The 259,952-nt window shown below is 43.8% G+C and overlaps 1 protein-coding gene and 1 pseudogene across 2 annotated transcripts; one reads left to right on the top strand and one right to left on the bottom strand.

Annotated features, from left to right (window-relative positions):
- Window positions 1-45,528: 45,528 nt before the first annotated feature.
- LMX1A (LIM homeobox transcription factor 1 alpha) lies at window positions 45,529-183,148 on the top strand (the record flags this gene model as incomplete). The annotated part of the gene is made up of 8 exons (XM_080930238.1): window positions 45,529-45,608; window positions 47,798-47,980; window positions 140,760-140,992; window positions 174,384-174,556; window positions 176,533-176,610; window positions 177,924-177,993; window positions 180,887-181,057; window positions 182,988-183,148. 8 exons carry the CDS (start codon window positions 45,529-45,531, stop codon window positions 183,146-183,148), a joined length of 1,149 nt encoding a protein of 382 aa, XP_080786364.1.
- A 5,831-nt stretch (window positions 183,149-188,979) lies between these two features.
- On the bottom strand, window positions 188,980-189,508 carry LOC308430314 (geranylgeranyl pyrophosphate synthase-like; annotated as a pseudogene). The gene has a single exon. The product of its transcript is annotated as a geranylgeranyl pyrophosphate synthase-like (transcript).
- Window positions 189,509-259,952: the final 70,444 nt, after the last annotated feature.

The following is a 259,952-nucleotide window of genomic DNA, read 5'->3' as shown; positions in this document are numbered from 1 at the left end:
ATGTTTTACCATGTTTCAGTGTTTAAGGAAAATAAACTTCTTCGTCGGACTCTGGAAGTTTTTGACCAAGTCTGTGCTGAGGTGGCATCTGAACTTCCTTCATCACCATGTGCCTATCATATCCTTGCCAGCAGTAACATTTGCAGGTACCCCAACAGTCTTTGTGCTTTTGAATGCCTCACAATACAAGTTGTTCTAGTAAAAGACAAGGCCCCAGGCAGCTTCCCCTTGACTTAGCCTTCACACCCTCAACCTCAATAGTGTATCATTCCCGTTTTTTCACTTGAGGGAGCCTGTATGGCCTTTCTGAGGTCTTCTGTCCAAATCACCAGCTAAATGATAAGGACAAGGCAGTCATAGCTAGGTCCACAGCTAGGACCTAAGAAAAAGCCAAGCCTTAGTTGTCTCCCCGCTTCTTTCTTTTCCTCTCTTTCCCTCTGCCTTCCCCTCCCCTTTTCCTTCCTCTTCCTCTCCTCCTCCCCCTCGTCCTCTTTTCTCCATTTTTTATTTTTATTTTTCAAGACAGGGTTTCTCGGTGTAACCTTGTTAGTCTTGGACCTAGCTCTGTAGACCAGACTAGCCTTGAACTCAGAAGAGGCGGAGAACCAGACTGTGAGCAGTCAAATTACTTCTCGGGGGTATATGGGAAGTAAGCAAACAAATTCAGGCATGTTCATTGCCTTAAGGGAGTTTCATACATGAGACAGAAAACATTAAGATCAAAGTGAGTAAACATTACATATCTAGGACTGCAATGATAGGGCATGGTTTGGTGGGACACATACTTCTTGCACAAGCAGGAGGACCTGATTTAGGTTGCCTAGCACCCACAGAGAAGCCTGGCATAACAGCATCCTTTGGGTCCCAGCATGGTAAGAAGTATACATGTGGATTGTGGAGGACAGAGGAAATCCTGACTGAATATAAATTGTTGAACCAAGCTGAGTCAAGGACCCCACTCCCTCAGAGCCATAGGAACTGCCTAAGCTTCCTCCAAGTCAGGCTCAAGGGTCAAGCCTTCCTCCGGCCCCAGTGAGCCCACCCTCTTATTCAGCTGTATATATGAAACCCATCTCCTTGATTCAGATGCATAAAATAAACATGGTGAGTTTCTGGGTTGCAATTGTTGCTGTTTCTTCATCAGAGAGAGCACAGACCACCAGACCCCAGCGTTCTGGTCTGTGTGTCTGTCTTTTCTTCATTCTGCAATAGCCTCTGAAGCAGTGCAGAATGTGGCTGTGGATCCCAGAGGCTCACAGACCAGCCAGTGTAGCTCCAGCTTAAGTAAGAGACCCTTTGAGAGAGAGACAGAGACAGAGACACATACAAAGAGACACAAAACAGAGAGACAGAGACAAAGAGACAGAGGAGAGATTCAAAGAGAGAACCAAAAACAGATAAAGAGAGAGGAAAATATCTCTGGCTTTCACACATCACACATTGGCAAGTGCATGTATGCACGTGCATAGACACACACACACACACACACACACACACACACACACACCCTAACCTCCAAAAGAAAGAATGTATATAAAATATATAATCTATATCTACATTATATACAACATATATCCTTATGTATATATTATATATAATGTAGATGTGTGTGTGTGTGTGTGTGTGTGTGTGTGTGTGTGTGTGTGTGTGGCATCTATTCATTCTAAATATGAAGAAACAAAGATTACCAAAGTCAGTATTGGCCCCAGGGGACACAGGGACCTCAGGGTAAGGGGCATGGGAGACCTCTCCTCTCCTATGCTGTGACTGAGAAGGATCTGCATACTGAGGTGCCAGCAGATGCAAGGAGCATATAAAGCACAAAAGGGAAGGGCTCTTCCTAAAAGAATGTGGAACTTGGACAAACCAGCCGTTGGCTAACATATTCTGAATGTTCAGTTCATGGATATTTTCTTTGGCTAGTTTTCTTTTAGACTTTTGTCTTTAAAACCGGTTTAGAGGCCACCTAAGAAGGTAGTCTTACACTAAAAACTCATTAAATAACCACAAACTCCACGTGACCCGGATTCTCATAGCATCCCCATCTACCCAACCTGCACTAAACACTATGCTGGTTCTTTCGTACTTCCTAACGTTCTTTTCTACATTATTTAATACATGTGGGATGGAATGGGACTTGACTGTTTCCAAACATCAAATCTTTTCTCTGCGTGATCACTGCCCTCACCACTGTGCTTCTAAGAGCTGGCTTCTGGAGGGTCCTCCCTCAAACTGAACTAAGGCTTTAGGCTATAAGGTCTTCCCAGTTGGAAAAAGAATCAAGACTGTTACAGAATTAATTTGGAGCCTTGCTGGGATGAGGAAGGGCTAGGTGGGTTGTAGCAAGGAAACTTAAACTCTTCCCTTTTTCCTAAGGTGCCCATAGAAAGCGGATCAGGGAAAAGAGCTTCTGCCAGCTCGTGAAGAGACGTACCCTCAGCCCACCCCATCCCGAAAAGAAGGGAAAAAAAAAAAAAAAACTTTTCCAGCCAGAAGAGAGTCACTCTCATCCTCCTGGAACACTCCATGAAAATGTCTCCCGTGACAATTTTGGAGCACACAGCCATCTCTGACCACAGACCACAGAGGAACTGGCCCTGGGCCCAGAGTCCCTGCGGGGGAAACTCCTTGGGCTGTGCAGCTGTGGTTCATCCATCCTTAGCCTGATGCTGCGGCAGTGGGACAGTTAAGCACGGGTGCCCTCTGCTGCTAGCTCACGGTACTAATCGCGCCTGTCTGGGAAAGTATCTTCCAGGGCCTTGGGGGAGCCTCTAACTCTGGCCAGAAACTCCTGAAACCTGTGTCATTTAGTGGAATGTTTGTTTCAGACTCTGAGGAAACGGCCCCAGGGAGAAGTCAAGGCGAAAGCGGGAAAAAGAGAAAGTATAGAGATATCACTGCAAGATGGGAGACAGTGAGCCCTTCTTCTGCAGTGGCAAAAGACACAGACTAGAACTGCCCAGCCATGCGCAGAAAAATGTTTCCATTGTCACTGACAGACAGAAATGTTCCCACAAGTAGAACCTGAGACTTGGGTGTAGCCAAAGTAAATTTTCAATGGAAATCATGTTTTCTTTTGCCCCATACCCCTTTACCCAAATGCTGGCTGGAGACATCGCTTCCCACATCTGAGGATCCAGACGCAGACATTCCAAGGAAGACAGAATCGCTCATAGCACACCTAACAGTTAGCAAAGGTTAGGGAACTGGTGGGAAGAACAGAAGCCAGAAAGAAGGGCAGAGGGTCCTCAGATGGCAATGGGGCAAGCCCATTATGGCACTGTGAGCAGGTCCTGAACCTCAGAGGCTTCAGAGTTCTGTGCTGTATGATAGAAGAGTCTGGTTGAATCATCCTTAAAACCTCTTTCCTTGGGGTTGGAGAGATGGCTCAGTGGTTAAGAGCACTGACTGCTCTTCCAGAGGTCCTGAGTTCAATTCCCGACAACCACATGGTGGTTCACAAGCACATCGGATGCTCTCTTCTGGTGGTTCTGAAGACAGAGACAGTGTACTCATATAAATAAAATAAATAATTCTTGAAAACAAAACCTCTTTCCTTTAGTGAATCAATAATTTCTGTCAGAGATCAGCTGACTTTGTGCTCTGAAATCTCATGTGAAGCAAAGGACCACATCCAGGATTAGATACTGGTTCTAGAGGAAGCAGAAGGATTTCTTAGCTCAGAATCTGAAGGATAAAACACACAAATTAAATAATCTAAGACTGTTTAATATACGTTATGGGTTTGGTGCGGTTAAGTGGCACAATTATAAAGGTGACACCTAGAGCCAGGGAGATGGCCGAATCAGTAAAGCATGTTTGCTTTGCAAGCACCAGAACCTGAGTTTGATTCCCAGAATCACTGCAAAGATAAGGTCAGGGTGTGGTGGAGGTCTGAGCTTATAATTCCAGCACTGAGCAAGCTGAGGCAGACCCTGGTAACTCACTAGCCAGCCAGTCTCTTTGATGAGTTCTATGCCAGAGAAAGAGGGGAGGGGGAATCCTGTCTTTTTAAAAAAAAAAAAAAAAAAACCTAGATGCCTCTGTGGTTGTCTTCAGGCATGAGAGTGCTGGCTAACCCCAGAGAACAGATCCAAAACATCCTTCTAGTTTAGTGGTTCTCAACATGTGGGTCACGACCCCATTGGGGTTGGAATATCAGATATCCTGCCTATCAGACATTACGATTCAGAACAGTAGCAAAATTACAGTTATGAAATAGCAACAAATTAACTCTATGGTTGGGGGGGTCACCATAGTATGAAGAAGGTATTAAAGGAAGGCTGAGAACCCCTGCTCTAGTTGGTGACACTGAAAACTTGAGCCACCTCTTCGTCCCCACCTGCTGTCCCATATGTAAATCCCCCTAAGGTTCTCACTTCTCCATTTTTTTTTTTTTTTTTTTTTTTGCCAGTCCTTGAAAATGTTTTTTTGCACACGTTTATTTGTCCATGTGACATGCCTGGGAATCACCACTGTTTTCACGAGGTTTTGTTTTACTTGGTCCTGTGCCTTGAGTTTCATCAGGGGTGCTGTGTTAGAACTAGCTGGTGTATTCTTTGGGCGCATAGTGTTCATGTAGACACACAGGGACCTGCAGTGCCTTGCCTCCGTAGACAGTCTTGCTGGTATCTGTATATGCACATACACATACACATATACATACATTTGAGACAGGATTTCTTAAATATAGGCTGGACTGGCTGTCTAACAAGTGCCAGAAACCTAGCTGTCTCCCACTCTCTTCATCTGGGATTACAAGTCTGTGCCACCATGCCTGTCTTCTTTTTCATAGGTCCTTAGAAACTAAACAGGTCTTCCTACTTTCAAGGCAAAACTCCTCAATGATTGAGCTATTCAGCCACTATTTTCTTATCTGGGTAAGTACATGAATCAATGAATATTCTCACTGACCACCCTCAATGATCTCTGTGTTTTCCTGACCCCTATAGTGCCAGTTTCACATAAGGGGGTTTGGGGGTTGCCTTGGGCCCTTAGGAAGGCTCTGCTTTCATGAGTGGGATTTGTGTCTTATGAATGAGACTTCTCAGACTTCCCTGGCCTAAAGCCATGTGAGAACCCAGTCAGCTGGGACCTCAGGGCAGGAAGTAGCCTTAACCAGACATAAGCCCTGTCAAAGCTTTGCTCATGATCTTCCTAGTCTCCAAAACTGAATGTCTTAGTCACTGTTTTATTGCTGTGAAGAGATACCATGGCCAAGGCAAATCTTATAAAAGAAAGCATTTATTTGAGGGCGTGCTTACAGGTTTAGAAGGTTAGTTTATGATCTTTGTGGAGGGAAGTAGATAGGCATGGCTCTGAGAACTTTTCTGAGAGCTTAACATTCTGATCGATAGACAGCTGGCAGGCAGGCAGGCAGACAACAGACAGACAGACAAACAGACACACACACACAGAGATGCATGCTGGGGGCTTGGCATGGCTTTTTGAAGCCTACTTTCAGTGACACATCTCTTCTAACAAGGCCACATCTCCTCTCCAAAAAGGCCACACCTCCTCCAAGTCCTTCTAAAACAGTTCACCAGCTGGGGACTAAGGATGCAAGTATATGATCCTATGGGGTCATTCTCATTCAAACTACCATACCATGGGAATGAAACTGCAGTTGTTTTCTTGGTTCTCCACTCTGTGGCACTTTAGGACTTTGACAAGCTCAATTCTCAATGGGATACCTTTGTCAAATGTCAACCCCCTAACTTCCCATTCGAGGCTCAGGGAGTCATGCAGAAGAGGAAGCAAAAAGATTGTAGGAGCCAGAGTTGAGGAAACCTCCATCTTCTAAACACAACAGAAGTCACGGAGACCTGCACTGGAAGAGAGGAGAGAGAACTTGGTGCCCAAGTTCTGCCAGAAACCCATTGGCAGTGATCATGGCTCAAGTTGTTTGTAATTAGATCCCAGACACACCTGTGGGAATAGAACCTTTAATCTATGGCAGAGATGGGGAAAGACTGGTTTCCTGACTAGTCATGAGTATGAAATGGGAATGTTCTGGAAGACAAGGAGCCAAGGTGCTGACCCAGTTGATAAATGGTGCTATAGCCACATGGGCACATGCACTGCACCTCTGTGTGCAAGACCAACGTGCTGTATGCTTCTCCTCCTTTTATCACCAAAGTCCTTCTAGGAGGTGTGGACTGCTGCCATTCCCATTACAATGATGAGGACATCCACACTCAAAAAAGTTTATTTAACTCAATTAGCTATTTAATTTAATTTATGGTCCCATAGCTAGTTATGGGCAAACCCCACAGTCAAACTCATAATTGTCTCTTTTTAAATTTTATTGGATATTTTATGTATTTGCATTTCAAATGTTATCCCCTCTCACCCCCATCTCCCATTTCCTCTCTCCTTCCTCTTGCTTCCATGAAGATGTTCCCACTCTCGACCACCCACTCCCACCTCATCACCCCGGAATTCCCTTACACTGGGGAAACAAACCTTCACGGGACCAAAAGCTTCTCCTCCCGTTGCTGCCAGTCAGTGCCATGGTAATTGTCTCTTATTACTTCACATACTTTTAACCGAAGCACACATCACAGATAGGACATCTAGTCCAGGGAAGGAACTTTGTTCCATACGCAGTGAGTATGAACGCCTCCACCTGCCCTGACATCCTAAGACCATCCAATATTGTCACTGCCTCTGGTGTGACAGTCCTTAAAACTACTATTTCCCCCTCCACTCACAGCACAAATTTTTCTTCCCCTGGATAAAGCTGACCACCCACATGGGAACGGGGGTGGGGTGCTGTCATGATAAAAGGTGTCTATTTTGGGGTGTCTATAGGCAGCTACATGTTTTTTGCTTGTCAGCTGAAGAAGGCTATTCTCCCCCAGGCTGCCTGATTCCAAACTGGCTCAGCCTCTTTTGTTTAGACTTTCCAAGCAATTTCATCCCTGGGGTGGAAACAGAGCATGGAGTGATTTGGAGCAAAAGGACAATTTCTGGACAATTATAAGTGAGTGAAACCAGGAGGTTTATAATGGAAGTTGTCTCTCAACCCTTAACTTTGAGCATTTTGTAACCAAGAATTCTGTCTCTCAGGTTTTGGTGGTGGGAACACAACGCTAAGCAGCTGTCTGGAATGGCTTCTCGAGGTCCGATAATTAGAAACAGCTACCCTGACTCAGGAGCCCATCGGTTGGATTGTAGGGCATAGCTGTACATTCAGGGGAGGGAAGAGGAAAAGGCTGGGAATGTGTAAAAATAAAAATCCTACAAAATATGTCAGATGTGTGTGTGTGTGTGTGTGTGTGTGTCTTTTTTAAAAGTGACTTGTATTTCTCTTTTCAAAATTGCACAGTCTAATCTTAATAATTCTTGTGTGAGGAATGAGCTGGGAGAGAAGTCAAAAATATTTACAATAATGACGAGCCGGCCCCATCTATTTTTTGGGGGCACATGGTCAATAGAAGGAGACAGTGTGGTTTAGGAGTAAGTCAGGTGATACAGCTAGGAAGTTAATTTTGTCTGGAAAAAAAAAAAGTGCAAGGAGGCCTGTCACCTTCCAATTTCCTCAAACAGATTTAAAAGCTGGAAAACACCCAGCTATTGTTCAGGCTTGAGGCACGGGCTTCCTGGAGATAGATAGCAAGCATTTTGGGTGTCCCTGTCTACTTGGTGGTTTCTCGGTGCTTTTGTCTTTGGTCTTATAATAGCTGAGATAACTTGGACCATCTGGAGGGGTTGCATTTGCACATACGGGGAGGGTGGGATTCTGTAGGCAGAGGGACTGCCAGGATATGGCGGAAGCAAGGATAAAGGGCAAAGGTGAAAATAGCATTTCCCACAGCATGGAAAGAGGCTGGACTTGGGGAAGAGGAGAAGTCTCCACTCAGTCAAATTCATCTATCACAGGTGTCTTGGACTGATATCAAGGAGCCCGCCACCTCTGCCTGCCTTTCCAGTGTGAACAGGGCGAGTGATGGGTGGGAGCCAGACTCTTGTCTTCAAGCTTTAGAGGTAGGTCTGGAGCGGCACATGTCAGGGAGTCTGTTCTGTAGATGTCCCCAGAGAGGCTAAAACTACCTTTTAGATGAAAGTTAAGGACTGGAACCTGGGCTTGTCTCAAATCTTGAACAAAGCTTGAATAGATGCTCTCGGTGCTAGGGACCTTCGTGGCTCTCCAGGTAGAGTGAAGTGACAGAATGTGGGAGGTAAAGACCCTCATCTACACATTCAGACACCCAGTGGTCCAGGGAAGCTGACACTCATAATGGCAGAGAGCTGACAAACAGGATCTTTGTTGTACCTCTTCTCCATACTCAAAGTTCATGGAAGCATCTTAGAATTAACAGACAGAGCCCGAGAGTGTGGCCCAGAGCCTGGAGGCTCAGCGTGAGGTGGGCCTTGTGGGAAGACCTAGAAACTCAACTGTTGCCAAGCATTTACTGTGCACACAAAACAGATGCAACTCTGAGATTCTATGCTGAGACATTAGTTAAGAAAAGCATGGATTATGATTTTATTTCTGAAAACCAACCAAAACAAACACCTGCAAAGGCATTTACATATACCTATAAATGCATAGGAAAATATATGAAGGATATGTACTGTTAGTGATTGCTATTTCTGTGAGAACAGTGAAGTCTAAGCTGGTTCTCAAGGGAATTTTTGCTTGATTATCTTCTTTTAAAAATTTAAGGACTGGACAGATGGCTCAGCAGTTAAGAGCACTGACTGCTCTTCCAGAGGTCTTGAGTTCAAATCTGAGCAACCACATGATGGCTCATAACCATCTTTAATGGGATCCGATTCCCTCTTCTGGTGTGTCTGAAGACAGCTACAGTGTACTCATATAAATAGAATAAATAAATTCTTTAAAAATTTTAAAGAAGGTTTACCTACTTAATTTTATGTGTATGAGTGGCATATCAGCATGTTCGTACACTATGTGTGTACCTGGGGACACCATGTGTGCACCTGGTGCCCTCAGAGGTCAGAAAGTGAGCATTGAATTTATAGAACTGGAGTTATGGGTGGTTTTCAACAACCATTTGGGTGCTGGGAACTGAACCCAGGTTCTCTGAAAGAGTAAGTGCTCTTAATCCTTGAACCACTTCTCCAGTCTCTTCTTTCTGTCTTGTTAAAGTGAGTATGTGTCCTGATTTGATCTCTGTTGCTGTGATAAAGCACTTGACCAAAAGCAGCTTGGAGGGGAAAGAGTTTATTACCTTAACGTGCCCTAGCTCATGGTCCATCGCTGAGGGGCTCTAGGCAGGGACTCAATCAGGAGCTCAAAGCAGAAACCATAGAGGACTAATGTTGACTGGCTCACTATCTGGCTCACTCACAGGCTTCCCCTGAGTTTCTATTCTCTCCCAGTCCAAGATCACCTGCTAAGGGAAAGTGCCACCCACAGGACCACTTCAGTCCTGACAACTTACAGTCATGTCCACACAGCTGACAAAGATGATCACTCAAATAAGACTCTTCCACCCCACCCCCCCATAGCCTATGCCAGGTTGACAAAGATGAACAGGGCAGTATAAATTCATATATTATCTCTGAAATTCTGTTCAAACACTTATCACTTCTGATCACCACACACCATACGGTTAAAGGGAATACACTGAGAAATACACTCTTAGGCAACTGTGTTGTTCTGTGAACAATTACAGAGAACAGCCATGAACCTGGCTGTACAGCCCCTGCACATACAGACTATGCAGTGTGCTTCCTACTGCTGTAAGAACGGTGATTAGCCAATTGCTCCTAGGACCATGATGGCCAAAGTAACAGAGGGTTAAATCAGGCACAAGAGACAATGATGCCGTTAGACACACAGGGAACACAAGACACACATGGTTGTCAGTGTAACGTGTAAACTGCTAGGCAGGAACCTTTTAGTAAGTGCAAGGGTCCACTGCACAACACTAATAAATAACTGTGGTTGGGATAAACAGTGGATGGTATTGAGGGTGATATGCTGAGCCTTGTGCCGTTGGCCATGAAGTGGGCTTGTTCACACCAGCACCTTTGTAAATGTGTGAGAAATGCACTGTGGTTTGATATTGCCTGACTACGATGCAGGCAGTGGGAACTTTTCCATTCTATTATAGTCTATGCCCCACCCCACCCCTAATGCTGACCAAAAGGTCCACAGGCAGTTTGTTTCTGTAAATGCCTCCTTCCCCCTTTTTTATGGCTGCCCATGAGGATGGGAACTGTTTTTGAGATATCAAATTCTCAAGGCATCTGTTTTGTTAACCATTTTCTCCTTTCTGTCTGACACAAAGTGTCCCAAAGATATATGTTGATAAACTGAGTGAATTCAAAATCAAAGAAAAGTTGGAAAGTATATTTGCTCCAATCTGAGGTCTTTAAGTATCTGGGGCAGAGATGCATTCCTATTTTATGAATATAAGATGTAAATGAAATATGCCAATGAATAATGCTTGGAGTCTGCCCCTTGAGATTTTACAATCCAGATATTCACATTTTTAAGCACATTATAAAACAAACTATAAGACATAAGGAAACACGTAAAGAGTGAAAGGAAAAGAGAAAAGGCCACAGCTCTTGGGAGGTGTTTGCAGGAGGCCATGTGGGTGGGTGACCTCTTGAGACTGAACATCCTTGGTGGCTTAGTTATTTTTCCAGTGTTGTGGTAAAACACCCAGAGATAAGCAACTTAAGGGAGAAAGGGTTTTTCCTGGCTCACAGTTCCTAAGCGATTCACTTCATCATGACCATAGAGATGCATGGCTGGTCTCATTGCAACCACACTCAGGAAGCAGGGTGTGTACAGGAAGTATGACCCAGCAACGAAAGGCCCTATTCCCCACCCCAAGAAGTTGATTTATTTCCTCAGAAGGCACGGACTCCAAAATGTTGTGTGCTAGTCATTGCTACTTTGTAGGTTCTTTTACCTACTCTTTATCCTCCTCCCTGCTTCACCCACTGTCACTAGATAGGAGAGAAAGAAGGAGAGAGAGAGAGAGAGAGAGAGAGAGAGAGAGAGAGAGAGAGAGAGAGAGAGAGGGAGGGAGAGAGAGATTCCTCAATCTGTTTTCTCTCCTTTAATCTCTTTTTTGAGCATGATTACAAACAAACCACAGCCAGCCCCCTAAATGACCAACAACCACCCACCCTGCCTATCGGTGCCCTAGCATTTATACACTCTCTGAAAAGTTCCCAGAATTCCAAATGTTGCACAGTTGCAGAAACTATCTGAGGCTGGTAAAACCATGCCTATGCTAGAGCACGAGGCAAATCATAGTCAGCTGCTGTCACGCAGTCCCATATCCCCACACCTGGGATTAAAACAAAAATGTATTCTTATAGTATTTCTGTGGGGTTTTTGTTTTTTTGTTTTTTTTGTTTTTAAGAAACCAAAATTCCAGAATTCTCATGACACCTAGAGGTTCTATGACCTTCCTGAACAGTGCCACCAGCTGAGGGTCAAGTGTTCAAACACAAGAGCCTGTGGGAAACATCCCATTTTGGATCCTAACACCTGGCATTGTTCAGCCTGGACAGAGTGGAAGCATCAAGAAATGGCCACGCTGTGAGAAGGGCAGTGGCAGCCAGTGAACACACTACCCTCAGGCCTTGCGGAGTGTATCATCTGCTTACCACCTTCCTGGATGTCCCTGTGTGGCTCAGAATCAGGAAGCAGGTGAGGCTTTTTCATTCCCCTGTTAAGCCACTCTGTGTCCATAAACAAACTGGGCTTGACTTCTGATTGCCTTCATTGGGTGGCTAATTTGCTGCAAGTTTCCAATAGACTTCCAGGAATTTTAATGTGCACATGGACTGAAGCAGCCACACACACATCCTCTGGTATGGAGTCTGGCATGAGGTTTGAGCAAGGACCCAGCAGTGTGGCCACAACACACCAGCCCAGAGGATACTTTGGTTTATGCCAAGAGGCTGCTGTGAAAGATGGAGGTCTTCCTGTTGGGTCTTTGGCATGGCTGCAGTTTCTCTTCCCATCAGTGCTACTCACTGATGGCAGGTGACAGAGCCTGGGAGGTGGTGGAGCAAACCCTGTAGAGATACAGTCATAAGAAGCCTTGAAGGTGGGCTGGACAGGTGTGTGGGGGCCAGGAGAATATTGTCGGGTGCATATCATGGAGAGTAAGAACAGGGTCCAAGACAAAAGCATGAGGAGTCCCTGGGTGCTGGAACTGCAGCTCACCCCAGTCTGGAAGTGCTCTCTGCCATGATGCTTAGGGAGGCCTCTGGGAAGGAGCAGACCCACCATGACAGCATGTTTCAAACATGGAAGTAAGAGAAGGGAACCCTACAAGGACTCCACGACACCCAATCTGTCCCAGTATCAGTTCTTTTCAAAGGCCGAGTGCCCACCCTTGGCCACTGAATCAGAACCTCTGGGGGTGGGCAGGTCATGGTCTTTTTAAAGCTCCGAAGGTGAGGTTAATGAGAAGGCAGCATTCAATCCTCCAAAAACTGCCTCTGCTTCTGGAAGGTAGGCCTGAAGAGGTGACTCATCAAGGTTGGTCCAGCAGGATTGGAACCCAAGTTTTATAAGGTCTGGTCCAATATACACTTGATGACACTAGGTGTGGCCAGGTAAGGCTATTCTACGAATCCAAGCTCCCTGGGCACTCCCAACCTCACTGTTATACATGCTCAATTCTTCCACAGCCTCACAGTGTACCTCAGGCCTTTAGCCTTCTTCTCCAGGAAAAAATAAAATGTGTATCTCTATGCATCTTTTAAGAAATTATTTTGCCTACGGCACTGTAGACCATAGCAGATCAGATTCCAGAACAATTGCTGTCTGGGGGCTCTGCAGGATTTGGAAAAAAATAGAAGAGTTAACTTCCAGAGTGGAAGATAGAGCAGAGGAGGGTAGGTTCTGAGGATCATGCTGCTGTCCCTACCTCCATTTCAACATCAGCCTCAAAGTTAATATGGACAGGAGACAGTCACATACCAGCTCTAAAGTGTGCCTCTCACCAAGACAGCCATTATTCCGTGCACCTTTCCTTAGGGTGCGTGTAACTCCATGAGACCTGTGCCTAGGGGAAGAAGAGGCCCAGAAATCAATGCACGAGGAAACCAATTTTTGAAGTGGTAACCAGGGAGACTGACATAGTAAAGCCAGAGTCCAGCTTTCACTTCCCGAGTTATACAACTGTCAAGAGACATTTTTCTATTGTACAGTCTGTTCTCCCTTCGGAATCATTTGCCTTTCTAGGCAGATACTGAAAAAGAAACATTTTCTATGGGTTAAAAATATCTGAGCAAACACAGTGAGATTCCACATCAAGCCTTCCAGTCCGAGAATTGCTCCTCTGTCAGGGCTTACGATGCCTGTCATATTTCTAATGGCTTATCCTTGTCAGCAATAGTACTTCCTCTGTAAACAGTGGAATTTGAGGTATGACTTACAGAATATATATTACTCTTCAGTACATGCTTGTGACTTGGAGTGTACTTTTACCTCCTGGGTTTCCGTGGTGTCCTTTACAGAGGGTTTGTCTGTCAGCCAAGCTCCTTCTGAAGCCTCTTTATTATTCTCACTGGGGTATCCCTGGCTTTTGGGGAATGGCCCAATTCTGCAGAAGCTAACTAGACAGCAAGCCCACGGAAACTGTTATCCACTATGATAAAGTCAAGGAGCTCAGTGTGCTGAGCAGAAAGGCTTTGCCAGTGAACCTATTCAGCTTACACCACACGCTTCTTTATGCATCAAAATACATTCAGTCAGGGAGAGAGCTCAGCCCGTGAAGGCTCTTGCTTTTAAGCCTGATGACCCGAATTGATCCCTGGGACCCACAGGAGAGATGTGGACCCCATGAGTTGTCCTTTGACTTCCACTTGCATACTGCGGTGCGCTTGTGTGAGTGCACACACACATACATACACGAACACACACTTATTTTATGTAATTAAGAAAACATGCTCTGGAGCTCTGCTAGTGACTAATCACACACACACACAGACACACACACACACACACACACACACGAAAAAGAATTCTACTCTAGACAGAGTAAATGTTAGAAATAATGCAAGGTGGGGGAGGAGAGGATGCCGTGGGCTGCAGGTGTAGAGGCATGAATGACAGGAAGAGGTCAGTAGTGCTAAGGTATGTAGAATATGGCAGTGCCATTCAGTGTGTGTGTGTGTGTGTGTGTGTGTGTGTGTGTGTGTGTGTGTATACATGGGTGTGAAGCATCTCTGCAGGTGAAGCAGATCATAAGCCCACTGCACCTTCTACAGGTTGATCGACAGCCAGGTAGAGGGCTGAGCCCATTGGGACAAGGCACTTCAGGCCGTCTTCTGACCCCTATTCTACCTCTCCTTCCTTGCTGAGGCAGAAAAGATCTAAGCATGAGCAGCAGGGCGCATGTAAGAGGAATTACTTCCCGGTGTGCAAGAAAAAGAGAAAGAGGAGGACTGATATTCTTATGTAATACATCTCAGCCATTACCATTTCATTGTGACGTCCATCACAAACATACATGCACACACACACACACACACACACACACACACACACACTCTATTTCTGTTGTTCAAAGGTACAAGTTGTAAGAGGAGATGCTGGGGATACCTTAGTCCTCCCAGGATTTGTGGTATGGGCAAGAGGGAGTTGAGGCCTTCTCTGAGGCAAAGAGCATCACTGGCTGCCTGGCCTGGGAAGGCAGGTGTACTTCCAGAGTTTATTTACTTCTGCCCACTCCAACACCCAGCCTTTTATATAGTTTTGGATTCACGTACTTGGCATGACTCTGGGGCTCTTACTGAGCTCTCCCGAGAGCCTGATGGAAGGGATGGGAGGGAAAGATCTGCCTCTTAGGAAGGGGTCATAGGACCCTGATTAATTCAGTAAGTGGGAGCTCTGAACAGCTCCTAGAAGCAGGACCTTCTGGTCAACCTTGGGGAGAGACAGGAGTTCAGAAAGCAAACCTGGCTCACCCACATCGGCATCTGCTCTCTGTGCTCCATCACCCTGGTGATTGTTTTTCTTGGCATGATGGGGTAGTAGGTCAGGTTAGATTCTTTTCTTTCAAATATTCTACTGACATCAAAGTGGAAGGGATGGAAGGTAAAGAGAAATAAATTGGGGAGGATCTGCAGGTTTCACAATCGCTTTCATGTCCAGGATGCGGAGGAATGCTGGGGTGGGCACAGACTCCCCCAGTTCACGGAAGTGTAGGGTGGGAGTGTGGGGTCCAAACACAGAAATGATCTGGACTGATAGGAGGGCAGCAGACTGCACAAAAGCAAGAGTCAAGGGCAAGATTTTTCAAGCTGAGATAGTGTGGCAGATAACACAGGGCTTAGATAGGACAATAAAACATTCAGTGTTGGGAGGAGACCTGATAAGACAGGAGGAACATGGAGAGCCAGTGTGGGGGTGTGTGGTGGTGGTGGTGGTGGTGGGTGCATTCTTGATGAGGGACCTTCTGAAGGGACAGGTTTCTGAAGTCTAGGTGCTCTTCTGGTTAGTAGCATCTCTAAGAATGCTCAGTGTTTCATTTCAGATTCCCGTGGATTGTTGAAACCTGACTTAAGTCTATTCCTAACAGTTTAATGATAAATAATCCAAGGGGAGTGAGGGGAATGACTCAGTGGTGACGTGTTTGCTGCTGTAAGCATGCAGACCTGTGTCTGAGTCTCTCATGGGAGCTGAATGGGCACTTGTCTGGAACTCCAGCTCTGGCAGAAGCAGAAACAGGGGGATACTGAGGTTGGCCAACTAGGTCTGTTCAAAATGAACAGCTTCTAGGTTCAGGGGAAGACCCTGTTTCAAAAAGTAAGATGACGAGCAAAAGAGAAAGACAGCCTCATCTATCTCTATATATGTACTGTGGGTGAGTGTACCATATAATCCCCCCATGCATACACATGTCCTAAACAAACACACACACACACATATGAACACATGCACACATACATACATACCCACAAATATACATATTAGAACACACATGCGCATATACATAAACACACAAACATACACACACATGAACACATTCATGCATACACACACAAACAAATTTCACTTTTGTTACTCAGCCTTGACCTTTGGACATCAGAGGGTGTGAGTCTGGAAGAGAACCTCTCAGGTGATACAAAGTGAAGTTCTTCCTCGAGGGTTCAGAACCTCTTCCCAAGGGGTTCCCTAAAGGAGGTACGGAGCAACTACCTGGGAAGCCTCCACCCAGGAGAAAACCTTTAGGACAGGAAATCCTGAAGCTGGTATCAGAGGTGGAGGTGTGGGGTGGAAGTGGAGATGGGAGAGGGCAGTGGAGGGGCTGGGTATTACAGCCAAAAGGCAAAGGCAAATCAGGGCCATGCATTGCCTGCTGTGTACAGACATGCCACAAAGAAGATGGTGCTTTCTCACCATGTTTTCCTCAATGTTTGTTACAGCCTCGGCCACATTGGGCCCCAAAGAATTGTGACCTTTAAGCCTTCTACTCCATGCCGCCTTCTTTTGAATGGAACATACACATACACATATATATGTATATAATACATATATATGTATATAATACATATATGTGTGTATTATATATGTATATAATACACACATATATATGTATATAATACATACATGTGTATATTATGTATGTATATAACACACACATATGTATATAATACATACATGTGTATATTATGTATGTATATAATACACACATATATATATGTATATAATACATACATGTGTATATTATGTATGCATATAACACACATATGTATATAATACATACATGTGTATATTATGCATGTATATAACACACATATGTATATAATACATACATGTGTATATTATGTATGTATATAATACACACACACATATATAGCAGTATGGCTTGGCAGGGTGCTCAATAGCAGCAGCAACAACAACAGAAAGACAAACTTTTTTTAACCTTAAAGATATGTATGATCAGAAAATAATCAAGGTTTAATATTTACTGTGGTTTGAGGTCTGTGAGTCAGGCATGGCAAAAACAATTTGTGTTGTTTTATTTCAGTTTCATGACAACCCTATCAGGATTAGATCATTATTCTCTCTCCACTAGACCTAGAAAAAAATGTGGATTTGCCTGAAGTTGTGATGAACAATATTTAAAATCAGGTGGTCCCACGACAGTCTAGTTCTTTTTTATTTTTTATTTATGAGTACACTGTAGCTGTCTTCAGACACACCAAAAGAGAGCATCTTGTTCCATCACACATGGTTGTGAGCCACCATGTTGTTGCTGGGATCTGAACTCAGGACCTCTGGAAGAGCAGTCAGTGTTTCTAACCTCTGAGCATCTCTCCAGTCCCAGGGAAAGAGTTTTAAGGGTGATTCAACCAGACTCTTCTATCATACAACACAGGACTCTGAAGCCTCGGAGTCCCAGGACCTGCTCACAGTGCCATAATGGACTTGCTGGGATCTGAACTCAGGACCTCTGGAAGAGCAGTCAGTGCTCTTAACCACTGAGCCACCTCTCCAGCTCCCATGGTCCACTCTGAACTCTCATAGTTGTCTCCCCTTCAGGGCATGCACTAAACTGGTGGTGATTAATTCCTGTGAAATATTAGGGAGGTGTGAAAAATAATGTTGTAGGATACTTGAATGTCATGGGAAATTATTCACAATAATCTACAAAGAAAAATCTAAAATGTAAACCCAAAATATAGTAGTTGATGTTAATGTAATAAACTGTTGGCACTGTACTAAAATAGTGTTGGCCTTGTAGATATTTTTCATACTAATGCATTCTGAAATTTTTCTTGAAAGAAACAGCATTGCTTTTTGCTAACTAGTTAAAAAAAAGAAAGAAAAGTAGTATAAATATTTGCTTTTTTGTCATTGAAATTGATACGTGGTCAGAAATTTTGGGAACTACTTTAAAATATAAATGAGGAAGTAACCCTATCTCTATTACTCAGTGGCCCCGGGATTATTGTTATTATTATTATTATTATTATTATTATTATTATTATTATTTGGAACGTTCTGGGTTTGGTGTTTCATCTGGGTATATGTGTTAGTTGATGCTGCAAGGGCGTGTTTCTGTTTTTAATAAGAACTATGTTGTTTACCTGGCAAAGAAGAGCGAGAAAACTCCATTCCTATGTAGCCATCTTCCACATTGGAGTGTGAAGTCTGTAAAGGCAGGATGGTTTTGCTTGTGGTTGTATTTGCAGCCCATTGTTCAATGCCTGGTACATTATAGTCTCAATAAACACTTGTGGAATGACTAAGGGGGTGGGGGCGCTATAAAGTTTTTCTTTTTTTTAAATCACCTCTACTGATCTTTTGCATTGAGAGAAGACCACTGATCCCTCAGGCAAGATGGGGGGCCATGGGAGAAACCTTAATGCTTGTGGTTAGAAATTGAGATTTGACATATGAGACCATTGGGACTCACTTTGGTCTTCCAAGGAGGGGATGCTACATGATCAAAACCGTGGAACGGAAACGTTCTGGCAGCTGTGCCGGTAGATGGCTGGGTCAGGGGCGCGGCAGAGGGGAAGATGCTGAAGGCGGGAATGCAGGGAGACTGCCCTCGCTAGCTCCAGCCAAAAATCTCTTTGCAGTTAGTAATCCCTGCCTGGAGAGACTGCATTTGGCCCAGGGTTGCGAATGCGCACAGCAGGGAAGCAGCACCTCGAGGGAGCTCTGCTTCTAGGGACCAGAGCGGCCAAAAGAAGGGATGGAAATCAGAGCCAATGGGGTGGGGAAGGGCTGAGAGCAGCGGAGGTGCTGGTGCCAGCAGTCCAGTGCAACCCAAGTTAAAGCCCTACTCCCCCCTCGGACCCTCCCACCCCGCCCTCGTCTTTTTTGGCTTCCTGGTTGCCTGGGTGTACGGAGGAACAAATTTGTGGTGTGGACGGGTTCCAAGCCAGTCATCCATCATCCACAGCGAATCCTCACCAGGCACTCATCGCACACTCGGCAGCCTTACCCTTTCCAAGAGAGTGCCTTGGCGGCCGCCCAGGGGTCTGCCAAGGTGACTCGCCAGATTCTCCCCCGAACTTTGCTCTGGTTCCTGCTCTATTCCCCCGATGTCTTTGTAATTCAGAAAAAGCAACAACAAACTTTTCTGAGCGCCCTTGGTTCTGAGCCTCGTCCCTCCCTGTGGTTTGGCACGGAAGGCGTCTGGGCAGTCCTGGGAAGATTCTCAAACCTGCTCCGCTGCGGCAGGGCAGGGGCTGCAGAGCCAGGAGAGCCTAGGTCCAAGGCTGGGTCGCCCGAGGGCCCAGGGTGTGGCTGAAGAACCTGGCTCTGTCCCTGGACCTGGGCGGGGCCGACGGCCAACTACCCCACCACGTGAGGGTGGGCGGGGCTTGCCTGGCCAGCGACTAATGGGCCCACCTTGCTATGCCTCAGTTTTTTCATGAATAAAAAGTGGTTGATAGACTCCATCCCGACTTACCACCTGGGTGTCAGTCACAAATGCAGTCATTACCATATTTGATATTCATTAACTAAGTGCTTGCATATAATATAAATTATTAGTATTACGAGTGCTGAAGATTTCCGGACCTCATGGCCAGTAGTAGTGGCTGAGCTCACACCACATCTGGCTTTACCTGGCACCTCAGTCACAAAGCCTTAAAATCCTAGGTACTTAAGGGTGGAACTTATTTCAAGCAACCTTACAGCTCCATTGGGCAGCGCCTTTGAGAAGCACAGGTCGCTGGACGGTGTTTGAGTTACACAGCAGAGTGAGCATGATTAGAGCAATGGGGGAGGGGAATCATTTGCTGGACATGCAGGTCAACATGGTTTCTTCATTCAAAGAGCCTGGTGGCTGCGGAAGTCCCTTCTTCAGTTAAGGGCAAGCTAGCGAGCTCTTGGCTTGTGGATGGGGGCAGAGAAGTCCTTTTGGAAGGTGAGGGACAAAACTGTGAAGGGTGTTTCGATTCCTCTCCTGTGGGGACTGGTGGAAGTCACCCATGAGAGCCTTAATGGGCATTTGGGAAATTTACCGGATTAATTACAGCCCAAGGGATCAGTCTTAAAGGACAGATCATGAAACTGTCAGTTCTCATAGCTGGGGCTCATACCTGTAAAACTAGAGCTACTGTGTCTAGACTTTGTGTCCCTCTCAGGGTAAGAGAAGACAGGATACACACACACACACACACACACACACACATATACACATACACACACATCACACATACACACACACATACACACATACACACACACACAGGTGTGTGTGTGTGTGTGTGTGTGTATCCCCAAAGGCATTTGCTGAGAACAAGTCGGGTCTGGGTCCTGTGTGTTTCTGCCCTACCTTTGACTGACAGCCAGTCACAGCAAATGTTAGTCTCCCTCCCCTTTCTCTGATAATAATCTGTTATCTCTCTAACAGATAATAATTTGAGTACAGACACCTAGAAAAAGGCCTAGCTATTCAGAGGGAAATACCACCCATCAAAGTATAGATACTGCAGTTTAAAATAAAGTAAACTTGGAACAAGTTATTAAAGTATATTAATTTAAGACATATAAAGAATCTGTTGCTTTTGAGCCTGAAGCCTGTGCATCACTTTTATTAAATAGTTTTTCCTCCGACAAGCATGCATTTATGAGAAAATGTTGTATCCCCAGAAAAGCAAATGGAAGAGGGAGTTCACCCCAACATAGCAGGGAAATGCGATTATTAACCTGGTGTGACCTGCGTCCTATGCAAGTGTCGGCTGGAAGTAAAACGAACACACAAGGCTTCTTTCAGCTCTGTTGTTCGGAGATCAGAATGATTTGGGTTCACAGTGGCAGTCACCTCTGGAAGCTAGACAGATTCTCTTCCATCTCTGCTCGGCACCCTGTGAGGGAGAAACACATTTGCTGGCAAGCACCATTTGCATACAGAGGGGCAATGGCACTTGTTCCTTAAAGAAAGCAGAGATTTCAGAAGAGGGTAGGAAGCTCCGGAAAGCAGCAGTTCCTACATTTAGGTATCTACGGGTTTCTGGAAGCAACTGAGATTACACATCCAGGGCTGAATTTAGCTCCACTCTGGACACAGTTTGCAGGCCTAGAATCTGGAAGTCCTGAGAAAGGCAACTGTCTGTAGCATCCTGTAAAGCAGCCAAGCCTTGCTGGGTTCAGGCAGGATCTAAAGATAAGCTCTTACTAGGGAAATATGGCCTCCACAGTAAAATAGATGTAGGTTGAAGTGGGGGGTTGGTGTTGAAGTCCTGCTGAGAAATGTGGCATGTGTGAGTGACAGGCTCAGCTTCTGTGGGTGTTCTGAGGTCATACTGTCAATTAGAGGAACAATAGAGATGTTTGTGAATGGAAGAAATTATGGAGAGCTCCCTTACAAGTTACTCTATGAAACCTACCCGAAAAAAGTTGTAGTCAGTATCAGGCAAGAAAGTTCAGCACACCACAGACCAGACCCCAAGTATTGAGGACGTTTATTTTTTTGTTGTTTGTTTATTTATTTTGTTTTTTTTTGAGAGTGGTGTTGTTTAGAACACCCCCCCTCCCCCAGCAGTTATAGTCTGTGCAAGCTCACCGTTGAACAGCTCGGAAAGAATCCTGGTGACCTGGAAGGGCTCTCTTGTCCTTCTCAGTCCTGAGATGAGAGCTGCAGAGCTTCATGGCTAGTGGGAAAGGTCTTTGTGCAGTTAAGCCTCCAGATTGCCAACCTAAGCCTGCTCTCGATCTGCTCTGGGATAGTGTGAATTGTAGTTAGTGTGTGTTTCTTACTTTGCAGATAATGTTTCTTCTACAGCAAGGACTAAAGGCTGTTTGTTCTACTTTGAAGAACACACACACATACACACTACACACACCACACACACAATACATACACACAACACACATACAACACATATACACAATACACATACCACACACAATATATACACACAACACACACACAACACATATATACAATAAACATACCACACACACAATACATACACACAACACACACACAACACACATATACAATACACACAGCACATACAACACACACACAACACATAAACACAGTACACACACACACACACATGGTCAAAGTCTTCTGCAATCATAAGCAGTGATTATACAGAAATATCTTAAAATCCATTTCCCATTGAAAAAGGGGGGGGCATGCAGGACAATGGGGGTGGGGCACAGAGCTTTGGAAAACCATTTTAACTATGGAGGGTGAATAACATCCAAGACATTTAAAAGGCATCTCCTTCATAAAATAAATGTGCCAGTGATAACCTGCAATGTACAGCAGCTGCTGCAACAGCTGAAGTTGTCTGCACAGCTAGACCAGAAGTGCAAGGAAACTGCCATTCTGCATGATTGGTTAATGAAAATACAAACAAATGGAATATCCTCTAGTGTTGTTGTGGAGGTTTTATGGGGTAGAGCCGACTTAGATATGCCCCCAGTTACAGAACAGTGGCACCATTTAAATTACTGAGGGGTCCCCATGCCAAAGTCCCTACACTGAGCCTCTGTGGCTGGACAAACGACTTCTCTTTCCTGTTGGCCACCACTGTTCTCCACCGTCGTTTTCTTGGGTTGACACCGAATTTCTGTCTGAGTTGTCACTTAAGCTGCTGTGGTCACAGTCTCCTGCCCCATCTCTCTATCATTGTGTTCTCAGTCCTCCATGGCCTGTCACAAAACATGGAAGAAATGGGGGAAAGGCCCACCCCGTGGGGGAGCTCAGTAGATTCATGTTACTGTTACTATTGTTTATCTGAGATCAGTACATGTCCCCCCAGCTCTGATGATCAGTAAGAGGAGCATAGTGTTTTCTTTATGAAAATAACTAATTTCAGCAAATACTAGGCTTTCTGAGGGTATTTTTTCCCTCTTTCCATCCATTGCTTTGAGTGCTTCTCAGTTTGTGGCTTTTCTTGGCTGTTAAATAGAGTTGGATTGAACTGTCATGTTCGAGTCTTGGTGCTGAGTAGATAGTGTCCCTGAATTTGAAAGTAATAACGATAAGGCTCCACTAGAACATAGTTTGTCCAAAAACAAGTCAGTATGGTCTCTAATGCCTTGCACGCTCATTTTGAAAATTAGAAATCGAAGAATTACTAATATTTATAAATAAGTACACAGCCAGAGAAAGTAATGAAAATGTATATTCCACTTAAAAACTTTAAAGTGTGTGCTTTCTAGTCATTCATTTTAGCCTTATTTTCAATTAGTCTGAGTTGATATGTATCTTTGTTTTTGTTTTTCCGTTGCTATGATAAAAAACCAGAATAAACATTAAAACCCTAAGAAAGGCAACTTAAAAAAGAGTTTATTCAGCTCACAGTTCAAGGGTGTCATCTGTAACCGAGACAGTCACAGTAGCAGGAGTCCTGAGTCGTGAGGCAGAAATGAATGCATGCCTGCTAATGCTCAGCTTCTTTTCTTCACTCTTATGTGTGCTAGGATCCTCTGCCTAGGGAATTGTAACACCCACAGTGGGTGGATAGTTCCACTTCAATGAGTGTTATCAAGAAAATCCCCCCTGGTCAAGCTTAGAAGCCCATCTTTGAGGTGAATCTGGATTCAGTCAAGCTGATGATTAATACTGCCATAGTAAAAGATAATGTATTTGCTGTAGATATCACTCATCTTTGTTTATGCCAGGGTGGTGGTTTGAATAAGAATCACCCCCTCTCCCCAATAGGTCATATATTTAATACTTAGTCACCAGGCAGAAAGTAGCATTTGAGAAGGATTAGGAGGTGTGGCCTAGTTGAATTTGATGTGACCTTGTTGGAGGATGAGTCACTGGGGTGGGCTTTGAGGTTTCAAAAGTTCATGCCAGACCCAGTCAGTCAGTTTATCTGTCTGTCTGTCTTTCTCTCTATCTGTATGCCTGTTTCTGTCTCTGTCTCTCTATTTCTCTATGTCTCCAGGTCAGGATGTAGCTGTTACCTACTTCTCAGCACTGTACCTGCCTGCGTGCAGCCATGCTTTCTGTCATGATGGTAATAAACTAAATCTCTGAAACTATAAGCAGTCCCTCAATTAAACTTTAAAATAAGATGATTCTACCTTTAAAATAGCCCAGGACCAGAAAGAAGGTTTTATCTTTATTTAGGGTTGAATCTATTTAAAGATCTGTTTAAAGAGCAGGAATCAATTTGAAAATAGAATGTTGAGGTTGTAAGATAAGAAGGAGGAGGAAGAAGAGAAGGAGAAGGAGGAGGAAGAGAAGGAGGAGGAGAAAGAGGAGAAGGAGGAGAAGGTGGAGAAGGAAGAAAAGGTGGAGAAGGAGGAAGAGGAGGAGAAGGAGGAGGAAGAGGAGGAGGAAGAGAAGGAGGAGGAGAGAGAAGGCAGAGCCCTAGTATAGAGGCCACTAAGTACCAGCCTGGGACTACATGCTAAGCCATTTCTCTTATATCTAGATTTCAAAGCTCTCATTAGCAGTCACTGGACCAATAGTGAGTGTGTGGTGGGGAAGGCAAAAGTCTAGACTTTCTTTAGCTTTGGCTGTGCCTCAACATAGTGTCCTTACATACCTGTGCTGTGATTTTTGACAGCTAGAACACAGAGTGGCATGCCAAGACTATTTGTATCTTCTCAAGATTTCTTTCTAAAAATAAAAAAGCAAAATATTTTTAAAATTACATTTGTATTTATTATCTCTCTCTCTCTCTCTCTCTCTCTCTCTCTCTCTCTCTCTCTCTCTGTGTGTGTGTGTGTGTGTGTGTGTTCATGTCTTGGAGAGAATGGGAAGGTCATATGACAACTTTTGGGAACAGATTTTTGCTTTCTATCATGGTACTCCCAGGAATTGAACTTTCATCATCAAATTTGGCAGCAAGCACCTTTACAGGATGAGCCAACATGCTGGCCCCTACAAACAAAAAATTTGGATTCTTGGAACTGAATCTGAACCTTGAGGTATCTGTATTCATCTTCAGAGCCATGATCTAATATGCCCAAGGTCAGGGACTGAGAGTGGTTGACCAGTTGGCTATTCTGCTCCAGAGACCTCATGATGTTGGTTGGGATAGTAGTGAGTCTGGGAAGATTTGCCCAATACAGTTTTTGTGCTCTCTTCCTTTAATGCCCAAGAGTCCTAGAGTTTCTCCATCTTCAATCTCAAATAAATGCAGCCAGTTTCATTCATGGTCTGAGAGCTAACTGCCTATTTCAGGAAGCAAAGCTCAGCTGAGTCAGGTAGGTAGTTTTAAAACAGAAAAGAAACTGATAGACGGCAAAGGACAGGGAGCCTTCTGCAGGAAAGAAAACTGGGTAGAAAATCCATGTGGAGGTACAAAGAGGAGAAACAGAGAAGGAGAAGGAGGATGAAGAAGACAAAGAGCTGATGAGAGTACAGTCAGTTTCACCCTATAAGAATATGGACAGAAAACAAGCGCTCATGTAAAGCGGTGTCCAAGTGAAAGCTGGCTGTGAACAGATGAACACTGAGGCAGGAAAACAGTCCTCTGCAGTGCCTTTGTCAACAGGGTACACTCAGATTCCGCAGTGTTCCAGTGTAGAAGAAACCTTGGTTAGTGGAATTCTGGGAAAAGAGGGGAAAGACTTCATTGCAAGGAATGTAACTAGGGACCATGGTATTGGATGAGACAGCTGAGGGAAGGGGTTCAGAATCATGACCTGCCGGGTTTATAATCTCAGTGGCTACTTGAGAGAGGGCTTCAGCGTCCAGCATGGCTTGAGGGGACAGGGTGCCCTTTTTCATAGAACTGTCTCCCACAGAGTTCTTTTCCCCACTCTTCTAGAATCAGGAGCTGCTATGAAGTCAAGTTCTCCTTAGTGTCTACTTCTCCTCAGGTGGAAAGGTCTCTTTCTCTTCAGTTGTGGTGTTGCCTAGAAAGAGCCGGTGTCTGAGAGCTAGGGCCAATGGCCAGAACAGACACAGTCCCCAAAAGATCTGCGTGCCAGCTTCCTGCTTAGCAGGCTCTTGCAGGTCTGCTTACCTTTACTCTTCCATCTTTGTTCTTCTGGATACCAGGTTGGGTGAGAGAGAAACAGGGTGAATGCTAGCTACTGTGGGGTCTCCACTACCCACAGTGCAGTCTGGCCACCAGGCAGTGGGACTGGGGACAGATGGAACAGGTCTTTAGATGGTGCTTGCTCAGGTCAAAACCCAGTGCTTCCCTACAGCTGATAGTTCTCACAGATCGCCAGAGGCTCTATGAGCTAAAAGTCTCCTGAAGATTCAGTGATAAAGGGTTGTCCCTTTGCCCTCAGCTTGATGCTTTGCAGAGTAGTAGAAACTTCAGGAGGTACAGCCTGGTGAAAGTCCCTAGGCTGTTGGAAGCATGTCCTTGAAAGGGGGATCCTGGGACATCTCCACGGCAGCCTCTTATCACAGCGTGTCTCCACCAAACTCTTACAGGACCCAAAGTAGCAAGGTGAATTGGTCACGGTCTAAAAACCTTCAAAATTCTAGGTCAAAATAAATCTTTTCTTTCTGTGAGTAATTTACCACAGATGTTCGCAACAGCCAGAGGACTCTCGCCAGTACAACTAGGTAGCAATGGGAGCAATGTCCACAGGGACAGAGGCCAAGTTGGAATTGTGAAGATTAGACTCTGGGAGGGATGATCTGGGACTCACAACCAATATGTGTATCTGAGTCGGGCATGGAACTTGCTCAGCAAGCACCAGGGAAGGCAAAGTTTCGGCTGTAGGCAGAGAAAGGGAATCCATGCTTCTGAGATGAAGAACCGTAGCTGGGTATTGTGGGATGAAGAAGTGTTGCTGGGTACTGCTCAGAGCAATGGGTAGGAAAGAGGTCTAAATATGGACACTTTTAAAAAGAGGAAAATCCCTCCTTTCTCCATCCATGGAGCCACCTGACAAAAAACACAGATGAAGTTCTCAGAATCCCGGGCCCAGCCTCTCAAAGCAGATGATAGAATACCAGGTTTAGAGATAGAAGCTTAAAAATTGCTACTATGTGTTGGGGCAGACTTGTGGAGTGTAAGTCCGGGGTGAGCAAAGGAATTAGGGAGACTCAACCGATATTCTTGCATAGACTTATGTGGGCTTCTATAGAGTAAGATGGCCCCTTCTCCACCATCTAAGTAGAGAAAACTCCTCATAGGCTGCAAAGCACTTGGTGGCAGCTCTCCAAAGCTGAAAAGGCCATCAGAGAAGTGCGAGCAGGATAGTGCTGCCCTCTTGTGGACTCCAGTGGTTCTGCAGGAGGGTAGCTTCCTATTGAAGACAGAATGACACTGGTGGAGGGGAGAGCTAAGAATTGGCCCGTGACCCAAAGAATCTATGACCGTTAATTCAGAAGAATGGGAATCTCTTATCACTGAGATGCTCTGGAAAACTACAAACACCTGAAACATAAGAGATAAATCCATTTTCCGAATTTTGGAATCTTTAAAGCAAAGAGGTTTGTTGCTGTTGTTTGTTTGTTTGGTAAATACCAGAGAGTAAGTTGGCCAGTGTTGTGCAAAGATACAGGCCAGAGTTCAGATCCTTATGCAAAAGCCAGATGTGATGGTTTGTATCTGTGATTCCAGCATGGATGAGTTGGAGACAGGGAGGTACCAAGGGATTGTCAGCCAGTCTAGCTGTAACAGTGGGTTCAGGTTCAGAGAGTGACCATGCCTCAAAAAGTATAGTGGGGAGCAATAGAGGGAGAATTCAGTGTCAGCATATAGCTGCTATGTGCACAGAATGTGTGACTGTACCTACATGCACACTCTCTTCATACACACACACACACACACACACACACACACACACACACACATGACCAGAGAGTAGATATTTTAGGATAGATAATAATTAACTAAAGATTATGATCACACCCCACTAAAACTCCACGGTAGATGCTGGATTTCAAATACTAGGCAATTTTTACACACCAAGAAAAATACTATTATCTTCTTTTTGACTCTTGAAAGTCATTTTACTATATAATTCCATTCTTAGTTTGCAGAACATGAAGACAGGCAACAGGCTGCTCTGGGCACGGGGCTGTAGTCCCTGAACCGCTGGCGAAGGACCACGCTTTCATAGGCCATTGTGTTGTGCTATGGCAACCTGCAACCATCAGACAGCGATTATACTACCTCATCACACCCCAGGAGCTGCCTGTGTGTGCCCACAGGAACTAGCTCCATGGGTCCCCAAGGTGGGGTAGACTGGGACTTCTGTTCTCTGATGGCTATTTTGGGGTGCCAGTGGGAGGAGCTGTGCTCTGAGGTTTACTTTTTCTCTTGGTGCTCAGAGAACCTTGTTCTCATGTTCCCTTGTGTTACTTGGCTCTAAGAGGGAAGACATTTGCAGCTCAGTATGCTGCCTCTACCTCCTCACTAATAAGGACCACCAGTCCTACTGTGGCAAAGGCGCGTATCACCCTATGCACTGCACACAGGACTTGGGTAAGAAAAATATGAATTTTTACATGACTTACCAGGAACTCAATAACACACACACTGTTGTTATAATTTCCCTTAAATGCGTGGTGTTATCTGCTCCCTGCACAATTAAACCCATCAGTGGCAGATACGAGTAGAGAAACTATGCAGATGGGAAACCTGAAGGGTTTCATTGCCTTTTATGATATTTTCTTCTTTGATGTTTTAGGATGCTGTTATCTTTTGGATAACAGGAGTGAATGTTTCTAGGGCCAGAGTGATAAACGCTGTACAGAGCGGCAGCTGGCGGTAAGCTTCCCACGTTTGGAACATCATTTCCCTTTCTCCTTTTCCTGTCCACTCTGCAGGCTTCAAGGAAACAGAAGTCCCAAGACACAGATGTAAAATCAGCTGGTGATACTTGGAGCGAGATTTGCAGAACAGCCTAGAACGGAGCAGGTGCATCAGAGCTGTTGTGTGGATGGGTGACCCATTTGAGGGCCAAAGAGGCAGCTCTTCCATTGGGTATAGAAAAAGAAAATGGACAAAGCCTCCACCTGTATCCAAGCACTGGGTTATGCTGGTGGAGTGAGAGGGGACCCTAACTGCTGGAGACTAAACCCTGAGTGCCCAGCATTAGGTGGAAGTGAAGAAGGGATATGAGGGTAGAGATCCATGTATGAAATTCCAGACTTGCCTTGAGACATGCAGAACCACAGTCCCTACCTACTACAGCCTCACAGTCCTGCCCAGAAAACCCACAGAGCCCCTGGTCTGTGAAGGGAAAGGCTGGGCCAGCTATGTGCTAGGGCCTGTGACTAGAGCTTCCTGTTATGGGAGAGAATCCAAAGCATACTCGGAAAAGCAGGCCAGGGGACTCACAAACGCCCCGCGGTGTAAGGAGGTGAGAACGGGTGTCTGCCCTGTGGCTCAGAGAAGCAGACTCAGCCTAGGAATGAGTCAGTGGGAAGATGAAATGCTTAAGTCCTCTGATGGCCACGGTCCCACCACCCTGCCCAGATGTGGGAGATTTCAGTCAACTTCAGGCCACACCCATCTTCCATGCTGGCCAGCAGCACATCAGACCAAGTGTCCGCACAATCCTGCTCTTAGCTGTACTGGCCTAGAGGGAGGGTCAGGTGACCACAACCTAATGAGGGAGGCCTGGGGTAGGGGGGCAGCCTGTAGCAAACAGGCGGTGGGCAAGACACCTGTGGGCGGGCACTCACTGCAGGGATGCACCCGGGCAGTTTTCTGCTGACATCCTGGGTGGGTCTCCCTCCGCTCACATGTGAGATCAATGAGATAATAGATGTGCAAACACTTGGGAAGGCCACCAAGCTCCTTGCTGCAGTCTCCCCTGCTGCTCCTGAAGCTCCAATTTCTGCCTCGCCCCCAGCCCTCTGCCTCACATATTTGGTCTCTGAGAGCTCCTGCATTCAGCTCGTTTCTGCTGTCTGTGCTACGGTCCAGACGTTAGATTTCTTATTTATTCCACTTTTTGTCTACTTTTGAAGTCAGCCTCAAAAAACACCAGACATGGAGATTATAGACCCTCTTTCTGATTATGTAACCCTCCCGTTCCAAAGCTTCCAAAGGCGTCCTGCTGTGTTGCGGAGGAATGGACTCAGAGGCGGGCCACTGCGCTCTGTGCATTCCCGGAGGCCGTACAGCTCTCCTTGGCTTCCTGCCCTTGGCGTCTTTGCTCAGCTATGCCATCGGCCTGGAATGCCTTCGCCAGCGCCCGTCCTACTGACAGTTTCTTCCCCTTTGTAAGTCAGGGTTCGAAGTTTGTGCATAAATTATTGATGGGATTCAAAAAAAAAAAAAAAAAAAAAAAGAGGAGGAAATAGAATCGTATTTCAAATATTGCAAGGAATTAAAAAAAAATTAAAAGTAGGGTCTCACGTATTCTAGGCTGGTTTGGAACTCACTGTACACCCAAGGATGATCTTAAACTTCTGATCTACCTACTGCCACCTCGTGCCTTCTGTGAGCAGAGACATGTGTCACCACGCCCACTTCTATGTTTAGACAGGCAATCTGCTCCCCAAACATATACCCATTTGGATCTTTGTTTTCTTATTAATTTGTTTATGCACCAAATTTGCATTTCATACAAGGTCTGCCGAGGACCAGAGTAAAATTTCAATGAGATTCATTTCTACCCAGCTGGAACTGAAGAAACAACATAGAACCATGAATATGGAGGGTTGCTCTTTCTCTTTTTCATTCTTTCTTAAGCTAGTGCGGTCACAACTCCAATACTGGCACATGTACATCTACAAACTGCCTGTTGCCTTTTACTCCCTGATTACCAGGAAGCTCGGAGACACATATCTGACTCTCAGTTACAGTGTTAATGTGTTCACACTAATGTTCATAAGGAACAGTTGCCAGCTGTGTACTTAGGACTATGTTACAGTTACAACAGCTTGGTTCTTTACCCCCTGAAAAGCCAACCCATCCCTCAAACCTGCTTGGTTTTGAAGCTCCGGCTCACTGACCTGATGCCTGCACTGTTAAGGCGATATGCTACATCTTTTCAGAAGCGGTGAGACACCGCTGAGAAAGTAAGCCTAGTCAAAGCCTGCAGCCACTGTTCTGAGTCACGGATTTCCATTCTCTTATTATAGATGTCCTCTCAAAGCCATCTAGAGACAGAAACACGACACACACGCCGCTGGATGCAATTGTGACAGTTTTGTAGGGACGGTCTTTACATTTTCCCATTTCACCTTGTCGCACAGAGTGACATTTAGCGGTCTATCCTTTATTCAAATATCAGCTCCAGGTGAGGATCTCGGGGAGATGGTTCACTTTTCTGTTTCTAGAGTATAGTTTTAATTTTAAAAATCCATTTCAATATTGACAATGTTTATACACCACCTCAGATCCGGTTTGGAAACTAAGCGAGATGAATTAGATAAATCGATGGACAGTTTATTAGTGACACAGCCGTCTCCCCACTGCGGCTTAACATACTGGCGGTGCTAGCGCATGCGCAGGCCCCCTGGTTTCTGAAAGCAGCCAGATGCTGGAGTTTCCTGGCAGGGCTGTCTCCTGTCTCCACACAAAGCCAGTCTAGACCTGTTGCCTGTGTCCTGGGCATTGCCTGCCTAGGGGCCTGTTCACAGCTGCTGGGACAGCTGGCATCCTATCACTGTAACATGTGCCATCACATGTGTGTGAAGGAAAGTGCATGCTTGACTCGGCCTTTGTGTCCTGTTCATGATCCTGTTGCTTTCAGCCCTCCCGTAAGGCAGTGCATCATGGTAGCACGAGCAGAAGAAACTCCAAAATGCCTGGTGGCTAAGAAGAGAGAAAATAAAAAGGGGAAGAGGAAAGGGCTGAGTTTTCCTAATACTCTTCAGGGAGCCAACTACTCCTTATAACCTTAAGGCCTCCGACTAAGTGCAACCCCCTCACTTTCTCTCTCTTTTTGTAAGCTCTCACATGCGTTGTGTATGTGTATTTTCATGTGTATGTATATGATCTCACACGTGTGTGTATGTGTGTATTTGTATGTGTGTAGGTCTGTACCCGTGAAGGCCAGAGGTCAACCTCAGGTGCGAGCACACCCCCCCTTTTTTTGAGACAGGGTTTCTTATTGGCCTGGTGCTCATTAAGTAAGCTAGGTTACCTGGCATGGGGTCTGCCTGTCTCGGTGTCCTTGGTACTGGGATTACATTACAAATGTTTTTTTGTTTGTTTTGTTTTGTTTTTTGAGTCCTGAAGATTGGACTTAGTTCCCATGCTTATGAGGCAAGCATTTTACCACCTGACCTATCTCCTGGTCCCCCAGACCCCACCTCTTTAGGAATATACTATCTCCTAACAGGCTAGGGAACATGAACTTCATGGGTAACAGCCCAGACTCAAACTATACTAACTTCTGTACCCTATCCCAGGACATTCCAGATACACAAAATTCTTTACTAGTACTCAACCCTGGGAGATCTCTGCATGATTCCATTATACACGTGCTGCACAGCAGCCAAGGTGTCCTAGATGATAACAGATCCTCTTCGTGGATCCCCCATGCTGAGCCTGTACAGTCGCTCTTCGTGTTCTGTCTTCTTTGGGTTCTTCCTAGGTCTCTCTGTGTGACGTAAAGTCTCACACATGAGTGTCAAATGTAGGATATAATAGAGATTGACAGTGAAGGCCTCATGGAGGAGGAAACTGATTACAAGTTGTGCCTGTAGCTTAGGGTTTTACTGCTGTGAACAGACACCGTGACCAAGGCAAGTCTTATAAGGACAACATTTAATTGGGGCTGGCTTACAGGTTTAGAGGTTCAGTCCAGTATCATCAAGGCAGGAACATGACATCATCTAGGCAGTTAAGGTGCAGGAGGAGCTGAGAGTTCTCCATCTTCATTTGAAGGCTGCTAGCAGAATACTGACTTCCAGGCACCCACAGTGACACACCTACTCCAACAGGGCCACGCATCTCACTGTTCCACTCACTGGACAGAGCATGTATATATAAACCATAAGAGCCTGGAACAGACAGCCACAGTCCACGTGAACCTTAGTGCCAATGGCTGCTGTCATCCACTTCTATCCAAGGCACGCATGCACATGTGCTCAGCACCAGAGCTTCAGATTTCAACAAAACTGTCTTTCAGGCGCTTACCATCCAGAATACTGAGACAGCAGTATCAAGTGAAGAACTAAGAATGCTGACCATGCACCGTTTCATATATATGTGTGCATTCATACATGCATGTGCATGCACACAACACACACACTAAATCTTCATTCATCCAATGAGGAAACAGAGGTTCCCTAAAATAAAGGCACTTTCCCAAAGCTATTGTAAATGTCAAAGCCCAGCCTTCGGTCATTCCAACTCCGTAGCCTGTCCTCCTTACTGTTCTGTTGTGTCACCGTCTCACCACAGATAGAACACAGTCTGATCACGACACCAAAATGCCTCAATTACTCAGTGTGGTGTTTTCAGTGAGAAATGTCCCTTCAGTAAGTAGTACCTAGCTGGAGGGAGTACATCCCTGGGCACAAGCTTTGGCAGCTCACAACTGCCCCATGTCAAGTGGCTTTCCCGAATCCTTTGTGGGGTTGGGATGTGATCTGCCAACTTTTCACCCCGGCTGCCTGCTGCATGTCTTTTCCACCATGTGGCCTTTCCCTCTGAAACCACAAGTCAAGATAAATTCTTCCTTCCAGTTGCTCTGGTCACAATGCTCTATCACAGTGACAGAAAAGTAAACCCATAGGCTGCAAATTTCCAAACCTACTTTAATTATGGTTTTTTAATGCTTCCACCTCTCTTCTGGCCCATCACACACCAAAGGTAGGGGAAAAGAAAGGTTGAAAGAAAATGGTGGTTGTGGACCTGTTTAGACATAGACATTGGGGGGAATTCCAATCTTCGTTGTTGTCAGCGATCCAGTCCACTAGGCAAACACCAAACATGTATCTGCAGAAGTGTAGTCTACTCATCAAACACCACACACAAATCAGTAGCAGTGGCTCAGTTCAGAAGACACCATGAGGCATGAGCCAATGGGAGTGGCAAGAAGCAGCCAGAATACCACCAGAAGATCTTTGGTGAGCTTCTTTCTATGATATCACGACAAGCAAAGATCAGCAAAGAAAGCAAGACGAACCAATGCACAAGTGTCGTCTACTATCTGTTGCATTATTCTTTTTCCAAACATCACAAGGCTCTCATGTGTCCTCTCCAACAAAGCATCACATGACAACCGAGTCTCCAATGAAAGCAGACATTCCCACTTCATATGGTAAGTGACAACTGCTATCCCTAGACACACAGACTCAGAACACTGATTGACTTTCTTCTCATACATAAGAGCCAAGATGATTATCCTTCAAAAGTTACAGCCCCAAGTGTATGGGTAGGTTAGAGGGAGGCACTGAGGTTAGGGGTTGAACATGAGGTTGGCTAGACAGAGGATTAGCTGTTTCACCTGCACTACTCCACAAACTCCTTACTGCTCAAGGACTGTCTAATTCTCTTCATAAAGATGAGACGAGAACACAAGGAGTCTAAGCAATGTATGATTAAGCTGCTCAGAAATGTTGGGGCTGGTTTGGAGCTCAGGCTTCTGTGTTCCCAAAACTCGCTCACAATCATTCTGGAACATTCTATCAGAGTGGGCCACAGCTTCAGGGCTTTCCCTATGCATGGGATAAATATGTAGGTGGAATACACATGGTCCCTTAAATGTGTGACTCTCAGTAACAACACTGGTAGGCCTGACCAGGGTGCTTATCAAAGAAGCTCACAGTACAGTGGGGTAGAGAGGTGGCATGAAGATTATTCTGCTCCGAGCCTGGTGCAGCTTCTTGCTTGCTGGAGAGGGACTTCACTGGTGCTTCCAGAGCAAGTCCTATAGACATCACCTGACTTCTCTCCTGTGGCAGAGGCTAGGTTGGAATCTCTCACTTCAGAAAGAGCTGCTGCGCTTGGTTTTTCAGCTCAATTAAGAGACTCAGGGCCAGGAGATTCATGGGGAAGGAATACAGAGGTGAGGAGAGTGTGCAGTCTGAGTGTCCCCCACTACGCTGGAGTCACTGTGTGGCTGGATCTATGTGAGCAGCAGTGTTTTTGCTTATTTTACTGTGGTTTAAAACATACTTTGGCATTTCTTAACAAATACCACAACTTCCCCTTTGTGTTGTCCTTAATAAAATACAGAAATGAGAGCAAAAAAAAAAAAAAAAAAAAAAAAAAAAAAAAAAAAAAGGAAAAGTAAAAAAATATGTCCCTGCCATCCCTACTCTATGGCAGAATCATATCCTACGCTCTCCCTCTCATCTCTCACCTCCCAGGAAACACTGGGTCTCTGCCTCCTCTCTCCCCCTTCTTTTTCTACCGCAAGGCAGAAATGTGTGATTCACGAGTCTGATATTTTTTTGTGCATATGTGTTCATAGGTACACCTGTGTGTGTGCACATATGTGTGGAAGACACAGGTCAATTAAAGTATCATTTCTTAGGAGATGTCTTCTTTTGTTTTTTTTTTTTTTTTTTTTTTGGAGACAGGGTCTTTGATTGGCCGAGGGTCACTAATTAAGGAGGGCTGCTTGGCATTGTGTCCTGGGGATCCTCTTGGCCCTACCTCCCCAGTGCTGGGATTACAAGTGTCAGCTCATCTTTTAGAATGTAGGTTCTTGGACCTGAGTCTGATGAGTGCCTCGCCTGCTGACCTACCTCCCGGGCACTGCTGAGTCTGAGATTGTTGCTTCTGCCTTCTGTAGTAGAAGATGTGACTCCATAGTAGATCTGCATGCCTCACTTCATCTGCAAACTGCTGCTCAAATGAAGAGAGATGCTTGAAAGAACAGCATCTGGGGCCTCTCCCATGTGAAGATGTCCCCTTTGGTTTTGAGGCATTTGTTTCGTTCCGTGGATAGTCCCTATTGACTGGACTTTGCCTGCCCTCTTCCAGTGAGTGTGGCTTCCAGGCCAACCTGACAAGGACCTTTTGATATTTTGGATGTATGGTATGCCCAAAGCAGTGGTTCTCAATCTGTGGGTCTCCACCCCTTGCAGGGGTCTGTTGAACAACCTTCCCACAGGGTTGACTAACATAATCAGAAATCACAGATATTTACATTAAAATTCATAGCAATAAGAAAATTGCAGCTATGAGGTCGCAAGGAAAATCATTTTATGGTTGAGGGTCACTGCAGCGTGAAGAATTGTATCAAAGGGTTGCAGCACTGGGAAGGTTGAAAAGCACTGCCTCAGAGGCTCATGTGTTGAAAGCTTGGTCCTTGAGACAGCCATGTTTGTATCTGGGGCCCCTGAGATGTGAGTGGATCAGAAGAGCTCAAACCACAGCAATTAGTTACCAGTCTATTAAGTCTAGTGCATTTGTCAAGAGTGGGGCACAGTTAAAGGCAGTAGGTCACTGGGATGTGATGCTGAAGAGTGTGCTTTGTCTATGATCTTTCTCCTCTCTCTTTCTGCTTCCTGGCCATCATGAGGTGAGTGTCACTGAGCTGATGCTTTGCTGTCCTACAATGTCCTGAAACAACAGATCCAGTGACCACAGACTGACACCTCTACAACCCTGAGACAAAACAAGTCTGTCCTTCCTTCAGCTGTTTTTGGAAAACTCGATATTCGTTCTAACAATGAAAACTAACAAATTTCCTTCTAATAGCAAAGTGCTAAGCTAAGGTATACATGTAGTCCCTGCGGTTGATGATGATACATGCCTGAAATTGCAGGGTGTTTGATGTTTGAAACACTGGTTGTCTCCTTGCATGGATAACCACAGATTTTCACACTTTAGTCATAAACCAACTATATGGTAATGGCATTAGCAGCTGTGGACAATGCCATGGTAGCAACGTGCAATGGGCACATGCAGAAAAGGATGCTGTGAGTTAAATGTTGACATGAAATTAAGCTTTTAGTGGATGTTTTAATGCCCCTGGAAAGACAAGGAGGCGCTGGGTACATAGCTCCCAGTCTGTGTGCTCCAGTTTAGGAGAGGCATGGGAAAACTGAACCAAGTTCATAGGCAAATGGGCAATGGCTAGGGTGAGTCCATCAGCTGAAGATTCTGGAAGTCAGGTTTCACTTTCTGAATGAGTAGCTGAAATCAATCAATAGCCCAGAAGATGGCATCTCCATTGGAACAAATTATGACCAATTACAAACCAAGTATTTGGATTGAATGAGTTTGAACATCACTTCCAACTGAAAAAAGCATATACTGAGGGTCCTACTTAAAGCCTACTCACTTCATTTTCAGAAATTTTCTAAAGAAAATACTTTGGAGAGTTTCTCAGAAAGGAGAGACTATGGCTTGTTTTCTGTGAAGGGCTTCTGGGAAATAGCTCCATGGCATCTTCTCTTATTAAACAGGCAAAATGATAGTCTGTCAGTTCGGTAGTATAAAGGTTATGCATGTTCCCTAACTCAATGGGAGAGGCCAAATGAATCACAGAAGAGATAACAATAAGCAAAGAGCTCCACTACCCTCCCCCACACACCTTAAAGATAGGGTTCTATTATGAAGCCCTGGCTGGCCTGGAACATGCAAAACATCTCGTGCCTTAGTTTCCCAGGTGTAGTGAACATAGATGTGCAAATTCCACATGTGGATGAGGTTCTTTATCTTTCTTGATGGACACATCACTTATACATATCAACTAAGCCTATACCTCAGTAACCACTTCACAATACACTCTACACCTTGGGCCAACACTGGTCTAATTCTGTAGGCTGCTGTAGATAACTCATGGCCCAATTCCAGTGGCAAGGGCAGGATTAGAACTGAGCCCCCCTTATTGCCCTGTTTCATGAAGTCACTGCCCTGTAAGTGACACCACCCAAGGCTGCCAAGTGCCATGAGCCACGATTTCTCCATGGACTCTTCCAGTTCCCCCTTGGATCTTGTCTTGCCCAGCCCTCCTCTTGGTGGCCATTTCACATGATCACAACCCCTACCTTCTCAACTCCTTTCTCTCATTTTTATAGTTTCAAACTAAATATTTGGTTCAGAAGACAGGAGATTTTTTGGTTTTGTTGTTGCTGCTTGCTTGTTTGTTTCTGTTTTTCTTGTCTCTAAGAAACACACCTCATCATTAAAGACAGATACTGTCTTAGAGTGAAAGGAAGGAAGAAGGTCCTCCAAGCAAATGGAACTGGGAAACAAGCAGGTAAAGATATACTAATAGCAGACCAAATAGATTTAAAAACTAAAACTAGTCATAGGTGATAAAGAAGAAGAATTATCAAAGGGAACAGTCCAGGAAAATACCACAAATGCACAAAACACAGGTACTACTGGATATAAGGCCACGTATTAACTGTAACATCACAATAGTGGGAGATTTCCATACCCTACTGACTCCAATAGAGAAGTCATCCAGAGAAAAAGCAAATGGAAACGTTGGGTTAAATGTCCAACGGATGCAACAGCCAGCCATCTGCAGAACATTCCACCCTGACATTGAAGAGTTCAGGTTTTTCTCACCATCTCTCTCAATGTTCTCAGAGTAGATCATGTGCTGGCAAGACACAAAGCGAGCTCCAACAAGAACGGAAAATATAAAGTAACATTTTACATCCTAACTGACTACTATATGAAAATGTTATATATCAACAAGGGGAAACTACAGAGAGCACATAAAGTAACAGAGATTTAAAAAACATCCTATTTAACAATGAATGGCTCAATAAGAAAATAACAAAACTTAAGAACCCCTATGAGTGGAATGAAAAATGAGAACTCAAAAAAATGAGAACTACACAAAAATCTGAGGTATACAATGGGGGCGGCTCTTTAGAGAAAGGTTATAGCCCAAATACCAAATAAACAAATCAAACCACAGCAACAGCACATTGGAGAGTACGAATAAATAGCTTAATGATTTACCTTAAGGCTTTGGGAAAGCAAACCCCAAACAAGTAGATGGGGAGAAAGAATTAAGAACAGGGCAGAAATAAATGAATTAAAAATGAACAAAACAATACAAAGAATCAATGGAACAAAGAGTTGGCTCTTTGAGAAAATGAGCGAGATTGATCTGAGATTGATAAGTCCTGGGACTGGAGAGATGAGTCAGCAGTTAAGAGCACTGGCTGCTCTTCCAGAGGACCTGGGTTCAATTCCCAACATCCTGATAGCAGCTCACAATTGTCTAAGACTCCAGTTCCAGGGGTATCTCATGTCCACAGGCAATAGACATGTTCATGATGCACAAATATGAGGACAGGTGAAGTGTTCACATACATAAAATGAAATTTTTAAAAAATGGAAAGTAAAAAATTCTTAGCTAAATTAATTAAATAAATTAAATGACCCACAAATCCTTAGACAAATTAGCTAAAAGAAATGGAGAGAATATCAGATTAATTAGAGGCAAAAGAAGTAGACATTATAATAGTTAACAAGATCTTGAAAATTATAAGGACATAATTTAAATCTACATAAGTTAGAAAATCCAAAAGAAGTGGAAAATCTCTAGATGCATATGACCTACCAAAAGTAAAACAAACTAAATAAATAATTTATTTATTATTTAGACAATCTATAATCAGCAACTAGATTGAAGCAGTAATCATAAATCTCCCAGCTTAAAAAATATCAGCACCAGATGCGCTCACTTCCGAATTCTTCAAGACTTTCAAAGAAGAACCCAAATTAACACTACACACATTATTGCATAAACTAAAAAGGAACGCTTTAAAACTCTTTTTATGAAAGAGTTTTTATTCTGATACCTAAATCAGATTAGGACAAAACAACAGGAATTATCTACCAGCTTATCTTCTTAATAAGCATAGAAACAAAATCCTCAGTAAAATACTAGCAAGACAAATTCAAGATCTCATCAGAACGATAATTCATCATCACCCAGTTGGCTTCATTCCAGAGATGCAGGGATGGTTCAACAAACATAAATCAATAAATGTAATGGATTACATAAATGACCTCAGAAACAGAAATCACATGAATATCTCAATAGATGCAGAAAGGGCTTTCAACAAAATCTAGCATCTTTTTGTGATTAAAGTCAGGGAGAGGAGCAATACCTCAGGAGAATTAAAGGTCTATAAGACAAACCTATAGTAATGTCATAGCAAATGTAGAAAGACTCAAGGCATTCACATCAAGATCAGGAAAAAGACAAGGTGCTCACCCTCTGTCCTCTTCAATAGAGTGATTAAAGTCTTAGGCAGAGCTAAGGCAAAAGAACTCAGTGTTCTTATTTACAGATGACATGATTCTAAACATAAAAGACCCATAAGACTCCACTGGAAAACTCCTAGAGCTGATGAATACTTTCATCAACAAATGGCAGGGTACCAAACCAAAACACAACATTGGTAGCTTTTCTATTTATTGGTGACAAACATGCCAAAAAGGAAATCAGGCAATCAATCCAATTCATAATAGTCCCATGCAAAAAGATTAAAATATATAGGCCTATACCTACCAAAGTAAGAAAATAAAAAGACTTGCACAACAAAAATTTTAAGATTTTGAGAAAAGTCTATCTAATAATTGAACATTTAAGTCCATCTCTATAAATCTGCCCCAACAAAAGCAATCTACAGATTTAATGTTGCCTCAATAAAAATTCCAGGAACATTCCTCACAGATACAGAAAAGTTTAAAATTTATACGAAACCACAAAATACCAAGGATAGGCAAAGCAGCCCTGAATAAAAAGATTACTGTAGAATCTATTGTTATACCTGAGTTCAAGTTACACTACAGAGTCATAGTAATTCAAACAGTGTGGTACTGTCATATAGCCAGACATAGATTAGCAGAATCAGGAGAATAGAGGAACCAGATAAAAGTCCATACAACCAGAGCTACTTGATTTTTGACAAAGATGCCACAAATATATATTGGAAAAGGAACAGCATCTTCAGAAAAGGGTGCTGAGAAACCTGGATATCTAAATGCAGAAGAATGAAACTGGATCTCACCTTTATAAGTCAGCTCAAAACCTAATCATAAGACCTGGTAATCTGAGACTGCTGGATGAAGTCCACATCATCATAAAAACATAGGTAGAGACATTCTAAGTAGGGCTCAAATAGCACAGGGATTAAGTGAAACAACTGACCAGTAGGATTTCGTAAGGTTAAAGAGTACAGTATAAGACACTCAATCTAGTGACAGGGAAATCCACAGGATGAAAGAAAATATTTACCTATAAATCAATCAGAGGATTGGTATCTAAAATGAACAAAGAACTAAAAAACAAATAGAAAAAAAAAAAAAAAAACCCAAACCAAACCAAAATCCCAAACATCAAGAAAGCAGCCCATTAAAAAAAACTGGGCTACAGAAACTAGTGAGGCAGATTGGTGGTTAAGAGCATTTACTAGTCTTCTAGATCTGAGATTAGTTCCCAGCAACCACACCAGGAAGCTACAAACACTTGTAACTCCAGCTCCAAGGGATCTGACCCCTCTTCTACCCTCAAGGCACACACACACACACACACACACACACACACGTAAATTTAAAAGATCTTTAAGGAAAGATGTTTGTAGAATTATACAGAATATTTAAAAGAAGTACAGATGTCTAGAAAACACTTAAAAAGTGTGCAACAGAGCTAGCTATTGAAGAAATGTAGATCAAAACTCTTTTAAGTAGATTCCACTTCGCCCTAATCAGGTAGCCAGCATCAAGACCACCAATAACAATGAATGTTACTAACATGTTGTGAGGAATGGACGCTAATACATAAAATACTGATCTGCTAGCTCAGATGTGCCCACTGGGGCAGCATAGGTGTTACCCAGGTAACCAACCTCTTTCTGATTGGACTTGAAGCCTGCTCTACAAGAAGATATTATTGCCTGATACTGTAAACCTCTCTGGTCAAAAGTTTATGGCTGTGGAGGTCATAGGCCCTTGAAGGGGCATCTCCTCCTTCTTCTCTTCCTCCCCTTCCTCCCCTTCCTCTTTTTCCTGCTGCTGCTAAATAGCCATGTTGCCAAACTACCACTGGATATTTAGGTTTATAGTCATAGATCTATGCTGCTATCAGCCTTGGTTGGAGAAGGTTCACAGTGGGTAGCAATAAGTGCAGAGACGTATTACTAGCCCAAGTGCTAAGAATAAATGATTTCATTACTGCGTATGCTCAGCCCTGTGTGTCTACATCAGCCTCCAGTCATCAAGCCTCAGAGAATAGGGAGCTTGAAGGAATGGGTGGGAAGAATTTAAGAGCTGGCAGATGGGAGGAGTACTGGACATGACAGACTTGGCCCTTGCTCTCATGGCCTCCCAGAAGCTACGCACAAGATCTACATAAGATCGGTCCAGTCAAAATTCAAGTATGAGAAACTACTGGCAGACTCGGAAAGAGAGGATGGTTTTTCTCTGGGAGTGTGGCCACTGATGGGTTTCCCGTGCTCCTGTGGATGATCCTATCACCATGGGTACGCTGACAGCACCATGGACTCAGCAGTTTGCATGGAAAAACCCATAAAGAACAGGACACAAGGAGGTCTAGGAAGTGAGGATGGATATGATAAAAATACATTGCCTATGTGTAAAAGAAAAAAAAGAAGCCACCAAGAACTGAGACGTTTTACTTACTGATCTGTCCCTGCAGGCTTCAGACTACAGCAAGAGGTTCATTCATCCCTCAGTCAAGCAAGCAGTTTGCTAAGCATACCTATGTGCTTCTGTACTGAGAGTCAGAACTTCCAATGGGATTGTGAGACTCATACTTAGGTGAAGTGCCCACACCATTTGTGGGGAAAACATTCACACCACAAACTTGGGTGCTCTACACTAACCAGGCTTTCTCCCTGATGTCAGAGCCACTAGAAAGACTCAGATCAAATACCATCTATTTATCCATTGTCTGGATATTCACTACTGGGTACTCCTTACCCACCGGTTAAATATGTTTCATAAACTCAAAACTTTTAGTTAAACAAAAAATTCAGTTGGGCACTTAAAACATTATTTTTTGTGGGTGTATTTGCTGTACTTTTTTTTCTTAACAAATTTCTATCTTATATAGTATCTCAAGAATACATGTACTTTATCTCCGCATACCATATCCTGTTCTATCTGGATGACAGACAGAACAAAGGTCAGGTTTTAGGAGGCATACCAATAGCCACTTTTGCAACAGCAGAGAAATCTCCTGGCTGTATTAAGCCCCACAGATTTGTCTAGGACAATAGATACAGTTATTTGTTCTGCCTGCCTCACAGGTTTGTTGTAGAGATCAGGCAAAACTATGTATATAGAAGCACTCTGAAACATTTATAGAAGCACCCTGAAACATTTAAAGCAGTATCCTAATACAGAGTATTAAACTCTCTGCCCTTTCCCCTTGTTCCTCTGAACTCATATTATGTGTTTGGCTTCTGCTTGTGGCTGGAAAACACTTCGGATGGTGGTGGTGGTGGTGGTGGTGGTGGTGGTGGTGGTGGTGGTGGTGGTGGTGGTGGTGGTGGTGGTGGTGTGTGTGTGTGTGTGCCTAAGTACAGAAGAGCTTGTTTGATTTAAGTTCAGGAAGAGATCTTTTCCTTGATGAAGGTACTAGGGAACCCTTGCTTGAGCGGTATGTCTTCTGCTTGGGTCGAGCATGCTACAGTGCTGGATTACTGCCTCTAGGTTCCTCTCAGTGTAGAAGTGAGGGTGCCCTAGAGAATCGCACGGAATCGGACCTCACAACAGTGTTCAGGAGACCAGGTTAAAATTTTACGTGGACAGGTGTCCCATTTCATTGAGACTATAATTTTCCCCACTTTAAATTGTAAAGATTAGATGATTTGGCTACGAAACGAAGATTGGCACGAAATTAATGGTGGATAAATGGTAGCCAAAGCAATGATGTGTTTATTGAGTCACTTGGCCCCAGGCTTTTCTTGGAAAAGAGGAGCAAGACCCTGTTCCTGCCTCTAGAGAGGCTGGAGGGCTCTCGCTACAGTCGAACGTTATGAATCATAGGGAATTAAAAACTGCCCCCCGGAACTTCTTTTCTAAGAAAAGTCCCCCTTGGCTGACTTCTAGTCTAGCGTCCAGCCAGCCGGATGGGATAGAGGGAGCCTGATTCAAGGTTTGGCCATGGGTCCTGTTATTGCATTTCCCGGCAGTGAAGTGGTTTCGGTAAGAAACGGTGAGTTGAGTTTTAAGCCAAAACAAATTTGTAAGTTGCAGGAACCAGTGGGTGAATGAAAGTCCGAGGAGTTTGAAGCTTCTAGTACCTCAGTTCACAAAGCAGAGGGGAGGGTGCTCTAGTCGCTTCCCGCGGCCTCCAGGTGAGGACTGCCTGAGGTTAGTCGTCGCGGTGCGGATCTGAGAGCAATCGGATCCCCATCCCGCCCTCGCGCAGTCTAGGTGGCACTGATCTCTGCCGAGTCTGGGGCGCAGCTCCCCCAGGGTAACAGTTCCACGTGGAGAGGAGGAAAAGTTTGGCGCGTCCGGGAGGTCCGGGAAGCAGACGGGAGCATCAGGCTGCAGCATCGCGGTGGGTCGAGCAGCCAAGCCGGGAAACCGAGCACCGCGGGCCCCGCCACGGGACGCGCTCCCAGGCCCCCGCCCTGCGCACCCCACCCCCTTCCCGGGCCGCGCACGCAGCCAGCGGCCGCTGTCAGAAACCGCCGGAGCCGCCTTGGAGAAGAAAGCAGGGCGGACTTTGCACCCAGGACCCTGGGCCTCGGGTTTCCCCGCCGATCTTGGAGCAGCCGCCTGGCTTCCCCTTCCAGGTTGCAGAGCGGCGCGTGTTGGCGGGACGTCCCAAGAAGGATCTGCGTCTTGCGGCCACGGCCGGGCCGACTCCGGCGCGCCGACGAGCAGAACCGGGGACCAGCGCTCGCTCCTGCTTTCTCTCGGGCGCTCCGGAGTCCAGCCGGCTGCTCCGGTTGCAGCCGCCTCCCTCCGCCGAAGCTGCCCGGCGCCTCCGGGCCACTTCGCGTCGCTCGGACGCTGGGAGCGAGCTCGCCCATCAGGTAAGGAAGGCTGCAGGGTTCCTTACGCTCTGGCTCGGCTCGGGCAGGCGTGTTTCTGAAAGTTGATTTGAAATGCATCCAAGAGTGAGCCGGGCCAGTCGCGGCTCCTCCCCGAGGCGACTCCTTTGCTCCTGCAGACGTTCCCGGCACTGGCCGACCGGCGGGAGGACCTCCCCGCGCGCCCCGCGCGACTACTCCCGAGCGTCCCCCCACCCCCACCCCACAAGCAGAGCGCAGCGCCAGGAGTGCGGAAGCAGGCTGGACAGTCTCCCTGTCCTTTACTTTGCCTCTCTCCAACCCAAGACAGGTGAGGGTCGAAAGTGAGTGGCAGTGCCACGGGCTATAGGACCTGGTTGGTTCTGTATGCTTTGCCCTGGCTAGGAGAGCAAGCGCACCCCCACCCCATCACAAGCAATACCACAGCTCTAGTACAGGGATCCCTAGGGGCCACATTAGTATAGAATGGGCGGAGTCGGTCTTGGGATGAGAAACCTGGGGACAGGGGTGGGGGTGGGGGTTAGAAGAACGCAGTTAGGGGGCGGAGGCCTTAGTACATAACCGCGTTGACTTCAAGGGAAATCAGAGCCGTCGAGCGGTTCACGGTGGCTCTTCTTTCTCCTCCCACCTCACGTTTCCCTTGGCTGAACTCTACCCTCTAGGCTCATTCTTGTCGCCCTGGACACTCCTTCTGTCCTTCCCCAGGAGAGCGGCAACTGAGGGTGCGGAGTCCCAGCAGGCACAGAAGCTAGACTCAAGCATTTCTCCACTCTACAGATCTTCCTGCTTCAACCCGAACATGTTGGACGGCCTGAAGATGGAAGAGAACTTTCAAAGTGCGATTGAGACCTCGGCCTCCTTCTCCTCTTTGCTGGGTAAGTGTTCAAAGGCACACGCCCTAGCGCATCCTCCTGCTGTTGGGCCGGAGAGCTCAGGACGTCAGCTCTCTGGTACTGGGCTAGCAGACTAGCACCTTCTTCATGCACACAGAGGCGTCCAAATTCTCTGTCTTTCCGTGTTCACCAGCCCTTTTGAGTCCTCCCTACCCAAGTACAGCCAGCAAGCCTTCTCAGGCTTCACGAGCTCAACAACGAATTCCCCAAAGTCTTGAGGGACAGGCGAGCATATCCACAAGGCATTTGAATGGCAAGTGATTAATAATACCCAGGGTTGGATTTTTAATCATGGAGCTGATCGACGGCTCATAAATGCCACTGGTTTCTCGGAGCCCTGTGTCCTAGCAAGAGAGGTCCGAGGTCCAAAGCGCTTAAGTTCTTCTCTTCCCCCATCAACTGCGGCCCCACTTTTAGTACAGGGCATGTCCGAGAGGCTTTTCCGGGCTGGTGGGCAGCGCTGCGCTGGGATTAGCTTGCACGGCGGGGCCATTCCCTGGTCTTTAATTAACTGAAGCCGGGATCCCAGTTCCACAAGCTTGGTATCCCTCTACCCCCAGCCCAGCCTCCGAGAAGGAGCAGAGAATAGGGAGACCCAGAAGAGTCACATCGCCGGTCTCAGCTCACACCAGCAATTCTTGTTTGGGCAGTGGCCTTTCAACTCTGCCTTTGGAATTTTCAAGTTTGTAGAGAAAAAAAAAAAAACGCTTTATTCTTGTTTGTTTTCTTCCTCACTTCCTTTGCCCCCCTTCTTCCCTCTTCTTTCTGAAGGAGAGGTTTTTCTTTTATTTAAACCTCTCACCTCTTTCCTTACCTTTAGGAGGGTAGGGCTGAAAATTTTCGATTATAGAAACTATACCCAGAAAGAAACCATCCACTCCACCCCAACAGTCCAGGGAAAACAAAATTAGGAAACCCATGCCCCCTTCTTTCAACCTCCCGTTCGAAATTGAAATTGTCACGATCTTCTAAAGGGAGCGAGAAAAAAGACGCAGGCCAGAGCCTGTGTGCGGACTTAGGCTTACCGGGTTTATTTCCCTGCGCCACAAGACCCACGTTTGTCTCAACTCTAGGATGGCCGCCTGAGATGCTGAGACCAAGACAACAGGAATGTACAATTGAGAATGACCACTTCTTTCCCCAGCCCTTCTTGCTGGCTTCCCAACACACAAAACAACCTGTCCGGCTTACAAGCTGGCAGCGGCTCGCCGAAGCAGAAAGTGAGATTAGTGTCCTGGTATGGAGAAGGCTCATTCCTTTGGGACATCACGGTCTAGAGTGTTCTTGTGGAACAAGGGCTTCCTTAAATGGTTGTGAAAAGTGTCAACAAAGGCGGCCAAGTATTTCTCCCTTGCGTGTTGGGGTTGGGGGGGGGGAGGCCCTTACTCGAACAAGATCCGAAGGGAAAAAGTCAAAAAGGTCAAAGGGTAGGGCAGAGAAGATTCTTTGGCTGGGCTAAGAGGTTTGTTGCTCCACGCAGCTTCTGAGCACAGGGGAGCTAGAATGCGCTGGCCAGCACCCTTCTCTGGGTCTCTGCGCTCTGACTATTACCCCCCCCCCCATCTTGACGTTTCCCAATTATAAAAAGCCGCCTGAAAGTTGCACACCAAACAAGACATAGGAGATTCAGAAGTCTGAACACCACTGACCTTACTCCGGGAGAGATGGCACTTTTCTGCTCCCGCAGACCGACTTTTATGCAGAAAACAGAAAATGCAATATTTTTCCTTTAAAAAATAGAACGCAGTTGCATGCAAATTATTATCGATAATTCAAAAGTAGTCAAAGGACACAAATACGGCGATTTAATGATTGATTAATGACTTGAGAGTCCCGGGAGCACAAATTTATGTGTAATCTAATAGAAAAGATCAGAGAAAGCAGTGAGTGGTACCTGGTTCTATCTAATAATTAAGGCCATTTATTGACTTCAGACCCCTTCCTCGCTAAAATTTATACCTTGCTACTTAGTCTTTATTTATTAGTAACGTCACAGTCACTTTGTTTGATCTTTCGGAAATATCTGATTGTCAAGGGAGCTTTCTGAGGGTGCAAGGCCCGGGGGGGGGGGGGGGGTAAATCAGTGGGTCTAATCTGATGGAGAGAGCGGGTTTAGCGGGGTTTAACTTGCCGGTGAGGCTCACCGGGTGGACCTTCTGTTGCTGTTGTAGGCAGAGCAGTGAGCCCCAAGTCTGTTTGCGAGGGCTGTCAGCGGGTCATCTCGGACAGGTTTCTGTTGCGGCTCAACGACAGCTTCTGGCACGAGCAGTGCGTTCAGTGCGCCTCCTGCAAAGAGCCCCTGGAGACCACCTGCTTCTACCGGGACAAGAAGCTCTACTGCAAGTACCACTATGAGAAGTAAGTGCCTGCGTCGCAGGAGCGCGCCCACTCACCGGCACCCGCGTGCGTGGGGGACTGCGTCCTCCTGCTCCCTCTTCACCTTTTGCAAGGTGCAAAGAGGCACCCGCAGGAAAGGCCAGTAAATCTCCCGCGCACCCGCGTTCACGTTCGGTACACGCCTCGGAAACCATCCGTATGCACTTGGGGCCCAGAAGAACTGCAATGCGTTTTTGTTTGTTTGTTTGTTTGTTTGTTTGGTTGGTTTTTTGTTTTGTTTTGTTTTGTTTTATTTCGGGTCATATTTTCAAATTATTCCAAGTTCCTCCACCCGGGGCCCGGTCATTTCCAGAGATCACTTTGCCGGGAAGCTAGTGACTAGCGACCCTTTCCCGGTTCATCTTACTCAAATGTTCGCTCTGGGGTTTGTGCCCATCAGGCGGTATGAGTCTGTCCCCTGGGCCCATTTTTCTTTTGGGCTCGATCAAATTAGGTTTGGAAATGGCTTTCCTGCCCTGCACCTTGCTTTGCGTTTCTAGTAACTCCCTCCTCGGGTTTTCAGGAGTTACTAGGCTAAGGAGGGTGTGGGGGTAACAGATATAAAGCTCCCTGCGGCTCTTTACCCAGTTCTACACTTAGGGAAGTTGTCTGACAGGCAGCGTGTTCGTGTTCGATTCTCATATCAGCAGCACGCAGAATTGGGAGGCAGGTAATGAAGAGAGCGATTCCTTTCCCAATCTGGATTTCTGAAATACCTTGAGGACTGTAGTGTGGTAGGATGCTCTTATTGTCAAAGGACAGGCCAGCAAGAGCCCTGCGGAAGTAAGGAGAGGAAACTCCCTTCTTACCTGGAGAGGAAACTTCCTTCTTACCTTGCAACACTGATCAATTCAATTGGATTCGTAGGATTGTGGAGGAGGGTAAACAGGAAGAAAAGTGGCTCAGAGCTCATCTGTTTTGTGCACTAGGAGTGACATATATTGATTGTGTGTGCATGTGTGTGTGCACGGAGGAAATGCAGCCCCTTTCACTCCACTCTGCGGAGAGAGGCCAAGGAAGGTCAGTGTATGTGTGGCCTGTGTAATTTCATTCACAGTGAAAGGAAATGCAACGGAGGGTTGGCTATCAAAACATAAAACACAGGGGAAGGAAGAACAGAGGTTTCTTCTTCCAATCATCGGGGCTGTCAGGCTTACTAAAAAAAAACATGGACCAAGTTAGACACCCGGACCACTGCCGCTGCCACAGCCACCACCACCACCACAACCACCACCCCCACCAACACCAGTGTCACCAGAGCATCCCTCTCTGCTACTTAGTACTCTTGCTCAACATAAAATGCTTGACTTTTACCTCCATGTAGAGAGAACACCCGGCCTTTCTGTTTTCTCAGAAATGCTTTACATTTTTCCCAGAACCTTAAAAAAAAGATACATGCTTGCATTTGAGTTGAACAATAAAAGAATCAGCAAAGAAGCAACCCTCTCCCTCCATCCCTCCATCCCTCCATTCCCCGCCCCCCCATCTTTATGGTAAACAGTTTAAAAAAATGCCAGTGTCTCTGCTTGGCTTGTCTGCTGATAGCCCCCAAGTCTGAGTAAAAACTGTGATTTTTAGGTAATTAAGCGGATTTGGTCTATACAACTTCAAGTAGACAAAGCCTGGTGAGTGCTCGCTTCCCACCCCCCTTGCTTTTCATGGGCAGGTTTTAGCATTGTGTGAGCCCAATCTTTATCTTTCTGCTTATAGATTAGAGAAAGATCCACATCCTTCATGCACAACACTAGAAAATTCAGAAGTACTGGAGCTTAGGGGAGGATTTGGGTTGTGATTTTTTTTTTCTATTCTGTTTGTTAAAAAAGAAAATCAGGAATCAAAGAAGGCTCAAGGGTCAACACAGCTGTCTGGCCAGTCAAGTCTTCTTTACGGAAGTCAGGCTGTGTCAAGAAGAGAAGAAACAGTTGCTGGAAAGTACTTAAGAGAACAATATCCTTTCCATTTCAGCCCTCCAGGTTTGGCGAGGTTTGGGGTTATTAGCCGAGAGGGTCCGCTCTCCCTTCACAAAGCTATTTCTGCGAAGAAGAGAAAATTGCAGGGATCAACTCGCCAGCTGCTGGTCAGAATCAGATTTTATACAGGGTGTGAGCCACATTGTTCAAAGCGGTGTTGGGGTGACACTCGAAGGCTTTTTAAATTTTTAATTTAAATCTATTTACAGACACATGGATATCCAAAATGGGTTTGCCTTGACTGCTCAGCTCTGAGCACAGTGTCGGAGCAAGCCTGTGCTCAGTCTGTCGGTAGTGGCTGTTTCCATTCATTTTTTTTCTCCTTTAAATTCCATCTCTCCTCTGTTCCCCATCTCATTCCAACTTTCCTCTCAAACGAATCAGGATTTCAATGTACTTAATACTCTTAAGACACTTGCTGTAGGAGGAAGTGAACAGATGAGTTTTTTTTTCTTTCCTTTTTTTTTTTTTTTTTTTTTAAAGTTGGGCTCAGGAAAAATTCCTTTATTCAACAGGCTTTTATGGAGCTTCTACATGTAAAACCCTGCTTGTGATGAGGATTGAATAATTGGAAAACTCTTGGGGTCAAATGGCAGGGGGTTTCTAGTCTGGCAGATTTCCCATCTATTTTACCCAGACCAGCAAGAGTTTCCTGAAAAGGTTTCTCCATTTACACAGGACTAGGCATCTATTAGAAGTTATCTGGAATGGCCACACATTTATCCTGGAGGGCACAGTTAAACTTTGGGCAGTAGTGCAGAAAGCACTACTCTCTTATTGCAACAGTAATTCCCTCTCCCCGATGGGTTTCTTCAATACTCAGGTCCTAGACAAGGTAGACGGAGAGGAAAAATAAGACGTGTGTTAGGTGCTGAGAGAGCAATGGTGGTACATTATAGAGCATTTGATAGAAAGGGGATTAGACAGTACTTTGGTCCCTCGAATCTGTAAAGTTTAAGTGCTATTTTCACATGTTGGAATGAGTGAATACATCTGCTGACTTCCGGGAACACGGTTTTAGCAGCAGAGGTGTTATTACATTGGTTCCTGCCATTTGTTTGAATTTCTGGATAACTGGAAATTCTAGCTGTGTATTCGAATTATTACCTGTATATTCCTGGTGTTAGGTCAGGCTTTTACTTAAATGAAGTGGGACTTGTTGGGGATGGGGTGGGGTGGAAATAGGAGCAGGAGACTGGGGACAGTACTGGGTGTCAGTAACCAGAATCACTTGCTCTGTGTATGAAGTTGTGAGAGAACCAGCCTAGTCCAAGCTGCTTAAAAAGCCAAAATTCCGTTGTGTCCACGAGTTCTTTTCAGTTCCCCCCTGATGTGAAACATCAACTTTTTTCTCATGAAGGCAATGGATTGATGGTGTCATGTTGGACAAGATTGTTCATTTGAAACCTCAGGACGTTTTACTAAGTATTGGCCTCATCCACCAGGGCTCCCTGAGGAATACTTTATTTTTCAGCTATCCAAAACAAACAAGCATTCAAGGCCAGAGCGTAGAATGGCAATTTATGAACAGCCAGAAATCAAGACTGGGGGCCACTTGCCCATGGTGTCATTGAAGAAGAAAAAAACTGGTTCTAAGAAAAGGCAGCACTGGTGGAATTGTGCTAGGGGGTAGAGTCCTTGAGATAGTACAGGTGTGGATATTCCAGGAATGGGTTCTGTTTGCTTCAGCATTTAAGTTAGCAGACAACCAAAATATTTTCCAGCCTGGAAGACTTCTATTTATGTAACTGTTGCTCCCTATTTCAGTGAGCCTTCTGTGATCTGGCTAGTTCAGAGTTTTCTCTGAGTCAGTTCCAAGCGAGTACTGTGGCCATGTCTGAGTCGGAGACAGAGGACGGTGGGATCAGGGAAACGTGGCAATTTGATAGATAATTGAGCCTTCTGGATCGCGTCCCACTTTTAAATCAAATTGATATTGCTTCTTTCATGTGCCTGGTGGCCTGTGGGTCAGGCAGGGCCTTCTCTCCTCACATATGAAGTTTATCATTGTCACTGGGATTGTTTCGGACACCCTGGGAGCAGTGTGGGGTAAGATCGCTGTCATCAGAGCTGTTCCCACAGTGCGCTAACTCCCCACACATCAGTGGATCACAGCCTGGGGAAGCCTTTCCTGAGAAGGAAGGCCTGCTCATGTTTTCGTCTCTGCCCTTTGGAGTGGATCAGCTGTCTGTCCATAGAAAGGGACAGACATGGGGGAAAGTAGATTTCACCCCACTTAGAGTACTTTTCATCTCTTTCTTTTGGCCTGAGGCATGTCAGCCCCAGGTGAGGAAGACTTAGGGCATGCTCTGTATTAGGACTGGTAATAAAACCATTCTGCATTCTATCAAAATGGTGCAGGAGGTGTGGTGTGTGTGTGTGTGTGTGTGTGTGTGTGTGTGTGTAGGAGTTAGCTTGGGTTTTTTCTATGATGATGATGATGATGATGATGATGATGATGATGATTAGTGTTATTACTTGGAGATCAAAATTGAGCATACAGTTCTTCAAAAAAGGAACCCACAGATGAAATTACAGAGGCCATTGTTAGAGTGTTGCTCCCCTTTTCTTATGCTTGGCCTGGCCCCTGGCACAACATTTTAAGGAATATAAAAGTCAAACACATCTAGGTAATAATTTTTGTCTGCATCCAATTGTAGGGGTTTAAATCACAATGAGCATAGTCCACAACCATGGCTGTGTTTATGCACCCCCTTCTCTCTCTCTCTCTCTCTCTCTCTCTCTCTCTCTCTCTCTCTGTCTCTGTTTTAATTTTAGAGGGTGAAATTATTTCTTGTTTAGAGCTGTTTTTTTTTTTTATATGTGTCCAAGGAAAAAACTTGCTTGAGATCTTTTTAACTAAATCAAACTGAAATTAGATAGTTAGTTTAGGCATTTCTGGTGCTCTGGGAGTTAGGGTCCCAGTATGGCTGAGGCTCTTTTGATCTTTGCTTAAATGGGACGCCTTATGAAAAGTGATTTATCCAGACCGGTTTTACATTGCACAGAGTTCTGAGACCTTTGTCTTCCACACGGGAGTAACGTTCAGTACCCGGAGTTCAGTGACAAGAGCTTTTCCTGTAGCTAATTATTTGTCTTGCATTTTATTTATCATGTTTGCATCAACCAAGACAAATTCATATCAGGGAGGGCTACCCATGGTTCCTTTCTTAATCTTACGAAGGCTTTTGAACATGGGGCTCAAATATTTTCTTTACTCAGAACATTTATTTAATCACCCACCCACCAGAGTGAATAAATTACTTGGGCTATGGTATTTAAAAGTAAAAAAAATTAAAGACCTTAAAAATCATTTATTATATGAACAAAATTTTTAATAACTTCTTAGAGTAAATACATATTACAGAGTGTGATTATTGTATGTTACCAAAGTCAAAACAATCAGTATTGAACTGGATTATTAAGTACAGTTTTACAATCCTGAATGATAAGTTTTGGGAGATTTAAAAGCAGACACATCTGTTTAGTTCTAACAGGCTTTTTTGTAATATTGGTCCTATGAAATTTTAGCTGTTTTGCTTCTTTTTTATTATTAAGAAATAAGCCTTGTTGACTTATGTCTTTTGTTTTAAACTGGTCTTCAGGTCTTCAGTGTGGCACATTTTAATAAGTCATTCAGAGGGAGATAAAGAGGGCCTTGGGCCATTTTTGGGTGGGGAGCCCTGCTCTCATTTCAGCCTGGCTGAGAATGTACTCAGGAGCATACTGCTTGTTCTTCTGACAGTCCCTTGGGACCTCTGGGACAGTGCTAGTGCCTATGGTGGCTTTTCCACACTCAGGGAAAGGTGGTGGTTTTCAGGACATCACAGGGCCACCCCTCATGACCCTTTGAATGGCCTGTTGTCAAGGATGAAGTATCTCTTCTGGTTTCCTGAGGACTTACATTTTCTCCTTAGTCCCTTAGACTCCCAGGATGTGGAGCATTTAGTCCACAATTAGAAATAGTCATGTCCTCCCCAGCCCGTGTTGCCTGCAGCTTTGTGTCTCTTTGTCATATCTTAAATGAAACCTACCCTCTAGTCTTGCAGACACCTTCCAAATGTCAACTTGTTATTTTAGTAAACCACAACGATCTGCCTCTATATTTTTAAACCAAGATGAAACGAATAAGATGGCTATGGCTCTGGCATTAATTAGTACGGGGATTAGCGCTGTGTGGGCTAAGATGAAGGTGTAAACACTGTAACCTTGCTACATGTTTGCTTTCACACTACTGAAAATAAATAAAATGAGTCTTAGGGCAGGGATTAAGTTTCTCTTGGCTCTAGATAGCAGATGCAATTGGAATGCAGCAGAAACACTGAAGTATTGGGGGAGATATTATGTAAGGAAGGAAACAAAAGCCACATCAGTTTCCTACCCAGTGGGCTTACTTTTTCCTTTCACAATAATCCCATCTGTGTAGTTAAAAGGGGATTAAAAATACACCTCTGTGCTATTTTTCTTGGTGGTGAGCAGGACAGTGAAGTCTTCCGTAGAACACGTCACTCAGCTGTCATGCATGGATCAGACGGAACTTAACAAAACCTCGCAAGGTCTCCATCGCTGCGCCATAATGCTCTAACAACTAAAAATACAAAGTAGACCAGGCTTTTCCTAGTCTCATAACTGGAGTCACATGGAAGAGTCTGGTCTCTTCCAGCTTTTCAGAACTTCAGTTTGGAGATCCTATTTTTGGATAATAGCAACTCCGTCTGGCTTTGCTGACTCTTTGGGCCTCCAGCGTCTCTCCACACCATTGGACTTGTGGTTTCTCATTAGTCTCATATAACGGATGAGCTCTGAGAGATAGCTGCCCACTGTGGGTTGGACTGTGCTTTCTGACCCGTCCAATAAATTCTGTCCGTAGAAAAAAATGTTGTAATCTTCCGGTCTTGCTGGGAATGGGGCACACGCTGTATCAGGACTCACATGTGCCTCCCTCCGTTCTGCCTTCCTCTTCCCTGTGCCTGTAGAGCTTTAGTAACATGTCTTTTGTAAGCATTAAATATTATTTAAACCCCACCACCAATTGTCTCATCTCTCCTGGCCCCTGATAGCTCATGGATCCTCCATTTTTTCACTTGGGAGAACCCAATTAACCAAAGAAAGTTTCTCTCTTTCTCTGTCTCCCTCTGTGTGTACAGTGTATACGTATATTTGTGTGTGCGCCCGTGTTTGTGCAGAGGCTAGATACGCACAAGCGCCTAGAATGCTCTTTAGTTTTAATTTTTGAGACAGAGTCTCTCACTGAACTGGGAGCTTGCTGGTTTGCTAGACTAGATGGCCAGTGAGTTTTTCCTTTCCAACACTGGGGTGTTAGATCTGGGCAGCCCCCCCCCAAGGTTTTTACATGTTTTCTGGGGATTCTGAACTAAGGTTCTCATGATTGTTTGGCAAGTCCTCTACCTGCTGAACTATCTCCCCAACCTCCTAATTAGTCTTTAATTGTGCACAGTAGTCCTACCACGGAGCCATCGAGAAGTTGGGTAGTCCTCAGCTTGGTATCTTGGCCATGGACCTTCGCCTCAGGTCTGTGGAGTCCCAACCTCACGACTCCTTGGGTGAGCCCTGAATACGGATGAGTCAGAGATGTGCCTGGATCTGTACTGCCACCAGTAAAATGGGAGAAATTGTCAGTTGTCAGGAAGGTTGGCCACTGTTGTGGTAGGACACCTGTGTATCACTCATGTGCGAAGCTGTTGTTTCTCTGGGCACCTCTCTCTTCTTGAGATGTGAGGCCAGCATGGAGGGTGCTCTCCACAGCTTCACAGCTCAGGTTTGAAAGCAGCGTGACAAGCTCTTTGGGACAATTCTTTCTCCTCACTCCCTTCTGCCCTTTCAGTTTAGAGGCAGCCTTTCCAGAACTCACAATCCTGGCCATCAAGTCTCAGAAGCCTTTAAAAGGATTTTTCAAAACAAAACAAAACAAAACACCCCTCCTGAACTCGAGATTAGCCACTTAAGCTCATTAAAGTTCCTTTAAATACTAAAATGTTGGGCTCCTGGGGGCTATGCCCCCAAACCATATTTTCATTCTTAACATGGTTGACATTCACTGTGCAGCAGATTAAGGCCAGCTCCCCCCTGGGCCCAGGACCGTCCCCCCTCTCTCAGCAGGAGGGTCCCAATATGTCTTTGTTTGAGCTCCAGGACAGCCTGTGCCTGAGGAGTCACGGATGCTGGCACAGCCCACTGTTAGAGTAGAGGAGTTTATGTCTCTCCCCAGAAAGGGGCCCAGAGGCAAGAGAAATGATCAGGGAGGCAGGGAAGCTTGTGCAGTGTTTAGAAACTCCAAGTCCTGGGGATCTATACCATTTGCTGGGCATACCTACGTGCATGAGGGCCCTCTGGTACCCTGGATTTAAGAGCCATCCTCATTCTTAATTATTAGGATGGTAAAAGGTGCTTTACCTGGGACCAAACAGCAGCACTAGAGCGGCCGGGGCACATCCCAGGCATTTCTGACTCATCGAAGTCCCAGTGTGGGTTTTTTATAGCCTCACCTGTCTCCTCTGCTACACAGAGCATCTCTCCAGCAGCATCTGTCTCTACTAGGTCCTCCCAGCATTCCTGCTCTCAAGCTGGCTTTGGGGGAGCTAGTTTTCTGGTTGTGACAGTGGAACAAATCCTTTTTTTAACATAACCATCTAGAATTTCCCTCCTGCTGCCCTCTCCCCTTCTTCCTTTTCTTGACCCTCTTCTCAGTGTGGCAGGGATTCCCTTTGTGGTTGTGGCCTGTGACTGAGAGCCACCACCCTCACAGAATATGGGAACAGTTGTTAGTACCAGGGAATGAGCTTAAAAAACCCAGAAGGGAAGAACACCTCAGAAAACCCTATCCTGTCCTCCTGGCTTGGGTTTTGCTGGGTTCCCATACCTCATCTTCCCCCAGGACTCTGCTTATGCTCGGTGCCTGGATCCAGCAACACACAACACTGTCCTTTAAAGCAACATTTTGCTTGGCCTCTGCTCTAAACCCATTTGGAGACGTTTACATCTCCAGTTACCCTACATACAGGCTAGTGATGCCATAACTAACTGTCAAGTCAGAAAAGGTGTTATAATATCATTTGACACTGGGATGTAACTGGACTGTTCAACTGAAGGTGCTTTTTTACTATTTTAACTGAATTAATAGAAAGGGCATCCTATGCTGGAAGTGTGGAGTCTAGAATGGACCAGTAACAGAGGAGATAACTTTGCACAGAACATAGTGCTTCACAGGAGGGCCCCCCATTTGTCTGCACACCATGCTGGCTGTACTTATGCACACACTTGTCTTTCTGTGGGTTTTATTTTGTCTGTTTATTTGTTTGCCTGCCATTCCATTTCAATAGTCTGCACCCATATACGAGAGTAGTAGACAGGTGGGTGTGAGTGGTTTGGAACTCTCCAGGACTGGGAAAGTCATTTTAACTTCTTTTGGTAATGTCTTATTGTTAAGGGATGTTCTGGATACAGGTGACTCATTGGTCTAAAAGCATAATATGCCAGTAGCAGAAATCATGGATAAATACTGCTTAGTGACTGGTTCACCTGGCTTTCTAACTTTCTTTTTTCCTTCCTTCTCTCTCTCCCCCTTTCTTTTTTAAAAAACCATTTATTTTTAAGTGTACCATGTTTGTATACCACTTGTGTGCAGTACCCACAGAAACCAGAGGAGGGCGCTATACTCTTTGGAACTAGAGTTACAGACGGCTATTAGCAGCCATGTGGGTACTGGGAATGAAATCTAGGTCCTCTGGAAGAGCATCCAGTTCAGTTAACTGTTGAGTTATCTTTCCAACCCCTCAGCTAGCTTTCTTAGGCTGGTCAGGCCTATTTGTCTAGAGATAGCACCACTCATAGTGGGCTGAGATCTCTCTTATTAATGACCTATTAAGAAAATGTTCCACAGTCATGCCTAAAAACCAACCTGATGAAGGCAATTTCTCGGTTGAGATTTTCTCTTTACAGTTTGTGTTCAGTTAACAAAAGCTAAACAGCACAGGGTTATCATAAAAATTAGGACATCAACTCAAAAGGCCTTAGGTAATCCAGAGACTATTGTATACAATGATGTATCATGATTGCTGGTTTTTATATGAACAAAAGCCCAAATATATTCTTTGGAGCTGTATATATACCCAACATGGTGAGGGTGTTAGAAGCAGAATCTCGGGAGCCAGTGTATCTGGCATCACATCCTTACTCTTTTTCCTGGCAAGGGGTTCAAGTGCTCTTTGTCCATTTCTTTTTTCTAAAATGTGGTGATAACAAACACCCCCTTGTGTCATTTTGGTTTATATTCCCCAAGCTTGTAGATTGATGCTTGGCTCATAGAAAATGCCATAAAGATTTCTAGTGGCTAAAACTTTATTCCCTTTCAAATTTCAAATGGCATTCATGTGTTTGAGGGATTGGTCCTTCACAATAATCTTCAAAAATGGCCACGAAGAAAATTTTGATTTGCCCCTGCGTTTATACACAAGGAAACCAAAGCTCACAGACTTTGCCCACGTCATGCTATGGGTAGAAAGAAAAGCTGGGGTGCTGGTCCCAGCCCTTGACCCTGGCTCGATGGACTTTCCACCTAAATCAGGACATCTGCTGCTTGGGTTCTGGTGCTCACACCCTGGTGAGGTCACAATTCTTAGTTGGATTTTTTGAACAAGCTCTTGGAAAACAAGTCCCCACCTGCTGGATTCTTGTGCTTTCAGTCTTCCTAAGGCAGCTGTTGCTCCGAGCTTTTCAAGGACTTTTTTTTTTTTTTTTCCCAATCTGGCTATTGCCTAAATGTTTGTGTGTTCCTGGAAGCTTCTGGAATGTGCTTGTCATTCTTGCTTATCAAACTAGCACACAAACATACAAACCACCTCAGCCATCCTTTTCCTGAATCACGCTGTCTGTATGAATCTCTAATGTCATCCTGTATAGCTGCTCTTCCCCCTCCTCCCGCTTGGAAGAAGGAGGAAGAAGAACAGGAGGTGAACAGCATTCATCTCTCTTCCTCATATACTCAGGGTTTGCAATGGTGACTTTTGTTCTGAGAGCCTGTCTGAACATTTGGCAGCAGAACTGTTAAATATCAGATCCAAAGGCTTCCAGACATAACTTCCATTGGGACCAACCAACAGCTGTCCATCTGTCCTTAGGATAACCCCTTTCCAAGTTTTCCTCTGGATGGCGTTGCATTTCTCGAACAAAGCTCAGTCCCAGCTAGAAAAGATCCCACGATGTCCCACTGAGGCCCATTTCTAGAAGCAGTGTCATCTGTCTTGTTTGGGGGATGCCACTTGGCTGGGCTGATCTAAACGTGAGCATGGAATGCTGGTTGTCTCAGAAACCACACATTCCTGTGCTGCGTTATTTCTCTCTTCATGGCCAAGACATTTTGTTCCCTTAAAACTAGGATCCAGCCAGTTTTAGAGAAATTAATTGTGTACGTGAATTCAGTTTTTGTAAACTGGTGTTTAATAAAATGACATTGCAGGAGGTACATGAACAGTTGAAATTTATCTTACTTAGTTGTAAGCAGGTTTCTCAAACTTAAGATTAAATTGACTCAAACAGTTGGCTCATTAATAAAATTGTTCATTTAATCAATAGTAGGAACGTAAAAATAAATAAAACAAAACACAGATGCATTAATAGTCTACCACAGACTCTTGAGAAATCAAATTAAACAGCAATTTGGCCAAAGAAAAAACTGAGGTTTTCTAAGTCCCTGTGTTCTGTCATTATGGGAGAGTCATATTTTTCAGTGTTTGCCACAATTTCAAATATCTATAAATATCCACATATAGGTTTGTATTCCCTATCAGTATATCTCAAGACTTATGAGGGAAAGAAACTTTCTGTTGTTTTAATCCTTTGTCTCTAGCATCTTGTACAATACTAAAGACATGTTGGTTACAGAGAAAGGTACATTTATCAGTAAGAGATTTGCTTAGAGGTGTCTCGAAGGGTATATGGAGAGTTGAGATGGACTGGCTCTTAGAGAATGGATGGAGATGTAGGTCCCAGGAGAGTGTGGAGCGGTCCAGGCAGAGAAGGAATCATGTGCAGATGCAGGAGTCCGGAGAAGGAAGTGTATAGGTTTCATTGCTCACTAGTCAAGAGGATGCTGATAATCACACTGCCAAATACAGTGGAGGTTGGGCTGGTTGTGGACTGCAAAAAAATAGAAGCAAAGAGTGAGGAGAATTATGTAACATGTGAAGGATTTTAGACTTAGTCCTCTAGTTAGCAAGCAGCCAGCAGAGATTTCTTTCTCCAGTGAACAGCTGTAGCCCTCATTTTCCAGAAAAGCTATTCTGGTGGTAGCAGTAGGAGCTTTGGAAGAGACTAGTCGGAAGGATCAGTTAGGTAGTTGCTACAGGTTGTGAGACGTGGTAAGAATACAAACCAAGGAGGAGACAGAGAGCACAAACATGATTCAGAATATTTCCAATATAAGATTAGTGAAACTTAATGACTTTGAGCAAAGGAAGATTGAGTGACGACCTAGAAGGGGCAGGATAATGAGGTAATGGAGTAAGAGTTTGGGGCAGGCAGAGGTGGGTAAGTGAGCATATGCTGAGCTACTTACTGAAGGCTTCCAGGGGGACGAGTTCAGAAGGTAGATGTGAAAGGAGCTTTCTGGAAGGCAGCCTGGACACACGTCCTTAAGACAATTATCCTACCAGTGCTAAGAAGAAGGTGCTCAGGAGATGTTCATAGACTAAGGAGAGAGCAAAAGTTGTGCTTTGGGAAGGATTGTATTCAAACAGTCTTGGTCCAGGAAGAATAGGACGACATTCAGAGAAAAGAAAACCAAGAGAGAAGGGTTCCATAAATAGGGCACTGTGGAGAATTGGCAGTTAGCCATTGGTAACCTGAAAAAGAGTGGTTGTATCAGAGTATAGGGTGGGGGTGGGGAGGAGACAGGGCAGCATTTAGGAGGCTGCACAGTAAAAAGAAACTGAAGAAGTAGAATGGGGTGTGGCCAAGTCTTGAGAGATGGGTGAAAGATGACGGGGAGGGGCAGATAGAGTGAAGAAAAAAGTAAGTAGAGTCGGTTGAGTCCTCTTGATGTCAAAGGTGAGTGTAGATGGAAAATTCAAGACAAAGCAAGACACCCACCTGCTATTGCAAATGCATGAAGAAGGGTCATCCATTGACCATCCAAGTAGCTGGCTCTGCCTGCTTTGCTCCTTAGCAACCACTTATTTCTTCTGTTCTCTGTTGCATCTCCCTTCCGATTAGCTGAACTGCTCAGCACTGGACTGAGGTCAGCGGAGCAGACCAGCTTTTCTCCTCTCCTTATTGGAGCTTCCTACAGATCTCCCCACTGAGTCTACCATGGTTCATGGGCCTGCAGACGGCAGCCAAGTGAGGACCTACGCTATTTCGTTCTTCATATATCAGTTGAGCTTAATCTGTGTAAACCTTAAGCATCTGTAGTCCCTCTGTTTCTACTCCCAGTTTGTGAAGAATTCTTTGTGGTTATGATGTAGTTCCAGGCATGCCATACTGTGGCTCATTTCCCAAGATAAATCTCAGAGGCTCCTTACACCAGAAACTAGTCAACAGTGCTTATAAAAGACTTCACCCAAGGCTCTATCGGTTGGAGAGCTTTTGTTTCCTGTGGCATTTGGAGATTCTCAAAGGAAGGGAGTGGGGGATATTGGACACCACCCCTTTCAGTCTACAGCATGGTGGTTTGGCCTCTTTGTATGTCACTATTTTATAGCCTTGTCCATTGCTTCCCGTGATAGTCAATCTGCTGCTGCTCTACCAAAACACCCAGGACTAGGAGCTTTATAAAGAGAGGGGGCTTATCAAGTTTTGAAGGCTACAAACTAAGATCAGGGGTCTCAGATGGCATCACAGTGGCAGAAATGAATATGTGCAGAAGAGATCAAATAGTGAGGCAGGAAGTCAAAGAGAGTTGAGTTGGTTTCTCAGCACCAGACAACCTGGACAAAACGGACCAGGGTCTTTGAGAACCACATAGATCCCAAATGGGCATGCCCAGAGACTTGGCTACTTCCCATTAAGTTTCACTTCTTAAAGGTTCTTTCATATCTCATTATCATCATGTGGAGGATGCAGCCTCTAGTACAAGCATCTTTGAGGAGTCACTAAAACTCCATGTAAAGTCTAAGATTTGTCTGCATGCTTCACAGCCCCTAGACTGAAGGATAGGTGACCAAGTAGAACATAGTAGGTTTTCAGCTTTAGTGAGCTGTAAGTCTGTTTTTGTCTTTGCTTTGGTTGGGTGGGCAAATCATTTAACCTCATTAGATGATTCCATTAACCATTCATCTTATCTTGGACCTCTCAGAGGTGTGACGTACAGCTGCAAGTAGTGTGATCTGTGTAGTGCTCAATACTCACTGTCTAGACAGAGGTTAGAAAATCTATGTACAGTTGGATGGGGATGTCTCTTAAGATGAAGAGCTGCCCAAGCCTTATGACCTGGGAAAGAAAGAGACAAGGACGTAAGGGACCAGACCTTTTGCTGTAAGAGGGAATGAAACAGAACCCGGTGTTCTAAGGATGTGGAGTGCTTTTTAGTGGTTCTGCCTTTGTGACTAGTAAATTCAGTGGAAAATATATTAGTGATGGCTATTTGATATCACAGACATCTAGCTGATTCATGGAATGAAGTTTTCTTCTTGTCAACTGGTTCTTAGGGCTTAGTTTAAAGCCAGCTCAAGTGCTAGAAGAGAGATGTGGACAGAGATCTATCTCTAACATAAAATGCAATACTTAATGATGTATTATTTTTCAATTTCCCTGTTGACAGTTAAAGAGCAAAAGCCAAATGGAATATGTTCTTTTAAATGGCAACACGGTTGCAGTGGGACTGTTGGAAAGCCATTAGTAGCCAACTCTAGTTAATATTAGCTCAGGTAAATGCTGCCCATCACAGGCCCTTTTCCCCAGCTCAATCATGGAAGGATTAAAGGACTTCCCCTAACACACTCTTTTAAAAATTTAATGATGCTGAGTATTGCAGAGGTTATGCATTGTACCGTTAAGGTGAAGTGATTTCAGCTAATCAGAGAGGAAAGAAGGTTTCAGAGCTCATGTTACCTATAATATGGTAAGACTCACCATCAATAAGGTTGCACGCTGCAACATCCAGGGACCTCACATAGCTGACTTTGCCAGATTGTGTTAACTCCTGAGGAAAATATGTTGGGGGTGTATCTCCTGCAGCTGGCCTTCCAGTTGGTATAATATCAATACAGGTGCTGCCTGTTTTCTCAGAGATGACTTGTGATCTGAGAAGACACTGATGGGAACTGGTATGTCAAGGCCTCAGTTTGATGAGGTCATTGTATTAAAAAGTTACTGGCAAGCACTTGTGGTTTCTTTCACAGGGAAGCATAAACTTCAAGTTGCCCTTTCTTTCAGTGTTCATGGGCACATGACTAGGCACACTTTGATCCCTTCTATAGCCAAGAATTTTCAAATGTGGGACTGATGAATAGAAAGTCTGAGAGCACTGAACCAACAACTCTTGGGCACCAAGCTGTGTCCTTAGATTACCAACACCAAGGAATGAGTCAGTCATTAAGAAGCCTAACCTAAGATTCAAGGATGTTGATGTATAATGTGTGTATGTCAGAAATCCTAGTTCTAAGGATCATTTCTAGTCAATGCTCAATTTGCAATGGGATCTGCAGTTTACTTATTGGTTCCCTATTTGATTATTTTGAAATTGAAGTTCATATATATATATATCCTCTCTCTCTAAAACAAGAATCTATTTTCAGTCTTTGTTTTGTTCTTTCTCCTAAAATCAGCACTTAATTAAAGATACTTTGATATTTAAAGTAAGAGTTAGAATTATGGCCTAACCCTAGGTTTTGACCAACCTGGAAGTTAACACTATTAATTTTTTATTTACCTAAAATTCAATGATCACTTGGTATGTGCTAGTCATTTTTATATGTCCCTGGACCAGGGCAGTGAACAAAGAATCCCTTTGAGTATATACTCAAGAGGAAAAGAAAGACATAAACAAAGAAAAGCCCTCCCCCATCTACTCACTGGACTCCTATTCATACATTTACTCAAATGTCTACCTCTCCCTGCTCCCCCCACTATTTGTTGCTGCAACCTATCCCTATATTTCCATCCATGGAAGAATGGATAAAGAAAACGTGTGATATACACACAGGGGGCTTTGTTCACCTATACAGAAAAGTAGAACTAGTTGAGTGAGGTGTCTCATGCCTACAACCCCAGAATTGAAGAGGTTGAAACATGAAAGTTAATATGAAGTTAAGGCTAGCCTGGGCTATGCAGTGGGTTCCAGGTCAGTCTGGCTATATCTTAAAGGACAGGAGGAGATTACAACACATTTTTAGGAGAATGGGTGGAAGTGCTCAGAAGACATCCCATTAGATGAAACAAATATTACATTTTCTCTTCTATTTAAATCTAGATTGCATGTCTGTGAGTGTGTGTGTTTGTATGTGTGTGTATCTGTGTGCATGTGTGTTGTATGTGCACATGATATGAAAATATAGAGTGGAAGGGGAATTGCTGTGGGGAGAAAAAGGTTTTTAAAGGGAGGGGACTGACTCTATGTGAAGCAAGGGGACAAGTGGAGGGGGAGGGGTAAGAAGGGTAGTTTAATATATGCCAAGTGCAATGATATATTAAAAATGTTATAATGAAACCATGTATTGGTACAACAGCTAAACACTAATTTTAAAGAGAGTCAGCAATCTGGAAGAAATACCAAGTACTAGGTGTATTCTCCTGTGGGGACAGAGAATAGAGGAAGGACTGCAAGTAGTCCCACCTCTAATAACCTGCAAGGAATGTCTCCTATTACAAAGCCCAGAAATGTATTCCTTGTGTTGTAGAAATTAAAAATTATCTACGTCTACCAAGCATCAGTAAATAACCTAAACAAATGGTAGCCAATTATGCTGATAATTTAATTGCTGATGTCACCAGTGGTGACATTATGACAACAGTGTGGGCAAAGTTAGTTGTCTACCAGAGGCTTTGTGTCTGGCATTGCCTTTAAACCTTCACATCACCTTCCTAAGAGCTCTCAGTGGATGCAGAAGCCAGACGGATGGGTGAGATGTAGGCCAAGTGATGTTTGGCTTGAGAACTAGGAACTTTCAGCCAGGTGAAACTCCAGCAGTGTGGGTTGTTAGGAGTAGACTTGCAAACTTCAGTGTCTGTCTGTTACACTAATTCTAAACTGAGAGCTCACCAGCCCTTTGTAAACACATCTTTCTTGGCTTGCCTATAGCCAGTCAGTAGGAAATGATGCGCTTGGATTTTACAAATGTGAAAATTCTGGGTGTGGTCTCAATGGTAATCTATTCGAAGATGCATATGATGAGGAAACTAAGTTGTCAGACCACTATTTGCTAGTAATACTTTAGTAACCAGATACACATACATAAAAGTACAGTAAGTATTTAGATGCAATTGTGACATTTATCAATTAAAAAAACCTATTTGACTTATGGAAGGAAATGTCTCATGGCTTAGTTTGCTGGTTATTTGGCTCATAGTGTGTGAACTAGCCTTTGTCAATTTAAAACTAACCTAGACATAGTTGGGAAGAGGAAATCTCAATTTATAAAGGTAAAAAATTAAAATTTAGATGAAACTCTGGCCTGGGAAGATAGCTCAATGGGGAATGTACTTTCCTTAGACATCCTTCTATCTCCAGGGATAGGCTTAATCTGGCCTTATGGATGACAGGTATCCAAATTCATGTCTTTAGTAGCAATACGGCTCGCTGATCAGCTAGTCTAGAGATCTGAGCTCCAGGTTCAGTCTGAGATGCTGTCTCAAAAAATTAGATGTAGAGCAATTGAGGATACTAGATGTTGACCTGTGGCCTCTACGTGCACACGCACATAAGCTCATGCACATCTGCACACACAGACACATATGAGAACATGTACACACACAAATAAGTAAAATAAAAATAGGTTTGCCTGAAGGAATATCACCACGAGAAAGGCAGAATTCAGCAGAGGCTTGGGTGAAGATTACACTTGGAGCAGAGAGGGGCAATCCAGGCAGGATGGGTCTGCAGGAACAAACATGGAACAATAGAATCATCACCCACTTGAGATGGGAAGTTGAGTCTGGAAGGGTGAGGTGAGTGTGCCAATGTCCTTCAGATTTTAAGTGGTAAATACTAGGTAGGCTCTCACAGTAAGCCTGGCTCTCCGTGTGCTCTGTCCCTATTGCTTTGTCTACAAGCAAAGCCTAGGGACACCGTTTCATTCATTAGGCTGTGCAAAAAAAGCATGCCCACCTCTTCCAGGAAGATTTAACTTCAGGCAGTTCTGATGCTCATTGTATGAGTTTAAATCACCATTCAAGTGCAAGTGGAGCAAGGCTCCCTCTACTTGACAGAAAGAATGTTAACTGAGAAACAAAGTGAGAAGCAAAGGGAAGGCTTATTGGAAAGTCTACTGACTTATTTGGGTTTAGGCACATATAAGGTTGGTAATTATAAATGTATAAAAGTTGTTATAAATGTATCCTGATTATAAAACCTTTACATAGTATATGCATATTCATTTATACACATGTGGAATCACTCAACTATAGAAATAAAAAGTATTTAAGAGATTATATACAAGACTGCCTGATTTTTACCTCTACTTCTTAAAGTGAATCTTGTGTAAGTAGTTCATTGTTGAGTCTTGCTTTTTAAAGAAGTCAACTCTGATAGTCTCTTTCTTTAAATTGAAAACCTGGCCCATTAACATTTAATGTAATGAGTGCTTGAGCTGAATTTAGGCCTACGACTCTACTATTTGTTACTTAAAAGTTTTGAGGAGGGAGAAAATAATTTACTTGTTCTTTCTGTTTCTTTTCTTTTCTTTTGCCATGGCTAACAGTGTTTTTCCTCTTTCTGTTCTTTGAATGAATGAGTTGTATTGTTCTATTACAAACATTCTTCTCTATCTCCAGTCTATTGTTAAGTTAATTTAATGAATATTTTATTGCTGCAGTTGTACCTTTCAGTTGCAAATCTGCACTGCTTAATAGAAGAGCTACTACCAACACATGGCTATTTAAATAGACATAAATTAAAGTTGAAGAACATGAAAAATTTCTAAGTTGTGGGGGCTATCTTTTATTTTAAGTAATAAATGATCAATGAACACAAGTGTTTAGTGGCCCCTGGTTGAATAACAATGATATAAAACATTTTTTTTCACTGTGGAATATTGTGTTGGGGTTGGGTATACATCCCAATGATAGAGAACCTCCTTAGGATAAGGGAGGCTATGGATTCAGCCCTCATTACTCAGAAACAGAAGAAACAATGTTTTTACAAAATTTCTATCTGATTACTTTTATAATTTGTATTTCTCAAGAATGACATTTCCTATTTTTTCCTGCTTTATGAATATGGTTTCATTTATACCATTGGGAATGGTTATAATACATGTTTTAAAAAATCATTATCAGCTAATTACAATATGGGACGAATACTCACCTTCTGAGATACCTATGAGGTGGAATAAGTGAGACTACACTGAGAGTTTAGACTTGCTTCTGATGTAGAATAATCTCCCCATCTTAGGTCATGTTGATCACAGTGAGTCCAGTCTTTTTATTTCATCTACATGGAGCGATTAGAACTCAGCTTCCAAAAGGACCAACACACAGTCCATTAAAATATCCATTGCTACATTAATAACATTGAACCATGATGTGCCATAGTTAATAAGATACTTTATATTTTCATGGCTTTTGGTTCCTTGTAATGTGGATGAGAGAGCAGTACGGCAGATTCTATTAAAACTAGCCACAAGTTGTGGTTGTTGTTTGTGTCTTTCTTTATCTTCTAGTCACTTTGCTTTTTGTAGGGCTTTTTTAAACTTTTGAATGCCTCGTGGTTTTGTTTTATTTGTTTTTTTCCCAAGGACACTTGTACTTGAACCACATTGTTTTTATTTTCTTTTACCCTTGGAAAGGGATGTTCAGTGTTAGGCCTTGATCCCATTCATGACAACATCCTCTCATGCTAACATCTGATGGATTCCATTTGGAGTTGCCAACAGGTCTGGATACAGAGGCTCTGTCTTGCTTACAAATGGCAGGATTCCAATTACTGTCATTATGACAAATTTCACAGAGAAGCTAGTGGTTCTAGAGATTCAAGATCATGTATACCGTGGATCTGCTTTACTCTAATGGAGGCTTTGTGGCAGAAGGCATCATAATGTCAGGAGTGGGCAGTGGAGGGAGAGATCACATGATCAGACAGGAAGCTAGAAGTATTTGGGGTCAGAGGGATTGCTCCTCCTTCTTTACCATAATCTATTCTTTTGAGAACTAGCTCAGGTTCCAGGAGAGCTACACCTGAGCCATACTGAGAGTAGCACCCTGATGCCATAGTTACTGTCATTGAAACCTCCCCTCTGAATGATCTCCTTTCAGACCCTATATGGTGAGTTAAGCTTCTAACACACAGATTCTTAGAAAATACACATCCAAACTCATACAGGCCAAGCCAAGCATTCCGTTGCATAGCTCATCTGAGTGGGAAAGAATGAGGTTAATAGCTCTCAGTTTTCTCTCCTCACCAGGCTGCCTGGTCTATGAATCACAATCTTCAGCATCATTTTGTATCTGGAGTTGCTTAGTCCGTAGAGACACATTGCTTCTCCTTTTCCTAGTGGTTGCTTTAGGAGTGCTATTTGCTCTGGGAGCCATGGTCTTTGCATGTAGAATACACTCCTGAGATCAGAGACCCCAAACCGTGAAGGCAGAGGATGTGCATCTTCCCCATATCTGCTCAAGAATTAATCTATAGATGATTGCGCAGTTGGAATCTGCCTCATGTTGGACACTAGCCTGGCTCTGTGACTGTTTTGGTGAGGACCGCATCTTGTCACTGCCTTTTTCTGACTCTAGTTTTGTCACGAATTTCCTTTCACTCTATCCCCCCACTTTGCTCAGTCTCACCCCTAGAGGCAGAGTAAAACTGAAATTTCATGGTTTCCATGTCCCACTCTGCAAGAGGTGATGGCTACCGCAGCTTTGGCCTCTCCTTACCTTGGAGACGGCCCCAGGAAAAGCCTCACTGAGAGACCATGCTTTGTCACAGCTTGAAATTACATTTGGCTTCTTCTGGAGCCACCTACTTTGTTGAAAGGGATTTGGTGTGAACTTGTGGGAGGGAGGCTCTCTCTCTCTCTCTCTCTCTCTCTCTCTCTAGCTGGCTGGCATATCCTGGTCCTGTGTGTCACAAGTAGTCCATCTTGGGCAGTATGGAACTGATTCCTGAACCTGGAACATTTAGAGTGGCAGAGGAATGTGCCATTTGTAGCTGGTCTTTCTAAGGTGACTTCTGGGTGAGGGAACAGAGTGTGGGGGTCAGCTCCAGGACTTCATATCAGCCTAGCCCTGGATTCCTGTTGCTTTCACCCATCAAAGGACTGACATTATGACACAGAGGTACCTCTGTCTCTCTCTGTCTCCATCTCTCTCTTTCTCTCTCTGTGTGTGAATGTGTGTGTGTGTGTGTGTGTGTATGTGAATGTGTGTGTGAATGTGTGTGTGTGTGTGAATGTGTGTGTGTGTGTATGTGAATGTGTGTGTGAATGTGTGTGTGTGTGTGTGAATGTGTGTGTGTGTGTGTATGTGAATGTGTGTGTGTATGTGAATGTGTGTGTGAATGTGTGTGTGTGTGTGTGTGTGTGTGTGTGTGTGTGTGTACATTTCAGGATGACCTAGGGCTTAATTTTGACTGCTCTATCTTCTCTTGGCTCTGGATTATGTGTGGAGGAATTTTCACCCTGGTTGGTTAGACAGGGATTTTTTCATTCCTGTCTCCACCCCGCTCTAAACTCCTCTCCCATAGTTCTTCTAACCTCTCCTTTGCCCACTTTCTTCCAGTCAAGGAGCTCCTCTATGCCCTGAGTTTCAGCTGATATCTCTAGGAACATGACATTTTGATGCCAAACCTATTTACCTCTACCCTGGCCTCCGAACCAAGGTTCTCAGCAATCTTTTGGGAGGAGTTTGGTGACTGAGTTAGTGAGCCACTTTGTGTACCATAGTGATCTTCTGTGCTAGCATCATTACCACATTGGGTGCATGGCTCTGACATGGCTCCTACTCCTCTAACTAGTGTTTAATATTGAATGTTATCTCTGCCATGACTACCTAGCAATCCTCAGCACTGCCAGATCCTCCCTATGGTGGGCATTGTCTTTCCAGGATGTAACTACTTGGCATCATTACATCCCTATGGTAGTAACTACATGGACACTGAGTAGGCCTCAGGGAGAGAGGTGAGTTTGGTCCTACAGGTTTGCAACCAGATGTGCTGACAGGATGAAGAGGAAACCAGGGAAGAAAAAGATACGGTCACGAGCGTGAAGGAACTCTGGGGACTAAGAGTCAAGGCTCTGGTTCAGGGGGGGTCCTGTAACCTTGATAGTCTAGTCATTTGTCCTCACTGGTCTTTAGTTTATCTGTTCATAAAGCAAGTGTTTGGCCTTAATGAAACATAAAGGCCTACTGCTGTGTGATTCTCTCTTCTTCATTTCCTAACACAGCCTAATTTTGAAAGGTTCCCTTCCCCACTGATGGAGTGAGTTCTTCAAAGGTAAAGAAAGTGTGTGAGCAAGGAGCATGCTCTCCCGCCATCCAGAAAACAGCTATGCTTCTTACTACCATGATTTGATGCTATCCCAGCTGCTCCTGGAGAGCCACACCTTGCCTAGAGGTGCAGAGAAATACTGAGCCTCAGACGCAGTCCTATGGAAATCAGACTCTCTGACAGCTCAGGCATGTCCAAACCCCAAATAACCTCCTCCCATCTCGCCCATCTGCTAGCCCTCCTCCTTCCCCTTGGCTGCTTTAATCATCATTTCCACCCAGCCTCCTCCAGCCTATTGGAAAGAGCTAGAAGGCCAGTGATGGATTTGACTGAACAGTATGTAATATAAAAGGGCAAAGCTGAGCCTGAAGGGACCAGGGGCTGCATGAGCTCCAATATTGCTTCCTACAACAGGGCAGTGCTGGGGAGTCCCTGTGGGATTACTCACGTATTATTACTGCCACCGGTAAGGGTGGGAGAGGAGGGGGAGGCAGGCAGCCGTGGGGGAGGGTCTTGGGATAGCTGCAGATGAGGCCGAGAATAACAACAACAACAATAATGACAACCTTTTAATAATAGTAAAAATAGCAATAATTGTGTTTTCCAGGTTTATTAACTTTGGGAAGTCTGGTTTATTAACTCTCCTGGCTTATTAACTTTGAGAAGTCTTTGCTCGTCACAGCAGATGCCCGAGGCTTGCTGGTGTGTTTGAGTTCATCAGTCTCAGGCTCTCAAAGAGAAAGAGGGGCACAGGAGAAAGGGGAGGAGGGAGGAAGGCGCAGTGATATTTGAAGTAATTAGAGAGACTTTATTGAAATCAAATGCACAGGCAAGAAATGGTAATTAACTGAGGATGCTTCATTCTTTCTCATCCAAGGACCACTGGGTTGTCACAGATAATCCTCATCTTGGGGGCCCTGGGTAGCTTGTGAACAGGCTGTGTTGGAAAGAATGTGTATATATTCTAAGTAAAGGTCTAATGTTCAGGGGAGATGGGATGCAAACCTACCCAGGTCAGGCTATCCATGGTACAAAATACAGAAAGGGAATGGATAGAAAAATAAAGATAGAATTAGTTACAAATTTTCATTCCTGTCCCTCCTCAATATGTAATCCAAGAATGGTTAAGGGACAGAGCGTCCCTGGTAATGCTGATCTGCTGGTCCCATAGGGTTTTGTTTGTTTGTTTTAAAAAATACCTAGAGAACTATAATCAGGAATAGGATCTTGGGGTAAATACTATTTTTGAAACAGATATTGTAGTAGAGTTAGGGACATGGTGGGTTGTTCCTCCTCTGGTTCATTTTGGTTTGCTCAGTGGCTTTAGCGGGTTTTAGGAATGAAGATATGTTGATCTCCTGTGGCACGGCAGTGGGTAGGGAAGTCTTCTGGGAAGACTCTGGGAAACCACCTCTCAGCTTGGGGTGAGACTTTTGTTGTGACCCTGGAGTGGGAGGGATCAAGAGTCCCTCTTATATGTAGGAAACATTTGTCTGCTGTCCACTATGCTTCCCTGGAAGGAAGGATTCTGGTACAAGTTACACTGAGATCAGAAGGCCTCTGGATTTGATATCAGAAAAAAACAGGAGTTGAGACATCCTTTGAAATTCACTCTCTTGTGGGAAAATGGCACTGTATGCTTCTTATGAGCCTCGAAAGAGGTTGGTAAGGAATGAGGACACCTGGTTAATGGTCTGTGGACTCTAAAGAGGTATTGCACCTTTAGGGCTAAAAGCAATTGTTAGCATTTTCTGTTATTTTATGAGTTAACTCTTTTGCAACCGCACTACCCCTTTCTCCATAGATTTCTGAAGGTTTTGTTTTTCACCCCCACTCCGGTCCTGAGCTGAATGGTATAGAGCCACTGTGTCAACATTGATGTAAGGCTTGCTCTGTGTCTGGATACATTCAATCAGTTAATTTTACTTGCAGTGCCTTTTGTCAGTGCTTTGGGACTCATGGCCAAGATGCATTGTGGCTGCACAAAGACTCTCTGGTCCCATAGGGATTTACTTCTAATTAGGACTGGAGTTGAGGGCTGGGACCCTTCTCAGGGTAGAAGACTTTTCTTGGGTAGTGGCATGAGACCTTGATTAGAGCCTGGGGTTCAAATGTGTAATCTAGACCTTCTTAAAGCTCTCATGAGCAGTCAGTCACTGGTGGGTGTTAGTCTTCTTGTGGTTAGCAGTTTCTGCCTATATTATGTCTGTAGGTGGTGTGTTTAAGCATGCAGGACCTACTAAATAATCATTATCCTTATGCAATACCCATTTTATAAAATCTACCAAGTGCCTTTAGTGCACAAGATTAACTTCATCTCATGTGACCAGATGTCCTTTCCACTTACTGGTGCTTGTTCAGCTACAGTGGTCACAAACATTTAGGAAGTAACATATGTGGATTTTCTCCATTGTTAGGAATAGGAAACAAAAAGATACCCACAAACATGGGACAGACACTTTCCATGCATCCAGCTTTTGCCCATTCATCAAATGCTGTTTGTACTGTAGTTAGACCTGTGCGGAGAATGAAAAAACAAGATGAAATGCTCTATGCTCTGACACAGGAGCTCAGGGTTGAGATGTGAAATCACCGAGGACGGTGCCACCAACATGAGCAGAAGTGACAGGCTGGGGACACGACAGTAGGGAAGTCTGTAGGAGCTGATTACACAGAATACAAAGGAGCCTCTGCAGCTGGTTAGAAAGGTTGGAAAGCAGAGCAGGAGAAGTTTCCAGAGCAGGTCATCCGCATTTGGCCACTGGGAAGCAGGAGGCGGAGCCTGCTCTCCCCTGTGTGCTCAGCAACAGTATGCTAGTCCTTAACAGCATCCAGGGGCCCAGATAATATTATAACCTCACTGCCCTTTATTTTGATCATGCATGAGCATGTTAGGAGACAAGCCCATTGCTATCATACTGCCTTCTACAGTTTCTCATGAAAAATAAGCCTGTTTAAGTGAAATAAGTGTTAGTAGCAAATAGTAGGTTACATTTACACACATGAGAGACATATACTAAGTCTGCTGTGAGAAAATTCTGGAAGCTGTGGAACACTGGGATAGATAGTATCATTATTTTATGTAGGAGCAAACCTAGCACCTCACGTGTACCAGACAATTGCTATACCACTGAGCTATAGCCCCAGACACACATATTTTGTGTTTTGTATCAGAACCACTCATAATGTAGACTTTACAGTATTACCAATCTAGAACTAGAACTTTAACATAGACACTTATTAATTAAAATTGGTTGCCCATTTCAATGAAGTTTAGAGAAGATAAATAAGAAGTCAACATTCCAGCCCGGCTTTATGATCCCAGTATATTCCAGGATAGAGGGGGAAGGAAGGAATTCTAGGCAACAAGAAAGGCATTTGGAAAAATGGGCTTTAGGGTTAACAGATTGGGTTTGGACACGGTTTGAAGAACAAGAGCACACTGAATTGGAACATTATAAAACATGAAATAAAAATCAGATGATGAAGGTGGGAGCAAGACCATCCTAAGCCTAAATGAAAAAGCATGGTGGGTTTTTTCTGGTTTGAGTATTGAGATAAAATGCATTCGACATGACCCTGAAGAAGGGGTATACACATGCAGTCAGGAAACAGAGGTAGGAGAATTGCTGTGATGTCAAAGCCATCCTGGTCTGTTTAGAGTTTTCCAAACCAGCCAGGGAGACATAGCAAGGCCCATGTTTTAACATTTTGTTATTCAAAAATGAAAAAGCTCAGTAGTGTTGAGCATACTCATAATTTTATGCAGCCAGCACTGTGATTGAATTCTAGAACGTTCCATTATCCTTGAAGGGAATCTTGTACTCATTAAGCAATCCTGCCCATCTTAGCCCCAGACTCTGTTTCTGTTTCTGCAGATTTGTCTTTTGTAGGTAACTTATGTCAATTGAATCTTACAGTGGTGCCTTGCAAGTGTGGCTTCTTTCCTTTGGCATGGTGTCTTGAAGGCTCCTTCATGTTGTACTGAGTATGGCTACATATTTATAGTTGAACAATAGCCTCCTCTCTCTGTGCCACATTTTATCATGGACATTTGGATTATTTCTACTGGTTCACTGTTATAAACAACTATGTAGGAGTTTTGTTTGAACACTCCCCCCTTTGTAGTCCTATTAGATACAGTGGGCTTGGTTGATTTCTGGTTGGGTAGAGTGAGGCTGATTGGTTGACGATTCAATCTTTTGCTTTCTGATGACAACCTCAGTGTTTCTGCAGCATTCACACCACCTCTCTCCTTTTATCAGCAGCATATACGCTTCCTCCACATCACCACCAGCTTGGATTATCAGCATCCTCATAAGTATGAAACGGTCGTCTTTGTGGTTTTAATGGGCATTTTCTCTAATGACTGGTGATGCCGAGCATTCTTTCACCTGCCCATGTGCGTGTCCCCATCAAAGCAGCTCTTCTCTGCAAAACTTCTCTGCATCTCTTTTGAGTAGAGCTTATAATTTGCATTTTGGTGTTTGAATTGCAAGAGTTATTTATATTTCTGAATACCAGGCCCTCCTAAGTTCTATGATTTATAAACACTTTAACTCACGTAGGTTACTTTTCATGTTCTTGACTTTCTATGTTTATTCTGAGGACTTCATCTTTCATTTCCTTTTTCTTTCTCTTTTCCTTCCCTGCCTCCCTCTGTGCTCATCCCGTGCATTTTTCTTTTCTTTCTTTCCTTCCATGTTCAGTAATTAATTCCCGAAGTCGTGGATTCTCGCTTGCCTTTTTGGGTGAGAATTTCTTATTTCAGGTCTTTGTTTATTTGAGCCAGTCATACATGACGGGAGGTGAGACACAGTGGACATGTGATGATCAGATTGATAGAGGTAGTAGAAGTTTTATTCTGGAAGTTAGCTTTGGCATGAAATAGAAACTCTGGGTGGAAAGAAACATACTATGCACAGAGAGGAACTGTGCACAGATTATCTTAAAAAGTTTTATCAAGATGTAACTCATATGCTCATTCCCATTATGCTGTGAACATGTCACCAGTCTTAAGAGGTTGACTTGAATGGTCAGGAAACTTAGTCGTAGCACAATTTAACCACTTACATTATTAAGTAGCACTTATGCAGCCTTCAAGGGGGCCAACAAACATTGTGTTTTTTGTGGACCAGTTTTCAACTCTTTGGATAAGGACCAAAGAAGGAGATGACTGGATCAAGTGAAAAGAATATGTCAGTTATATTCAGTGTAGTTTGCTGCCAAACTCTCTTCCAAAGTGGCTTGGTCATTTTCATGGTTGTGTGATATTTTATATATTTAAGATAAAAATACTGTTGTAGCTTGGATAATTTCTACACATTACTAGAGGGCGGCTTATGAGATACACATCCGTGGTTTAAGAAGTTCTTCATATCTGTTTTTAACTTCCAGGATTTCTATCAGCTTATGCTCCGTCAGCAGCACTATGAAGGCAAGAGGCTCTTCCCATCTCCTTCTCTAACCCTAACTGCCTATAGCACTTTCAGTTCACAATCATCATGAGTTCCTGGGGCAGAGACCTCTCATGTCCCTGCACGTGAACCTACATGAACATGTCATTGTCCCAGAGTCCATAGTTTGCACTAAGGTTGGCTCTTGGTGGACTAGAGTTTGCGCTGTGGTCTGATGACCTGTACCCACAGTCATGGTATCATACCAAGCTGCTTCACTGTCCTAAACGTCTGTGCTATGCCTCTGCTCCACATCCCATCTGTAAGCCCTGGAAATAAAAGAAACTACCCATTGGCTGGCAGGAGCACAGGGAGAGCAGAGCTGAAGGGAACAAACCCTTCACTTGTCCCAAAAGACTTGCCATTTCCAGACACTGGGCAGTGGGATCCTGGTGGATGGTCTTTGAGACTGACCTCTTCAGTTAGCAAAATGAAGCTCCTTCCATGCCTTGAATAGCTTGACAGCTCGCTTGTTTTTATTGATTCTACCTCTGCCCAAACGCCCAACTTCATCCACTCCCAGAAGGCACTTTGCTTGCTTCCAGGTTTTGCCAACTGTGAATACATTGTTGTAAACTTGTAGTTTTTTTGAGATGACACAGGTCTTGGTTCCTGTGGGTGGGTACTAAGAGCTACACACAACTGCTGGGTCCTGTGAAAAGACCGGCTTAGTTATGTGAGTATCTGTCTTCCTGAGAAGAGAGGCTGTGCCATTCTGCATTCCTTCAAGAAAGGCCTACACTTCTTAGCATGTGGTGTTATTGAGGTTGCTGCTGGTGGCTACTCTAACAGGTATGCCCGTGGCGCGTTCCCTCTTCTATCTACCAATTTTCCGCTTATAAACACTTTCTGGTTTGATAATGTTAAATTCCAATTTTCTATGGCATATGAATTTGAATCAGTTTCAAAAGCCTGTTGGCCGTGTGGTCTTGACGGTTTTGTGCTTTGCCTTCCTTTATAGACTAGTGTTTATTCTCCACTTGTATATGTATTATTGTATAGATTGGATCGTTGTATACATTGGATTATTATTGTATATACTAGATTTTTAAAAATCATTTTTTCATTTACTTTGTAATTTTTTATCCTAAGTATACATTTTATTTTATAATTAGAAACCACTTTCTTTTCTTCTACAAATTATGGGTCAGTTCATAGGAAAGAAATATGCGTTGCATTGTGTTTATACGTGTATGGAGGTCACATGGCAGTCAGAAAGGAGGGACAGAACGTAAGAGGGACAAACAAAGTAAGAGGGACAGAATGACCTTAAGGGAGGGTGGGAGAGAGAGGGTGATGGAGAACACATGACAGGAAGCAGAAGCAGGGATGGTCTGAGGGAAAGCAGGGAACCAGCCAGAGCTGAGCATGGTGCAGGGCAGTGGAGCAGTGCCACCAGTGAGAGCAAAGTGTAATGGCACATACACATAAAAGCCGAGAGGAAGCCTCTCCTTTATAAGCTAACCTAAAGCGAGTTTAAAATATTCAGAAAGAGATTCTGAATCTCTTGTTTGTGCTAAGCATAGGAGGCTAATAGTGAGAGATAGACATGCCAGTTAAGGTTCTCTACTTGATAGAACCTTGGCTTCCTGTAGTTGTGTATGCTTGCGCTTGTGTATGTGTGTGTGTGTGTGTGTGTGTGTGTGTGTGTGTGTGTGCGTGCGTGTGAGAGCGCGTGCATGCATTTGCATGTGGTGTATATGTGTGTCTATGCTGGTTCTCATATTTGCAGGTATGTGTGTAGGCCAGAAGCTGACATCAGGATGTCTTTCCCCAACTGGTTTTTTACTTTGTATTTTTTGAGACAGTGTCTCTCCCTGATGCTGAGGCATGCCATCTGGGCTGGACTGGCTAGCCAGTGATCATCCATGACCCTTCTGTCTCTGCAATGCTGAGGTTACAGGAACATTCCACAATGCCCAGCTTTTCCTGGGAATCCAAACTTGAGACTTCATGTTTTTGTGGCAAGCGCTTTACCTGCTGAACCATTTCCCAAACCCCTGATATGCTGTAGTTTATTTTTATTTCCAAAGCTTTGGTTTTTTACATTTGTTTTTTCCATCCATATATTTAGAATTATGATTGCATATATTTAAGTGAGGAATTACCTTGTTATCACTCAAAATGTAATTTCTTGGCATCTTTTGTCACTTAACCTATCTCCATTGCTTTTCTTATCATATGCAGAACTCTATTATCCTCAGGGGAATTTCAGGGCCACTTAACTCCGTGGTGGGTCTGTAGTCTCTAGTGTTGACAGATCCACACTATTTGAACTTTTACCTAATTTATATTTCACTACCTGGACATAGTAAGGGTTCATCAGCATAGATTTTGGGTTTATTTTTCTTCTCCATTCATTCATATTGCGCCTTTGATTCTTTTTTGTCAAGTTAGGGAAGTAATATGATTGGAATTCTGACTGGAATTATCTTGAGCTTTGAGAGAGGCTTGCCTCAGTAAGCTAATCTCCCCAGAATCATAGCTCTCCACTTAGTTCAATCTGTTTCTATATCTCCTTGTGAGGTTTTTCTAATGATGCTCCCACATGTAACTTTTTAGGGTATCACCACATATTGTTGCTCATGTAAGCAAAATCCCCTCTTTCTCTGACAGAATTTACTATTAATATACACACGCACATATATGTATATATAGGCTGCATCTCTATTCTTCTCTGTATCTATTCATTTTAAAGCCTTTCATTCTTTCAGTTTTATTCGTCTTCAGGTTTTCATTGTTGTATCTCATTCTTTCTCACCTGTGTTTTATCAATATTGCAGAGATGGGATTTTAAAAGTATTTATGTAGTAGAACTTAGACACCATTCTAGGCTTTAAGAAAAGATGAATGCCTTTTGAATACTTTATGAGGTCCAAGGCTGACATTCTTTTTCATTATTTTTTTTTTCTGCATGGCATTTGCATGTGTATGTGCATGTAGAAGGCAGAGGTCAATGTCAAGTGTTGTCTTGCTCTGTTATTCTCTCTCCCTCCCTCTCTTTCTTTCTCCCTCACTCCTAGCCCTTGCCCCACTCTTCTCCTTCTCCTGCTCTCTCTGTCTCTCCAAGATATCCCATTGACCCCAGAACTCACTGTCTGTCTATCTGGATTGCTCTATACTGGCTGGCCCTGGGTTCCTATGTCCGCCCCTCCCCCAGCAATGACTGCTGTTACAGATTTGTATTACCACTCCTGGCTTTTATGTGGGTACTGGGGATCTGAACTCAATTCTTCATACTTGCACAGCGAGCACTCTACTGAATGAGCCATCTCCCCAGTCCAGGATGAGGGTATTCTTTATCATGTTGACACGCCTGTATTTCCTGCTCTGGGATTAGTGGATGTTGGGTTGTGTGTATACAGAACAAGGGAGAGAAGGAACGGTGGATGGGGAGAAAATGGTGCAGAGATAAGAATTCGTGCAGGTTTAACCAGAAGGGAAGGCTGTTTTCCCACACCATGTGATGTCTGGAGGCATACAGTATGGAGATGCTCAGAGGCCCACTGATGCCACCAGCATCTCCTTCTCTGTCTTTGTTTCTTTTCAACCCTGACCCACAAGCTTGTTTCCTCATGGTTTCATCATCAGTCCAGGTAGGAAGGAGAAAGTAGGGTCAGAGCCCAAGCAGTACTTACAACAACTGTGCTGGAATGTCTTTGAAAGCCAGGAGAATCAGCATGGTATCTTTTCAAAACTTGCCCGAACCCAGAGTTTGTATCCTGGGCTCACACAGATAAGGCATCTTTCTGCTTATGAGTTAAATCTCTTGGCTACCTGGTGGTGAGCTTACTGGTTTAAGAAAACAAAACCATTCCCCTTTTAACCACCATTTAGGTAAGTTTTCGGGTAATGAATAAACTACTCTTTGCTCTTGATTTTTGTTGGTGTTATTATTATTATTATTATTTTATTATTTTTGCCTGAACAGAATCATAAGGTGTACAGGATGCCAAAAGGGGTGTCATGGACCTCTGTCAGTAACAGATTCCTTTGAAAAGGAGTCTCCACCATGGTGCTAAGAGACGAAGGTTGGAAGCTATCTCTGCTTCTCTCCGGCCAGCAAGAGGAAGGTAGAGAGTCTAACAGTGATTCAGTGCCCTCACGAGCATTTTGCTTCCTTCTTTGCCTTGGGGGACAAGAAGTGCCTGGCTTCAACGTTTTATTAGGAAAAAAAAAAAAAAAACCCCGATTCACGTTGCTTTTGTGGCAACTATTAATTGCTTCCTGAATTTATACAGCATAAATAAAATAGGTTGCCAGAGAGTGAATTACCCAGTGGATAAATGATGGGTCATTAGTGTAGCCTTGACCCCGAACCCAGAGGATGACGTGAGATCCGAGAGAGCTCTCAAGAAATTTACCAGAACCCATTTCAGCTGGAGGTGATGTGTTTTAAATCCCCCTGCAACGAAAGGAGAGGAATCAAATTAGATAATAGTTTGCAGAAATCTTCTGGGCCCACAGCCTTGCTCAGAAGGATTTTATCCTCTTGTATTATTGCCTTTTTGTTTCAGGCTGTGCTGCGGTGGTACCCAGTGGAGCCCTGAGTGGCTTTAGCCTTTTCTTCCCAGGTCAAAGCTCAAGCTCTGATGAGTGGACAATGCTCATTGTCCTTGGTATTTTGTACTAAGAAGTAGCTTCAATTTCATCTTATTTTGAGGTTGAAGATCCCAGCTTCAGTGTGTTAGTGAAGGCGTCTTCAGAATGAGACCTGTCCACTCCGGTGCTCCCTGAGCCGCTTGATCTTCTAAAGACACTCAGGGTGGCATTGCCCGTCACCGGCCACAGCTAAGGAGCAGGAGTGTTCACTGTTTCTGTGGATCGTTGTATTCATCTGGGATTTCAAGGAAACAGAAACAAAACCAAACAGAAACACAACTGGGGACTGGGAAGATAATACCAGTGGCCAAAGGGCCCTCGACTCCCATCCAAGGACTGGAATAGAGACACTGAATCCACACAAATGCTGCGTGGTTGTGGCAGAAACCAGCAGTTCCGGAGACAGGGACCCTCAGAGGCAGCTGAGTGGCCAGTTGTCTGCAGGTTCACCTGAGAGATTCTTCCTTAAGGAATAAGGTAGAGAGCACCAAAGAAAGATGAGCAGCTACGGCCTTGGGCTTCCACGGGCCTGTGCATGTTCATTCCTCCACATACACGTTTCTCTCCTCACATTAACATATTTACATATATGCATGTGTATACCGCACAAACATACAAAGGATGAACAACCTCGAATTGGGCCCTGGGGAGATGGCTCAGTTGATAAAGCACCTGCCTTGAAAACATGAGTCACCTGAGATCAGTTTTCAAAACCTTAAAAACAAACAAAGAAAAACTCTAAGCATGGTGACACATATCTGCGATTCAAGTGCGTGGGAGGCAGAGACAGGTAAATCCTTGTTGGTCACTGGCTGGTCAGCCTAGTCTTGGTGAGTTCCAGACTATATCTAGATCCAGTCATAGAACAAGCAGTGTAGAAGGCTCCCTAAGGAACAACACTCAAAGTTGGCCTCTTGCTTCCATATATAAATATACACTTGTGTGTATACATCTGTACATACAGATACCTGCATACATATGAGTGTACATATACATACATACATACATACATGCACACATACATACATACATGCATACACACACATAGTATTGCAAGTCTGTGAGCTTTCAATTTTGCACTCTCTTATTCTGACAGGGTCCCACTAATTCAGAGCAGCCCCCGGTGCACAGGGCAACCCACAAGGTCAAGGACTCAGTGTACATGGCACATACCCCCAGGTGCTACATGGTCACATTTCCAAACACAGGAAGGCACGACTACTGCCTTCTTAAGCAATCTGCTCCCATAAGTAGGATTATTCTGTGCTCTCTTTTAGTTTTACACTAAACTCACCCTCACTCCTGAACACTATACACGCTGAAAGACAAACCACAGTCCCATAGAGAACAGAGATCTTCCCCGGGCTGTGTGCTCACTGAGACTGGGGTGGGGTGTGGCTGCTGAGGAGAATGGCAGGGACTGGGCTTCCATCAGACACTCCATTGTCTGACTTCCATGTTCTGCTGTATGGTGAATGTATAGGCACATCTGTCTTCACAGCTGTTTCCTGTGTGTGACTCTGGGGACTCCAGGAGTTTATCTAGGATGTTTGTATAAACAAGTATAGAGGGACTGTAAAGTCTCTACTTGTAGCTCAGAGGCTTTGGTATTAACCTCAGCCTGACAATGCCAGTCTGTGAGGAGACTCTCTTGCTTCTCTCCTCTGCCTACCACGTCCCTCCAGTGGGATCTCTGCTAATGAAGAAGCTGGAAGAATCCAAAGTTTCTCCAGCCCAGAATGCACACCATTAGGCCACTACCATAAAAACCAAGAGGTTAGTTGATGTCAGGATCCCAGGACTGGACATCTCCAAGATGAAACATTGACAACTCATCACGAAGCCGGATTCTGTGCTCTGTCCCCAGGTTCTGTAATAGCAATGCTGACATCTCAGCCTCTCTGTTGTTCCTTCATCCATTTCCCCACCATCAGCTCATAGCACGAGTCCAGGGCTGGGAAGGGGACATAGTGTGGGTGTAGCAACTTCATAGCTTAGTGTCCACCTGCCTCTTTCAGTGCTATGGGCACTTCCTTCTACTTGCATGCGTGTGTACGTACACAAGACGCCACTACGTATGGCACTCCGTCTTCTTCCTACTGGTAATGAAGGATCCCCTCCAGTCAGTGTTGCATAGAGCGTGGGCAAGGAGGGTGACTTCACCAAGGTCTACCTTGACCTCAGCAACCTACAAGAAACCCATAGCAGGAAAGCATGCCTGTATCGCTTGTCAGTATTCCAACTCTTAGCATAGTAGAGTTTAGAACCCTGGTTTAAAATCAGTGCTGTTGGGGGGTGCTCTTTATCACTTTTGTGGGGGACACCCTAGTGAGGGTCAACTACTGGCTGCTGGTATCGAAATTCTAGAAGGCAGAAGGATTTTTGTGAATCATCTGGGTCAGGAGTGGATACACCTTTTCAAAACCTTCCTGCATCATTATAATAGTTTTGGGGTGTCTCCTACTGCCTATAGGAGCAAGTCCTCAAGCTGATCCAGTGAAATGCAGGATTGTGGAACCCTGTGCTGAGCTGCAGACATATGTACGAGGAGTCAGGGTGACAAGGATTTACTTTTCAAGTATTGGATTAAGGGCCAAATCCAACACGACTTGGGTAATTTTCACATTGTTGGCTCCTTAGCCACAAGCAATTTTTTTCTAACCTTCCATAATGCCAATTACCGCTGTTAGCACTTACTTCAAAGCCAGTCAGTATTCAAAGTACAAAGCTATGCTCAGGATTTCTGAAGTTCCTGCGCTGCTGTCCCCAGGGCTTTCCACCAAGGTTGGAGTGGGTGGAGATGAAAGGAAACACTTTGTCTGTAGCACCTTTGGTAGGCAGAGATGCTGAGAGAGGGGAATTTAGGGAAGGTGGGTGGGGCCAACCCAGAGGAGCATGTGGGGGAATTTTGTATGGTCTCATATCTCTAGTGTGGTTCTCAGTAGGTAGGGAGAGGTGGACTTTAGATTAGAAAAGAAAAACGGAAGAATCAGATGGGGCAGGCCAAATTAATTGATCAGACATGACCATCAAGGTATGTCAAGCAAGACAAAGGTAGAGAGCTCCAGGCTGTCCTTTTTTGGACAGGGCATCTGAGCATCATCTAAACTTAGAGATAGGTAACAGAGGAAAGAACATTAGCTGGGCTACCAGCAGCTGGGGTGTTGATAGTCATAGCTTCTGGCTTCACTGAGGAGAAACTGTCTATGGTTGTGTTTGTAAAGTACAGGGTGATGTCTTGCTCTGTTAGCTGTACCCTTATTTTGTTGTTTTAATAACTTTTTACTAAAGTGCCTTTTTCAATGTACAAAGGCATGTTCATGCAGATCAGAGAGAACATGATTATTGCTTAAAGGGCAAAGAGACTGAGACATAGAAAACTCGAGGGTCTAACGCCTTGAGTGTCTCTGGAAAGAGGATGAATCCTCTGAATGAGAGGGGAAACAGGGATAAGGATATTGGCAGATATCCTTTTTTCAAGTAGATGAAACGTGAAGAAAAAAAGCACAGAAGAAGAGAAGCTAAGACAAAAGGAAGAAAGTAGGTCCATAAGGCAAAGGGCTTGGTGGAGGGGTTGTCAGTCTGCTAAGGGGCTCCCTGCTTCTGTGAGGCCTGTAAGAAAGGGTGACTTAGAAGAATGTACCACAGACCTGGTAGTAATCTCCACAGATGACGAAAGTATAAAAAGCATGTGGATTGAGTTGTTGCAAAGCATTCTGGGAAGTTTGCCAGGCTCACTGTTCTGTCCCAGAGATGAGATATCTCAGCCACCTCCCCTGTGGTGACCGGTGGTGAGGACTGTTTCCCTGCCCTGCCCCCAGCAAAGGCATCTCCCACTCCTATGGCCAGGCTGGAAGTTATTTCTCGAGGAGGTGTCATTTTGTAGAGATGTTTGCTCTGGAACTGGCTTGCCATCCTCTTTATGTTTGCTGCTAACTAACATTCCTTTCCATTCTTCCCTCCTCCATCCTCTCAGCCACAGAGTTCAGCCCTGAATTCCAGGGGCAGCATGGAGATGAGCAGCTGAGGGTGATGCTGTGTGTTTATTTTCAGGGACTGATGCAGATTTCAAAGGGATGCTCCCTTGAGAGAAAGCATAGTCCTGATGTGTGTGCCTGTAAGATTACCTGGCAGGTCATGTCCCAAGGCCCCTCTGTTCCCTGACTTCCCTTCACCAGGAGAATGAGGGTAGATATTTATTCATGTAGTCCTTCCCCCGTGCAGTGCCTCCCCTTTGATTCTGTCCTGTCTATAGCTGCTGTCCTGTGTATCTCTAGTCACACTCTACACTCTCTTTGGATCCTGGTGACCATTGCCTGCCCTTATGTCTTCAGACCCAAGGGTGGCAATGGTTTCCTGAATTTTCCAGTCCTGGGGCACCAAACTATCTTTTATTGAGTTCCTTAATCTCTTCCCATACCTTTTCCAAACAATAACCACAAGAGGAGAAAACCGAAAAGGAAGGAGAGAGGATACACACTACCGATCAGCTACGAAGTTGGTTGTTCACTGAGGAGTATGGCTCATGAGGCTGGTGTGTTCTAAATGAAGCTGTCAGATGGACTGAAGTGAGAAGAGCCTACAGTCGAGGTAACATATCTCAACTGTGTGAATTATAGCGCCACAAGATGCAGATATGTGGCCAGCTTTTTGGTTCTCCTTTCCCAGTCCTCTCTTGAAATTCTTAATAATGTATGAACATAAAAGGCTGATTTTAAAGTTTGACCGGTGGGGCTCTGCATTTTCACCTTGTCAGTGGGTTCCACGTTTGTAACCTTGTGCAGGATGAACTGACAGGTGGTTTATGCACTAACAGCACATAGTCTCCTGTGCTACAGCAGGCTTGAAATCAGAGCTGTGACGCCCACCAAAATCCACCCTCCTTCTCCTGGCTTGTTTTCTATTGCTGTGCTAAACACTGACCAAAAGCAACAGAGGCAGGAAAGGGTTGATTTGGCTTACGTGTCCCTGTAAGTTTGTTTGTCCCAAGTTTGTTATGAGAGAGATTTTGTCACACTATCATTTCTATTTTTCACATGTAAATTGGGTGTACTTTCTATGACAGATAAAAGATCATCTGGTCATAAGTCATTGGCATAGGCTGGGCATGACTGACTTTCAGCCAGTTATTGGGAAAGAAGGTAGGTCTGTCATGCTGCTTATTCTAGGAACTTCCCATTGTTCCTGTTCTTTCTGTCTCTGTCTCTGTCTGTCTGTCTGTCTGTCTGTCTGTCTCTCTCTCTCTCTCTCTCTCTCTCTCTGTGTGTGTGTGTGTGTATGTATGTATGTATGTGTGTGTGACTGGGGACAACAATTTCTATGCCTTTAGTGAGAGCTCTTTTCATATAACTTTCCAAATCTCAGTATGAATTCCTGTTAGTTATTGTAATCTAGGAAACCAACCTAGAAATGTAAAAAAACCACAGCTATTTATTGTGTTTAAAAAACCCTGCAGTTTGGGCAGGGCTCAGCGAGGGTGGCTTGTTCATGGCTCCATGGGGGAAGGGAGCCTCTGTTTCCAAGATGCATTTGGTTGTTAAGGTGGTCTTGGTTTTTGCCTGGGAACTCAGGCAGGGCTGTTGACTTGTGTTGTTGAGGAATGGACATGCTTCCTTTCTGTGTGAGCCTTTGTACATAAAGGGTTTCTTGGGTTTTCCATTAACATGGAGACTGGGTCCAAACTTGGAAGGATCTAATAGATAGGAAATAGAAGCTGCTAGTCATTTCAAACCTGGTTTGGGAAACTGTAGAATGTCACCCCCATTACCCTAGAGCCCAGATGCTCAATGAAGGGACATAGTCCCAGCCGTTCATTGGAAGAACTGATTGACTTATAACCAGATGATCTTTTATTTGTCAGACTAAGCATGCCTGATTTATATGTGGAAAAAAATGAGACGATAATGCAAAGAAATCTCTCTCTGAGCACCGTCAAACACGGAACAGTGACCAGGATGTGCAAGCCAAATCAACCCTTTCCTCCTTGTGTTGCTTTTGGTCAGTGTTTTTACAGCAGTAGAAAAACAAGCCGGGAGAAGGAGGGTGGATTTTAATGAGGTGTCACACAGCTCTGATTTCAAGACTACTGGAGCAGACAAGCATTCAGGGAGCTCAAGATTCTGAACTGAAGAAGCCAGCAACAGCATCTTGTAGTAAGACTTGGATTCAAGTTATACCTGCTGTTTATTGCACCAGAATGCTGGCAATATGTCATGTTTATGAGGTGCTGGGTCATTTGCCAATGGGAAGAATGTTCGTGCTACGGGATTGCTGTGAACATTGAATGCAGCAACTTTCAAGCTTTCAGGAACTGACTGTTTATGGCGAGTGGACAATTACCTTTTCAATTTCTGGGTTTGTTGTTTATTTTTTTATATCGGGAGGGATGGGGCAAGCCCTCTTCCTGGTACCTTACAAAGCAGTATTCCCCCCCCCCCCCCCAGGACAGAGCGGGTAATGCTGTAATTTGGCTTGTTGAGCTGGGCCTACCTAACTCTAGACATGGGAGCCGATGGTTTTCTTGGATTGCATCTTCTTTGCTCATTTAGAACTGCCAGAGTCCTGGTAGCTTTTGCATTCCTGTCTGTAGAAGCCGCGTAGAGCCATGTGGATAGTTTAGGTTTCTTCAGGCACCCAAAGTATAAAACATGAGTTCAACTTGATTTGGTAGAATGCATATAGGGGTAGGAGGCTTCTGTAAGGACAAGGGGAGACAGCACACACACACACACACACACACACACACACACAGAGATAGATAGACAGACAGACAAACAGACACACACAGACAGACAAACAGACACACACAGATAGATAGACAGACACAGACAGACAGACACATATACACACATACACACACACAGAGGCTGCTGTGGCTGGACATGAGGCAGAAGACCTGGGGAAGGTCACAGGGTACCCTTACATCTTGCATCTCTAGTGGGAGCTAACAAAGGAGCTGACATTCTGCCCTGAAGCCCCCACCCGAGGACTTGCTCAGTTTTGCCACTGGGAGTTCTTGCTGGGCAGAGGTGCCTTCCTTGCCAGGTTTTTGTTATTAAAGTTGATCCCATGTATCAGAGAGTGGAAAGCAAGCCTTGGAACTCAGCATCCTAGTGGGATTCCAGGCTAGCTCCTAGCAGTGTGTGCCAAGGGATGGGGGTGGGGAGTGTGCTGTGAGCTCTTCTCTCAGCATTCGGGAGCGAGCCCTCGGCATCACTCACTCTGTCAGGACATCTCAGTGGTAATCACTTCCAAATGGTGGTGGGTGGGGAGGAGGGTCCCCTGCAATCACCCAAGGAATGTTGACTCCAGGCAGAAAGGGAGGGTTTTCATAAGCATCTCCCCTTTCCAAGGGGATGGACAATAGAATATGAGACGTCTCGTGAGCCTCTCTTAGGATCATCTATAATAATATTCATGTCAACAAAATGGAGAGGGAGGGAAGAGTGATCCAGGGTGACACTGAGTCTTATCGCTGACCCCAGAGATGCTTTCAGGATTAACTGCTCACCTCTCAAAAATGATGTGTTCCCTCCCCAGCATCCTCTGAAATAGGAACCATCAAAATGTTTATCCAGGATCATATTCTGTCTCTAAATGGAAATGTTGGTATAGTATAAAGTACCATGTTCTAGGAGGCTAGCCTGGGCTATATCACAAATCCTGTCCACAAAACAAAAATCACACCCCCCCAAGTTAGCTTTTAGACACTGTATATGTCTAAAACTCACAAGCCTATCATCATATTTCCTCTTATTAGCCATATGATTTTAATTAAGCCACATAATATTTCCAAGCCTCAACTGTCTTATCTGCAAAATAAGTGTAGATACTTATTTTATAGACTAGTTATAAGGTCTCAATGACACAATGTTGCCTGAAACTGAGTCACTGTGAAGGTGCTGAATACACTTTAAAGGACTGTATCAAAGGGGTTGTGTCCCTCTTATTATCTTCTCTTAGTGGTTGTGATTTTTCAGCTCTTCCTAACATGCTTGCAGACTCACTTGTCAACACTGTATTTAGAACTCATGCAGAGCTCTGCTGAATTCAGAAAAATTTTGTTCGTGGTAACTCTGACTGCTTCCACTTATGGCTAATAAACCTAATGCAATTGGCACATGTGGCCACATGGCTTGTATGTCGGGGGCTCAACTCCCGCCAGGGTATCTTGCTTTCCTTCTAGCATCTGGCTTTCCAAGGATTGCCTCAAGATTTCTTAGGCCCTGGTAGCATTCATATGTGGGCCCATACTGTAAGTACTGTGAACACGACAGTATCTATTTATCAGTATCAGACTTGGGCTAGTAGTTCCTTACAGAAACTGTCTTCTCCATGTATGTTTTCTTCCCTTTCTTTTTTTTGTACTCTGTCTCGATGAGCAAACTCTATAATCTCTTCCCTGGATGTTTGACCTGCCCAAGTGCCTGCCAGTCTCTGTGGAACCGTGGAGGGAGGAGAGTGTAGTATCTGTAAGCAGAGTCAGTGGTCTTCACAGTTAGAGGTTAGCATTCAAAACATGTTGCTCTTCAGAGACTGTTCTCAGTGACACCCAAACTCCAAGAGCCAATTCAAACACAGATTTTTGACTGAGGTTTGTGTTAATTCACAGTACCTTTCTGTCCTTCCACCTGGGACCATGCTTCTATTTATGGGAATTCCCTGGAGCTCTGTGTGAGATGCCTGGACCATCTGACCTTGGTCAGTGTGGCTGTCTAGTTGAAAACTCAGATCTGTTTCAAAGATTCTAAGGTCTGCAGGTTATAAGTAAATCATCTCAAGATTATTGACCTGTTCTACTCATACTTTCTCCTACCTATAGCATGATCTTGGGGAGAGGGTCCTGATGCCATTAGTCATGTTGAATAGGCTCATTAGAAGGCAATAATTCACATCCTTCCATAGCCTTGGGCTTGTTCAAACTAACCATCCCCTCCTACTTTCTCAATTTTGTATCTCGGCTCTCCAAATTCTTGTTGGGTGTTATTCAACACCATTACATAGCTGATATTTATGAGAGTTGAGTCTTTATTTTTGGTACTGGATTTGCTGATGTTTTGATGGACTGTTCCGAAGGCCAATGATATCACCTGGATTGCTTTTCACCTGAAAGTTAGGATTCTGCCCTCACTCTTTGCCTCTTGCTGCCTGTTGTCTTTCTTCCCATTTTTCTTCCCACATCTAGAGAGATGCTCCTGGCAATCAGATCTCTGTGCTGGTCTGTGAAATGGATTTTTTTTCTTTTTTGTCATTTCTTCCATTGTCGGTTATGGAACAAGAGGGAGAGTTTGGCTCCCGTTGCTGGTGCTGCCTGTTGGCTTGCACGAAGCCACAGGGCTCTCTCATTACCCCCATCCATATGCACAGACACAGCATCTGTCCTCTGCCCAAGAGGACACGAGGCATAGCTGCCAGCAGCTCTCGGCTGAGCCTTCTCTCCTGCTGGCCACCTCATGCTGCATGCTGCTTGGGCATAGAGGGGAGAAGAAGGAAGCGGTGGCTCTTCCAGCTTCCAATGTGAATCAGGGTGGCAAGGCTGCTGCTTCTGGGAAGTCAGACAAAACCAGCCAGATCACCACCAGGCTCCATACCATGGATATATGTTGGTTTGAGAGTTACAGTTGGGCCTGTGGGGGGATTTAGAGACCTAGCTGCACTACTCTGTTTGGGAGAGATTTATCTCTATGTGACACAGATAAACCAAAAAAAAAAGAAAAAAAAAGAAAAGGTGCTGACAACTGGTTCGTCTTTTTTTTTTTTTTTTTAAACAACAGTGTATTGGTTAGCTTTGCCAAAGAAAATTAGAGTCTTGGAGAGAGTGAGCATTTGTTTTTCCACCCCTGGATCTCTAGGCTGACTGTGGTGACCCTGCTTCAGGGTCACCTGGACTCAGCTTTGGCACTAGGCCTTGAATGGATTCATATGTAGTCTTTACTTGCTAGACCAGCAGCTTCTTAGACACGTGGGCATGGGGAATGACAGAAACTAAACCACACAGTCATGTTTCCTTACATTCGGGTGTCTGAACAAGTTGTACAGGGAAGCTCAGTATCCATGGATGAGGGGTGTTTATATCAAAGGAACCTGCGGGAGGGGCGTGGGGGTTTAGATGATAAAGTATCGCATCAAGGTAAATACCTGCAGACCCCACTAAGTCCAATCTGAAGATGGAATGAGCTAGCGAGAGGGGCTCTAGGGGCTGAAGGAGGATTGCTGAGTGAAGTGAATTTAGTTGAGGTTAGTGGGATCTAGAGGGCCATGTTGCTCTTGGCTTTCTTTTGCTACGGTTCTTGGTGGTTATTCTTACCCAATTGGTATCTCTTCCTTAGGATCTATCTCTGTAATCTCTTTACTGTGTGTGTGTGTGTGTGTGTGTGTGTGTGTGTGTGTGAGGGAGGTAGGTGCACTCATGTGGTACTCACTGGCCTTGGGTCGGGTCAAGTTGCTTTTCCTCTAATACTTTAGAAGTCTAGACACACTTCTTCTCAGAGCACTCATACTATGAAGGTCTCACAAGACAAGGGTTGGTGAAGGGCAAGGGCATAATGGGGTGTGACCTATGACACGATCAAACAATGCACAGGTGATCAGGGCAGCATGAAGTCAGTTTTGGCAGGTAGGGTGCGGAGAACACTGGCAACACTCAGAAGATGTAGTGTAGGGGCAGAACTGGCAGACGAGGAGAGAAGACACTCCCAGACTTCTGGGACAATATAAGCAAAGGCATCAAGAGGGAAGAACAAGTTTGGTATTGCTAGATGTCAGAGGTAAAGACAGGTAATGAGGCAACAAAGATCAGGTGAGTCAGGCCATGTAGATTCTTGGGTCTCATGTAAGGATCTTGGACTGAGAAGCCTTTGAAACAGATGAAACAGGGACATAATGTGCAAGAACTGTACTTATGCAAGAGCATGGGCCAGGTTGAGTTAATTTTTTATTGTCTGAGTTGAAAGGGTTGAATTAAGGCATGGGCCCAATAATAATTTCTAGGTCAATACTGCTGATCAAGATTAGAAGAGACATATATTAAGTGATATGGTCCCCAAACAGAAGTTGTATGTTTTTAAAGATTAATTAAGAGGTGATTGAATTAATTTTTTATGGTTATTGTGTTCTTTCTGAAGTCGAAGAATAATTTTGGAGACATTTTGGGAAGGGAAAGGATAAGACATATAATACCTACCCTGAGCTCAATGCCTATCAAGAACATCTTAATTTCTTAAGGTTGGCTTTTTATTTTTCCCACTTTATAGATGAGGAAACCAAGGCAGAACAAGGTTAAATTAAGAGGTTCCTCAGGGTGGTCCAGAGAACATGGATTCTCTAACACTATTCTCATTTCCTCCAGAACTCAGCATCTACTTAGTGTATGAAGTGGTGCTCTCTTGAGATATTTTCCTTCTTTTAGGCCTGGACTCTGCATTTTGGATGGAGGGTGTGATGTGTTTTGCATTGTAAGAAACTAACCTGCAAGCTGGGATAAGCTTACTCATATATCAGTCATAACATCCCACGTAGAGGATTAGGAAAGCTTTATGCGTTGTTGCTACTGCCTTGAAATCCATCCTAGGTCCCATAGCTAGGAACGAGGCCATTTCAAAGGATTTTTTGTTTTGGTCAGAGAGGGTCTCAAAATCCCACTAAGGGCTGAGCATGTGTGAAGTGGCTTCATTCCTGGTGTTCCTTTGACCCCTTATGTTTCTCTTTAGTGTCCACCCACTTCCCATCATGCTCTACCTCCAGGGGACCCAGAGGGCTCGTGGTCTGAGTGAAGAATAGCTGCCTACAGGCTCAGGCAATGTCTAGAGGAAGAAGTCATTGGGATGCTGAAGCCAAGTTCGTGACCAGCATGATCCCAGGAGGGCCAGCAGTTTGTGGTTTCCTGGCCACTCTTCCAGCTGAGGAATGCATTCCCACTTTTCATCTGTCTTACACTTCTGTAAAATTTGACGAGGATCCATGAACAACCCAAAACACCAGGGTAGGCACAAGGTCAGCCAGGCACAGAACAGTCTCAGCGCCAGCACATTAGAAATAAGTCAGATGCCACCGAGAGCCACGAAGGCCAAGGGAAGGGCAGGAACTGGGAGTCTGTCCCATGTTCACCTTCACATGGGGGAGCATCTTGGAAGTCTCTGCTTTGTATTGTAATTTTGGCACAAAAAAGATATTCTTCCTAGCTCAACATTCCTGGTTTGGGATCAAGATGTCTGGAAATGGTGCACTGTCTTTTTGTTCAAGGCTCAAGAAACCTTGAGGGGGGTTCATTGTGATTGTTTATATTATAGCATTTCAAAGAAGATTGGAAGCTATTTATAGAAAAAATACAATACAATGATGGAAATATAATAAGGTCACATTAGCCAAGTGATAAGGGGTATGATGTGGAGCAAGAAGCACCCTCCCCCCAATACAGCTAACCAGAGTCATTTTTACAGGAGTGGATAAAACCCAATTTGGAGTTTCCTGGAAGCTAAGGGAAAAGCAACCATGGTGACGTATAGGCAACTGGTACCCAATTCTTACGTGGAGAAAGAGAAACCATCTCTTCCTGCTTCTCACTAGGTGAGGTTCAGGAATGATTCCCCCAACATCAGTCCACATCTGTGTCCAGACAGTGACCATGTAATGTTGACTAACTATTCAATGATGCTGTCATGATCCCAGCAGTCAGGAAGCACAGGGAAGGTGGAAAGCAATTAGACACAGACACTAGGGAAGACAGGAAAGGAAACTGAGGACAAGGGCACAGAGCCTTGCTGTTAAGGCAGACCATTGGTGAGGAGGACCGGGCTGAAGGGTGGGGGTGTTGGCATCACTGATAACACCTCGGAACATTCTCTTCTCTCACAGTACACGGGATGTGTAGGACAGAAAGGGAGAATCAGGAGACCCGGATTGGCGTCTTCTATACGGATCGCGTGTTTGTTTGCACTACTCTAGGAAGGTCACTGAATTGTGTTTTAGTGCAATGTGCAGTTTCCCCTGTAATGAGTGAGTGGAGGGGTAGCTTCAGTATCTTGGCTCTACAGTGGTCCATGAGATGAACTAAGTCATCTCAGAAAGAGGCAGTTCACCCTGAGAAAGTCAGTGCTTTCCAGGGAGGAAACAACTTAGTGGTCACCGAAAACAAAGAAAACCAGAGAAAGCAAAGAGAATTTACGTGCGCATTCACTGGCTGTCCCTTCCACATCCTTCTCCTCCTGCTCTGTTCTGACTTGGTTTTCTTCTTACAGTTCGAGCCTGGCTACTATTTTTAACACTGCAAGAACATATTTAGCGAGGTATTATCACTTTTTTTAAAAAAGGCCATATTCTCTCAGGTTGGAAGCTGCTTGTCTGTGTAAACAGGGAGGTGTGCCCTTCTTAGATTAGGCAGATGACAAACAGCAGTTTCCAGCCCCTCCTTGTTTTCTGCAAGCATGTGTAAGGCTTTCAGAGCAGCTCAATCTGTAGCCCATCAGATGCACAGGGCCCAGGAGCGCTATGAATGCAGCCAAACATGGAGTCACAAACTCACTTAAAACTTTATGAGATTTGCTTCTTAATTAAAAAAAAAAACCTCAACTGTGTGGTCTTTAGGCATGAACTCTGTAGATGGTAATATTGTGTGTTATCCTGTCATAAGGTAGCTATGTCTGCTAGGTCATGGAGAAATCATAGCGTGTTGAAGTATTGTGTTGGCAGAAGTGTGTGTGTGTGTGTGTGTGTGTGTTGGAGAAGGGTGTCAACTTGGGCTAGATTTGGGATGAACTAATGTCTTGTTTGGTGTTGTTTAGTCACTCCTGTGCCTGGTGGGTGGCCTGGCAGGTGGGAGTGATGCCCAGTTGAACCAAAGCTGAGAAACTTCATATTGTAGAGAGGAAGGGATATTAAAAAGATTCACCAGGGGTTTCTGCAGATGGCACAATGCGGCTGCTCCCGTGGATTCTCACCAGGCTTGGAAGTGTGTTAAGCAGTCCTGAGAGCTGGTGGTTTTGAGTCAGGACCATGCTTGTTTGCACAATAGGCTCTGATGGGAAGGAAAGCAGGCATCTGAGCTCCGTTTTGTTAGAAACTGAGCACACTCCTCAGATGGCCTCTCAGATTCTTTGGTCCTCAAGGGCCACCAAGAGCCTCTCTAGTTGAGCCCTGCTTGGTACACAACTCTCTGTAATGGATCTGGGTCTATGGTCATCCTGGGAACAACAGCTGAAACGAAGCAGGTGGGACTAGGAGAGGAGGAGAAAGAGAGTTCTGAGCATTTCTACAATATTATATTATATGCAATTGCTCTGCAAATAAAATGCAAATTAAAACTGAGTGCTCCAGCATTGAGCAAAGGTGATGCAAATTTGCTTTTAATTTCTCTTCTGTGCAGTTTCGAGCACTTGCCAAGGTATCCAGGAGTTGTAATGGGGCACGAAAGAGTGGGGCAAGGGGCTGAGGCTGCTTTGCACTTGGTTATGAACTTGACCCTTAGGCCTTCTTATATGCTTTACCCATCAGGTAGTCAACCTCAGGGGAGAGCTGGTAAGATTCACTTTCACTTGGCACTTTTCTATGCACTTAGGAGACAAGGATAACCTTGAAGAAAGAAGCAAAGGGCACCTAACCTGGGTCAGCTCACGGTTTGGACAGAGAGGAAGGGCGAGTTTGAACCTCTCCTGTGGATTGGTTTTGAGGATGGCCTTGGAAGCTGTCCTAAAGTGAACATGAGAGATGATAAAGCCCTTTGCAGAGGATCAAGGGGGAGAGTTCAGAGGACAGGCCACACACAACACTGAAGATTGTGAGCACCTTTTTAGTTGGTGTCAGAATCCCGCAACTCTCAGATCAAAATGATTTGTTGGGAACTCAGAATGTCACCCCAGGGGCTGTGTGGGTGTCAGGCACTGTATAGTAAGGGTGCTGGCCTGGGACAAACCAGTGCTGGGCATCTCTTTTTATAAGGTGTGAGGAAGGACGCTATGGTATGTCTTCTGATGAAGAGTCTTCAATAAGATGACTTTGGGGTGGACTATTGACCCTACCTACAGTAACACTGAGTCCACTTAGAACTTTTCTGCCCAGGGAGCGGGGGTCGGAGGGAGGTCAGAGAGAAGAGGAAGGGATTCGGTAGATGAAGTCAGAGGTCAGGAGGAGTCAATTGCCACGTCCTACCCATCATCACTAGCAGAGTTGGTAAAATAATCCTTTCTCTGAGTGTTTCTTGGTTGCCATGTTATCAGCTCTACGTGTAAGCACTCCAGGAAAGAAATGTTTTACCGTCCTGAAACTGAATTATTAAATGGGGATTAACTTGGTGTTGACTTTTCTTCATGGCTGATTTGCAGTATAAACTGGCTTTAAAGCATCTTTTGCTAAACCTTCTGGATTTTAGTAGGCAGCCCTGGATGAGCCATTCATTAAAGATTTCATGCTGATGTTATTTGTTTAGGCTTTGGTGCCCTTTTTCCCCTGCTTTCCCTCCCCTTTTATTCAATAATGATATCTTCCAGGAAGAGAGTACCTTTTGACCTGTGGCATTAACGGCTTTCTATGATAGAGAGCATGGCCTGCTGTCCAGCTTCTTGGCTGGAAATCAGAAAACCGCACCCTCCCGCCCCTGGTGTCCAGTTCCAGATCCTGGGACTGGCAGTACCGACAGGCTTTGTATTCTGTCTGGAACATGCTTGCCCAAGCTGCTTGTTGAGACTTTAGATCCACTAACCAGCAAACTCTCTGTGTCGTTTTGATCTTACACATCCAGAGGGAAGCCGTACCTTAAATTCATACAGATGTTACTTGTCCACCAGCACACCCTCATCAGCAGATCCAGAAGCAGGAGGGTGGCATTCTTGGAGCTGACATGAGCTAGACGGACTATGGCTTTGTTTTTATGAGTGAGCATCTCACTCTTGGACAGATTATCTCACCTCTTTGCATTCCAGTTTTTTTCCCCATTCAAAAGAGGAAATACTCATCAGCATCATTTTAGTAATGACCCCTGGAGGAGCCCAGTATTTAGTAAATGTTCACCATGTTTAATCCTCTCGTGAACAGGCTAAGGTCATGTAGCTGGAATCATAGTGTTGGCTCCAAGCACTTTAGTGCAGTGGCCTTCCTTGATTCTGCAGTCTCCACTTCAGTCATTGTTATTGGCCTCCTGACTTCATTTTGATAATTTACTAAATAAATAATGGTTGATCATCTTGATTGTTCCCCAAAGCAACCCTTTCTGTGGGCATCAGAAATAATCTATGGGGGTCAAGGGTAATCTAGACCTTGTGTGAATTTATAGCAGAAAGTGCTGCTTTGATTTCTTCTAGAAGAATTTGAGATGTTCTGGCAGCATTTTTTATGGACCAGTCCCCACACTCCAATATGGCACACACAGTGTTAATAGACATCCTTGGGTCCAACCGATCACTCATGCTTGCATCTCTTTCTCCTGGATGAGTGTCAGAATCCCATCCTGCTGCTCTGTGGATATCCTGCTCTTCATGGAAGATGGTCAGGCTCCTCCCTTTGATCCATAGGAGCCCCCTTAGTTTCAGAGTGTGCCTCTTCTCTGACTGGTCCACAAACCTCTCAGCTAAGATTTGCCTTTTAGCTCTCAGAGTTGTTTCGTTCAGGTGACAAAGGTTCCTTACTGCTAGAGGCTTCCCTCATATCTCTCCTATTCAATCTTGCTATAGAAAAAAAGCACTCCTGTTTGGAGGCACAGATGCGTGGGATACAGCTATACCATTTTCGAAAGGCTGGGAAGATGCTGGATTGGGTACCAGGATCCAAGAAGAGCCTTTTAGGAAACATTTAAGTTCTAATCTTGTCTGGTACCAAGCTTTGCTTCAGGGAGCATCTTGAATCTGCTTTCCTGGCTTAGGAAACAAGAGTCATCTTGGAATGGGACAGATGCTGGGTGAGCATTGTCTGGCTTGGTGCAGTGGGCTGGGCTTAGGCATGCTTTTTTTTTTTTTTTTTTTTTTCTTTCTTTCTTCAGACAAGGAAGGCAGAATAAGCTCAGCTATTCCACTTCTATTTTGACAGCATGGCTTGGAAGTAGCAAAGTAGAGTGAGGCTTCCTCCTAGCTCCATGGGATTCCCTGGAAAACCTATCCATTGGGATGGATCTCAGAAAGGCTCATTTAAGGTATATTCTGGGAGATCAGAACAAGAGCCTTAAGGGCCAGGGAACCTCTGGGGAACTCCCTTTTGGTTTTGCCATTTCCCACCCTCTATCCAGCTCCTCCCAATCCCTACAATTACCACCTTGAGTAGAGTGTTTCTGAACCTGTAAGAGTTCTACTGCTGTCTTGATATCGGCATTTAGTCTTCTGCTCTGAAAGTGCAAAGTGGGGGAGCATGAAGATCTTTTATTTAAGTTCTTCCCCTCATCGAGAGTCTACACTAAAAAGCTCCTTGCAGTTTCATATTTTCCCATTGAGAGGAAGGATACCTTTCCTCTTCGGGAAGCTTTGCTGATGCTGAGGTTCTACCCAGACCAAGCACATCTGAATCTTTTGGAACGTGTCCAGAGCATCTAAGTTTTGCAGCACTACCCTAGCAGCTGGAAAGCCTTAGATCTTTAAAATAGGGATTTCTAGCTCTTGTGGAGACAAACAGGCAGAAGCGGGGATTGTCAGAGTGAGCAGAGGTAGAAACGCAGTTTTTCACATTCTCTTCTCACTCGGGACCTGGTATGTTCCAACACTGCTGCTTTTGCTTTTGTGAGAGTGGCTCAGAGGAACCCCACCTGTTATTCAATTCCAAACCTCTGTGAAGAACACTGGAGTCCCTGACAATAATGCTGGTACTTCTTTAGGATGGCAGACTCAAGCATACCCTGAGAGGGACCTCCCAGTCTCATCCCTGCCATCTCTGTGACTTCTTCAGGCCAGGACAGTGCCTGAGTCATGCATCTACCTGTCCTCCATTCCCTCACTGGATTAATTCTTTGCTGGCCATGGAAACCCAGGCTAGACCTCTTCTTTTGCTCCAGCTGAACCTTGCATTTTTGAGAAGCATCCCACATACATTTCATATTCACTGTTTGAATGTATCTTTCATAAAGAACAGCGTGTACGAATGGGCAGTCAGTAACTGGAGGAAGAGGAGGATGAAGAATTTATTTAAACTCCATCTATTGTGGTCCTGATAAAGTTGACATTCTCCTGATTTCCTAAACATGACAATGGTTTCCATCAAACCTCTTCAGGGTGAAGAAGTATTTAGAATAAAAGAAGAATAAACACAAACATTTTTCCACTGTTCAGTATGGTTCCTGTCTTAGTCAGGGTTGCTATTCCTGCACAAACATCATGACCAAGAAGCAAGTTGGGGAGAAAGGGGTTTATTCAGCTTACACTTCTGTATTGCTGTTCATCACCAGAGGAAGTCAGGACTGGAACTCAAGCAGGTCAGGAACCAGGAGTTGATTAAGAGGCCACGGAGGGATGTTGCTTACTGGCTTGCTTCCCCTGGCTTGCTCAGCTTGTTTTCTTATAGAACAGAAAGGTCTACCAGCACAGGAATGGCATCAGTCACAATAAGCTGGCCTGCCCCCCTTGATCACTAGTTGAGAAAATGCCTTACAGCTGGATCTCATAGAGGCATTTCCTCAACTGAGGCTCCTTTCTCTGTGATAACTCCAGCTTGTGTCAAGTTGACACAAAACCAGCCAGTACAGTGCCCCAGACCCGTCTCAAAGATTTCAGACCCATCTGCTCAATTTGCTTCTAACAGCTCCTTGAACTTTCTGTTGATCCCTGTTCTCCTGGTTGCCACAGGGGAGGTGGTTTTTCTCCTGAGCCCTGGCAGAGATCTTACACTGTTGGGAAATTCTCAGTGGGGACATGTGTCCCTTTGAGCTCTGGTAAAAGCTCCTTTGCATTATGTCATGCTGTGTCAGTGACTGAACTATTACATATAAGTATGGTGAATTTTCCAGCCTGTGCTGAGTGTGTACTTTTTGGTTTGGTGGTATTGATACAGATAGCCTTCTCCTCAGGAAGGCTTGGGAACTTGGAAGAAAAATGAAAGGTTAAGTGTGACAAGGCACTGTAATTGAGTTATATCTCTTTAAAAGTACTTATATTTGATTGTTAAAGGACTACTCATTTATCATAACAAAGTTGCAACATATGAAAAAGACATAAAATTAACCTGCCATCTTTCTATCCAGAAATTAGTGTGACCTTTCTGGTACCTACCCCCTCATGTTTTCTTTTCTTTTATGTGCTAGCCATATATGTTTATGAGAATTGTGTTGTGCCTCATGTTTCATAATTCTCTTCTATATTTAATAATCAATCAAGACCACTTTCCCATGTCACTGAACGTTCTTTTATTGTTTCCAACATCAAGTTAAATAACTTCATAATATTAATTAAAATTGATATATTACTTTGGCTGGTGATAGGACATCAATGTTTTTTTCATTCTTTGGGGATTCATTACTGAAAGTCATGGATAAAGTTTAGATTTTCCATTCTCTAATTATACATAAATAATCATATGCCTGAGACTTCTATGAAGAGGCAAAGCATAACTTCTATCAGACACATAAACGCGTAATGGCCGACACAGACTACATGTTTGCTTAGTTTGAATTAATAGAAAAGAAATTTGGGGTTTAAATGATCTGTGCACATGGGGGATGGGGTTGATGCTGTTTCTAGGTAGCCTTCTCAGAGCCCTGGAGGGTTTATATTACTACCAGCAGTAGCAAAGGTGACTTGATTCCCTGTCCTCTGGCCAACTTTGTTCACCCATGACCTACACTGAATGTTTTCTCTTTTTTAATGTATCACAAAGCTATTCCTGGCTGTAACAGCTCCTCACTTATAACCCTTCCCACTGCAGCATGGTGGAGTAAGTGCTTGTTGTGTGAGTCAGACTCAGGAAGATGCTAGAAAGGATTCTGAGGTTTGGCTTTAGAGCATGTTTGATGCTAGAAACACATTTGTGCCTGAGGCCACTCCCCTTGCTCTGTTGTGCCTGAACTGTAGTCTCTTCTCACTGGCTGTGCTGCTTTGCACAAACTGTGTAAACTGTGCCTCAGTTTCTTCATTTGCAGAATGGGGACCTCATAATGATAATGCCCACATGTTCACTGAGAACCAATGAGCAAGACAATGCTTGCCCAGAGTACTGAATGCTGTGGTTGGCATGTTACTTGTTGACACTCTGACTCCACTGTGATTGTATTGGGAGGATTCGAGGTCACAAGAGCTCTGTGCTTCTGAGCAGTAAAGATGTTAATTATTTCTGTACCATCTATATCACCCATCAAACATGAGACTCAAAGGAAAATGGACAAAATCAGAATCCTTAGTTAACTGGATAATTTTGTCTTTTGTTTTGAAGTCACCTTCTATATTATTTTAGCTCAGGAAGGATTTTTTGGTTTGTTTATATTTTGTATGCATGTATGCATATATGTGTAATCTGTGAGAGTGCATGCTTGTGTATGGGCATACATAAATGTTGGTGAGTGTGCCCTTGGGTGTGCATGTGGCAGTCAGAGGTCAGCATTGGGTATCTTCTTGGATTACCTCATTTTTTGAGACAGAGTCTGTTTCTGAGGCTAGAATTCACTGACAGACAGACTGTCTGGCCAGCAAGCTCCAAGGACCCTCCTATCCCTTCTATTCTCAGTATAGGGTTACAGATGCAACCCCTCATGCCCAGCCTTTACATGGGGGCCAAAGGTCAGAGTCCACATTCTCAGCTTTATACTTTACAGCCATCTCCCTGGCCCCCTTCTTTTCTTGACATTTGTCCATTGATGATTTCACGTATGTACACAATGTACTCTGATTATACTCATTCCTATTCCCTTTTAACTTCCCCTGCAATATCCCCTTCCAATTCTTACTTGTGTTGCTTTGTTGACCATTAGGTGTGAACTGGAGCTATGCGTTGGAGCTTGGTGGGATCCACAGTGGGCACCACTGACAACAATGACTACCCCCTCACCAGAGTCTTTTAGTAACCAGTAGTTCAGTAGTAAGAAGTAAGACCCAGGAACCATTTCCTTAACCCATGAATTATCATCAACGGGGCCAGCTCACGAAACCCCAGGAGCTGAGAGTTCATGAGTGCAGTGGTTGTGCTATACATTCACTACCAAGACTGCAAAGAGAGGCTTTCCTGATTATGGATAAGAGTAGCAGTTATTGGGTCTGTGTCAAGCTATGGCAACCACCTAGAGAAGCTAGGTACCTGTTTTCTTTTCTTCTTTGTGTATGTATGAGTGTACATGGAGGTGCACATGCATGCTTATGTGAGTGCAGGCTGCAGGAAAATGTTGACTTTGGAAGCCTTCATTAGTTATTTTCAACCTTACTCTTTGAAGCTGGGTCTTTCAGTTAAACCCAGAACTCAGCGATATAACTAGTCTAGTTAGCCAGCTTGCTGTAGAGATTTTAGGGATTCCCCTGTCTCAGTCTTCGTAATGGTAGAGTTACAGGAGGACCACTACACCCACCTGGCATTTATTTGGCTTCTGGGGATCTGATTTCCAGTCCCCAGGATTTCACAGCAAGCACTTTATCTACCAAGCTCTCTCCTAAGTTCCCTTGTGTTTTTGTTTTGCTTTGTTTTGTTTTTTTTTTCTTTTCTTTTTTCTTTGAAACACAGTACCTTGTTTCCCAGGATGACCATAAAATCACTATACACAAATAGTTGGTGACCTTGAGCTTTTTTTTCTCTTGCTTCCATCTCTCAACTGCTGGGTTGGAAGTGTGTATAGCCATTTCGGGCCCAGTAAGAGTTTTTGATAACAATGAGTATATTAACTAGGTTAATCCCAAGACACTCCCCCTTGGGCTGTATTTGTCTGTCCTAGTTTTCTGCGACTTGTTCCTATCTGGACCCGGCTGCTTTGCGTGCCTCTGCATAGAATGAGCAAATAAGTGGTAACTTCTTAAAGGAAATAAAGGGGGAGATTGGTACTGACAGGCGCTGTCAATGGAAATCTTTCCAGTCTTACAGCTGGCAGGCAGGTGGGCAGGTGGGCAGGTGGGCAGGTTGAGGCTGAAGTCTCAGCACATCTGTTGTCCAGGTGACGGATGTGAAAGGATACTACTCTCGTGGCATCTGCCCCAGCACTGCCTTCTCTGCCTCTCACCTATTTCCTTCCCCTCTCTGCACTGTTTCATAGAGCATTAGTTTCTAGACCCCATTCATTTCCCAGAGCTTCTAGCACTTATCTGTATGGTTCTCAGGACTTTAATAATGAAAGTGTGTGTCTCCAAGGAAGGGCAGCCATGAACTCAGAAAGCCAACCCTGAACCAGTGTAGCCAGTAGCCACACTCATTCTGACCCACATATTAATGAGAAAACAAAACCCAGCATCTTATAGGATATATGATACTTGATTGTGATTTCAATAGTTGTTTTGTGTTGTCTGCCACTTAAAGACCAAGTAGATGACTGCATCCCAAGCATCCCTGCCCAGCACAGACCATGGTTGATGAAGAACCTCTGATTTAGAGCACATGTTCAAAGCTCAGTTCTCCTACTTACTAGCTGAAAGACCATGAGAAAATTATTTGGGAATTCCTTTTTGCCTCAGTTTATCCAATATAAAACGGGGATGAGGACGACCTCATAGTGTAGAAGTGAGGAATACACAAATCGTGGCTTTTAAAATGCCACTTGCCACAATTGCTCAGACTTAGGCATCACCCGCCTTGAATTCTGGTGACACTTCTCAGAGCAGTAGCTTTTGGTGGGGTCCCTGGACCATCATCAACACCTAACCTTATGCTAGGAAAATCCATTTGGTCATAAACGGTTAGATTTTCCAGTTCACTTTCTTCATTCTCTACAGAAGGAGCTGAGGTGCAGAGAGGGCCTGATTCAGTGGGCAGATAGGAACCAGGTGGAATGAAGCCGTCTGGAGCATTAGATGATGCTCTTTGTGCCCAAGCCAGTGCTGAGCATACGCTGCTGCCTTGAGGCAGTGGTGTTCATGACATCAGATAGAATACAAGTGATAGAACAACGTGGAAAAACCACACAATGATGCCTCAAGACTTCAAAGGTGCTTCCTGTGTGCTTCCTCATTCTGACTGTCTCGTTCTTGTTGCCATGGTCTGTGTTTCATACCTGGTTTCATCCCTTCCAGGATACCCTATAGAGAGTATCATAGGCAGACCCTTATCATTAGCATCTCAATTGCTCAGCTGTCAGATAGGTACCATTGCTGAGGAGGGTGGCTGGTGATGCCCTCTGTTTGTAGGATAACTGGTTATATTATTTCTTAGGTCTTATGCTGGTAAGTCTTTGATAAACAGGATGGGGCAAGGGAGTGGGAAAGTATATGTTGTGGTGATTTTTAAGCAGAAGCTCGACATTGACTTAACAGATATACTAAGGGCAGAACACTAGAAGCCCTGTGGTTTCAATTCAGTGGTCCTCAAGCATTATCGAGCGTTAAAATTGTCTGGAAGGCACACTAAGACACAGATAGCTAGGATGTGAGATGGGGTGAGTAAAATGCCTTTTCTGACATTTTCCTAGGTCGTGTAGATGGTCCAGGAACCGTACTTGATTCTCTAATGTATTCCCAAAGCCTGTGGTGCTGTCATTCTTTTTCCCCATCTTCTTTTTGGTAAGGCCTTCCTATGTAGCTCAGGCTGACCTGAAACTTGCTGCATATCTCAGACTGTCCTTGAATTCACAACCCTCTGTTATCAGATGCATATTGCCAGGTGATCAGGTGCATATTACCGTACCTGGGTATGATTTCTTAATGTTTCTTCATAGTACAGTAAGATCTTGTTACAAGGTATTTTCTCAGGGTTTGACCAAGGGGAGGCTGAGAAGGTCCCTTGTTACCTGTGTTCCTTTATTTGGGAAAGGTGTCTATGCAGATGTAGTTTGAATGATGGTTCTGGACATGAGACTTAATCTTGGAAAATGTGGGTGGGCCCTAATGTTCTCACAAGTGGCTTTCCAAGAAAGGAGCATGAAGACCGTATGAAGGCAGAGGCAGAGATGGGAATTATATGGCCACAAGCCAAGAAATGTTGGCGCTAGTAGCTCAGCAGCCCGCCTCTGCTGGGTTTTTTCAGTGTGACCTCCGAAAATTGATCTGTCTTCCAGAATGCAAGAACTGATTTTTGGAGCTGTAAGCTGTGGAGTTTGTCAGGAAACAAAGCAGGTGCCATGATACCCATTCACCTGGTGCATAATAAAAGGCCTGCATGTATACAGTTCAAACGTTCCCTGTGAGCTCATCAGTAGAGATCCAATTTATCTCCTGGTTTGGATTTTCTCCCCAATAAAACAGTGACTTTTCACAAACTGTAGTCTAGGATAATTAAATTGGGATAACCAATGCTGGGGTAGGTGCTTTGTTGAATTATAGTTTGTCAGTCGGTGTGAACCGCCGTTAGAGAGTTGGTCACAGCCATCAGTGAGAATGTGCATGGGAAAAGAACCAGAGTTTGCCAAGCTCTGCTGGTGACTGTGGCTGTCCTGTGGCCCTGAGATTCCAGTGTGTATATGGGTGGAGCAGCCTTCTTTTCTAGATGAATAAGTCTTAGGAGATGTAGGCGATTGCAGCATCTTAGACTCGGCCCTCTGACTGTGTACCCAAGGGCATCCCAAGAAATAGGCTCAGTGTCACTCTTCACAGCTGCTGTGACTGTGCACTCAGTGGGTGTCACATGGCTTCACTGTCATTCTGAGGTTTTGGACCTGCAATCAGGGATGTGTTATGACACAAATTTCTTCAGACTTGTGATGGAATAAGAGGCAGTAAAATTTCATCTGAGAGCCCCATCCACAGGTTTTCTGAGTCCCACATCTCTAAATGCCTGCCTTTGGGTCAGGCTTGGGTGACAATTGGCTCTAAAATGCTAGAGTGCTGATGTCTGACGTCATTCCTCAAAGGACCCCTCTTAGGAGAGGACTAACTTAGCAGGGCCACTTTGCCTGTGTAACTATTAAGACAACTGGCTCCTAATTTGTGCGCGAAAGTGTGTGTGTGTGTGTGTGTGTGTGTGTGTGTGTGTGTGTGTGTGTGTACAAGCTCTTGAGACACTGCCTCTCACTGAGCTGGGGCTCATCAGCTGGTCACCAAGCCTCTAAGATCCACGTGTCTGGGTCTTATCATTGCTGGAGTTGTAAGAGCAACACCAGGCCTTCACTTTTTAAAATGTGGCTTCTGGAAGTTGAACTCAGGTCCCAGGGCAAGTGCTTGATCAAATGAGCCATTCCCCTTTGTAGCTGCCAGCCTTTATTCCACACCAGCAGTCCGTGTGAAACAGTTAAGTAGATGGTTCAGTGGCTTGGGTCAACTGCACTTTCTCTTTCCTGACTCCATATGGACACAAAACTGCAATTTCATAAATGTGACTACAAACAATTAGATGGAGCCACAGGTCAAAGAACCTCAAATCTCTGCTGTGGGTGTTTTATAAGACACTCCATAAATGCCCAGGGCCGAGGACTGTTTGCTCTGTCTGCAATACGCAGCTGCCAGCCAGAGTGATTCCTTCTGCCAATTGGATATCACCTAGTGATTTTTATGGCGTTGATTGGAAAGGAAATTTGTGTAGGAGATCACTTCCTCTATTTTAATTAGAATCCTGAAACTGTTTGCCTCAAGCTCAACCCAGCCTCTGAAAATCTATAGCAGGCTGGCTTGCCAGAATAACAGTAAGGCGCCGAGAATTTTAAATATCTGGAGAAGGTTTATGGAGAGAGCCAGGTCTGAGGTGTTACTTATCTGAGCGGTGAGCAAGCCCCTCACCCACCCCCAAGGTGTACCTCACACAGATGTTTGGCCTTTCTCAGGGGAGTACACATTTTCTGTCGTAATAGAGAAAAACAGTCTTCAGTTGTAACCTATGAGACACAGGATCCCAGCAGAATTGGTGTCTTTAACCACATCTTGGCTGCTCACACGATCGACCCAGGAGGAGTTTCCTAGCTATGGCTTGGCGTCTTCATGTTGTATTGTAGTTCCCTGTGGCAGCCTCCTCAGAGGAGACAGCTGCCTGCTGTTCGCTCACACATAAATCCCTGGGGAGAAATAAGAGCTAAGTGGTTGTTACTAAGGGGCGATGGGGTTGACTCCCACGGTCAGTCACAGCAGCATGTCCGGCTCTTGCCAGACTTCCTCAGCCTCAGATGCCTTTCTGGCCCCGATCTGTATAGGTTTCGGAATCACAGGGCTGTGAGTAGACTCAGAGGGCTCCCATCACGCCCCCCCAACACATGTCAATTTTTCATCCCCAGGACCCCCAGGATGAACATAAATATTGTTATCTCCATTTAATATGGCGATGCTACAGCAAGGGAGAAGCTTGTTTGTTCCAGGGGAAATGACAACGGTTTTAAGCCTGGTGACTCGGAGGTGATTTAAACCCCTTCATCTGGATTCGTTTAACACACTTCAGTTTTATTATTCGGTTTTCATACAGGAAGTTAATGAATAACTCAATCTGGCTCTTTGGCTCTTCAGCTGAACAAGGGACCCTGCCTGGAAGGCTCAGCCTCTGGATGAGGGCACCCCCCTTTACACAGTAGCGACATTCCTGGGAACTTGTCTATTAATCAGTTGTTTTTTATTTTTTTATTTTTTTGTTTTGTTGTTGTTTTAAATAAAGGAGTCTGTAGAAGGGAATAGCAGCCTGTTGGTTTTTGTTGTTGTTGTTGTTAGTTTTTTTTTCAAATGAAGCCAAGGCGCTCTTAGAATACGGGTGATCTCCCCATAACTGACTATTTATTTAGTGATGGCTGAGTCTTCCGCATGAGGAGACTGTTTTAAACCTAGAAACGGCTCTGTTGCGTGTGCACTTGCAGGAAGTATTGCTGGGTGTTGAATGGAGAATAAACCAGATTCTAGAATGGCTAGGATGCGGTTCTGGGCAGAGGGCACACACCCTCTGCCCAGATGAGCAGCTGGACTGTGCCAGCGCGCACAAAGGACAGGAGCGTTCACAGTCATACAGCATCTTCAGGGCAGGACATAACTGCCTTCTTTTTTTGGCAAATTGCTTTCTGAATCTCAGCCTCCTTCTTGGAGGAGATGTGTACTCAACATTTCACCTGTAGAATGGTAGAGTTAAATTCTCTGAGTCCCCTGGAGGAAAAGAACCATCCATCAGTTGTGAAGAGGATTTCTCCTGTCTCTGACAATATTCTGCCCCTAGAATCCACCTCTAAGGTTTGAAGGATGGAAGGAAACTCTCCCTGCTGGAGACGGCTTGGCGGGCAAGTTTTAGGGAGGATGCTCAGAGAGGGGGCGTCCTACAGGGCTCCCGGGTTTCCTATTATCAAGACAAATGTGTGCAGACTGCCCTGAGCATTCTTTCTCAACATATTTCAGTATTATTTTCCATTGTACCTACCCCCTGGATTTGAATTTAGGCAAGTGATGGGTGAGAACAAAGGAATGTAACTTAGGCTCACCTTGAACCCTGTGGTACTTAGGACTCATCAACTCTCTTCCAATATCAGGCATCCTCTCTACTCTCACTTACTGCCCAGGCAAAGACCTGCCCAGAAAACTCCTGTGAGGTGTTTAAGGATTATAAAGAGTCTTCTCTTCAAAGCCGAGCAGCCTTGGTTTGGAACTGAGTGCTTGGGTAATTTGTCTAAAGGAACCTCAGTTTTCCCTTTCATGTATAACCCCATGTGACACTCGTGGAAACATCACATGTAGGGTGTGGTTGTGATGGGGATAACACCTTCCATGTTAAGTATTCTTGCCCCAAATGGGAATCCGAGGAACTAAGGTAACGTCATGAAGTCCACTGTGAAATCTCTGTCTTCATTGGCCAAGCATGCAGAGTTAGGGCAGGGCATCTTAAGCTACCAGATGGACCACATGAAACCAGGTAAAGAAACTGGCATGCTAGACCCGTCCTGGCTTGCCCCTGGCTCCTGTCTTTCAGGTGATAACTCTGCAGTCTGTTGGGGCCACCTCCTACATAGACCCAGGGCTAGCAGGAACATAAGGAAACTGACAAATGTCACTGACCACACAGCTGGTACTTTACACGTGCACGAGCTCATCTGCTGTGAGACACTTCCAAAGTTTGTTCCTGAGTCAGTTTTAGAATAAAGAAACAAAAGCTCAGGGGCTCAACTACTGTGTCTACACGGGCTGTGGAAGCAGTAGCTATGGAAGTCAGTCTGTTCCTGGGCTCTGGTCATGAGCTTTGTGCCCATTTTCCCTCTGCCTGCATAGGGACTACCCAGGAGTCTTGCTTTCCCGTGGATCTCAGCATCTGAGCTTGGGCATCTTGGAAGTTTCTTTCTTTGGTCAAGGGAATGGGCTGCAGTCTTTCTCATAAGCTGTCAGCACTCTAATGAGCTCCAAGAAACATATCGTGTGGTCAGCAAGGATGGTGTATTTTGTGGCCTCTGCGCTTCCTGTGTACTTTGTATGTCAGACAAACAAAGCTACCTCAATAGGAAAGTATCCATCAGACAGATGAAAGAAGTATATATACTTCTCTTAGTAAGCTGCTGCTGTGTAACCACCTGTCCTGGCTGGAAATGATTCCCTGTCCATCCAGCCTAAGCCCCAGTATAATGGCAGAGTTCATTCTTGTCTTTTGATCCTGGTAGAGGTTGCAAATAGCTCTATAATAATCCTTCCCGAGGAAGTCATATATATGAATTAACCTTGTAGATTGAAGTCATCACTTGGGCTCTACCTCAGGGTACCCAGAGTCACAGACACGTTCAGCAGCACCTCTGAGATACCCCTGTTTTTTGTTTGTTTGTTTTTTTTTTTTATGTAGAATGATCCTAGATTTTATGGGTGTCAAGGGGCAGGAAAGAAGAATGAAGGAATCACAGTGTTTAAAATTTGATGTGTTGAGGCTCACAGTGTGATCCAAGGGCAGATTCACCCAGCACAGGCAGGTAGGTCTGGTCTAGACTTCTTGGTATTTCCTTTTTAGGTGTAGGATGGGCTGTAACTGGATCAATTGTGAGAATTTTTCCTCCTCACATGATCTTTGCATCTAGGCTGGAAGTTCCTTATTAGTGTTACAAGTTAATATTTAAATTGTGTTGAAAATGTCCGTTTCTTAGGAACAGCATAGAGGATGTCTGACTGAACAACAAATGCTATTCCTCCATTATCTCCAGACCCTGATGAGGTCAGCCTGCTTCTCGGGGGCAGAGGCAGAGGCACCCTGGCCCTTCTAAAAGCAATAGCTGTGTGTTTTGCCACTGGCTGCGGCTCTTGGCTCTGGTCCTTTTACAGACTGGACAGAGATCTGAAACCTCCTGCCATCTCTCATATGGGAAGAACACCCATATGGAGACTGTCTTTCTTCTGAGAGGGAGCTCAGGAGGGTGCTGGGTGGCCAGGGTTTGCAAGTGGAAGGACTTCCATGTTGAAATCTCTGCTTGAGTACAGCAGACATACCCATAAATCTTGCTGAAAACAAAAGCTTTAACTAGAGGAGGACAGTTTAAAAGGCCCTATGGGCATATTCTAATCACTCCTCACTAATATCAGCCAGCTCGGAGTTAGAGTACTGGCTGTTCCCAGTGGAGCAGGTCTGGGTAGGCACTATGTAAATGGCTGCTGGCTGTAATTAACTCTGACCTCTGCAGCCTGTCAGCTCACTCACTCTTAATATTAGCTCCAGCTCCCCCAAATGAGCCTTTACTGTTTTTTGTTAGAATGCATTCTTCAAAATTCATCTTGAGCAGCCCGCTTCATCTCCTGGTCCCATCCGGAACACACATGCCGAGCCAAGGTAATCAGACCCTGTCAAGTGAAGTGGATTATTGGGTAGGTATTTTTCAGGCTTGGAGAAAGTCCCATTATTTCAAGAATATATTAGTCACACTCACAGCTCACTCCATATTGTGCAAAGTGTGTAAGGTGCTTTACACTTGTTTGTTCCTCCTTCCAATCCTGTCCACTTGGCAGGGTTAGCGCACTCTTCAACTAACAGATGAGACTAAAAACTAAGCTCAGACACCTATTTGGCATCTTTCGATGTTATCTGGCTGAATCCCCAATTTTAACTTAGGTATTTTGACCTTAGCACTATCTCTGATTGGAGCGTTCAGATCAATTGTAATTGTGAAGGTTAAGGTGAGAGGTATGGCTTTGCATATTTTCTTCCTGAAAATTTTGAGGTAATAGTTATTCAGCAGCTTCCTTTTCTCTGCCTCCTGGCTACAAAGATGCATTAGGTCTAACAGTGTCCGTTTGCTTGTGGTGTACCGTGTAACCGGAGATGCTGAGGCTATTCTCACCATGTTAAGAAAACATTTTATCGGTGACTATAGGCATCTGTATTTTATTGATTAGATGAGTCATACACTTGAAAAGCATTTTACAAGTCTGTCAGGTGCCAGCTCTCTTCTCTACTCGGGAGGGGTCTCTGTTTATGGAGTTACATGATCACTAGCTTGCCTACCAGAGCAACAGTGCTGGGCAGGGTGTGAGGAAAAGGAGCCAGATGGCTGCTAAGGTTGAGGGACCAGAGCTACCTAGGTGAACTAAGAGCCAAGTACCAGAGGCCTTCCAGGGGAGGGATGGAAAAAGAAAACGGGTATTTGAGGCAGGATGGAAAAAGCCCTTGGAAACAAACTTGCCATATTTGAAGAATTTAAATAAATCAATGTGCCGGGAGTTGAAGGCAGAGAGCAAAGGGGCAGGACTCTTGTGTGGGAGGCAAGATCTATCCAGTTGAAGGCTTGTTTGGTTGTTTTCTTGTGTAAATCAGTGTGGTGGGGTAGGGGCTTGGCTTTTCATCCTCTTATTGTCTCTCTTCCCTTCCTCTCCTCCTCTTCCTTCCAAGGTTCTCAATATGCAGCACAGACTGGCCCAGGACTCATGATCCTCCTGCCTCAACCACCAAGGGCTCAGATGAGCTGCTGGTAGAAAAATCTCGGCTTTTTATTTTAAAGTCAGCGAGAAACCACTCGAAGAATTTTTCTCAGGAGAGGGATGTCTGATTTATCTGTAAGAATGAAGAAGTTATTGTGGGGTTGGCGAAGCCATGAGATGGCTGTCAATCCGAGGACCTGATTCTCATAACTCATTTGATGGAGGAAGAGAGATGACTCTGACTTCTGTGCCCCTGAACCTCCCCTCCCCCCTCCCCCACATAGACAAATTTAAGTGTAAAAAAGATCACTGAGGGTTGTGAGGTTGGATTAGTGAGTGAGGTGCTTGCTGCCTAGGGCACATCTGGGACTGAGAGTGAGGTGACAGGTGACAGGGGGATGCTTTGAACTCAATGACCAGTCAGTCTAGCCAAGTGATGAGCTCCAACTTTGCTTTGAGACCCCCACTGACCATAAGTGACAGGGCACACTTGACATTGATTTTTGTTTTGCCAACAGATATAAATGCACCCAAATACACAAATGCAAACATACCTGCATACACTTGTGCACATACAGGCATATTTCTGGCCCCCAGGAAAAATGTGTTCGTGTGGCTGAGTAGGTGGTTCACAGCAAACAGTCTTTGTTTACCCACAAATGCTCACATCGATTTCCCTTATACAGTTGCAGGAATTCACATGCAGCCTCCTCTTCTCTCGAAGCTGGTGGCCAGCAGCCCCCTGGCTTTCACCCACTATAATCCTGGAATCTCTTCTGTCTCCTGGGGACAGAACTGAAAAGTATGATCAAGCTGTATTTGACCTGTTTCCTAGTCCCTGTGTTTGCAGTGGCCACCACTTAAATCTTCCAGCCTTGACTTGGAGACCATTTAGGTCAGAAGTCCAGGCAGACTTCAGCTGCAGATCTTACTGGCAACCCTGGGCTGTGATCCGTAGATGGCTGGGCCTTTTGAGTTGATATTTTCAGCGCAGACAATGATCCAGCACAGCTACATGCAGGAGTCCTTGGGATCTAGAGGGTCATTGGGATTTTTCAGAAGGCTTATGTCTTCCTTCTCAGAGGCACTAATGATATTTCATTCCTTTCCCACACACTTAAGAACGGGAGTTCAGTCATGGTTAGGAGTTGTTTTGTGTTTGTTTGGTTTGGGCTTTAAGATGTGTTTGTGTTTAAGGTGGTCCCAAATGGAGATTCTCCTTGAAATTTTAGAGTTAGGGAGGGGACGGATGCTAGGCCACTGAGCTAGTGTTCTGCACTTTGTTATGGTCTGACGCTGGCTTCTGAGGGAACAGCGATCATCTCATTAGGCTGCAGATGAAGTTATGTTCCCCCATTTCCCCCATAACTGATGCAAAGAATCTATCGGATACACAGATGCTGCAGCCTTGGGGCAAAGAATCAACCACAGGGAGGAAAGAATGGGCAGGAAGATGCATATAGCAGTGACAAAGTTCAGCGGATTTGCGTTGGACCCAGATTTAGAAGACTGGTCACAGTCCCTACATCATCTTTACCTGGCCCTGAAAGTTCTGCAATAGAAAATCAGATTGAGCCACAAAAGCCTGCTTCCAGGTTATAGAGTTGGTACATGAATACTAATTATGCTAATGATAAGTATGCCTTTAAAAATGGCAGAGACAGAAGTAAAAAAAATCCCAATAGATAGCAACCACTTGAACCTTCAGTGTCATAGTACTAAACAGCTTAATATAGCATCACCTAAAAATAAGACATAGAGGTAAGTCCCTGAACAGTACATCCTTCATCTCAGAAGTCAACCCACTGGAAAGGGCTGGCTTCGGAGCATGGCTCACACGGTGAGCGAATTGAAGTGGGGTTGGGGGGGGTTGTTTTGAAGGGTGAGGATCAAATTTGAAAGCACCACCATTTACCTTGGTTGCTAAGCCTCCCTGAGCCTGAGGTGAGGAATTCTGATTGGCAGAATCTGTAGGAATTCAGACAAGGAGGGCAGCATGGAGAAACGGGGAGCTTAGGCTGGGGACCCTGGCCACAGAGCAAACGGCACTTCAATGCGCCCGAATCTGCTGAGAGTACATTTTACGAACATGCAGCTAAAGTTGGCTGCCTTTGTTCGGGGGTTTGTTCAGCATTATCTAAAGAATGCCATGGTTCAGCCTGCTCGGTGTGAAGCCTAATTCTTCCCCTTTCTGGAGCCACAGCCTGGTGTGTTCAATTTTTCTCTCTCTGTAGGGCTGCGGGCTCTCTGGTACTCCAGCCAAAAAAACACTCATATTTTAGCAAGCTTAGTCCCAGACTGGTTGCCAGGCAGTAAAACGAGCACTTGCCTGCCCCAGGGAGAAGGGGACCAGGAGACGGAAAGGGTCATGTAAATGACTTACTCGAGCCTTCCCTTCAAATCTCCACTTAGGAGCAGTTGATATGTTTATTGATGTGGAGAGACAGTGCTCCCAAGGCCCAAACTGAGGACTTGGATCAGAACTAGTACCGCAGACTCCCTTTCTTCTTACAGAGCTTTTATAATAGGTTAAGTTTGCCCCAGCTATTCTGGATTCACCTGAACAATATTCTGGGCAGGCAGCACTGACCCCTTTAGCTGAAGGGGAAACTGAGGCACAAATGGTGAGCAGGCAGATGAGCCAGCAGAGGCATTAATGTCTCTCTCAGGGGGTGATGTAACATGGATGCTTTTGGCTCCATTCTTCACTCAGTGGATGGTAGAAAAACAACCCTGTAGGAGGAAGAACGTGTGGATATGTCCTGGAAATGGTTAACTGTGAGTGTTTTTATGATCTGAACTGGGCACTGGGGGCTTCATCAAAGGTACAGCTGGAGCAGGAAGCTAGCCCAGGCTGCCTAGCAGTGGTTTCAGGGGACTCTGCCTCCTCTCCACCCACTTACTGCTCACAAACCACAGGGTCCCTGTCAGAGGATAACAGATTTCAGCCTTTATCCGTTGGACAGGAATGGAGAGATTGTAACCCAAAGCTGAATGGCTCCTCGTTCGGTTCTGGAACTCATAGACAAAGGAAAACATACCGAATGCCCACAGGATGTACAGCTGGGGGTGGACAGAATTCCAGAAACGATCTGCATAGAGAGGAGCCTGTATTCTTTAAAGCTGAGTGATTTTTACCTGGTGCCGCTTGTCTGGTTGATGGTTCCTCACAGTATCGAGTAACAAGGCACAGTGCTCTACCCGCTTCTCCTCCTATCCCTCTGAAACCTCAGCCCTAGGTAGGAGGTGAACACTTTCATGCCATGCTCAGGACTCTTGGACCCTGAGCAGCTGCCCCACAGTGAGTCTCTCTGGATAAGAACTAGTTTATACCATGCTATGCTTCAGGCCTTGCTTTCCTCTGCCAAAGAGAAGAAGGCAATGAGATTTTGTGCATGCTGCTGACGCTCAGAGAAGCTGTACCGCTACCGATGTATGCTGCTCTAGCCTTATGGAACGAGGATGAGTTAGAGAGATTGCAAGTGAATAATGGAGAACAGGGAAGCAGAACACAAGCGAGAAAAGACATAGCAGGCATGAAAAGAGGGGACATCCAGGACAGCGAAAACCCGCTGTCTGAAAAATTGGTGTCACTCATGTACCAAGAACTGAGGTGTTGTGCTGTACTGTGGAGTTTGGATGAGGTGCACTCAACAGAAGTATTAGATCTGCTTCCCTGCACCACTACCCACAGCGATGGGGTGGATACAGGTAAAACCAGCCTGTGCTTTATGTGCTTCAGGATAGCTTTAAGCTCAGAATTATAAGCTTACCTAAAACATGATGAGACGCTCTGTGTGTGATTTCTTTTTTTATGGCTCTATTGTGTGCTTCTCCAGTATAGATGATAATTTCCTGTTGCAATGTCAAAAGTTTATATAGGTAGAGTCCAGGGACTGGATGTACAGAAGAGCTGGGCTGCGTAGAAAGAGCTGGATTTTCTGGTAGCCAGGTGTCTTGTGGGTTTCACATAGAACACCGGCAACCTGGTAAATCTCCCTGATACTAACTGCATGTATGTGAGAAGGAAGAAGTGTGAAGATCCGAACTCTGACCTGGTCACACTTCATGACTGACAACTGTCCTCCAGATACTTGCCCAGCCCCAGAATGTCCCTTCTCTCGGGAAGACTTGGCAGAGATGCTGTCTCAAACCTGGAACTCCTCATAGTGAACTCTGGTGGATGGGGAGGTGGAGCAGATGCCAAAATGTCATTGAGAGGAATGCAGCCCACAGAGCCTTTGACTTACACCTCCTATCACCATTCCTTTGACTTACCCTACATTTGTAATTCCTCCAGATCCACCAACCTTGTAGATCCTGCCCCACTTATGCACTCAACCCATAGGGACCTTTCCTTGGGCACACACTATATCAAGTAGTCTGGTATAAAGTCTTCAGAGCTGTTGCTGTGACGTACTCAGATGCTTGAACCCGTGTGCAGTTGGTCAACACCAGAACACCGTTGTCTTCTGTCTTGCTGATTACAGATTTTAGAGTCTAAGTCTTGGGCTTAATTGAGTCTATCCTTTTGGCTCACTTTCTCTTGTTTCTTAAAAGCTCATTGGAGTTTTTATTAATACAAATAATCATATCAGATCACACTGACAGTTACTGTGTGATTTATAAAACATCTTCATGCTCTTCTCCAGAATGATGCCACGGTCTGTATCTGTACAAGATCTCCACCTTCTTGTCTCTAGCCGGGAGCTTCTTAGCTATGATGCTGGTGTCCTTCATGTTTAATTACTTGGGACAGGGTCTTACAATGTAGCCTTTAGCTTCCAATCCTTTACCCTCAGCCTCTTGAATGCCAAGAGTACACGTTTATGCCGTCACACCCAACTTTATCCTCCATAAAGTCATGGATACTCACCTGCCTTCCCACCATCTCTTAAGAGCTGATGGATTTATCTGAACCCAGGAACATTTTTCCTCAGTCATCAGTTAGGACATCAGAGTTAGTTGTTAATGATCCTCATTCCCGAAAAAGGAGAATTGTTACAACTGTGGGTTAGACGGGCCAATCCTTCTTAAGACCACATTTGCACACTGATCTGTGGGATTTGGGTAGAAGGGTGGTCATCTTTTAGGTAGGGCCACTGAGCTGTAACATTTTTATGTGTAAAGCCCATTCACCTCAAGAGTCAGTTTGAAAAGTCCAAATAGGTTCTCAGCCTCAAAAAAAAAAAAAAAAAAAAAAAAAAAAAAAAAGAACTTCTCACAGCATTTAAGACGTGTCTGTCAGCTGGTTAACCTGGGTGCAGTGGGCAAAGAAAGGACTTTCCCAGAGATACTGTGACCTAGGAGGTCAAGTTTAACTGGAGCATCAGGGGTGCTGTCAGGGATACCTACTCTGAAGGCGTGGCCTCTTGATTTGGTCTCTCTTTTACATGGAGTCTCTCAAGCCCCTCCAGTCTTCCTTCCTGTTTCAGACTCAGTGCTATGCTTGTATTCTGTCACTCACGCACAGATTTCCTTTCCTGAAAAGTCATCAAGGGTCCCCAAATTCCTGTCTGTCCTGATTCTGAGAACAGTCTGGAGTACGGGCCTCCATTTCTCTGTTTCTTTGTCTCTGTCACTTGGTCTCTGTCTGTCTCTCACACACACTCATGGGTATACACACACACATACCACCACCATAAATGTTCCAAGACCAGGGTTATGACAGTAGTGATACCTTCACCAAATCTTGTACTTCTTATATCTACACCTTCCCCTTTCTTCCCTTATGTTACCTCTACACTGTACTCCCATCCCTAGAGCATCCATTTTGTTGCCCGAGTAATAGCCCATCAGTACCTTAAGGATGACTTGATGTTTGATACCTAGATTTGTTGCATCAAGAAAAGAAAGGATATTTCTTGGAAGGACATGATGGGGTTGGGGGTGACCCAGAGAAAGATGGAGCAGACCTTGTAGAAGACATCAGCAGAAGGTCTTGTGAGACAGGTAGAATTTATCTGGAAGTGAAGAAATTTGCTGAGAATAATCAGATTTAGGGAAACATGCTTTGGCATTTTTATTGGGGTGTTACACATTCTAACAAGCTTTGGGATCTCTTGGGAAGTTCAGAGGACTGCTTATTGGGGGTGTTATTTACACTTGCTAATAATTAACTACCGTCAGTGTATTAACCAACAAAGTCAAACCAGTGCAAAGGGGACCCAGAAAAGAATTTCTTACACAGAAGAAGCCCAGATACTGGGAAGCTGTGGAATGCTAGGTTCTGTGAATTTTTAGCAGCAATTTTAGATAGAAATCTAATCATATTTGATCAGTTTGAAACCTCACATTTTTGTACAACATAGGGCTCTTTCCATTGTCAACCGGAGTGCCTCTTAATCCAGTATTTGTGTTAAAAACCAAAATAAGACCCCTCCAAATCCTTACCCTGGCAATATAGAATTATGCCAGAGTCTGTATTTCTCCTAAACAAGTAAGAAAGTTGGAATTGCTTTGGATTATTAACCATCTACTGTGTTTGCTCTCTGTCTGCCTGCCTATCTATCTTTCTATCTTTTTATCTATCTATCTATCTATCTATCTATCTATCTATTTATCTATCTATGATTATATTTGATCTTCCCAACTGCCATTTAATGAGGATCATTATCTCCATTTTACAGAAGGGGAAACTGAGGCTCAGAGAGGTCAAATAACCCATTGTTGCTTGTGAATGAGGTTTTGCCAGCGTTTCACTTTTAGAGGAATTTCATTTTTTGCCTCCATGGTGCATTACATCCGTGACCGCCATGGCAACGATGCCATAAAGTTCCAAGAGACCAGCAGCCCTGAGGCTGTGGTAGGAGACACATCCCACAGCTCTTTATGAGGGTGGTGGCCATCCATCAGTCCTACTGCCACTTCTGATTTCTGCAGTAAATGCTCACCGCTGGAGGCCAGCGTGGAGAAGGTGGGTTAGCTAAGGGCAGTTTGGTCATTCCTCAGTTCCTAGAGAACCTGCAAGAAACCCTGGCTCCCTGCTCCCGGTCCTTTTCTACAAATTAGTTCAGCTTAATCTATTTGGCCACTGTTTATTGGGTTCCTGCTTACGTTAGGTGCTGTACTATGCTGTGAGGATACCAAATGGGTGGTTGCTCTTTTAGAGACAACATCCTAGGGAGAGAGACAAATACTACCTAGATGCTATAAATTTGTGGAGTAAACCAGCGTAGAAAATGCTCCTAGAACACAGAGATAAAAGTGTGATTGCACGTGTATGGAATGGTACTGAGAGTAGGGATGGAGACAAAGCCAATGGAGGACAAAATTAAACCCACAAGGTAGAAAGAAGTCTTCCTAGTACCTCAGGCAGGAGCATACTGCCTACAGCCTAGGGCAGGTATTTATACTAGACTACCAGGCCACTGTATGGTTGCGTTTCTTTGCATACCCAACTTTCTGGTCTGTAAAGGGGGGAGGATAATTATTTCTGACTCATAGGGTGGTTATGAGGGATGCCTGACCTCATTTGGTGCTTAAAGAAGCATCCTGGAGTCCAAACAGCTCAGCAAGCGTGACAAAAACAATTGGTATTCTCTTTTTTTTCATGCTCCCTTTACAAATGTTTTCCTGCTGGCCCTTGATTTGTGTTCAGCATTCCACTGAGTGTCCTTCTTTTTCTCCTGTCTCCCCCTTGCCCCAGTGTGTGTGTGTGTGTGTGTGTGTGTGTGTGTGTGTGTGTGTGTTGTGTATGCATATGCTACAAGACCTTTAACCACAGAGCCACCTCCCTGACCCCTTACTAACTCTTATATGATCACTTGGGCTTTTGCATATGTATGCTAAGTTTCCAGGTAGGAGTGACAATACTTTTAGCAAAAGACCCATTGAAGGTCCAGCAGATCAAAGAGGAAGCTGAGGTCAGATTCACTGGACAGACAACAACTCCTGACTGTTGATTTGACTTTATTCAAATGGATATTTTCCCCCATTTGAGTTGACTGCATATGCTGAATTGGCTGAATAAATGGACTTGCTGGTTAGAGGTGCCCTTTGAATGAGGTTGGGTTCCGCTGATACTGGGCAAGCAAGCTTCCATCTATAGACATTACTTGTGTGATTGACATATCAGGTCAACCAGTGACCACACTGTCTTCATAGACCCTTTCCGCAAGAGCTTGCCTTGCTCAGTGACTCCTCTCAGCCACATATACAGCACATATTTGGACTCAGATAAATAATAATTATAACTTATCGAGACAATCCTAGTGCTCAGCCTTTTTCTAAACCAGGCCCTTCAGTTCTGAGGCTCTCCCTGCTCATGCCTTCAGGATGGTTGGTGCCAAATCAGACCACGGAATGCTAACCCTGGACAGGTGGGCCTGTGGGTGCCGAGAACAGATGTTTCCTTTGTGCTGCCCGTTGGGCTCACAGACGAAGGCTCACAGGAGATAGAAGTCTGACCTTCCTCCCAGGTGTCCATATTCTTTGGAGCTATCCCCCAGCTGTGTTCTAAGCTGAGGGCCTTGACAGCTCCAGGTTTACCCTCATTGCCTCTTCCTAAACCACATCATTAATAACATGACTCTAGACCCAGTGCAGACTGCCTCCAAAACAGCCTTAGTTCCCCGAGTACCCCTGGATATTGAATTACCCTGTACCTCTTCTTCCATCCTTCCCTAGACAATGGAACCCAGCCAGCTGACTCCTGGGTGTATGTGCTTGTTTGCACCCAGCAGAAGCAGAGACAGACGGGACAGGAGAGGGGAGGGAAAGAGCAAGAAGTGAGGGGTTCCTTCCAGGACCCAGCTGCACCCTCGCCTTGGCTATGTTGCTTTCAATGAGCGAACAAGGGTGGTTGATGCTTCAGCCACCGGTGTAACCAGATCTCTGTGGCTCTTGAAAAATGGAGCTCTCTTCAGCAACAACTGTTTGCAATTAACTTTAACATATGGTGGAATTTGTTTTTGTGTCCATAAAGTATGATAGGCAGTGAGGGTCTGGCAAGGAATGTACCCTGCCTGTCAGGCCCCAGGCCTAGCTGGTGGGAGAGATCTTTCCATTCATCGGGGAGCACAGAGACTCTTAGTCAGCCGAATAGTCAGGCCAGAGTCCTCCCTTTGGATGGCCTATGCACTTCTACCTGAGCAACAGTGTGAAATAAAATCTGGTTGTCTGCTCCTTTAAAATCAAGGCCAATGGCCTCTGGCTTTATTTACTTTAGTTTCTTAGTCTTGGCTTCTGTCTGGATCCTCATTCTTTATTGACACTGTGCTTTTGCTTGAGGGTTGCCCTGCCAGACTCACTCACATAGGAGTTATAGGGATGCTCTGTGAGAACATCTCAGGCGAATGGGATGCTAGGAGATACTGGACTGAGAGTACCAGAATTGATGAGCAGGCACTTAAATACACAGGGGAATTATTCTTAATTAGCCTGCAATCTGGCGGTTCACATTAACCATGTTGGCTTGGCAGCTTTACAACAGCATCAAGAATGGAGACCCCACCATTTCCAGTTCCTATTTTTTTGTCCTCGGGGTATTGATTTCATGGTCCAGTTTGACTCTAGCAGCTCCAGGATGGCTCCTCACCCTTAGAGAGCAGGGGGCCCAAAGCAACAAGACAAAGCTGGGACCTGTCTCTTACAGGAGATAGTCTGTCTTAGTACTCCTGGCAGACTTTCCCTTATAGATCTTTGGACTTCACAAGACCATGTGGCCATGTTCCCAGTCTGGAGCTAGTCATTGACAAAGGAGAAAAAGAGAGGTCTGCTTGCAGGGGAATTGTGATTCATCCTTGGGAGGCAGTACAGAGTCCACAGGGACGAGGAACACAGTCAGGGTTCTGAGGAAGAGGAGGGAAGAGGCTGTTGACGGGGTAGCCCTGTTGCCCTTTGGGGAGGCAGACTGCAGCTGTAGGGAGGAGAGTCACTCGTGGGAAGCATGGTGGGTGGGCATGGGGCTATGGTGGCCTGGACTTCTAGAAGCTCTTCTCGGCATCCGGTTTTAACAGTATTGCGTTCTTGTTTTATCCCTCTGCTCAAAAATGTGTCAAGATTCCCCATGTCTTTTGAAATAGAGTTGGAGACAGCTTAGTAATTCAAGGCCTCCCTCCATCTTACTTAGCACGGCCTCACATCTGGCAGGAAGCACCGATTTCCTGTTTTATCTCCTGGTGCTCCCCGTATGAAACAGGTATCTGCAAAACTGCTTTGTTTTCCCTCGGCTTAAAACTCTTCGGAGTGTTGAAACTCAGCCTTTGCTCACTCGAGAGCCTTTATTTGGTGCATAGAAACTGTCACTCATCCTTGTAACTGAGGTGCACTTGCTTTTAAGGCCCTCCTTGATGCCATCACCTCCCTGGAGAATCCCACCCCCCTTTAAGGGAAATCCCCACTGCTGTGAGTTTCGAAAGGTTATTGGTACATTAATTGCTTTTCTTGATGCTGTCACCAAATACCAGATAAGAGACAGCTTAAGGGAGGAATGACCTATTTGGGCTTCTTTGCAGAGACCGTACAGCAGCAGAAGTAGGAGGTAGCAGTTGGTCACATCACACCAAAGTCAGGAAGCAGAGAAAAGGAAAACAGGAAGTGAGGCCAGAACATAAATGACACCACTCCCCCACCAGCGATTCACTTCCTCCAGCAAGGCTGCACTTTCCAAAAGTTCCACATCCTTTCCTAAAAGTTAGGGACCAAGTAGTCAAACACATGAGCCTATCAGGGACGTTCACATTCAAACCACCACAGTGTACTCTGTACCTCATAGCTAGCTGTGCATGTTCAGGTGACCATCTAGAGGGCATAGACTGGAGTGGATCTGTGAAGGCAGGGAAGATTAAGATTGGTGCAGGGGGCAAAGCCATGTCAGCTAGCTGGAGTGTCGAGAATTGTAAAAATGTCTTAGTCTTCACTTGCCGACTTCTGCTTGTCTTCAAACAGCTTGGCTGGAAGCTGCCACATGGGACAACACAGACATTTCCACTATCATGGAAAATGTCACAGGTTAGTAGGGATCTACTAGGGATCCTTAGAGGCTGCAATTCAGATCCTTTGGTGCAGTTGTCACAGCCATGAGTTTACCTAATTCTGACCAGATGATGATGGTGGGGATGGAAATACAGACCCAGTGCCACCAGGCTGTAGGGAAGATTCTCCTAAATAGCATGCTATAGGCAGCCTTGCCTGCAGCACTTGGATGCACCAGCACTCTCGCTTTCTCGAGGCATTCTCCAACTAGTCCAGATTCATTATCTCAAGATCTCTCTGTCACCCGCCAGGGTACTATATGAGGTGATATGAGCATTGGTGAAGTAGACCATCCATCTCTGGGGAGCCCTTGAGTAGCCTTTGGCTACACAGCCAGGGCTGGCTTGACTAGTTTAGATTCCCAAAGGGCCCACATGTCTGGGCTGTTGAGGTTTCCATCTGTTTTGCTCTTCAGCTTTTGTCCCAGTATATAGAACGTCTTATGTCACCAGTTACAGTATTGGCCATGGCCATTAGAAACTTTCTTACAAATGCTAAGTTTGTGGAGAAAACTAAGACCTGGTTATCTAGCTAACTATGAACTGCCTAACCAGCTGTCATTTGCTGATTATGGTAAGTGGTGTGGATGATCATGAATCCCACTTTAAAAGTGAAGAGGTTTGGACTCAGGGAGATTGATTAGCTTGAACAAGGTCATATGTTTTCCAGTACACCATTTACCAGTTAGGTGATATATAAAAAACACACCAACATATCCTCCACCTTTCTTCCTATACCTACAGATTGGGGAATTATAGAGAATGCTTATTCACAATCCCACCAAGATGGTAACCGTATAATCCTTAGGGTTTGGTAACTGTGTCTGTTGCTTAAGATGTGCAGCTCAGTTTGCCTAGCCAATCAGCTCACTCCCCAGAAAATCAACTTCACATTCATGCCTATTGATGATGCTTTAACGCTGGTCCACGAAAGGGGAAATCCGAGGCAAGGCAAAGCAAAGTCATTTTGTATACTTCATGGCACCTAGTAGTGTTTTAGTTTATATGTTATTTTGGCTGAAGCTTAGGCTCCCACCACTAACTAGATCAAATAATCCTGAGTATCGCAGACTTTGCTTCACACAGAGGGACTCTCCAAGTTTTTACCTACAGCACCCATGAGGCATTCCTTGCTCCAAGTAATGACAAGACTCTCTAGTTCCCATCAGATGCTTGCTCATTTCTCTGTAGGTCATTTCAGTGTATCTCTCTTGCCTCTATCCTCCATCGTAAAGATTTATTACATACCTAATCATTCATACCAGAAAATACCTCAATATTATTTGTAGTCTTTTAGTCCTAGGTGTCTTGGGGTTTTATTGCTGCAAAAAGACAGCAATTAGTTGGAGCTGGCTTACATTTCAGAGGTATAGTCTATTATCATTATGATGGCACGCAGGCAGCCATGGTTCTAGAGAGGTAGATGAGAGTTCTATATCCAGATTGGCAGAGAGCAGGAAGAGAAAGACACTGGGCTTGGCTGGAACACTGGGAACTTCAAAGCCTGCCCCAGTGATAAGGCCATACCTACTCCAACAAGGCCACACCTTTATTGTTGCTATTCACTATGATTCTATGGGAGGGCATTTTCATTCTAACCACTAAGGTTTCCAACTATCTCAGTTTCTATGAGTTCTTGAGTGAGACCCATTTAAAGAGATTGATTCTCATGTCTGTGTGTCTTTCTGCCTCTATAGTGGCTCTTTTCCTGGCCTCACTAATTTTTTTCTGACCTTTGCATGGCTGAGTCTAGGTTTGGTACTTGGTCTTTCTCAGCCCTTTGGTAGTGTGCAGTACATTTGATCGCTGTTAAAATTTTATCCTAGGTATGTACCCCGAAGAGCTGGAAAAGCAGTGGAAACATCTCATGTCCTTAGGTGGATGAATGTAGAAACAAGATGTGTTGTATCATACAGTGGGATATTATTCATCTACAGAAACATGTGATGCATACTGTTGAATGCTGTGCCAAAATGCACGCTACTGAGTGCAGTAAACCTAGAAAATATTATATTGAAGGCAGCTAGACACAGTCACATAAGATTTGTTTGTGATCATACTTAAGGTCTATACACAACAGGTATACCAGTAGAGACTGAGAATAGTGGTAAATGCTTTGTTGGGAAAAGAGGAGAAGAGGGGCAAAGTGCTTAAGGACAATGGGTTTTATTTGGAATAGTGGATGTGCTTTGGTGTTAGATACAATACGAGTATTGGTGTTAGTAAGATTCACTTCTTGTTAGTTCCTCCAGAGCTTTGCTCAGAAATGAACCCCTTGATGAAAGTTCAGAGTCCTCATCCTGGGACCTCCCATTTTCTTTACTTTGTTTCATGTCCATTTCATGCATATGACATTTTTTGTTGCTACCTGTCTGTTTTCCATCAACTAGAAACTCAAAAGAGAAGGATAAAATAACTGGTTTGGTCACTTGTATTCCAAGAACACAAAACAGTGCCTCAATCTGACTAGCTAGAATAAGGAACACTCAGCAAATCATTGTTAATAAGAGTAGCACCTTTTCCTCAGGTGCTTTCTAATTTAGATTTCCAAACTCCTCTCAGTTTTTTGGTCCTGCTTGGTACTGAGAGCACGGGATCACACACACCAGGCAAGCATTGTAGCAACTTTCTTTACAGTATCTGCTGGCTGCAAGGATCCCATGTCTCTGCCTCAAGGCTGCCTTGAAAATTCACGATTTCCTCCAATGAGTCTCTCTCTAGTTGACCACAACAGGAAGCAGTTCTCTGGGTGACACAGGTGTGTGGTGTCTGCTGTCCCTCTCTTGGCTGCAGTTTGTGGAGGGAACATTTTTTTCTAAGGGTGGAAAGGAACAAACCTATTAGATAGCCTAAGCTGTGACTATAGCCTATGGAGCAGATACTTTTGTGTTGAAAAGTGACCAAAGTTCCTACTATGGCTCTTAATGGTAGGGTTGGGTGGAGGCTACTGCAATTTATACAGCTTCGTCACAGAGGAAGATGAGAGCCATTTGTGTTAGGTGTGAGAGAAGACACTCTTCCTGGCCCATGAGGACAATGTCTATAGGTCTTCTAGAGGTGGCTCTATTATAAACCCCTGGCCTCTCCTTTGCCCAGAGGAAACATGCTCCTGCATTCATTCCTGGGTGCCAATGATCTGCTGGACATTAAGCAATGGCGGCAGCTGGCAGTTCTCCTAGAACTTGTCAGAGAGTCTCTGGTCTTTGTTTTGATTTGGAAGATGAGGCTTCTAAGTTCCTAATTGTTTCATGTCTCTAACTCAAAACCCAATGGTCTTCAAGAAGAGGGGATCGGAAGCAGCCGTGGACACCCTGTACTTTATCAGTGTCCTTTCTTGGGTCCTACCCAAGGATTCTGTAACTTCACAGAACACATCTCTCAAAGCACTAAGACTTCCTCTGGTTCTGACACCCAGTTTGACCTTAGTTATTCCTATAATGGAGCAAGGCTGTTATAATCTTCCTCCACCCTACATGTATTGTAGAACACCATGAACACCGTGAAACTACAGTCTCTCTCTCTCTCTCTCTCTCTCTCTCTGTGTGTGTGTGTGTGTGTGTGTGCATGCTTGCACTCCAGTCTGTACACGTAATTTGTCACTGTGATTTCAAGCCAGGAGTCCTGTTTCATAGGGATTCCTGTGGTTCTTTGTCCCTCATGCTGTTCCCCCTCTCTAATCCTCTGAATGGAGCTGGTGTGGGGAGCAGAGCCATGTGACAGGCCTCCAAGATGGAAATGACACTGTGGACTTGTGCACGGTGTTGTGGTTGGTGCGATGGGACTGTACTGAGTGGCATGGCACACTTGCCATCATGTGTCCTGGCTGTACCATTTTGCCCTAACCTCACTTCTTTCATCTTAAGTTCCAAGGCTGATGCTCCTTCTCTGGGCTGGACCCAATCTGAACCATAGGCAGGAGTCTGGGCTTTTTTAACTCCAGTACAACATCTGCCTCTCTTTCCTGGGTCATAGATTTCCCGTGGGTTGATAACCTCTTTTGTTCAGCACTATATAGTGTGTATGTGTGTGTGTGTGTGTGTGTGTGTTTGGGTTGATGATGAGAGTTACATAGAACTTTCATCTTACCAAATATCATCCCACCATTTGATTCTCTCAATTCTCAGAGCTACACTGGACAGTGTTGTGACAGACTGGCTTCAAAACCTGCTGCCTCTGTGGGTCTCTCTTTCCTCACTGTAAACTGAGAACACGATTGAAGCGGATGAGTGACATGATCTGACTTAGTCTTTAGCGGGAGCGTCTGGATTGGTGTTGAAACGGGTGTTGAGAGGGAGCAGGTGGTACACGGATGAGGCTGTTGAGGTCACCCAGTGATGATGTGGCAGACTTGCTGCAGTGGCAGCGACGGCACGAGAAGGGGCTGATTACAGCTCCACTTTGAAAGTGGGGCAGACACTGCTCCTTGACCAACTGGATGTGAGTGTGTGTGGGAGAAGAGTCAGGAGTCGGTCTGAGATGCTGGTGCTGATGGAGGTGACATCTACCAATAGGAAGGAGAGGCTGTAGTTGGGGCAGAATTGAGCCACGGTGAGGTAGGTAGGGTTAGAAATAAAAAACAAGGGGGAGGGGGCTGAGGAGATGGCTCAGTGGTTAACAGTGCTTGCTGGTGATTCAGAGCACTGGAGATCAGATCCCAGTTCCCTTATGGGGAGTCTGCAACCCCACTTTCGGGTACCTGATACCCTCTTCTAAGCTCTTCCCATATCCACAACCCATTCTTTCTTTAGTTCTCTCTTAAATAAAAATTGTTTTGAAATCAAGAACAATGCATTTGCTTTAGTTTGTTATTACAAGAGAGCACACAGTACCTTAGAAACACACATGTTAATATTCTTATGTATATTTTTCAAGTGATGAAGGAGTTGGAAACTCCATGATACTATGATTGGGTAACTTCTTGCTATGTATCAAATTATTATACTGCACTCCATGAATAAGTACAATTAAAATAAAAATAATCAAGAAGTGCCGAGTGAAGGTGTTTAGTAGGTAGCTAAACAAACAAGTTAGACTTAAGAGACTGAACTAGGACAGAAGCAGAAATGTTGGAGTTCTTCAATATTTGTGTGCCATTTACAGTATTAATCCTGAATAATATTACTAAGGGGATACGTGTAAACAGGAAGTTGGGGCTAAACATTCCATGGTTTGAGATGTGGAAACATTAGCAGAAATGACCCAGCATGTGTGACTGGTAAGGCAGTGTGAAAGCACAGAGAATGGGGTCTGGTCATGGATGAAATTAAGTTCTGCTCCCGAGTGCAGCGTGAGGAGGAGTGAGCAATGTGTTTGTTGCTCATTAATGACTCTCTCAAGGTGATTTTGCTAGAAGGATGGAGCCAGTGTCTAAGGGGCAAGCCTTAAAGGAGATAAATAGCAAACGACAGACAAATGTCATTTCTGACTTTATTTTTGATGAATTCTATCAACCAAATGAGATAGTGGGAGGTGGAAGAAATGGTATAAAAGCAAGCATTTCAAAATGGGGGGGGGGAGGAAGGAAACTGTTTAAAGAAGAGATTTTTGGAAATAGGAAAACTGTATGATACATGTGAGTAACTCTGATTTGATAAGATTCTACTGCAAAGTGGAGGAATTGGTTCTAAAGAGGTATACAGGACATTTCAGACAGCCACCAGAAAGGAAGTTACCCACAGCAAACCAGCCTATGAGAGCTAGGAGCAGGACTCATACAGCATCTTAAGTGTAGCCATTCTTACCACTCCAGGATGGTCAAAGGGAATGGTTATTTTCCCTCACTAAAAGGAAATCATGAGGTAGGAGGTTCTTGGTTGGTTCATCTGCTCAATAAAAATGTCCCCATCCCTTCCTCTACATCTGCAATAGGTATCATTTATTCTCGGTACAAAGACTGTGGTACCATCTTTAGGCATTCCATTTCAGTCCTGGTAGGAGGAAGAGAAACTGCAAAGAGTGAAATGTATGCACCAGCTGAATCTGTTTCATAAAATGATAGTTTTCCCAGAGTACCTCCTTTCCTTGGCTCCACCCAAGAAACCCCATGTAACACTTACATGGACACTCTAAGTTGCAAGAGAAGCTTGGCAGTGAGTTTTTAGCTGGTATACAAACCCTGGATTTTGGTACAGTATGTATTTACAAAGTTAAAACAATCTTAGTGAAATATAAAAATTTACTATCTCTGTCTTTAGCAAGGATGTTCAGTTACTTTCAGTGCCTTTAACTTAATCTGCATTGCTGTATTGCCACTGTCTGATTTGTTTAAATTAGCATAATATCCTCGTCAAATTGTAGTGTGTGTCAGAATCTTTTCTCTTAAGATTGGGCAACATTCCATTGTATGTTTAGACCTTAAATTTTGTTTGTCTGTTCACCTGTTAATGGGCACTAGTGTTGCTTTCAGATTTGTTACTGGCAACAATCTTGCCGTGAATATGGCTGTACAAACATCTCTTCCAAGTCTCTGAGTCTCGGTTTCCAGTTCTTTGGGGGAATTTTGTCCCGAAAGAGACCTTTGGATCATATGGTATATTTTTGCAGGAATTCCCATAATACATCTGGCAGCAGCTATTGCACTTCACACACCCATCAGCAGAGCACCAACCTCACATCTCCATGAACACTTGTCTTCCCTATTTTTTTTATTAGCAGCTAACCTAATGGACATGGCATCTTTCGGTTTTGATGCGGGTGGGAGAGTTGAATGAACAGGTGGGAGCTAATTGAAGAATTTAATTAATAAAGGAAGGTTTAAAAATAGAAGGGTGGAAATAAAAAAACATCAAGAAACAAGGACTGTGCCGCTTGTCTGGGTTCAGATTTGCCCTCATGGAGCCCTCAAGACACCCCAGGTCTACCTGGAGAGGGTTGCCCTCCAGGAGGGATGCCAGTGGGAAGAAGAAGAGCTGGTCTGTCCATCACCCTCTCTGATGAGAATAACAGACTCAGATATCAAAACCTGACTTCATGCCCATTCTCTCAAGCTGAAGAGCCTTTGTTTCATTTTTTTTTTTTTTATGGTGCAAAAGTTTGAACCCAAGACCCTGCACGCATTGCATAGTTGTTCTACCATTAAAGAAACATGTTCAGTTGTTCATGGAGCTGAGATGTCATGCAAGATTACCCTTGCTTTGAGGTCCATTGACTAAAGGCTTGCTGTTTTTATGTTCTACCTGAAAGTGCCCCCAGCAACAGCCTATGGTTTTCATGTCTTGGTGGGGATTTTCACCCAGCCTGCTGGAGGGTAATTTTCATTTTTGTTTCTCCTAAAACTACACTTGAGGATAGGCCCAAGAGGCTTTGCAATGCATCTCTTTGTCTTCAAGGTGTATATAGTTCTGTTTACAGTGCTGTTGCTATCTGCTAATTCTATGAGGAACCCTTGAGTTGTCACAATATTATTTTATTCTTTCTTCTATTTTGATGCACAGCACAATAGAAATCATGAATGAACAGGGACAGTGGCCAGGGCAAATAGGGCTCGGTGTTGCCCCCTGCTGGGATCCCAGAGTCTTTCCCATCAAAGCATCATTAATAATACCCTGTCCGTACTAATGCACTACACACACACACACACACACACACACACACACACACACACACAGAGAGAGAGAGAGAGAGAGAGAGCACCCAGGAAACATTATTTTAAAGAATATACATTGCACTGGCCTCGTGCCATGCTGCTAAGCCAAAACTGTGGAAGAATAGGAATCTGTGCCCAGAATATCAGCTAAAAATACCTCGTCCTCCACCCTCTGTTGTTTGGTGGGTGTGCTTAAGAGCAGCCCAAGAGGCTAATGAGGATAAAGAGAAAGGAAAACTGGCATTTTCAAAGGAAAACCAAACCTTCATTCCCCCATAAGAAAACATATACTTTCCATATGTCTGTTTTATGTTTCTTGCTGTTTTACCATGCCTCTGTGACAATATGGAAAGACTATAATGTAAATCCTGCCACCTTGGCTTGGGTTCCTGGATCCCACATTTTCACCGCACTGCTTTGCTCTAAAGCCTGGCTTCATAGACAGCTTTGGCAAGGAAGAAAAGAGAGAGGGAAGGAAAGAGAGGTCCACTGTCCTACCCTCTGTCTGCTCATTTAGCCTCTCAGATACCCTCTGTCCATTTCAGTAGGCTGAGGGGAACATTTCTACTCTAGTCAGCCTGCAGGACTGTACCACATTCATTCCTGACCGCTGAGCCACACGCTCTGGCTGGTCCTTTAAACAGTCTTAGATTTCCTGTGGTCAAACTCACTGTTCCTTCTGGATCGTGGTTTCTTTCCCTTTATGAAGAGGATGACTGATCTCTCGGGGGAGGGGATTAGGAGAGTATGGTAGGGCCCTGGGTGTCTGGATGCCGGTCCAAACAAAGACGAATGGCATAAAAAGAAGCAGTCGACTGACCTCGGAAGTGACGTGGCACAAAGGTCTGTCCCAAATATTTGCTAGATAATCTCAGTATTAACCAAATAGCAACCGGTGGCTCTGGTGGGCCAGCCATAGAGCTGATGACTTCCTGAACATATGCTAGGTCATAGGCAATGAGTGTGGGTGCCACACAAGGGCTGGCTACTATCAATATTTGCTGTGGGCTATCACAGCCATGGTAGCCTGAATAAAACTCACTCTCTGTTTCCTCTCAAGGGTTGGACCTTTCATATTTGTTTGTTGGTCCTTTTTCCAATAACACAGAAGCCTCACTGAAGTTTAATTTAATTTGTTACAATAATAATGAATTTAGTCTTGAGATAATATATGAGGCTCTATTTCTAGCTCAATGACCACCTTGAAATATATTGCCTTAGACAAATATTTACATGAGTAGATACAGTAAATTAACTTCAATAAAGGGAACTAACCACTATAGCTTATGGGCAGCAGCTAATATGTGTCAGATTCTTCAGATGAATTATCTCATCAAATCTGCAAAATATGTCACATGACACAATATGATCTCATTTTTAAAAAAAACAGAAACTGAGGATTGGAGAGGATCTGAAACTTACTCATATCTGTAAAATAGAAGCATATTTTGCACACACGTTTATTAGTCTTAGAGCTGTGATTTTTTTCCCCCTTCTTCATTATGTTCGGCTGACCAGAGCACAGTCCTTTTGAGAACAAGAAAGACATGCGTGGTGTACAATTTCAAGGTAAATCTACCCATTGCTGACAGTCTTTTGAGACGCAAAGAGCACACCTATTTCTTCACAGGGACTCACGGAGCTTCGGGGTTGCAGACATCACCATTAACAGTCCTTTCTCGCATTCACTCATCCCATTGTATGGTCCTCTGCGCGGTTCCCCAGGAGCCACCAGGAGACAGAAGCTCTGATTGGCTCTGCCAGTCACTTATTGTTCTCCACGTTTCACCACCGTGGAGTCTTAAGACTGTCTCCTATAGATGATCTTGCCGCGTCTATTGTCTCCGCAGACTTTCCCACCGTCTCGGGACCACGTGCTCCATTGCTTATTGTGGTGCTGTTGGCTCAGCCTCAAGGACAGGGACCTTGAGCCAGCCGACAAGGTTGCTCATGTCACTTCTTCTAAGGCCACAAGCCATGCTTTTGGTTCCCAATACTTTTGAATACTCTTCTTTCACCATCTCTCCTTCAGTTTAGCCACATGCTCTCCCAGGCTCCCAGCAGCAGATTTTCCAGCAGACAGTTTTGGCTTATGGCCAATCCCTGTCTCTGCCTGGATGACCTCAGTTACCAAGTCAACATGGTACTTGATGAATGCTGCTATGCTGCCCCCTGGTGGAGAGGGTGGAAACGGAGCTGATTCCCACCTTAATAAAGAATCAACCTAGATCCTCTCTCCTACTCTGACCTGTCTTCTGCTTCCTAAACCCACGGATTCAAACACCTCATCAACTCAGGCCCAGTAACACTATAAAAAGGCACTGTAGCCTGTTACAGTCTAGTTCCCAAGGCTTGATTTGTTATTGGTAAAATGGAGGAGGGTCCATTGGAATTGATGTCTTTAATGTTTACTGGCACCTCCATCCTTCTGTTTGTCCATGGTCCAGATGCTTTGTGAGTCTGCCTTCAGGACTCTGCACCAAGGCTGATGAAGATCTCCCTCTTTCCCAATATGCTTCTGGTTAGGGGTTGTCTGAAGCGCCATCATGGAAGCTCACTTTCTAGTCTCAGTTCGGTCAGGTCTGCAGTAGCTGGTGAGTTTGCACACGGTTGCCATGCTCTGCGGCCCCTGTATGTGTGAAGTTGTGTTATCAGCATGGAGGCTGTAAATGGGGGCAAGAGGCATCTCGGATGGCTAGTGTAAGATGGGGCAGGGTTGCGGGATATTGGAGGACATCATAAGGGCTCATGGCCAAATTTGCCAGATGAACTGACACTAAGTCACAAACGGAGCTGGCAGTCCCCTCACTCCAGTGAGGCTTTAGTCAACTATGAGAGAACCTTTAGGTGAACGTGATACTCAGATTCCTCCAGAGGAAAAGAGCAAGCAAGAGCGTTACAAATACACAAGAAACTGGTTAGGAGAATTGGATCATGTGATTATAGAGGCAAAGTGGCCACAGGGTTAGTGCACTAGAGCTAGAAAACCAGAGAACCTATGTATCACCACAGTCTAAAGCTGAAGTCCTGAGAGCTGAGTGTGGTGGGGGTTGTGCAAGTCCCCAAGTCAGAAATCTGAGAATGAATTGTGTGGTACTTAGGCACCTAGATGAATGGGACTGTTTCTCATTCACCCTGTTGCTTAGACCCCACTTTCTCCAGATCCATCCCTACAGGGACACTCAGAATGATTTAGTAGCTATCTGCATCCCTTAATCAGATCAGGTTTGCTTCTAAAATACTCTCTCTCAGCAAACCAGGATGAATCCTGTGTGATTGGCTGCAGGGAAACTCTCTCTGAGCCTACCACAGCAGGCAGGATCTCAGACCTGGAAGGTTTTCTTCACTCTCTTATACCATGCCTGGCATGTAAGCCCAGTCAGTCCCAACCCCACCCCCAGATCTGATTTTATAAAATTCCTACTTTGTTCAAAGCCTTAGTCCTCAACTTGCTCCAACCACACTCCCCAAGCTACTCTCTGCTCATTCTTTCAGCCGGTGTCATTATGATTTGTTATCTTAAAAAAAAAAAAAAAAAAACAACCCCCTCAAAACCCAAACAATTCATTTTCACCCCCTTTATCTATCATGAACATCATTATCACCACTGTAAAAACATTTTGAGGAGTTATCATGTGTCAAGAACTGATTCATTACTTTCTTTGCACAGAATCTGTGGGGGTGTCTGTTTATCATTCCCATTTTGCAGATGAGTAAAGCAAGAGCTTCTGTGTTTTGATCAAGGTCACAGAACAAGTAAAGGGTGTAACAGAGACTTGGTCTGGGTTTATCTGATGAATACTGTTACCTCTTTGAGAACATGTGTGCTGGAAGTGGAGAAGAGACCTATGTGTTGAGCATTTCCAGGACTCTTTCCTGTGGAGCTGAGATGGCATGAATCAAGTCTAGCTAGAGTCTGATGCTCTCTGTGAATCCATACAGTACATCATCCGTCTACTCAAATGGAATGAAAAGACAAACCAAACAAACAGTACAGTTCATGACACTGGGTATCTGATGAAGATTCACTCCCCAGTTCTCTGTCCTCCATGGATCCTACTGTGTGGGAGACTGATGTAGGATCTAATAATGAATGTTCAGAGGGGCAGAGTGGTTTTTCCTCAGACCACACAGCAGGTGTTTGTGTTCACATTGTCACCTAACACCTTGGCAGACCACCACTTTGCTACTGTAATTCTTGTGGTACTAGAGTAAACCATTGTTTCTGAAGTCATTTGTTTCTTTATGGGAGCTTCTGATTTATTCCTTATTAGCACTTCAGGGTCAAGCCTTATAGCTGTGTTTGAGATGCTTTTGTCACCATAGTTACACACAAGGCAGAAATGAGAGTGAATTAAGAGACTATCTGCCTCAGATTTCGAACATGGCTCATAAGTAAAATATTATCTTCCAGAAGACATCTTTTCTAGGCTACATAATACCTACAGTCTAACCATTTTTTAGTAAACAGATTGCATAATGCATGTAGTCTAGAAGATACTTATCTAGAGTATGTATTTTTTTTAGTGCTGCACACACACACATGTGTGTCTGCATATGTGTATATGTGTACCTGTGTGTGCAAGTATGTAAATGATACTGTGTAAAATATAAAGTTTAAAGGATTATCCTGGCCAAGCACTGTCAAAACATTGTCTGGACACTAGGCTTCTCTGGCTGAGAACGGTGCTATGAGAAGACATAGTAGGCGAAGGCCTACTCTTCGATTTCTCTCTGCCCTTTAAGTCTTGGCTTTATGCAGTATTGAGGCAGAATGTACAGTCAAGAAATGAAAGACAAGAAACTCAAGCTCCAGGGAAAGGGGTGGCTTCTTTGAGCCAGGTAGTAAAGGCAAAACTCTGAGCTCAGGTCTAGTTGGCTCTTTCTCTGGGGTTAAGATGCTCTTTCTCCCTTTGCTTTCTGCTGTGGTTCCAAGCACAAGATATAGAGATGAAGTTAGCAACAAGAAAGAATGCTGCATGCGAATAAACTCGACCCATGATAGGGCCATAGTTGGGTCTGATGAACACGCTCTGCCTGGCATGCCAGAAACAGAGATGGAGTCAGAGCTAGGAGTCAGTGGAAGAGCTCACACTGGAGGAAGGGCTGTCTTAGGGTGGGACTCATAAAGTCCTTAAACATGGAAAACCACCTTTGAGGAAAGAAGGAAAAACCTACAGATATAAGAGGCCAATAAAAAATGGCTAAGAATCACCTATGTCTTGGAGGCAATAAGGTACTTCATGTATGTGTTCTCATTCACTCTTTACTTACTGAGAGATGCAGACACTGTGCTTGCTTCTATCCTATGTGTAAACTAAGTCTGCAAGAGCCAGTGATGAATAAGTCAATTTATTAGGATATGGTAGAGTCTTGCAGTAGACTTTCAAACAAGATTCATAGTTGTGCCTCTTGTAGCTTTTGGCCATACAAGAATATGTCAGCAGGGCATGGAGTGAAGTTACAGGCAGCCTGTGCTTCCCTGCCTGGACAAGGATGAGATAAAGAAAAGGCAGCAAGAGTAAGGGAGAGAAGAAGGGGAAAGATAAAGGCTTCTGTGACTAGTAGATTCAATCGCTGTGTGTACACTTTTTGTTGTTTATCTGTACCTATCCCAAAGACATTTAATGGTGGCCATTCATTTAGTTCCTCTCATAGTTGGGGTTTCTTTTGCTGTGATGAAACTCAGGACAGAAACTCAAACATGGTGGGATGCTGGGGTCATGAACTGATGCAGAAAGGATGAAAGGGTGCCGTTCACTGTCATGCTCAGTCTGTTTTCTTATAGAACCGAAGATCACCAGCTCAGGGATGGTACTTCTCACAGTGGACTGGGCCTTCCCTCATCTATTATCAGTTAAAAAAATTCCCTGCAGGCTTGCCTACTGCCTATCTCACGGAGGCTTTATTTTTAAATGAGGTTCTCTCCTCTTATATAACTTTAGCATTTGTCAAGTTGACATAAATCTAGCCAGCAAAAGTGACCCCTTGTCAACTTGACAAGAAACACATAACTCTTAAGCCACAACCTTTCCTTTTTTGTTCACCCCCAAGATCACACAGTGATAGTGATATCACACAATATAAAATATTTTACAAATATAGAAGTCCCACAGTCTTAGAAATTCACTTTAAACGTTGTCTCTTTAAAAATATCCAGTCTCTTTTGAAATCTAAATTCTCTGCAAAATCCATAAATCTCTTAAAGAAAATTTTGAAGTCTCTCAACTGTGGGATCCTGTGGAATAAAAATTAAATTAAGAATTTTCATACTTTAAAAGAAAAGAAGCAGGAAGCAGTCACAATCTGAACCAAACAAAAAAGCCTAACGGTGTAGACAACACAATGTCCATGTCTGGGATCTACTCATGACCTTCTGTGTCTCTCTGAAGTGCTTGGGTCCCTTTGCCATCTCTGTTCTCTATAGTACACACAGCTTGTTTTCTAGATTTGAGCTGGCTCCCCACCACGGCTGCTCCTGTTCTTGGTGGTCATCCTACCGGTACTGGCATCTCCAAAATGTTGGGGTCACTTGCTGCAACTGGGCCACACTTTCACCAATAGCTTCTCATAGAGTTTTCCATGGTGCCAAGCCTCAACTTTTTTTTTTTTTACATGATTCTTTAATCCTGGGCCTTTTGAGGCTGTACCTTCACCAATGGCCTTCCATGGCCTTTCTCAGATGCTCTCTCAGACCCCTTCATGCTTTCAAAACCAGTCCAAATGTGAGTGACTGTTACACTACCAAGTTCAACGGCCAGAGGCTACAACCTTGGTTATGTGTGAGACACTGGTGTGCTGACTCTCAGAAAACACGTTCCAAAACACTTCACCTCAGTGATGCTGCACTTTTCTTCATGACTGCTAATTTCTCAGCTCCAACTGAGCAGCACTGAATATTCTAGCCAAGCAAAGGTTTCACTTGAATAGTTCTGGTAGCTTGTTAACCACAACTGATTCCTCACCTTCAGCTGACTAGAACTATAGATTCTTCACACAAAAAGCCTGGTAGAGTTTTGCTTCCCTCTGAAACTTCAAAGCCAGACCTCCATTTTTGTGCACTGCTGTCAACATTTTTTTCTTCTAAACTTCTACAGGACAGATCACGGAGCTCTCAACACTCAGTGGCTTTCCTAGCCCAGGGTTCCAAAGTCCGTCCACAATCCTCCCCAAAACAACATGATCAAGTCAGTTGCAGCAGTACCCCCATTATCCTTGTACCAACTTGTTTTAGTCAGGGTTTCTGTTATTGCAATCAAACACCATGGCCAAAAAGCAAGCTGGGGAGAAAAGGGGTTTATTTGGCTTACACTTTCATGTCACTTTTCATCATTGAAGGATGTTAGGACAGGAATGCAAACAGGGTAGGAACCTGGAGGCAGAAGCTTATGCTGAAGCCATGGAAAAATGCTGCTTACTGGCTTGCTCTTTATGGCTTGCTGAGACTGCTTTCTTATAGAACTCAGGACCATCAGCCCAGGAGTGGCATTACCCACAGAGGGCTGGGCCCTCCTCTATCACTAATTAAAATGTTCTATGGGCTTGTCCACAGCCCCATCTTATGCAGGCATTTTCTCAACTGAGGTTTTCTCCTTTCAGATAGTTTGTGTCAAGTTGACATAATTGACACCCCAAGCCTCCCAACCACTGTGGCTCTCTCAGAACAAAGGCAGCTTCATTTGCTAGGATACTCTTCCTAGTCCCTCCTCAAAGACGGCAATCTATAGACGGAGGGAAACACTAAGGGCTTAATACCAGGGACCCTATTGCACAGGATGCTTTTCAACAAGGAAGATGCTCTATGTCTTTAATTTACATGTGAGAATGAGATACAAGGAAGAGATGCCACAAAGGTGAGATAGATTGACAGATAGATGGATAGATAGATAGATAGATAGATAGATAGATAGATAGATAGAGATGGAGATAGATAGAGATTTAGAATGGTGAGAAAAGTTGAATGTTGTCAGGACTACAGAGGTGAGCTGATAGTTCTGGAGACACTGCCTAGCTTTCCAGCAGCCTGCTAGACACTGAACCCAGAGTGCAGACTCATTAGCATTCAGAGGGGGAAATAACCATGGGGGACACATTTCGTGCACTAGGAAGAGACAGGCTGTGTTTTAATTATGACCTGGACTTTTGAACAAATCCCTTTCTCTGCTTCTCTGAGCCTTAGAGAAAACAACTTGTGGGAGGCTGTGCAGTCGGCAGCTGGGTCCACAGTGGTACCCATACAGCTGTGTACACATCTGGCACCCAGGTGGTAGATGGCATGCTCCTCTTCTTGGATTGCTCTTGAAGGTTACAAGAGAGAAGGGAGCAAGGTGCAGCTGACATGGTTTGGGGAGAGAATGGAAGGAACAAGGCTTGCCTGCCTCTTCTGGCCTGTGGTCCCCCCAGGAAACATGGCCACTTCAGGATCTGAGCCTAAATGACCACATTCACTTCCACCAAGGCTCCTGAGTCAACATGGCGGACCGTCTTTGTTATGCTCGTTCCAGCCCTCCCTTCTTTAACACGGGGGAAATTTATGGAGTGAGGGAAAAATTTAACGGGAAAGAAAAAGAGGAGGAGATTAATAGGGTAGGAGTCAGACAAGAACAGATGCTACCACCCGCGGCTGAAGCTTCTTAAGTGTTTGTTGACTCCCTGGGAACGTTTGCCTTGAGTCTGTTTAACAGTCCATTTCAGGGTATGGGGAACAGAAGCAAGGCTTGGGGACAAAAGGCCTTTGACTGGCTTCTGGAAAAGCATTGATTAGTTTGCTCAGGTTGGCAAACAGAGACCAGGGACTTGGGAGGCCGAGGGATGAAATAGGTAGATTTTCCTCACAATGCATGGCATCTAGCAAGAGGAGAGGGTGTGAAAGAAAATATTGGAGGGACTCCAGTAATAAGTCAGGAAAACCGCAGTGGGAAGCTGGAGGAAGAGAGGGGGAGGGGAAAGGCTTCTGGTTCTTTTAGTTCAGGGTGTGGAACTTATTAGTAGTGAAAGGCCGACGCCAGCGATTGGATAGGTCCTCAGCTTTATACTCCATCGCAGAGTGTGAGAGACAAGAGAGGGGGCATGTAAAACGAGTTGCTTCACAGGGGCTCCCGACAGATAAGGGGTGGCATAGGAGCTCACAGCTTAGGTTGTAAAGCATATAACACACTTCTTCCAACCCTGAAGATCATGTCCTGTCCTAGGAGGCTGGCTGTGGGTGGCTCCAGGATTCATGGCTGGTGACCTCATTCTCTCCCTCAAGCTTCGGCTTCCTCTACTTGGAGCTTCAGTGTCTTCCCTCTCTCCAGTGCCCATCTGTGTGTCACGCCTCCTTGGGAGCCTTTCCCAAGCTTCCTTTGCACCCCACCTTCAAATTGTTCCCTCCTTCCGCAAGCTTCCAAGACAAATACAGTGTGTGAGAGAGGGTATTGCTGTGCAGCCAAACGGGCACTATTTTATGGTTGGGAAATGACTGGATATTCTAATTCCTTATATATGCTCCAGCTTTGTGCTATAATATTTTGTCACCATGGGACATCTCTGCATTTTTCTTTTAATTCTCTTCTTAGTGCCACTATGGCACACATGTGCAGGTCAGAGGTCACTTTTATGAAGTCAGTTTTCACCTTACATCTTTAAGTGGGCCTCAGGGTTTGAATTTAGGTTGTCAGGTTTGCAAGGCAAGGTCCTTTATCCACCCTGACATCTTCCTAGTCTTTACATATTATGCTCTTCCATGAATAGATGATCTCCAGACAGAGGAGGATTTGTCTTATATACCTCTGAGTTTCCAGCAATCACACACACACACACACACACACACACACACACACACTACACTCAACTCCATATGTGGATACAGTTGGGGCCTGGTTTCTAGTTCTTCCTTCTCTGTTCAGCCACTGAGTGGAAAGGGTGCCACAGCCCATGCACTGGATGCTTCTGAATTAATGAAAAGAAGAATGAGCGATTGCCATATGAACAAGCAAAGAGATAGGATTGGCCACACTTAGGCCAGTGCGGTAGTTGTAGTTGGCTTGTCTACAGGAAAACAGTCTTCTGTTGTTTGTGTTTCTGTCTTTCCTGCCAAGGCGGGTCGTATTAGCAGAACAAATTGGCAACGGCTCCCTATATACACTTCGTGTTTGCTCGTGTCTGTCTTTGTGAAGAGGTGGGCAGTGCAGTTTGATGACCCACCCCTCCTTGCTGCTCTCTGTCTGTTTGTCTGTCTGTCTGTCTCTGTCTCTCTCTGTCTCTCTCTCTGTCTCTCTGTCTGTCTGTCTGTCTCTGTCTCTCTCTGTCTGTCTGTCTGTCTCTGTCTCTGTCTCTCTGTCTCTCTCTGTCTCTGTCTCTCTCTCTCTCTGTCTCTCTCTCTCTCTCATACCATCTGACCTTTCTATATCTATCAGTCCCTCTGGTATGCAGGGATAAACAGAGAATGTTTTGCAAAGACTCCTTCTGCCCCTGCGATCATGTTACTGTTGTAAAAAAGAAAACGACCCTTTCTTTTGAAGGTAGTAAAATAAATGCTATAGTGAGTGAATCCCACAGATACCATAAGATGTTTATCTCAGTTCTTACGCTGCAGTGTTTGCAAATGCAATATAGTCTCATCAGATAATTTAAAAGTGAAAAATAGATACTTCAATTTAGCCTTAGTTGTCATGGATTGAGGAAGACCAGAAAGACACAGATTACCCTGAATCTGAAATCTGCTCTAGTACAACACTGTCCCTGAAGGTCCTCTGTCTGTTGACAAGAAGGGAGACTTTATTGCTTTTCTTTCTCTCCCATTTGCAGACTATTTGCTGTCAAATGCGGGGGCTGCTTCGAAGCCATTGCGCCCAACGAGTTTGTCATGCGTGCCCAGAAGAGTGTGTACCACCTGAGCTGTTTCTGCTGCTGCGTCTGCGAGCGACAGCTGCAGAAGGGTGATGAGTTTGTCCTGAAGGAGGGCCAGCTGCTCTGCAAAGGGGACTATGAGAAGGAGCGGGAGTTGCTGAGCCTGGTGAGCCCAGCGGCCTCAGACTCAGGTGAGTGCCTGACAGGCAGGGGCTCCATGGGATACAGCCTAGCTCTGTGGCAAGGCAGTCCTCCGTCCTTAAAGAACCCTTTTCAAGTTCAGAAACAGCGAAGACTTTATAAGTGAGCTGGTGTGGTGATTGTGCATAACAAATCACACCTAACGTTCAAGACGTACAAACTAAAGCACAGACTTATGCGTTTTGAAGTCTGTGGGTTAACCGGGGTGATTTTGCTTCAGGCTGGAGTCTGTTTACCTCAGCCAACTGAGCTTAGCTCTGGGTCTAGATCAGGTGCAGGTCTTGTGTGACTTGCTCTGGTGTTCGGGTTAGAGGAGCAGAAGCTGTAAGGGATGATCTCCTGCTTGCATGATGTCTGCTAATATCTCATTAGCGGAGGCATATCATAAGCTCAAGCCCCGGGAGTGGGGAATTCCACTTCATGCAGCTTGAAGACTTTGCTGGCTAGGCTTCCATAAAATATAGACATAGACTATTATTTATGGAGATGGAGAATTGAACCAGCCATCCAGTCTACTGCAAACATTGAATTTCTCTAAACAGTGTTTTCTCATCTGCCGGATGGGAATGCCGGGAACTGCCTGAGGTTTGGTGACTTCCATCATAAAGGAACTAGGCTATTTTTGTTCTTTCTCTTTCTCACCCACCAGCCTTCACTCATGGGAACTTCAGAGGAAATAAGAGGTAGGACATACAGAGGAGATGCAGTGATTTCACAGAGCATGCTCCAGTGGGGCAGTTAAAGAAGCTTTTCAGAATGGTAGCTCCACAGGGCAGTGCTTGTCTTTCCCCAGGAGTCTGAGCGAAGGTGTTCATGTAGCTTTGCCCATCTTGACCATGGTTTCATTTTATTTCCAGCCTGTAATGTACTCACCAGACGGCTCATGGGTTAAACTGTCTGTCCCAGGCTAGCGTTTTGTTCCCCAGCACCCATGTAACTGCTGGTTGGTCACAGTGGCTCACCTGCCGTTATAGCCACAGAAGATGGAAACAGGGTCTTTAGGGAAAGCAGGCTAGCAAGACTAACAATATTGTGAGCTCTGTGTTTGACTGAGAATCCCAACTCACCAAAAAAGGTGGAAGAGCGATAGTTCTTAGACTCAACCTTGGGCATCCACAAGCACTCAGACTCATGTGCACACATACTGGTGCACTTTGTAGCATAAAGTGCTTTATAAGTATGTATTCATACTTATACGACACCACACACACACACACACACACACACACACACACACATGCACGTGTGCTCACACACATGGAAACAAACACTGCAAAAATTATCACGGATTTTTAGAGCTGAAAGGGACAATAGGAATTTCCCAGGAATCTCCTTCTCAGATATCAGCAGCAAGAATGGAGATAGCTGTTTCCTAATACTTAGTGAGTTAATGATACTCTGTCCTGTCATCTTAATGTTTTTGTGTGTGCACATGTGAAGATCAGAGATCAATCTTGAGTACTGTCATTCCCCAGAAACTACACACCTTGTTTTTAGAAGCCTCCCCCATCTCCCTTCTATTTTCCCATTTTTATTTATTTTTGGTGTGAGTGCATGTGTGAGTGCATGTGTGTGTGTGTGTGTGTGTGTGTGTGTGTGTGTGTGTATGTTAGGGTTAGGGCATGTGTCTGTTATTAATCAAGCCCAGTGGTTGATTGTTGGATTTCTCATTGAACCTGGATCTAGCCACTTCAGCTAGACTGGCCTGAAAGCCAGTTCCTTACCTTGGCTCTGGGATTATAGTGGTTCAGTGCTACTGTTGGCTTTACATGGGTCCTTGGGACCTGAACTCAGGTCCTCGTGCTTATGTGACAATTACTTTGCTGACTGGGCCTTTTCCCAAGACCTCCTGATCTTCGGAGATATGGAGCCCAGGTTAGATTAACTAACCAGATAACTACTGGTTAGCAATCTTTTTTCTTCAGCTTCTCAAGTTCTAGGAATACAAGTATGACTCATCACACACAGCTGAATGCTTTTTTCTGTTGTGGCCCAGTCTCTTTTGTCTTGGTTCCACCTTTGCCAATAGCCCCAAGGCAACCTCTATAGAAGTTAGATACAATTCAAAGCCAGGGGTGGACCATTTTCTTTTCTCTTAATGGTTGGTGACAGATGCTCAAGGTTTCTAGGGTAGGGATCCTATGAGGTCTTCAGGGATGAGTGCGTTTCCGTCAGGAAACAAGAGGACCTTGCCATTGGTAGGCATCTTGGAGGTTATGTGGTTCACATTCCATCCGATGTTCCATCAGCTTCTCCTTAACCATTTGGGCCACAGGGAGCAGGAGATGTAGGGAAACACACAGATGTGCATTTCATTACTCCAGATGTGTGGGAGCTCTTCCCCAAACTCTCACTCAATTCAGTTCTGACACTGTCTGCCTGGAGATAATATTCAGTGGAAAACTAGGGAACATATGGCTGCCTGACTACTTTAGATGCCAGTTGCAAGTTGCAGATTGTCATCTGTATATCCAACTAGCTGGCTATAAATTGGTGTTCCCAGTACACCCTCCTGCAATTCAACTGATTTGTTAAAGTTTTTGGAAGAACTCAGGAAAACATTTCATTTATGCTCTGCCATTTTTAAAAAAGGAATTTCAAAGGTTCCAATGGCAGATAAAGAGAAATGCAGGGCATGGTGTCTGCCCAGAACTTTTTTCTCCCCCTTAAATGTACCAGCTTTCATTTACCTCTATGCATTCAGCTTTCAGAAAGTTATATTAACCCTGTATTTTTTTGTTTTTAATAGAGTTGTATTACACAGGCACAATTTAATAATTAGGCATGCATGGCCAACCCAACCTCCATCTCATTTGCCGTGCTGGAGGGTGGAGGCGGGGTTGAACATATCAACTATTTAATGTTATGTTGGTATCTCTAATGGTCAGACTATCTATGATTCCCCCACCCACCCACCCAGCCACCAGTTATCTCATTAGCATACAAAAACTGTCCTTAGAAGGTAACTAGAAGGAGCCCTTTGCTGCCAAACTGGATGTAGAGCATTTGTGGTGTATTCCACAACATCACCAGAACTCTTGACCTTACCTTCTGAGGTAGATTGTCAGATTGTTAACGTTGAGCCTTAACATTCATCTCAACACCTGAATAAACCCAAACCTTGGTCCCAGCTTTACTTTTAGAAGCTACATAGTAGGAGACCATTGCTCTATACTTGCTTGATAGAAACCCTCTTACAGGTCTAGGGAACACTGAAGCCTTTCTTAGTTTCTCTCCAGTCTTTCTAGTAGCCTTTCTAGTAGACAGGGGATATCCTGATATATCTGTGAAAATACTATGCTGTCTTTAAAAGAGTGTGAGTTTTCTATGTGTGGTGTGAGCAGAACATTGTTATTACTGCATGAGTTGGGGGATCACATTTTATTTATTAGTCACAATTTTATTAGCCTTTTGACCTGGGAGTGGAGGCAGGGGCTCCTGGCCCTTGACACCTGACTGTGAACAGCTGTAGCTTCTAGCTGGTCCAGGTTGCATTCTCAATTTTCTCCCTTAGTCTTCTATTTTCTATTCAAATTAGAGAATATCCAAGTATTATATGCAGCCATGTTTGCAGTATAGTTGAATGTATGACAGATGTTCCTATACACTTTCAGCTTTCCCATATAATAACATTGCATGTAACTGAAAAATGAAGATGGTGACTCTGTGAGGACACCTTTGTTTAATTCCATGAGATTTCCCCTAAACTCTTAATTTGTTTAGGAGTTCAGTGTAGGTACTGTGCTGCAGTACACTAAGTTACAGGCAATTTTACAGCAAAACAGCATTTTTTTTCTTTCATTCCTGATTACAGAAGAATGTCTAGTGTGGATTTTATACATATGTTAATTTCAACAGTATTTCCATCATCTTGCCTTTTATTTCTTTTCATGTCTCTTGTTATGAATATAACTATATTTTTGCCTTCCCTATTTTGGGGTTCATCTGTGTTTCTGAAGACAGGCTATTTAGATTATGCCTGGGATTCACCTTCTGGCTATGTACTCTTTTTCAACTGATCTGTTAGTGTAGAGGGATTTTCCAGTGAGGCCCATCTCAGAGACCCCTTTCTTTGAAGGGTACTTTATGTTTTATAGGATTGTGTAGCAGCTTCCCAGCCTGCACTAAGGAGCCCATGTTCTTGTATACTGCATCCACCTGCCCAGCATGACCTGGCATGCCACAGGCTGTGATCATTTGTGCTTCTCGTTTGAACTCATTGCCTCTTCTCGTTTATATTGATCTCTGAGGCCAAGAACCACAAATCATGGGAGTTGTAAAGTGGGTTTCTTACTCCTAGTGTTTGTTAGCCTCCCCCCCCCTGCTTTTTCTTAGCATGGGAGATGTTGCTGTGTCTTAGACTCCAGATGCCTCCCACTAATCTCTTTGTCTAACACTCTGTCTCTCCTCTTCTAAGTCATGTTTATCAACTCTAGGCTCTCCCTTATTGTTTGTTAATTTTTACTTATTTATCCCCCCATCTCTCTGTGCATGTACAAGTGTGTGTGTGTGTGTGTGTGTGTGTGTGTGTGTGCCACAGCACATATGTAAAGGTCAAAGAATCTGGTGGAGTCTCTTCTCTCCTTCTTATGTGACTTCTTTGGAGCAAATTCAGATTGCCTGGCTTGAACAGTGACTGTTGGCTCTGTCCTCATTTGAATCCACAACACTGGGTGGTATTATTGTTCTACAGTACAGCTGCACTTCTTTCAACCTGTGTTGGACTAACCTTATTTCCTGATAAAGCCAATCTATGGGCACCAGTCACCTCATAAGCTCTGGACAATTCCTTTGAATCGTTCTTATCAGTTCATTTTTTATGATATAAAATGTGAAAGAATATAAGTAGGAGGAAATCTTGTCTATTTTGGCACCTACTGCTAGACAGGTCCAGGAATGAAGCTAGCCCTACACTCAGAAGCAATGTGATCTTGGGCCAGTTACCTTCCCCTGTTAAGACTCTATTTTCCAATCAGTAAAAAAAGGAGCTATCATGCCAGCTGTGGGGGTTGCCTTTAGAATGAAAAGAGAGGATGCAAATCAAAGCATGAAACTAGATTGGTGTCTACTGAATGACAGTTTCCATTGTCATCTCTTGGCGAGGTTCTTGTGGACTTCTGGGTATCTCACGGTCTCTGTGCTCATTTGGCAGAAGAGCCATCGTTTCCCAGATATCTCCTTATCCCTCATCTTTGCCCTTCTATTTCAGATGCCCCTGGAGAGCTGGCAACAGGCATCTCAGGGTGGTACAGAGGGCTTGTCATTTAGGGCAGCTGGGGTGGATGGAGATGGGTGACTTTCTACTACAGACTTATGTGTGTCTCAGAGGTGGCCTTTAGTTTTAGACCATTCTGGCTGGTGTCACATCCTGGGAAGTCAATATAAAAAAAAAAAAAAACCAAGTGTAAAAAAATCCCAATGACCTCTGAGGCTAATCAAAGTCTAAGAGAGGATGGAGTAAATCTACTAAGTTTTGTTATTTTTCTATAATAGGCTAATGGATCTCAGTCCAAGAACCACCTTTCCTGCATAAAGCTATCCTGGTGTGTACTCCTCTTAGGTTCTTGGTCTGACAGAGTGGTGTGCCTCCACACTTCAGGGGTAGGTTAGACTCCTGACTGGAAAGGCTATGAGACCTGGCAGTTCTGCTAAAGGATCTGCTGAGGGGCCGAGGCCCATGTTGTTTCTTCTATTTCTCAGTGGGTCTGTTAGTACCTGCTGTCCTTTTAGATGTTCTTTTTGATGTACTTCTAGCCCTCACTAGACTTCAGTCTGGCACTTAAAAACAAACAAACAAACAAACAAACAAACAAACAAACAAAAAATTTAGACGTCTTCACATGTCTGACTCTAGTGTATTAGCTGCAGAAAAACAAAAGCCAAGGAGACACTGATTCCCAGGCAGCACAGATGAGGAGACATCTCAAAGTTAACATAATCATATTAGAATATATTATCATATAAAAGGGGTGAGAGATGGGCAAAGAGATATCAGTATGAAATTTTTGTCATTCTTCTTAATAAGCAAAGGGGTTACTTGTTTTAAAAAATAAATAATTGCTACAAGAACTACAGTAAATATTATATTGGTGAAAATGTATTTAAATCATATTTTTTATATTCCTTACATAAACATATTTCAAAAAAATTTAATCATGCTCCAGTATAGTATCAATCGCCTTTTTATTAGGAACTCACACCTAAAACACCCCCCACTCACCTCTCTTCTAAACTTAGATAATTCACTGCTTGCCTTACATGTTGATTGAGGTGTTTTAGTTCTAATATTAGCACACTGTGTTAATTTAATACATTTCAGATAGATGGTGGTCTGATGTTTGAGGAAATATTGCTTCCAAGTACAGTTGCCTACAGGTCTGTCCCCAGGTTTTGGAACTGTTACAAATTCCTGAAAGTTCAGTCTAACATATATTCTAGCCTTATGCCATGTGCTAAGAGAAAGGGAAGAAACAGGATGCCTTGTCTTGAAGATTTCTGTACAGTGTTTCCATTAGAGTAAACATGCAGCCCCTTTCATTGTTTCTGTGTTGCTCATATTATAAGACACATGAAAAGCATGAGTTTATATCATGACTCCTCAGGTCTTCCCAGACTCTGCCTGTTTATTAACCTGGCATTTCTGACTGGTAGGCAATGGGCAATTATAATTGCTGGGCCCTTTAGGTTGTTTTCAAAATCAACCTTTATGTTTCTTGCTAGAATCAGCCATACACTTCCCTAGGATAATGATTTGTTGTTTTCCTTATAAGGTTTAAAACTTCCTTTCTTTGTGAAATCTTCTCTTTTATTTGTTTTGTCTTCATAACATAGATGGAGAAGTAAAAACACAGGATACTTGAGTCAGGGATAAGCTGGAATAAGAACTTAATTCTACCAATTACCAAGTCCGGACACTTGATACTGAAACACAGAGCTTCGGCCCTCTCTGTAATTAGAAGTTGAGTAGAGTTTATCTTTGGTGGTTAAAAAGTTGCAGGCCATGTTCAGATTTAGGCAGTGCTTATCTATTTTCCACTGACTGAAACTTGTTTTGACAAATGTGTTCACACTTAACAGTTTTGATTAAAATAAATAATAAGAATAAATTTTATGCCTCAGAGCATATAAAACCTGTACCAGTGTCTATAATTAGTCATTTCCCATGTTCAACCTCTGTAAGTAACAATGGACACATGTAAAATGTATCAATAGGTTTTATGTAGATTCAGGGGTGTTCTTTTTTTTTTTCTCTTACAACTTTATTTTTTTAAAAAGAGAGATACATGTACAAAATTTTAAAGGCATTTTGGCATAATACTATATGAATATATTTTGTCAGTACTTAATTCTTTTAGAGGTTTGATAGTATGCATTGAAATCTTACTAGTTACTGTAAGCATAAAGTACATGTAGAACAGAACATAACATTGAAACAGAGTTTTCTTGGTGTGTATAGATTAAATATAATGATTTTTGAATACCAAAAATTGACACAAGGCTATATTCTTAGCTCTTGGATTATTAATGATTTAAGATCCAGGTGTGCCACACTCTGAGAGAGTGCTATACACTTTTTTTTTCCTAAGAAGGACCGAGGCTTTCAGTTTTTTACCTTTGTTTTTCATATGGCTTGAGCTTCATATGGCCTGTGAGTTGTTTCTGGGGTGTTCAAAGCTTTCTGGGGTTAGTATCCAATTATCAGTGACAGCATATTATGTCTGTTCTTTTGTGACTGGGTTATCTCACTCAGGATGATATTCTCTAGATGCATCCATTTTCTTAAGAATTTCATAAAGTCATTGTTTCTGATAGCTGAGTAGTACTCCATTGTGTAAATGTAACACAATTTTTGTATCCATTCATCTACTGAAGGACATCTGGGTTCTCTCCAGCTTTTGGCTATTATAAATAGAGCTGCAATGAATATTGTGGTGCATGTGTCTTTAGTTTATGGTGGAGCATCTCTGGGGTAAATGCCCAGAAGTGGAATAACTGGGTCTTCCTCACTAAGTCTGTATGCCAGGTTACCTCGGGATGTTCTTAATTACAGAACCCTAGCCCTACAGAAACTGGTACCTTAAGTACTTCGTGGGAATTAAAGAGCCTAGTCTCCCTGTGGGGCTGGTGGTTAAGACAGGTCTGTGAGTCTTCCCATCCCTGAGGAGGATGAGTGTGTCCTTAATGAAGTGCTGCAGGTACCGCGACTAGTCACTAAACAGACGGTGTTCAAACCCGGTGATGTAAATGCAGAGTCTGCCTCAGTTAAGCGGTGTGTGTTGTCTGGTCCTCAGAAACACACAGGTAGCTTAAACCAGGCCTCACACTGTCTTCTCACGTTCAGTGGGGACCCAGGGATTCACCGAGACTTCCTGCCTGAGAGATCCCAGCCAAAGCGCCTTGCACACACCATTACAACAGTGAGAACAAGTTGGTATGGGCCGAGTTCACACAAGCCCGCTTTCTGTTTGAACCCACAGCACGTCCTTAGCACTTAATCACTATCCCTGTTGGTTTTATGGGGATCTCCTGTAGCAGTAGGCAGCCGGGAAAGATGCCAGATCGGCATAATCTGTGGAAATGTAAGGAAATGGAAGCAATTAAAAAGAGCATGTGAAGAACCATTAGTGATTTTGGTTTGGTTGGGTTTTAAACTTATTCATCCCACTGTTCTTGTGTTTTATTTGGGGTAGCAGGAAGACATCTTCCCTTCCCCCATCCCAAGCCTTCCAGAGGAAGGGCATCAGTGATGTAAGCCATATTCTTTCTCAAGTGAATAACATCTGACCGTGGCCTAAAGTTGGTACACCGAGCAGGCTTTCACAAGCTGAGCCGGAGTGGCCCCTAAGAGACATGAGCTCAGAACCTCCTGTTTGGCAGAAACAGCATTGTGCCTTTATTTCTCCACCTCTCAATTGGGTCCTTTCTGCAGGACTTGGCATTGTGCCCAATGAATTTAGGATGACAATCCTAATACAGGCAGAACAACGAATCCCAAGGGCTACATGTCCCAGGGTCTTACTTTCTCCCTCTGTCATGAATGAAAGTCATGTACAAATTGCAAGAAAGGTCTGGTTTTCTTTTTCTGGCAAACCAGACCCCACCTCTACTTTTGGATTCCCAGTCAGGAGGGTTCAAGGTGATCCGTAGGTGCTTTAGAAACTGAGACAGGTTGCCCAGGCAGTGCAAGACTCTTAGCTCCATCTCCCTGTGCCTTTGTGTCTGAGACTAAACAAAACTGCTGGTGTCTTTTAAGAATGGTAGCAGACTAGTTTATGACTGCTTCTGCATATGGTAGGATTTTATACAGCAAAAGCAAATGGAAAAGAACAGAATTTAAGAACCATCCAGAGTCTCAGTGGTCCAAACCCAAAGTTGCACACTGGAGAGGCCAAAGGTTTATCAGGTCTTTTGGTGACTGGGGCCAGGAATCTGGATATCTTAGCATGTGTACTAGAGTGGCATTCAAGGTAAGCTGTCCAAACAGTCCCTCTTAGAAACCTGTGCGAGCAGGAAATCTGGCTGGGTCAACTCAGCATGTGGTTCACCCAGGAGTTTGCTGAGTATTATGTTGAGCAAGGTCTTGGTTAGGTATGTGGAGCATATAGAAACGTATACTTGACTAATGAGAGACTATCTTGCAGCACAGACAATATGCTGGGCCAGTTGTCCATCCTGGAGCTGGAGCTCTACTGGAGGAAGGCTGCCACTAACAAGGCATTCAGATTATGTGCTGCTCCAAAAAGTAGGCCCCCATCCCTTTCAGGCTTCTTCTTATTGTATGTTTAAAGGTGTGTGTGTGTGTGTGTGTGTGTGTGTGTGTGTGTGTGTGTGTGTGTGTATTTTAGTGTGTTTGTGTGTGTTAGTGTGTATGTATATGTGTGAATGTTAGTGCATGAGTGTATGTTAGTGTTTGTGTGTGAGTGAGTGTGTGTGTGTGTATTTTAGTGTGTTTGTGTGTGTTAGTGTGTATGTATATGTTAGTGTGTGAGTGTGTGTGTGAATGTTAGTGTGCGAGTGTGTGTGTGTGTGTGTGTGTGTGTGTAGACATGCCTCCAGAGGCCAGGGGAATGTCAGCTCCTAGAACTGGAGTTACAGGTGGTTGGGAGCTGCCTGGGTGCTAGGAACAGAACTTCTGCCCTCTCCAAGAAAAGCATGCTCTCAACCACCAAACTACTCTCTATGGCATGTGTCTTCACCTGTCTCTTTTTTCCTTGATGTTGGGTGTCTGTGGAATGGGCCTTAAGGATTTAATTAGTCTGGTGTCAGCCTGAGATGGGAGTGGGGGGCTCTGTAATCCCCAGGTGAGCAGATTGGTTAGGAAAGGAGGGTTGTAAGGCACAGCTCCAGGTGGTGATGGAGCTCTGGGAACTAAAGTTGGGGGGACCTCAGTCAGCTGTTCTTTCCAGTGGAGGTTTGGTGCTGTGCCAGGGAGAGTCTGGAGCTAAGACAGAAGGTACGGATATTGTCCCTAGAGAGAACAGGCACAGTTGAGGTTGTTAAGAGGATGCAAACAAAAGTCTAAGGAGCCAGGTGACATGTGCATTCTGGAAAATGTAGCATGTTCTAAAAGTATGTCTAAGGCATGATAATATCAAAAATACACAATTAACAGTTTGGTATAGCAAGAAAGAGAAGGAGTGGGGTGGGGTGGGGGTGGGGGCAATAGGATTGTGACTGATGCGCCAGCCAGACACCAACTGGATATTTGGTTGTCTGGTTAATGACAAAGAGAAAGAAAACAATGTAATTCTGTCCTGAGACACGCGTGTTCCTATTTCCCCTGTGTACTCAGATTGGCCCCAACCGAGGCTCCCTTTCCTGAGCCTAGAGTGGGAATCTCGTTGCCTTGGCAACTCTCTCCCGCTGCTGCTTAAAACCGTTTGAATTACACCCCTGCCAGGCAGTCACCAGTGGCTTTCTTTTCTTTCCAGCTCATTTTTTCCCTGACAGAACCCTGGCTGGAGGCGGCTTCAGTGCGGGCCTAGCATGGGGAAGCTTCCAGGCCTGCGGGCTGCGGGCTACTGCAGCCCTGCGCATGCATCATGCTTTGCATCCTCCTCTCTTCAAAGGCGCTTTAGAAATGGAAGAGGCCAGGCTGCAGAAACACACCCGGACGGCAGTTTTTATGAGAAAATGCAGATAAAGAGCCCGGCGGTAGGGCCATATGTTCCCCATAATCTCCAAAGCCGTCACTTCAATTAGAGCCTCCCCCGAGTTCTAATGCCCGATCCTGAGTAAACAAGCCGCTCTGAAAGAAGAACTCGATTTCCAATTAAAAGTGTACTAACATTTCTCCCTCCCTTAATTCCCGCGGAGCAAAGCCCCGCGCGGGCGGAGGCGCGGGCTGGGTCGCCGCGAGGTCGTCGGTCCGCGCCTCCCCGCGCCGCCGCGCCTTCCCAGGTGACGTCAGGCGGGCTCGGGATTAGGGCGCACCCCGCGCTCCCGCGCCGCGCCGCAGACTTAATTAAAAGTAATGCCACGGTAAATCCGCCGGCTCTGGCTGGCTGGGCCGAGCCTTCGGGCCGGCCTGCGATGGGGGTGGGGTGGGGTAGGGGTAGCTTTCAGAAGCAGGTGCTCTCTGTCTCTGTCTCTTTCTGTCTCTGTGTCTCCCTCTCTCCATCTCTCCTCCAACCCCCCCCCCTCGTCTGTCTGTCTCTCATGTGTGCACGTGTGTCTGTGTGTTTGCTTGCTTGTTTGCTTGCTGTCATTGGTTTGGAGACAGACCTGGCTACGCTCTCCCGGTTCTCATCTCCACCCCAGCCCCTTCGAAGTACAGACACAGAAACACCTCCTCTCTGAACCCTGGATTTTCCTCTTTACTCTCAGTCCATGCCGCAGGTACACTCCCGGTAGTCTCCCTGTACCTCCATGCTAAGGGGAGGAATAGGTGGAGCCGGGTGAGGTCATAGAAGCATCAGCCATGTCGCAGCACCCTCCTGGCATTCTTTCTGAGAGCCCCAAATGTGAGCATCGCTGTCCCTCCAGCCTCTGCCTCATGTCATTCACACTGAAAGTTTGTTTCTCTGGTTGCTTTCTGTTCAGCCGGTTGAAAGCTGTTTGGTTCCAGATAGGACAGTGATGGATAGATTAACTTTCTGGCCTACTCTCCACGCCATGAAAGAATCAAAGAATTGAAGCTATTATCTGAAAAATCCCAGAAACATCAATAAGCAGAAAATCCTCACCAGATCATTCAAATGCAAATGGCTCTCCTTCTTTCATGAGTTATCTACCCCAGTAATTACTTCAGTTTTTTGGTTGGCCTTGGCGGTGGTAAAGACTTCTGAGACTTAGTCTCACTAAGTCCACCACTGTTTGTTTACTCCTTAGACTTGAGATTGATGCTAACTAAATTAAATTGAGGCCAGTTCCGCAAACATCTGGGGGGGGGGGCGGCTATCTGCTAGATGCTGTTAGCCACTATCGATGACAAGTGGCAGGAAACCACTGCATTCTGGGCACAGGGCTCCTTAATGGGCAAGACAACAGAAATCTTGCACGGGTCACTGTAGGATGCATTGTATAATAGCTGGTACTGGTGTGAGCAGCCATTCCTTTTGGTGTGTGTGTGTGTGTGTGTGTGTGTGTGTGTGTGTGTGTGTGTAAGTGACTCCTAGAGTTACTCTAGATATGATAGTACCCTCCTGTAATCAGACCATGTGGCAGGGGTTGAGGTAGGAGTGGGGGATGTAGGCAAAAGAATCAACAGTTCCAGGTTATTCTTGGTTATATGGCAAGTTCAAGGACAGCCTGTGTGCTACATGAGATCCTGTCTTAGATAACCAAGCAAACGTACGAACACTAATAAAACCCAAGGAAGTGTTAAAAAAATGTTTCACAATTATATGGCACTGTGGTTTGAGCTTGACAGAGCAGGTGGCTTCTAAGTGATGTGAGAGGGTGGTGTTGCCTTAGGTGTTGCCTTACCTGTTCCAAGCCGCCGAAGTCTGTTGCATCTGGACAGTGAAGGAAAAGCTGGATCATGGGGATCCTTTGGGGACCTGAGCTTCTAGTGCTGGTTACTGGTGAGACTGGTACATAAACAGGAAGTATTCATGTACTGTACTTGAATAGAGTCTACTCCTGACCTTCGCCAAACAATGGAGAAGTGGCTGAATACATTCTGACAGCTGTAAAAAGGCTGAATGGGAGTTTGTGACAGGGTGAAGTTACTTGTTCAGTTCTTTTAAAAGAGAAGCAGGGGGGATGGATTAGAGTTGGGTGATGCTCCATGCAAAGGATGGGGGAGGAGGCTGCTGTAGTGGGAGGAGCAAGTGTGGACCAAGCTACAGGCTAGAGGTTTCAAAGACTTTGCTCATTTTCACATTCAGTCATATTCATTTCAATGACTCCCAGCTATGTTCCAGACATCATCCCAGGTGTGGCAGGTTACAGCAGTGAACAGAACAGGTCAAACAAAAGCCATCTGGCTTAAACTCTAGAATTGAAGTTTACCATTAAGTAAAGTCAGAAATGCCCATTCTGAGGTTGACAATCATGTTTCTACAGTGTGCAGATAATGTCATATAGAAAAAAAAAAAACATGCCCAGAGAGGAATTAATTCAGGTTGGGAGTGTTGAGTGACCTGGTGAATAGTGGATGTCTGGTCTGGTGGGCAGTTGAGCAACTGAGTTTGAGGCTTGAAGATTTATGCAATTCTCCCCCCCCCAACTCTCTCTTTCTCTCTCTCACTGTGTGTGTGTGTGTGTGTGTGTGTGTGTTTATGATACACAGTTAGAAATTATAGAAAAGATAGAAATTTAAAACCTGGTAGTCTCTACAAATGTTTTCACAGATGTTATTGTCTGAGTCTGCAGGACTTCAAGAAACATGAGTGTCCACTTGTGTGTCTCTGTGTGTGTGTCTGTGTGTGTCTGTATGTGTCTGTGTGTGTGCACGCGTGCACACACTCATTTACAAATACCAATAGAGCAGTGGTTCTTAAAATATGACTTAGGAGAAAAAAGTCAGATCTTCCTGGGAGCTTGCTTGATGTCAGACTCTTAGGTATCACTTTGACCTATGCTGATCAGCAGTGTGGGGTGGAGCAGTAATCTGCTGCCTTGGGAGCTTTCACGTCTCTAAGTTACCAGCCACAGAGACTAGCCCAGTCACAAGAGTGGTCCCCTGCACTTTCTACTGACACTATTTACAAAGACTCATCTGCCTCAATTCCCTTGGGCAGGTATAAATTATACTGACTTAGCTGGAGATGATGCAGATTCAAATTCTGCTCAAGCCTGCAAGTGTTGGGATAATGGTTCCTACTCCTTCTAGTTATTCTGTGACAATCCCTTGACACTATGTGGCTCCCTTCATCAGTACCACCACCAGCCCAGACTGACTGACTCACTGTCCATAGTTTGGTGGTATCCCAACTATACAGCGAACTAACATATAAAACAATCTGGGCGTTGAATAAAATGTTTCCAAAACAGATTCTGAAATGCCCCTAACCTCTGAGTCTGCAACACACACACACACACACACACACACACACACACTCCACACATTTCTGTATCTTACTATCACCTGCATGCCATTCAGACACCTGAGTCCCTCTCTGTGATGAGCCCCTAAGCCATCTAGGGAACATAAAATACATTTTGAAAAATTACAGTTTTTTTATAGGCCAGAAAGACTTCAGCACAAGGTGCAGTCAGTGAGAATTTGCTGTCTATAGATTAGCAACTATTCAATGTGTAAATTTTTAAGTAATACAGAGACAAGAGAAACTAGTGAGGGTAAGCACAGGCAGTGAACCTGTTAACACACTGTTTTAAAATAAAGGCTTTTGTGGGCATGGGTACCTTGTTTGATTTCTAGTTCTTCCTCCTGATAGCTGCTGACCTCGAATAAGCTCTTGAGATCCTCTTTTACCATCTCTGAAGTGGGATGTTCTGAGGTTTTCATGCAGTAATAACTACCGTGGTGCCCGGCACCAAGTAAGTGTTCAATTAAAGAGATGAATTGTTATGCATATGTATTAGGCACTTATTCTGACCCTTAGTCACCCTGTTCATGCACTGGCAAAGAGAGTGGCAGAGCCCAAGAGTGCCAAGCACTCCAAAGATTTCTTCCTGACTCATCAAAGTGTTTGTCTTCATGTGAATGATCGGGAAGCTGCACATTAGATTTTTGGACAAAGGCACAAGGAGCCACAGCTGGTGTTACCTAATTTAACAGCTGGGGTGTGACTAGAGGGATTTGGGGCACTTGAAGGAAAGACAAAGGTCACCAGACACAGTCTCTGCAAAGTGGAAAATGCCAACAGGATGCACTGCAGCACTTTCCATGAGAATTGGCCGAGATCTATGTGTAGAGGACATTAGTTTATTATTTCAAAGTATGTTTATGTTCTTTTGAAGCAACCCGTGACAACTTGCAGATGCCTGGGTTTTGCAGAAATGTGTGCCACACTAAAAGCAGAGCTGGCAGTAGTGGTGAAGGCTTCTGTCTGGGAATGGGAAGTGTTTGCTACCTCCCCTCCCCCATGGCTCTCCAAGAGGCTGGGGACCTGCTCCACTATAAGGGAAAACCATGGGGAGTTGGCTTGCCCATGAAGAAGCTGGTCAGATCCAAGATCTTACATTCTCCCCCTGCTTTTCTGAGGATGCAAACAACAACAACAACAACAAAAGAAAAGAAAAGAAAAGAAAAGAAAAATCTCTCTTCTTTCCTGAGTCCTGGGTTTCTCAGCCTGAGATCAGGAACTTCCAGAGATTTGTGGCAAAACTGCAGCTCTGCAAAGTGATAAATTCTCCTGAGCATCTCCACACCCTCTCCCTAGGCTGCTTGCTGCAGCAGCAGCATAGGGTGTGTTCCAGCCCTCCTATGCCTGGCTCCTACGGGCTGATTTCATAAAGCCTGTTTCCCCACGAGTGGGTTGTTTTTTCTTAACTCTGGGTGTATCAAAAGGTGAAATATGAGAAGGTCACGGGAGAATACAGAGACTAAAGTTACAAGACAGCAAATTGAGGGACTTGCTAAAGCACATCTCAAGTGGCAGCTACAGCAGCTACTCATGTTATAGCATAATAAATTAGAAGATAAACATTTCTAAGGCTTAACATATGCTTTGTGGATTTTTTCACTATCATAAATAAAATACGTTGTAGAAGATTCTTACTTTAGTTTGCTCAGGCTAGGCATAACAGGCTACATGGTTTACTAACAATAGAAATTTATGCAATAAAGAAAACACTAAAAGAGATAACCCTAGAGGTAGAACACCTAAAAAAGAAATTAGGAGTCACAGATGCAAGCATTTCCAATAGACTACAAGAGATGAATCTCGGGGGCCAAAGACAACATTGAAAACATAGACAAAACAGTCAGAGAAGATGCAAAAACCAAAAAGCTCCTAACCCAAAATGTTCAGGAGATTCAGGACACAATAAGAAGACCAAACCTAAGGATAATAGGAATAGAAGAGGGAGAAGAATATCAACTAAGAGGCACAGTAAATATCTTCAACAAAATCATAGAAGAAAACTTCCCTAACCTTAAGAATGAGATGACCATGAGCAGAAATTTATGCCTAATAACTCTGGAAGGTGCAGGTCCAAAGTTGGGGTGCCAGCATTATTAACCTTTGAAGTTGCAAGTTGTGAATTATCATGGCCCGGAGAAAGACTCGGTTCTTTGGGATTCCTTTTATAAGGACACTTATCCAACTTGGGAGGTCACTTCTTCCTGACTCCATTATTCTTAAAGGGTCTTACCACTAATATTATGATGGTTGAAAATGGTTGTCAACTTGACTTCCTTAGGAAGAGAGAACCTCAACTGAGGAATTGCTCTGTTGTGTTGGCCTGTAGACATGCCTGTGGGGCATTTTCTTGGTTGTCCAGCCTACTGTGGGCAGTGCCATCCCTGTGAAGATCAGCCTATGCTGAAAAGAATATGGCCTTGGGAGGGGATTGAATAGACATTATTTCTTCACCTTTCTGCTGCAGTTTCTGCCTCCAGGTTACTCTTTGAGCTCCTACTTTGGCTTCTCCTCATGATGTACTGTACCGTATAAGATGTAATAGGATCTTCCCCAACCCAGGTTGCTTTGGGCCATGGTATTTATTAAGGCAACAGAAGCAAACTGGAACAAAGAAAACCATAACTTTGGGGTTTAAGATTTTAATGTATGAATTTTAGGACTCAACAACTGACCCATGATTGTCTCAGTATTTCTCACTAGAAACATTTTGGCATTTGTGGTATAATAGTTCCTCCCTCCCCCTCCCTCTCCCTCCTTCCCCCTTTCCCCTCCCTCCCTCTCCCTCTCCCTCCTTTCCTCCTTCCCCCTCCCTCCCTCTCCCTCCTTTCCTCTTTCTCCCTCCCTCCCTTCCTCCTTGCTCCTTCTTCTTCTTCTTCTTCTTCTTCTTCTTCTTCTTCTTCTTCTTCTTCTTCTTCTTCTCTCTTTCTCTCTGTGATTTAATTTTATTGGATATTCTCTGTATTTACATTTCAAATGTTAACCCCTTCCCCCAACTACCATCCACCCTCCTCCTCCACTTGTTTCCATGAAGGTGCTCCCTCTCCCAATCACATTCTTCACCTCAGCCCCTTGGCATTCCCCTACAATGGGAAAATGAGCCTTTACTGGATCAAAGGCCTCTTCTCCTATTGATGCCAGACAATGCCATCCTCTGCTACATATGCAACTGGAGCCATGGGTCTCTCCATGTGTGCTCATTGGTTGGTGTTTTATTCTCTGGGAGTTCTGTAGGGGTTGGTTGGTTGATAATGTTGTTCTTCCCATGATATTGGAAACCCTTTCAGCTCCTTCAGTTCTTTTTCTAGCTCTTTCACTGGGGTTCCCCTGTTCAGTCTGATGGTTAGCTGCAAGCATCCTCAACTGCATCTGTATGACTTAGATTTTATTTTCAAGTGCTCAATGGAACAGAAGATGTTCCTGATTGAGAAACATGGTAAACTTTGTGATCATAAACAGCAATTTTGCTAGTATTTCCCACTTTCATTGGAAGCATGGAAACGTAACCATGGGAGATCAAGATGAATGAAATGTAAGACAGCATATGTTTAAGTCCTTCATTTCATAGTTGCAGAAATTGGAGATAAGCCTCTTGTCCAAGAGCACACCGTGGTTACTGGTGGTACAGATAATACCAACTTTCTCATTCCTACTTCAGGCCTCTGTTTTGCCCCCTTTTATGTCTTACAAATGTGGCTCTATCTGTGTTTGGGGGTCAGTCAAAGACTTATGACTTCTTACCTCTGTTATTCTAGCTAGTGGGTGTCTCCTTAACAACTGCAGCTTTGGAGTTGCATAGTTCTTTAAATGATGCATTTGGTTTAAGAGGACTTGAGTGCCTAAACCAAGGCTGATGTAATATTCACATTAAAGGCACCATTTTGGGTGTCTGCATGTGTCTGTTTGTGTATGTATGTGTGTACAAGCACATATTTGTGGCTATATTGGGGCCAGAGGTCAACACTGAGTATTATCTTCAACTTCTCCACTTTAGTTTTTGAGTATGGGTCTCTCATTGAACATAGAACTCCATGACTCAGATGGACTGGTTGTCCATCAAGCCCCAGGGATCCACATGTCTCTTTTTTCCAAGAACTGGGAGTACATGCATGCCCTGACATAACTATCTTTTACATGGGTGCTCAACTCCTCATGTTCCCATAGCAATCATTTTATAAAATGAATCTTCTCCCTTATCTACTGGTACCATTTTAAGGTACACCAAGTTGGGGTAGAACACAGTTGATGTAGTCAGGAAATATTTTACCCCAGCTTTAAAAATATTTTAAAATTGATTACTTGACAATTTCATGAGTGTATATAAATTATTTTACCATATTCTTGCTCCATTACCCATTTTCCTCCACACTTTCCATATTCCCTCTTTCTAGAAAGCCCCCTTATGCTTTCATGCCTTTAAAATATGACCTACTGAGTTTAATTAGGGTTGATTTCATGAGCATAGATGTGGGGTCATTTACTAGAACCTAGACAACCTATCAATGGCTACACCACTGAAGAAGAGTGACCTCCCTCCCCCAAATGCATCAAAGTTTCACTGGTCTATAAAATAATAACATATCTTACAATTAAATACCTTGCATTTGATGCAATGTGATACTTGATTTCTAGGACAAATTTCAGAGACTATCAACATTAACTATTCTAGAGTTAATGCAGAATGTGACAAAACATGTGTTCTTAACTGTTTAGTTCGTTCTTAACAGCTCAGCACATACAGTGGGCAAAATGAAAAGGGGTTTTGAAGACAAAAATGTGACACCATCCTACTTTCTCCTCCCAGTCCCTGGAATAAAATCTCTTCTAGATGCTTCCTGGCCTCTAGTTTTCTTCCTTTGGCCTCTTGGATCTGGCCATGGTGCTGACTGTAGTACTCATTTCCAAAGAATCCTAAAGTCTAAGTTCCGGAAAAAAATGTCTTTTATGCGTTAGTGCACATTGGGTCTTCTTGTATAAGCCTTACAAAAACAGCTTCAAGGACGCTTACAGGAAGTTGACTTGAGCATGGCCAGTGAGTTGGAGCAATTTTAAGCCCTAACCTGGCAGATGATACAGTCACTACATACTGAAGGTCCTTGTCACTCTCAAGAACTGAATCAGCCATGGCTCAACCTAGAAAGGATGCACAGCTGTCAACATTTAGAACACCAAAAGAACTTAATTCAGAGAACTAATAACAGCCAGTGAGGTAATGGACATGAAGGCAGATCAAGATGGTGGGACAGCCTCCAAACTAGCCGGAACACGTGCTGCTGGGTCCCCTAAGTTGACACACTGAGGAAGTAATATAGGTTCTGGAGCATCTGGTGAAAGCCTACGCTGCCAGAGACGTCACCCAAGGAACAGAGAGGTCATGGAAAGACCTTGGCTTGTCCCTGTCTTCTGTCTTCCTTGTAAATGTTTCTCGTTGGCTCATGCAACAGCCTGGAAACCTTGTCCTTTAGGTGACACGGAACAAAGAGTGAGCAAGGAATACATCCAAGTGACAGAAAACCTGCAAAGCAGACAAGGAAAAATAGAGGTATCTAGTATGGTAGAAACTAAAAAATGAAGCCAGCATATTAGTTCATTAAAATAGGAACCTTCTTTTGCACTGAGTAGTGAGCAGCTGTCTGGGCTTCCATGGTGAAGAAGTGGATAAAGTATAGGCAAAACCCTGACTTTTGGGTGATGAGGAATAAGTAGTACCATCTACTTTTCCTCTTTCAGGATGCATTGGGATTCTCTTGAAGAACAAGACTTATAGAATGAATCTATCTGTATGTCTGTCTATCTCTCCATCCATCCATCCATCCATCCATCCATCTATCTATCTATCTATCTATCTATCTATCTATCTATCTATCTATCTATCTATCTAGTCTATCATATATCTTTATTGTCTATGTATCTATCATCTATCTGTTTATCTACATAGATATATACATAAATTACACACACACACACACACACACACACACACACACACACACACACACACATGATTTATTAGGGTGACTTACAGGTTGTGATCCAACTACTCTAACAACAACTGTCTACCAACAGAAGGTCCAAGAGTCCAGTAGTTGTTCATTTCATGAGCCTTGATGTCTCAGCTGATTTTCTGTGTATGCCAGAGTCCTAGAGAAGTGAGCTCTAATTCCAGTGAAGGAATGAACTTGCCAGTGAGGGCAAGCAGGCAAAGGGAGCAAGCTTCCTTCTCCTTTACATAGGTCATCAGAAGACAGCGTCACCCAGATTAAAGGTGGATCTTTACAACTCAAAAGATCCACATTAAAAGTCTATCTTTAAAAAGATGCCTCACAGGTGTACTCAGCCTCTTGGATTTTAGTTAGTTCCAGATGTAGTCAAGTTGACAACCAAGAATAGCCATCACACAATTTCCAGTTGCAGCTTCTCATTCTACTTAGATTCAATCTTAGCCTGCTCGTGTGGCCCATGTTTAACCTGAGCTATCTACTGCCCGCTTTCTCTTTCCTTTTTACTTTCACTCTCTTTGTACACAGAGACTTGGCTATGACAGCTGATCACTTTGAGCCAGGAAAATTCTGCATGAGCTCAGTGCGTGACTTCCTTTCTTTTAATGTCATTTTACCTGCAGGATTTTAACTCCTGAGCATTCCGGCTGCACTCTAAAACACTATCCATCGCCACTGATGTCTCAATCGCTGTCACCTTGTTTGGAATATCTTTTATCACTATTTAAATTTGACCTTGATTCTAAGATGATTCAGTTCATCATTTAGTTATTGGTTATGTCTTCCCCAAAGGCTGGTAGGTTCTCCCTGAATAACAGGGTACATCTGCTTTATTCACAACTGTACTTCCCAAACCTACAATGATGGCTGTAACATTAACTGTGGTCAGTATTTGGTGTAGGTATGGGTCAATTTATTCGGTGGAAGGGTATTTTGATGATTTTCTTGTATGACTGACAGTCTTGCTACTTGTAACTCAAGTGTTTTTCCATTTCCTTTCTATTTAAAATTGAAGTACCCTTCTCAAGGATGGGTAGGCATACATTTATTTTTAAGACAAGGTTTTACTTCAGACTGTCCTGAAACTCACAAGCTTCTTACTTCAACTTGGTGAGTGCTGGGATTGCAGAATGTACTGCCATGATTTTGTTTAGATTTTTATTAAGATCTCCATATATATATATATATATATATATATATATATGGTTGAGAATATTATTATTGGTTTGGATTTCTTGGGTGTCTGGTATGTATGAAAGATGCTACAATTTTGAGAAATTAAGTATTAATATATTGCTCACCAAAGAAACAGCATTAAACTCAGGTCTCTGACTCCAAAGTCCTTACCTGTTCTTAGTCAATTCTTCTGTTGGGTCACAGAGACCCATGGTTCTTCCCGACCATTCCTCTCATCCTCCTGAGCTGCCTATCACTCATTTGTGATAACAGACTCTTGCTTTCTCTCCTTTATTTTGTGTCTAGTTTTCAGCAAACCTATCTTATGCTTTCTATAGGGAGTTTCATCTTCTCAAACACTCAGGAGATTCTTCAAGGCAGGGAATCTGTATTGTTTATGGGTATATATTAATCACTCTGCAAAGTAATATTTTAAGTGAATACATGAATGATAGTTTAACATGAGGTACCTCTGTACATTGAAAATATTTATTTATTCATGAAGATAATTTTATATAAAACGAAGAGCCCCATTCTGTGGAGAAAATAAATTCAGCTAACGAGAAGTGCAGTCTATGCATTTCTCAAGTACAGGGCAGAGATGTGATATTGATCTAGAATCCAAGAGCAGAGCTAGACCACAGCTGCTACTATATGCAGAGTTACCTGCATTTCCCTGAAGCTGGGCTGTACCCGCAATGCCATTTTTTTTTTCATTTGCCAGCTCTCACCAGTATCAGAAGGGGTGAAAAAGATGGCCCGAGGGAAGATTCATTTTGAGATGTGATCTCAGACTCTAAAGGAAACAGACATTTGGTGACATCCATGCAGTGTGAGAGACGCACACTCTCGAGTCATCTGGGCCCTGCAAACAGAAGGGCTGATCAGCACTTTGCCTCATCCTAGAAGAGGTGATAATGAAGAGAGGTGGGAGAGAGTCACTGGAGCTTGAGGGTCAAGGAGAGATGTCTGGATGCTGAGGCCTTTCAGAGCCTCCCTGTCTCCTATTTGCTTTGGTACTTGCATAGCTCTGAGGTCTAGTAGACACCCCACTGTCAAAGAGGAGGATTCACCCCATGCGTGATACTGTCACTCAAGATGATAGATACCAAGGTCAGTCCTGTAGATGTCAGTCTCATGTTTCAAGTCTTATGTTACCTTACCCTTTTCTCTAGTTCTACCATTATGATTTAAAGGAAAAAAGCAGGATTTTAAAACATTGCTGCATTTCGCCCAGTTATTAAAACTGACAAGCATCTCTGAGAATCTGACTAAAATAGTTAAAATGGAGACAGGTCTTAGCTGCTTAAGAGCGGGAGGTTTTCTGATTGCTCGTGCCTCCTTAAAACTCTAATGAGACCTCTTTGTGTGCACACCGCAGTGCAGTGGGGGAGTGAAACTTGAGAACATTCTAGATCAGGTCTTCTTAATCTCCTCTCACCCCCGTGGTGGGTTTTTTTTTTTTTTTCTGAGAAATTTAACACAACCTCTAGGTATATAAACTTACAAAGTAGATCTTCATTTACTACTAATAAATCACTGAAAAGCTTATTTTAAACAACCTTTGGCATAGATACAATCTTATTGTTTATTAAAGACAAAAGCAAATTTGCATAGTAATGATGCATATATATATATACATGCTTATTAATATTTGTGTAAGGAATTACAGTATGCCTGAATATTTGATACTTTAAGACATAGACTCCTCAGTGTTTTTCAGAGCTGATACGTATTTTGACTTTATACTTGTCAGTGTTGAAAATTCTATTTTGCATTAATACATACTACAAAAATGTCAGGATGTTTTTTGGGGTTCTATCAGAAATCATTAGAAATTTTGTCCTAAGCCCAAGCCAAAATTCAATTATGGATTTGTTTTTATGAAACTCAAATCAGCAACTAAGCAGCACTTTTAAAAAGCCAACATTCTAACAACATAATCCAAAGATTTGTTAATTTGATTTGTGCCAAGAAGTGATGGTAGGGGAAATACTAAAAGTCCTTGTTTTCCACAACCAATCCATTGCTTTGAGAAGAGCAGAAAACAGTTTGTCTACAGGAAAGATACTGTAGTTCACAGAGTGTGACCGTCTTGAGTGTGGGCAAATGTGTTGTTCTAGGAAGTATTTGTCAGCAGGTGCAGTGCAAAGTATTCATGGTCTGTGTTCAGAACCAAAGCTGCCATGAGGTCCCGGGGAACAATATGGAGGCTCACTGTTAGAAATGCCCCGGATTTGTTACCTGTAAGTGTGACCTGTAGCCGTTGTCCGTTCAGAAACCCTTTATTGTTGTCAACATTCTCAGGACCTCTACATTTGCAATCTGTAGTTTACAAAGCAGAATTATAGGACAGTGATTCACCAAGTGTGGCATCCTACAGAACCACTGGCTAGTCCCAGACTCACCGAATCAAAGCCATGTGGACTAGCCCAGCCATCTATTTTGTCCAGATCTCCAGGTGCTTCTGAAGCATGTTCAACTTTAATTCACAATGCGCTCTGTTCTACAGTTATTGTAGAATCTGGGGGTTGTAGCAAGTCTTTGTTTGTTTGTTTGCTTGCTTTTTGTTTTTGTTTTGCTAGCCCAGGTTTTAATAGCCAACTGTGCTACATAAGTAATAATAAGACTGGGGAGAGATGTGTTAACAAAAACAGTGGAACATTAAAGCTAATTACTAATGTAAAGTGTTTCTAGCAATAGTTCCCTAAAATCAAGCCTATCTTAGTATACCCAATTTCATTTAATGGTGTAATTACATATCCTCTCCAAGAGGGGTAGCATACGGTTATATTCAGTATATTTTTAATGAAGGAAAAGCCTGATCTCCTGCAAAAATGTCTGTATTATTTTCACCCAATCCTGCCTTTTCATCCATAAAGAACAGTGTCCATTGAAAGTCCTTAGTTTCTAAAGGTAGCCAGTTAGCCAGGAGTAAGGACTTCCCTCCTTCCTGTAAGTTGACCCTGGAGAATGTGTGATCTAGTTGACAGCAGCTGGACCAGGAATCACTTCAGTGGACTTGGTCTTCGGGCTTGTGATCCCTCTGTTATACCCACCTGGTTTTCTTCGTGTTCGTCCTTCTTCTCTGTATCCCTACTCCAATAATTCTCTCATTTCCCACAACTTTCTCCTATCTTTTTTGTGGCAACATAACTAGGAATGTATTGACACAGCGTTAGGGCATCGTTGATATGAACAGCAATGTCAAGAAAGGTCAATGTTGAAGTTCATGTGGCATGCATGTCATCTTCACTGAGCATCAGTGATGGAGGCAGCTACTACTACATTTCTGTCCTTTGAAGATGGCCTGTCAATGGTTTATAGAATGGCACGAGTCTGAGAAAACAGGTTATTGCTCACCTTTCCAAAGCAGGAGAATGTCTGTTAAGAGACATGGTGCATTGGTCAAGGGTTCAAGTGGGTTGACCACCTGTGATCACACAGCATATTCTGTTCAAGTCTACAGGGAGTTTAAATAAATGGGTCTCTCTTCTGCATGCTTCCCAGTGGGTCTCTACACCCAGGATAGCTATGAAGATTGCCCAATGCAACATGACACTTACTTTTCTTATGAACATGGTAAACTTGTGTGTGCATGTGTGTGTGTGTGAGAGAGAGAGAGAGTGTGTGTGTAAATTTTGTTTGTCATTCTTTCCTTTTTTTTTTTATTAACTCAAAGGAGTAATTAACCCTTTGTTTTTCAGCTCTGCCTGCAAACAATTTAATATTGCTTGGACAGTTAATCCTCCTGAAGACTACTAATTAATGCAATAAAATTGGACTGCTCCAAAGAGAGATGGCATTCGGTCCGCTGACGCCACTTGCTAAGTCAGAGCAAGCACACTCATCCTATTAATACAAGCTAATAGGATGTCATGCATATCAGACTCTGTGCCTGATGACCACTGGGCAGCTGGACTAATGAGCTTTTATCTAGGCTGAGCTGTGAGCCCCAAACAACTGAATTAACTTGTTAAGAGCTTCACAGTCTCCCCCTTGGAGGATGGCCAGATGAAAACAGAACAAGTTATAGGGCTCAGTTTAGTACACCCATCACTGTTTGACTGGAGCTCTTGGCTGTTGAGACACAGGAAACTTCTGTCACTGTTTCTGCTGTGTGAGAAGTGCGCAGGCACAATAACCATTTTGTTTTCAGACACACCAGGAGAGGCATCGGATCCCATTACAGAGGGTTGGGAACCACCATGAGGTTACTGGAAACTGAACTCAGGAGCTCTGGAAGAGTAGTCAGTGCTCTTAACAGCTGAACTGTCTCTCCAGCCCCCACAATTACCATTTGTATTTCTGCTCAGTAGTTTGGATTGCTTGTGGTTCATGGGTTGCATGTGGCTGTGCTTTGGTATCAGATGAGAAGAAAGACAGAGACATTCAGTGAGATGTGCAAGTGTGGAACGTGTGTGTGTATGTGTGTGTGTGTGTGTGTGAAAGAAGCAGTATAGTAGGTGTTAGTCTCAGAACTATTCAAATGTGCCACTCACAACACTTTCACCTTTCAGGACCAATACCATCCTGTTTCTCTTTCTACCCCCAATCACAAGGTCTCCCTTGGTGAGTACCAGCCTTCTGAGGAAGGCAGGACAGGCATCCAGGTGTGGCCAGCAGCCAGAACTCAGGATCACAGACACAGCTCTCCTTTGGGACCTTCCTGGAAGCCTGAGCAGGATGCCCTGGCTGTGACCTGCCTGGCTCTGACCCTCGTGGCCCCTCTGCCTATCCTGGCACAGATTCTCCATCTGCAATGGCTATCTCTGAACAAAGGTGTCTTTCTTGGAACACCCCACCTACAGCCTCACTCAAGAGCCCCGCTTGGCCTTTTTGTCTGCTCTGCTCCTGAGATTCTGAGACCCTAGGAGCTGATTGGAGAGCTTCCTTGGGCTTGGCTGAAAGGTTGTGTGGGGGAGGAGGCAGAGGGTGGGACTGCATGAGGAACAGAGTGTGATGGGGATTTAAGTGAGCTCTGTCCCTTTGGGACTGAAAAGAATGGCTTCCAGGATGAACATGGGTAGTTGTCCTTTCTCCAAGGGAACCTTCCTGTTCAGGTCTTTCCTTTTCTCAGGCATTAATAACACCCACACAGCCAGCAGTTTGTCCAGTACCTCATGTTTTCCAAGCAGGAGGTTTCCTCACAGTAGCCAGAAGAGGCAGATATGTGTGTGTGTATGGGGCAGGGTCGGGGCACAGGAGGTAGACAAAAGAGAGTTCCAGCTCTGTGCCTCAGACAAGAGTCTCAGTTTAGTGACATACTTCCTGCCTCATGGGATTACAGCAGAAACCGTTCGGGTGTAACGGGATACATTTCAGGTACTAGGTCCTTTAAAATTCTGTAGATTCTACAGATGAAGAGATGTTACAACCAGAGGAGGTTTTATCCAAGGCTCTTCAGCTGAGTAAAAAAATGAGGGGGGGGGGTGTTGTGAACATTCATCTCTCTTGGGGTCTCAGTCACTTTGCATTATGATGTTTTTCTGAACTAAAGAATCACGCTGTGGGTCTCTGGACACAAAGCCTTAGGACTTTTCCTGCATGTGGCTGGGTACACACAGGTGGCTGTCATTTGCAGGTTACATAAACCTCATTTCATCCATCCTTCCAAGTGTGTGCTTGAGCGTGGCCCTGACACCAAGGTCCTGTGTGTATGGTGGCATGTTCCTGAACCTGTCTGTGGCTGTTCTTCAGCAACTGGGAAGAGAATTTCATGCTATTTTGAGCGACATTGAACCATGTGCACAGGACAGGAAGCTTGCATGAAACCGGTGCTTAAATGGTGGGCATGTTTTTATTACAAAATCAGTGTGTGGCCTGATGCAGCCTGCCACATATGACCACAGCAATTCAGGGGCTAATGGCTGTGACTTCCCTGATCCGCAGTGCCCTGTACCTCAACATTTCCCCATTACAATGCTGATCAAACCATCTCTCCACCAGTAAACCCCAGAGAGCTTCTCCATCATATATCCCCCTCCCTGGGATGAAATGTACAGACCCTGTCTGTGACTGAAGGGCCCCCACACACCACTGCTCTGGTTCCCTAACCTTCCCTCCAGCAGAGTAAGCAGAGCTCTTTGAAAATACCTGCTTCCTCCTTGCAGCTTTCCAAGCCCCTCCCACTTCACCGCGGGGTTTCTCCATCCGTTCACTCTCCCCCTTTTCTAAATCGTTTTTATTTCCAGTTCCAAGGACTTCAAGCTCTTTCTCTTTTGTGTTGTTACCACCTCCTACTCGTTAACTTTCATACCTCACTGTCCCATTCTTTAAGATCCAGGGATCCGCTGCCCCCCACCCCCAGAGTGCACAGGCGGGGCTGGAGGTGGAGTGGTACTAGGAGAGTTTGTGGGAGGAGCCTCCATTCCTGGCTAACGTCTGGCTTCGACCTACTAGACTGTTTGCGCCCTGGATGTCCTTTCTCTTCTTCCACCTGGAGAACTTTGAGGACCCTTTGTCTTACCCGCTCTCTGCACCTGTACAACTTTCACCAAACCCTTTCCTCCCTGAATCTTTCTGGCTGCTGAGGTTTTTTTTTTTTTTTTTTTTTTTTTTTTTTTTTTTTTTTTTTTGCCTCAAACTGAATTATCCTCACCTCCATGCTTCAGTTTGACCCTGTATCACCCACAAAGGTGTTTAAATGATGTTTGAGAACATTGTTTAACAGATAAGTTCTTAGTCAAGTCAACGTCTTGTGCCCTCTCTTTCTGTTTATTTCCTGCTCTCTCTGTTTCTCATGTGTCTGTGCTTGTGTGTGTGTGCATGTTGGTGTGTGTGTATGTATGTGTGTATATATGTGTGTATGTGTGTGTTTATGTGCTTGTATGTGTTCATGTGTATATATGTGTTCATGTATGTGTGTGTTTGTAGTATGTGCTGGTGTGTGTAAATGTGTATATGTGTTTGTGTATGTTCATGTATGTATGTATATATGCTCATATGTGTATGTATATATGTGTATATGTGGTATGTGCTGGTACATGTGAGAAACAGAGAACAACCTTGAATATCATTCTCAGCTGCCATCTGTCTTGCTATCTAAGCAGGATCTCTCACTGGTCTGGGGCTCACCAAGCAGGGCAGGCTGGCTGTGAGCTTCAGAAATCTACTTGTCTCTGCCTCCTCAGCACAGGGATTCCTAGAAAGAGTCATAATGCCTTAAACATAGTTTCTGAGGTCTCAGACTCAGGTCCTAATACTTATAAGGTGAGCAGTTTGCTGACTGAGCCATCACCCAGTTCCTTGTCAGATCTTTTGTTAGACCCTTTTCCTGGTGTGAGTTGAGCTCTCCTGGAATAGCCGTGCATCAGGCAGTTTGCAAACAGCAGCTGCATGGACTCTGCATGTCTGAAGACCTGTGCTCTCGCCTCTTAGGCTTTCAATGCTGTCTTGAGTTCATTATATCTTGAGATGACCACTGCTCTTCTCAGGAAGTATGAAATTCCAATCTTCTACAGTGCAAGGCAGTGGCTGAAACAGTTTCCTACATCCTGTCATCATAAGCCCCTCCCTGATCCCTTCCCCTGATCTCAGGGCCTTCCTCTACTCCCCCAGCCTGGGAGACATTTATGAGTCTCATCACTGGGGAAACACTGCCCTGTTCTTGTCTCCCTTCTTCTAGCACAGAGATATTTTTTCCTCCCTCACTCTCACCTCGTGGACCAAGTCTGTTATCTCAGACCCTGTTTATGGGCTGTTGGGATTTTTCCAACAACCTGAAACGAAGCTGCAAGGCCCCACAGGTGGGGCTGTTTGCTCGCCTGGCCATAAAATATGGCTGGTTCTTTCATCTGCCATTACTTATATCATAAGTGAGTGGGCAGGAAGACAGTGGGGAAACAGCTGCCCTAAACTGGTCCAGACTTACAAAGAAGAGGAGGAGGAAGAAGAAGAGGAAAAAGAAGGAGAGGAGGAAGAGGAGAAAGAGGAGAAGAAAGAAAGGCCCAGAGAAACATGTTCAGCCTTGGTGCTGAGCTAGTTCATTTTACACTGTAGTCTGTACAGAGACACTTAAGCTCTGGCCTTCCCCACTAGAAGTCAAATTTATTCTGTGCTTGTGTCTAAGTGGCCTCCAGGGATGCTAACATTTGCTGTTGGAGAGCTAAAAGTGGTGTTCCTTTCATCTCTGATGAGAGGTGTCACCTTAAATTATGAGGGGTAGCTCCAGCCTACATCTGGGTGTGGGAGGCTCAGGCAACAGAGGGAGCCTGCTCCCTTCAGTGATTGAAGGTTTTCTACCATCTTCTGCTTTCTGGTACTCCAGATAGCTCTGGGAGAAATATCCCACACTATACATTCTCATGGAGAAATTTGTGGAGTCTGGCAAGTCTGCAGAGAGAAGAGACATTCTTGATGAATGTCACAGAGCAGCTTAGAGCACACTGAGGAAGTCACAGAAAATCCCAGGCTGATGGTTTGTACAAACCATGCCCGGAAGTGGTTGGAGGACAGGGATGGGCGGCTCCCGAGATTCCAAATTACTTGGCATTCTGCATCTTCAAGATTTGACTCACCTACACCCACCAGGACAACTGGAGTTCCACATTGGTGACTGTTCAGGAAGCAACATCCCAGTTAAAAAGTGTGAACGCTATGGACCACAGGGGGGAACATATTAGATCCTGTTAGCTGTCCATTTCATAGAATACCAATTAAATAGTTCCTCTAGCCCAAGAGTCAGGGCCTAGACAAATGGGCCATGGAAGCAGGATACATATGTTTAGATAGCGAGGTAGGAAGTGGGGTGAGAGCTGGGGCAAAGGTCCCTAAACTGAAGTACACAGACTGTATTCAGCCTGGTGTCTGTTGTGAAAATGCAGGTCTACTGGACACAGGCATGCCCATGCTTGTGGCTTACGCCTGCCCTTAGGCTATGATGCAGTGCTGAGGATAAAGAGTGGAGTGTGAACCAAGACAAGAGAGTTGGCAAAGACTAAAGGGATTATTCTCAGAAATGTCACAGACGAAGTTTGCAGAATCCGGTGGAGAGAGAAAACAGGACCGTGTATACCACATTCCACACTGCTTTCCTACAGACAACTAGCACAGGGCTATTTTAGACATTCTTATTATTTTAGATTTTACATCTTCATTAGTTATATGATCTGCAGTTTCATTATCCATTTGCATTAAAAGACATGGGAAATGACTGTCACAGAATCAAACTTACTCTTGAAAGACACTTGCAAACGCCATTTTATTGACAACACTGGTGGATGACAGGCTCCTGACATCTCCAGATTCCATTTTAAAACACACTCTGTGTGTTTTACTGACTCAGCCCCTTCCTAGCTGCCTGCTTTCAGGATAGCTGCATGTCACTTGGGCTAGCATGTCAGTCATTCCCATTTCCTTAGAAGTGTCACTGAAAGATGAGTCATCAGAATTTCCTCTTTACTCCCCCATCAGGGTTTGGAAAGTCTCTGACATGCACTGAGGCCACTCGAGGGTGAATATATATAGATATGACTTTCTTTTTCTACCTTTAGCCTTTTGGGAGAATCATCTTAATTTACCAAGGTTTTCTCTCTCAATGTTTATTTTCTCCTTGCAATTCTGTACCTCCTAGGATTGCCTTGAAAACCCTCTGCATAGCCATGACTAAGATCAACTGTGACATCACTCCTGGGAAAGAGCAGCTTCAGAGCTGAAGGATCTAGGGGCATCACCCTCCTCATGAGGACTCTGGTGTTAATGCTTCTTAATCTCTCAGGGTCTTTTACTTGTACCTTTGGTGGGGAGCGAGACATAAGGAGAACATAACCTTTCTACAGCATATGTTAAGCATTACTTGTGTGTTAGGGTCATGTGAGCTTCTTTGTACATAGCATCCGTGCTTCTGGGACACCCACAGGGTGGATGTTACTGTCATCAAAATGTAGTGGAGGAAACCAGCTGGGGGACCGGGAACATAATATGATTAGCAAAAGCTAAGAATAGGTGGGAATGTCTGCCAACCTCCCTCCTCTTACTCCAGCAGATTCACAATCACTCCTTCATATAAAGAAAATGTTTGGCTCTGGCAGATTGCCAATTTAGAACTTAGCTCACATCTAAGCAAACAGTCATGTACCAATGTGTCTCCTCTCCAGGAGAGATAGAGATAAAGAAATAGTGTGTGCAGAATGCTACTGCTGGGTCTGTCTAGTCGGCTTCTTACAAGTAGCCAGAGGGATGGCAGCTGCTACAGGGCAAGCCCATGAGGTAAGGATTTTACCGCATGGAGGGTGGGGAAGTTTTCTGAGACCCAGAGATAATGGAGGGTCATCTTAGTATATCTTGAAACCACAACTCTCAGAGGCTCCTAAAGCACAAAGTGAAAAATATAACTTACTGTGGCATCTCTTAGACCCTAGAAACAGCCCCCGTAGCTTCTGAGAAATGCCTGCATGAGATATTTTTTTTCTACTTTGGGCATCACTGTCAACTGTATTTCCTGTGAATGCTCACCTCTAAATGGGGCATCTTAGTTGACTGCCTTTGTACCGGTCAGCCAGGGTTCAAGGAAAATCACAGAAGAGGAGGCAGAAAGAACGCAAGCGCCAAAGGACAGGAAACAATGCTCAGAAATGCTGTCTTCTGCACATGGCATGGCTAACACACTCATGAATTCATTAGTACCTGTGGCTGACTGTACAAGACCTCTACAAGATTAAGCCTGCCAAAATTCTAGGATGTATGGGGGAGGGAACTCACAAAAATCTACGCTTAAATAAGAACCTATCAGTAGCTGACAGCTGGTATGGGAGGGTGCATTCTTTTTCTGAAGGTGTGGGCACCTGTAGGTTGCCCATGCTCCAGTAGATGACCCCACATCCATGCACATGTGGGAAGCACTAAAGGAACTAGTGAGTTTTATTAAAAATATAAGAAAACATGAAATTTGGAATTAGACATATGTGAGACTATCTGAAGGTAGTTGGAGGGAGAGAATGAAGGTAGATATGATTATATTTCATTGTATACATGTATGAGATTCTCAATAAAAAGGAGAAAGTATCCCTTTGCTATTCACTGTTCACCAAATGGGTATAACTCATTTTATTCCTTAGGGATTTGCTTACTTTATAGAAGTTTTGATGAATTATTAGGGTTACCTGGTCATTCCAAGTCATCCGTGCCTATAGTTAACATGAGGCTGGGTTTTGATGATCCTTTAAGGTAATATTTTCTACCTTGTAATAGTAGCTAAAATGTCTGACAGTTATGAGAAATTATGTATGAGTCCTTTAGGTCTAGTATTGAAAAAATGACATCAAGAAAGCCATACTAGTAACCAACAGTTATTGGGCATTGGTTATGTGCTGAAGAACATTTTGAATGCCTTACTAATATAGGCTCATTTAATCTCTACAATGATTCCATGGAAGCAAGCTCTCTTATGCCATGATTCTCCACATGAAAAATGTAATCAGAGTTGATTAGCTCACTTAAGGCCACACAGTTAAGAAATTTGTAGCTAGGATATTGTACTATGATAAAGCACTGAGGGTAAATATGACTATGAACTTTCTGGGTCTTGTTTCTGAGCTTTAGAGAGTTTTCTTAGCCTCCTTCTGGAAGCTTTTAGGTCAACACCACGCACAGGTTATTGCGCCCACACCTAAAGGCATCTTGGGAATCTGGCATCCCAGAGCTTATCATGGAGCAACAAATAGCTCTACATGTGCATCTGGTAACTGAGGATACTGTTCTCTGCTTCATTTTAGGCAAAAGTGATGATGAGGAGAGTCTTTGCAAGTCAGCCCATGGGGCAGGGAAAGGAGCATCAGAGGATGGCAAGGACCATAAGCGACCTAAACGTCCCAGAACCATCTTGACTACTCAGCAGAGGAGAGCATTCAAGGCCTCGTTTGAAGTGTCCTCCAAGCCCTGCAGAAAGGTATAAGGGGGGAAGGTGAAGTCAGGAGAAAGGATCAAGGTCCCCTTGTCTGTATGCAGTTGGACTCCCCTGGCATATTAAAGGGCTGTGGAGGGGATATGAGGATGGGGAATGCTGCTCAGAGTCTGTGACAGTTATGAGCTCTGCAAGAGGTTTCAAAGATAGCTAAGGAAGTAATAGGCTCTCCCCCAAATTTCTATATCCTTGCCAACTCCCAAGGACACTGACTAACAAGTACCTCCTGTTACATGAAGTGCAATAAAGAACAATAAATAGTAATAAAATCATTGTAATAATTACTAGTTGTGATATAAGCCAGATGCCTTAACAACAATTATAAAAATACAGTAGCTTTTAATGTGTGCTTTTTATGGTCAGGTTTTGGCTTATTCTCCTTGGTGTAGTGACTTGGGGATTCCCTGGGTAGAAGTTCAGTCTTTCCCATGATTTTTTTTTTCCAATGGAATATATGGGCTCTGGTTTTCTATTCACCTAATGATGGGGATTTGGGTTGTGTTTTGTTGGGACTGTTATGAATAGGGGTTTTGTGAACATTTGTAGAAAATTACTCATTGACTCAATAAAATAGTATTCTCCTTTTATGTCACATCTCAGAGGAGGGCAAGATAAGACTGGGAGGGTAGTTCTGTTATCTATCACTTGAGTCCCAACAGTTGCTGCGTTTCTCAGATACCATGGTGGGGAGAGCAGAAATAGTGAGTGAGCACCTGGCATTGTGAGGACATTCCTGGGGTTTGTGTCTACCTGCTTATGCATCTCCTGACTACAATGTAGGGGAAGAATTTGAGATTTGTTGAACAGTAATATATTCTGTCACAACTTTGATTTTGGAAAAGCTTGACCCATAGACTCTTTCCTTCCCTTATCTTTGCCACTCCCTGCACTCTGTGGGAGGGACAGGTAGGTAGTGAAATACACCAACTAGGCTTACACTGTAAATGTGGTCCACGTACAGTGGGGAGGACATGAGTATCCACAAGTGTCACACAAGGGAGAAAGCTATAACATAAAAGAGAGGCTGCCAGAAGCAATGGATAAGGAGAAATCTATTTCATCTGGGCATCTACCAGGCTGTGTGGATCAAGTGGCTTCTGATCTGAGGCTCTGGGGCGTAGATAGGGTTTCAATAGGTTCAAGAGCCCCTGTGTCCACTCCTTATGGAGGCTTAGTTGATGCATAAGCCTCAGTTACCTACTCTGCTCATCTCACTTCCAAGTTTTAGCCCAACTGCATGGTCAAGGGAGTGTGTTTTCTGCAGCCTCCATTTGGTCTACTCATTCGGGCTTTTTCAGTCCATCTTCCCTGGAGTAGTGTCTTGGATCTCTTTGTTATTTGGATCCTAACTGTCCTCACCTCCATATGACCTCAGTGCATTTATCAGCTGTAGAGTTGGTTGCCTGATTCTCATTGATTCCAGATAGCCCCCATGCTTTATATTCTCCCATGGGAAAGTCTCACTCACAAAAACATAGTGAACAAGAATATTTAAAAAACACACCAAGTTACTTGGAAATAGACAAAGGTCAAAATTTGAGTCAATGGCAAGACAGGAGAACAAGAGAGAACCATCTGTTTCTGCAAAGAGACTTTCATTTTAGTTTTTCTTAAGTCGATTGAAGCCTATGAAAACCCAAAGCTAAAGAGAAGTCAACTTCAGTAGACCATATTAAGCCATAACTTCAGAGTATAAAAAATTCAAAGTTTCTCCTAGGAATGTGCATCCAAATAAATGAGAATCTCTTCCTTTCTCTGTCTTGGGAAAGATGCCTTCTCTACCAGAAAGCATCTTTCACATAACCTTGTATTTGGGTATATTTGAACATCAATCATGAACCAGTCTCTACTTAGGAATGTGACCTATGCCCCTACCCAGCACCACCCAGGAAATGGTTTACCTCCTACTCTAAGAAGTCAGTGTGTGTGTGTTTTATACTCATGAGTTCAATTTCTTCAAGGTGAGGGAGACTCTGGCTGCGGAGACAGGGCTGAGTGTCCGTGTGGTTCAGGTGTGGTTCCAGAACCAGAGAGCCAAGGTAATCTGCTTCTCACCTTTATCTGTCTTTGTCTTACTGGTTTCTTCCAACAATAGCAGATGGACATTAGACTTATTTTCTAAACTAACTTATTGGGCAGAGTAGCTCCCTTGAATAAAATTGTCTACCATCAGCAATTATTTCAGCCACAGTAGCCCTGAAGAAGGGAGAAACAAAGCATTTGTTAGTGAAGCAATTTGTGTCATGGCAGGTGGAAAAAATGTGTTCACTCCCAGCTTGCAGTGTTTGGCCTCACTAACTCCAGGTAAACCAACTTACTGTCCTGGGTAACATACAAGTCCTGGGTTGCCTGTTTTCTTCCTGACTCTAAAAAAAAATGCACATGTCCTGAACAGTTTCCCATAATCTTGGTTTTATTTATCCTTCTTTCTTTCATGTATGTTCATGGACAAGTATGTACATGGAGGTGTATGCATAGAAGTATGTGCATTTTCATGAATGCCAGATAATTCACCTTGGTTTTTGTTCCTTTGAACCGAATGTTTCACTAGGACCTGGAGTTCCTCAATTAGTCTAATTGTGGGGGCCAGGCAGTCCCAGGAATCCTCTTTGTCTCCATTCCTCAGCACTGGAGAAACAGAGTGCATACCAAAACCCCTGATTTTTTCCTCGAGTTTTAAACATTGAACTCAGGTCACTGTGCTTACTCAGCAGCATTTTGTAAACTTAGCTCTCTTCCCAGTTATCAGATGGTGATAAATTACCCTTCTCATTAAGTCACAATTCTGCAACAGAATTCCTCACATCAGGGCTGTCGTTGGTGTGTTGCTATTTCACCATTAGAAGACTTCATGGTGTGGTGACTGTTAGAGAACTCATGGGATGTGTTTTCACAGAGCAGGAGCACACTGGTAACTCTGAGGAATTCTATGGCAAAGGAATTCACTTTTATTATAAATATATCACACACACATATGCATACAGGAATACACACACATGCATGCACACATCCACATACTTACTGCCTCACATGAAGCAGTTCCAGAGAAAGCAGCATACAGTCCTTGCTGGGAAGAGGTTTGTTTCTGAGAAGACAGGTTGCACTTTGTGTCTCTACCAGCTGCATTCCTGCTGCTTCAAACTAAGAGAGCCCTTGCCACTGAGCATCTGAGTCACAGTGTTACACCTGATATGTGTTTCCTGGATGGAGTAAAAGCTGGGGGGGTCCCTTCCTCTCCTTTAGAAACCGACCTCTCAGCAAAGGGTAAAGGTCACACCCTTTCTGCTCTCCCTTATCATGTGAACCCAACCCAGGCCTCTGACTTCTCATCCTGTGGTCCTCTCTTCATCAGATGAAGAAACTGGCTCGGCGGCAGCAGCAACAGCAACAGGATCAACAGAACACCCAGAGGCTGAGTTCTGGTAAGCTGGTGGCTCTTTCCAGCCAGTCCTCACTACAGTCCAAGTTCCTCCTAACTAAGGCCTTCAAATGAAGCTCTTTGCGTGACATACTCCCAATTAGTCACATCCATTCGAACAGTTTTGAGAGATGATCAGTTTAAGTAAAGACTGGGCTGTAGGTAACTTGTAGGAGCACTGAGGGCACTTGAGCTGCATATCAAGAGAAGAGCAATCGATTGACAGTGGCAAAGCTCATTGATTGGACCCTTATGTGCAGAGGCAAAGGCATGTCCAGTTTCTCTTCTTACCCAGTTCTTCTCATCTGAAGCAAATCCACTTACTAAAAGATACTACTGACTTAGCCCTCTCTCATCTTTCCATCACTTTGGTAAATTTCATGAGATAATAAATGTAAAAGGAATAAATGTTTATGTAGGCTCAGGATTCCCAAGAGTCTCAGCTCATAACTGCTTGGTATGTTGTTTTAGGGCTTATGGTGAGACAGAGCATCCTAGCAGAAGTGTGTGTGCTGGAAATCTATTCAGCTCAGGCTGGTCAGGAAGCTGAAAGAGAAAACAGAGCCTCAGAAGTGGTGGTATACATGTCCTTTTTAGGGCCGAGAACTAAAACAGTCACATATCCTCAATATCTTGAGTAGCCACGAGTCTCTTTCATCCACTGCCATTCACTACAGAAAGAACCTTTTTTAGTTATGTCTCAGAGTATCATTCTGTGGGTACAAACAAATCCTTAGCGTGCAGTTTGATGCCATATCAATTTAGCTAGAGAACAGTAGTAAGCTTCCTGGTGGGGACTATGACCTCATCCAGTTTGCTTTTTAATAGGTTTCTAGTATGAGGTATGCATTTTCTCCAATGCAGTGAACCTCAAATTCAACCTGAGAGCAGTTGGTTACCCTGTAATAGCATGCCATTGTTGTGCCAGTGGGTGCATCTTGCCTGACAGGTTGGCATCCTAGTCATAGGATTCACAACTGGGTTGGACCCATGATGATTTTTTTTCAGCACTATGAAAGGCACCCAGGATGGAGAAAGCTTCCAGCTCATTCCCAACTTGATTTCTTTATATTTTGTTGTCAAGGTATTTGAGTATATGATGTCTCCTGCAATATAATTCTATCATCTAGTGTTAAGGACAACCAAGTGGAATATCAAAAGCCTATACTGTCTGTGGAGGTTCTGGGGCCTTAAGAAGGTGCCCCACATCTGGCAGTGGCATTCTTGTTCCTTAAACAATGACTTTAAGGAACAGTAGGATATCTCATGTAGGTTTTTACCTGGTTTTCTCATAAATATTAAGTTTTGATTAACTCTTTGTGTTCCCTCACTGTCCTCATCCCTGATGCCATTCCTGCTTAAACCTTTTCACCCTAGAATTTTCTCCTTCTCCTTTCCCATCATCTGTCTGCTGGCTTGCCCTCTTCTCTACCCTGAAGTCAGCTCTGCTCCACCCTGGTACCTTTGTAGCTTCTGGAATTGCATACATGCTCCAAGTTACACACAGAGATCTAAATACTCAAAAATATGGATCATATATGAGAAAGAAGATGTGATTTTTGTCTTTCTGGGCCTAGGTTACCTCAATCAGTAAAATCTTTTCTGTTTCCATCCATTTACCCACAAACTTCATCATTTCTTTTTATCAGGACTTGTACAGAGAAATAGTAATATACAGAAAAATGGGCACAATGGCTGCTGGGAGGGGTGAACATCAAGGAGAATAGGAGTCTTGAATTCTGTTCTCAGATCTACTTTACTACAAAGTGATTTGATCTAAGTCCAATCCATTTTTCCACGTAATTGTGGATGTATCCATCCACAAAGAGGGGTAATCATGCCTGCTACTTTTGTCATAAAGGGTCCCTGTATCCTTCAAAGAGGGTTATGGATAAAAAGATCAGAGGCATGTCAATTTCATGTAAACCACCATACTCAGGAGGAAACTACACTATGGGTCATAAAAACACACAGATAGTACCGAGGACTCTCTTAAAGACTTCTCGGGGCAGTTGCTAGAGTATATTTAAGAAAGCAGAAGCCAGAGGGAGTTATCATTGCTAGGAGTTCATAGAGCCATGCTCATATTGAGGGTGAGGAGGCAGGAATAATTTTTTTTCATAAATCAAATGTAGCAGGTTGCAAATGGAGAGTATTCCCACTCTCATGAAATCTTTGTATCAATCCCGTGACGTCAGCTGGTTGAGTATCAGGAGTCCCATTTTACTGATAAGCTTGCAATGGGTTATTGTAGGAAAGATCTGTCCCCTCAAGTGGTTACCAAACCTACATAGTGTCCTAACATTCAGCTTCCAAGCCTGCACCTCCGTCCTCCTCTGTCATAGGCTTTGGTGGGTGCAGGCTGAGGAGCACTGATACCACCCTATCCCTTCCTAGTGAGTACATGAGAAAACTAAGAGCCAGACAAGTAAAACTATTGCCACAATCATACATCTTGCTCAGCCGCACACCTCCAACATGGTCTTCAATGAATCCTACACAGTACTGTCTACGCTGTTTGAGAGTCGCCTCCTTTATGAGATAGACGTGAGCGAGAGCATGGCTTCCAAAGTTGGGTTGGAAAGGATGCAGTGGTTCCTCTCAGCCCCACCCTCTCAGAGTGTATTACAGAGGTGGGTGAAATGTCAAAAACTAAACACACAAATACGGAGACTGGACCATTCCTCTTAGCCTTCTCCCTCTCAGAATACATGAATGACACTGTCAGAGGACAACTTAAGTAAAGAAATAGACTTGCTCTGGGGGCAGGTAGAGCTGTGGACTACCATGCCATGAGAACCATAAACACTGAACAGCACTAGTGGGGAACTGCATTCTTTTGGGTTCTGGGATGCCAGTTAAGAATGACCTGTCTTCTTCTTCATTTTGTTCCTCAGCTCAGACAAATGGCAGTGGCAATGCTGGCATGGAAGGGATCATGAACCCCTATACGACGTTGCCCACCCCACAGCAGCTGCTGGCCATTGAACAGAGCGTCTACAACTCTGACCCCTTCCGACAGGGTCTCACCCCACCCCAGATGCCCGGAGATCACATGCACCCCTATGGTAAGAGGGACTCAGTCCCCAGAGGTCCCTCTCAGTCTGCTCATGTGGGCTTCCCGTTTTCCTTAAACATATCCACACAGTTCCCAGAGATTTGCTGAATTACCAAATATATGTCCCATAAAATATTGCTAACACCATCTACCTGATGGGTGCAAAGGATTTCTGAGCACGTTCTTTGGTGATATTTCCATGTGTCATCATTGTTGGGGCTCCTTTGCTGAGCCGTTCCTTGTCCACTTTACCAATTAGGGCAATGCTCAAGGAATGTGTCCTAGAGACTTTAGTGGGACGGAGCAAATAGTTGGAGGGAACCAAGGCCACTGTGTGTTTACGTTAAGAAAGGCAGTATGTGACTTTCACTATATGTGACTTAATGTGTGATACAATATGTCATGAGTTGTCCTGATGATTGCACAACAAAGTTTAGTTCAGCATCTTGCAAAATTTAGTAGCAGAGACATAAGGTGTTCACTCTGCCAACTTCTTTCCTTTAGTTAACATTTTTTGTTGCTATGGTCATGAGTGTGACCAATTGGTAGGAGGCTTCTAACATACATGAGGACAAACGTTCAGATTCCCAGCACCCATGCTAAACTCAGACATGGCTAGAAATATCTGTAGCCCCAGTGCTGGATGGGCAGAGGCAGGTGTGGCCATAGAGCTTGTTGAGCAGGTAGTCCTACCAAACTGTGACTTTCAAAAATGAGGAGGAGACCTGCTGAGGAAGATATCTGACATAGCTTTCATCCCCTACCTGTACACACTCAGACATGTGCCCAACACACATTAACATTGTACACACACACATACACACACATACATACATGCTCACATACACACACATACTCACACACACATACACATGCATACACATACACATGCACACACATACACACATACATACATGCTCACATACTCACACACACATACACATGCATACACATACACATGCACACACATACACACACATACACATGCACACACATACACATGCATGCACATACACATGCACACACATACACACACACACATACACAGGCCACAAATTTGTTGTTAAAAACCACTTTTACTTTGGTTTATCCCAGCTTCAGCAAACACCCACACTGCCCAACATCAGGAACATGTTCACTCCAAATTTGTTCCTGTGCATCCCAGTGATGCCCATCCTTTTCCTCTTTAGAAAACACATGTCACACTTGAACCATCTTCACTCTGTCACATCGGAGAGCTGGGCAGATTTCATTTTGCAAATCCTTATGTCTGACTTTTAACAAAAGGAACAACTAAAGTTCACTGATAGGTTTTAGGCACTTGCTTCCAACTCTCTAGTTGAACTGAAGGGCATGGACGCCCTGCCATGCCTCCCAGGTTACAGGGTTTTTATTACATTGATATAGTGTGACCACCTGGCCCCTCTCTCCAGGCTACAGCTGAGGCCAGGCACCTAACCTTCCTCAATTGTGAGGCAGAAATCTGGGGAGGCAACAAAACCCTGGCACATCTCTGTTGTTTGCAATGGCCAATGTTACCAGCAAGATTAGAGCTTCACTTGAAGAATTTGTGTTCATGTCTCACCATCAGTCCTCATGGAGCCCTTGTGAGGCCAATGACATTCAGGATCCCTGTCTATGTCCCTTCAGCCTTTGGTGATGAGTCCTGCCTACCCTGTGTCCACTGTGTAGATACCCTCACTGTGCTCAGTTGACTTAATGCTTTTCCAACTTTGGACATGAGCTCTCTATGAGACTGCAGACTCTAGCATTGTAACCTTTACACTTTTGTGTGTAGTTGTTCCCACTCCATACCTCAGCACTTAGTAGGTTCTTATCCCTGGGATATGTTCAAATACTTGTTGGGTTCAGCTAATTTCCTGCCACACAGGCCATTAATTCTTCCAGACCCTCATGCCCATGTTCCAACTTCATTTCAGGTGCTGAACCTCTTTTCCATGACCTGGATAGTGATGACACATCTCTCAGTAACCTGGGCGACTGTTTCCTGGCAACCTCAGAAGCTGGACCCCTGCAGTCCAGAGTGGGAAACCCCATTGACCATCTGTATTCTATGCAGAATTCCTATTTCACCTCTTGAGTCTTCTCCTAGAATTTTGTGGCTGGGCTCCCATATGGAACAACCATACTGTGTGAGGGGTTGTTGACTTTAGGATGGGGAGGCCAGAGAAGAGGTGGGCTGGGGAGGGAGGTTTGTTGGGGATGCTGTTGTTTAATTATATGGCGTAGCTCAGCATTTCCAAAGACTGAATACATTATGGATCGCATAGTTTAATGTTTCTAATAAGAATCTTAGTGTTAGATATGAAGATGTGTTTATCATTAAGGACAGGGTCTTTTAATACAGACATTCTCAAGCAAACTAGATACCTAGGGACTCCTAACAGCTTCCCACCACTCTGGAGAAGTGCTTGTCAAGAGGTGCCGTATGTCTATTCATCTACAAACCAATAGACAGACAGATAGATGTGTGTGTGGGTATGTGTGTGTGTGTGTGTGTGTGTGTGTGTGTGTAAAACCTTTCATACTTTATCATCAAAGTTTATTCCTAATTATAACAGACACCAACTGTACAGCAAAAGTAACTTTATTTTCAGTGTGAACTATATTTAAGGAAATGCTTGATGCACTTAAGTTATAAAATGAGATAATTTACTTTTATAAACTTTATTTTGAGTTTGGAGAGACTCATCGGCAGGGCAGAGAGGGCTGTTCCACCAGGCCCCACGGTTTTGAGTGCTTGAGTTTGTTCTGTGATCAGAGTATCATTGGGGTCTAGACAACAACTCCAGATGGCAGGCAGCGTGCTATAGTGAGCTCATGCTCACACTGGGGTTGAGTCGCTGGGCCTGAATGAGATTTTAGTCTTATTGGCACAGGATTGTTGGGCAGCATCAGCAAGGTTGCCTATTCCCCCAGATCAGCCTCCATGGGTGTGCATGAGGTTGATGCCACACTTACCGTCCTGGGGACACCAAGGCTCCACATCAGTACATGACTGAAGTTGAAACTAAAATAAACCTGATATGATTTTAAATACAACCAGATCATATACCTGATGATAGAGGATACCTGGGGCCACAGAGCAGGAAGTTCCCGTACCACAAGTCCTATCTCTCTGCATAGCCCACATGGCCACATGACAAAGACAAAGCTCCGAGGGAGACAACACTCCATCTGAGAAGGTGGAAGAGGCATCATGACTGGATTCTAGAGCAAGCACTGACTTGCGCATCTTTTTTTTAATTTTGTTTTGTTTTGTTCTTGCATTTAAAAAAGTCATTTAAAAATGACTATATGAACCCCCAAAGCCGGAATTACTTGTGATCTCTGTCTCTTTCTGGAGGGCCCATAGTCTTGAGGGCCTGCTCGTACAAAACTCATGGAGTTCATAGAAGCAGAGTGGGACCAGGCAGGTACCCAGGGCTCTTCCTTTCAACCCACTTTGCTGACCCTAAGCACAGGAAGACCCAGCAGCCATTGTACACAGGGATAATTTTATACCCTGATCTCCAATTATGGTGCTAGGATAGGATCTTCTGTGTTAGGATCCTCTGGGGAAGCAGAATGAGTAGGGGGAAGACAGACAGACTCCACTGAGAGAGGCTGTGACAGGCATGACGTCATGCCTGGCGACGTCATCAGAGCCATGAACATGCCCACATATCCACTTCAGTCTCTGCAAGGCCAGAGGAAGCATGTCCCTTAGTGGTAGAGTGTGTGTTGTGTGTTTTTTGTGCTCTTCGTAATAATTTATACAAAGCATCAGGAAACCTGAATCAGTCTGTGGACTGAGGATGAGGCAGTGCAGGTGGCATGGACGGTGTTCATGTGGCTGATTGGTTGGAGAATGTAGCAGTTATTATGTGAATGAAAGCAAACAGAGATCCTTAATTCTACTCTCTAACAACATACCAAGATGAAATTAAAAGCCTCTTACAAATGAGTCATTGCTTATTTGGGGAACTAGGGTGGGCAGGGAACTGGGGGAAACATGCGTGTTTCCTCCATGGAGGAATGAGTTTCTATAGAGGCATGGGAATGTGCTTGTTGTGAATCTTTGGCTACAGTCAAGCCTAAATGGAAGGAGTTCTGCAGCTAAGATGGATAATGTCCTAAAGCCCATCCACTGCCCCCACCCCCAGAGGTTCTAGAAACATTTCATTCTTGCCATTAGCTTTGACTCATCATGGGGTCATGCTGAAGAAGCAGCACTTTCCATGCAGGAATCGAGACACATGCCTGCCAGAATGGGAGAGCAGAGCAGTAGCCCACTGGTGTGGTTCCCTGTGATAGTCTCCCGGAGTTCTTAGCAAACTAGAGTTTTCACTAACATGGAAGAGAGTTTGGGCTGAAAGATGCCCCTCTCTAATGTGCTGAGGAGTCTTTGCTCATGGCTCCAAGCTTTCACTGGGGACCAGCTATCTCTGACCTGCGTTCCCTTGTTCCAACTCTTGAGTGGACCTGCTCAGATCCAAGTTCCAACTTATTATGTGCTATTGGCCCCTGAACAAGGTACTTCATTCTGCTGAGCTGATCCCTCATAGAGTGACAGAGATGATACTTGTTACCATCTTCAAGGTGAAGGGGGCAAAGAGTATGTCCTACAAAGCACTGAGCCTTACAGTGGCGACAGGCTAAGGAGTGGGTTGACAGGTCTCAGGACCTGATCATTGATGATGAATGACCTATGGAAGTCTTTCAAGAAAATGGAGAAGATGTTGGCCTATCCAAGCTGGAGGCAGTCTTATATAGCTCTCACTGGATGGGTATTTGTTAAATCTCAATGAAAGTAACACATAATCCAAGGCAGAAATGTAGGATGTGGCTCCTGTTGTGTATAAGACATGTAGAAAAAAATTCCACTTTTGAAAACATGTCAACAAACTCCCAAAGCACACAGAAGGAGTCTCAGAGCATAAGACAGTTCTCCTGACATCTACAGGAATCTCTATGGGGTAGGAGGATGGGAAAAGTGAAGCTGGGATCAGAGTGGAGAAATAACAGCCTGCCTGGGAGATGTGAGTTGATTTAATGCCTATCAACATGGGAAGGAAGTAGAACTAGCCTTTCAGCTCCAAAATCAAAGTCAAAATAAAGTCCAACTAAGCTGCATGTAAAATCAATCTCTTTCTCTCTGTGTGTGTCTCTGTCTCTGTCTCTTTCTTCCAGAATACACAATAAGATGAAAAACTAATGTTTCACTTCAATAAAATGGTCCTACCAAGAGTCACAATTGAATTAAAACCAAGCGGACACATTCTTTCCCAACTCTTACTTACTGTAGTACAATCGTGTTCAATGACAGAAAAGATGAATCATTGTTAGAGCTCAAGCGAAGGCCTTGAGGTTTTTAATCCTTAAGGATACACTCTGTGCACACATAGAAAAGTGTGTGTTGCATGAAAACACCCTTGTCTTGACACCAAGCTGGGCTCTCAGTTTTCATCTCTTCATCAATAAAGTGTGGCCATACACACTTGTCTGTCTGTGAAAATAAATGAGTAAAAACAAGATTTGTGGGCTCTGTCACATTGTGGATATTGGAGAGCTCTAAGAACTCAGTTGTGCGGGCACTGATGAGTCAATCATGGGGGAACATCCAATCTGTACGAACAGCTATTTCCTCTGTGGCTGTCTTAGAGAATGACCGATATATTGGGTTAGAGTCAAAATGACTTCTGTCTTCTTCTAGCAGCTGCAGTCACTGAAGCCACTGCTGGATGGACCTCCCTCTGTCCCTCCAGGGAAGTAATCTGAAAGATTGTGGGGTGGCACAGCCCCAGCCGGTGATGCATTAATACTCTCTTGGTGCCACACAAATGTTTAGAAAGAGAAGGGTGGAGCCTGCCCCTCCCCTACGGTGGAAAGGACCTCTCTGGATAATTGTACAGATTAGCAATTTATCTAAAACATTTAACACCTCTTCCTTTCTTTATTTTCTCCTTTCACTAAGTCAAGTGATTCACTCACAAGTGTTTGTAAGGACCAGGAATGTGCTTTGTTCTGAGATAGGTAAACAAACAAACAAATAAAACCAAACAGAGGTGAGCGGAGAGAGACAAAGTTCATGCCTGATTAGAAATGGCAACTTACGCAGGAAATTGCTGTTAGACCAAATCTAACCAGTTGAACTTGCATAACCGAAGAGCAACAGAGATGCCTCCTGCGTGACTAACTGCAGTGGTTAGGATGAATCCCATGAGTTCTCTGGTCTGTATTATGAGCAAAATGTCCTTGGAATCAAAGGAAAGGGACCACTGTCAATCAACACATGTTTATTAAGTCTGGCCATGGACATTTTGTGCATTCGGGAGGCACAGCCTATTTCTGATAACATCATTCTGAAAGCCCTTGGGGAGTTGTGTGTAGTCTTGGAGGACTTCAAGTCAAAGTGACCTGGTTCGCAGTCACCTAGGGGCAGGTGTCACATAACCACTGTTCAGCCTACCACCCTCTCCAGATCTCAGTGGGGCAAGACCAAGCTAGACACCTATTGGGAGCTGGTTTCTTTCTGGAGATTTCCCAAACAGGATGGGAAGCATGGAGATTTCCCAAATAGAGGGAGCGTGGAGCCAAGTGTGGATAAAATTTGGATGCAGAGAGGTGAATAGGAAGGGCATCTAGAGAAGATGGCCTCATATAGGTAAGACAGTATAAAGGGCTGGATGTGCCGCCATATTGTAGAGTGTATGGGATAGGGGGGAAGTGGTTGAAGTGGTGGGCAGACTATGGGGGAAACTGAGGTCCTGAGTTGAGTGGAGTAGAGATGCTGGAGTAACACAGAGATAATCATTTCTTAATATAGACCAATGATACCTTCCTCAATGTATGTCAAAGAGCACTAGGCATCCAGCATCATCTACTGTACTCTGAAGTAGCATGCTACATTTCTAGCTGGCACAAGGGGACTCGGAATAAAGCTCATCTTTTTTGGGCTACACTGCAAGCTATGTTCCTGACATTTCAAAACTATCTTCCCTAAAGGACGACCAGCATGTGCCTTTTCCCTCATGGTGTTTCCTCCACTTTGTGTGGGATGAAGAGGTGGTAGCCAGAGCTGAAGTGGCCTAATGACATTACAGAGGCCATGTGGAAGGAAGCAACCTAGGTCCCAAGGAAATCTGGAAGCCACTTGGTCATTACAGTCCTGGGCTATTCTGACCCAGAAGAGAAATAAAAAGCTATGATTTATTAACTTGATGTTTCTTTGTGTTTCTTTGACATATAACCAATTCTATTCTTACCATGTGTGTTTGTGTGTGTGTGTGTTATGTATGTATGTATGTGTGTGTGTGGGTACATGTATGGGTGCACAAGTATGTTTGTGTTGAGATCAAATGACAATCACAGGTGTCTCAGTTTTTCTCTATCTCATTTTTAAAAGGATCTTATTTAGTCATTTTTAATGTTTGTTCATTGGTACCTCCATTTGTATGTGTTTCATATGCTCTGTGTGCCCTTGTAGGCTAGAAACACGTCACTTGAACACAAGGCAGTTGTGAGCCACCTGGCAGGGATTCTGGAAGAGCATCAAGTGCTCTTAGCTATCCCACCTGTACAGCCTCTAAAAACTTAGTTTTGAGACTGAGTCTCTCACTGAACCTGGAACTCACTAACTAGCCAGTCATGAACTTCAGAATTTTGTCTGATTCCAGCTACTCAGCCTGGGATTACTGGTATATGTGCTTGGCATTTTATGTGTATGTTGGGGACCCAAAGTTAGCTCATGCATGTGTAGCAAGTTCTTTTCTTTTCTTTTTTTTTAGCACCAGGCCAAAAATTTATTTAATTAGGCAAGGAAATAAGTTGACTTACACAGTCTTTGCCAGGCATGGTAGGTCACACATTTGATCCTAGAACTCAAAGAGGCAGAAGCCAGGTTGATGGACCCTTGAGTTCTAGGCCAGCTTAAACTGCATAGTGAAACCTGGGTGCCTTCTGGCCTTGAATAGTGGGGAACGAGAAAGTTCGTACTGTCAGGCCTTCATAGGAATGTTTGTTTTCACCGTATTCGTCAGAGTGTAGATTGGCATAATCATCTCTAATCTGGAAAAAGAGCCCGGTGTGTCCAGCAGTGGCTTTAGATATTTGTAATTGGAGAACAACTGCATGAGACCTAAGGTTAATCCAAACAGACCGCCCGTCTTCTGCAACACCATGGCTTTATACTCTTCTTCTGTAGGACAAGTGTAGGTGTCCCTCCAGTGCATATCCAGACCTTGCCCCTGGTGTGGTTCTAAAAGCTGGCATGTGAAAAGCTTCACTGAATCTAAGTGATCAAAGGTTAAGACTTTTTTTTTAGGCCAAGGAAGTAGACATAATTGGCAGAACTAATGAAAGCCAGGATACCATAGATGCTGTGAGCAACTGGAAAACCATGCCGGAGCTTTGAACTCTCTTCAGTATCATCAGTGAGTAAACTGGCATTATGCAACATTTTAGTCACCTCAGTGATAATCTGTAGTTTGTCTTCTGGAACTTTCACCCAGTGATTAAATGCCTGTGAAAGTTTGGCTCTCACCTGTTTACCTGGTAATTGAACTAAGTACCTATAAGTCTCTAGAAGAACTCTTTCAGCTTGTAGTTTTGTCCATGTTTTATAAATTTTGAAGTTGACAGTTCCATGACGATCTCAGTCTAAAAGATGCTGATACGAGACTAGCAGTGCCCACATCACCTTCTCACTTTTGTTCAGACGGCCGGCAAGTTCTTTTCATATGAGCCATCTGGCCAGCCTGTTTTGTTCCCTTCTGCAGCTGATAAAAAGAATGAGTGTTCCAAATATTGTGTTCCTAGAGAATGGGCAATGTGTGAGCCACAGCAGCTAAAAGTGTGTGTGTGTGTGTGTGTGTGTGTGTGTGTGTGTGTGTGTGACGGGTGGGAAGGAGGGAGGATTGGAGGGAGGGAGAGAAAAAGATAGATAGATAGACAGATAGATAGATAGATAGATAGATAGATAGATAGATAGATAGAGAGAGAGAGAGAGAGAGAGAGAATGAAAGGGGGGCTGAGTAAGAAGGAGGTTGGGATGATCTAGAAGAAACTGGGGGAGAGGAAAACATGATAAAATATATTACATAAGGAAATTTTATTTATAATTTAAAAAAAAGAAAAATTGCCTTGAAACAAAGACTAGGGAACAAAATACAATGTGGACAGTTACTGAAACACCTAACTTTGACCTCTGGCCTCTATGTACCAAACACATGTGGTTGTACTTGTGCATATACATGTGAACACACACATATATGAAAAACCCTCAAAGGTTAGGAAGGTGCGTTGTTAAACATTCATGAAACCAAGTATATAAGATAATTCGTCTGAATAAGTGGAATAAATATGGAACAAATAGAGTTTCCAATTTAACTGAGACCTAATGAGACTAAAACCTGGTAGAGCCTGAACTGTCACACGGCAGCCAGCTGTCCAGTATCTGAAACACTGCTGTGGACCACACAATTTACATTTTATCCATAAAGTGACCAATGGCTAAACTGGCAGAGGCAGAAATTGTTTCATCCATTTCCCCTCCTGTTTCAATGGAGATAGAAAAACCAAGAAGGGTGAGCACATGCTTTGAATTCAGACATGCTTGAAGCACTAATCCTGCTACTTAATCACACCATCATCGCAACCTTACTCTCTCTGCTTCCTTAGCCACACAGGGCCTCAAGGATGCTTCCCACCATGCTGGTCTAAGAAACAAGTAAGAAGTAAATAGCATTCTGGAATGTGGTAGTGCTGACGGTAGTTCTCTATGCAAGGCAATTCCTGACATAGGGCAGTGGGAGTGAGTAGAGATGACTTGTATATCCAAGTGTCATTTGGGGGTTAGTACTAATAGAGAATGGATGGGAGAGGGTTCGAGGCATCCTAAAGTGGGAACACAGTGGTACCTTAGGAACCACCAAAGACGGCTTGGTGTTTCCTGTTCTTTTCTTGCCTGGAAAGACCACCTTTCATATACAGATACACACATGGGAATGGGGTGTTTGGATTGGGCATATGGAGTGTCAGACTTGTGCTGCCATTAGTCCACAGCTGCCGATGAGATCGTCTCTAGAAGCTGAGCAGGCTCTGCAAAGAGGGCTCTGTGGGGAAGGGTTTTGCAGGGAGAATGAAGGTTTGCTGTGTTTCAGTAGGGTGAGTAGACAAAAGGGAGGGAGAGGACGGACTGGTATTGACCTTCCGGTGAGTATGGAAACATTCCATCAACAACCTCCCTTTGTCCTCAGCTCTTGCCAGATGGCCAGCCTGAGATTTGCTGGCAACTGCTTTCAGGTGGGGTGTTCCATGTGATATTATCAGAGGAGGGGAAAAGCTGACTTTGAGAGACTTTATTTCAATATCATGCTTTGCAAGGACAGACAAAGGTTGGTGGCTTTGGGGTCTGTGGAGGGACTTTTAGCAAAATGAACAGGGAGGGTATAGAAGAGAATTGACTTGAACCAGATCAACTACTAGGTTGAGGTCTGGATCTTTGTTGTCCAGAAAGAATAAGATGCCACTCACCAATCTCATTTCTCATTTATAATTTTCCAGTAATCACCTTTTCATTGGTTAAACAAAATTGTTATACTGTTAATGATATATGCTGTTAAACCCAATGTATTCCCATTACTTTTCAATAATTCATTAGATATATTTGAAGTCCTCAAAAGTCACATGGAGTATCAGCTAGCAAGATGAACAGTGTATAGTTAAATAATCTGGGCCAAAACATTTTTTAAACCTTAGATCAATAGCATTAAGGAAGCTTCAGCTCTAATTTAGAATGTGTGAGCAGGATGCTTATTTGTAGCTCAGATATACCAGCACATACATGTGTGCACCGTCTAAGCAGGCTAGAAAATGAATTCTTGGACTTTCCTTGCATCTGTCCTACTATTTTCTTCTACTCCAATGGCTTCCACCAAAGGCACCACTGAAGGAATGAGAACAAAATAACTTGGCCAAATGACTGCATCATTTCTCCAAGTAGATTGTGACAAGTAGTGGCTGACTCCGGGTGCAACCAATTGATAGCTCTTATTAAATATTTTCTACATTATATTACCGAGGGTGGCTTGCCCATATTTTTGTTTTCACTAGCTAATTGCTTGCTTTGTGGATTTATTTATGTTCCAGGATTAGGGCTAGATTTGAATTGAGCTGGTTTCTCTATGTCAATTGGCTGACTTGGATGCCCTCAACCAAAGAAAGCAGACTAGGGGTAACTACAAAAATAACTAGTTATTTTCTGCTGAATCTCATTCTCCACATGTCTATCCTTCCCATATCTTACAGAACCTAGATTAGTGATAAGCATAAAATAGACACTTAAAAAAACCTATCTGCTGAGTTAAACTAAGTATTCAAGAAAAAATAAATGTTTGGCCTTTGCTCCTGTAGAGGAAGAAACAGATACATTTGTTCAGATGGGAAGCCAGCAGGATGGCCCCAGTCAATCCCAGCAAAGGATGAGTGTCACTGGATCAGATGTCTATTTAAATTTGCTACAAATGAATCTTAGGAACCAATTGGATGTCTGGTATTTTATTCTACAACAAGGTGAAAGAATGAGATAGTCATGTCGCCTCCTTATTCAGGTCAGAAAAAAGCATGCAGAATTATAGAAAGTATATCTCACACTTCAAATTAGAAATGTGTATCAAGTAGTGTCAAGGAAGTGCAGACAGATTGGGGAGTTGGGACAGGCTATGTGAAGTTATCTTCGTGATTTCGGGGGATAAGGAAGTGGCCTAAAAACAAGGAAAGGAAGAGAGCTCTAGAAAGAGCACTGCCATAGTTTGGAGGTGCTAGGAAGGCAGAAGAGGAGGCAAGAGAGAGCTGGTCTGCAGAGAATACTGGCTTTTTAGAAGTTTATCAGGACCCTAAAGAGCTTCTAATATATGCCTACTAGGGCTTACCCATTAAGATTAGATGTATTTAAAGCTTAAGAATATGCAGAAATGTTTATTGACAGACTATAAATAATTAACTTAGTATGTTCTAGCATAAACGTTACATTTAAAAGAGAAAGCCCTATACCATGATATACACTATATATATACATATATATATATATATACATATATATATATATATATATAAATTCACTCCTACGTGTCTATTTCATGTCTGATATGCATATTCTCTGACCCTTTTCCATGTTCAGTCTGTTAAATTCTGAGCATTTTTCACTAATATGCTTTTCTATGGAATGCCAGCGTAAGCCATTTGAAGAGAGCATCTGGCTATTCTTCTTTCACACCACATCCAGCTTTGGCTTTAAATTATCTACTTTGTTTGGATCTTAAATGCACATTGTATGTTATATTTAAATGCATAGGTGTCGAGAACATACACCTCAGTATCTCATATTATCTTCAGGAGCTAGACTGGAAGAAATGCCTGAATTAACAGAGTAGGTACGGCATGCATAGGTACGGAGTAAACTGATGTTGGACACATACCTACTGTGGAGCACATTGGAGTTATGCCCTGATTAAACCATCAGAAGATGTAAGTAAGATGAACTGTAATACTGCACGGATTACATGAAGTAGTCTGAGAACACTATAAAAGCCTCCCAAGGGAGCATATTTTATAATAAAGTGTTGAACAGCACCATGGAGCAGTTTGTACTGCGTGCAAAAAAATCTAAACTTTCTCTATGGGTACTCTCCATTAACATATAGCTAATATACAATGAAGCATGGCTTCACATATGGTTTCTCTTGAATGGAAATTTTTGTGCACCATTGTAAAGTAAACATAACTGAAGCTGTTGTACTAGGGTCTGAGTAAAGGTAAGGTTTGTCAGCTGAACACAGGATCCAACCAAAAAAGCCAGTAAGTGTCAAAATGAAATAATTTCAATAAGAATATTACTAAAGTAGCATTGGTCGATAACATGAAGACCAAAACAAAAACCCATGAGTCTATCTGTATTAACCTAAGGTGATGATTAAAAGAATAAATGAAAGAGATTGCCTTTCCTGCATGAAGAAATCCAGTTCATATGCACAGTTCACCCTCACGTAGGTGGTGCTTGATTCCCACTCCTTAAGCATGAGCTACAGATGATGAGTTCCATGCAAAACAGACAGACAACATCATCAATAACAACCAAAGTGTGAAAATGGATGTAAATGTAACCCACTGGCAACACATAACAAATGACAAATTCCATAGGCAACTGAGGTCAGCATCTGTAGTCATGGATCAAGACCTTCAACATGTCTGATGCAAATGTCTGTTTGCTTCTGTAGCTTTCATCCCCCAAAGCAACTCAAATTTCATCTGGAGGAAAGTCATTAGACCGTCCCCATCTAAGGAGCATTCTTCACAATGCCTGACCATGGGTTGGACATGTTGCTTAGTTGGTTAGTCAGCAGAGCACTGTCCTAGCATGAAGTATGAACCTGGTTAACCCCCAAACAATGCATAGATCAGACATGGTTATACATGTCTGTAATCCCTGCACCTGGATGATAGAGGCAAGGAAATCAGAAACTGAAGTTCATTGGCTATACAGAAAGTCTGAGGCCCATCTGGGTTATACAAGATTCTGTCTTAAAAACAAAAACAAAACAAAACAAAACAAAGGAAACCAAACACCACCCACCTGACCAATAGTTACCAACACTGAGGATATTGTCAGAATGAGAAAACCATTAATGTCTGAGAAATTGTCAGACTGAGGGGATCCTGAGACTGAGTGTGACAACTTCACGTGGGGCAGCATTATTGTAGATCCTCCTAGAAGAAATATGAGGACCAAGGATTCCTGAGTGAACTGTGACCTTCTTTAAAGACCTGTCAATACCAGGTCATTTGCTCCAATGAATGCTCCACACAGTCAGTCTTGTGGAAGATAAGATGCAGGTTATGTGGGACTCCCTTACTAACCTCTCAAGTTCATCTAATTTAAAACTATTGTGACCAGAAAACAACATTGAACATCACTTTCTGGTACACCTTCTCTCTCTTTTGAGACAAGATCTCTCACTGGTCTGGAGCTTGCCAATCAGGGAAGATCTGTGGCTAGTAAATCCCATGCATCCATACATTCCTACCTCACTATGTATAAGAGGACAAATGCATACCATAATAAGCCATCATGCATGTCCAGGGTTTGTGTAAGCTCTGGAGAATGAATTCAGGTTCTGATGCCTACAAAGCAAACATTTCACCAACTGAGCTATCTCTCCAGGCCCTGAATTTCATTTGATAACATCATTTGCTGGTCTTTTGAAAAATCTTATACTTGAGTTGGATAGATTGTACCAAAGTTGTCATATTCCATTATACTTTATTTTAAAGAGTCAAATGAGCTAGTATTACTACCCAGACCAGCATAAAAGTCTGAATAGAAGAAAATTGTCAAGTCCACAAGCAAATGCTAAGCTTATCAAAATTATAACTTTCTCCAGAATACACAAATGTTATTGCTGGCAACAAAGAGTGACACTCTCCTCAATAAATCAGATTCCTTTTGTTCACTTTTGAGAAAATGTTTATAAGATGTGTTAATCTATATAATTATAATCCATTGCTCTATTTTTCAACTGATAAGAGTATCTTAGGTGCCTAGAAGCAATAATGCTATGGGTAAAGAACCCCTCATTCCAAGCATGAAGATCTAAATTCAGATCCCTAGAACACTTATAAAGCCAGATGAAATAGTGTGCACATCTGTATTCCCTGTGGTCCATGAATAAATGGCACAGATATCCTAGTGCATGCAGCAGAGAACAAGATATCTGATCTCAGACAAGGTGAAAGGCAAGGACCAATGTTTGAGGTTGCCCTCTGACTTCCACAAGTGCTCCATGGTTTCTCTCTCTCTTTCTCTCTCTCATACATATGTGCATGTGCACACACACATGCACACACACACACACGGGGGGATTTTAAAGGTTTTCCAAAGAATAAGATAAATAGTGATGTCAACTCTCAAGTTGTCCAATTAATTACTAAACAGTTTTGAAGGTATCTATCATTCTTTGATATCTACCTGGGTGTCACTGTGAATACTTCTAAGGGACACTTGGATCAGTGTCAGGCACAAAGTGTCTCCCTGCATCATGAGTCTGTAGTCAAATTTTTGTTCCATTATCCCAAGGATGGTGTTGTAGTTTGAAAGTGAGATGCCCTCTATAGGCTCTTGTGTTTGAACACTTATGCCCCCAGTTGGTGACATTGTTTTAGAAGGTTGTGGAATCTTCAGGAGGTGAGAGCTTTACTGGAGGAAGTGGCTCATGAGTGACAGATTGGGGTTTATAGTCTAGTCTTGCATCCTGTAATTTCTTGGTTTCTTTGCTCTTCTCTGTTATATCCTACAATTTCCCATCATGTCTATCCAGCTACAATGGATTAGCTCCTTCCTTAAACTGTGAGCCAAAATAAACTCTTCTTCCCTTGAGTTGAGAAATGAGACCAACAAATATGGTGTGCTTCTAGGCATTCGTGAGGCCATGGTAGAGCAGCAGGAAGCTCTGGCAGCTTTGCAGGACCACCCCATGCCCCCCAAGTTTTTCTTTGAAGCTTCACATCATATCCATAATAATGGTGCTGTTTCTTCCACTATCTGCTTCAAGGTTGGTTTGAATGAGTGTGGTCTCCATAGACTCATATGTTTGAATACTCAGTCTTCATTGGTGGAACTATTTTGAAAGGATTAGGAGGTGTGGTATTGTTGAAGGAAATGTACTACAGGGGTGAAATTTGATTTATCAAAATTCTCCTACCATCCCTGTCTGTCTCCTACTTACAGATGAGTTCTCAGGCATTCCTTTTCCCTAACTTTTGCCCCACAATCATGGACTCTGATGCTCTGAAACTAAGCTCAACTAAATGCTTTCTCTTTGGTCATAGTGTTCTGTCACAGCAATAGAAATATAACTAAGACATGCACCTTGAAGCCAGTGATACCTTTCATGAGAAAACTTGACAATATCACTACTAGCTTCACACAGCCAGGCCTGGGCTAGCTCAGCAGCAAAAGCTCTTGTCACAAAGACTGGCAACCCACGTTTTGAAAGGGAAAACACCTACTCCCCAAAACTGTCCTCTGAGTTCTTTTTATGCACCTACTATGGCTATGGCTTTCTGTCTCTGTGCCTCATAATAGAATTAAATGAAAATATTTAGCCCTTATATCATTCCATTTCCCCTGTTTTCAGTGTTGGTGAGTTACAGGAAGGCTTTCAGAACTCCCTCTGGAGAACAAACACCATAGGCTACAGGAAGGTGAAGATACATTTTTACCTATTCATTTTTGCCTGTCAAATTCCCAGAAAGTCCCAAACACTTCTAGTATCTGCAAGCATTAGAATCTGGTTATACTTACAAGCTTGAAGACTTGACATTATGAGATCGAAGATAAGAAAACCAACCAGCCATTGACTGATATCCATAGGAGGTCTGCCCTTTTCTGAAGAGAAACAGAGGTGTAGTGGATTGGCCAGGAGCATGTAAGGAGGTGTCAGGGGAAGGAATGGTAGAAGAGGGAGAGGAAACTACATTTAGGATGTAAAAAATTAATGAATTATTTAATGATTGAATGAATTAATTAATAGATGAATACATAAATAAATATATAAGTTCAAAAAGAAAGAAAACCAGCCATAACAGAAACCTGTTGTTTTTCAATGGCTAAAGAACAGAAAAATTGGGAGAGACCTTGTGTGTGTGACCCTGTGAACTTCTGGAATCCCAACAGAATGGAGATAACTTGAGCACCTATATCTACATGGTAACAGTAAACGACCATCATCATAGAAAGCACCATGTAGAACATCTGTCCAAGAAAGTAAAGCGCTTCCTAGGAAGTACTGCCACGGCCATCTCCCATCTCTGCTTCTCCCTATCCCCTTGCTGTGGTCAGAGTTGACTCCATTCTTCCTGTGGCCCCACTTCCCATATCATTGTTACCTGAGGCCTTTCCACCCTAGAAACTTAGCTGTGTCCCAGTGCTCGCCCTTTGAGTAGGAGCTGATATGGAGGAGATGCTGACAGTGGACAGATTGGACAGCGTTGCATCTGTAGCTACTCCTTTCTGCTGAGGAGCTGATGCTAGGAAAATCCCTTAGGATGAGTGTCTTCTGTTTGAGTACCACAGGGAAGGCTGCTCTGGTTCTTCTGCCAAATGGATGGAAACCCTTGAGTTATGAGCTAGTTCTTCTGCCTCCATGTCCTAAACCCCACCTGCCTGGGACTGCAGGTGTCTAAGCCCCACCTGCCTGGGACTGCAGCTGAGGTTCGAGAGATGACATGCCTAAACCTGCAGCCATTTAGACTGAGGATGCTAATAAAGGGTCCAGTGCCAGCCAGTGAGTGACACAGGAGAGGCCTTTCTCCAGAGGTGAAGAATGAGTTTGGAGTCCGGGTGACCCCCTAACCCTAAAGCCCTCTCAGTTTCTCCACTCTAACCTTTTCTGACCTGGCTGTGCCCCGTGAGGTGAGCAGATAATCTTTACCCCTTCATAGTTTTCATTCACACTCATTCAGCAGCTCAAGACCTAAGCTGATCCCATAAGACAGGTGAGGCTTATTGTCAACACCCTTTTTGTATCCTTATCTCTGAATGTAGACGAAAGATTTTGCCATTTAAAGGGGGTTTGGGCTGTTTCTGCATGAGAGGCAGGTTACAGACCTGGGGGCCTTCTAGAGACCAGTGATCCTGAAACTTGTTTACAGGGAGGTCTCAGACCTCAGATCTGAGCATTAGAGCAACAGTGAACATTTGCATAAAGCCTAAGAGGCACCACCAGCATCAGCACCAGCATGGCTATAGTTGATCTCCATCTTGACATCACAAGGTCTGCTCCCTGTTTAAACCAGAAGAAAGTCTCAGCACAGTTACTTGCCAAAACTTTGAAAGCTCCAAGCCTTGATCCAGTGTCAGAACAACCTGACCCATGACAGAGTAGGGACAAAAGGGCTCAAACATGCAAAGGCTGACTCCATGCTTTCGGTTGACACTTCTTCCCACTCTCCTTCCTACTGCTGACCTTACCTTCTTCACTCTCCTTCCTTCCTTTGTTTAATAAATAAAAAAGGTCTCAACTTGTAATGGTTTGATCTATTTGTTTATTTTATTTTAAGTGATACAAAAATGATTCACTTGCAAAGGAGACCCTACTTTGAATTTTGAACTTCTCTCTAGTCTCCATACTTTATCTCATCTGGGGGTGCTGGACAAGGGTGTAAAGCATCCGTTAATCACAACAGCCCACCCTATATTATACTCTGCTCCTATGCTATTAGGTTCAGTATGTTAGGTAGAGTCAATGACTTAAAAATGGGAGCTTATCCTAAACTGAAGAGCATCTATATCTACCAAGAACCTGCACCGTGTGTGCCAAGGACATAGGAAAGGAAAAGAGATTCTCTTTCATGGTGTTTCCCACATAGAAGCCCCCAGGTAGCGTTTCTTTGGGGGAATCATGTTTTGTGAATCTGAACATTGTTTCCCACGATTTTCTCCACTTATGCACTTCTGCCTTTGATGGCAATTAGTTAGAGCCAAAAGACAATAATTAATCAAGGTCATGTTATAACATTTACAATTTGCTTTAAAATAATTCTGTATAAGCAACAGGGTACTACACTGCATATCTGTGCCTGCATTTTGTCCTAAGTCTTCTCCCTAATGCAGACTTTCCACAAACTCATTCTTAGTCAGATATAGCTCTACCTCATTCATTTCTGTGGTTGAAAAACATTATACTGTGACACTCATAGAAAACATCTTTGTCCATTCCCTTGATGGACATTTGATATTTTTTTTTGTAATTTAAAATTATTTAGAAACAATGCCACCTTTAATATGTTTGCTTGCACATGTGTGTCAGAGTGATTTGCAAACTGTGGGTGATGAGAATATTGAAATAGTCATTATAAATACTTTTTATCTTAGACATTGGAATATTTAGCTCACATGAGAATTGGTTTATTTCTGTTTCTTGGTTTGCCTTTCAGTCTAGTCTCCCCCTCTCAGTGGCTGAAGCCCTCATGCTACGTGTTCTCACAGTAATGCAGCGTTCTTTATGACAACAGTTCTTCCTGTCTGCTCTTCTTGGAGAGCTTGGCTGATGGCAAATGTTAGTGTAATTTTACAGTGAAGGTCCTTACTGTTCCATCCTCGAATGCTAGGAGCCCAAGACGAAGGGCGTCACTGGTGTGAACTTGCATTTGCTTCTTTTAGTCACTGACAGTTCTGAGTTCTGGAACTGAAGATTGTGAAGCCTTATGGCAGTGGAAGTACCTGCTAAGTTTTGATGCTCCGTAAAGACAATTTCCAGCACCTTTAGTCCAAGCTAGAGTTTAATGCAAGTGATTTTATTTGATGCTGAGCATTTGTTGATCTGTGCTCTGACTCTGTGTACAGCTCTTCCACTGACACTTAAGCTCATCGATTTGACTTGTTCTGGCTTGTTTGGTAAGCCCCACTTACTGCTCCAGGTTGACTCCTCCACTTAGGTAGCATCATCACCTGCCTATTCCTTACATTTTTGTGAGCTCACAGTTGTAAATGAAAAGATTACATTTTATCTAGACATTTTATTTAATGGGGGATAGGCCAAATGTATAACCTACCATGTTGCTGGGAATGAAATAAAATTTGAAAATATCAATTAATAGCTGACTGGGTGGCTCACACCTGCAGCCCCAGCCCTCAGAAAGCTGACAAGAATATCCCCAGTTCAAGGGAAAATGGTTACAGTCTCAATCCACACCAAAACCCAAGCAAAAAAGGCGAGTGTTCTCTGACTAAAGTGGACTCGAAACAGTAGACAGTAACTTTTTAAGGTTTGTAGTTTCTCAGAGAAGAAAACAGTATTTTTCTCAAAGTAAGTTGGTTGGGATTGATGTCATTTAGGCACAAGATGATGGGTAGTAGTTCTTTTCTCTCCATTCCATATGGCATGTGTCATCAAGTCTTTACTTCAGAGTGGCTCAGACAGGAAACAGGAATAAAGCATACATCTTAATCAATCCATATTTGCTTTCTATTTAAGACCAAGAAAAAGGATGGTTAGGAACATTACTAAGTTAACTTACCAGTTAGAATGGGTTTTTTAAGACCAAATTTACTGGTATTAACACACCTTGACGATTCACTCAATAGGAAACAGAACTAAGTCAGACTTATTTTCACAAACTTAGCAGCAGAAATGCTATATGTAGGCAGCAAATACATGGAGAACAATGTGGATTTCCTTTGTAATGTCAGTGGTTCGTCAGAGGTCATGTCTAGCTAATTCTGCTAACTGGTGTTTCTAAGTTCACCCTTTTGCTTTTCTACCTGAGCATGTTAGGACGTCAGCGAGGCAGTGGATATACAGTTTATGTAGGTGGATTTGGAGAAGGTCCACCTGGATCTAAATCCTAACTCTATATACTTTGTCTGTGCAGCTTTCAGGAAGTTGGTTTCATGACTTTAGGCCTAGGATATTTTTTACATGAAATAGGTAAAAAAAAGTTAAATAAAAGTAGATTTATCTTAGCATTGTGAATATAAAATCAATATTACATATTATTATATATCAGAATAGGGTAGGGGACATGAAAATAGGCTTCAAGAAAATTAGATATTAAGTTTTCTTACTTTTTAACTTTTTGAATTAAAATAAAATTATAAATTGACGCTTTTCCTGTCTTCTCTCCAAGACCTCCCATCCACTCTGCCCCCTTTTCCCTCTCAAAACCATGGTTCCATCTTCTTTAATTTCATTGTTACAGATTTTTACCAATGCCTAAATATATAAATTCAACCTGCTTATTTGTGCTTAGTGCTGCTTGTTCGTTTACAATTTCAGAACTGACTACTTGGCATTAGAGAACCAGTGTCCAGGGACTTATATGCCAAGTTTTAAACAAATGTGCCCACTTTGGAAGCCGTGGGGAGAATGGGTTACACACAGTGATCCAAGATAGAGAGCTAACCCTTGGCTCAGGTTTCTTGTCATTGTCACTAACAGGTTAACCACTCTGTCCTTTCCAATGGCCGTATTCCCACATCTTTGTGTGTATTAATTTCCCACACATCTGAACAAACTTCTGATGCTGTTAAAACATTATGTAAACCTAAGCTAATCTACTGCACAAAGTGTTAAAAGTTGCCCTCTTCCAAGTGATGAATGTGCTTTGTGTTACCCGGACATCATCTAATATGTCTGGGCTTGGGGAAGTAGAAACTCAGAGGCCCAGGAGCCAGCTGCACACTGAGTCCCTTGCTTTAAAAGGTTTGGAAGATTCTCTCATTTTGGTCATTTCTATTTCTGGTGGGGATGCTGTTCATTAAGGTCCTTGTTTGTCACATCCACAAGATCATTATGTCCACTTAAGAGGTGTCTCACTGGATTTCCCCCAAAGTAGAAACAAGTCTCAGACATGACAGGGGTGTGGGATGATGGGAATTTGAATGATGAACTGTGTGCAGTGAGTGAGACGGTCACCCACAGGCAGCTGATTCTTCCTTTTCCACCTCATTTTCCCTCCTTTGTGTGTGTATATATACACCAACCTGTGCCTCAGTACTGCACGTATGCATGCATATATGGGTGTGTGTGTTCTCAGATGCATGTGCCCACATCTGTGTACATGAATGTAAAGAGGAAGATGATGCATTATTCTCCCCTTCTGCTCCTAACCTTAATTCCTTATTTTTTACTCCCAAGGTCTGTCATTAAATGAGAAAATTACAAGCAAGCAAACATGGTTAAAAGCAACACATGGGTGCTGGAGATTAGAACTTAGGTCCTCACACTTGGCAGGGAGTGCTCTTTCTACTGAACCACTCCCTCAGTACTCTTCTTGAAAGGGTTTCACATTGTAGCCCAGGCCGACCTAAAACTCTTAATTGCTCTGCTCCAGTCCCATGAGTGCTAAGATTAGTTACTCGCAATTCCTAGACCCCACTGAAAATTCTGAGACACCCTATAAAATGCATGTCAAGACCATTCATGGAGAAGGAAAGGGGAAGGCATTTATTCACAAGCTCTTGTCTGTCATTAGGCAGAGTCTGGCCCAGTGGGACATCAAAGCTTTTGGTCTCAGAGTTGTGTAGGTAGTGAGTGCCCTGAAAGAAGGTGATGGAAGTAAATGAGGGGTGAAAATCTGGGACAAATAAGTGTCACTCATTCTTCTGGGGAGCTCATTGAGGCAGATAGACCAACAAGTAAGAGACATAAAAGTGGATTTCCAGTAGACAGCATTGGGAAAGCTTATACCAGTGAATACTTTCATTTATACACTGATAAAAGATTGAAATCTGTGCTTTTCAGTTTCAATTGTTTGGACACTAAAGAGTGGCTGCCCCTGGAAAAGCACATGCTTTCAGTAATGACTATAGAGCTAATGTTAAATATAACTCTTAAAATACAGGTCTCACCTCTATTGCCCATTCAATGCATCTGCTACGAGAATAAGCTATACTCTGCCCACTACCAGCTGGTATGAGCTTGCTGTCCAGCTGAGCTTGTATTAGCACTCCGATTTTTTGATGGAACCCCAATGCCCACCTTCCCATTCCAGTATACTCTGCTCTGGGCCTCTGGGTCCCATTGATGGACAGTTGTGTGAGTCCCAGCCTCCTGCCCCATCTGGTATGTTGCTGGGATCTATCCAAGCTCCTCCCATGCAGAGCACACTCTGCTCTCCTGCCACCGTTCGGTGCCAGCAGCTCATGATGGAGAATGATGCTCCCAGCATGACCCTCTTGCTCAGGTGCTCACACGTATGACATTCCTCCCCAGTCCTGAGCCACGACACAAATGGGCTGTCCTCATTTGCGTTTTCTTCACTGTGTGCTCCTGTACCTCATGAAGCTGCTGCAAGCTTCCAGTCTCAAAAAGATACCCTAGACCAGCCATCTTTTCTTTCCTCAATCTAATAGCAACACTTGTTCATTATTGGCTCCATTTATTCTATATCTAAGGTGTGTGTGTGTGTGTGTGTGTGTGTGTGTGTGTGTGTGTGAGAGAGAGAGAGAGAGAGAGAGAGAGAGAGAGAGAGAGAGAGAGAGAGAGAGAGAGAGAGAAGGGAGTGTGCATGTGCTCGTGTGTGAATTTGTGGATGCCAGAGGTTGAGGCTGGTTGCCTTTCTCTGTTGCTCTCTCGACCATATTTTTTTTTTCAAGTTTCTCATTGAACTTGGAACTCACCAATAGGCTAGGTATGTTGTCCTACAGGCTGGGCTGTTTCTGTTCCCTTGTACCCTAGAGTTAGAGACAGCATCATCATGTCTGGCTTTTATGAGTACTAGAAATAGAAACTCAGTTCTTGATGCTTCGCAAAGGCACAGTACCACCCAAGTTATCTTCCTGGTCCTACCCGAGGGATCTTTAATCCCAACGATATGTTGACCAGCTTGATTTCCAGTCTAAAACACAAGAGGCTAATCTCTATCCAACATCTACTAATTTTCAGAAGATAATGATTCTCACCATTGCAAATGTCAAGCTGCCAGCCAGACTTTAATATCTGAATGTTTAACAATGGACTCTCTGCCTGGGATAGCACTGATTTCTGCCTCTATATGGTCATTTGTTATTATATTTTTAACTAGTGAGTTTAGGTTTTTTCTTTTGCTTGGAAAATTACACTGTTGATGTTGGTTACTGGCTTAGCTCCTTTCTGCAGATAAGAACATGATATGGAGAGTCCAGCCTCAGGAACAGGATGCTATGGGTCTATCTTAGTCAGAGTTTAGCATTGCTGTAAAGAGACATCATGACCAAGGCAACTCTTATAAGGACATTTAATTGGTGCTGGCTTACAGGTTTAGAGGTTCAGTCTATTATCATCAAGATGAGATCATAGCAATGTCCAGGCAGGCATGGTGCAGAAGGATCTGGGAGTTCTACATCTTCAGCTGACAGCCACAAGGAGAAGGCTGGCTCTCATCTCCTTAGGAGAAGGATCTCATTGTCTACCCCACAGGAACACACTTCCTTCAACAAGACCACACTTCCTAATAATGCCAAGCATATCCAAATCACCAGAGACTTCTGACCCTGCCTGCCTGGCCTGGCTCACCATTCACTTGCTCATGCTTGTGTTCTGATCTAAAAAGTGTTTATTAGTTTTCAATAGCTGTTTGCTTGGCTAGAGTGTGACTTGTTTCTTGTGCTGTGAAACTGCTATTGAATGATTAGGCTCTTAAGAGGGATTAATGTTTTTACCAGGGACTATGTTAATTATCTCAAGACCTTGGGCTGGAGAAAGCTACCCTGCTTTGTTTCTTGTGCATTCCTGCACCTGCCCTCTACTTTCCATTATGCTATGATGATGTACTAAGAAGACCTTGGGCAGATATGTCTATCCATCTTTAGACTTTCAGACTCCAGAACCAGAAACTAAATAAATAAACTTATTTTTTATAAAAACTAAACATAGATAAATAATACAAATACATTTATTATAAAATGTCCAGCTTTGGGACTTCTATTATAGCAACAGGCAACAGACTAAGATACCATGTACTATGCACCATAAACTCAGCTGCTTGTGGCTCCCACATATTGACTCACATTTACAGGCCAGAGGTCTGAACATAGTATGAGTGGATTCTCTTCTCAGCGATCACTAGGCCAAAACTAATGTGTCAGCCCATCTGTGTGTCCCTCAGGAAGCTTAACTGAGAAAGACTCTGCTTCCAGCCTTGCTCTTGATAGTGGCAGAGACCAGCTCCTTCTTGAGGCTGTAGAGCTGGAGTCTGGGTCTTCTTGCTAGATGACTTAGCAAAAAGAGTTGCTCTCAGTTCCTAAATGCTTGACACCCCTTGCTGTGTGGACTCTTGCTGTTTCTTAAGCCAGCAGTGAAAATCTCCCTCCCAGGAAGACTCCAGACCCTGGTAAAGTGTCATCTGATTATGCCATGTTTGTCCAGGACAGCTCTTGTGTGTGTGTGTGTGTGTGTGTGTGTGTGTGTGTGTGTCTGTGTGTCTCTGTGTGTATGTGTCTGTCTGTCTGTGTGTGTGTGTGTGTTTACATATGCTTGTTAGTGTGTTGTATGAGGACACATACAGCTTTGGTTGTCTTCCTTCATTGCTCCCCCACTTTACTTTTTGAGACAAGGTCCCTCACTGAACCTGGAATTTGACCATTTAGCTATGGTGGCTGATCAACATGTGGTGTATGTATGCACTGTATTGTACATGTGTATGCAGGTGTGTACAGAACCAAAGAAGAGCAGCAGATATCATACTATACTACTTCTCACATTCTTTCCATCCAGTTAGAGCCTGACGCTGAACTTAGGGCTTTGCCAAGGCTAGCTGGCGAACAAGCCTTAACGGTTCTCCTGTTCATGACTCCGCCAAACTGCTACAGTTCCAGACAAAGGTGTGGCCATGTCCACCTTTTTATGTGTGTGCTATGTTTCAAATTCAGGTCTTCATGGTTATGTGTTTAGCATTTTTCCTTACTGAGACACTTCCGTGGCCGTCTCACTTTCTAAAGACCCACTAATTAAGAACCTTGATTACATCTACAAAATCATATTTGCCATATGTCAGAACATAATCACAGAAGTGACATCTTGTCAAATTCAAACACCCACCAGCTTCTGACAAAAGGGAATTATGTGTAGATGAAAGTCATGTATGTTTAGCTTTGAATTCTGCTTCCAATAGGGCTAATAGTAGTATCTCCCTCAAAGGGATGTGTATCATATATGGAATGCATTCACTATTGCTTTTGGTGCACAATAAATGCTTAGTAAATGTTAGCCCACGTATTGTAGAGAAGGGTTCTTGGATTATTTATCTTAGCTCCAGAACCAGGCACCACTGGGAACCTGAGATATTTGCTGGACGAATGAATAAATCTCTGCACAAATTCATAACATGCCCTCAAATAGAAGCAACTGTGGAGGTTATCTAGCCCAATGTCTGCATTTTAAGTGTAATGATATCGAAGTCCAGTTAGGGAGAAGCAGCGTAAGGTCATCAGCTAAGGGCAGTGCAGGAGCTGGATGACAAACCTCTCTATTCACCTTTCTCCATAGTCTTCCACAACTCATCACACAGTGACTGCCATATGCACTTTTCTCAATGATCCCCCAGTTTTTAAAACATTGCCTGGTATGGTGAAGGTTCTTAAGTAACACTGTTTGAATGGAAAAAAAAATAAACTGGACTTGGCCACAACTTTTGAGAGGAATTGAGCTGTATTCTCCCCTTCAGAACCTCTCTGAGTCTCTGGGAGATGAATTATGTATAAGATGCTCTGTGGATACATGGGGTCTAAAAGAGGCCTTTCTCCGGTGGAGAAATGGAGACCCATGGAGGTCAAGCAGCCTACCCAGGTTCCTGGGTTCATTCTCTGGGCTGGAACCTCATATCTGTTGACATTCAGAAAGGAGCACTGTTCTTTCAACTATCCCCTTCTTGAAGCATTATTAACTTAATTTCTGTCAGATAGTGGCTAATGTTTTAAATGATCGCCTTGGTCCAAAAATCTTTTATCAGGTGGAAACATGAAACTTACCAGAGCAGCCCTCAACCGAGGGCAGACACACAAGATGCCCCGGAGGACATACAGACCAAATCTCAGCATTAGCAAAATAATGCCATTAGCCGTCCACATTCCGTTCCTGTAATGGAATTTAATTATGATTACACTCACCTGAAGTTTCCTATTTAGGAATTCAAAGAGGACATATTAGGCATCTGACTTCAAGGATGACTTTTAAAGTAAGAGAGCACCACGGGTCCAGGAAGGAAGTGTGCCTCTGCTTCTGACCCCCCCCCCCATTCACACTTTATCTTGCTTGTGGATCTCTTGTCAGGTGGGGAGAACTCTCTGGAGGGAGGATCAGAGGGCATCTGGGGAGGGGCTTGGAGCTGGAAGCATCTAGGTCCCATTTCTTTCTGTCTCTACCATTGACTTCCTAGGGGAATTTGGGCGAGTATTGGGTCTTAATGGCCAATGGGAAAAGGTTACTTTCCGGTCGCTGATGATCAGTGGAGCTGATAACTGGTCTTTGCCTATTTGTTCCTTTGTTTGTTTGTTGCGTTTTAACCTTGTGTGGCAGTAGTCAGGTTAGGTCTCTTTAGATACCCCGAAACAACTGAATTCAGACTTCAGAGCACATCAGTATTAGCTAGAGAGTTCCAAGAGACTTACACTGGGATCGTGAGAGAAAAACTGAGAATTTTCACTGTTGTACTTGAAACTGGAGACTCTGATGTATCTGAATGAATGTTGAGTGTTTGGAGAAGCCCTCCTCCAAAGCTGCAGTTTCCATTTAACTTTGGTGGTGGCTCAGCAAAAGCATCTCTTCTTTTCAAACATTTTATTGATTCTTTGTTGAATTTCCTATTATGTGCCCCAGTCCCACATCCATCCCCTCAGATATCAGCCCTCAGCTTTTGCAACCTCCCTCTCCAAATTAACACACACACACACACACACACACACACACACACACACACACATACACACACACACAAATAAACAAAACAAAGCATGGAAAAATTCTTGTTGTGGAAGTTGTAGTGTGTTACAGTGTGTCTCAAAATATATCTATCTGATCACACATCTTCACTTTCAAATGTTGCTTGCAATGAATCACTGGCCTGGTTCGAGGCCTCTGGCTTCTGCTGCACCGTCAGGATCCTCACTGGGACTCCTCTCAGATACCTAGTGTTGCCCTGTGCCACGGAGATCCTGCAGCTTTGGGGCTATAGGACTGAGCCCTTCACTCATTCCAGCGGTTCATAGATGGGTCAAAGCCCAGCTGGTCAATGCACTGGCTCTGCCTTATTCACACCACTAGGGTGAGCTCTCCAGCACTGTTTCAACTAGACCACCCAATGCTGCTCTGAGCAGGAGCTCTGTGGCTCTCATGCCCTTGAGGCTAGCTCACCAGCACACACCTCCAGAGCCAGCTTCACTCTGCTGCCCAGTAGGGGTGTGAGGTCCACTCCCTCAAGTGCTGCAGCCTTGGAGGAGCTGGGCCAGTTCTCTTGCTCTCACGGCTTTGGTATTGCTTCGCCAGTGTCATCAGGAAAACTCCACTGTGTTGCCCAAGGTGGCACAGGGCCCATTCTTCTGAGTGCTGATGCTACCGAACAACAGGGCCAGCTCTCCAGCTCTTAGGAGATGGGGGCCACCTTTGCCACAGTTGACAGTGTGTGGTGGGGGCATCACCTCTCTGCCCGAGCCCCTTCACAGCAGTGGAGTGGAAAGGACCAGCCCTTCCATGCTGGTTCTGCACAGGTTTCTTCAAGAGAGCTGGTCTGTCATCCACACAGTCCCAGGAGTCTGCCCAGACGAGGGTAATCCAATGGGTCTCTCATGGTAATATGAGCCAAGGACTTTGACACCAATCCCCCTGCTGCATAGCCATGGACCCGAACATGGCTCTCAGTGGGAACATGGACCTCAGTCAGGTCTGGCTGCTCACAACAAATTTTTCCTTTCCATCTTCCTTCACAATGCTCAAGCTGATCCTCGTTCTCTCCCATCTGACCCCAACATACTTAGACATTGTAATGCTGAAGGTGGCCTATGTGGCTAGTGTGCCTCTGGGTGTCTACAGCCGGCCCATGTGGAATGGTTTTTGGATGGGCCCATGGATGTCTTTCTACTCCTGGTCCCATACTACATGACACAGCAGTTAGCAGGTATCTGGATGTCTCCTGGCTTTGCTTTCAACCTGCACTGCCATCAGTACAGTCATGGGGTACTGTGAGGACCTTGTCACTGACCTCAGCACAGCAGCCAGCCAGCCCACCCAGCTCAAGGCAAGTCAGGCAGGATTCTTCGTTTTAAGAGCAGACCAAGTTTCAGACATATTGTGAAGTTCACTAAAAACACCATTGTTGGTGTTGGATTAAAATCAAGGGAAAGAGAAAAGATTGACCCGGGAGAAAAATGAACAATCTGTAGTTTGCAGAGCTGGGCAGAGCTTGTCACTGTCACTGGGGGTTCTTGTCATACAGTTGCCTGGAGAAACATAGAGGCAGAAAGAGAAAGATTTAGTGAGTCCCAAGCACATTATTCTCAATTTTCACAGCACCCTGCTGGGTTGTTATGATTTATCTCCCATTTTCACAGGAAGAGAAGGCCAGAGACTCCTAGGAGGCCACACAGCTACTGAACAGCAAGAGAGAGATTTGAAGATCGGGCTTCAAAGCCTTAATTTTGTCTACCAGATGCCGACATGGCTTTACAACTAAACAATGCCACAGACTGGTGTATGGACACTCAAGCAGACTTAGGGCCAATGGAATAGAGAGGCAGAAGAAATAGAATGAAAACGAGAAATAATGAAGAGAGAAACAGAAAAGGCAGAGAGAGGGAGAGAGAGAGAGGTTGACCTTGGGATAGAAAGATAACTGAGTTAAAAAACAAAACAAAAACAAAAAACTTGATGTTCTTCTAGAGGATACTAATTCCATTCTAGATACTCACATTGGGTGGCTCACAACTGCTTTAACACCATCTCCAAAGGGTCCAACACTCTTTCTGGCCTCCACAGGCACCTACACATTTGGTATATACAGACATAGGCACACACACATATATAAATAAAAAATAAAGCCTTAAAAAAGAGGATAGCAAGACAGTTAACATTTACCATCCACACATACCAATACACCCTAGGAGAGGCGATGACACTTAGCAAGATTGAGAAGGTGGAGGCATTGCTTTGGGAACCTGAAACCCTCTTCAGAGTTTTCCTATTTCCCCGACTCAGGTACAAATCCTGAGGTTAGCCAATCACATCGTCAACTGCTAGAAGGTGAATGACCATTCAAAGCCCAGGCTGTTGGAATGTTCCTATTCTCAAGGGGACAAGTTAAGCCAAGAAATACATGTGCAGTTGTGGAGCTTTGTAGCACGATGAACAATTAGGGATGGGTAAGGCAGCCTCCACCACGGGAAGAAAACTATCCTGAGATGTAAGGAGATTCTTGCTCTGCAGTGCCTGGTGGGACATCATCTAACACCTTAGACACTTTCCTAGGGGCCAGGCTGATCTTCCAGCTACATCCTGTACTTTAGAGACATTATTCAGAGGTTAAAGCAGGCTGACCTCAGGCCATTGTCTTCTGATTAATGACCCATTTCTTCCCCTATTCCTATTCCTCTGCTCCCACAGAGGGCATAGTTCTTCTTCCTGTTCAGAATAGCCACAGGGCTAGCCACAGAATGAACACTACACCTCTTACAGACACCTGCAGATTTTTATATGGCTGGTCACTCAGCAGGCCGGAGCCCAGTCTTATCAGGAAAGCATGCTGACCTCTACAAGCTTCCTTCACTCAGGGCTACAACCTCTGCAAGCCCTTTGAGGTCTGGGGTCAGTGCCCACAACAAATAGTGTCCATGTTCTTTGAAGAATGCCCTCAGGGATTAAGCCATTCACCCTTTCTCATTGGATAGGAGAAAGTGCACACTGCTGTTGATCCAGACCACAGCTCAGAGAGCAGTCCCACAGGATTTGAATGATTGGGCAATGTCTTCTGTGCTCCGCAAGGGATGGGAGTGTCAGTCCTCTGTTCCATTTTCATACATGCACTGTTTAATGAACATTAACTGAACTCGAATGTTTGCAGGTCACTATGCTTAGCACCATGGCTTTATAAAGTGCACAGGGTTTGAGGAAGACAGACAGTGGAGAGGTAGTTATAATCCAGAATGCGGGGAATGCAGAAGAGAAGCCTGGAATGCTGTGGGGATACCGGACTGTGGACTAGGGCCCACTTTACATAGATGAGGATGAGAGACAGGTGACTAGAGGAAAAGCAGGCAAGCTGTGTCCTGTGGAAGATCGCTTAGCAAAGAAGGGAGTGTGGGATTCGAGCCTTTCAGTCAGAAGTCAGAGTTTAAAAAGATCTGAACTGTATGAAGCCAACTGTTTCTATGGAGAGTGCTGCAAACTAGAAGTGGAGGACTGGCTCTTGTCTGTGACTAACTAAAATACAGCTTTTCCTAGATTAGGAACATACTTAATAAAGATATTCTGTGGCTAGATATCCACAGAAGAGTCGTGAAGAACATGGATATGGAGGGGTTCATGGGTAGAATGGGAAATACGTGAGAGAATTTATCCATCTCTGATTCCTGTGGTTTCAGGGGCAAAATTGTATCGATAGCTCAAGACTGAAGCAAATCTGTGTTTTCCTGTTTGAGCATCCTCTTTATCAAGGGTAACAAACAAATTTTAACCTACTAAGCTACGGGAAAGATTAGGCTACCACTCTTTAATATTCTCCTCTTAGAAAACATTATTCCAGTACTTGCATATGTAAAATAGTATCTAACTAAACATGTAGGGAAAATATATGAGTTAATAAGATGCTAATTTATGAAAACATTTTTCCTGGATTTTATGATAGTTATTGTACAGGCCATATTTTTACATGTTTCACTCTAAATAAGTTTTATTGTTATCTATATAGTAGTAATCAAAGAAGAGGTCATGAATTTGAGAGGGAGGTGGGGCATGGGGGGTTGCAGTGGGAGGGAGTAGAAATGGTATAGATGTGGTATAGATGTATAAAATTTTCAAAACCATTTTCACTAAAAATTGATTGTAATTGATTTCTTTTAGCTCTTCACTTTTCCTATTTTAATTAAATGACCCCAGATGACCTGAGTCTGCCCCATCCAGGAATATTGTGTCAAACCATCTGCCCTATCCAGGAGTAATGTGACAAACCAGGGCTGCACTGGAGTCTCAGTCACTGTTCTATTGAGGTGAGGAGACACCATGAACATGGCAATCCTTACAAAAGAATGCATTTCACTGAGGCTGGTTTGCAGTTTCCGAGGTTTAGTTTCTTTTTATTATGGCGGGGACAGGGGGTGAGCATGGTGGTATTCAAGCCATGGTGCTGAAGAAGTATCGGAGAGTTCTACATCCAGCTCCGCAGGCAGCAGGAGAAAGACACTGGGATCTGGCTTGGGCTTTGGAACTCTCAAAGCTCACCTCCAGTGACACACTTCCTCAGACAAGGCCACATGCCTTTAAATAGTCCCAATGGGATGATGGCAGGTTGTGGTACTGCAAGTGCAGGTGTGCTTAAGCAAGGATGACATTCTCTATTAACCATCTCAACAAGCTGTGCACTAATTCCAGGATGAGCCGGCGACCATGGCCATAGGAAACCGGGTACAGAGTCAGAAGTGGATCCTACAGAAGAGGGGATCCAGACACACAAAACGTCTCACATCCTCTTGGAGGAGGTGAGCTGGTCTGTCCATGAGTGAGGAGAATCCAGAAGCTTGACTCACAAAGACTAAGGAGCCTGTTTTTCAGTGGTGGAGATCTGCTCTAATTGATGGGACAGGTGGCCTGGAAGCTCCTTAGATAGATGGGAGCTTTCTATAAATAGATGGAAGACTGAAATTGGAGAACTATCATGAGTTTAGGGCTAGACTGTGTTACATAATGCATTCAAGGCCTTCCTGGGCCGTGAAATGAAATCTTTAAAAGTGAAAGTTTCTTTTAAAATGAACCAAACCAGAACCACATTTAGGCTTGCTGTCCCTGACCACAGGCTACCCTAGTGCCAGACCCATGACTTCCTCCAGCATACACTGTCTCTTATAAATATGGGGTGAAGGTTTATCACTGGTTTTATCCAAACATCTTTAATTAGCTAAACATCTTTTGTGCTGTAATCCTTGCCCTTTTAAAGCATAGCTTTTTATCAGCTGCTTCTCTAGACAGCAAACTTCTTTAAACCTAGGCCTTTTTCTGACACTTGTTAATGTCTAGGGTAGAGCTCAGTGATAAATATCAAATAGAGGCTGACTGTAGGGGCCCTGGGGAGGGAAGAACAGGGGAAAGGAGTAGACGCTGTCTACACAGCTAACTGTTCTCATCAATATTACTTATGGACAATTTAGAAACACCCTAGAGGTCTACAGTGAAAAGAAAAGTTAAATGCATTATGACTCTAATACTTGGAAAACAAATATCTCACTATAAATGAAAACAATTATAAAGCTTACTAAGAAGTAAGAAAAAAGAAAAATATGAATAAAACAATAAAATGATAGCACAGGACTTGATGACATAACAATGCTTACAGCAAGAATATAAAAGAATATACAAAGATAATTGTGAAGGACACCTCCATCCAGCATTTCTTCTTATAAACCTTGTTTAAGAAGTTCAGTGGTTAAGAGCAAATGGATAGGATACCCAGGTGACCATCTCAGAGGTCAAGCAGTCCTCACTCTCATAAGGGGAACACTAACCTTGACAAAGACAGCCTGGGCCTTTCATGAGGATAGGGACCACTATCCTTATAATCCATGTGGCCTATGACATTGTAAGAAAACCAGAGTTAGCTTGAGAACACCTTACTATGAGGTTTTAATGAATGAAATGATTCTCCATCTTTGCCATGTGCATAGTTGCCTACCTTAAATAATGCACCAGCTTGAGCCCAGATCCTAGGACTCTGACTCCTTAGGAAGTGGGGGAAGCCTGAGAATCCATGTTCAAAAATCATTCTTAACACATAATTCGGATGCACACCGGATATCAGGAATGTGCTCCTCAGTGAGTGGCATAGTATGAGAATGAAGGCGGCTCACAAGTCATAGACTTCATAGCTATTGAAGTCTAGCATCAGCCTTGGCCCCTCCAGTCAGCTGGGAAAATCCAGGGAACATTACTTACCTATATATCACCCTCCACTCTGATTCTAAAACAGGGATCAAGTATAACCAGTTTGGTGGCCCATTGGGTTACTTGAAGAAATGATGATTTTTGAAAACAGCAGTAGAATACACAGTGCACTTACTGATAACTTAATATGCCTGCACTTCAGTGTTCCTGTCTCCAACAGGGATGGAATAGAGCAATAGTGTTGCTGTGAGAACTAAACACCAAGATCTGGGTGAAGCCTTGCACACTTACCTGAGCTCAGCAGCCTGTCAGAAAATGATTCCTCCAACCCAGAGTAGTGACACTTTTGCTACTTTGAGCTTTGTGCACTGACATTTGGTTAGTTCATGTCCTGCCCAGTTAGCATGATCCGGGGATCTTCCAAAATGTCCCTTGCCTTCAGTGATCTCCTTATTGGCTTAAAATGTTGATCTAGAAATCACTAACTCAACAAATACTTTTTGAATCTATGGACTGGGCCCTTTGCCTACTCAACTAATAATAAAGTAGTTCTTGCTGTTTCTTAATTTACTGATAAGGACTCAAAGGGTTAGAGAGGGGACATGACACGTTCAAATTACAGCTGGTAAGAGTGACATCACACTGCGTCTGTGCCCAAGCTGAGCTATGTATCACCTGGCTATCTTGCTTAGATTCTCTCTCCCAAGAAAACTAGGCCTTCTAATGGCTGCTTTTCCAGAAGGGGCCCACTAGGCTTTGCCTAAGATATGCACAGCTAAGGAAGGCTGCAAGTGAGAGGCTGGAAACCACACAGATACATTCCCTTTCCTCTTGCAGAGCTGTGTTGCTCTTTGTGATAACTGAGCTCCGTACAAGGCTGTGGTGAGTAGCCTGGCAGTGCTTTGGTATTAGTTGTGGCTTTGAGCTGTAAGGTGTCATAAGACTATAATCCATACACAGGAGAATCAGTAGTTCAAAGTCATCCTTGGCCATGTAGCAAGCTTGAGGTCAGCTGAACTACATGAGACTTTGTCTTAAATACATGCACATGTGCGCTTGCGCATACACACAGGACTTTTTATACTGTTGTTGGTTAAATTACTTATTTTCTCTTGATTTGTGCTAATGTTAACATCCTATATTGTCAAAACCTTAAGATAGCTCTCCCCCTTTATGGTAGGGCTACTAAGACCTATTTGAAAGTTTGAGGTGTTAATCAAGTCTGTTTCAGTATGAAAACTTCTTAAAAAAATAGACATGTGGGTGTTTTGCCCATGTGCATGTTTATGTGCCACAAGCACATTGTCTTTATAGAGGACAGAAAAGGATGTCAGATGCCCTGGAATTGGAGTTACAGACTCTACCATGAGCCACTATGTAGATTCTGGGAATCAAACCTGAATCCTCTGGAGGTCAGCTAATGTTTTCAACTACTCAGCCATTTCTCCAGCCCCAGGTGCTGTAGTTTGAGTAACTGTCATGTTCTGGTTTGTGTTTGTTATCTACAGCCATCACAGAAACCCTCCCAGGTAGGTTCTAACATCTCTATTGTACAGGTGAGGACATGGGATCAGAAAGGTCAGGAGACTTGCCTACAACACACAGCTGCTCCGGGGTAAAGAGCAAATAAATATCCGAAGTTATCTCAGATTTGGAATGTCTCCTGTAGATAGACAAACCAATTCCCTCTAGGACACAGAAAACAATCTTTCAATCAACTTTTGTGGTTTGGCTGTGATGTTTGCTGTTCCTTGTGGTTCATAGCACATCCAGTGTTCTGATGGGGCCCCTAAGACTGAAGCTTGGCTTGGTCCCATCATTCTCTCCATCCAATGTCAACTGCAGGCCCAGGGCTACATCCTCCAGAAGGCTTCACCGGGCTCTGGAGCTGGAAGCCGGAAGAGCGAATGCCCTGATGACTGCAATGTTATTAAGGAACTAGCCTAAATATGATGTGTCCCCTCACAAAGGCCACTCTGTCCCCAGCCGGCAGCCTGGGGGTCCTGTTTCAGTGCTGGGTCTGGCCACCCTGGCTCAGCTGCTGTCTTACCCTGTGGAGCAGGCCAGGCAGGTCTGATAATATCACTGAGGCATAGTGGTGCTTTGTGTACATTCAGGGTTCCAGTTACTTGGGGCAGGCAGGATTTAGGCTTCTGTGCTTGAGGCCAGGAGGGAGGCAGTGACTAAGTAAAAACAAGCATGAAAGGGGAGTGTTTTGGAAACCCCAAAGGAAGCTTTCTTCTCCCCTGTATCCTCAAGGTGCTTCCCAAAGAGGCTGCTTGATCGCCTGCCTTCCCACTGGGCAAAGAAAAGGGATTCAGGAAGAACTCTTTTTCAATTGCTTAGACTGTGTGTGTGTGTGTTCCTATTCCCCACCCCCACACGCCCATGAAAGCTTGCCAGCTTGCCAGTTCAGACACCTCTCTCTTGTCCCTGGGGCTTTCTCTGTGTGACAAATCACAGGCAAACTGTCTTCTTAAACCAGGGCTGGGTTGCTTGTGGCTTCTTCATCTGAAGCCAACAGCTGCGAGGGAGCACGCCTCAGAGCTAAGTCAGGCAGGGCTTCACGCTTATACTTCAGAGCAATGCAGCCTGCAGAAATGTGAATCAGTCTTTATCTCAGCCCAGAGATGATTTTAGAGATTCATCTGGAGCTTCAGATACTTTGGACAAGAAGCCTATTTGTGGAACTGTGAGCCAGCACCTGCAGCGGTATGAGACTGTTAGAAGACATTGCAGAGAACCGGGTTCAGTTCCCAGCACCCAACATGGCAGTTTACAAGCATCTGTAATTTCAGCTCCAGGGCATCCGCTCTGATGCCCTCTTCTGGCCACTGTGGGCACCAGGCACCCATATAGTGCACATACACACATGCAGGCAAAATACTCATATACATAAAAATTCAAGTCTTAAAAAAACTTTTAAAAAAGAGCAAAAGCTAAGATATGAACTGTAGGATTGGCTTTTAGCATCTTCTATTTCCCTCCCACACTGTGCTGTACACAGTGTTCTGGTGTGAACTATATGATGTGCCAAGCCCTCCCCTTTCCCAGCGTTCCTAACATCTTTCTATTCCCTATAAAGCATGCAGATACCCAGGCCCAGAGCTTTGAGGGCAAGGAAAGCAGTCAGCAACCTGCTTCTGGTTTACACATTGGTGTGTGTGTGTGTGCGTGTGTGTGTGTGTGTGTGTGTGTGTGTTGTTTTCTCATTTGAGGGATACTTGCAAACATTCCCAGGTTTAGAAGTTAGCATGAAGAGCGAAAGTCAGTCTTAAGTGCTATTGTTCAGGGCCCATTCACATTGGTTTTTGAGACAGGAGCTCTTACTGGAACTCAGGTGTCACTAGTTAGGCAGGCTCAAGAAGCCTCAATTATCAGTCCTTGACCCCTCAGCACTGGGATTACAAATGTAGGCCACTATTCACAGCTTTATTAATGTGAATTTTGGGGGACATAACTCAGGTCCTCATACTTATAAAGCAAATATTTTACTGACTGACCTATCTCCCCAGCCTCATATCTGCATTTTTAGCCCTTGTTTTAATTTGAAACAGTGACACATAGTGGAAATGTTGGGTAGCCTTTTGGGTAAGCCTATGAGGAATCTTTAGGCAAGATATTTTAATTTTATGTTGTTTACTTTTTTGCAGTCACATTAAGTGCCTGGCTTGGATTGTCATTCAGAAGACAAGGGGCATGCATCCAGGCAGTAAAAGAATATGGCTCCCAAACCAAGATGGAAGCAAGCTGTAGGGTTCTTTCTGAAAGGCTCTGAAAGAAGTGCTGAGATCATCAATAAAGGTGAAAAGGGACAAAGCTAGGACTATTTATGGGGTTCTCTGTACATGGAAATCACAGGAACACAGAAGCTTATCTGAAGATGGGATCTAGGAAAGCCCCTGCCCAGAGACATATGGCTGCATTAAAGCCAGTCTTGTAAGGAGCAAGAAAGAAGGAAAAAATAATCCCCCACCCCCCAGATGTCAATGCTTAGTCATTTAAAGACAGAACTATCAGACCCTCCCACTTCCAGGACTGGACTCGAAGACAGAAACAGAAACAACCTTTAGTGACATTCCAGTGCTAGAAGTGTCAATAGAACGGGTTGCACCCACACCATCAGCTCAGAGGGTGGGCTGGTCTCATTCCTTGCTTTTCCTCCAAGCACCCACATGGCTAAACCTCAGGAACAATCTTGCTGGAAAGTGCCCTTCTCTGACCACCTATTGGCACCAGCATCCTCTTGCTACTCTTCTGCCCTTTCCTGACTCGGGACTTCCTTCTAGCATCCTCTGACTGCCTAGTAGATAAGCCTTGTACTGATTGCTCATGAACTTATTCCCACATCCCCAGAACCCAGCAGAGCTGGGTAAATGTTTTCAGCTAAATAAATAAGTCGTGGGTAATTTCCCATTGAGTGATAATGAGAGTCAGAGAAAACACTGGAGGCTTTTCACCTTCAACACGAGCTGTTGTTTTCTCTGGTGTTCTCTGTGTGCTCTTGACTTAGCATCATCCCTCATAGTCACTCATCTTTAGGAGCACAACACCATCCTGGATTTCCTTCCATCTTATTGGCTCATTCTCTGTCTTCAGTACAGCTTTTTCCTCCCTTCTGCACACTCATCCCTAAAGCCTATGACTCATCACTCAGACCTTAGCCCTCTTTTCTACCCACATGCTCTTGGTTAAACTTATGTAGTCTTACAGACTTAAATAAATTGATATGATGCTAAATCTTAAGTTTACATCTACCACCCAAGGCTTTTTTTTTCCTATTCTGCATATTCATCAGAAAAAGATAGAAGGTCTGGGGAGATAACTCAGTGGGGAAATGTCTGTGTAATCATGAAGACCTGGGTTCAATTCTCTAAAACTCATTTAAAAGCCAGGCATGTCAGCACGTATCCAAGCTGGGGGTGGTGTGCAGAGATGGATGCTCCCTGGAGCTCACTGGTCAGGCAGGCTAGCCAAAATTGAAAATTTTACATTCAATAAGAGATCTTGTCTCAAAAAGTAGGATGCAGAGAGATAGAAGATATCGCAAACTGACCGCTGCCCTTCACACATAAAAGTAATTTATGTACACAGGCAGATACACTCAGATACTACCATTCCCCTGTCACACACAGATAAGTGTGAGACAGGAGCTCAAGATAAGAATTTGATTGAATTTTTAATGTGTGTGGTCCATTCTGTCCTTATAGAATAGATGGCTTTCGAGAAAGGGGCTGGAGGCAATAAAATGACTTCAAGAAGGAGGTGATTTGGAGGAAGTAGCTATTTAAATTGACCCTCAAGTAGATGTCTTACATCCAATGCGTCTAGAGCAGATCACTCAGTGTTTCTAAAGCCACACTAAGGCCGCCTCATTTCATGTGATGCCTTTCTCCACCCTGTCAGCCAATTCTACTGAATCTTCCATACTTCCTCTTTTTCTCTCACAGCTCTTCATCCAACTTGCCCCTAAATTCTGTTAGCAGTGTCTTCAAATGTGTCTAGAAATAGGCAAGTTTGAGACTTCCCTAAATTTCTACTTACTGTTTCCTGTCTGGAACACTAGGATGCCAACAGGACTCCACCCCTTACCCACATCAGGGTCCTGAGTGCTGCCTTCTCACAAAGATTCAGCTGGACTACATCGGTGAGGTGAAACCCAGTCCCCTTCCTGCTCTACTCTTTGTGGATGACACATGTCTCCTTCATGAGCACTATCGATTCCTTGTCATTCACCTATCAATTCTTTATCATTCACTGTCAGACACAGTAGTGTGGGCTCTACAGAATCTTAATCTCAGTTCATCACTTTTTACAAGTGAGAGACTTAGCAGGCACACAATAAAATTTCTGGAACAAGAAACTGACATTAAATTTATCAATGATATATTTCTGTATTAGTCTGGGCTCTTCGGAGAAGCAGAGCCAATGATAGGTGTTTATATGTGTGTCCCTGTAAACAGGCGAGTAGCTACAAACTTGGGAACTGGCTTATAGGGTTCAGAGAACAAGAGTTAGGTCTAGTAAAGCTAGAGAGCCCGCTCTGGAAGGCCATTTGTGTAAGTTCAAGGGTCTAAAAGTCTTATGTCTAAGGCAATAAAAAAGAAACACCTATTGTGCAAGGAAATGTCCAAGAAGAAGCTTCCCCATTGTGTTGACTATATGATACTGCTCCCATTGAGGGCAGGTCTTTTTCATTCATTTACTGAGCTATATGTCAGTCTTCCAAGAAGCATCCTCAAGATATTCTTCATGAGTCTTCTGTACTCACTGGGACACCACCAGCCCCTCCACTCTTTGAAATCAATATCCAGAACTGACTAGCACAATTCTTATGGGGAAAATATAAAACCAAAATGCTTATTGAGGGTGGCCTAGTGCATCTATAATAGAACACATGCATAGTATAGAAGAGCACATAGCAAAACATTTGAGTGGATCCCTCTGCATCACAGGCTCCAAAATAATTCCTGTCTCCACTTTTCAGCTAATAAAAATTTCAAAGCCAATGTTGTGCATATAATATTGTTTAGTCAGAAAAGGAATGTCTTTCCTATTTCTTTTTATAGAACAATTATAAAATAAAATGTTAGCCAGGAGCCTACAAAAATTAACAAAGTAATTGAGTGCCTAGTTATAACAGTTTCTTACAGGAAAAGAATAGTGGGACACTGAAATATTGTGGTTATGAATTGAGGGGTTATGCACATGGCTTGGGTTCTAGGTCAGCTATTCCTACCATAAGCTGTTCCCTCCTCTACAAAAGCTGTAATTTACAAGTTTAAATGGGAAGCTCACATAAAGCATTCTGTCCAGTTCTTGTCCCTGACCAGGGGTAGCTGCCCACTCTTCTGAGTATGTGCTTCAAGAGCCAACGATGCAGCTCACTTCTGCCCCCTTCTGCACGGATGCTGCGCGTGGTGTCTGCGGACATGGAAGACTAGACAAAGTTGGAACATTTTATTCCCTGCTTCATTTTTAAGAGAATTAAGTTGTCTCTCATCACAGAAAGACAAAACTGGGTGTTTAGTGCCCTCAACAAAGGAAGGGTGAAAGGAGAAAAGAAAGAAAATAAGAAAGAAAGGAAGAGAAAGGAAGGAAAGAAGAAAGGAAGAATAAAGGAAGGAAGAAAGAAAGGAAGGAAAGAAGAAAGGAAGAATAAAGGAAGAAAGAAAGGAAGGAAAGAAGAAAGGAAGAATAAAGGAAGAAAGAAAGAAAGGAAGGAAGAGAGGGAGGGAGGAAATGTGGGTGGGAGGAAGGAAGGATGGGGAGTGCCTGGGAAGTTTGTAGTGTTGTCTACTGTCACAAGGCTGAAACTAGACTTGATAACCACCATTGTTCCCATTTCAATGCCTTTTCGCCCACATGCCTGTGTGCCTGGGCAGATTTGTAGGACTATGGTCTTCTCAGTTTCCCTGTCCTGGAACAAAAAGCATCTTCAAATTCTTTCAGTTTTCTTGTAAAACGGGGCTCTTGTCCAAGCCTTTAGTCATCCCTCCAGCTCTGTCCTGATCAGAAGCCCAACTAAGAAGCGACTTCCTATAAAGAGCAATTCTTAAATTAGGAAAGAAAGAAACGAAATCCATCCGTGGACAGCTGAGGTGTGGCAAGAAGTCAAGCATGACATCTTACGTAGATGGGATCCATGGGCGTGGAGCCTGAAAAGGGGAGTGGGAGAAAACAAAATCCTAGTTCTCAAAGGCCAAAGGAGTAAAGTTTCTGGGGTGGGGTGACCCTCGTGGAAAGAGAGTTCACTACAACCTGTAGATTATTATGAAAACATTTAACCACTATTTTAGCACCTTCCAACACACAAGCATACTTGTTAAGTCTATCTCTCTCTCTCTCTCTCTCTCTCTCTCTCTCTCTCTCTCTCTCTCTCTCTCTCTCTCTCTCTCTCTCTCTCTCTCTCTCTCTCTCTCTCTCTCTCTCTCTCTCCTCTCCCTCTCCCTCTTCTTTCATGTGTTTTTTCCCCTTTCATGTATATGAATGATTATCTATTGCTATCATCATTCCAATATACTCAGGATATTTGCTGGGACCAGGGGGTGGCCCAGTAAGTAAAATGCTTACCTTGCAGGCATGAGAACCTGAGTTTGATCTGTGAAACTTCTGGGAAGAGCCAGGTGAGGTGGCTTGTGCTTGTCCCAGTTCTACAAGTAGAGACAGGGAAGCAGAGACAGGTCTTTCCCTGGGATTTAAGGTTGTCTAGCTTTACCTAATCAATGAGTTCCAGGCCAGTGGGAAATCACATTAAAAAAACAAACACAAGCAAAACAAAAGCAACTTGGTCAGCACCTGAGTAACAACACATAAGGCTGACTTCTGGCCTATGCATGTGTGCACATGTGCACAACACACATGCACACAGAAAGGGGAGGAAGATTTGAATATTGATATCAATGCTGAGTTTGCCTGGACCCCCATTCTGTCTGAAGAACACCTCTAAACATATTTCACACCACCCTTCAGAGTTTTCCTATACCATAACCATGAGAAGCTACAGGATAATGAAGTTGGACCCACAACTGAAAAGAAATGAACAGCACCATTTAATGGTTAGAAGCAAGGCTCTGAACTGAGAACTCACCAGACTCAAGCGTTCTTCTTCACGTGCTGAAATTCTATGATTCCCCTTCTCCTAGCCATCTCTCAGACACATCTGTAGTTAGGATTATAATAAAATTTGCACCTACCTGACGGCAAATGGTTAGTTGTTTTTATTTTGGATCATTTATTTATTTTCTAATGTGCATTTCAAACTTTCCTGCAATGAATTACACTGGGCTGATATTATCATGTCTCTTTTGTAAAGTTATTTCAGAATGTCCACTATTTTCTTCTTTGCTTTTAGTGTGTTATGTGTTTATATACACGTGTACATGTGTGTGGGTTTAAACAAATGTTGAGTGTTTTCTCAAACACTCCCTTGTTACTGCTCAGAAAATCTCTCCCTGAACCCAGAATGCACCATTTTAGCTAGACTGGCTGGCCAGACAGCTGCAAGGATCCTCTTGACTATCTTCTTTGGCACTGGGATTATAGACCTGCGCTAATGGGTCTGACTTGTACATGGGTGCTGGAGATCAGACAAGTCTTCATGTCTGCACAGTAAGCACTTGACTCATTAAGCTATTTTCCCAGTGTCCCCCCACCATACACGCCTTATTATTATTATCTTTTTTATTTCATAATGAGAATCCCCATTTCCCTATCAAAAGCAAAGTTTTTATTTGTTTTTTGATTATTGTACTCATTGAAAATGTATCAAATTCATCAAAAAAAAAAAAAAAAAAAAAAAAAAAAAAAACCCAAATGGGAAGAATTGCGAATTGCTAATGTTATAAAGGCATGGAATCATTCACCAATTACTTTTGAAGAAATACTCTTTTTTTTTTTTTTTTTTTTTTTTTTTTTTTTTTTTTTGTAGTATATAGCTATGCTTTGTGCTTATGTGTAACACCCATAACTTTGTCTAAGAAAGATCATATCCATATCCAACAGATGGTCTATAACCGATTTCTCTCGCTCAAAACACAGACCACACATTTAGTTCATTTAAACAGAGTATAACTAACTTTGCCAGCACGAGGATACAGACAGTGGATTCCCAGTGTATCTGGCCATATTGCTCATTTTGTTTATCCATTACTTAATTATTGAGTACCTGCTTTGTGCTTGGTTCTATGCTACCTCTCTCAGGTTTTAGATTGGGTGCATTTGAAGCCTGCATATCTATTATCTCTCATACAGCTAGTGTGGAGCCCTCAGCTCGGTTTCCCAAGTGACTGCAGAGGAACTGAGGCCTTTGCTTAGTTCACTGAGTGAGATGTACATGTGGTTACATGAAATCACCATGGTTTTGCAATTGAGAGCTATTACAGAATACCCTCTCCTATCCCAACCAAAAGCACTTATCTATTCAATGTATTTTTGTCTTTCTTTTTTCTTTTTCTTTTTTTCTTTCTTTATTTTTTTTCAGTTGTTTTGGTACAGAGCCTTACTCTGTACTCAAGAGTTGCCTGGAACTCATTATGTAAGCTAGGCCAACCTCTAACTAGCAGCAATCTTCTTGTCTTAGCCTATTGGGTGATAAGATTACAGGCATGTACCACCATGTCCTGTTATTAATGTATTTAATTGTGTCTTCCTTGTAAAGAGATTTTGTCATTTTCTGTACTTTGTTCATGATTTGCCATTAAGATATAACAAACATATCAGATTTATTTATGCTCAAAGCATGGTCAGAGGAAGAAAGAAAGAAAGAAAGAAAGAAAGAAAGAAAGAAAGAAAGAAAGAAAGAAAGAAAGAAAAGTCTGTATCTTAGTCACTGTTTTACAATGTATGACATGAGGACCTGGATATATTCATATATTGCCTGCAATTTGCACACTTGATTTTTTTAAAAAAAAATCTTAAACTATCCGGTACCACAGATCTAAACAAGATTTGAGAAAAAATATCATTGACTGACCCATACAGAAGAATCTGAACCTAACAACGTATCATTACTGTCAACAGGCTTCTGAGATCTCTGCTCAGCTGGGATCCCAGGATGGGTAACCTTGGTTGTCAATTTGATTACCTCTGGAATAAACTAATACCCAACCTGATGGGCACTCCTTCAAGGGATTTTTTTCTGATCAGATTATTGAAAGCAGGAAGATTCACCCATAATTTGGACGATGCCTTCCCACAGAAAAGGACATGAAAGAGAACTTTGCTTTTTTTACTTTCAAACTATCACCTTTGATGGCAAAGAACATCTATCCTGTTGCTGCGACATTTCTTCACTGACATTAGAACCAACTTCTTCAGGTCTCCAGTGTACCCTGGAATCTGTCTGGACTCCAGTGCAAGATTGGGACTGTGAAGATAGCCAAGCTCATAGACTGATGAACAACTACCAGGTTCTTGCCTGTCTGTCACGGGATAGCCATTGTTGACTTGGACTATATCTTGCAAGTCACTATAATAAATCCTATATACATTCATCCTATCTGTTTTGTTCCCTTAGAAAATGCTTTGCTGTACAGACACTGAGAAGACTCGCTCTAAAAGGTGACTTGAAGAGAAATAAGACACCCCAACCTATTGAAGTGCTGTGGTGAGCCCTGAGGGAAAGTACATACTTTTTCCTAAGATTGTGTGTTAATCCACTTGAGACTGAGCATATCCCAGAACAAAGGGTGGAACTAAACATGGTGCCTGAGATTTCTTTGTTTCTCTCAGATAAATGTACCCAGAAAAGGAAAGTTGAAGTCTTGGGGTCACATCAGCTGAGTAGCCACAAGGGAATGCCTGCACAGGAGAGCTGTGAGAAGTCACCAGATTAACAACCACAGTTAATGGGACAAGTAGACTTGACCTAAACTGGCTAAGTATTAAACTCTGGAGATACTGTGAATCCCAGTGTGTTTCTGCTCCTTTGCTTGAGCACGGAATAAGGACAAGTGTGTGGAAATTAGACATAAGGAGACAGAGTCTCAAGGATGGGTTGTCCATGGGTCTACTTATTTACATGCAGGATGATCTGGCTTAGAAGCACACACTTGTCTGCATCGTGGTCATTACCGGAACATCTTCTAGGTGCCAGGTGTTGAAGTAGGAGTCATGGATGCAAAGGTGAATAAAACACAGCCCTCATCTGAGGTTAGTAGGGGAGACAGATATGGATGGAGAAAGACAGAGCCCAGGACGACAGACATTCGATAACGGGTGAGAGCAGAGCGATGAGCAATGGCCAAGCACAGAGTAACTGATCTGTCTGGGTGAACTGGGAGAAGCTTGCTTTCCAGGGCAGATGACATTTGATCATGGTCTTGAAGGATGAGCAGGGGTCTGCTATTCAGCGGCATTGAGCTCCTTATCACTGGAAGTGTTCTGACAGAAACTGAATGGCTGCCTGTCAAAGCTGTTGCAGAGGGACTGCTGGAGAGATAGAGGACTGGTCACTCTGGTGGCCTCTACAGCCCTTCTAAACCCAAGATGGTCTAACGGAGCCACAGCAATGGGATATTATTGTACTTACATATATGTTTCCATCCATCAACATCTCTTTTTCCCCACTTCTTTGTCTCGAGAGGCAAATGGTACAGCTGTCAACCCAAAGAGGGTTTCAATTGGGATGGAGAAGATAGATAATTTATCATTTTCTTTGCCTAGGGGCGGATATCTCTTTACACTTCCCAACTGAATGTAGTGAAAGGGGAAAGGAGAGACTTGGGGAGGGGGGTGCCCTGAGTGTCAAAGATGGAGAGAAGACTCTTCTCTGTGCATGTGGGACAGTTGTGGGGGGAAGGGCTTCTTTGTGTCAGTGCGACCCCTGGCTGCTCTGAACAGCTGAAGCTGCCTCCTTTGCTGTGGTCCTGCTTGCCTGAGCGGAGGCAGCCATCTGAGGCTCCGCATCTTCCATCCAGGGCTGATTGTGCCCTTCTGCCAAGAAAACAGCAGAGGACAAAGGAGAAATACCTCAGAGGAAAGCACACCCAGCTTCTTCAGGGCATGGCACCTGAGCTTCTCAGCGGGCTGGCCTGAGAATGCTTGAATTGTTCACATTCTTGACTCTGTACAGGTGAGCGCAGGTGCGCTCAGGTGGAGTCTCCATTCTTTCTCTTCACCTGTGGGGACCAGAGGCCCCAGCGACTGGCGGGCAGACAGACCCACTATTGTCACCCTGCTTGAGGTGCCATATCAAATGCTTCTTAAGAAGGGCTTGGGGCTTGAGGCTTTGGGTTCTCTTAAGTACAGACTTATGGGAAAGGAATGAATCGGGGAATAGAGCAGCAGGAGCAAGAACAACAGAATGTAAGCTTTCCCTACAGTTCAGTGGGGCAACTGAGTCTAGCTCCTTTCTTGGTGACCCTTCAGGCAGCTAGAGGGGAGAGGCGGAAGTCTCACAGCAGCGAGAAGAGAGAAGCGAAGTAAATCACTTTCTTCCCAGCCTCTCAAATGCAAACCTTGGCTTTTCGCACTAACTCTGGAACTAGTTAACACATCAAGTTTCTTCTGGGATGTCTGTCAAGAAGGATTAGCAGCCGGCTGATGGATGTGGGTTCAGGCTGCAGTGAACTTGTAATATCCACTCTGCTCAAGAGAGCTGGCCCAGCATCCCCTGCTGACCCCTACAGGCTCCTTGGAGTCAGTGGGAAATGCAATATGAGCCCATTGACTGTGTGGTGTGAACCTTTTCTGTGAGCTAGTCAAAACCCTGATATTAACTACAGTGAGGAGAAATCCATGAAGCTGCTTGTTTTTCATCAAAAGAAATGGGAACGATAAACCCCCAAAGGTGAATTTATTTATTTATGGGGTGTTTGGGGGACTGGTACAAGAAGAGGGGAGAATGATAAGGCTTCAAATATACCCTCTGAGTACAACCTTAACTTTCTGAATCCCATTAACGCTTTGCAATTCAAAAAAGTCAGATCAGTAAGATGGGGGATGGGACAGGAAATGAAATACAAACAGATACAATGACAGTATGTGTTTACATTTCATAGGAGAAATAAAATGAGGAGTTAGCCCAAGAAACTGCAGAGTGCACTGTTTTCATTAGATACTTTCAGCTTGAAGAGTGCACAAACAAATATTAAACTCATTAGGTCCTTTGTATTTCATGCCGGTGTGGTGGGCTATGCAGAAGGCCCTGTGTGAGTGTTCTGGAATTGTGAAAATTAGTAAGTGCATCTTGCAGGGTGGGGGGGGGGGTAGCAAGTGTCTCCTGACTGGGCAAGGGAACACTGTCATAGAAAATAGAAGGACCAGAACGAACTGGTGGTGTCCGCTTGAATATAATTGTTATTTTGAAATTATTTTTATCATACACATCAATATATACATATACATATACATACATCATATATGCATACACATATATATATATATACATACATATATATATATATATATATATAATGTGACATGTGTGTAACTATATATGAATTGTAACAGGACAATGAGCTTACCTAGGAGTTTATTGTTAGAAACTTTTAAAAGTAATTATTTTTAATTCTTGAAATTGAAATATTACATTATGTTACCCCTTCTCTTCCATTCCTCCAATCCCTCTCAAATTCATGGTTTATTTTTCGTGCATTTCATATATATTAACACAACCTGCTCAGCCAGTATAATATTATTTGAATGTATGTCTTCAGGGCTGGCCACTGGGATTGAATAGCCAATTTGGGAGGAGGTTGGATCAAGGTTCTTCCCTGATGATGACGACTTGTTGCACTCTCGGGATCCCAGAGTCTCCTGTAGTTCTTTGTCTAGGGTTGAGGCCCCATGACATTCCTGCCTTCTGTGTTATCCTGTGCATTGGCATCATACTTGTTCAGGTCTTCCTTAGGTAGAAGGTTCTTGTAGATGACGTCTGTTCACTGAAAAGCACAGCAGCAGTGACAGTGACATTCAGCAGCAAGAAGCATGACTAGAGCCCAAATCTTGACCTTCACATTCGGCACTCAGAGGTCTGACCAAGATCTTTAGGGAAACAGAGTCCAGGGACAGAAAAGATACACAACCGACTTGGACTGACACCTTATGCTAGAAAGGAAGTAAGTACACAATGAAGAAACCAGATGCTCAGGTGATGGAAGTGTGCTGGAGGGCAGAGCATCTAAACGGAGCAGCACCCTGGGTGCCTGGGATCAGCGTAACCACTGTGAGTTGTGGCTTTCTGAGTGTATGGAATAGAAAAGAATACGTGTGCCCCAAAATGGGATGGATGGATGGATGGATGGATGAGATACGGGCAGACAGACAGGCAGATGAGGAAGGAGGAACTGCGCTGTTTAGAGTAGAAGTCCAAATCAAAACAATGAAAGAAAAGCATGAACTAACAAATTGTCCAGTGTAACCATTAGAACAATAATTTATCTGGCCAAGAATTGTCAGTCTCTATTAAAATTAGCAGGTGCTGGTGCTCTGAGTAACAAGACCTATTTTTCATATTGAATCATGCCCCTTTGGATATTTTTTATGAATTACGCAAGGAGAAAAAGCAACTTCAAAACTTCTTTGGTAAAAAGTACAAGGGCCCCCATTTTATCCAGACAATCAGGGGGTAGATATGGCGCAGCCTGCTGGCGTGGCGGACTGGGAAAGACAACATTTCTGTAATATTTTCTTCAAGGTTCCATGGCTGCCGTCTAATCGGGAAAGTTCACCACTTGCCAAGCCATGCTACAGAATAACTGGCCTGAATGCCTCAGAAATGCCAAAGTCACGACTAGCAAAGAAAGACTGAAGGCCTGCTTCAGGCTCTAGGACACAAAAGTCACAATTAGTGTGTGTGAGTTAAAAATCTATGGGGTTTCTCTGCATTTTTTAAAACAACTCTTTGGTCCAAGTTAATTTTAACTTCAGAAATTACACAATAACAGAAGTGAAATGAATTTGTGATGAGGATGATGGTGATGATGCTTCTTGCCTCACACTGTGGCATGAGTTTTGGTGAGAATTACATTAGAACTTCCTTTTATGTGTTATTTTAGAATGTGTAACATGCTTGGGCACTCTTATTGGCCGTCATAATAACCTTTTGAAGTGAACGAGGAAGATATTTCATTGATCTAATCTTATAGAAAACCCAAGGAGACACTGAAAGTTCCTTTCTCCAAGCCACAGAACTAAGCCATGACAAGGTCAGGACATAGACCCAGGCTAGCCTCACTGCACCCAGGGCAAGGCCTTGACCTCTATAGCGTGTGTTGCTACCCCGAAGGCAGTGATACTGGGTTGTGGTCATGCTGTGGATATCCCAGTACCAGAGGCCGTCTTGGAGTAGTCATCCACGCTGTTACAGCCTACACTTGCAGAAAAGCGTGGTTGCTGTGCTTTTTCATGGCTGTCTGATGGACAAGTCACACCAGAGCCCAGGCTTTCCTATACGCATAGCCTTGGGCCCTCACATCGACCAGCTTTACACCCATTCCTATCTTGAAGTCCTAACCCCAACTGACAGCAGTAGGAGGCAGGATCTTTGCAGGGTTGGTCAATGAAAAACTCTACTGCCGTGAACGGAATACATGCTCTTTAAAACAAAATCCTAGAGAGCAGCTTTGCCCTCTCCATCTCATGAGACACCTCAAGGAGAGGAGACATACAGTGTCAGGAATGAGAGCTCACAGGACACCCCCATCTGTAGGTGCCTTGACCTTGCACATCCCAGCTTCCAGGAATATCGAGAAATAAGTGTCTGTGGTATTTTAACACAGCATCCTTGCTAAACCAGTGACGAGGGGGTCACCAAAGAAGGACCACGGTCAAGAGAAAAGATGTGGAATCCACAGGCGCTGAGGCAGAGGGTTTGATAATTGTAAGGTCAACAATGGGCCATGGGAGCTATCCTGAGCTGTAGATGCTGGGAGGGTATACACTACCCCAGCCTATTCAGGCTCCCCCACTCTAACAAGCCAGGGCTAGCCCTACAGGGAACTTCCTTTGAGGAACAAACAGGCAGTGAACTCTCTGAGCTAAATCCAGAGCACTTATCTTCCTTCAGGCTCATGGGAGCCTTGATTTTCTTTATAACCTTGGTGGCCTCATCCCTTGAACAGTGTTTTCCTTGTTTTGGATCCTTGCCAAGCCTCTGGGTATTTACTGCTGTTTGATTTCCGCCACACTTGGCACTAGCTGTAGATGTTCAGGGTTTACACTCGCCTACCACACACACCTTCACCTGGAAACGGGGCTTCTGCTTTGCCGAACATGCTTTCTCCACTGGCCACCACCTCCAGACACCTGCCCTTGGATAAAATTTAGATGGTCAGTGGGCCTTCCTAGACTTTAGGGATATCACCAGAACGCAGTCATACATGGACATTCCAATTCATCAGAAATTTCAGTCGCTCGCTGTTCTCAATCCTCTCTATCAGGACTGTTCAGAATAAATTATTTGTTTCTTTGTTTAATCATCTTGCTTGGGGAAGCAGAGTTTCAAATGCTTGGCTTTAGTCAGGGCTAAGTAGCACTATGTGTACCTTGTCCGTCTGAGTGGCAGCCATCAGACCCCCTCTTCTGCCTCTCTCTTGACTAAGCAGGCGCAGCTATAGTCCTAACATATAAGACGTCTCCAAGAGCTTCTTTATGAAGTATACACATCTGAGAAAGATAGGTAGGTAAGCAGCAGCCAGAAGGGATAGTCCCACCTCAGCTTCAACCTCCAGATGTTTTTCTACAAGTCAGTTCAGCTACCAAACCATTGGATCATTCTCTCCTGTGATGAACAACACCAGACTGACTGATAAGTAGCAGAAATTAATTAAATATTTCAATATTGGGCAGATGTACCTTTTAAAAATACACTCTATAACATTCCCTGCTTTGTCTAGATGTTTGGAGATGGATTATACCACATCTGGAAATGAGCTTCGAGCTCTCCTGGAGGAACTATTGCTCAATACTCCAGGTGGCTAACCTTGTCTTAGCTCCATCAGACTGAACTTTACCAAGTCCATATCTTAATCATTTTTTTTTCTAAGTTTGTGGGGAGGAATGAGAACCTAGAACCCTGAAGCCCTGTCTAAGGCATTTTCTATAAGAACTTCTTGAGCTGTTGCTCAGGACACAGTAACATGGCCAATTCAAAGGTGTGCGCCAGAGCGGGCTACTCGATTCCTGCCCCCATCCGCTATCAGCAAAGGCCGGGGATGCGTTTCGGCTGATATTTCCAAAGAGCTGAAAATTTGAAGAGAATACTCTAAATTTAAAACAGATCAGGCTCCAGGATGGAAATGAAAGTGAAAAGAAGCCAGGGTGGGGAAGGAAGGAGGAGGGCCTTTTAGCCACGTCTCTGGGACCAAACCACTGGGCAGGCATTCCTGAGGACCTGCAGGAATTGTTCTTCAAAAACTAAGGCAAGCAATTCATTAATTGTACTTACTTTCAGTGATGGGGATCGATCCCAGTCGCAGATGCACACTAGGACTTGGCTTCCTTTTGTTTATTTATTTTTTAAAGTTGTAAATAGAATCTCACTAAGTTGCTCAGGCCAACCTTGAACTCACTCTAGCCCAGGCAGGCCTTGGACGTGTGATCCCCCTGTCTCAGCCTCCAGGTTAGCTGGGATTATTGGGTATATGTATATTTAAACCTGCAACATCTCCACATTCAGGAGAAAAGGAAATGCATCTTAGTTCTCCAAACACTAACTGGTACCAAGTCCCATAGGATGGAATTCTGCAGATTCGAAACTGACTGGACTCGGTTTTCTCATCTGCATTAGCAACACAGTAGCCTTGCCAGAGCCAGTCGTATCCCTGTCTATCTCTCTGGTTGCAATAACCTTTTGAAGTGATTCCGAAAATTCCAACAGTGGACTTGCTGGCCAAAGTCCCAGAAGAGATGATGGTTTTCAAATGTTTTCATTGTGTTTTGCTCTGTGAGCTGCTCTGCCTTCACTGGAGCGCGACAACTTGGAAGTCCAGAGTTTGAATTTACCCTGAATGTTTAGTGGTGATGCTGGCCTTTGGCAATGAAGCCATCAGTAAAAGCTTTGAAAAAAAGGAGCCAACAACAAACTGGAAGGCACTGGAGATAAGGACCCCCAGGCCAAAGCAATTTGACTTTACTTGATTTATCTCTCTGTATCTGTTCACATGCACGCGTACATGCATATGTGTGTGCCCATGCATGCACATTGTGTGCGTCTTTCTCTATGATGCTGCGTGTATATCTCTTTCTCAGTGTCCATAAATAGAGTGAATGACTTCAGTTTATATTCTACGTATTCAACAAATCATATTCGCTTGGGAACCTACACAGGCAAGAAAAAAAACTTTTCCCAAACTAAAAGCCATCACACAGACGAGGGTTCTAGATTTCACCTGGCGTCTACCCTGTCAGTGTTTGCTTTCTACACGCTGGTTTTAGCATTAATTGAGCTCTGGATGCTAAAAATAATCTTAGAAATCCTTAGCCTCCTCCTCAGGTCGATTTTCCGTTTTCGGGTGTGTAGACTGCCCTCTGGTGGGCATCTATTGCAAATGTAGAGCCCAGTATGCTTGCTCCCTAAGGAAGATCAGAATTTACAAGCTTGAAGACAGAGCCTTTGTCAAGTACCACGCTCAAGTGAACGAAGACCCTCTCTTGTCATTTACTCCTTGTTCTGGTAAATTAGTGTCCTTCAGTAGATTTTTCCACCGTGATTCGAACACTCAGGTTCTGTGTCATCCAATATGTATTTCACTAAGTCTTGAGGACTCCATATGGCTAGTGAGGACGAAGGAGGGGCTTTATTTCAGCGAAGTGAGCTGCATGGGAGAAAGCATTAAGCGTTTGAGATCATACAGTGGCGCGGTGGTCCAGCTGTGGGTAATCTCTTCCTGCCACCGTGTAACGGCACCTTGATCAAGTCTATGTTTTAATCACTTTCAAAGAAAACCCTGAACCTCTTAAACCGTCACTCCTCACTTTCGGCCTCATGTCAGTTTCTGGAAACCACCAATCTGTATTTGGTCTCTCTGACATCTCTATTCGGGAAAATCTATATAAACGGAATCATCTGTGACGTGACCTCATGCATCTGGCTTACTTACCGTCATATTTCAAGTCTCCCCCACCCTGTAGCAAGTACTGACACCTCTCCCTTCTTATGGCTGCATATTTTTGTTTATAGATGTAGTACATTTTGCCAGTTCATTCATTTATTAATGGAAACTTAATTGTTCTAGCTTTGTCTTCTGTGACTAATGTATTATGGATATTCATGTCTAGGGATCTGTTCCAGCACCTGTTGTCTGTTATTTTGAATTAAAATCCACATTTGAGTGGACTTGCTGGTCATATGTAAATGTGATTTAATTTGGATCCGAAAAGCTTTTGTTCTAAAAAACTGAATTTTTTATTTTCTATCATTTTAAAGTCTTTTAAGTTCATGTATAAGTGTGTGTGTGTGTGCATGTGAGTTTGTAAACCATGTGTGTGCAGAGGCAAGAAGAAGCAGCTGAATTTCCTAGAGCTGTAGTTACAGGTGGTTGTGAGCCAGTATGTAGGTGCTGGGAGCAGAACCCAGGTTTTCTCCAAGAGCACTAGGTGCTTAACCCCAGAGCTGCCTCTCTAGCTTCTTTTCTACCATTTTAACCAATGTCAACATTGCAACCAGACCGTGATTCAAAAGCATTTTTCCTGATTCTGTTTGAGGACTAGTTCTGGAGAGATGCCAGTAGAAGCCAGGCATCATGAAGCAAGGTTGGATTTTTTTGCTGAGGGGTCCTGAGAGGCCATAGCTTGAAGCAGTAAGTGTGGAGCTTAGCTTGTAGTAGAGACCTTGGGATGCTGGAGATGTTGAAATGGAAATATCTTCTGAAGAAAACTCTAGGCACCAAGTATAATCTGCCTAAGAGAAAGACCATGTGTGCCCCGGAAGCATGGCTTTAATAAGGTCGATAAAACCCATGACAGCTCTTATCAGGTCAGCTGATATTATCATTGAGCTAAGAACCTGGGGTTTCCCTACTAGATTGTCTAGTCTTGCTTAAGTCTGATTTACCCTCATTCTTCTCTTTATAGACAGGCATGCCTATTCTGTGCATTGTATGTTTGAAGTATATGATATGACAGGATCCCATAGCTAAGAGTTCATTGAGTCTCAAGTGATGTTGGACATTTGAAGCAGAGCCTTGATACATCATGTATGACTATGTATGGCCTGTGTTATGATCACAATTGCTTAAAATATAATATTAATTCTAAGGCTCTTGTTCATGGAAAGTTAGTTCACTCTCCCAGGCCCCTTGTATTCTTCTCCCATAAAGCGACACATTCCCACTCCTTCCATTCTTTGAATGCGTTTTTCATTTTCATTTATTTATTTGTGTGCATGTTTGTGTGCACCTGTGTGTGTGTGTGTGTGTGTGTGTGTGTGTGCACTCGAGAATGCCATGGCCCACATGTGTAGGTAAAAGGTCAATTTTGGGAATATGCATCATGGGGAATTGAACTCAGGTCATCAGATTTGACAGCAAGTGCTTTGCTATCTTGCTGACCCTCTTTGAATGGTTGAATGGGACAGTCTGAGGAATGGCTGAGATACTATTTGGCAACATAGAAATGTGCATGCTTTTCACAATTAGGTGATAGCAGCCAATGCTGAGAGTTTATCTGATTATAGAAAATCTGGCTGGTGGAAAGGTAGGATGACTTTTTCTGAAACATATTTATTTTCACACTTTTAACAAGCAATCATGCTATAGCTAATGCAGTATTACAGGAGGCAGAAGTTGTATGTTATTTCCCAATAATCAATACTCAAAAAAGATGAGGCTGCATTAGACACATCTTTATTTGTTTTAATGTTCTCATGATGACTGATGTGCTTTTTGAGGGTCTATCATTTTTTGGCACTTAGGCCCACCTTGACCCAGTGATTACCCAAGGATTCATAACCTTTCAAATGCCAAGATGGTTGTATGTGAAAAAGTGTCACTTTACTTACTGTTACCTAACAGTAGCAGGCTTGGGTCCTCTAGGAGCCTTAGAGCCTGTGGCTGAGGATGATAATTATGCTTAATAATAAGGTTGGCCTGGGGATTGTATAGCCAAATATGCAATCAGGAGAGTTCAAAAATTCATCTTATGGCTGCCTCTCTGTTCTTCATTCCTGGACCAGCTTTCTCGGGTTACTGTCCTTTTGACCAAATAAAGTCCTAATCACAGGGAAAGAACTCCAACCAAACATCTGCTGGGGAACAAGCAAGGTCATTCTATTCACCTGCATAATCAAAGAGGTTCCTAAATTACACGGGGCACAGTGATGACCTGGAATCCAGCTATGGGAGTGGTCATTCTGGAGGGCCATAACTCCTGGGAAACAAACGAAGACCAGAGTGACAGGAACGATGCCATGGTGGATGTGCTTAGGTCTCATCACCGTCACATCACTTTAGCTCAGAGACCCGGGTCAGAGCAGGTCTTTGATCTGATGGATACAAACCCAAGACAGAAGGAACAAGTGGTAAAGGAGAGACAAACAGTAGGTTGGTGATGTTTCTATGGACCACACCACAGCTAAAGTTAAAATGGACTTCTGCACTACAGTTCTCTGATGATTCCCTATTGATTTCATGATAATTGATATGTTTCCCTTCACAAAAAGAAGAGCTATACAGATAGATTGTTTCCTGAGCACGGAGATCTTAGCTCTTCCTCCTCCCACCCACTTGCAGAGTAGCCGTGGCTGGATTTAATGTAGGGTGTGTTTTTCAAGGGAACTTGACTTTTATGCCTCCTTGTCTTTCACCTTGTAGTGAACACCTGACTCCTGTGTTCTGGAGGAAGGGCAACTGCCAGCTTTGGAGCTGATACACATTTCTCTGTGTTTTTCTGCCCAGTGAGACTTGCTTCTTCCCCTACCCATGAGTAGTGCAGGCTATAAGACTGTGGAGTCATGACTCAGGGAAGTATCCCGACCTGCAGGACATTTATCCCTACACAGTAGGAACTGGATAGGTGTTATAGCTGGACAGTTTGAAGAATGAAATGAAGGTGGCAAACTGGTCGTTTCTTTCTGGGTTACCTGGTGGCCACAGTGTGGGAGCTCTACACATGGGCTCATCTCTCTCTCTCTCTCTCTCTCTCTCTCTCTCTCTATCTCTCTCTCTCTCTCTCTCTCATCCCCTTATTTTATCTTTTCTTCTTTGTTCCATCCTCCACTTAGCTATTCTTTTATCCAGTCTTCATACATGATGCACGGGAGAGTGAAAAGTGGGAGGCAGCCCTACATAGCTACAGAGAGCAGCATCAAGCTTCTGATCAAAACTTCTGCCCTTTTTTTCTCTTCCCTTCCTTTCATTTTCCTTACCTCTTTTCACTTACATTTGTGGTACCAGAGATTGAAGCTAAAGCCATGTGGATGTTAGGTAGGTGCTGTACCTCTGGTTTACAGCCTTTCCCCCTTTGAGATGAAGTTGAGGTGTTCAGCCAATGCTGTCCTGAAGTTCAGAAGGGCTCTGACTCTCAATCCTCCCTCCCTCAAATCCCTGAGTGCGGAGATTAGAGATGTGTACCATCAAGCCTAACTTGCCCATGTCCTTTTCTTACTTTTTAGTGTGTAAATGTGTGTGTGTATGCATGTTTGTGTTTGTGTGCACATGGACATATTGAGACCAGATGTTGATGACATTGTTTTCCTTTATTGCTCTTAGTCTGTATTTTTTTTTAATGTGGATGCTGAGGGTTTGAACTCAAGTCTTTTCATAGCAAGCACTTTACCTAGTGAATGATCCTCTGAGCTTCAGCCACAGTGCAGCTCCACGAAGCTTTTTTCTAAGAAGTGAATCCAAGGGGAAGCAACCTTCACCTTGACTGCACATTTCTTTTTTATTACATTTTTATTGGATCTTTTATATATTTACATTTCAAATGTTGCCTCCCTTTTCAGTTCCCCCCTCTTCTTTCCCCCCTCCCCTTGCTTTTATGAGGATGTTCCCCCTCCCACCAACCCACTCCCACCTCGCCACCCCTGGGGCATTGAGCCTTCACAGGACCAAGGGCCTTTTCTCCCATTGATGCCTGACAAGGCCATTCTCTGCTACATATGTGGCTGGAGTCATGTGTACTCTTTGGTTGGTGGTTTAGTCCCTGGGAGCTCTGGTGGATCTGGTTGGTTGATATTGTTGTTCTTCCTATGGGGTTGCAAACACCTTCAGCTCCTTCAGTCCTTTCTCTAGCTTCTCCATTGGGGTCCCCATGCTCAGTCCAATAGTTAGCTGCAAGCATCTTCATCTGTGTTAGTAAGTCTCTGGCAGAGCCTCTCAGGAGGCATCCATATCAGGTTCCTGTCCACAAGCACTTCTTGGCATCAGCAATAGTGACTGGGTTTGGTGGCTGCATATAGGATGCATCCCCAGGTGGGCGCAGTCTCTGGCCGGCCTTTTCTTCAGTCTCTGCTCCACTCTTTGTTCCTGTATTTTCTCCTGTGAGTATTTTGTTCCCCCTTCTAAGAAGGACTGAAGTATCCACATTTTGGTCTTCCTTCTTCTTGAGCTTCATATTTTCTGTGAATTGTATATTGGGTGTTCTGAGCCTACATATTTTTTATTTCGAATTCAGTCCCAACCATTTGTGTGTAATTAACTGATCACTCAAGCTCTATGAACAATGAAAAACTGATGAGCAACGATGAATGCTGTCTTCTCTAAATCATTCTGTTCTTGGTCCACATTTGCTCTGTAAGTGTGGATTGCCCAAATGGACAAGGACAGTGCAAGTGAGTTCATGATCATCTGGAAAATAATGTCAAAACTCCCGAGTACAGCCTTCAACACTTGCCCAGAGTGAATCCAACTCTACCATCTGGCCTAGCAAAACCACACATCACCCCTTTAATACACCACATCCCTTCTCAAGCCCTATCTCTTGTCTTTTGTAATAGCTTTTTTCTTTCTTAGCTCCACAGTACTGATTCATTTTCACTGTATTCTATCTCACTCCTGTACTGCTCTCTACAAGTTTACTTTCCTGCACTAATGTAAAAGGACAGTAATAATCTGAATCTTGTTTTTGCAACTGCTAGTCACTGGTAAATAATTTCTTAACAATGCATGAGATGGCTGATAGCTAGCTAGCTAGCTAGATAGTTGGGTGGACGGATGGATTGATGGATAGATGGATGGATGGTTGGATGGATGCATCAACTGACGTATGGATGGATGGATGAACGGACAGACAGACAGAATAGATAGTTGGGTGATAGATAGGTGAGGGAGGGGAAGTGGTGAGACAGAGGAAGACCCCCAGAGACCCACCATCCACAAGTATCTAAGTCAGACTCTAGAGGAATCCTGGGACTGGTTACTTCATCTCCCTCAGCCATTTGCACAGACCCAGTGTCTGCCTTTCTTTCACACTTCTGTCTCCTCCTGCATTTTCTTATCTCCATGCATGTTACAAATTTCCACGCACCATTTTCATCTTCTGAAAGTGCAAAGTTGTGCCTCTGCCCTAAAAGTAACTCTTAAATGCAGAGGATCATTTTTTTTTTTTTTGCCAAATTTCCTTTCTGAATTTTTCATCTTGCCAGTTCTTGACAGCATCCAAAAGTACCGCTTTACCTTTGTTTGCTAAGGTGACAGATGCATACAATGTCCTTTCCAAGTGCGCTATAGGTTTTGTTTGTAGCATCGACTTCTCCTGAACTCATTTTGTCCTGGGTACTGCTGCAATATTTTCCTCATCTGTAGACCCTCAGCTCTGAGTGTGCAGCCCGGATCCCATAGATCAAGTGTGTCTCCCTTAATGTGGTGGGGATTGCCATAAAACTGATCTCTACCCTACAAAGTACCTGCAAGTGTTGGCCCTGTATCAGGCACAGCAGCCACAATGGGGAGCTTGTTAGAAAAATGTCTGGTTTAGACACTCACGGTGGTGTGAGCAATGTTTTTCAAAGGGCCCTGGGTGTTTCTGGTGACTGTTCAGGGCTGAGAACTAACAATGGGTATTCTTAGCAGATGAACTCTTTGAACAATCAGTTTCTACACATCGAAGGATGTGAGAAATAAACCCAGGCTTGTCCAAGTCTCCCTTGCTTCAACAGGGTGATCATACATTGTGTGTAAATATTCAGGGGTAAGGTGGCAGCTGGAGCTTGCCTTCAGTCTCTGATGTTCTTTAAGCAGGAGAGAGAGCTGCCTGTCTGTCAACACACACACCCCACTCTTCTGCATTGCCCTCAGTTTGCACTTAGCTGCCCTGTCTCCAGCATCCACGGGATAAGAGGAATAATAAAGACAGCACTTCATGCAAGCCAGCCTTCCTCTGGCCCCCTGTGCTATGCATGGCATCCATGTAACCTGGCCAAGCCACCCAAACCCCTGTTCTGGTAAGATTCACCTGCACCAGGCAGACAGTGAGGGATTGTTCGGAGCAAAACACTGTGCAATCAGTTGGAGATAACAGAGGCTCAGAGGTCAGGCTGGCTGCCCAGAGCATCTTTCATCTTTGACTTATATTGGTAGGGCCTAAAGTGTGGCATCAGCCTGGCCTGCCTAGCGGTCAATGGCTGCCTTGTTCTGTCCTCTCATTTCTCTGCCATCTCTCTGATGTCACAGGTTTCATCTGGGTAGCTGACTTCAAAGATGCTTTTCAAAGTTTTTTTTAATTTTTCTATTTCAAGGATAATAGCCCCGCTTTTCAAAAGCATTTTGCTCTGCAATCAAATCAAATATTCTTAAACGGACTGGGCCAAGTTAGCCCAGCCTAAGCGCAGAGGTTCCCAAAAGGGTGGCCAAAATTTGGAGCCAGGTCTGACAGATGGACAAAGGGAAGCTGTGTTTTCTGTCCACCTCAACTCTGTGATTACAAAACAAAGTCGTTTCTTATGATTGTCTGTTCTCGAAGCACACTGACTCAACTGAAGACTGTTCTCCCTAATTATGGACAATGTTCATTTCTGGAATATCTGGGTGTTGGAGTTAAACAATTTGGATCACTGTGCTTTTCTAAGGGGTTAACTTTGAGCCCATGGGAAAAGCTCTGATATTCACTTCATATAGACTTTGGTTTTATTAAGTTTAAACTTGTATGTAGGTGGTAGAATCTGTCAATCTGTCACTTTGTGGTGTGTGTGTGTGTGTGTGTATGTGTATGTATGTTTGTGTTTGTGTATGTTTGTGTGTGTGTGTGTTTGTGTGTGTGTGTGTGGTCTTTTCAAACTCTGTTATCACCTCAATGGTTTGATGCTCCTCTGTGAGTTGCCTGGTTCTCATGATGATTGAGCAGATCCGTCTTTTTTATTTTCTTTTTTTTATTGAAAAGCTTTAATTTAAAAAACAAAGATAAATGTACATTTTTGCATAGAAGTATATGAATACATTTTAAGGTTGTAATTAAGTATTTGTGGGTACATATACATACACATATGTATATATGTAACAATAATATAGGAAAAGAGGGTATTAGTTTGAGGGGATGGGAGAGAAAATGGGAGGAGTTGTAGGAAGGAAAGGTGGCTGTAGATCTGTCTTTTAAATAGGTTGAATCAGCCAGCACAATCTGGGTCTTTTTACTGGAGGGACATATTCCCAGTAAATAATAATAGTTAATCTCAATTGGAATGTGCTAGTTTCTACACACTGAACTAAGCAATTTATGTTCATTGTCTGAGTGATCATTCAGTTACTACAATATTATATCAGATTTTTATTTTAATTATGTGTGTGTTTGTATACATGCCTATGGAGCCGAGAAATCAACCCCTTCCCTGTCTGGTATTGTTGTCCAGGATCCATCGTCATCATCATCATTATTGTTGTTGTTATTATTATTATTATTATTATTATTATTATTATTATTATTATTATTATTATTGTGGAACATCCCACTTTGGCCAGATCTGCTAGACCACAAGACCCACGTTCCTCCTGGACCACCTTCCCCAATGCCAGGACAGCAAGCACATGCCACCATGCCCAGCTGTTTCGTGTGGGCTCTGGGAACTGAACACATGTCCTCACTATTGGACAGCAAGCACTTTACAGACTGGCTATCACCGAAACGCCTGAATTTTATAGACGAGAAAGGAAATATTCAAAGAGAGCTGAGATACTAGCTCATGTCTGTCCATCAGTCTGCCTTCGAAGCCAGGACTCCGAGCTTCAGTGTTTTGTTGCTGCTGAGTGTGCTGCTACCATCAGAAACTGAGCAAAGAAAATTGCAGAGATGAGAAAAGTGGGGACTATGATTTCTGATTGGGGACTATTATTTTCAATGGATCAGAAAATATATTTTCTCAGTCACTGATGAGTTTCCAACACTCCCTCCCATCTTTTTCTCCTCTGAACTAAGGAGAGTTCTATGTCTTCCCAGTGGGGTGAAATGAAATTTTGTTGCTCCTTTAGGAGATGTGGTGTTGGGGGTAATGATCCAAGGTCATGTCTGAAAGTTGGAAAGAAACTCAGCTTTACACGCTCTGTCTTTCAGCATATAGATTCCATAGGACCAAAGAATATAGGGTAAGCTTGGATGCATTCTATATCTAAGAATATAATTTCAAATGTGGGAAACTAGAGACAGCAAAATGACTCAGTGGTTGAGGGCACTGTTCACAAACTGATGAATTTGGTATGATTTTGGGACCCATATGGTAGAAGGAGAGAACTGTCCTCTGACTTCCACAGGCATGCCATGCATGACACATAAACACATGTACACACACACACACACACACACACACACACACATACACACACACACACAAATATTTTAAATTTGGAATAAAGTTCAGAGAAAAGATAGAAAAATTTACACGTTAAGATCAAGGGTAGGAGATTCACACACATAAAAGTTCACTTAAAAAGATTTCTCTATAGAAGAAAAATAGAAAATAGTGCACAAAAAAATAGAGTTAATTACCCTATGGGAAAGGAGTCCACAAGTTCAGGCATAAACTACAAAGAATGGTGTGGGTACAAACCATGGTGGACAGCACCCAGAGGAGTGGGGTTGCCAGGGCAACTTACAGGGAAACCAAAAGGTTAGATGATGGAGCAATGGGTTTTTGCCATTGAGGCTTTGAGCAGGAACAAAAGCCACATTGGTAAAGTCTCTTGTTCAAGCTCAACAAGAATAGTAGAATAAAGACACTCTCTAGTTCATACTTCACATCTGTTTTGTGTGTGTGTGTGTGTGTGTGTGTGTGTGTGTGTGTGTATGTGTGTGTGTAAGACTGTGCCACAATACAGCATTATGCAAGGCAGAGAACAACTGTGGGGTATCGATCTCCATCTTCCTACTTGTTTGAGGCGGTGCCTCTGTGAAGCTGCCTGCCAAGTTTCTGAAAGTTCTCTTATCTATGCCTCCATTTCCCAAAAGGGAGTTAGGAATGCAGAAGCTTATACTGTTGTTTCCAGCTCTGTCTATGATTTCTGGGAACCCAGGATCTGGTTGTCTGGCTTATTCAGCAAGCATCTTTACCCAGTCAATCATCTCCCTGTGCAGCATCCTTTTTAAAGGAGGACCATAGTAGGAAGAAACGTCAGCCTGGAGAGAGCATGGGGAGTGAAGGGAAGTTTAATTCTCCCTACTTCTGGACCACTCCTAAGAGGAACTATCTGCTTCTAGAGTAAGAAAAATCAGGTTTATGAACTGGCCACAAAGGCTCTTGGTAGCTCTTGGTGACCCCTGGTGGCAGTGGCCATTGAAAGGTTGCTGTGTGAGCCCTTGGATACCCACAGGATTACATTGTGACTAATATATGACCAGATGATACCAAGCCTGGCATTGCCAATATTTAATAAGACATTCAACAGACCTAACTTGAGGTTAGCTGGGCTAGTGATGATGCTGGATGAGAGGATCAGAACCTTAAAGACACTAGAAGATCAAATTGGCATAAAATTAACTCCTGTCCATGTAGAGACTAGAGGAGAGGTATCTTGGTAAGTGGTAAAAGACCATAAGCTTCTAAGTAAATGTAATGATGAGAGGTAACACTCTGTAGGAGGACAGGGTAGGCTGGGGCACTTTCTGAAGCCAGTTCCATGTGCTTACCTCTGAAGCGGCTTCAGGGCACCACATTTTCTGGATCATTATGAGGATCAAAATACAATGACTTACAGTCAGGAGAGACCTCTCAGCAACTGTCCTGCCCAAAATGGCGACATACTTATGAATAGCTAGCATGCTAAGGGTGTTGGGGCTCAAGATGCATGTCCATGGCTGAATGTCTGCCAAGGGGATCATGGAAGCAAAGGCAGCTTGTTTATTCCAAGAACACATGTAGAGCACTGAGTGGGGAAAGTTACTCAGACACTGTCTCCTGCTATATATTATGTCTCAAATTTCTACTCACAGTAAATTGTTCCAACTTTATTTGCTCACGTAACACATCAATGATCACGAAGTTCCGTAGATCAGAAATTTAATACAGAGCTGTTTGAACTAGAGTCAAGATGTTCTCTAGAATGCTTTCCCCCTCTGTTAACTTCTCCAGCATCTAGAGATGACATGTTTTTAGCTTGTTGCTTCTTCTGTTCATAATGGTAACACTACATCTCTCTGCATAGTCATAGTTTTTGTGTACATGAAGACTCTTAGCTTGTAGGATATGAGATGATTCATTTAGTTCCACACAAATAACCAAGTATGGTCTCCTTAAAGCTTTTCGTCACATCTATGAACTCATTCAAAGTAATATCAGTTCGTGGTATAATTAAAGTTCACCATTATGCTTCCCATACATTCAGCATAGAGGAGGATCAAATGCAGATCTGTACAGCAAAGGAGTGGGCTTCTTCAACATCTGGATCTCAAAAATAATTCAACATAAAAGGACCTATTTCTGATGCTGATGCTGCAGATTGGATTCAAGTACACCATGGAAAGTCGACCAGATGTTTCTACAAGGCTGCTTCAACCCTAGTACAGGGCTTCTGTCAAAGCAAATGGCATGGTGTGTTAAATAATGTTGCTCCAAAAATCTGTTACTCACAGCTTCAGAATGTGACCTTATTTGAAAATAGAATCTTTGCAGATGCAGTTAATCAAATGAAATCAAACTTGATCAGGGTATGTCCTAAATGTTCTTATAATTAAAGTAAGACCCTCGGATACAGGGTGAAGATATTTATATGAGGACGCAGAGCATTTGGAATGAAAGACCACAGAGCACCAAATACAATCAAAAGCTACCAGAAATGAGGAAGAGGTTTGGAGGATTCTATTCAAAGTCTGAGAGGAAGCTCTTGATGCCTTGAATTCAGACTCTGGGGCTTCAGGCCTCCTTTTGTTTCAAACAACCCGATTTGTGGTCATCTACTGTCATATCAGTCCTAGAAACTGATAGACTGGTACAGGGGAAGAGTTATTTTGTCACACAGGACTGCCATCCCTGCTCCCTTTTAGCACACTCTTCCATGGATCTCCTCCCCCACACCCATCTATCATGGTGGCTAAGGGATCAGACAGAGTATCTAGTAGCTCAGAACTAGGATCCATTGTATCTAAAACTTAGTTCTCTTGCTTATAAATCATTGGTTCTAATCTTATCTACCCTGTAGAACTGTGGGGAGATTGAAATAACCTGTTGTTGGTAAAGAAAGCCTTCAGAAAAAAGGTCCGTTAGCTCTGTGATTGCTTGTGAGCTCTGAGTTATGTCCTGGTACTGTCCTGAGCTGCTGAGGTATCTCAATCAACAACACCTATGCCAGTGGCAAGATGGTGCTTGTATTCCATAAGGAAGTGGACAGTGATGGGGAGCAAACATGGTAAGTGTGTAAATTATGTGACAGGCTAGGGCATAAGAGCTATGAAAACCTAAAACACAGAAGGAGGGGTGAGGTGTATTTGTGAGGGATTTCAGGTTGAAGTGTGCATGTAAGCATGTGTGTGTGTGTGTGTGTGTGTGTGTGTGTGTGTGTGTGTGTGCGATTTGTGCATGTGTAAAGTCAATCTCTATGATTACTTTTTAGGAATGTCCATCTTCTGATATGAGACAGAGTTTTTTCACTGAGATTTGGGGGCTGACCAATTAGACTAGGCTGGCTGGTAAAAAACTCCCAGAATCCTCTTCATCTTTACCTCCTGAGCACTGTGATTACACGTTTTCTGCCATCACACCCAGCCTTTTTTCTTGGTGTTCAAGTCCTTGTCCAGAAGGAACCTTAGAGGTTGAACTGTCTTCTCAGTGGGTTAAAAACTTTAAATATAGACGTGAAGGTAGTTTGGGGAAAGAAGGGTTTGAATGGAAAAGGTTAACTAACACCAGCTGAGTGGAAGGGAAGGAGGTAACTCATGTACGTATCCTCCAAATGTCAAGTAAGGTGCAGGACAGGCAGCATGGGGGTTCTGAGGCTAGAATGATGTCCGTGCGTTTAAGGAAAGGCAAGACTGCAGAGCTGGAACAGAGCTGTGTCCACAGAGATGGAGGGAGCACACGTGAGGATGCAAGGAAGGAGTCAGAGATGATGGAGGGACTTAGTAGTATTTAAAGAACTTATGCTGTTTATGCCACAGAGGATAGCTTATGAAGGTTGAGGATCATGTTAATCCCCACTGGAATCTGGTCAGGATAACAGCAAGATTTGACGAGTTCTTTTCCGATAAGGGTTGATCTAAGATTTCAATACTTTTGTCTTATGAACCAATACCAAAGACATAGGAGCAACATGCCCAAGACTGGTCCTATGTCTCTGCTGTCCATTGCTGTTCGATGGCAATGAAGGAAACACGGTGATGTACCTACAGCCATCACTCATCTCTAGCCCTGAGCTTCGTCTTGAACATCATTAGGATAACAGCATTTCTTCAGTGCGTGCAGAAGGGAGAGCCTAGAACATATGGTATTTGAAGACAAATCTTCTATTGGTTCCCTGGAAATAACTATAAAAAAATTCTGCTACTCACCATTCAGAAATTTCTTTGAGCCTTTTATTTTTCATGATTATTTTTTACCTTAAATTCTAATCCCAACCTCTTTTCTTCTATCTGCTCTGAGCCCCACAGAGGCTCTTTTCATCTAAGCGCCTCAGAGAAAGGATGAACTCATGATCCCTTCAGAGGCTTAAGCTCACTTTATCATCTCAAGTACTTAAAACCAGAGGAATCAAGCCAAGTGCTCTGTATTATTCATATTGAGCTTCCCGAGGCAGGGTTTTCTGACCTGAGTTCGGGCAGAGGACTTCCTTGAATAGCAGACCCACCTGATATTGACTAAGATTCCCTCGTCTCCTAGGTCCCGTACCTAGAGACACACCAGTCACCCATGGGATGTTTCATAACCACAAACCTCAGGACCACACCCCAAATCTGTCAAGAGAGAACTTCCTGGCAATGGGTATGAGAAAGCCGTACTTTTTGTCTCCTCATTGATTCCGACAAGAATGTTCATCACACCTTGTTCACACAACTTTCTAGGAAGCCTGCACTTGAATCTGTAGGATTCTTCCTGTTATATTAAGATTTTGAGAGGGGTGCTTGTTGTCATGACACAGTGTCTCATTGAAAATGGAGCTCACTAGTTTCTCTAGGCCAGCTGACCAGTTCTCCTGCCTCTGCCTCCCCAGTGCTGGGATTAGAGGTGCATGCTGCCATACTTGGCTTTTTTATGTGGATGTTGGATATTGGACACAAGTTCCTACACTGGTGTGGTAAGCACCTTCCCAACTGAGTAAACTCCCAAGCCTCTCCTTCCCTGTTTTTACAGGCAACTCTGAAAGAAGTTTTTCCAACCATCTCGACAATTCACTCAGATTTCTAATAAAAACAAATAGCCAGACTTTCACTGACTCAGCAAATTCCATTTTAGTAGAGGTTGTCTAGGATCAATATTTATTCATTTTACTAATATTATTAATCTGAGCAGTGTGCTTAGGAATATGATGGTAAGAAAGACATGGTCCTAACTTCTGGACTCCTTGCCTGCAGTATCAAAGACAAAGAAGATGCTAAGAGAGTAGGTGCCTTATGTGGGTATTAAAGCAGATTCCCAGACAAGTGTCTATTATATAGCTATAATTAAAACATTTTGGCTCTCTTGCTCTTACACCTTTGTCCCTCCTCTCCCTATCCCCCCCCCCATGTGCTCATAGCTACTCCTTTCTTCTCTTTGCCCCTACTACTCTCTTAACTCCCTTCCCTATGCCCTGAATAAACTCTATTCCACACAAAACGAAACAAAACAAAACAAAACTTTCCGTCCCAGAAAGATGGGATTGGCTTAAAAGATTCAGGAGGCTCCTAAGACGAGGGAGCATAAGGAAACTTCAAAGGCTCAGTGTAGTATAGCATTTTCCTCCCAGCATAAATACTGCTCTAGGGGAAGGCTCCTTTAGATTCATGCAGTAATCAGTAAACTCTCCAAGTCTATGGAAGTTCCTGAAACTTACAAGGTTCACAAGCTCTGTCTTAAGGATTCTGCTAAAGGTTAAGGTTGCTAAGGAGTGGAGAGTCCCTTACCTGTGGGCTGTTGTCAGGGGCTTACCATGAGTTCCAGGGATGTACCCCTCCAGGGGTGGGATTTTCTGTGATGCAGCTGTCTTTCACTAGCCCATGCTGTAAGTGAGCCCTCACTCATACACTTCCCACTAAACCCAAGGGATGCCTTGGCTCACTAACGAGATCTGCATAGGTGTTTCTTTGGTCTGTTGTTGGTGCCCTGTCTGGTGTGAGGTAGACATTCCTTCCCATCTTTTGCCTCTGTTGCAGACTTGGGAACTCTTTTTCTTTCTTTCCTTTTTGACTTTATGTACACTGGTGGTTACCTGCATTTATGTCTGTGTGAGGATGTTGGATCCCATAGAACTGGAAATCCAGACAGTCGTGGGCTGCCTTTTTGGGTGCTGGGAATTGAACCCAGATCTTCTGGTAAAGCCACCAGTGCCCCACAGCCCTCAAAAGTTACAAGATTCACATGACCCATCTCCAGGGTTACAGATGGAGCAAACAATGTCTGGGAAGAAGAGACTCATTGTGGAGCTCCAGACATGCACCTTTTGTTATTTGTCCTCCGTCCTAGGTTGGGCTTTATGGTGGCACTGCTGCCCTCGTACATCCATGACCTTATAAGCAGCCCCAGTGGCTCCATTCCTTCATAGAATTGCTTCATTGATCTGTTCTCAGCACCTTGAACAGGTATTTATTCACACGTCCCAGGAAAAGTCACAAAACTGTGTGTATCACAACAGATGCGTGCTTCTACATCTTGTCCTCATCTGGACATGTGTGTGAGCAGTTCCATACTGTTTGCTCACAGATTGTTTGACTTATGTCATCTTCAATACTATGGTTGTGACTGAGCCCAGTCGAATGCTTCTATTTCAATAGTATTCCTGCGATACCTGTCATGCACATCCCCCTTGTAGGCACTAGAGCTGTCAGGAAGCTCCCTGCACACACAGATGCTGAGGTCTACGAGGAAGATAGCATAGTCCACAGCCTGTGGCACTGGCAGGCAGACCTGGTGCCATGAGGAAGTGCAGCGTATCCTTTACTGATGTTTGTCAAATGGGACCTGAGCTCTCTTCTGCTCTCTGGAAATTCAAAGCCCTCATTCTGTGTGTCATGGAAAACCGTCAATGTATTTTTTTTTCAGCAAATGTGTCCACAACCTACCTGCTCACCACACATAGAACAAATCCATTACCTTCATTTTATGCATTTACCTTATTTTATGAATGTCTTTTATTTTAGAAGTGTTGAAAAGATGCCAAGGGGCTTTGCATTTTTTTTTAAGTTACACTTTCTTCACAGAACTGTGGCAAATATTGCCATGACAGTCAGGTAAAGATTTCATAAGAATTCTTAATTGTGACATTATTAATAGTGCCACCCTGTGTGTGTGTGTTTGTGTGTGTGTGTGTGTGTGTGTGTTTGTGCGTGTGTGCACAAGTGTGATTTTTATACCCATGCCTGAATGCATAGGTCGGTGTCTGTACATGCAATCTACCCATACAGGTTACTCATTTACAGGAAGGATGCTTCTATTTTATCCAGCCTTTGCAATCATAAAAGGTTCCCGAGGTAGGAAATATATTATTCTGCCAGTGGGGGAAAAAGACTTCAGTTTGTGTCTTACTCTATTTTAGGAGCTAGGGAGGGAGAAGAGGAATCTAAAATTAATTGAACTTCAAAGTCTCTCTTGTGTGTATCATTGGGTTGATTTTTTTCCTTGGCCATTCACACACTTCCAGCCTTCCTTCAAAGGAAGACAAAATGGTCACTCTTACAAATTTTCCCCCTTTTTAGTATGGAAGAAAGCTGAGAATGGTCCTGATGCTGTCTGCCTGAATATGATATTGTGCAGATCAACGCTGACTTTTCACATAGGCTGCAATGTCTTCCTGTAGGTACCACTAAGGATACTGTCTGTCTGCAGCCAGCACTGCCATCTGTCAACTTGTGGCTGATACAAAGATGTTTGTACTTTTGTTGTTATTGTTGACTGTACAACATGGGTCTGTGGTTAACAATTGGCATTCATGCACAATATAAAAGAAACTTAGTTTGTTTAGGACAAACCAAAAAATGACAAGAAAACCTCACGGTCTCCCTAAAAAACATGACACATGGTGTCATTTACAGTAATGATTTCATGGATTAAGCCTGAAAGCTTCAAAGGTAGAGTTGGGATAATTTTGCCTATATGAGGTGTCACCCTGAGGTCAGGAAATAAATGTCACCAGCACCTAGAAAAGCAAGTTGAAAAGGTGAGAGGCATAAAGTCGTGCCTCTAGGGTGACTGAGGGGTGTATTCCCAGCTCTGACAACAGCCTGCCCCTTTTGTCTTTATCTGTGTGTGTGCTGGGGACGAGTGGGTGTGTGTGTGCAAATACCTCAAAGCCTGTGGTTATTAACGGGGCACCAGCTGCTCTGTTTTTATTGCTGTCAGTCACAGTGTCCGCCTCTGCCAGTCTGCAGAGGGACTGCCGTGGTGACCAGAGTGCAGTGCCTCTGGTCTTGTTTGCCTTCTTCACTCTGCCCTCTTCTATCTTCCCTCTGAGAGCTGCTTCTTAAACAGATGTCAGACAGCACCACCTGCTGACCTAAGGAGGGATATTTGCCATCACAAAGCTGTAAGCATCTAACCCCAGTAGCACCCTGACCTTGTCCCTGTCAGCCTACTAGGTAACCCATGTGTAGAAATATATTTCAGAAGTAAAAGCAACTTGGGGTGGCAGTGGAAACAGACCGAGTGTGGCTTCCAGATAGTGAGAGTTGGCAATACTGAGAAATTACTATTTAGAGATAGAGTTTCAGTTTTACAAAACAAAGGACTTGCAACTAGGGAGGTAACGCCATGGTAAAGGTGTTTGCCACCAACCCTGGTCACCTGAATGGTGGCAAGCCCTGAAACCCGCATGGTGGAAGGAGAAAACGGACTCTTGTGAGTAGTCTTTTGGTTCCCACACACATGTTTACACACACACACATACAATGTGTCAAGCACATGAATGAATATTTTTAGAAGAATTTTTAAAGGCCCTGGAGCTAGCAGGGTGCACAGTCCAAAGGTGCTGAACAAGAGCATCATGGACTGTATGCTGATGGTTACTGTTATGTGTTATCATAAAAACATACACAGGGATAGATGAAAAACCGATGAAGGATTGCAATCCATCACTGAAAATAAATGGACAAGAGAGGAAAAAATTAGCATACTTTGAGGATCTTCCAGGTAAGCAAAAACCTTTATCTATAAAAATCTTTCTCCATATCTCATTAGCCTTGACATTATGCAAGAACGCAGTCTACTCATTGGGGAAAGCACAGAATGATAATAAAAAATGACCCCATGCCACGGGGGCTGGGCTGCAGCCTCTAACTATTCAGCCAGCTGTGCTAGAAATGTAATGTTTCTGAGGCGACTTACCCAATAATCTATTAAAACAGAGAGATTTGAAAATCATTTCAGCTTTAAGAACAAAACTTTAAATGATTCTTTTGAAGAAAACAATTTGACTCTTAAAAATGTTTACATGATATTTGACTTTGTTTGAGAGACAGAGAAAGAGAGAGAGAGAGAGAGAGAGAGGAGAGAGAGAGAGAGAGAGAGAGAGAGAGAGGAGAGAGAGAGAGAGAGAGAGAGAGAGAGAGAGGGGAGAGAGAGAGAGAGAGAGAGAGAGAGAGAGAGAGAGAGAGAGAGAGAGAGAGAGAGAGAGAGAGAGAGAGAGAAAGGTGGGGGGGAGAGACTATGTGTACCATGTGCTTGCAGGAGCCCACATGGGTCAGAAGAGGACATCAGACCCTTTAAAACCTGAGTTACAGGAAGTTTTTTGTCACAGTGTTGGTTCTGGGAGCAGCCTGGGTTTTTTCCAAGAACAGTCAGCACTCTTCATTATGGAGATACTCCTCAACCTCAGAAATATCATTTTCTTTTTTTTTTTTTTTTTTTTTTTTTGGAGCAGGCACATGCTTGTGTTTGTGTATTTGTGTTTGTTTTGTATAGACCAGAGATTGATGTATGTCTTCCCTGATTATCTTCCACCAGCTTTTGAGACAGAATCTCTCACTGGACCAGGAGCTCACTGATTAGACTGGTCACAAACACACAAACACAAGCATGTGCCTGCTCCAAAAAAACAAAAAACAAAAAAACAAACAAACAAAAAAAACAAAGACAAAAACAAAAACAAAAGAAAGAAAAATGATATTTCTGAGGTTGAGGAGTATCTCCATAATAAAGAGACTTGGCTGAGTGACCAGAGCATCAGGGACCCCCATCTCCATCACCAACACAATGCTATTGTTATAGACACATGCCACCACACTGGCCTTTGTACATGTGCTAGGAATCTAACTCAGGTTGTACACTTGTGTGACAGGCACTTTGCTGACTCAGCTGTCTCCCTGGCCAGCCTCTAGCGAAGGTTTATTCAAAGAGAGAAGACAGAAGAAAAGTAGATGCGACAGTTTTCACATCAAATTCTAATGCAATAGTGGGTTATTAAAATGGTTTGTCAGTTTTCAATCAGCTGTTTATAAAATGAAATGGAGGACAGTTGACTGCTTCATGTTCTCATGGGAAGTGTTACTTTGTTTACTTCCTACCCTTTCCACAATAGCTCTTCTTCCCCCTAATGTCAAGTCCAGGTAGGAGAAGCTGGTGAGGTGTTCATAGAGAGGACAGCATGGGAAGGCCACGCCCTTTGTGCGGGTAGATGGTGGTTAATATTCTGTGCACCATATCATGTCTTGCCTGAGAGCATCTGTTTTCAAACATCAGCTATACCTTAAGGCCAGAGGGCAGTTGCTCAAGAAAGTGGACGGACAGCCGAACGATCACGACTAAAATTTCTAGACCTTAAAGAGCATTTCTATGAACTCTCTCCATCTTGCCAAAAGCTCATTTACTGTCTGCCTCAACAATTCATTCTTCACACTAGCCAGCTGGCTACAGGACTCTCAAACTCAAAAACGTATGCCTACTGCTCTCTACCATGCAAAGAACTCAGCATAGTTTCTTCTGGGATGTTGCTTCATGGAGGATTTTAAGATCCAAAGTGGGCTTATCAGCTCCACGTATTTTCTAACAGAGATATAAGACTATGCACAGTGGTCGTAATAATAATATGGCCCTTTGCCCCTGTCAGTGAGAAATTCAGAATTCCCAATGATTTTGAAATTAGTGTTAGTCCAAACAGGTTAAATGACCCAACAAAACATCCCAATACTTAAACATAAGAAAATAAACTTTTTTCTTCTTGTTCATTTTAACCTTCTCTGGAAGAGCTATTAAAACATCCTCGACATTACATCTCGGTGTAGCTTAAGTGAAAATTTCCATAGGAGGAGATACATGGTGTCTCAGTCAGGGTTTCTATTCCTGCACAAACATCATGACCAAGAAGCAAGTTGGGGAGGAAAGGGCTTATTCAGCTTACACTTCCATATCACTGTTCATCACGAAAGGAAGTCAGGACTGGAACCCAAGTAGGTCAGGAAGCAGGAGCTGATGCAGAGGCCATGGAGGGATGTCACTTACTGGCTTGCTTCCCCTGGCTTGCTCAGCTGGCTTTCTTAAGAACCTAAAACTACCAGACCTGGGATGGCACCACCCGAAGTGGGCAGGACCCTCCCACCCTTGATCACTAGTAGAGAAAACGGCTTACAGCTGGATCTCATGGAGCCATCTTCTCAACTGAAGCTTCTTTCTCTGTGATAACTCCAGCTTCTATCAAGTTGACGCACAAAACCAACTCGTACACATGGCTTTTTAGCCAATTTTCAGGTTTCTTCAGACTTGGACTTTGGTAACTATGAAACTCCATATCGGCTTCATCCATAACCAAGTATATTTAGTGGCACATTCTCTTGAGATGGTTTTAGTTTAGCTACTTGTGGCTTGGATAATGAAGCCAAAGTAATCATTATGTAGCAAATAGGAAAGTTGCTTGATGTCAAGCGGGTCTATTAAGCCTCAAACTATTAAATTAAGTGATAGCTTGCTTTTGTTGAGCTGGCAATGTGTTTTAAAATCAGAATAGGTGTGAGGGTGGGGACGCCAATCAGTCGGTAGCATGCTTGACAGGCACACGTGAAAGCCAAGCTTTTATTTTATCCCTGAATGACAGGACACGATGCATATGTCTGCCATGTCAGCGCCAGGGAGGTGGAGACTGAGGGTCTTTCAGGCTACCTGAAGCCTTGCGTCTCAACTATATGAACATATTAAAATCCAGAAATTGGGAAAAAATTATCAGTGGTTTTCAGTTTTCAGTACCTCCAAACAGAAAATGAGACATGGCCAGAGGTTTCCTTGACTTGTGTCACTTTACCGTGGACAGAGATAGTCACCATGCCTTTCTGTCCCTTGGAAGATTCACCTTGAAGAAGATCCTGGTTGCTTTGTTGGAACCCTCTTCTCATTGCAGAACTGATTTTCTCTGCAGACAATATTAATTGCTCACCTCTTAATCAGTGGGAACCGAGCAACATGGTTTTTATCATAAAACTCAACAACTGATGGGTACAGTACCACTGATAGGACAGGGCCTGCACTCGTTTCTCCAGACTCAGAACAGTTCCACAATGTTGCCAAGGGACTGGACCCTTCCAGGTTTCTGCTTCATCATCTGGAAAGTGACTGTCATCCCCAAGGTCCAGGGCAGCCTCCACAGCTGCAAGCATTGGTCCAGAGGATGAAGCTCTCAGTGCTTTTAAGGGAGTAGCTCCTGTGTGTTTGTGTGAAATGTTTGATGGATGCTTGTATCAATTTTAGTGATCCTACAACTGACTCATCCAGATCAACAAGCAACTAATATTCAATAAGATCTCATCAAAGAATTTCTAACTCCTGTGGCTCTCGGTATGGGACAAGAAGAGGATGCTGGGAAGAATGAAATAGAGAGTTCCTTGGCAGAGAGCAGATAGGGGGATATGGAGGCTGTGGGGATAGCAAAGTGGCATGGAATTTACTCCTCAGTCTTGTGCAGATGGCTGTCTAATTATATTAATTGCTCTAAGAATGACCTCAGAACATACTGGTTTATATGAGCACATGTCTTTCTCGTGTACTAGGGTTATGGTTCATGTGTAGGTACTAGTAGGGTAGCTTTGTCCTCTCAAAAATGTTCTCTTGTGAGTAAAAGTGGTTGTTTTCTCCAGGGCTGTCAAAATGGCCAAGGAGCATGCTCCTGATCTTCTTGATGGTCCCTGAAGTATTCGAGTCCCACTCACATTCCACTGGCCACCCTGGCTCACATAGAGCCACAGGGTGGTCAAGTTACCAGCTGAAATGATTTTTTTTTTTTTTTTTTTTTTTTGGAATTAGGAAAGAAGGGACATCGTGGGCCAACTAGAATCTCTTGGAGTCATTTTCACAGTTGAGTCCTGTCATCTCTGGATGACCACATGGGATCCAATTTCTTAACAGGCACATTTTAGCAGCAAAACCTGAGCTGTGGGAAGCTCCCTGTTTCATGGCTAATGAGTGGCCTATAGTTTAATGTAGGCAAACCAAGCCAGGGCTCTCTGGTAACAGAGCCAAGCGTGCCACCACAGGGGTGAATTCTACTCAAGCCTAAGTCACTGTGGGATGACCATTCTCCCATAATTCTGGCTTTGTGGGTGGACTTTCATGTCCTGTGCATCTAAACAGTCATTCCACATAGCATTTTGCTTTTCTCTGGTTGCGTAGTCGCATCAAGATGCTTTCTAAGAGAAAGGCTTACATTTCAATGAAGGAAAACCTTCCTGTGGTGTTCCCCATCACTAGTTCAGTTTGCATAATTAATGTTCTGTGGGGAATAAGGGATTGGTCCTGGCCCTGAGAAACAGGCAGATGACATTCTCTCTCACACACCTTCTTGCCTTCCCTTCCCTTTTAATTGAGATATATTTAATGTGGCACAAAGTTCATCTACTTTAAAAGTAAAGTTTCTTACTTTAATGTGCTTAAGCTATTGACCTTAAAGTCTTATAATATTTAGAGTTGTATAACTATCTTTATAATTGATTTTAGAATAATTTAATACCCAATTCATTAAAACTCATTTTTTAAAAGACTAACTCCAGTTTCCCCTACTTTTATCTTTGGAAAATACCACTTTCTGTCTCGATAGCTTTTCCTGTTCTGAACATTTCATGAGCCAAAATCATCCAATATGTAAATTGGGGGGAAGATTTCTTTCACATGGCCAATTCTTTTCGAGTCTCATCCCAGAATTAATCTGTATTAGTTCATGCATTAGCCTGTCATTCTTTCTTACAAACAAATGATATTTATTCTATAGATATGATTCATGAACTGGTGGGCATTTGAGATGCTTCCACCTGGGGGCGTGTGAACGATACTGTGATGAACACTCATGTGCCAGTTTTGTGGAAAAGTTTTTACATCTCTTGAAACACAAGACTGAATTGCTGGATCAAACTGTAGCTTTCAGCCTTGTGAAGATCTGTCTGGTTCTTGATCAAAGGGGGCATGCCATGTATAATCCCACCAGTTATGTATGAGGCTTCTAATATTGCCACATGCTAGTGGACGTTTATTGTCCTTTCTTTTTATTCTAGTCATTCTGACAGAGGTGAGGCAGTATTTCGTAGGCGATAACTTTCATTGTCTTGGTGGCAAGTGATGGAGACTATTTGTTAGTGTAAGCATCCACCATTTACACACCTTCTTTTAACGGATGCTCACGTAGGTTGTTTTATTATTTTTAAATTGCATTGTCTTTCTAAAATTCTGTTTTGTGCATTCTTCAAATATTCTAGACACAGACCTTTTTCATATATGTGATTTAAAATATGTTGCTTACCATCCATGTAGTACTTCAGCTCTGTTGCTGATTCTGGGACTTGTCTTTTTTTTTCTTGATGTTATCAAGGACAAGTATGTTTCAGGGAAAGGTACATGCATAAATACATTCCTAGAATTAATTTAGTTATAATAAACAATACAAATAAACCCAGCTGATTTGGACAGGTGTCCATGGGCTCCTCATATGGTTGCTCTGCATTCTTCTGGGTAGGGACAAGAGTTTGGCTCATTAGATTAATCAAAATAAAGAATAGCAGTCAGTAGTTCAGTCAGATCTAAAGGGCTTAGTTTGCTTATTATGTTTCCTCAGTTTTGTTCATAAGGCGTTTGAGTCAATAGGATGTGTGAAATGAAAAACTGCCCCTTCGGTTAACTGGCCACCACCCGGTCCACTTGGTTTGAATAGATGAGGACGTCGGGGACATGTACACAAGTCTCTAGTGTTTGGTATTGTTGGGTACCAGAAGTGCCCTTACCTTAATTCCTGGCCATGTTTTTGTCTTTCCCTCCCTCTGTTCTACAGTTGCTCCATTTCCTGCCCTTCCTGGATTCCCATCTGAGTCTCCATCTTGTCTTTCTGAAAAATGAGTCAGAAGAGTAAGGATTTCTAAACAGGATTTAGAGTCTCAGCTGAAGCAAATGGTGGGCGGCTGTTAGCGCTCAGGGTGAGAGTAGCTAGGCACATGGCTATGGTATGTTTTCCCTTATTCAGTGGGCAGATCCTCCCCAGTTCCAATGGGCTTCAGTGTGCAGATCTGTCAGTGGGGCATTCTGGCGGAGGGTTGCTATAGCACAGGAACAGATGACAAGACCACAGGCAGTCTGTCCCCTTCTAGGGAATAAGGCAAGGATTCCTTTAACACAATGTGACAACTAATCTCTCTATAGCCTCTGACTGAGAGGTTTTAATTATGACTGTGAGGTACACACCTGATTTCTTCATACACGAAAACAGCCGGGGCTTCCATGTGGCTCTTCAGCGCAATAGAGCATCAGTCAGCTCTGAGCGAGATGATCCTGACGCCTTCTGTTCTCATCTCAGTTTGCTTCTTTAATGTGTTTTTCTCTCTCCTCTCATTACCTTTAATCCATGAGAAAGGGTGTTGATGTTATTCTTGGATGTAAGGCTGAGTCCTTCAACCTTGCTTTCCCTCTTAGCTGCATGGGGGAACCTGGTGGTCACAGGGAAGGAGGTGCTGTCACAGCTTTGCTAGCACTGGAATGAAGATGCCTTTGAGGGAGGTGTGTATGTGTGTGTGCACGCTTCAATGGAATGGCATAGTGCAGGAATGGCTGAAGTCAAAAGCACAGGGGTTGGGGACACACAGGTCACTGTGGTCAGTTTTGAGCCCTCACCAGAACAAAAACACCCGTGTCATTCATTATAACTAAATCAACAACATGGCACAAAGGAACCTATATTTAGAAGCATTAGGATATTTTGTTGTGATTATTGTGTAGTGTGCAAGTGTGTGCACTGGTGCACATGGAGGCCAGCTGTCAGCCCTAGGTGTGTTTTTCACCTGGGCATTTTTTTTTCTTTGAGTTTGTTCTTTTGTTGATTTGGTTAGGTTTGTTTTTGTTTTGTTTTTGAATTGGGACTCTTCCTGGGACTTGAGGCTCACAGGGGAAGCTAGGCTGACTGTTTCCCAGAGGTCCCCCAACCTTTCTCCTTCTTCTGGGCATAGAGATGAAGGCCATGCTCCCACCCCTGGCTTTTTGGTACACAAACTCTGTCAAGCCCATGTCTTCGCGGTTCTGTAATAACCATTTTTGACTGCATTACCTTTACAGATCCCTAAATTACATATTTATGTTTAAATATGGGATTATGGCAAAGATCTTCACTTATAAATGCTACCGCCTCAGGAAAAAACAATGTTGCAAATGATGTCAAGAAAAGTCTTAGAAAATCAGAATGCCAACCAACTCAACTTGATTGTCCATAGCAAAGCCAAGCTCTTCCACTGTGAACCATTACCCAGCAGTTTAAAAACAGACATACCCGTTGAAGCCAAGAGAAAAGGTATACATTAAAGAAGAAGGAATATGAAATGGTTATCCTGATGCTGCTATGCCTGGGGAGAGGTCAACACAGGGCAGTCCTTTGTGTACTTGAGTAAACCCAGACTTTAGGGGATAATTTCTGCTAAAGATTCCCATCAGCACATGGGCCAGGAGAGTGCTGGATGGAGGTTTATGCCTCCTTTCTTTCATTAATGTCTCTCAGCATCGATACACCACGCCTTCTTTACAGAGAGGAACCGACACTGGTACTTAAGTTGCCCATTTAACACGAATGGTTTTGACACAAGGGAGACATCATCATCCTCACTCATTGCTCTAGAAAGGCTTGAGCAGGGTCTAGGCAGCCTTTTTTTTGGACCACTCTAGCAATGTTTCCTCTTCAAAAGCTCTGGAATTCCTTGCATCTCATCCCAATAGGCTACCTGTCCTCCTTCTGCATGTCTGCTTCACCAAAATATCAGTGACCTCTCTGGCTACTGCACATGCTCAGACCATGTTGTCTAATTTGGTTTTGTCCTCAGTAACTCTGGGCCGTCCAGTGCTTTGCATCTACTTTTCCATTAAAA

The sequence above is a fragment of the Micromys minutus genome, assembly GCF_963924665.1.
Source record: "Micromys minutus genome assembly, chromosome: 1".
NCBI lineage: Eukaryota > Metazoa > Chordata > Mammalia > Rodentia > Muridae > Micromys > Micromys minutus.
This window is presented reverse-complemented; position numbering and strand designations above follow the sequence as displayed.